Below are 288358 nucleotides of genomic sequence, written 5' to 3'. Positions count from 1 at the left end.
CCGACATCTCACCATACCCGACTGAAAGCATCAAACCCAACTATTTATCCGAAAATCAATTTAGTGGGGGAGTGTAGCACCCTACACACCCTCCGTGAAAATACACCCCTGCCTATCTTTTGAGGTGCGGAGACTTTGCAGTCATAAAGATTCTACTTATAAAATACCTTTATGAATAACAAACATTGGTAAACCTACACAAAATTGTAAGTCTACCTTTGTGAATCAGGCCCTCGGTATCTATTTGGTAGGTGTTCGCTCACACAACTCTGTCTTCACTCTCTAGTTCCAGCTGGTTGAAAAAGTGAATCGGGCGAGGGCTATGTTCTCTCTTACAACCCGTTCCTGTTTTTTGTTCCCATAGATTGTGATGCTGCATCAGCACTGTAAGTTTAGGGGAAACAATAGTGGCCCTGCAAGCTTGAGAAATAAAAACAGGGCACAGACATAGGAATGAGAGACGTTGTGAAGTGATCCCACAGAAAATGTGTGCATATGTCTGTGTTTGCCTTTGTCAACACTTTAGATCCAGGCCTGTTGGCTTTGTGAATAATTGTTATCAACTTGTCAAAGGTCTCCATATTTTACCATCTTCAACTTAGCATGCGGGAGGTGGGGCTTAAGGTTAGAATGTAGAATTTAAAAGGGAATGAAGAACTCGTCTGAGATTTGATAGGATTAGAGAATTGTGTGTAGTGCATCTTAATGAAAATCAGGTTCAGGGCAGTGTCCCTGGAGAAGGTATAGAAGCTGCCATACCATTATGTAGTAGGATTCTACCTGATAGGAAGGATTTGATTCTTATTTTTCCCCAGAGGAGGTTAAATGTGACAGGGAAATCTGATTACAATAGAAGGTTAGTCGATCAGTGCTATAATCAAGGAAACCAATATAAAAAATCCTTTTGCTGCCAAGTTGGCAGTAACAAATACTCACCTTCAGTAGTTTAGTTGTTATCTTTGTACTATCTATAGGGATGAACTTAAATGAGGAGGAGTTTGACCTGGTTTGTTGAAATTAATGGACTCCTTCCTTCTGGATAATTGATTCCCAATATGTTTGTTTCTGTTACATCAAGGAGGAAGTGTTGCATGGGCTCTCATTATCCTAAATGAGACTACTGGATTTCTAGGCAGCAGGGTCGTTCACGGTGTGGGGGACTGAGTCGGACCCACTTGGAAGGACCTCTGTCACCCTAAACCCGGTTTTGCTCCGGCTAACTAGCAGTGCCTCATTTCTCCCAAGGGGAAGAGATGATTGGGCAGCCGAGCGCTTGACATCTTTGGAACTTCTCAGGGAAGTCGTGGTCACTCAGATACAAACCAACTCTCTCATTTACAGTATGATCTCATATACAAATGACAAAGGCAGTATAAGTTTTATATTATGTTTTAATAAAACGACTGCATTTTAGATATTAAGGCGTGAGCCGCAATAACCAGAACCATACAACACAGTAGGATTGAAATAGTCACGAGGAGAGTGAAACATAAGAACAACGCTATCATAGTGTTTAACAATTTCTACTCTCCCTCAGCTAGTTCTATTTCGAGCACAGCATGTTAAACTTCTAACTTGCCTTTCTGAATCCCTCGTGAGACATCAGCCCTCATACCTGAGCAAAGGCCTGTGATCTGGTTCAGCATCTGCAACAAGGCAGTCAGCGTCTAGTTGTGGTTCCCTGGTCGGAATCTCCCTCTTTATTTAGTTATTGGGACAAGGAAGTGTTTTTATAACTAACATGTCAGCGTGATCACAAAATGTCCCTACGCAGGAATGCCAAAGACTAAACTCCTACCACGTCTATCGGCAATGTACCAGACTGTATCCTTGACTGAAGCACAGAGTGAACAGGAATGTGTTATGGAGAACTCCAGTGCCGAAGTAGGCTAAACAGTGTGATATAAAAAATAAAACAAGACCGTAGAACTGGCTATTATAAAAATAACAGTACGAAGCCGAATAAAAGCATTTAGAGCAAAGAGCACAGAGGCTCTAAGCTGCGAGCAAAGGAATAAAATACATCGTAGTAGTAAAATAGTGAGCAGAACCTTGTTTCAGTGAATGCAACAGCATCAAGGTGACTTTCTTTGGTAAGAGCAGATATAGTTGCATTACAGACCACAAATTTATAGTTCAAGATGGCAGGTTTGTTGTGGTGTGTTGGAGATGGGTATCTGAGTTGAGGTGGGGTTAGTTGTATGATGCTGCTTAAGCAATTGATCTTTGTGTTTAAGATGACTGTCTCAGAAGATTGTAGTAATAGGATGGACTGTGGAATATGTAATAAACAAGTACAGGGAGGTGCTTATCCATGCACTGGAGTTGCTTTAGGTTCTCTCCTAATATTTGATTTTGTCATTTTACAAAGGAGATATATTCTATTGAGACTGAAATCATCTTCCTAGCTTCATTATAATCTGTTGTAAAAGGTTCTATGTGAAGTAACCTCCACTCCTTAATGAAGGCCCCTTATGAGATATTCTTGGGATCAAAACAATGACTTTCTGGTCTTTCCTGTTGGTTGGTAGAAGCCCTGAGACAGCTATTTGATTTACCACTGGTTATAGCTGATCAATCTTTCATAACAGGGAATATGGCATAGTTATGGATTTACAACATTTGCCACATAATCCATCATATGCTGTAATGGAGTAGAGCTAGTTGTAATGGCATGAGGAGTGTATCGCAGTGAGTTCCACATCCGCTGTCGGCTTTTTTGTGTATTTAATCGGCTGAGTGGGAACATGCTTGCAGTAGGACCTTCTGAGGAATCTGAGCTGCCTGGTGGGGGTGAGGCATGGAGGTGGACATTGCAAGCAAAACCTAATCAAGTGAGTCACTCAACCAGAGAAGGACAAGATGGCAGCTGTTAATGGAACATCCTGGTAGGCCTCTACTTCTTCACAGTGCATTGGGAGCTTTCGGTGCTGCTCTAGACAGAAACTAGAACAGAGCTGCCTTGGGGTACAGAAACATGACTCATCAGCACCCAGGCCCTGGAAGATATAGGAGCTCTGCAGAGCTGAGTGGAGACCGGTCTGCATGTCACCTGCTTCCCAGCAAGAGGGCATGGCTTGCTGCAGAGTGGTATTGGGAGCTGTAAGCTTTGAAGGGCAAGTGCTGCACTCTTGGCTCCTAGTGTGGAAGCAGTGGCCAGCTTGTGACTAGGGAGATGTGGACTTCACAAGCACACAAATAAGGTGTCCATGGATTCCAGATGCCACACTCAAATTGGTTCTGCAGCTGTCCTGGATTCTGACCAGTGACTTGTCTCTCAGGGGGACTACCACCATTACACAATGAGTAGGTCCACTGTAAAGATGGCACTTAAGCCCATTAATTATTGGTAGAGAACCTGAGTTCCCCCCAACATTTCTGCTGTTCTCTTTTTGCATTGAGCATATTATTGACTACCACTCCTAAGTGTTACCTGACTGTACACCATGGGCAGATCATAGAAATGCCATGAAGTTGCCCCAGTTTCGCCCTTGATGGGGGTAAACAGTTGAGTAAGTCTGTGCAACAGAGAAATCCCAATACCGCAATGCTGGATAAAAATTGGATGCCCTCTTAGCTGCTATTTGCTGCAGTAGGGATGTGTTGGAAAACAAGATTGACACCCTGGGGGTAGATCTTGGTCTACTGCAGAAAAACCATAGAAAGGTGGTGGGTAGACTCCACAAGATGGAATCAGCTGTACAGGAGCTCTTTCCCACAAATGCTTAGATGCAGCAGCACCTCACCACGATGACTGCAGATACGTATTCTGGAAAACAGAATGGAAGACAAGGAGGGCAGGGTTATAAAAATAATATTAGAGAAATTGGGCTGCTTGAGAAGGTTGTTACACCTGAGGGACTCTCCAAGCTTTATGCACTGGAAAGCGAGCAAGGAGTCCCTGCACAACTCCCCAACTCTGCCCCCCGAGACCCGTAGTGGTGAGGTTGCTGCATTCTACGACAGTAGCGGCAGCTGCTTCACAGGGTGGCTTCAATCCAACAGAGAGAGACTGACGGTTCTGAGCCACAGGACACTGGCTCCAGTCAATAGAGTATGACTGGAAAAAACTACAGTGACGTTCTTCCCAGGGTGACATGAAGTGGTTTGCAATTGCAATGGACTGGTGTGCTGGTTGGCTAACCACAGGGTTAATTCTAACCCTCCTGGTTAATCCTTCCCCAGTTCCCATTGGCCAGTCAGGGGGTTAAGCAGCGCCACTATTTCATTCTCCTCCTTCAAACCATTCAGTTGTTTTCCAGTTAGTCATGACCGCAGGTTGTGCAGTTACAGAATGTTAGAAATGGGGTCTTTGGTTGACAGTCAGGTTATCCCCTGTTCAAGCAAGGACCCTCACTCTAGTCAGAGTAAAAGAGACTCACCCTCAGCTCACCCCGCATACCCCTTGGTAGCTTGGCAGAGCAGTAGGCTTCACTTCAGAGTGCTAGGTGTAAAGTACTCGTGCCAACACACACAGTAACCTAATGAAAACACTACAAAATTACACAACACAGGTTTAGAAAAATAGGAAATATTTATCTAAACAAAACAAGATCAAAACGACAAAAATCCACAATACACAAGTCAAGTTATCAATTAAAAAGCAAAAAGAGTCTTTAAGTAGTTTCAAACACACACTAACACTGTCAGCGTGAAAAAGTACCTTGGGTGCGTCAAAAATAACAACGCACGGGCGAGTGCGCATCACGAGCGGGACCTTGTGTCATTTCTCCTTTCGCCGGGTCGGGGCACGTCATTTCTTCTCTCTGCAGGAGAGCGATTCGTCGATCCGGTCAGCACTCTCGGGTCCAGGCCAGCCTTGCGTTGTTTTTCCACGCCAAGCAGTATTTGAGTCGGAAATCCAGCCTCACGATGATCTGAAAACCTCGCAGCGCGGGTGGTGATCTCCCAGCCTTCGTCAGCGGTGCTACACGTCGTTGCTCCTGCCCCGGGTGTCGATTCTTCGGTCACGTTTCCTTCGAGAGTCGATTCTCAGCTGCTGAGCCGGCGGCGTGTCGTTTCTTCAGCCGCAGATCAGAGTCGCGTCTATGTTTTTCCCACATGGCGCTCTGTGCGTGGATTTCCTTGTTTTTAGGCTGCCAGCTTCTCCTTTCAGGGTCCCAGGAAATTGATGGGCACCACAGGGCAGAGTAGGAGTCTCTAAAGAGACTCCAGGTGCTGGCAGAGAGCAGTCTTTGCTGTCCCTGAGACTTCAAACAACAGGAGGCAAGCTCTAGATCAAGCCCTTGGAGATTTCTTCTCAAGATGGAAGGCACACAAAGTCCAGTCTTTGCCCTCTTACTCTGGCAGAAGCAGCAACTCCAGGATAGCTCCACAAAGCACAGTAACAGACAGGGCAGCTCTTCTTCCACAGCTCTTCAGCTTTTCTCCAGGCAGAGGTTCCTCTTGTTTACAGAATTTTTTCTAAAGTCTGTTGGTTGAGATGCTCTTCTTATACCCAGTTTCTCCTTTGAAGTAGGCCTACTTCAAAGTAAAGTCTCTTTTGAATGTAAAATCCTGCCTTGCCCAGGCCAGGCCCCAGACACTCACCAGGGGGTCGGAGATTGCATTGTGTGAGGGCAGGCACAGCCCTTTCGGGTGTGAGTGACCACTCCTTCCCTCCCTCCTAGCACAGATGGTTCATCAGGACATGCAGGCTACACCCCAGCTCCCTTTGTGTCACTGTCTCGGGTGAAGTGCACGCAGCCCAACTGTCAAACTGACCCAGACAGGGAATCCACAAACAGGCAGAGTCACAGAAATGGTATAAGCAAGAAAATGCTCACTTTCTAAAAGTGGCATTTTCAAACACACAATCTTAAAATCAACTTCACTTAAAGATGCATTTTTAAATTGTGAGCTCAGAGACCCTAAACTCCACATGTCCATCCACTCCCAAATGGAATCTACACTTTAATCAGATTTAAAGGTAGCCCCCATGTTAACCTATGAGAGGGACAGGCCTTGCAACAGTGAAAAACGAATTTAGCAATATTTCACTGTCAGGACATATAAAACACATTACTATATGTCCCACCTTAACCATACACTGCACCCTGCAGATGGGGCTACCTAGGGCCTACCTTAGGGGTGTCTGACATGTAAGAAAGGGGACGGTTTAGGCCTGGCAAGTGGGTACACTTGCCAAGTCGAATTTACAGTTAAAACTGCACACACAGACACTGCAGTGGCAGTTCTGAGACATGATTACAGAGCTACTTATGTGGGTAGCACAACCAGTGCTGCAGGCCCACTAGCAGCATTTGATTTACAGGCCCTGGCACCTCCAGTGCACTTTACGAGGGACTTACTAATAAATCAAATATGCCAATCATGGATAAGCCAATTACATACACATTTTGTAAAGGAGCACTTGCACTTTAGCACTGGTTAGCAGTGGTAAAGTGCCCAGAGTAACAAAAACAGCAAAATCAGAGTCCAGCACACATCAACAACCTGGGGAACAGAGGCAAAAAGATAAGGGAGACCACGCCAAGGATGAAAATTCTAACACAGAATGTATTTTAACAGTTTGAACAATATGTTGCAATATTCTTGCCCTGAGTTGGGGCCAGTGTGGGTTTATATACTTGTTCGTGTTTGTATGCTTGTTGTCATAGGCTTGTATTGGGATGGAGCACATGATCATGATATTGTAGGGATAATGGCTGGGTGGTGCTGCGGGTTACTCAGGAGGGAAGTAAAGATGTTTCAGTATGGCAGCACAGCATAGGCCAGCCCATGTTAGGATTCTGATTTGGAACGTGCTTCACCTCAATTCCCTGATCAAATACTACAATGTGCAACCTTCCCTTAAGAGAGAGGGGATACACATAGCATTCCATCAGGAGACACATATTACACAGGCAGAATAATGGGACCTTCATAGAGGATGGCAGGGTCTTGTCTGTTACATTTCCTACTGAACCTTTGTATGTGGAGTCGTGATCTATAACAAGCCAGGCACCAGTTTCTTGCTACTGGCAGAAATAGTGGTCAAGGACACAAGATAAATCATAGTTGCAGGCAGACTAGACAGCAGATATATAGCATTGATAAGTGTGTATCCTCCCAACACAGATCAGCAACTTTTCCTGGAAGATTTGGCACCACATTTGACTAAAATAATACACTACCACTCGGCAATGGTGGAGAGACTTTAACTCCATTGTAGACATGGTATTAGATAGATCTCACTGCCACTTCCAGCATCACATACGCATAGGGTTGCCAATGCGTTCATATCTTGGTCACAACACTGAGTTGACAGACATTTGGAGGATTCATAATCTTTTGCATTGAAAATACTCCCATTATTTCAGTTTGCATGGATCTCCACATCAGTCTAGATAAGTTCCTTTGCACTGGGCTGATCCATTCTAGGGATACACATGCAGAATGTATGGCAAAAAGGCACTCCAACCATAGTCCGCTGTTACTTGCATTTAGCTGGTACATGCCTAGAACATCTATTCCTACTTGGAAGCTGTGTACGGACGCTTGGAGGATCAGGCCTTTCGGCGCATAAGAGGAGACACAATTAGAAACTACTTTGCTTACAATGCAGCCACAGATTCCTCAGTGCTAATGGAATAGGAGGCATTTAAAACGATAGTACATGGACATTGTATTGCTAGCAGAGCGGGGTATGGACCCACTTACATGCAGAAGTCACTAGGCAGGAACAACTGTTAGCCGATCTGGATAGAAAAGGCATGAGAGACCCATCCAGATGCTCACGACTTGGGAAAAAGACAGAAAAGTTATTGCAGTTAGTGGATCACTTGAAGAGGTATGATTACATACCTTACATCTTAAAAGTACATGCTAAACAGGATACGGCAGGACGTTTAAAGGTGCTGCTAATTAATTGGGATAAGCGGCTGGCCTTGTATTGCACATTTATAATGAACCTATTTGGTCTATACCCACTCTGAGATTAACAAAATGTTTAAAACCTAGCATGAGGTTCTGTATGCCGGTGGAGAGTCCTCAGATGGCCAAACTGTGCATCAATATATGACTGGAGCCTTGACTTCCAGATTCCATGCCAGGATGCCCTCGCTCCATGATCTGAGATACAGGTACCAAAGATATGCGGAGCTGGCTAGAGGGAAAGTCCCTGGATCCAAGGGACTCCCAGTGGTGATTTATGAAACATTTACTGATTTACTTGCTCCAAGGCTTGCAAACGTCTATAATAAAGTGACAGCACAGGTTCATTTCCTCCCACAATGAGGGAGGCTATTTGGCTTCCCTTCCAAAAAGGAAAGAGACCTGTCAAGGGATCCTCATAACAAATGTTATTGATGCTTAATGTAGGATTCTGAGCAAGATACTGACAAACAGACATCTCCCAAAGGTAGAGGGACTAGTACATTCTGACCAAAATGGGTTTACCCCCAAACAAAACACTATGGCCAACATCAGAAAATTGATAGGGGTACTGAATTCTCCAGAACAGGCCCACCCCAAAGCATTAGTTCTGTTAATTTGCATTGAGAAGACATTCAATTCCTTGCCGTGGAACTTCTTATACGCTGATATGGCCAGTGTGGGACAGGAATCAGGATTTTATCCTTGAATAAATTGCTGATGTATGAGTTTATATCGAATCCCGCACAATTCGGCAGGGTACCAGACAGGTTTGCCCCCTTCACCTGTTTTATTTGCAGTTGCAGGGGAGACATTGGTGTAAACAATTCTGGATGGGCACTGTTTTTAGGACCCCCAGATTAATGGCCTCCCGCACAACATTTCACTGTTTTCAAATGATATGTTGTTGTATTCACATGGAGAGAGCTCAGAAGTCCAGGCATTGGGGGACTTTGGAGTGTTATGCGTGTTAAAGGTGTACTGGAGTACATATACAGCTATTCCGTGCAAGAAGTGCAGGTGAGGGATGACCTCTGGAGATCAGGCCTGATGTACACTGTCAAGCTACCACTATGAAATAACTGGGAATGTGTATATTCCATATGGAAGAGAACCTGCTGGAAAGGAACATTACTGCAACCATATCATCACTGTGACAGGTTATTAGGTTTTGGCATACAATCCATGTCTCAGTGACGGGGATGGTAGCCTTAGGGCCTGATTTAGAGTTTGGTGGAGGGGGTTACCATGTCACAAACATGACAGATATCCTGTCCGCCATATTACAATCCCATTATAGCCGATCGAGCTCGTAGTACTGGATATCTGTTGCATTTGTGACGGACTAACCCGTCCAACAAACTATAAATCAGGCGTGTAGTCTTGATGGTTCTTCTTCCAGATTGTTATATTTCTCCCCCCTGCCTATACAGATACCTGTGTGGTTGTACCAGGACATGGACTGAATGCTGATAGAATTTCTCTGGCATTATAGTAGACATGCACTGGTCTTCTCCAAACTGCTACTGCTAATCGACCATAGCTGATTAGCTGTCCTAGATTTTGAGCTCTACTATCTTGTCACCCAATTAATGTGGGAGGCCAGGTGGAGGGATGCCCTTTGGACTTGTGTAGGTCAAAGGGAAAATTATGCTTTGTTTAAGTTCCCAGTAACTTATAAGCTCCTTTATCCCTTCAAGAAGGATCAATTCAAGGGGAGCATCCACTAGTGATAAAGCCCTCCGATATCTCTGGATGATGTTGTTCCAGAGGATGCAGTCACATCTTCCATATGCTAAATAAATCCTCATAACATCCTTGTTGGTGTTACCACATAGTGGACATTGGGGAACACTGGGGACCTAGAAGACCAACGGTCTGGTCACAGTGTGACAGATATAAAGGATAGGGCCTATGGGGAGTTTAGCATTATCCAATAGGAATGTGATATTCTGGATAGCAATTTTTCACTACACAGTGCACTACTAGCAACACTCTGAATATGGTGGAGGTAGTATACACAGAAGCACCTGGGAAACAGCTGCCTGATGGACTTATACATATCAGATGAAAGGACAAGGTCTGTGACTCTTTTCCATTGCTTGCATCTAAATAGTTAGAAGTGCAATCCGACAGGACAGCAAGACAAATGATCTGAAGACCTGGGGATGGATTTGAGTGAGGCCAGGAGGGACTTAGGGGGTCATTCTGACCCTGGCGGCCGGTGACCGCCAGGGTCACCGACCACGGGAGCACCGCCAACAGGCTGGCGGTGCTCCCAAGGGCATTCTGACCGCTGCGGTTCAGCCGCGGTCAGAAAGGGTAAACCGGCGGTCTCCCGCCGGTTTACCGCTGCCCCATTGAATCCTCCATGGCGGCGGAGCGCGCTCCGCCGCCATGGGGATTCAGACACCCCCTACCGCCATCCTGTTCATGGCGGGAAACCCGCCATGAACAGGATGGCGGTAGGGGGTGCCGCGGGGCCCCTGGGGGCCCCTGCAGTGCCCATGCCAATGGCATGGGCACTGCAGGGGCCCCCGTAAGAGGGCCCCACAAAGTATTTCAGTGTCTGCTTTGCAGACACTGAAATACGCGACGGGTGCAACTGCACCCGTCGCACCCCTGCAACTACGCCGGCTCAATTCAATTCTCGTTGCAGGGGCATTTCCGCTGGGCCGGCGGGCGCTCTTTTGGAGAGCGCCCACCGGCCCAGCGGAAATGTTTGAATGGCCGCCGCGGTGCGGTCATTTGTCGGCGGTACCTTGGCGGACGGCCTCCGCCGTCCGCCAAGGTCTGAATGACCCCCTTAGTGTTGCAGAATACCCCTAATGTTTCTCACAACTCTAGATTTCAACTTATGCTATATTATTTGCATATGGTCTCTATCACCCCCAAACACATTAATTGTATGGATCCCATGGCTCAAGCTGCTGCATCCCCGATGTGGAGTAGAAGGGGCTCACTTCTTTCACATGGTTTGGGATTGCCAAGAGCTGTAGCATTACTGGGAGAGAATACTACAATGTATTTATCTGGCCATTGATAGAGACTCCACTAGTCTGACAGTGCGCTTTGTAGGCCTACTACAGAGATCTAAGGAGGTGAAGGTAACCACCAGACTTGTTGATCTGGTTTAATCCATAGCTTGACGGCACATATAGTTGACTAGAACATTTCCAAGAGGCCCACTATCATGTAATGGGTAACAGCACTAAATATGTAGGTGGAATGTTAAGGCCATGGAATTCACATACAAGTAAAAAGGGGTGTATGCCCACCAGGCTTCTTAAAAGCCTGGGAAGTGATTCTAGCAGCATGTCTCACACTAGAAGATGGTTTTATGGTACATTTAGGGCCTTCAGGATATCAAATAATTATGTTGAAGTTATAAAGGGTTACTTGTTGAAGATTGGTATCATAATGCCCAGGATTGTGGTTACCTAATATGCTGCCCAATGATTACCTCCCATCAACAGCAGAGTCAATTCTATCCCCTTACCAGCATTCCAAAAGTTATGTCCATATGCCCTGCAAGAGTGGGAGTCTACAGTGAGATTCAAGAATCTACTGCAGGATTTGAGGATCTTTTCCCGCCAGTCGGCCGCCTATGCGGCCAGGAATCCGCCGGCCACATTTGTACATCCCCAAAACTGTCAGGGAGACCAGATCCTCGGGCCTGTGCACGTTCCCAACATGTCCACCACTGGACAGCTCCAAAGCTCCAATAGAAATATCACAGAGCCTGAGAGAGTCCAAGTGGGGGAAAAGGGGAATAGGTAGGGAACAGCTGGGAAGGAGACCTGTAGGAAGCAAAAGGTTAAACAACACAACATCAAGAAATAATCACATTGACTTTCAATAGACGGTTCTAAGAGTTCTCATACTGTAACCATGGATAACCTAAGAAGTGGCTATAACTAGACCTCAAGAAATCTAGGTACCTGGAAAAAAATCAAGAATGGGTTAATACAATGTTTCATCTGAGCTTTTCATGAAATATCACATACTGTCTAGAAATACAAGAACCTTCCAGAATAATGTTTCAGGACAAACATTGCATTTTTACATGAGGACAAAAGGTTATCTGAAACATTCCCTGGAAAACAATAGGAATTGTACTAGGGACTTAATATGCACAAAGAATGTCACATTTTGAATTAAGCATCTTCACAGGAAATCCAAGAGCTCGGGATAAATGTGTGCACCTCAACAAACAAGACACCAAAGTTTGAATTGCCATGAAATGATCGTGCACACTGTTGCAGATCCAAACGTCAAGTTTTACATACTGGAAATGAATCGCGCACACTGCCAATTCGAACAAGATTATGCAAATGTCATGAAATGATCGCGCACACTGCTGATTTAAACAAGAATATACAAATGCCATGAAATGATCACGCAAGCTGTTGCCAATCTGAACATCAAGTTTTACATGCCAGAAATGAATCACGCACACTGCTGATTCAAAGAAGAAAATGCAAATGCCATGAAATGATCGCGCAAGCTGTTGCCGATCTGAACATCAAGTTTTACATGCGAGAAATTAATCGGGCACACTGCCGATTCAAATAAGAATATGCAAATGCCATGAAATGATCACGCAAGCTGTTGCAGATTTGAAGATCAGGTTTTACATGCAGGAGCACCCGTCGCGCAATCCACTGCCCGTAATTCGGGCAGTCGATTGCGCGATGGGGCAGTGCCTGGGGGCCCCTGCACTGCCCTTACCAAGTGCATGGGCAGTGCAGGGGCCCCAAGGGGCACCCGAGTCCCCTTACCACCATGGAAAGGCTGGCGGTAAGGGGAGTCGAAATCCCCGCTGCCCTGGCGGATTAAGACCACCGGGACCACCATGCGGTATTCCGCCAGTCCCGGCGGTATGACCGTGGTGCTTTCGGCATGGTCAAAACACACAATGTAGTACCGCCAGCCTGTTGGCGGTACTACCATCACATTTCCCCTGGCGGTCACCGACCACCAGGGTTGAAATGAGGGCCTTAATTTACTTATATTACCCTTGTATGTGGTACAATATGTACCTAAGGCCTGAGAATAAGTTACATGATACAAGTGGTCTGCAGCACACATTGTACCACCCACAAAAGTTGGCAGGGCTGGCCTTCCCACATGGAACACTAGTTTACATTATAACAACTAGCCACTGTTGCAGGCCTCTAATGGACTGAGTGTTGACCCACACGTGCTATCCCCAAGGTCCTGGACCCTTGGCTGGTGTCAAAGTGTATTCCTCCTAGTTTCTGAAGCCTGAGACTTTATGCCAACTTTTTGCGCTGAGAACTGATGGGGAACTGGGACCAACCTACCAAGCCAACCCAAAGAAGGTGCATTGCCACTGTGCTAAAGAATGAAGTCGTTCCTGCTGCAGGTATCCTGCTTTGTGGAACCTACTTCTGCTACAGTGTGCAGCTTTGGCCCGCTCAAAGAATCCAAGCCTTAAAAAAGAGATTAAGGCCCTCATTATGACATTGGTGGTAAATCCCACTTACTTCCATGCCGACTGCCGCCAACATAGCACTGCTGCGGCAGATAACCACCAACCATATTATGACACACACATACCAATCCTTCAGTATACAGCCACACACACAAGTTCGCCAGCTCAAAGGTCAGTGATTAACTGGCAGTATCCAAACCCACACCGTTACGCCACCAGAACTACGCCCATCACATTATGACCCACGAATCACCGCGGCAGACATTCAATGGCGGTAAACCATTGGCGGGACATACCGCCACACTCAAAATACACACACTCAAACAAAACTGTACCATATTGGACAATTCAAACTACACACGCCTGACACACATACATACACCACATCCACACCACTACTATAAAACGCACACCCACAATACCCACATCCCTTTACGACTAGAAATAATTGCCACCATAGAGAGATACAGCAGGAGCACCCACACAACCAGAGCCACATAACACCATCACCTATACACCATCCACGCACCTTACATCACACACCCCAACACATCACCCCACACACCCTCAACCACACCACTCACACTTCACCCATGGCACCACAACAACACCCCAGGTTCTCAGAGGAGGAGCTAAGGGTCATGGTGGAGGAAATCATCCGGGTAGAGCCACAGATATTAGGAGCACGGGTGCAGCAGACATCCATTGCTAGGAAGATGGAACTATGGCAGAGAATCGTGGACAGGGTCAATGGCGTGGGACAGCACCCCAGAACAAGGGATGACATCAGGAAGAGGTGGAATAACCTACGGGGGAAGGTGCGTTCTATGGCAGCAAGATACCAACTAGCTGTACAGAAGACTGGCGGTGTACCCCAGGATCCTCTCCCACAACTAACAACATGGGAGGAGAAAGTCTTGGCAATCATGCATCCTGAAGGCCTGCCAGGAGTAGGAAGAGGACTGGACTCTGGTAAGTCAAATCTCTATTACTATCACCCCCTACCTGCATGCCATCACAAACCCCCACCTTTACCCTCACTCCCATCACTTCACCACCTCCCACATACCCCACCATCACAACCCACTCATCCTAATACCAAGCCCTGCATGAAACACCAATGCATGGACACCCCTCACAGACCTGCATGGACACCTATCACCACTGCATGCACACTGGAGAGAATCACCTAGACCACCACACAAAGGCAAATCTGCCAGGGCAACAACAACCATAGAGGGCAACACACCCATGCACCATATGTCACACAGAAACAGGGGGAGGACAGGCCCAGGGAACCGGCTCTCCAGGAGGCACTCATCGTGATCCTGGAACATACCAACATTCCCAGGATACGCTGGGCCAGATACTGGACAAGTTGCAGGAGAACATGCGGCTGCAGGAGGGACAGTACTTGGGGATCAGGGAGGACTTGAAGGACATCAACACCACCCTGGTCTCCATTTCAGGGGTGCTGGTGGACATGGCCAACATTATGAGGGAGGCAGTGGCACACCACCGGGCCCCTGACACTAGCCAAACCCATGAATAGCCCTCCACCTCTGCTGCCGCTAGTGGACAGGAGGCCCCAACACAGGACCAACAGGCCACCAGCACCCCTCCCCCTGCAGAAGGAGAACCACCCCGCAAACTTTCCCTGCGATGCAGGCAGAAGCCAGAAACTATTGCCAAGACCCCCGCCAGGGAATAAGACTCTCCTGATTGTCACCCTTGTGTCCCACTCTGTCACCCTGTCCACCTTGAACTGCCATTGCTCCCCTTCCTATGCCCCCTTGGACAATGCACCTGTGATACAAATAGACTGGACTCTATCCTAGACTTTCCTCCATCATCAACCCAGCCCATTCCACTACTCCCTCTACTTCTTAGCACTTAACTAAACACCCTTTGAAAAAATATAAGTATGGAGTACATCAAATTATTTAAGTATGTATTTGTTTTTCCAGGTTTAAACATTGCAATTCAACTGTACAGTAATGTATACATAGGAAAGACCTGTAGTTGGCTGCAGTCAACACACCAGGAGTGATAGTGGGGCACAAATATCTGCAAATAGAGATGCCAAAGGGAACAGTGAGTGGCCATAGAAGTGGGAAGAACAGCCTTCCAGTGACAATGTCAAACACAAAACTGTCAATAAAATGTGAATTTACATTGTCCTACCTGTGTGTCATTGGAAGTATTGACAACTTATTGCACTTCTGTTGTCCTCATCCTCATCCTCTGCCTCCTCATCTTCACTGTCCACCAGGTCCACTGCTGCACACGGCCATCTCCAGCCTCCTCCTCCTGCATAAAAGGCATCTAGCGACGAAAGGCAAGGTTGTGTAACATACAGCATGCCACGATGATCTGGCAGACCTTCTTGGGTGAGTAGCACAGGGATCCACCAGTTAGATGGAGGCAACGAAACCTGGCCTTCAGGAGGCCAAAGGTCCTCTCTATAATTCTTCTTGTTCGCCCATGTACCTCTTTGTAACGTTCCTTTGCCCTTGTCCAGGGATTCCTCACAGGGGTCAGAAGCCAGGAGAGGTTGGGGTAACCAGAGTCACCTGCAAATATCGAGGGACAACTGTCACACACTTACCCTTAGGTCCCATACCATACCCATAGACCAACATATACTGGGTAGGAACCAGGGCTCACCTATTAGCCACACCCTGTGCCTCTGGAGTTGAGCCATACCATTTGGGATGCTGCTATTCCTCAGGATAAAGGCATCATGCACAGACCCAGGATATTTTGTATTGACGTGAGAAATGTACTAGTCCGCCAGGCACACCATCTGCACATTCATGGAGTAAAAACTCTTTCGATTTCTGAACACCTGGGGGAAAACAATCTAGCTGCACATGTGTTTAATCAGGGCAGACAACACTCTGGTCAGCACTATTGAGAACATTGGCTGAGACATTCCTGCTGCCAAGCCCACTGTCACTTGGAAGGAGCCAGTTGCCAGGAAATGGAGCACTAATAGCACTTGCACAAGAGGGGGGATCCTGGTGGGGTGACAGAGCGCAGATATTAGGTTGGGCTCCAATTGGGCACACAGCTCTGTGATTGTGGTCCTGTCTAGTCTATAGGTGAAGATAATATGCCTGTCCTCCATTGTTGCCAAGTCCACCAGGGGTCTGTACACAGGGGGATGTCTCCATCTCCTATTCATCCGCAGTGGTTGCAATCTATGGAGCAAAATGGTGAGCAGCTGGTCATTATTTCTTAATTCCTACCACTACAGTTCAATGCATGTTGTGATTGTAACAGTATTTTGTTGGAGATGTCCAAATGGTGCATTTGTGTACTGTGACACAGTTAGGATCCATGGCCAGCCCCCCCCACTGAAATGGCGTCCACCTGTCCTGTATGGAGGGACAGGTGGAGATTAGGTAATTCTGCTGACGTTGTGAGCCATTGCGAGAGGCATTCGAAAACCGCCGTGCAACCCCTCATTGGTTAACATTGGGCCCTATGGGGTACAGTGGCCAATGGTGATGTACTCGGGCAGTGACGGTATGCACCGCCGCGGACCTCACCACCATATTCTATCTGTTCACTCACTTGCTACCTGACCTTCAACAGGAGAGGACCTACACTGCATGTGCTGCTGTGACCTGTGTCTGGAACTGATCATGGCTTGTGTGACTGGGGAAAGGGCCCCTGCCTTCACCTCGGCGCAGTTGGAGAGACAGGTGGATGAGGTCCTACCCCATTACCGAATGCTATATGGGCCTCCAGACCAATAGGTGAGTATACCGTGAGTACGATGCATGGTGCGTGAATGCATGGAGTGCTGTGTGTGAGGGCCTCATGTAGGGGGTGTTTGGTGGATGGGCCCTTGGCAGCATGCAGCATGTATTGTGGGCCATGTCTGTGCTAATGGGGATGGGAAGGGGCATGGTGGGCCATGAGTGTAACAGGCAGGACGGTCGGACTAATACCTTTCCCTGCGTCCATTTCCCTGCAGGTCAGCGCCCATCAAAAGAAGGGTATATGGCGTGCCATCGCCAAGGACGTGCTGACCCTGGCAGAGCACCCACTGTCAGAAATGGTGGGAGGACCTGAGACGCTGGGCACGGAAGACTGCGGAGGCCCAGCTGGGGATGGCTTCCCAACGAGGAAGGGGTGCCCATCGAACCCTGACCCCCCTGATGGCCCGCATATTGGCTGTGGCCTATCCGGATCTGGATGGGTGCTTGGGGAATCACAGCAGCCACAGGGGGGTGAGGACAGTGCCCCAATATACAACATGCACCTGGTGGGGTGGTATCCGGGTGGGGGGGTGGGCCCTGTGGGTGCCCCAAGGCCGGGCCTGGTATTGCAGGGTTGGTCCCATGTTGGGCAGTGTTCTGATGTGAAAGACCTCCAACCAAGCTAGTAGGCATCCACTACTAGGCAGGGGTCTGTGGGTCTCAGGTATGCTGCAATTGGCATTAAGGTGTCCCTATCCATGACCTGGTGACTAGCATTGTGACTGGTAGTGCATTGCCTAGTGCGTAGGACTGTTCCCCGTGTGTGAGTGTGTTGTGTACGCCAACTGTGGTGTTGTTGGCGCCATTGACCAAATGTATCCTTTGTGTGTCCCCCCCATTTTGTTTTGTCACCCTGTCCTTATGTGCATTAGCATCATCTGGTGGAGGATCAGAGGCACCGGTGACGGAGGGAGCTGCATCCCACAGGACCCATAATGCCGAATCCACCAACGGTGAGGGGTTCCAGTGGGACGGAGGGCGAGGGGAGCACCACGGCAGAGACAGGAGGGGACAGTTCAGACACGGATTCCTCCTCCGATGGAAGCTCTCTGGTGGTGGCTGTGCCCACCCCAGCTACAGGTACAGCTGCCACACCTCCTACCAGAAGCCCCTCAGTGAGTTTCCCTTGCCCACTCACCCAGGAGGGTTGGCATCTCCTTCACCCCAGGCACTTCAGGCCCTGCCCCAGTCAGCCCTGCTGCCCTGAGTGAGGAGGTTATTGACCTCCTGCGATCCATCTCTGTTGGGCAGTCAACCATTGTGAATGCAATCCAGGGGCAGGCAGCCCAAATACAACAGACAAATGCATTCCTGGAGGGCATTCACACTGGCATGGCGGCCCAACAGAGATCAATCCAGGCTCTAGCCTCCTCTCTGATGGCAGCCATTGTCCCTGTTTCTAGCCTCCTCCCTCCAACTTCTTCTACCCAATCCCATTCCCCTCAACCCCAACCTATCCCAAGCACACAGTCAGACGAGCATGCACCCAGGACAACACACAAGAGTGGACATGGCAAACACAAGCACCACACTTCATCCCACAGGCACTCACACAAACACCATCCAGAATCACACATACAAACATCCACTACCTGCACTGTGTCCCCCTCCTCCTCCTCCTCATCCACCTTCCTATCAGTTTTGTCTCCACTTACATCTGCATGCACTGCATCCTTATCCACTACCCCATCACCAGCACACCTACAGCACACGCCCCTCACTGGCAATCACCACCCCCACATCCATGCACACGTCCCCTGTGTCTTCTGTGCTCCCTCCTCCCAAAGTACACAAATGCAAGCACTCAGACACCCAACAGCCATCCACCTCACAACAGCATCCAGTCTATGTACCTCCACCCAAACACAGCAGACAGACAACTCCTACCACCACTCCTTCTTCCTCCACTCCAAAACCATCTCCCTCTTCCCACCCCAATGTCCATAAGAAGTTTCCCCTCTCCACCATTGACCTCTTCCCTACCCCTCCCCCATCCCTCACGTCAGGCCATGGCGGTCAAAACCCAGGCAAGCACCGCAGCCACCCAGTCCACGGGCACAGTAGTGTCCACAGCTACTCCAGGTGGGAGAGGATCCCGGGCACCAGGCAGCCACACTGAAAGGGTGCCTGCACTAAGTGCTGCAAGGAAAGGCAAGGAGGAACCCCTAGCAGCTGCAAGGAAGGGCAAGGAGGCACCCCAGCTGCTGAAAGGAAGGGCAAGGAGGCACCCCCAGCTGCTAAAAGGAAGGGCATGGAGCAATCCCCGGCTGCTGAAAGGAAGGGCAAGGAGCAGCCCCCAGCTGCTGCCAAAAGGAGCAAGGAGCCATCCCCAGCTGCTTGCAGGTAGGGCAAAGGGCCTGCACCAGCAGGCAGAAAGGACAAGAGGCCTGGTGCTGGGACTCAGTCAAAGCCCCCACCACCAACCATGGTGGTTCAGCCATCCGAGGCTGCAGGGGAAGGGCTAGAGCCTGCCCTCTCCACTGCCAGCACCGCCACCAGCAGCAGCAGCCCCAGTGGGCAGCCGTTTGAGGCTGCAGGTGATGGGATGGAGCCTCCCCCCACCACTGCCAGCACTGCCACCGTCACCAGAACCGTCACAGCAGCAGTAGCCCCAGTGGGCAGCCGTCCGAGGCTGCATGGGATGGTCTGGAGCCTCCCCCCACCACTGCCAGCTCCACCAGCAGCACCACCACTACCAGGACCAAGCAGTGGGCAAGTCACCCACTTGAGAGACTGTGGCCTTGGACTCCCCAGGACCAAGCAGTGGGCAAATCACCCACTGCAAAGACTGTGACCTTGTACTCCCCAGGACCAAGCAGTAGACAAGCCACCCACTTGAGAGGCTGTGGCCTTGTACTCCCCAGGACCAAGCAGTGGTCAAATCACCCCCTTGAAAGACTGTGGCCTTGCACTCCCCAGGACCAAGCAGTGGGCAAGTCACCCACTTGAGAGACTGTGGCATTGCACTCCCCAGGACAGATCACAAGGCATGTTGCCCCCTCCAGGACCAGTGGCGTTGTACCCTCTTCCAGCTGAGGTGCCCTCCCATTCCCCGTCCCCCTGAGGTGCCTGTCTATTTTCCACCTGATGCCCCTGCAGTGTTCTCTCTGTGTTGTTGCAGGAATAAGGTGGGCCTTGGACTATGTGATGTGGCCCTGTGGCCCACAGACATTGAGGACTGGGCAGTGTCCCTACATTTGTAAATATGTATATACTTATTGATTTTGATGCAAGTATGTATACTATTTTGTCTTATTACACTCACTTTAATCAATTCCTTTTGACCTTGCATTATTCCTGAGGGGTACGGGGTGTATTTGTAAGATTGCTGCATCTTGTTATGTGTATGGTGTTGGGGTGGGGGTGTTGCATGTGTGTGTCACTCTCTTTTTCCTCCCCCCTCCCATGTGTGCTAGGCGGCAGTACTCACCGTGGTCATCTTCGCCAGCGTTGGTGTTCGCAATGGAGCAGGTAGAAGAGCATGGGGAAGACATGCAACTCTTGCTCCTTGAGTCTCCAGAGGTGAGTTGTTTCCCTTCTGTGCAGTGTTTCCGCAGGCTTTTGATGTCATTGGTACTGCCCCAGAAAATGTGGCTGATTGGTGTCTCATAATACAGTGGGCGGAACACTGTCTTCCGTCTGCCTGTAGGTGGTTACCGCCATGGTGCCTGTTGGTTTCACCCTGGCGGTCGGTGTGTTAAAGTGGATGTCTGTCTGAGCGATTTCCGCTGTGTTCATAATTTCATATTTATTACCGCCGGCCTGTTGGTGGTATTACCGCCACTTTATCACCAACCGCCAGGGTCGTAATGAGGACCTAAGTCCGAAGGTACAAATGTTCACTGGGCGAAGGTGAGAAAAGTATCAAGCCAGGGAGGGACCTTCTCTGGGTGCCAAATTCAATTTTGTCCCACTGATAGAGCGTTCCGTACTAGTAATTTACCTGTATTTTGGACGCTCTTTAGGCCGATGAATCTTTTGGCTAAGTGGGACCCTCTCCTCCCTTAATCAGTCAATTTAATCAAATCAATAATCAATAACGAACATAAGCAATGCCCTGATCAACATAACACTTAACAATTAATCCAGAATACATTTCGGCGAACCCTGACCTTTCAGTCAGGAATAATCACACCAGTTTATTCAAAGTTAGTGAATTTATTTCCCTATATTAACAAAGCTAGCACAATGTAGATGTGTCTCAACACCAAATGATATATGTAAATGAACAATAATAGCTGTCCATAACGGCGAAACAGATGCAATCTATGCAGCATTTGAATAACAATGCCTTCTATAATGGCAACGCAAACCACTAAAACTACAATCTGTAATGGGCTAATTGCATACATTTAGTCAGCATAACAAGGTCTCAAATTGCATCGTGCGTCAAATGAATCCTCATCTAACCTCAAATTAGCATCAGCATGTGGGACTTCATGCAAAACAATTTAGCAACATTAATTTAGAAAAAACTCCTAACTAAGGCGCTTATCAAAAATCAGCAGTTGGTTACCTAAAAAGAAAACACAATGCAATTGTACAATTTCCTTTCATATTTACCAATTACAATCAGCATTCAAGGAAGTCTTCGTCTCACAGGTACCGTTTCTCGATCAGCATGGGACGGGGCAAAGGGGCAGGGGTGGACGGGGCAGTTGCTTCACGGCGGCAAGATAAAACTAATACTTCATGCAACGGGGCAAATCAAAGTTAAAGTCTCTAGGGTAAGAATCATTTAAGTCTCTTTCTCTCGATTAGAGAAAGCATCAAAGTCTCTCAAAATGGCGTCGCAGCAAAGTGGGCCATAATAGCTGCAAAATGGCGCAATGGGTGCAATGTCGGGTAATGGCTGCTTTCCTCTCGTGCACCTGGTTTAAATAGACAACAGTTCAAATCCAGTAGGGTCTTCCATTGGAGGGTTCATAGGTTAGCTTCAAATTGTCCAATCAAAAACAACAGTTCTCAAGCTTTTACTTAAGCATACATTATCCTTGGAGACGGGTACGCAAGTTGCAACATTTTATACCAATTAACTCACTTTCAGAGCTTCCATTGTCCACACCTGCAGATTGACCTTGGAGCAAAGAGAAAAATGCCAGGCTGGCACGAAACCTTAAGATAAGCATGTGAACGATCTCACTGGAAAAGTACAGCTTCAAGCAGAAATACACGTTTAATAGCACATTGGAAAAATACGAGCATCTAAACCGTGGGACCAGGCAACTAGGCCGAAGCCTCCACTAAAGTAATGCTAAGCTAAAACATTTCAAACAAGCAAATCATAGCACACGTTTACGATTATGTCGGATTAGTGCAATTCTAATACATCACGTTATATAAAGCACGCTTATAAATGTTGGCAAACTACTCTGAGGGCACATTTTGTCCCCGTACAATCTTTATTAGTTCGGTTAAAGTCACACATGATTATTTCACACTACGTTTATGCGTCAAATAAATGTAAAACCTTCATTTCAGCTTCATCAATCCCTCCTCTGATGACTACTTGTCATCACACCAAATCATGCCCACAAATTTTATTCCATTAAATTCTGTCAGTTCTCTTTTCCTTTTAATTCCCCTAGTTTTCAATTTGTATTCTTCTGCCATTCTTTTCATCATTTTCTCTTCCTTCCTTCTTTTAATTCTTTCCATAATCATTATTATTCCCCTTTTTATTCCCCAAATTCCAAATATGCAAATCAGTACTATTAAAATTCCCTGTATTATTTTTAGTAATATTCCATTCCAAATTCCCCCAATCCAATTTCCCACTGAAGCAAGTCCTTTTCCAACCTTCTCCCACACTCCTGGTTCTTTCAGTTCCTTCAAATCTGCACTCTCTTTTGTTAGATTAGCAAGCATAGTTTTAATTTTCACACTGTTGTCGGGAATATACGTGCAACAGTGGCGCGCACCAAGCATTTTGCAAACGCCGCCATCCTTTGCTAAAAGAATGTCTAAGGCAAGCCTGTTTTGAAGAGTCATAGCTCTTTCCGCTGCAAGTTCAGCATCTATCAGGATTATAGCACCTGAAAACTTTGTCAACATGTTATCCACTATAGTAGACAACTTTCTTATTTTGATGGAATTCAGCACAACTCCCAACGAAGGAATCATGGCTCCAAATATATCTCCTACCACAGCAGCTGCGGTCTCTCTTTTTTGGATACGATGGGATCCAGATGTCTTTGAAATCATCGATAGGTCATCCAGTTGATAAACCTTTGGGAACACTATACCCAAATAACATCTTCCCCACCATCCCTTTGGAAGACGATAATAGGCATTATACCCACAAATGTAATATACACCTGGTATGACAGGGTCAAGTCCGTTCATCATGAATGTCCATTTGGCCTTAAAGATAAACGTATGTTTACACTCACTCGCTCCTACAAAAATGTTATCATAATAAGATTCACCTCGATATATACAAAATTTCCCTACATGCCAAGCATCTAAAGCTATTCTCCCTTGTGTCTTTATTGCTGCAAAATCATAATTATCTACTGAAGTCCTCTTATGTAGTTCTTTTTCTAATTTCGCATTCATTTGTGCCCTTCTATCATCTGTGCGATCTAAAAAGCTTATTTCTACTGCAGAGAGCGAGCAGGTAAGGTTTTCCCTATGAGCGTGAGCCGTTTCAAAAGGTTGCATTGGCTCGAAAAATTCCCTCATTATTTTAGCATCCCAATCTTTAGCAATCTGGCTTAGCTGCGCTATTATAGGAACATATGCAAAGGTAACATCATAATTCGAGTAAAAATACTGTATGTTAGTTTGACCATAAAACCTAGACATTACTACTACATGTAATCCCGTATGTAAGAGGCATGTGGTGATAAGTCACCCCTTCCTTCACTGATGTCGGTATCTGTGTACACACATAACAATCCTTCGCATCCATAGTCTCAACATATTCTGTTAGCAAGCGATAGAAAACATTATACGAAAGTTCTTTCTTATCATGCAAGTGTCTCTCATCTAATTCTAGTCTTTTCAATGCGGTTAGTTCAGTGACAGTAACAGGAGCAAGAGTAGAAGCATCAATTTTCTCATTCTCACCCTTACCATGCATTCCCAGCACTATTGCCATTATTATTAGTACACATGCAATTACCAAGCCTACACACACATATTTACAATATTTCTTTCTACTATTTTGTGTAGCCATGATCTGTATAGAATCAGAGAGCTAGAAGCACCTATAAAGAAACTATTTAGCGATTCAGTTACAAAGCTGAACGAGCTCAATGTTCATACAGTCTTCTTCAAGAGGCCAGTCACTTATCGGTTAGCAGCATTTGTCTCAATTCGGCAATAACTCAGTCTCTATTCGGCAATAACTCGTTTTTTTTTTTTTTTTCTTTTTTTTTTTCAAAGTTCAATTAGCAATGTTGTCTCAAATCGGGTTTAAGAGTCAATCTGGTTTTCAAAGTCTTATCAAGTTAGCAAATGTCTCATCCGGTTTAGCAATGTCTCAGCTGGTTGTATCACGTTAGATTGTAGCAAGCAATGTCATTTATTACCCTTTCAATCGACAGAGTCCATAAAACTTTTCTTTTCTATTGGTATCTCTTCTTCTTCGTTCTCGAGGCTAAGAGATACAAATTCATCAGTCCAATCGTCATTGACTGCATATGCCCATTCTGGGCCGGAATATCTCCTGTTTGGTATCCTTTTCCTTTTCAATTTTGCCTCTCTTTTCGATTCTGCCTCACTGGTACTTTCCTCTTTGGCCAAGTCTTTTCCTTCACTTGAGGATGGTACCACGACAGTCACTTCCTTTCTTTTCTCTTTCACTTTTGGCCTTTCTCCGTCGTTCAAACTTTCTTTAGTCCTTTGTTTTATTGGTGATATACTTAGTCTCCTCTTTGCACCGTGTCCATTTGATGGACCTGCGACCTTTTCTGTGGAAGCTTGAACTGTTTCGTTCTGTTCTGCCTTGTCCCCTCCTTCTGGGGAATCAATCACGTTCTCTTTTTCTTTTTCTCTATCGTCTGCTTCTGGGAAAGCCCTCCTCTGATCAGGCTCTCCTGCCTTTTCACCTCTTTCGAGCCCTTCGTCACCGTTACTTTCTCCAGACTCTTTATCACTTTCAGCTGCTTCAGGCTCTTTATCACCTTCAGCTGCTTCAGGCTCTTTGCTACCCTCAGCTGCTTCGTCGCTGTCTGAACTTTCTCCTTGGTCTTCCCCAAGTGAGTTGGTCTCTTCGTCCTCAGAGAATATCTCTCTCTCTTCCGTTCCTGCCTGTTCGCTTTCAGTTTGGTTTTGCTCTGTCTCAGCGCTCAGCACTGTTTTATCAGGCACTGGCAGTTTCAGCGCTTCAACTTCCTCATCTGTGGGACACAACACTTTCTTTGTGTGACTGGCGTGAATCCAGTTGGGAACTCCCGCACACTTCACAGCGGTAGTGGTCGTCAGGATCACTTGGAAAGGGCCTTTCCAACGGGGTTCCAGACACGACTTTCTCACGTGCTTCTTTACCACGACCCAGTCACCTGCTTTCAGTGTGTGTCCTGGACCTTGGATCGGTGGCAAGGTGGTCGCTTCCACCTGGTGAGAGAAAGAGCGAACCACGTCAGCCAGACCCTTGCAGTAGTCTAACACCATATCATCTGTAATATTCAAAAGCGCGTTTGCGGGAACTGCAGGAAGTCTCATGGCCCTGCCCATGAGAATTTCGTGCGGAGACAATCCAGTCTTCTATCAGGGGTGTTTCTCATTGACATTAGCACCAAGGGCAATGCATCAGGCCATTTCAAATTTGTCGATGCACATATTTTCGCCATTCTTGATTTCAGTGTACCATTCATTTGCTCCACCAGTCCTGAGGCTTCAGGGCGATAGCTACAATGCAGTTTTTGCTCAATGTTCAGCGCTGCGCAAAGTAACTTTATCACCTCGTTATTGAAGTGACTTCCCCTATCTGATTCTAAAGAGATCGGGAATCCGAAACGTGGTATTAACTCCCTCAACAATAGTTTTGCAACTGTAAGGCTGTCATTTCTACGTGTGGGGTATGCTTCAATCCAGTGACTAAAAATGCACACAATCACCAACACATACTTCAGACCTCCATCCACAGGCATCTCAATGAAGTCCATCTGCATTCTACTAAATGGGCCACTGGCCCTGCCAATGTGGCTCGCGTTCACAACTGTTCCCTTTCCTGGGTTCATCTGCTGACAAGTGACACATCGATGGCAAACTGCTTCTGCAGCTTGACGAAATCTGGGGTTAAACCAATCAGTTTTGAACAATCTTATCATGGCATCTCTCCCTAGGTGAGCCTGCCCATGATAGAACCGCGCAAGCTGTGATAAGAGACTATTTGGCAAAAAAAATTTCCCTCATTTGAAACCCATAACTCATCTGGTCTCTTTATACATTGTGATTTAATCCAGGAATCTCTTTCATCCTCCCTGACGTTATTCTGTAATGCTTTTAGTTCATCTATTGTATCTACGACCTTCAAGGCAAATGCTTCAGCTGGTTCGAGTTCTGGTTCACTTATTGAATTCCATTCATCCCTGAGTAATATACAGTTCAAGGCACAAAATCTTGCGACTTGATCTGCATATGCATTTCCCAGAGAAACATAGTCCTGTCCTTTTGTATGAGCACTACACTTTACCACTGCAACTTCGGCTGGCATTTGAATGGTGTGTAACAATTCCCTTATTCTCTCCCCGTTTTTCACTGGGGATCCTGAAGAAGTCAGGAAACCTCTCTGTGACCATAGTTGTCCAAAGTCGTGCACAATTCCAAACCTGTACTGACTATCAGTGTAAATGGTGACTTTCATCAATGCAGACAGTTGACATGCTCTTGTAAGGGCTACAAGTTCTGCTACTTGTGCAGAATAGACTCCTTGAAGCCAGGACGCTTCCAAGACACCTGTTACAGTACATACAGCATATCCTGCTTTCAAAATTCCCATCCCATCTCTTAGACATGAACCATCAATGAAAACAATTTGGTCATTTTCATCAAGCTTAGTATCCTTAATGTCAGGTCGAGGATTTGTGCAAAATTCAGTCACCTGAAGGCAGTCATGCTCGACGTCTTCAGCGTCCTCAATTTCAGCATTTTCACCGGGAAGCAAGGTTGCTGGATTCAGCGTAGTGCACCTTTTCAGCTGCACATTCGGTGAGCCCAGAATTATCGTTTCATACCTTGTGAGTCTTGCTCCAGTCATGTGTTGCGTTCGGGAGCGGGTCAAAAGTATCTCAACTGAGTGAGGGACCATGACTGTTACTGCGTGTCCCATCACTATTCCTTCACTCTGAGTGAGGCTGATACCAACTGCTGCTACGGCGCGCAAACACCCTGGAAGTGCTGCTGCGACCGGATCCAAGGTAGCTGAAAAATACGCTACTGGTCTGTTTATGCCACCATATACTTGAGTCAAGACAGACAAAGAACATGCATCACGTTCATGACAAAACAATGTGAAAGGCTTTGTGTAATCAGGCATACCTAAAGCTGGAGCCCTGCACATGCATTCCTTTAATTCAATAAAAGCATCCATCTCATCTCCTTTCAGCTCAATTTGATCCAAGGCATCCTTCTGGGTCAGTTTCAGTAAAGGCTTTGCTAGAGTTGAAAAGTTGGGAATCCACTTACGACAGTAGCCCACCATTCCCAAAAACTTCCTCACCTCCCTCCTTGTCTTTGGTGGACTCATTTGAAGTACACTTGTTATTCTATCCTTCATTATTCTCCGTGACCCTTTCTCTATCTGGTGACCCAAGTATTTCACTTTCTTCTGACAGAACTGCAATTTGGAAGGAGACACCTTGTGTCCATTCCTTCCCAAATGGTTCAACAGAGCAATGGTATCGGCTGTGCAGCCACTTTCTGTCTTTGATGCAATCAGTAAGTCATCGATGTACTGTACTAGGGTTGACTCGAATGGCAATTCTAATGCTTCCAAGTCTTTCTTTAGAATCTGATTAAATATTGACGGTGATTCAGAAAACCCTTGAGGAATTCGACACCAACTGTACACTCTGTCTAAGAATTTGAAACAAAAGAGAAATTGGCTGTCCTCATGAAGAGGCACCGAAAAGAATGCTTGTGACAAGTCGATGACTGAGAACCACTCGGCATCGCAAGGGACTTGAAACATTATCACAGCTGGATTTGGTACGACAGGGCAGCATTTGACTATGATGTCATTTATTTTCCTCAAGTCCTGCACTAGTCGGACCTTTCCACTCGGCTTTATTAGTCCCATGATTGGTGAATTACATGGACTGCTTAACACTTCTTTCAGTACTCCCTGTTTTACAAATTCGTCTATGAGTTGGGCAACTTTCATAAGGGTGTCTTGTGCCATGTGGTATTGTGGGGTCTGGGGAAAGGTTGCATTGGGCTTTACAGTCACTTTCACTGGTTCCACTCCTTTCATCAATCCCACCTCTTTCCCTGTCATATCCCACACTTCCTTTCCAACTGTTTCCCGTAATTCAGCTGGAATATCTTCTTCAGTTATCATCGGGAAGAGACAAATCAGAGGAAACTCTTCATCGACAGTTTCCATCTCATCCCCCTCTGCACTGTCCTCTTCTTCCCCATCACTGCTCGTCTGTATTTTAATTCCCTCGTTAGAACACATAATCGAACAACCCAATTTGCACAATAGGTCTCTCCCTAACAGTGCTATCGGGCTTGAGTCACATACCACAAATTTGTGTAACCCTTGATAGTTACCAAAGCTGACTGATACCGGATCTGTAATTGGGTTTGTCAGGTGCCTGTTTGCTACTCCCACCACTTGAACTGTCCTTCCTGAGAGTGGCAAATTTGGTACTTCAATGCTCTTAACAGTTGAACGTGTGGCTCCCGTGTCAACCAAGAATGATACACGATGACCCATTACTCTTCCCTCCACGTACGGACCCTTTTGATCAACTTCCAAGGATGCTGCAAGCACACAATCTCCTTCCTCTCCTGAACTTTCACTCTCCCATACATTGTTTATTCCACTCTCACTGTGTAATGGGAACTGTTGTACGGTGCCATTTGTATTCATTACCTGACCCGAGACCTGTGGAGGAACCATCACTTGCTGCTGACTCATTGGTGCCAAAGGTATTTGCATTTGCTGATTAGGTACCATGGGTAACTGCTGTTGCATTGGCTGCATTTGCGTCATCTGCATACGGGGCATCTGCATCTGCTGCGGCTGCATGGGCTGTAATCCCTGTAGCTGATTTATGGTCTGAAAATTCGGGTTTGGACTTCTCATTTTCGGTCCCCTCATTGTCTGAAATGCATTGACATCATTGTTTTGCTGACCAACACCTGCACCTTCCTGCACCACCATCGGGCACTCACGTTTCCAACGACTGACAATTCCGCACACGTGACACGGCATCACCTTTTTCAATGCCTGCACACCATTCGGAGTCACAACAGTGTTCAAATCCGGACCATTATTCATAAAACCTCCTCGGCCTCTGCCTCTCGCCTGTGGCTGAAACATCATATTTCCCTGCAACTGCGGCTGCGGTTGCGGTACCTGTTGTTGGAACCCTTTCAACCCTTGCAAACCTTGCAGACCTGTCTGAGCTGCTTTAAGCTGCATCATCATCACTTTCTCTTTCAACCTTTTCTGTTTCACTTCAATTTCGTCGCTACAGTATTTCGCATAATTCAACACTTCATCAATAGGTTTCGACTGCCAACAAATCAAATGCGACTTTATCATCTGACTTATCTCTGGTCTCAGCCCTTCCACAAATCTAAACACAAAATGAAGCATGTCCTTCGCCTCTATTGTTTCCGTGCCACTGTAGTTCTTGAACGCCTTCAATAACCTCTCATAGTAACTATGAATCGATTCTTTAGCCTCTTGGGCAGTTCGATCGATCTTTTGCCAATCCACATTTTTCGCGGCAACCTTCGTCTTCAAGTGCTCAATCACCTTATAGTACAAGCTCATCACCATAGGTGATGGTGCACCCGTATCCCTGTCTCTCTCTGGTTCACTTGTCGGCCAACCTACAGCTCTTTTGCAATCCTCCCACAAATCTGCCGGAACCACAATCTCAAAGAGAGTGTTCAGGTCTTCCCAGAGACATTTTGCAAGCTTCACAAACCTGTCAGTCTGTTGATACCATTCAATCGGTTTCTCTCTCAGTTTAGGAAAATCATCCGTAAAAGACTGAATGTCGCTTCTGTGCCATGGTACATGTATTAATTTTCCCCCTGCTGTCTCCCTCATTGGTAACATGGTTACTGCATCACTACTCTGTGGTCTTTTCTCGTTTAGCTCTTGGACACTGTCTTTCCTCTTTTCCTTTCTCTTTACCCATCTGCTTTCCCATTTGTCTAAGCACCTCCACACTTGTGCACTCTGCAACAATTCCCTAAGGTGCGCCTTCATGCCTGCTGACTTCATGTGTTCAAAATCTGTGGTCCCGAAATCCAACCTGTAGCTCCTGCTCAAGTGTTTCGTTTTGTCTATATCAACCCCGTTTTTGTCAGCTATTTCTTGCAAGCTTCTGTGTACCTTGTTTACTTCTCTCGTAATCCTGGGACATAGATACCTCAGTTCTTCTTCCGAGTATGACTCTAACCTATTCACACCCATAGTCCCTTCCACCAATTCTTGTGCTTCCATGTTCAACCTGACCCTATTCAGATAATCTTCTCCCTTCCCACTGGCTGAGCTTTGTGTGGAATTCAGACTGTTGAACCACTGTGTCAGCTGTTGCGCATTCAACCCCATCAGTGTAGCATTCACATCGACTGCCATTGATGGTTGCGGCAACTTTTCAGTGTTCGATGTTAGAGGTATTATCAGTGGGGGGCTCGACCTCACCACTGTCGACTGAGCACATATGGGACTAAACTCCATCAAGGACCCAGATCCGGTTAGCTGAGCCACTATCGGAGTTATCCCTGGAGTGTTTTCTATGCACCTCCTTTCTGTCCCACTCTGCAGCATTGATCCCTGACCGCTCATTCCTAAGTTAGGCTGACTGTACAAAGGTACCGGCGGACCTACAGTAATGGGTAGTGATATCGCATCTGGGTTCTGTCCATTTCCCATGTTCTGAGACATGTTCATTCCCACACTATGGGTCATCATTGCCGGCATGCCCATCTGACTCCCCGTCATCTGAGCATGTGCGTTTCCCCCTGCATCTGCTTTTGAGGCATCAAAAACTGGGTTGATTCAGCTTGTGCCATTGTTGGGTTGTGACCATTCTGTCCTCCCATTGCGGCTGGATCTAGAATCATTCCCGTACCGTTGTCACTGCTGTAGTACCTTGGGATCTGCGGCTGATAATTTTCTGCTGGTTTCAACATGGGCACATCTGGATATATTCTCCTAACCTGCGGTACCTGCGGGGTGAACAGTAAACTCGGGTCCTTAGACCCCGATGATGCTCCTGAACTCTGAGTTTCACTGTTCTGTACCGGTGCCGGAGGGGCAGAACTGGTACTTGGACCTTGTCCACTCTCTGCATAAGGTGATGGACGGTCGTTCAGCAATTGCATGATTAACTCCTCATCCTCTAACTCCTCTTCTCTTCTCAACTTTTCCTCGTCCTCTCTATCCTTGGAACACCTCCTGTTTGTCTTACAGGTAGCTTTCTTACCTGTCTCCTCTTCTTCCTTAGTAATTGCGGGAAACAATTTTATCCCCTGCAATACATCTGACCTCCACACCTTCTGTGCATTATCCCACCTAGCGTCCGCTAGTGTCTTTTCTACCTTCCTTATCCTAGTCTCGAACTTATTTTGCTGCTGCTGTCTAGCCATTAGTTCCCAAATCGCTAGAGCCTCAAACTGTGCTGGCCTTGGAGGTACCTTCATGTCGTACATCGCGAATCTCAAATTCTCTAGGATCCTTATATTGAATGTTCCATGAATCGGGAACGCTACGCTCCCATGTTTCTCTGTCAGCTTGTGCCATTGCTTTAGCCATAGGCACGGAGCTACCCCCTTTTCCTCCATTACAATGTAAGCTGGTGTACCTTCGGGCGGCGTCTCCTCTCCTACGCTCGCTTTAATGTAAGACCCCCCCCTTCATCGCACTCTTTAATGCTTTAAAAAATTTCATTTTTCTCGTTCTTTGTTTCACAAAATATGTAATCAATAGGTGACTTTAATTCCCGGAATACTCTTCGCTTGCCTTTCCCCTTCCAATCGAGCCCCACGGACTGCGTCCAATCCGTGCGCGACCCTTCTCTGCAACCAACCTATCCCAGCGCGGCTCCTAGTGACGTCACACTCACACACACTGCGGCTGACAAAGCCTCGCGGCTAGTCCTCCTTCACTCAGCTCCTCTCATAACAACTTCTAGCATGTATCGCGAGCAACCAAAAAATTGAATAAAACAGATCTGTCGGTTTACTACAGGAAGGGTAACACAATCGCTTCAGGACCTTAGGGATTTTTCACTAGCCTCGGCAGTTATTCCATCTTTCTCGGTCCCCACTTTCGCAAGCAAATCTGACCCGCAGACTCTGCTCTCAACTTGTCAGTGATCTATTCTAGTGCAATTAGAATTTTGTCAAAGCCCGAAGTCGAAGTTTCTTTCACTCCCTTAGCACACGTACCGACTCGTTGACCACGCCCGATCAACCTACTAAACCGACCAGACCACAACATAAAACAAGTGTCTCATACACTTTTTAACATACTCCGGAGTCTCTTGACCTCGCAGGGCCCGTCTCAACAACAACAACCACGTGGACCTTTTTATGCACGAAGCGCCACATGCACATGAAGTTCGACGACTTCCCTACTCTCACACTCGGAGTCGCACCTCCGCTATTTCTATGAAGTTCGACGACTTCTCTACTTCTACACTCGGAGTCGCACCTCCGCTATTCTCTAAAATCCTCGCAACCTTTTCACACAATCTGCGGCAATAAGCTGTGCAAGCGCAAAACCCTAACTTCACTCATACCGTCACTAGTACCACCAACGCCGACTCCACACCTCCATTCTCTTCATTCGCAAGCTCCGAGATCCCGGGAAAGTCGCGGTGGACTTAGCCCATCATCATTCTGTCAATCTGTTTTACCCAAGAAAAATCTACTTCAACTTCTCGAGTGGGGTCTCAAAGGGCGTAACCGTTAATTCAACACCATGTACTTTAAGAGTACGGGTACCCCATCACCAGCACACCTACAGCACACGCCCCTCACTGGCAATCACCACCCCCACATCCATGCACACGTCCCCTGTGTCTTCTGTGCTCCCTCCTCCCAAAGTACACAAATGCAAGCACTCAGACACCCAACAGCCATCCACCTCACAACAGCATCCAGTCTATGTACCTCCACCAAAACACAGCAGACAGACAACTCCTACCACCACTCCCTCTTCCTCCACTCCAAAACCATCTCCCTCTTCCCACCCCAATGTCCATAAGAAGTTTCCCCTCTCCACCATTGACCTCTTCCCTACCCCTCCCCCATCCCTCAAGTCAGGCCATGGCGGTCAAAACCCAGGCAAGCACCGCAGCCACCCAGTCCACAGGCACAGTAGTGTCCACAGCTACTCCAGGTGGGAGAGGATCCCGGGCACCAGGCAGCCACACTGAAAGGGTGCCTGCACTAAGTGCTGCAAGGAAAGGCAAGGAGGAACCCCTAGCAGCTGCAAGGAAGGGCAAGGAGGCACCCCAGCTGCTGAAAGGAAGGGCAAGGAGGCACCCCCAGCTGCTAAAAGGAAGGGCATGGAGCAATCCCCGGCTGCTGAAAGGAAGGGCAAGGAGCAGCCCCCAGCTGCTGCCAAAAGGAGCAAGGAGCCATCCCCAGCTGCTGGCAGGTAGGGCAAGGGGCCTGCACCAGCAGGCAGAAAGGACAAGAGGCCTGGTGCTGGGACTCAGTCAAAGCCCCCACCACCAACCATGGTGGTTCAGCCATCCGAGGCTGCAGGGGAAGGGCTAGAGCCAGCCCTCTCCACTGCCAGCACCGCCACCAGCAGCAGCAGCCCCAGTGGGCAGCCGTTTGAGGCTGCAGGTGATGGGATGGAGCCTCCCCCCACCACTGCCAGCACTGCCACCGTCACCAGAACCGTCACAGCAGCAGTAGCCCCAGTGGGCAGCCGTCCGAGGCTGCATGGGATGGTCTGGAGCCTCCCCCCACCACTGCCAGCTCCACCAGCAGCACCACCACTACCAGGACCAAGCAGTGGGCAAGTCACCCACTTGAGAGACTGTGGCCTTGGACTCCCCAGGACCAAGCAGTGGGCAAATCACCCACTGCAAAGACTGTGACCTTGTACTCCCCAGGACCAAGCAGTAGACAAGCCACCCACTTGAGAGGCTGTGGCCTTGTACTCCCCAGGACCAAGCAGTGGTCAAATCACCCCCTTGAAAGACTGTGGCCTTGCACTCCCCAGGACCAAGCAGTGGGCAAGTCACCCACTTGAGAGACTGTGGCATTGCACTCCCCAGGACAGATCACAAGGCATGTTGCCCCCTCCAGGACCAGTGGCGTTGTACCCTCTTCCAGCTGAGGTGCCCTCCCATTCCCCGTCCCCCTGAGGTGCCTGTCTATTTTCCACCTGATGCCCCTGCAGTGTTCTCTCTGTGTTGTTGCAGGAATAAGGTGGGCCTTGGACTATGTGATGTGGCCCTGTGGCCCACAGACATTGAGGACTGGGCAGTGTCCCTACATTTGTAAATATGTATATACTTATTGATTTTGATGCAAGTATGTATACTATTTTGTCTTATTACACTCACTTTAATCAATTCCTTTTGACCTTGCATTATTCCTGAGGGGTACGGGGTGTATTTGTAAGATTGCTGCATCTTGTTATGTGTATGGTGTTGGGGTGGGGGTGTTACATGTGTGTGTCACTCTCTTTTTCCTCCCCCCTCCCATGTGTGCTAGGCGGCAGTACTCACCGTGGTCATCTTCGCCAGCGTTGGTGTTCGCAATGGAGCAGGTAGAAGAGCATGGGGAAGACATGCAACTCTTGCTCCTTGAGTCTCCAGAGGTGAGTTGTTTCCCTTCTGTGCAGTGTTTCCGCAGGCTTTTGATGTCATTGGTACTGCCCCAGAAAATGTGGCTGATTGGTGTCTCATAATACAGTGGGCGGAACACTGTCTTCCGTCTGCCTGTAGGTGGTTACCGCCATGGTGCCTGTTGGTTTCACCCTGGCGGTCGGTGTGTTAAAGTGGATGTCTGTCTGAGCGATTTCCGCTGTGTTCATAATTTCATATTTATTACCGCCGGCCTGTTGGTGGTATTACCGCCACTTTATCACCAACCGCCAGGGTCGTAATGAGGACCTAAGTCCGAAGGTACAAATGTTCACTGGGCGAAGGTGAGAAAAGTATCAAGCCAGGGAGGGACCTTCTCTGGGTGCCAAATTCAATTTTGTCCCACTTAGAGCATTCCCACCAAAGGGCAACTACTTCACGGAGACCTTGTCCAGTAGCTATCTTACGGCAAGCAGGCCTCTTTGGCCACAGCCTGCTACCTTGCCCCGCTGAACATTTTTTACTTTCATTCCAGAGACTACATGTCTAATTTAGAGTTTGGTAGACAGGTTACTCCATCACAAACATGACGCATATCCTGTCTGCTGTGTCAAAAGTGGATTAGGATATAATGCATGGATAGTTAGGCGAATGGGGTATCCATCACATTTGGACGAAGTAATCTGTCCATCAAAATCAAAATCAGGGCCTACGTTCCAAAGGTAAAGATTTTCACTGGGACAAACACAGCCTCTGTATCTGACTCATGCTTCATGGCTGTTGGCCTTCAGATTATTGGATTTTGCTCATTAAAATGTACTCTATTTTACTAAATTGGTTTGAGATTTTTCTTGTGTTGTGTTTTCAATTTATTTTGGTTTGAGTACTGCACAAATACTTCACACATTTCCTCTAAGTTAAACCCGTCTGCTTTTGTACCAAGCTTCCAGAGGGTTAAGCACAGGTTATTTAAATGACTTTAGTGGTTCTCCGTGACAAGGATTGTGAATATTATTTGAGATGCATTCCCACCCCTTCAGCTAATACTCCAATTTTTTATAATTGTGTTGTCCTCTGCTTTAAAATCCTTTCACATTGAGTGAAATTAACACAGATTTCTCTGGGAAACTGTCTATTGCTTGTGCTACAGCTTTCAGGGCTGAGAAAAGATTCTTAACCAGTGTATTTAATACGTTGTTAATGACATACACTTCTCAAATTAATAACCCTCTTTCTGACATAGATAATCCACAACTGTGGTGTGCCACTCAGTACTGAGAAAACGTTTATAGTAAGATGTCATCCTATGTGCAAAATATGTGCATTGGTTTAACCTTACATTTGGTTGACAGTATACTGAGGTGCAAATTTACTCTTAGCACAACATCAACAGAAGCATCAACACACTTGGGGAACAAAATTCATATTCAGGTGTGAAAAAAGCACATATAGATGCAAAATCATTCATATAATCATTTTTTTAGGTGCACAATTACCCTTGGAGTACCATCAACACATTTAGGTGCAAAAATACATTTAGGAAAAAAAAGTAAAATTGTCATTTACGTGAACAAGCACATTCAGATGCACCTCTGCTGTAAATCAGCAGGAGTGTGGTGTCATATTTAGATGCAATATCACTAACCACAGAGCAAAAAAACAGTAGTAAGAGTCAGATGTATAAAAGGTGTGCAACATCATGGCTTTACTCTTGGTCGACAAGGCACTGAGGTTCAAAATCTTCCTTGATGCCACATCAGTATGAATGTTGAAAACGTTTAGGAAAGCAATTTATATTTTGGTTTACAATGATTCTAGGTGTAAACCACATTTAGGTGCAAAATCAACCTTGCTGCAAAATCAGCAGGGGTGGTGAAATACGTTTGGGAACTGTAAAGGCCTCCAAGGCAGTTCCTGCACCAACACTATGCCACCTGTGACGATTGCCAACACGAAACTCAAGTGAACCCGACTTTCTAGGCTACAGCGGCCACCAGCGATGACCAGCAGTACAGGATGTGTTCTTTGCACTACAGCAGTGACAGCCCAAGGTGACCGCCAAAGCTCCAGCAATGACAGTCCATGAAGCCTGACCGGATCTTGGCGCTACAGCAATAACCATCCACATATCCCAGCCTGCTCTTGGCGCAATAGCAACGACCACCTGCAATACTCACCCTGCTCATTGCAGCCTCCTCCACTGAGTTTTTGAGAAGGTGACGTTTTTTTTAGTGGGACTAATCTGGCTGCTGTATCTGGCTTGTGTTCCACTGTGGTCAGCCTGAACTTTTGACTTTCCCACTGTCTAGTGAGTGGCACTTTGTGCTTTTATGTGCTTTACTTACCTAAAACATTGTAATTATATGTCTCTGGTTCTACTTATCAGACTTTTTTCATTCTAGTTATCATTTTATTTATTAAAATCTACTCTATTTTGCTAAATTGCCGTGGGATTTTTCTTGTATTGCATTTTCAATGTATTACTGGCTGTGTGCTGCATAAATACTTTATATATTGCCTCTAATTTTAGCCTCACTGCTTTTGTGCTATGCTACCAGAGGATTAAGCACAAGCTAATTTAGTGACTTTTGTGGTTCACCCTGACAGGGATAGTGGTTCTTGCTAAGAGGGGTTCTCATCCCCCTCAGGCAATAACCCAATGCCCAACAATGCTCAATGTAGGTGCAAACAAATGTTCGTGAATTATTTAGGACCCTAGAGTTGTTTTTTATGTTTAACAAACTTCTAGTAGTCTATTCACTTAAAGAAACTGAAATCCAGTCAATCTAGTCTATGCTGTTTGAACTTCTAACCAAAGATTAAGAAACGGCCTGTCCTTTGTCAGCAATAATAAGCTGATATACACCTGGTGAAGCCTTCTCGTTGCTCAGGAAGCGTCAAAAGCACGTCCAGAGTACTTAATGTTGACCAATGAGTTGGAACTGGCCAAACAGGTGTGCACTGTGATAAACATTTTACTGATAAAGATGAACAAACTGAACATGTTCCTGTCCAATACCTACAAAGTGGATGAACTTTGAAAAGCCTTCCTTCTGCGTCAGCAGCTGAGAGGGATTCTTGCTGTCAGCCGAACTTGTTTTTCGTGCGTCACACTTGGAAGGAACAATTTCCCGATTAGTTTCAACGGGACATTTTCTAATCCCACACCTAATTTACTGCAATTTCACTCGTGGGGTATGTCACAGCTTGCCAGCCCTGCCACACTACAGAGACTGATAAAAAAGAAGGGCCAGAGGCCGTAAAGCAATCTCTGCCAGTCACGCATGATTAGTGGTACATCCGAGATGGGTAGGCTGGCCTTCTGATAACCAGCACAAAATGGAACTCCCCGTCGGCCTGCGAAGAGAGATAGTGCGCTTATGTACTCAGGATGGCTCGTAACAGAAAGCCAGAACTGAGTTCTCCCACTATATCAAGTTCTTTTTATCGACCTACAATAACACCGTGCTAGATTATCTACTGTATTGTCGAGGTAAGTGTATATAAGGAAGTGTACATTTTTAAATCCTCATCTATTTACCTTGACGATACATATACTACCAAGGCAAATTAAGAATAGTAAAATTACGCCTCCTTTTATATATTTACCTCTATTTATACACACAACTTTAAATGGAAAAGTACTAATTCTTTAGAGCACCTAAAATGCCTGGTACTTTGCCATTAAATGTATTTCAGGTGCACTGAGAAGTGCAGGTACTCTCAGTTTCATATGAAAGAAGTGCAGATACGCAGTACCGAACAGTACAGCTGTAGATACTCACCTTGAGGATACGCTGCCAGTTGATACTCTGGAACACAATATTGTTCCAGGTCTTGAAAAAAGTATTCGATATTTTGGCGCACACAGAAAAACTGCAAGAGATTCCCTGTGAAGGGAGGATGCTTAGCGGTACTGTGTATGGTGTATACAGAGTAGGATGATGTGTCTACTTCAAGGCAAGGTTACAACGCAAAGTGCAAGACAACGAGAGGGCTTGTTTGACTCAAACTTTTGAGTAGGGATGTGAGTCTCTTTTTTGTTCATTCAAGTGACAATTACGTGTGAGTAAATGCATCCCCTATGGCCTTACGTGAAAGATCATGATTCAAAGAAACGAGCTCCACAGGAGGAATTTCTCAGGGAGGTAATACGGAGGATGTAAATGTGTAGAGCTAAAGAAAGCATTCGTGAAACACCTCCTACCCAAGTGCACATGCATCTGCCACTTAAATCAGCTAGGTGTAAACAACATGGTGGGCGAAGGTTTTTTCAACACATGGAAAATGTGCATTGCTACATTTATTCTACGACTGTATATTTTCTGCACTGTGACCAATCCTTAGTTTTATCTTTAGCAGGGAAACCACCCATCTGGATTTCGACAAGAGCGTCCATATTCTCCTCGCGGATTCAAGTCGCATGAACTTTTGCTCTTTTGTCTGGATTTTTTAAACTTCCTGAGGGTTAGAGACAGTGCTTAATTTGTAAAAAAAAAAAAAAAACGTGCTGGTGCCCAAAGCTCTCCTTTGAAACACGGGGCTGTTGCAATTGAATGTGTGAGCATGGAATACTGAGGCAGCGTAATCCTGAAGCCATCTCGGGCCTCTTTAATCCATTTATAGCCACTCCCTGCACCTTCAGCTCTCTTCTGAAGCTTTCTGCTTTCTTCCTTCTTTCGTTTTTCTCTTCCTCCATCTTTTGCTCGCAGTAAATGCCTGATACAGAAAGCTAAGTGGGCCCTCAAAAACAAGTGCCAGTGTCCCCCACAGGAAACCACAGGCTCAAATTAAGCACTGGTTAGAGACCAGCACATCGCTGCAGGACAGACCCTTGATAAGGAAAAAAGGCAAATAAGCATTTGAAATGCAATTGGTCTCGCATTTGCAAGTGTGAGAGTTGTTGTCATTGTAAATGACAATGGCCCTCATTGCAACCTTGGCAGTCTGTGTTAAAGTGGTGGTAATACCTCCAACAGGCCAGCGGTAAAAAAAATGGGATCACGACCATGGTGGAAATCGCCAACACAGACAGCCACTCCGACCGCCACAGCCAGGCGGAAGACAATGTACCGCCCACACTATTACAAGGCACTAAGCCGCCAGCTTTTCCGGGGTGGTACCAATGCCATCAAAAGCATGGCAGAAACAGTACACATAAGGGAAACCACTTATCTCTCGACACCCAAGGAAGAACTAGGACGCCATGGTGCCCGAATTGCAGATCCTACCCATGTTGCTGTATCTATTAATACACCACGAAGTGGAAAGAAGGTGGCAGTGATGACGACGGTGAGTACTGCACCTAGCACACAGGGGAGGAGGGAAAAGAGAGTGACACACACACATGCGACACGCAACACGACACGCAACACGCAACACCCCCACCACCCACCCACAACAACATACACACACACATATCCAATAACATCACAGATACACCCCGTCATCCCCCTGGAAGAACGCAAGGACCAAACGAAATGAGTTTAACTAGTGTAATATTCGAACAATCAGATAGATCAAGAGAACAGCAAATACTCAGTATCCACAAATATTTATAGCAAGTACACAAGTCCATACACTGTTCCATGAAATGTCCGTGGACCAGTGGCCTTAAAAAGCATAGGCGAACCCCACACATGACACCTGCCTCAAAATGGAGAGAACACTGCAGGGGCATCAGGTCAAACAAAAAAAAAGGCACCTCAGGGGGAAGGGGAGGGGGCACCTCAGCCGGATGATGATACGACCCCACTGCTCCTCGAGGGGGCTCCATGCCCACTGCCTGGTCCTGGGGAGTGCAAAGCCACAGTCTCTCAAGTCTCTCCAGTGGGTTCACTGCCCACTGCCCAGTTCTGGGGAGTGCAAAGCCACAGTCTCTCAAATGGATGCCTTTCTCCACTGGTTCTGGAGGGGGCTTTGTGCCCCGAGTGCTTCATCCTGCCAAGGACTGGGTGAGTGGATGCCTTTCTCCACTGGTTCTGGAGGGGTCTTTGTGCCCAGAGTGTTTCATCCTGCCAAGGACTGGGTGAGTGGATGCCTTTCACCACTGGTTCTGGAGGGGGCTTTGTGCCCAGTGATGCTGCACCTGGGGTTTGGCAGTTGACTTCGTCTCACCTGGGTGTCTTAGCCACGCGATGTACCTGGAACAGGTAGCATGATACTCCATGGAGGCAGAGCCACACGCCATCCTGCAGTGACTTAGGCTGCCAATTGCTGGTTCGTGTCAGTGCTGGAGGTGGTGTGTCCAGGGTCCAGAACGTCACCTGCAGACTCCGATGGCTGCACACTGGAGATGGGGCTGACATTCGACAGAGTGGCATCGGCTGTGCACGTGGCGGTGCTGATGGTGGTGCAGGCGGCGGTATCTGCGGCGGAGATGCTGCCAGTGCTGGCCGTGGTGCTAGTGACTGTTGTGGTGGATGGAGACACCATACCGTCTCCGGCAGCCTCGGATGGGCGATCCTTGGGGAGGATGCTGCAGACTGATGTTGTGGCAGCGACGGGACAGGTGGCGGGACAGGTGGCGGTAGGGGCGGCGGTGGTGACTGTGGTGAATGTGGCTGCCATCCCTGATGATATGGTGGTCACCAGCCCCTCACCAGGAGACATCGTGCCCAGAGGTGATGTGCCCTTTGGCTGGTGGGCCTTTCCCATCTTGACATTCGCTGCAGGGACCTTGGCACTGTCCACTCGGTGTTTGGGCGAGGCCTTGCTGGGTGGGTGGTGTGACTTTTCCCTGCTGGAAGCCGGCCCCTTTTTTACCTTTGCAGGTGGTGGAATAGGGTGGTCCTTCTTTTCTGTCAGTGACACACTGGCAGCTCTGACGGGTGCCCCCTTACCCCGTACTGGTGTAGCAGGGACCACAGCAGATGCAGATTTGGTGCCTGAGGTGCTGGGCTGGGATCTAGACATCCTGGCCCTAGGGGAAGCATGGGGGTAGGTGTAGGGAAGAGGTTAATGTTAGCTAGGTAAAGTTTTTTGACACACTGGGACGGGAAGATGGAGGGGGTGTGGGAGTGGAGGAAAAGGTAGTGGTTGTAGGAGGTATACGTCTGCTGAGTTTGGGTGAAGGTGCATGGGTTGGAGGCTGTTGTGAGGTGGATGGCTGTTGAGTGGCTGTGTGCCTGCGTTTGTGTACTTTGGGAGGAGGGCTTACAGACACACTGCGAGAGGACACAGGGGATGTGTGAATGGTAGTGGGGGTGGTGATTGCACGTGAACGGTGTATAGTGATGGGCGTGCTGGTGATGGAGGCAGTGGCTGATGATGTAGTGCATGCAGGTGTAAGTGGAGACAAGACTGGGAGGGAGGTGGAGGACGTGGAGGAGGGAGACACAGTGGAGGAAGTGGATGTTGGTATGTGTGCATGGGTATGGTGCTTGTGTGAGTGCATGTGGGATGTGTGGTGCTTATGTTTGCCTGAGCCACTTTTGTGTGTTGATGTGTGTGCATACTGGTCTGATGGTGTGCTTGGGATAGGCTGAGGTAGAGGGGATTGGGTTTCAGTAGTGGAAGTTGGAGGGGGGAGGCTGGACACAGGGACAATGGCTGCCATCAGTGCTGAGGCCAGAACCTGAAATGCTCTCTGTTGGGCCGCCACGCCAGAATGAATGTCCTCCAGGTATGCATTTGTTCGCTGCAAATGCCTCTCGACACCCTGGATGGCATTCAGAATGGTTGACTGCCCAACAGTGAGGGATCTCAGGAGGTCAATTGCCTCCTCACTGAGGGCAGCAGGGCTGACTGGGGCAGGGCCTGTATGTGCCTAGGGTGAAGGAGATGCCCACCCTCCTGGGTGAGCGGTCACTGGAAACACGCTGAGGGGCTGCTGGGAGGGCAGTGCTGGTAGGGGGTGGCGGCTGTACCTGTTGTTGGGGTCGGCACAGAGTTGTCCACCACTGCCAGAAAGCTTCCATCAGAGGAGGAGTCGCTGTCGCTGGTCTCCCCTCCTTTCCCCGTCGTGGAACTCCCCTCACCCTCCGTCCCACTGGTGCCTTCACCCTCCGGGGATTCACACTCCAGGGCCATGGGGGATGCAGCTTCCTCTGTCGCCTGTGCCTCTGCTCCTCAGCCAGATGATGCTAATACACACAAGGACAGGGTGACAAAACAAGAAGGGGGGGAAAGACAGAAAACACACATGGTCAATGCCAGCAACACCACTACCATTGGCAGACACAACATACAGGGAGCAGCCCTATGCACTAGGCCATGCACTAGCAGTTAGTAGGAAATTCACCAGGCCATGGGCTACAATGGCTAACACCATTTTCTGCACACCTGGAACCCACAGGAGCATGCCCAGTTGTAGATGACCACTAAAAATATTGGGGTTGGAGTGCCTTAGAGCCTGCCCAACAAGGGACCTACCCTACCAAGTTCGCCCTGGACTAGGGGAACCCAAAGTCCACATCCCCCACCCAGACACTTCGTAAAGCGCGCACAGGCAGTTTAATGACACTGTACTCACCCCCTTGTGGCTGCTGTGCTGGCCTCAAGCGACCATCCAACTCCGGATATGCCACCGCCAGGATCCGGAACATCAGGGGGGTCATGGTGCGACGGGCACCCCTTCCACGTTGGGAGGCCAGCCCTAGCTGGGCCTCCTCCGTCTTCTTGCTCCAGCAGCACATGTCCTCCCATCTCTTGCAGCAATGGGTGCTCCATCTATGATAGACCCTCAGGGTCCGCACTTCCTTGGCGATGGCACGCCAAATACCCTTCTTCTGGTGGGCACTGACCTAGCGGGAAGGTACAGGAGGAAAATAAATTACTCACCCCTCCGGACCGTCATACTCATTGCCCACCAATTCCCACCCATGCCCTGATGCACATACACTCACCATCCTCACATGCAGGCCTCAGCCCCCCCCCCATGTATCTTCCATCCACACCACTCCAAACAGGCACTGTCCACACATCATGCTCACAGTGTACTCACATGTTTGTCTGAAGGACCGTAGAGTAGCATGTATTGGGGGAGGACCCCATCCACCAGTTTGTCCAACTCATCCGCGGTGAAGGCAGGGGCCATTTCCCCAGACACTCGAGCCATTGTCTCTTCCAGACTGAGGTCCCAGCAACACTTGCAGTGTAGTTCCTCTCCTGTTTAAGGTCAGGTATCAAGTGAGTGAACATATAGAAAATGGCAGTCACATCCGCGGCGGTGCGTACCATCACTGCCGGCGTACATTGTCATTGGCTCCTGGAACCCATAGGGCCCAATGATAACCAATGCTGAATTGCGCAGCAGTCTTCGACCGCCTACCGCGAAGCTACACAATGCCACCGCAGTTACCTCATTTCCCCTTGTCCCCGTCACAGGTCAGGCAGCTGCCATTTCAGGGGGGCACATGGCATGGCACCTAACTGCGTCACAGCACAATTTGGCAGATATACAGCCAAACTACGCCACACACAGATTTACTCACATTACTGCAAACACACTTGTGCAACCTATGTGGTACATGACCCTCTGTTCACCATTCTCCTCCATAGGGCACATCCGCTGGGGCAGATGATGAGTTGGCATCATCCTCCGGTTTACAGACCCCTGGTGGACCTGTCGACACTGGAAGACAGACACATCATTATCACCTACAGACTTGATCGTGCCACAATCCAAGACCTGTGTGCCCAATTGGAGCCAGACCTGATGTCAGCTATCCGTCATCCCACAGGAATCCCCCTCTAGTGCAAGTCCTGTTAGTGCTCCATTTCCTGGCAAGTGGCTTCTTTCAAAATACAGTGGCCATGGCATCTGGGATGTCTCAGCCAATGTTTTCTAACGTGTTGACCAGAGTGTTGTCTGCCCTGCTGAAACACATGTGCAGCTACATCGTGTTTCCTCAGGTGGGCCCACAGTGAAAGCTGACTTTTATGCCCTGGGACATATCCCCAAAACCATTGGAGCCATTGATGGTACACATGTGGCATTTGTTCCCCCCCCCCCACAGAAATGAACCATTGTACAGAAATCGAAAAAGCTACCATCGATGAATGTGCAGATGGTGTGTTTGGCGGACCAGTACATCTCTCATGTGAATGCCAAGTATCCTGGCTCTGTGCATGACGCCCACATTTTGAGGAATAGCAGTATCCCTTATGTGATGGACCAACTCCAGAGGCACCGTGTGTGGCTAATAGGTGAGCCCAAGGTCCCAACACAGTATGAGTAGGTGTCTGGGTATGGGGTAGTCCCCAAGGGTTAGTATGTGTCTAACAGTTATCCCTCGACATTTGCAGGTGACTCTGGTTACTCCAACCCCTCATGGCTACTGACCCCAGTGAGGAATGCCAGGAGAAGGGCAGAGAAACGCTACAATGAGGCACATTGGCAAACTAGGCGTATTATGGAGAGGACGTTCGTCCTCCTGAAGGCCAGATTCCAGTGCCTCCATCTAACAGGTGGCTCCCTATACTACTCACTGAAGAAGGTGTGCCAGATAATCGTGGCATGCTGCATGTTGAACAACCTGACATTGCGACGCCAGGTGCCTTTTCTGCAGGAGGATGGGCCTGATGATGGTCTTGTGGCAGCAGTGGAGCCTTTGGACAGTGAGGAGGCAGAGGAAGAAGATATTGATAACCGAACTAACATCATCATGCAGTACTTCCAGTGACACACAGGTAAGAGACTGTAACTGCTTCTCACATTTCTGAATACTGTAGGACATTGTATTAGTCAGCCTCTTCACCTCTGTCTATGGACACTGACAGTTCATCTTGGCTTTAAATTTTGCAGATCTGGGTACCTCATTCTGCCTTCTACTGTATGTGCTGCTGCTCAATGTGAGAAGGTAGCCTCTTTCTAGCCTTGTTACCCCCACTTTTGGCCTGTTTGTGAGTGTATGTCAGGGTGTTTGTCACTGTTTTCACTGTCTCACTGGGATCCTGATAGCCAGGCCTCAGTGCTCATAGTGAAAACACTATGTTTTCAGTATGTTTGTTATGTGTCACTGGGATCCTGCTGGTCAGGACCCCAGTGCTCATAAGTTTGTGGCCTATATGTATGTGTCACTGGGACCCTGTCACACAGGGCCCCAGTGCTCATAGGTGTGCATGTATATGTTCCCTGTGTGGTGCCTAACTGTCTCCCTGAGGCTCTGCTAACCAGAACCTCAGTGGTTATGCTCTCTCATTACTTTCAAATTGTCACTAACAGGCTAGTGACCATTTTTACCAATTTACATTGGCTTACTGGAACACCCTTATAATTCCCTAGTATATGGTACTGAGGTACCCAGGGTATTGGGGTTCCAGGAGATCCCTATGGGCTGCAGCATTTCTTTTGCCACCCATAGGGAGCTCTGACAATTCTTACACAGGCCTGCCACTGCAGCCTGAGTGAAATAACGTCCACGTTATTTCACAGCCATTTTACACTGCACTTAAGTAACTTATAAGTCACCTATATGTCTAACCTTTACCTGGTAAAGGTTAGGTGCAAAGTTACTTAGTGTGAGGGCACCCTGGCACTAGCCAAGGAGCCCCCACATTGTTCAGAGCCAATTCCCTAAACTTTGTGAGTGCGGGGACACCATTACACGCGTGCACTACATATAGGTCACTACCTATATGTAGCTTCACCATGGTAACTCCGAATATGGCCATGTAACATGTCTATGATCATGGAATTGCCCCCTCTATGCCATCCTGGCATTGTTGGTACAATTCCATGACCCCAGTGGTCTGTAGCACAGACCCTGGTACTGCCAAACTGCCCTTCCTGGGGTTTCACTGCAGCTGCTGCTGCTGCCAACCCCTCAGACAGGCATCTGCCCTCCTGGGGTCCAGCCAGGCCTGGCCCAGGATGGCAGAACAAAGAACTTCCTCTGAGAGAGGGTGTGACACCCTCTCCCTTTGGAAAATGGTGTGAAGGCAAGGGAGGAGTAGCCTCCCCCAGCCTCTGGAAATGCTTTGTTGGGCACAGAGGTGCCCAATTCTGCATAAGCCAGTCTACACCGGTTCAGGGACCCCTTAGCCCCTGCTCTGGCGCGAAACTGGACAAAGGAAAGGGGAGTGACCACTCCCCTGACCTGCACCTCCCCTGGGAGGTGTCCAGAGCTCCTCCAGTGTGCTCCAGACCTCTGCCATCTTGGAAACAGAGGTGCTGCTGGCACACTGGACTGCTCTGAGTGGCCAGTGCCACCAGGTGACGTCAGAGACTCCTTGTGATAGGCTCCTTCAGGTGTTAGTAGCCTTTCCGCTCTCCTAGGTAGCCAAACCCTCTTTTCTGGCTATTTAGGGTCTCTGTCTCTGGGGAAATTTTAGATAACGAATGCATGAGCTCAGCCGAGTTCCTCTGCATCTCCCTCTTCACCTTCTGATAAGGAATCGACCGCTGACCGCACTGGAAGCCTGCAAACCTGCAACATAGTAGCAAAGACGACTACTGCAACTCTGTAACGCTGATCCTGCCGCCTTCTCGACTGTTTTCCTGCTTGTGCATGCTGTGGGGGTAGTCTGCCTCCTCTCTGCACCAGAAGCTCCGAAGAAATCTCCCGTGAGTCGACGGAATCTTCCCCCTGCAACCGCAGGCACCAAAAAGCTGCATTACCGGTCCCTTGGGTCTCCTCTCAGCACGACGAGCGAGGTCCCTCGAATCCAGCGACACCGTCCAAGTGACCCCCACAGTCCAGTGACTCTTCAGCCCAAGTTTGGTGGAGGTAAGTCCTTGCCTCACCTCGCTGGGCTGCATTGCTGGGAACCGCGACTTTGCAAGCTACTCCGGCCCCTGTGCACTTCCGGCGGAAATCCTTCGTGCACAGCCAAGCCTGGGTCCACGGCACTCTAACCTGCATTGCACGACTTTCTAAGTTGGTCTCCGGCGACGTGGGACTCCTTTGTGCAACTTCGGCGAGCACCGTTTCATGCATCCTTGTAGTGCCTGTTTCTGGCACTTCTCCGGGTGCTACCTGCTTCAGTGAGGGCTCTTTGTCTTGCTCGACGTCCCCTCTCTCTGCAGGTCCAATTTGCGACCTTCTGGTCCCTCCTGGGCCCCAGCAGCGTCCAAAAACGCCAAACGCACGATTTGCGTGTAGCAAGGCTTGTTGGCGTCCATCCGGCGGGAAAACACTTCTGCACGACTCTCCAAGGCGTGGGGGATCCACCCTCCAAAGGGGAAGTCTCTAGCCCTTCTCGTTCCTGCAGTATTCACAGTTCTTCAGCCTAGTAAGAGCTTCTTTGCACCAACCGCTGGCATTTCTTGGGCATCTGCCCATCTCCGAGCTGCTTGTGACTTTTGGACTTGGTCCCCTTGTTCCACAGGTACCCTCAGTCAGGAATCCATCGTTGTTGCATTGCTGATTTGTGTTTTCCTTGCATTTTCCCTCTAACACGACTATTTTGTCCTTAGGGGAACTTTAGTGCACTTTGCACTCACTTTTCAGGGTCTTGGGGAGGGTTATGTTGCTAACTCTCACTATTTTCTAATAGTCCCAGCGACCCTCTACAAGGTCACATAGGTTTGGGGTCCATTCGTGGTTCGCATTCCACTTTTGGAGTATATGGTTTGTGTTGCCCCTATCCCTATGTTTCCCCATTGCATCCTATTGTAACTATACATTGTTTGCACTGTTTTCTAAGACTATACTGCATATTTTTGCTATTGTGTATATATATCTTGTGTATATTTCCTATCCTCTCACTGAGGGTACACTCTAAGATACTTTGGCATATTGTCATAAAAATAAAGTACCTTTATTTTTAGTATAACTGTGTATTGTGTTTTCTTATGATATTGTGCATATGACACTAAGTGGTACTGTAGTAGCTTCACACGTCTCCTAGTTCAGCCTGAGCTGCTCTGCTAAGCTACCATTATCTATCAGCCTAAGCTGCTAGACACCCTATACACTAATAAGGGATAACTGGGCCTGGTGCAAGGTGCAAGTACCCCTTGGTACTCACTACAAGCCAGTCCAGCCTCCTACACTCAACAACTGTCATACATTGGTATGAGCAAATGAACATTTACATTGATATTTGTTGGTGATGCTGTAATAATACATTTGTGAAAGATCAGACTGACTCCAGATTGGTTTGTGATTCAAGGGTGTTTATTTAGGGGCTAGTGTGTATAGGGGTATGAGGAAGGGGCTGGGGTGATGGTGGAGGAAGGTCCATAGTAGAGTCCAGTCTGTTGGTATCACAGGTGCATTGTCCAACGGGGCATAGGAAGGGGAGTATTGGCAGTTCAAGGTGGACAGGGTGACATAGTGGGACAGAAGGGTGACAATCAGGAGGGTCCTATTTCCTGGCGGGGTCTTGGCAATGTTCTCTGTTTTCTGCCTGGATCGCAGGGACCGATTGTGGGAGTGGTTCTCCTTCGGAATGGGGTGGGGTGCTGGTGGGCTGTTGTTCCTGTGGCGGGGCCTTCTGTCCACTAGCGCCGGCGGAGGTGGAGGGCTGTTCTCGATTTGGCTAGTGTCAGGGGCCCTTTGTTGTGTCTCTGTCTCCCTCATGGTCTTGCCTATGTCAGCCAGCACCCCTACTATGGTGACCAGGATGGTGTAGATGTTGGTGAGGTCCTCCCTGATCCCCATGTATTGTCCCTCCTGCAGCCACTGGGTCTCCTGAAACTTGGCAGTACCGTGCCCATGGTCTCCTGGGAATGGTGGTATGCTTCCATGATGTTTGATAGTGCCTCGTGGAGGGTCGGTTCCCGGGGCCTTTCCTCCCCCTGTCGCACAGCAGTCCACCCAGTTTCCCTGTTGTTCTGTGCCCCCGTCCCCTGAAACGTGTGCCTACTGCCACTGACCCCAGGTCCCTGATCGTCCTGTGTTAGTGGGGTTTCCTGGGGTCCCTGTAGTGGTGGACACACTGCTGATTGACGTGTCCTGGGGACAGTAGCATGGGCCCGCTGGGTGGGTGCTGTTGTGGTGTTTCCTGAGGGGGGAGGTTCTGTGGTGGCTTGGGACTGTGGCAGGGGAACCGACTGTCCAGAGGTCCCTGATGGGCCAGGCTGGTCATCTTGATCCAGGCATGCAGAGATGCTGTCGTCACTGTGGGCCTCTTCTGTGGGGGGACTGGATATGGCTGGCATTTCCTGTCCGGTGACGTTGGGTAGGGGTCCTGTTGGGGTGTAAATGCATTGTTATTTTATCTGTGTGTGCCATCTTGTGCAATGGGTGTGTTTTCCTCTATTACTGTGCTTGCACTATCACCTTGGCCCTTGTGTGAGTGCTGATTGTGTGCCCTGGGTGAGTCTTTCTATTGGACATGCTTTGGTGATGGGTGTCCATGCATGTCTGTGATGGGTGTCCATGCAATGTTGTTGCATGCAGGGCTTGGTTGTGGAAGTGGTGGGGCGGGATGGTGGGGTGTGTGGGAGATGGTGGAGTCATGGGGGTGAGGGTGAGGGTGGGAGTACGTGATGGCATGCAAGTAGGGTGGGGGGGATATAATAGTAAAGATATGACTTACCAGAGTCCAGTCCTCCTGCTACTCCTGCGAGGCCCTCAGGATGCATTATTGCCAAGACTTGCTCCTCCCATGTTGTTAGTTGTGGGGGAGGAGGTGGGGGTCCACCGCCAGTCCTCTGTACGGCTACCTGGTGCCTTCCCCCGTAGGTCGTTCCACCTCTTCCTGATGTCATCCCTTGTTCTTGGATGCTGTCCCACTGCGTTGACTCTGTCGACATTTCTCCGCCATAGCTCCATCTTCCTTGCAATGGATGTTTGCTGCACCTGTGATCCGAATAGCTGTGGCTCTACCCGGATGATTTCCTCCACCATGACCCTGAGCTCCTCCTCACAAAACCTGGGGTGTCTTTGAGGTGCATGATGTGGTGTGAGTAATGTGTGAGGTGATGGTTGATGTGATGTGTGGGGTGATGTGTGGGGTGATGTGTTGGGGTGTGTGGTGTGATGTGCGTGGATGGAAATATTGAAAAGGCACGGTAAAGATACTGTGCTTGAAGACCTAAAGTGATCCAATATTAGAGGGAGGAGAGTGTGTGAGAGAGCGAGAAAGAGGTGTGATAGAGAGTACAAGAGAGAGAGGGGGATGAGTGGGAGGACCACCAGGGGGGAGGTGAGGGGTGGACCAGTGCATAGCACAAGGAGGTACAGGAAGGTAGCATGTGTGAGCAGGCAGTATAGAGAGGAGACAGGAAGTGTGAGGGAGGGATGAGAGGGGGCAGTGGAAGTATGAGAAGAGAGGGGGTAGTGGAAATGTAAGAGAGAGATGAGATGAGCAGTGATTGTGTGGGGGGAGAGGTGACAGGGTTGGTGGAAGTGCTATGTAGAGATGGGTTCTATTGGAATTGTTTGTTGTGGAATTGTGTAGTGTGGGATTGTGTGGTGTGGAGTTGTGTAGTGGAAATATGTGGCACCGTGTGCTGTGGAATTATGTGGATAGTAGTCTTGCATCGTGTGTTGTTTATGCGGCATTGTCATGTCCTACAAATACTACATACAAATGTAATATACGTCAGTGTGATACCAAAGCTCTCTGAACTCATAAAACTTTGTTTTGGCAGGATACAACGTTGCCACAACTCTTAAAAACATGTGTTGACTTTGCCACAGCATGAATATCTCCTCACATCACAAATATGAAGTTTACTCCTTTAATGACACAGAAAACATGAGGACAAAAAAAGTAATTTGTAGTCTTTAATATCAGTATTACCGCTGGTTAAAAAATAGGTTGATTACAAAATCGACCTTTTATCACCTCACTCACCAGAGTAAACACTTGGGCATTGCACAACTCACCTCCTCTAAATATACTGAGTATGTTTTAACATGACTTAGAAAGAAGTATCACATTTCTAAAGGCTTTTTCTATTTTTATTTGTTCTTATTAGCGCCTGTTTTCATCAGTTAGTCAAAGTAGCGTTTCTTTGCATTTCATCTTGCCTCTGAAGGTACATGGCACTTTCCTAACTGTTTTGATTCAACTTTCTGGCAGTGTTTGCATCAAATTCGTCCCAATTTAAGACACCAAAATAATCATTTATTCTGGCTGTGGCAAGCGGCTCCTCCAAAGAATGGAAGAGAATTAGCCTCCGGATAAAACTGACCAGGATTTCTATGAAGCGTGTCTGGTAGAAGGAGGGAGCTGGGACCCCTCCACTTCCAGTGGCAATTGCTGTCCTTTGACATCAAGGTGTAGGGTAGGCTGGGGTGGGGCCACATGAGCTGGAGTATGGTTCCCCTGAACAGATAAAAGTAATCTGGTATTATCAACGCTGTATACAAAAGTATTATTTTTATTGACCTTATTAAGGTCAAGGCCTGAGTCGACCGGGCCAAATTCTGAGAGAGGAAGATACTGAGCCTTTCTGCAAGCTGGTTGACCAGCTGAGCTCTCCGCAGCTCTGAGAGTGTGAGACTTGGATGAGTTCCTTCCTGACTGGAGGAGAACCAAGGCTTTCGATTGACTGAGATGACCTGATCCGCTGCTTGCTAGGACTGGCTGCAGTGGAATTTGTGAAGGTTTCTGCAGGGTTTCTGTTAATAGCTCCTTGTGCAATAATAGCTACTCCCTCACTTGTGAACTATTTCATTGGTTTGCTTTCAACTTCTGAAGCTTCAGGGCAAGAGAGGAGAAAATAGGATAGCGCCTACCAAAGAAGACAGGGTAACAGGGAGTCTACTTTCTGGTTCCAGTACCAATGATACAGCCTATGTAGACTAGGCGCATGAACCCTTTGATTTAGCCTCATGTCACATGTGTGATGATGCCCTTAGGCTTCTATGGGAATCGTTGTGTTTTTTGCATGGTACCTAATGACTTCACGTTACCAAGAATGTAGTGCTGCAGTGCAAGGCTTCTATTTTACAGTCCAAAGCATTCTGGTAGCTGAGGTGTGGATGGCAATCATTGAAAACCAACAGTGCTAAGGAAATAAATTGCATACATTTATATAGGCTGCTTGGGACAAATTTGCATTGCACTTGTGTGAATATATGCAATCTCGATCTTAGCATATGGTCTTCTGTCCTTGGTTGATGGCATGAAATCAAATGCTACCTTTGCAAATCCTTCGCCTAATGGCCAGCGACATTGGTAGAAAGCTGCATGGTGAGAGCGCTGGTGGCCAGCATCTGTGCTAAGAGGGCGGGGCAAAGGACTACCCATTTCCTTTTAATCATTTGTGCATTAGGTATGGAAGCAGGAGGGCTGAACATCTACTGTGGCTTGACCTGTGTGATGTATGTGGGGCTGGAGTCTCTTGGCAAGAGAAGGGAGTAATGACTGGTACCAGGAACGTATTCGCCCCTCTCCCAGTGTCCCAGTACATAGCATCCATCACATGGAGGGTGGCGGGAGCATGGGATGGCTTGTTGACTAGGAGTATTGCATCCACTGTTGTAGCAGCCGCAGTGCCACCAGGTCCCTGACCCCCTAGAACGCCTCCTGAAGCCCACTGTTCTATAGCACTTTTAGAGTTAAAGAAAAGTGGGCCTGTCTTTATTTAGCACTTTGACATTATTAAGAGATGACAATCGGAGGTTAATAATAAAAAAAAACTAAATCAATAAGCAAATCGGGAGCAAGAGAGGTGGTTTTGGCACAGAAATGCTAGCGAGGCTAGGGCAGCAGCAGTCGTAAATTGGAAATTTTTTGAGGACTGTTCTTTCTAAAATGTTGGGAGGGTGTGGGTCAGAGCCACCAGCATCAGTGAGATCTACAGCAAGTCATGGTGCTACACATGGATGGCATGACACATATGAGAGCCGTGATATGGCCACCTCATGCCATGACCTGGCACACCAGTCCAGGACTTGAATAGGGACTGCATTCTGACTGTTGCAGTCTTGGTTTGCTTCCCTTGCACTCATCAGAGGATCATGCCCTTAGCATTGACTAATAAGCAAAAAGCTTAGAAGTGAAGATGTATCCTTGATGACGGAGCATGGCTCTTAGTGCATGCAACTTTGGTGACTGGGTTAGGGATCTGCGGTTTCGCCCCGAGCCCACCCAATGGCCTCACTTCTTCACCCACCTTGCTGCAACAAGGGCCTGCACGGGAAGCGACTGTTAATATTAGCACAAAAAAATAACAAGAAAACAAAACACTAATGAGGGAGCAGCAGACAGCGGGAGGGGGAAGGTGAAAGAAATAGTACCTCAATCATGTCGGGAGAAGCATTTTGGCACTTATTAAGTTAAATCAATCAGTGCTTTGTCCCTGCTTCACAGACAGACTGTAAATGATGTCAGGCCTGAAGCGGACAAATTACGAGGCTTTAAAGAAGAGTGCCACTCAAGCCAACAAATGGTGAGATTGGTGGGCTCCAAGCCCTTTTCAGTCCGATCTCTTATTGTCTCTCTTCCCTGCAATGAGTAAAAGGCCAACAAGGCTCGGACTAGGGTTTCCAGCACTACATAACCAAATAAGACAGTCAGTTTTATTATACTTAGTCAGAAATTCATCCTGACATATCTCTACTGTATATTATAACATTCAAAACTTATGTGTCAAAAAGTTTGTGATACTATGTAGCCAAAAATATTTTGCGCCAAAGTATTCCCTTTCCATGACACTCTTATCAATGGAGAACTCAGCACCCATTGAGTGATATTCCAAGCCCTCAAATGTCCTGCCCTTCTGCCCAGACCCACATTGCCCTGAAGACAGATGGCCAGTGCTCAGGACGCCAGTGGCAGTGTGGTACACAAGCCTCCAAACCCACCCATCAGCCAAATAATGGAAAAATATAGCCAACGGTTCTTGCAATGATTCATTCACATTTTTCATTGATTAACATGCATATTTATGTAAAATTAAATGCGCTACTATATGCCAGAACTGTGCACGTTATTTTATTTTCCTGTATCGAAGAACAGAATCATCATATCTGTTGCTGCTTTCGGCTTCCATTGCTCATCTGGTATCATATAAATTTTTCAGGCAACCAATTTTTAGAGAGTTCTCTGGGCCATCACATAGGCAGTGTACCATTCCCTGCTACCAATCCTTAAATGTTAGGGCAGATAAAAATATATACATAGGTTTATTTATATATGCAGTAGATCTTGCAGGTACATGTCTCAATTTTAGGAATCACCTTTACTCACTAAGTTTCAAGTAAATGGAAGTAGTCATGCAGTTCACTGTGAAGACTGACAAGATACTAAGGGACATATTTAAAACTGTCAGCTCCTCGCAGCGTCAGTTCCGAACTGTAGGGATGCTCCGTATTGACAAAACTACAGTACACCCCTCTGTTTCCCCTATTGCTGGGCCTAAGTTTAGCTGCCAGCACCAACGCAGGCATCCTTGCACCATAGTGCAAGGTTGTCTGCGTTGAAGGGAATGATTGCTTATGTGCAGGAAGGTGTCCCTTTCCGTACATAAACAATCTACAATGGTGATTTGGCACTTCTGTGTGCTGCAGAATGCAGCACTCATACAAGTAGCAAATCGTCATTATTGAATGATTTTTATGTGCAGGAAGGCACAGCTTCTGTGTATTATAACATTCTATGCAGAAAGCAGCACACATAGAAAAAACAAAAACAAGGAGAAATAAAAGTATTTTTCCTTGTTGCGCCATGCTAACGCCACCCATGGGGTAGCGTTAGTTTTTGGCTCTGCCTCAGATTTACTATTCCTTGTAAATCTGGAGTAGAGTCAAATGCAAGGGGTGTTGCGGTGGAATGCCCACAGCAACACCCATTGCACGCCCCTCTGCCACAGAAAACTGCATTGGAGGGGTCCATATTTACAAAGCAGCGTTAAGCAACAAAAAGTGGCTTAGCATCGCCTTTTAAATATGGAGCAGTGCACAGCAAAAAGTGACACTCCGGTAGCTCTAAGGGCTTGTAAATATGCGCCTAATACTGACAGGTAACACCTCTGGAGCTGACAGCGGTTAGCAGCATGGTTGAGGGTTCCACACCCCCAATGCTGTTCACTCCAAAGAGGGAATCCGAAACATACACCATTCCCACGCCTCTAGTGGGACTGGCAGATCATATTAACCTACTACCCCATCAAGCATGGATGGAAAATCTCTCTCTTCCCACACCACACTGTGCTCACTTGTGTCAAGACAGTCCGCGACTGCAAATCTCCACCCTGCTCCTATTGAAGACTGTGCATGGGAAAAACCCACAAAAAAGACCAATCCTCTGATGCAGGAGCACTAACAGTCCAGGTCATTAGAAATAATGGGCTACATAATAAATGCGTATCATAACCAGGGCCACTGGAATTATGCTGCAGAAGAGGGCCAAAGTATGCAGCATGGTTGAGCAAATTAAGCAGCAAGAAAAAGCAAATTATACAGTAAAATTCATCACGTTTTGTAACAGTACTACTTCGTTTTTTCATCATTTTTAAACTTGGTAACACTGTCTGGGCATTGATTGCAGGTCATTAGCAGCAGTTTAACACCCGAATATAGCAATAAGCAACAGAAAGGTTACCAATCTAGCTTTCTAAAGGGCCTTCCACTGAGCGGCAACACGTGTCTCTGCATTTTTAATAACTTTTGAACCGTTTGAGATACAAATACTATTTTTGTTTTGTAAAAATCTGCAGATACTGCAGCAGATGATGGATTATGTGGCAACTGCAGCAAATCTATGAATCTTCAAAACTCACTGCAGCCGATCAATCGCATAATTCCAGTGGCCCTGATCATAACATAAAGTAATTGACATGGACCCAATTGAATGGACCTCTTTTACCAGAGGTCCGGTTGACCATGCCTTATTACACAGTGCAGACTAAAATTTGAAAATCATGGACTAGTTGAGCTTAATTAAAATATTTTATTTAGAAGCACTGGGGCTTTGGGAGTTCCCACATGAGCTCAGCTCCCCACATATCCTCACTTCAACTTCACCTTTAGTGTGTGGAAATGCTTGTGCATTGCAGGCTGTACAGCCTCATCACTGCTTAAGGCATTTGTGCATGATTAAATGTTATGCTCATTAAATCATTAAGTTGATTGGTTCATAATGAAAAAAAATAATGAAGTAATTCTAATTTTCATCAATGATCAAGTGGCCATTGGCAGCATTTGTCAGGGTAGGTTTAATCCCAATGTCATGGGTAGCACTGCACAGATGAAAATGTGGTGGTGTGGAACCGGGCCAACATCTTGCACTCAATGACAAATTATAGTTTCAGAAAGATGGCATTTGGACTGATGTCTTAATAATGTTTTACATCTTTAGACACAAAGCTGACCTCAGCCCAGTCTGCAAATGTGACTGTTGCTTCTGACACCAGTATAAATGACTAGCTTCCTGTTTTCTTTACTTGTATCCCTATAGTAATTAGGGGCCAGATGTACAAAGCCCTTTTACATTTCTTAATGGTCCGAATTGGTATTTCCGGCTGTTAAGACTTGCAAAACGTCCTTTTCTGATGTACAAAGGACTTTAGGAAATCACAAATTGCGATTTCTACCCTGTAGAAATCATAATTTGCGATCCCCAGAATAGGAAATTGCAAATAGGGATTACCTATTTGTGTATTCCTATTCTGATGTACAAAGCTTTTCCTAAATGCGATTTGGGTATTAGGAAATGCAGTTTCCATCGACTTGAAGTCAATGGTAAGTATGTGCAAAATGCTTTTTAAAATTGTAATAGAGCACACACATGTCCCTTGGGCATATGTTTGCTCTCCATATGCACCTCTATTGTTGGGGTGCACCGTTGGGGGGCCTTTTGCCCATTGCCATCCTTGGTTTTGCATTTCCCAAATAGTGATTTCCTAATAGGAAATTGCTATTTAGGAAATGCAAATCTGACCCATTGAGACAAATGGAATGGGATTCCTTATTTGCGATTCCTACTTCGTCTGAATCGCTATTAGGAAATCTAAATCTGTACATAGCATTTTGCATTTCCTAAATAGCGATTTCTATGAAGTTGCTATTTATGAAATGCAAAATTGCATTTTAGTACATCTGGCTCACAGAGTTTTAAGTTTAGCAATGAAATCTATTTAAAACTGTCTCTAGATCGGATTTTAAAAATTGTTTTTCAGATCTCACCCTTAATGAAAGAGACACATTTACAAATGTTCCAAATTATTTTACAGATGAGATTGCATGTCTGGCATCCTTGGCAAGGTTTCCCTTTTTGCCCTCTGACCTCCTGTTTTACTGACCTTGGTTTTGCTGGGTTTAGGACTCTACGGGCCAGATGTAGGAAACTCCCAAATTGCGATTTGCAATTTGCGAGTCCCTGCCACTCCCAAATTGCAAGTCACAATTTGGGATGCATAAAGGTGTCTCAGACCCCATAGCGACTCAGGGCACTCACGGGGATGGAGGCCTGCTGGGAACAGCAGACCTCCATGTCCGTGACTGCTTTTAAATAAAGCAGTTTTTTTTTTCAAAGTGCAACCCGTTTTCCTTAAAGGAAAACGAGCTGCACTTTGAAAAATAAACCAAAACCTTTTCGGTATTTTTCAGGGCAGGTAGTGGTCCATGGGACCACTGCCTGCTCTGAAAAATTATTTTTGGGTCCAGTCACAAATGGGAAGGGGTCCCATGGGGACCCCTTCCCGTTTGCGAGTGGGTTATCATCCACTTCAAGTGGATGGTAACTGCGAGTCCATTTGCGACCACTTCCGTGGTCGCAAATGGAATTGCATACCACTGCGACTCGCAAATAGGAAGGGAACACCCCTTCCTATTTGCGACTCGGAAATGCATTTTGCGAGTCGGTTCCGACTCGCAAAATGCATTTCTACATAGCGACGACGCATTTGCTACATCTGGCCCTAGGTGTTTTACTACTGCTGACCAATGCTAAAGTGCAGGTGCTCTTTCCCTAAAACATGACAACATTGGCTTAATCCACAATTGGCATATTTAATTTACTTATAAGTCCTTAGTGAAGTGCGTTACCTGTGCTCAGGGCCTGTAAATAAATGCCACTGGTGGGCCTGCAGCACTGAGTGTGCCACCTACCTCATTAGCCCAATACGCATGCAGCAGGCCTGTCATTGCAGAGTCTATGTGTGCAGTTTTAAACTGCCATGCCAACGTGGCCCTCTTGCCAGGCCCAAACCTTCCTTTTTAATACAAATAAGTCACCCATAAAATAGGCCCTGGTCAGCCCCAAGGACAGGGTGCAGTGTATTTAAAAAAAATAGACACATACTTTTATGGTTTAAATGTCAAGGCAGTGAAAAACTTTCAAATTCATTTTGCACTACTGCACGGCCTTTTTCTCCCATAGGTTAACAATGGGATTGCCTTATTGCATTTTATAAGTGTAATTTACAATTGGTAAAAGGTAGATATTACTAGTTTTATGTCTGTGGACGCACAATTTAAAATCCCAACTTATGGTAAAGTCGGATTTTAAGTTGCAAGTCTGAAAATGCCACTTTTACAATGTTTACCCATTCTGTGCCTCTGCCTGTCTCTGAATACATGGGTGGGGTGGCTGACAGCTGGGCTGTGTGCATTCCCTTTACACAGGTTTGCCTGATAGGCCATCCACATCCTGATGGGCCACTTGCATCTTGATGTGTCATCCTGGGCAGGATGGGAGGGAGGAGCTGACACACCTGAATGGGCTGTGCCTGTCCCCACACAAAGAGCTGCATACCCCCCCGTAGTGAGCTTGGACCAGGGCAGGAAGGGCAGGAACTCTGTGTACTCTATAGGCCTCCCTTTGAAGTCTCCCCCACTTCAAAGGCACAACTGGGTATGAGTACTTAACCTCAGACACCACCAAATCACTACACTTCTGGACCTGAGGACATTTTGTCAAGAACAATTACTGCTGTGCTGCTGAAAGGACTTCCACTCTGCTGGACCCTGCTGGACTCTGCTGGACTTCTGCTCTGCTGTGCCTGCCGTGCTGCCTGCTGCCCTCGTTGCCTGGGAGTGAGAAGGACTGGACCTGTACCTCTGCATCCTCAGAACTAAAGTGACTCTAAGGGCTTGCTAGCTTAACTCCTGTTCTGATTCTGAAGTCTCAGAGACATCAAAGACTTCACTTCACCCTGCAACAGCACCTGGACTTTGCTTGGTGCAATCTTGCCCTGCCAAATGGGGCCCATTCAGCCCTGGGCCCTTGGATGTGGATGTAAAGTGCTGCAACTGTAAAATCCACACATTGCCATTGTTGTGTCAGTCATAACCAACGCATCACCTTCAAGGATGATGCAACACTGCTTCAGGTGACATCATATCACCAGCTGCGCAGCTCAATGATGAATCACCTATAACTAATGGGTTGGGCAGCAACACATCCCAGATTGCGAAGCTTGGAACCGACACATCACCTATGTCGCCAGATTTAGTGATGATGCATCGACCCAGCTGCTCTTTGCATAGCTCCTTCCGTTCTCTCTCAATGCCGACGACTGGTTTCAGCGGGACAAGGTTTATCCCTGTATCTGACCCACGCTGTATCACGGTCGGCTTGAATTTTCAGATTTCACTCGGTCTAGCGCAACCAGATAGCCCTGGTTGGGGCTTTATGCTTTTAGGCACTATATTTGCAGATTTTCTTTAAAGATTCATATCTCTACTTCTACTTATTGGATTTTTGTCATGTTGGTGCTTTCACAGTTTTAGTGTTCTAAGTGTTGCACAAAAACTGTACACATTGTTGCTTAAGTTAAGCCTTACTGCTCTGTGCCAGGCTACCAGAGAGTGTGCACAGGTTAATTTATGGTGTGTACCTGACTTAAGTTGACTAGGATTGTGGTTCCTGCTTGGACAGGATGCATACCTCTGCAAATCAGAAACCTAATTTCTAACAATATCACTTTACTACTACCACTTTGATCTCCTTCATTGAAAGGTCCACACTCATCCTCCAATAGTGGGACAATAAAAAGGAGGGGGTCCGAAAAGTGAAACCTCACTTTATGATATAGAAAAGATGGCTGAAATAAATTACATCAGATTTCACACAAAAATTGAAATGTTTACTTTTTGTGATTTGATTTAAATCCATTCAGCCATTTTTGAGAGATTGACATTTAAAAGGTTGCTCAGATGAACATAAAAGGGTTTCATGCTGTTAAAACGTTTATGTCCAGATATGCTCTGACTGGCTCATTCTAAGTGGATTGGCAGATCCTCATTGGCTGGCTACAACATGGAGAATATGTTGTGGCAGTCAATACATCCTTCTGCGTCCTGAAATAATAAATCAATGGCCACATAAGGAGTCAGGGTGGGCACACCCAGACCCCCAGCCCATGTTGAGGGGGGTCCCAGAGGAACTTTCATGAATCAAAATTTTAAAAATATATATATTTCAAATCGCAGATACCATGGTACCAGCACCTGGTACCAGAGTACCAGTGCACAGTACCACAGTATCAAGTGCAGCAATTCCTGTGGTATGGCCTGTAATGTTAATCTGGTACAGCAGTAACACAGTACTGATAAGACAATAAAAAAACATGGTGAACTGTCATTATGCAGATTGTAAGCTGTGCACAGTGGAAGAAGGTCACATGCAGTGGGTTGTGCACAGGGCCCCCACCTGGATATGGCTGAACACTGTGCATTGAGGAGGCCTGGGCACCTGTAGGCAGGTTGTCACAGAAAGGGAGTTGGGTGCAGGTCAAAGCCCATGCCCTGAACCCAACCCCCACTACAAAAGGGCGTGTACTGCAAGGGGTTGGGTCCCTGTGGAGGGGAGGGGAAGACAGGGGACTCAGGCTTCCTAAATTAGGTTGGGCAGAGGTCCTAGCCAGAGATTGCCCGAGTGGGTTGGGCATATGCATAGCTTGCAATATGATTAAAAAAACATAGAAATTTACTGAACAAAAGCAAAAGATAAAGTGACACTATACTTACGTATGCAAATAAGATCTTAGTTTAGGATAAAAAAAGAGAAATTCACTGAAAATCCATGAAAAGTAATGGTTAAAGTGAATTTATAATTAGGTGTTGAAATACATTAGACAAACTGATTATAGGAACTTCACTAACAACTTTATGTTTTTTAAAATGATGTAAGGGTTTATTGGAGTAATGTAAATAGCGGTGCCATGAATGATGTCATTTGAGATGTCCTCAGTGATATCATCAATAATTTAATTTGAGTGATAAAATATGTGAGATCATGGTTGGGGCTCTCAATATATTTAGCTCAGTTAACTATAGCTGGTGAATTTCAGTGTTTTATAGCTTTTTGTGTTATTTCAACACCTAATTATAAAGCCACTTCAACCTTTAAATTTCACAGTGAATACGTAAATATATATATATATATATATATATATATATATATATATATATACACATATATATATATATATAGATATATATGTGTATACATATATACACTCACACACACACACACACAAACACACACACACACACACACATATATATATATATATATATGTATATATATATATGTATGTATGTATATATATATATATGTATATATATATATATATATATATATATATATGTATGTATATATATATATATATATATATATATATCTCACAGAGAGGTGAAAGCCACTATGTAGTTATAGTTTGGGTTACCCAGAGTTCGGAATCCCTGGGAAATCTCCGTGACACTTTGCAGACCTATTGCACCCATTACATTGGTAGAGGACTGAATGCTTTGTGGAGTTATGTCTGGGAGGTGCACAGAAAAAAGGGAAGTCCTAAAACAAACTTGCATTCCGATGCATTTTACATAGACTGTGGTATTGTAGGCAGCGCAAAAATGACTGAAAAGCTTCACATGAAATTTGACCTGATTAGACATAATGGTGCACAGATGATTCTTTTGGGTACTAGAGGTAAGTATTTTAAGCACTTTGTTACTTATAAGGCATTTTAACTTTGTGATATCTGCAGTATTTTCATGAAATTTGTGGTATTTCATGGCAGTACTGCGGTACACAGCTAGAACAAGTCATTAGGTGATTGGCTAATGACTGCCTTTACAAAAGTTAAAGGCAGCTATGTTGTTTTTAGGAACAGTTTGCCTAAGTTCTGCGTTAGGCCTCCAGACTTCGATAAGTATTATGTGGTCATTACAACATTGGCGGTAAAAGCCGCTTACCGCCGTGCAGAAAACCGCCAACACACCGCCGCTGCCGTGGAAATCCGCCACAGCTATTATGACCCACAGTTCGGAATCTGCCAAAATTCAGACACCCACACAAGTCCGCCACACCAAAGGTCAGTGATAAACTGGCGAAAACAAAACCTCCACCGTCACGCCAACAGAAAGACGCCCACACTATCACGACACATGAATCCACGCGGCGGTATTTCAACCGCGGTATTCCATTGGCGGTACACACCGCCGCGCTCAAAATACATACACACTTACAAAACACATCCACATTGGACAATTCGAAATACACACACCTGATACACATACACACACCACTCCCACACACCCATTACAATATAAAACACACACCCACATCACCCACAAACCCCTACGACCAGAATCACCGAGAGAAGGCCTGAGAGAGACACCACAAACAACTACCAAGCATCCACAGGCACACAATACCATCACCCACAGAACTTCCACGCACCTCACACAACACGCCACTAAATATCACCCTACTTATCACTACACACACTACCCCACACATCACCCACACCACCCCATGGCACGGCAAAGACACCCCAGGTTCTCTGAGAAGGAGCTCAGGGTCATGGTGGAGGAAATCGTCCGGGTAGAGCCACAGCTATTCGGATCACAGGTGTAGCACACCTCCTTAGCTAGGAAGATGGAGCCATGGCGAAGAATAGTGGACAGGGTCAACGCAGTGGGACAGCACCCAAGAAATAGGGATGACATCAGGAAGAGGTGGGACGACCTACGGGGGAAGGTGAGTTCCGTGGTCTCATGACACCACCTTGCGGTTCAGGGGACTGGCAGCGGACCCCCACCTCCTCCCCCACAACTAAAAACATGGGAGGAGCAAGTCTTGGCAATTCTGCATCCTGAGGGCCTCGCTGGAGGAGATGGAGGAATGGACTCTGGTAAGTCAAATCTTAACTATTACATCCCCCACCCTACCTGCATGCTATCACATACCCCCACCCCCTCCCTCGCCCTCACCCCGTCACTCCTACTCCTCACAAATGTCCCAATATCACAAACCACACATCCCAACACCAATCCCTGCATGCAACAACAAAGCATGGACACCCATCACCAATGCATGGCCACGGCACATACCCATACACCCCCCTAAACCACCATCACACAAGGTCCCACACAGCAATGCAGGCACTGGGGTACACGGTCACCCACCCATTGCACACCATAGCACACACAGATGTAATAAACATCCTTTTATACCCCTGCAGGACCCCCACCCAACGTCACCAGACAGGAGGGTTCACACATGTCCACACCACCCACAGAAGAGGCCCACAGTGATGACAGCAGCTCTGTCCAACTGGATCTAGATGACTAGCCCGCCCATCAGGGACCTCAGGACAGTCGGTTCCCCTCACACAGTCACAGGCCACCACAGAGCTTCCCCCCTCTGGAAACACCAGCACAGCACCCACCCAGCGGGCCCATACCTCTGTCCCCAGGACACGTCAATCAGCAGTGTGTCCACCACTACAGGGAACCCAGGCTAACCCACCACCCCAACAACAACAGGGACCTGGGGGCAGTGGTAGTGGGCACACCGTTCAGGGGACAGAGGCCCAGGGAAACAGGGGAACTGGGAGGGCTGCTGTGCGACAGGGGGCGGACAGGCCAAGGGAACCCACTCTCCACAAGGCCCTCTCCAACATCATGGGAACCCACCACCACTCCCAAGAGACGATGGCAACGGTACTGGCCAAGTTTCAGGAGACCCAGCGGCTGCAGGAGGAACAGTATTTGGGCTTCAGGGAGGAACTCAGATCCATCAATTCCACCCGGGGCATCATCGTAGGGGTGCTGAAGGAAGTACTCAAAACCAGGAGGGACACTGTGGCACAACAAGGGGCCCCTTACACTAGCCTGGACGATGAACTGCCCACCACCTCCGCTGGCGCTAGTGGACAGAATGACCCGCCACATGACCACCACACCAGCACCCCACCCCTGCAGAGGGAGAACCACCCCGCAAACGGTCCCTGAGATCCAGGACAAAGACAGAGAACGATGCCAAGACCCCCGCCAAGAAATGAACCACTCTGAATGTCATCCTTCTGTCCCACTTTGTCACCCTGTCCATCCTCAAACTGCCCCAGCTCCACTTCCTATGCTCATTTGGGCAATGCACCTGTGAGACTAATAGACTGTACTCTGCCATGGACATTCCTCCACCATCACCCCTCACCATTTTACAATCCCCTCCAATATTGACCACCTAAATAAACACCCTTGAACCACAAAACAATCTGGAGTCAGTCTGTGATTTTGAAATAGTGTATTAGCAATTACAGTGCCAAAATGCTCTTTCAAATGTACTGTCACACAGCTCTAGTCCATGAGGAAACACAGCAGATGTCACACAGTGGGACCCACATCTGTGAAATCGTAAGGGAAAGTGACAACTCAGTGACCATACACTGGGTGAAAACAACAGACAGTAGAGAGGTAGTAGTGTTAAAGTACATGTAGTAGGCAGGTTTTTCTTCTTACCTGTGTCTCACTGGAAGTATTGCAGGATCACAGAGGTCCTGTTGTCGATGTCCTCATCTTCTGCTTCCTCGTCTTCACTGTCCACAGGCTCCACAGCTGCAACATCACCGCCATCTGGACCATCCTCCTGCAGAAAATGCACCTGTCGTTGCAAAGCTAAGTTGTGAAGCATACAGCAGGCCACGATGATCTGGCACACCTTCTTTGGTGAGTAGAATAGGGATCCACCTGTCATATGGAGGCACCTGAACCTGGCCTTCAGGAGGCCGAAGGTCCACTCTATTATCTGCAGAGTTCGCCCATGGGCCTCTTGTAGCGTTCCTCTGCCCTTGTCCTGGGATTCCTCACTGGGGTCAGTAGCCATGACAGGTTGGGGTAACCAGAGTCACCTGCAAATGGCAAGGGACAACTGTTAGACACACACTAACCTGTAGGGATATCCCCAGACCCAGACAACCATTCCCACTGACTTGCTTCCAGGTGCTCACCTAATAGCCACACACGGTGCCTCTGGAGTTGACCCATCACATAAGGGATGCTGCTATTCCGCAGGATGTAAGCGTCATGCACTGAGCCAGGGAATTTGGCATTCACATGATAGATGTACTGGTCTGCTAAACACACCATCTGCACATTCATGGAATGATAACTCGGTTTCTGTACACCTGTTCACTCCTGCGGGTGGGTACCAAAGCCACATGTGTCCCATCAATGGCACCTATGATGTTGGGGATATGTCCCAGGGCATAGAAGTCACCTTTCACTGTAGGCAAGTCCTCCACCTGAGGGAACACGATGTAGCTCCGCATGTGTTTCAGCAGGGCAGACAACACTCTGGACAACACGTTGGAAAACATAGGCTGGGACATCCCTGATGCTATGGCCACTGTTGTGTGAAATTACCCACTTGCAAGGAAATGGAGTACTGACAGCACTTGAGGGGGGATTCCTGTGGGATGGCGGATAGCTGACATCAGGTCTGGCTCCAGGATTGTGGCACGATCAAGCCCGTAGGTGATGATCACATGTCTTTCCTCCATTGTGGACAGGTCCACCAGTGGTCTGTACACCGGAGGATGCCGCCATCTCCTCACATGTCGCAGTGGACGGTGCCTATGAAGGACAACAGCGAGCACAGAGTCAACCAACTCAGAGGTACGTACCCACAGCTTACACAGAACACAAATCATAATCCGAAATTTGGCCTGTATGAGTGTTGAGGCAAGGCCTAGGTATGTGTGATGCAGTTAAAAATTAAGGCATGTGGGCCCCTGAAATGGCGGCTGCCTGACCTGTAAAGTGGGACAATGGGATGTGATGTAACTGCGCTGGCATTGTACACCGTCGTGGTAGGCGGTCAAAGACCGCAGCGCAATTCTGCATTGGTTAACATTGTGACCGGACGAAACCGCCACGGACGTGACCGCCATTTTCTATCTGTTCAATCACTCGATACCTGATCTTCGACAAAAGAGGACCTACACTGCAAGTGCTGCTGTGACCTCGGTCTGGAAGAGACAATGGCTCGTGCGTCTGGGGAAAGGGCCCCTGGCTTCACATCGGAGGAGTTGGAGAGACTCTTGGGTGGTGTCCTCCCCCAGTACACGCTACTCTACGGTCCTCCAGACAAACAGGTATGTACACTGGGAGCATTCTGTATGGGTTATGCCTGTGTGGAGTGGGGTGGATGAAAGATGGGGGGGGATTGAGGCGTGCATGGAATGACGGTGAGTGCATGTGCCACATGGCAAGGGTGGGGATGGGGGCCAATGACTGTGACGGTGCAGTTGGTAATAACTTTTCTTTTCCCCTTGTACAATTCGTGTAGGTCAGCGCCCACCAGAAAAAGGATATTTGGCGTGCCATCGCCAAGGAGGTATGGACCCTGGGGGTCTACCACAGACGGAGCACCCACTGCTGTAAGAGATGGGAGGACATTCGCCGCTGGAGCAAGAAGACGGAGGAGGCCCAGCTGGGGATGGCCTCCCAACGTGGGAGGGGTGCCTGTCGCACCATGACCCCCTGATGTTCAGGATCCTGGCGGTGGCGTACCCGGAGTTGGATGGGTGCTTCAGGGCATCACAGCAGCCACAAGGGGGTGAGTACACTCTCATTCTGCTGATTTTGCACGCAGTGGATGTGTCTGGGTGGGGGAGGTGGGCTGTGGGTTTCCCTAGGCCAGGGTGAGTGTGCTAGTTAGGTCCCCTTGTTCTGGCAGACCCTGTGGCACCCCACCCCACCTGTGTACAGTGCCAAATTCACCTAATCAGGCTCCTGTGTCTTCCATGTGTGCAGATGTCAACCATAGCCTTGTAGGCCATGTCCCAGGGATTGAACAGTGGAGCCCAAGTGCGCGGCGTAGTGCAGGGGGCCTCTGTGTCTCTCGTGTCCGCCAACGGTAGCGGTAATGCATGCACTCAACATGTCTTTCTTCTGTCGTCCCCCCCTTTTTGTGGTCTCCCTGTTCTTGTGTGCATTAGCCTCATTAGGGGGAGGAGCAGTGGCACCTGAGCAGGAGGGAGCTGTATCCCACATGGCCCTGGAGGGCGAGACTACGGACTCGGTGTTCCACAGTGGGACGGAGGGCGAGGGGAGCTGACACCAGTGACACAGACTCGTCCTCTGATTGGAGCTCCTTAGTGGTGGCGGCAACATCTATGCCCCCCACATCTACAGGTACAGCCGCCACCCCCCCTACCAGCACCGCACTCCTAGCAGCCCCTCAGCCTTTGCCCCGTGCCCGCTCACCCAGGAGGGTGGGCATCACCTTCGCCCCAGGCACCTCAGGCCCTGCCCCAGTCACCCCTGCTGCCCACAGTGAGGAGGCCATTGACCTCCTCAGGTTCCTCACTGTTGGGCAGTCTACCATTTTAAACGCCATCCAGGGTGTAGAAAGGCAGTTGCAACAAAAAAATGCATTCCTGGAGGGCATTCATTCTGGTCAGGCGGCCCTTCAGCGAGCTTTTCAGACTCTGGCCTCAGCACTGATGGCAGCCATTGTCCCTGTGTCTAGCCTCCCCCCACCAACTTCCTCCACCCAGACCAATCCCCTCTACCTCAGGCGATCCTAAGCACACCTTCAGACCAGCATGCACACACCTCAACACACAAGGGAAGCTCAGGCAAACATAAGCACCACACATCCCACAGGCACTCACGCAAGCATCACACACATGCAGACACACCAACATCCACTGCCTCTACTGTGTCCCCCTCCTCCTCGTCTCCCTCCTCCCTCCCAGTCTCATCTCCACTCACACCTGCATGCACTACATCTACAGCCACTACTTCCATTACCAGCAAACACACCACCACACCCCGCTCACGTGCAGTCACCACCCCCACTTCCATTCACACGTCCCCTGTGTCCTCTCCCAGTGTGTCTGTGACGCCCCCTCCCAAGATACACAAACGCAGGCACACACCCACCCAACAGCCATCCACCTCACGACAGCCTCCAGCGCATGCACCTTTACCCCAAGTCACCAAACAAACACCCCCTACAACCACAACCTCTTCCTCCACTCCCAAACCCCCTCCAGCTACCCGTCCCAGTGTTCCCAAGAAACTTTTCCTGTCCAACCTTGACCTCTTTCCCTCACCTCCCCCACCCCGTCCGTCTCCTATGGCCCGACTCTCCAGGTCCCAACCTAGAACCTCAGCCACAACATCTCCGGGACCAGTGGTGCCTGTAGTCATCGGAAACTGGAGTGCACCGTCTACTAGGGCAGCCAGTGTGGCACAGAGCCACAGCACTGACAGTCCCCCACCTGTCAAGCATCAAACGTTGGCCAGTGCCCGGTGGGAGAGGGGGAAGACTCCAGCCACCAAAGCCGCTCCCAGGGGTACAGGTGGGAGTGTGGAGTCAGCTGCGACACCTTCCAAGGTGGGGAAGGCCCACAAGAAAGTCAGCAAGTCTGGGAAGAGCAGCACGGCAGAGAAGACCGCCATCATCCCCGCTGCCCAGGAGGCCACCGCCACCCACCCAGCTGCCCAGGAGGCCAGCACCAGCCCTGCTGCCCAGGACGCCACCACCATCATCCCCGCTGCCCATAAGGCCACCGCCAGCACCAGCCCTGCTGCCCAGGAGGCCACCGCCAGTACCAGCCCTGCTGCCCAGGACAGGACCGCCAGCACCAGCCCTGCTGCCCAGTACAGGACCGCCAGCACCAGCCCTGCTGCCCAGGACAGGACCGCCAGCACCATCCCCGCTGGGCCAGACAGCAGCACCAGTCCCGATGGGCCATGAAGGACCGCCAGCACCAGCCCCGCTGGGCCAGACATGACCGCCAGCAGCTGAGTCACTGCAAAGGACCCCTCTGCCACAAGCACCGCTGAACAGGGCACCGCTGCTACAAGCACCGCTGAACAGGGCACCGCCGCCACAAGCACCGTTGAACAGGGCAGCACCGCAACAAGCACCGCTGCCAATGACACTGCTGCAACAAGCACCGCTGCCCCATGAGCGCCAAGGGCATTGATGCCACTGAGTCCGTCACGGCCAGGAAGAAGCACTCTGGGCACAATGCCCCCTCCAGAACCAGTGGAATATCACATTCACTACCTCTGTCCTTGGCAGGATGAAGCACTCTGGGCACAAAGCCCCCTCCAGAACCAGTGGAGACAAACATCCACTACCTCTGTCCTTGGCAGGATGAAGCACTCTGGGCACAATGCCCCCTCCAGAACCAGTGGAGTATCACATCTACTACTTCTGTCCTTGGCAGGATGAAGCACTCTGGGCACAATGCCCCCTCCAGAACCAGTGGAGACTGTTATCCACTTGAGAGACTGTGGCTTTGCACTCCCCAGGATGGAACACTGGGCAAACCACCCACTTGTGAGACTTGAGAGACTGTGGCTTTGCACTCCCCAGGATGGAACAGTGGGCAACCCACCCACTGTATAGACTTGAGAGACTGTGGCTTTGCACTCCTCAGGATGGAACAGTGGGCAAACCACCCACTGTAGAGACTTGAGAGACTGTGGTTTGCATTCCCCAGGATGGAACAGCGGGCAACCCACCCACTTGTGAGACTTGAGAGACTGTGGCTTTGCACTCCCCAGGATGGAACAGTGGGCAAACCACCCACTTGTGAGACTTGAGAGACTGTGGCTTTGCACTCCCCAGGATGGAACAGTGGGCAACCCACCCACTGTAGAGACTTGAGAGACTGTGGCTTTGCACTCCCCAGGATGGAACAGTGGGCATATGGCCCCCTCGTGGATTTGGCGTCGTGCACTCATCCGGCTGAGGTGCCCCCCCTTTCCCTTCCCCCTGAGGTGCCTGTTTTATTGCTATCTGGTGCCCCTGCAGTGTTCTCTCCATCATTTCGGGGATTGAGTGTGGGCCTCGCCCATACCGTGTGGGCCCAGTGTTCCACGGACTTCAATGGAGCACTACCTGGACTACTATTCTTGCTGTATATTTTGTTTATAGTGTATATATATATTTATACGTACTGGATTTTAATATATTACAATGGTTACACTCATTTCCTTTTGTCCTTGCATTCTTTCCAGGGGGTTGCGGGGTGTAACTGTTATGTATCATGCTGTATTAGTGTGTGTGTTGTTGTGGGTGAGGGTGGGGGTGGGGGTGTTGCGTGTGTGTGCCAATCTCTTTTCCCTCCCCCTTCCCTGTGTCGTAGGTGCAGTACTCACCGTGGTCTTCGCCGCCGGCGTTCGTGCTCCTGGTAGAGGAGCAAGAAGATAAGGGCTGGCAGGATGTGGAGTTCGGGTTCCATGGCGTCCGGATTCCTCGTGGGGTGTGTAGAGGTGAGCGTTTTCCCTTCGAAGTCCTGTTTCCGCCGTGTTTTTGTTCGCTGTGAATCCGCCCCGGAAAAGGATGAATTGGTAGGTTGTGATACTGTGAGCGGTACATTGTCCTCCGCCTGTCTGTTGGCGGTGACCGCCAAGCTGTTTGTTTGTACCGCCGTGGCAGTCGGAGTGTTAAAGTGGCTGTCTTTGTTGGCAGTTTCTGCCACGGTCGTAATTCCATTTTTTTTTCCGCCGGCCTGTTGGCGGTCTTACCGCCGCTTTAACACCGACCGCCAGGGTTGTAATGACCACCTATGTTTGGTATCTTTCCCCTCCCTATTAGCTCTTTAGTAAAGTGGTAATAGGTAGTGAAAAATATTTATAAGTTTCTACATAAAGTACCTCAGTACTACCTTGGGAGTACCACTGTACCAAAAAAAGAAAATAAATATGTTAATTTGGGGCACATTAGGGTAAAAATAATTACTCTAATGTGGTGCACGGAGGTGCTATGGGCTCTTAAACCAGCCTCTTAATACTTACCTAAATCTAAGATGCCAACCCACATATAGGAATTCCTGAAAATGCAAACCGCAGAACACAGCAAAACTATGATAAAAACAACATGGCTGCCTTTTACCTTTGTTACAAAGCAGCAATTAGCCAACCACACACTGAATTCTCCTCCCAATGTACTGTGGTATACTGCAAACGTAGCATGGTATACCACTGTACAATATATAACTATGTTTTTTAAAACATACATTTAACACTACTTACACTATTTACACATAATACTAAAAATGACCATTTACCCATCATAATGTATATTCCTGGCACATAACATTTACATCCATTCAAACACTTTCATGCTACATCTGTTTCAAATAAAACACTCCACTCCATACCTCTCCACTCTGTGCCACTCTACTTTACGCCATTCCACTCTATACTATTACAGTCTATGCCACTCCACTTTATGTCAGTTTATGTCACTCCACTATATGCCACTATATGCCACTACACTCTACACTAATCCATTGAATCCCACTCCACTCTATTCCACTGCATTCTATATCACTCCACTCTACACAACCATACTCTATGCTGTTATACTGTACGGCACTATTTTATAACAACCCAGCCTAGGCCACCTTACTGCACACGCTTCCACTGAACACTACTTCACTGTATGCTATTCTACTGTATGCAACTCCACTCCACAACACTACACTCCGCACTATTCTACTCTATGCCATTTCACTCTGTGCTAAGCCAGTGTACATCACTGCACTCCATGCTATTCCACTTTATGCCAATCCATTCTATGTCTCTCCACTGTACTCAATGGCAGTACATGCCATTCCACTCTACCATAATCCACTGTATGCCATTACACTGTACAATACTATTTTCCAAGCCACTTCAATAAATGCCACTCCACAGTATTTCACTACAATCTATGCTTTTTTCACTCTACGCTATTCCACTGTACAACACTGTACTTTACGTTTCTCCACTAAATACCACTGCACTTTTGTGGTACTAGACTGAATGCCACTAAAGTCACCGTTATACGATTCAACACTACTCCACTGTACACTAATCCACTCTACCACCTCTCCACTGTATGCTACTCTGCTGTGCGCCACTGCACTCTATGCTATTCAAATCTATGGCTCTCTACTCTACCTCACTCCAGTGCACGCTATTCCACTACATGCTGCTCCACTCTATGCCACTCCACTGTACATCAGTCCACTCTACGCTATTCAACTTGATGTCACTACAGTGTACCTCACTCCACTCTACGCAGTCCGCCAGTCCACTATACACCACTCCACCAATACACCACTCCACTCTATGCCACTCCACTGTACAGAACTCCATTCTACATTATTCCACTGTACAGCACTCAGCTCTACCACACTCCACTCTACGTCACTGCACTGTACGCCATTCCTGTATGTTCTATTCCACTGGATGCTGCTACACTGCATGACACTCCAGTCTATAGCACTCCACTGCATGACACTACACTGTATGTCAATCCACTCTACACTATTCCACTGTACCACACACCACTCTGTGCTATCCCACTCTATACCACTCCACTCTACGCCACTCCACTGTATACCACACCACTGTACAACTCTACTTTATCCCACTTCACTCTACGCCACTCCATTTTATGCCACTCCAGTTAATGCCACTCCCATGTACCTCATTCCACTCTACTCTACTCTACTCAATTCTACCACACTACACTGTATGACAGTACACATTGCAACAATATTTTCCACTGTACTGTACCACACTCCATTGAATGATACTCCACTCAACAAAAGTAAACTGTATGATTAGCTGAAAACATGATTAAAAATGTTAAACTATTGAAATTTTATGGTCAAGGTTACTTTATAGTTAGAAAAACGTTATTTCTTCTTTGTTGACAAACCCATCTTAAATTACACAAACATTAGATACTCTAAAGTCATAATTATAACTTAAATTTATGATTTATTAACCTCATTCAAATTGCTATGTCATAGTCATAACACTAATTCTTATTTATGCACCACCTTCAAATTACTATAAGCCGTGCACCTCCGTACACAGTTTTGTCACCTCACTTGCCACACTACATTAACTATAACTGGCCTCTTCTCAATGCACTAGTTATTCCCTTGCATATTACAAATTTATAGCATATGAAACCATAGAATTGATAACAATGTTTTCAGAAAACAGTGTATGGTAAAGTGACCCATCTTTTGTGTAATGGGAGCCAGTTTTGCTCCTGCCTAGCAGGAGCAGGTTTTTTTCTCTGCTCCTGTCAGGCAGGAATACTCTCATTTCCCCTGCCCATAAGAACACTGGTAGGAAAATAAAAATGTATGCTGCCACCCTGCGGGACAATCTTTCCAGCTCCTGCCAGGTAAGACTGCACATTTTTTCAAGGCCTAAAGCCAGAAGTATACTTTTAAGGGGGCATGGCCCTCAGCTATCACCTAACATTAAAGCTGTGCACTGTAGGTACATTATTTGCCAAAAATTGTTTGAAAGGAAAAACGGTACAGTATGGTAGGCATGGGTGACATATATCCAGGATGCACATCATTCAAAATGCCCATTGCAAACTACTAATATGTTGTCCAACAGCATTTGGTGCTTGTTAGACAAATATATTGAGGAAACCTCTTGTATTTAGATTGCCCTATTCCATAGTTTTACACACTCTTTCACAGGGCGAGTGGTAGTTTTCCTGACAATGCATGCATTCCCCTCTTTCCTTATATACCCTTCTCCTCTATCTTCTTAATTTAATATCCATTCACCCTCTGTTATATTGCTATTTTTCTGTTTCTTCTGTTTTTTCAGGGCAGCAGAACTACTACTCATGTTTGTTCTCATCCTCACTCCAAGTCAACTTTATAAATGTCAATGCATGTATGTATCAATCATCAGTCATAATTTCTGTATTTTCATATTTTATACTATACATGTCATTTGTGATCTTGTTCACTTCCTACCTTTGCTATCATAGAGCTGTTGTATGAGTAGATTTGTATTCCAATAATTATTGAGCAATACCCCACTCTGTTTTTTAATACTGTTTATTTACATGTTTATAAAACCTCAATAAACCTAACTGAACAAAATGCACCACTAAATTTCGACTCACAGATACTCATGGTACAATAATAACGAGGAGAGAACACTGAAAGAGGCCATGTAGGGAAGTATAGATTTACTGTTCCTCACCTCACTTCTACGTACCTTGAAGCCATATATATATAGCTTAGGGACATATATATGGGGTTAAGTATAGAAAATCTATACTTACCTACTTGTCAATATTTTGAGTTTGATATTCTGTCCCTAATATTCTGTGCCAACCTCCACACTAAAACTTAGGACAATCAATCAGCATCAGAAAAGCATCACACACAGAAGACCTAAAGGTATAAACCTTATTTCAAGTACAGTTAGGAAACTTCATTTTTCAAATTCCAACCAACTTTGTAAGTGAATTTTTAATTTAATTTGACACTAATTTAAAATAACTTTACAGAAAGTTTGGAGCGTATCCATCAGGGAGATTTTGGGAAAATAGGGGTGAATTGTGTGTTTTAAACATTTTATGGCTGCAGCAATGGTGAACAGTAAATAATTTCACAGAGGAGGTTGTGATGGTTCCACAATGAATATCACTATAAGATTGTGACAACAGATGGATAGTTTGGTTACATTTGATCAGAAGCACCAGACATAACCCCATGGACATGAAGCAGGCTTCAACATTGGCATACACACTTCACAGTTACAGGCAGGTTGTGTGAAAAGTGCTTTACAAAAGGAGACTTTCATCTAACACCGACCAACAAGACAGGTAGGCATGGTAAAAGATAGGTGATTGTGTGAGGCTTGGATGGGTCCATTTGAGGCCTGTTGCTTAGAACACCACTTCCATACCCAGTTAAAGGAGAGTAGATGGTTTGGCAGGCAGCAGCTCTGCTGGTGGTTTCATAGTTTCCATCTGGGATCCTGGTCTCTGGCAACCTCTCTCTTGATGCTGCTTGCATGATATCTGTCATTTGGATGTTACAGATTCTTCCCCTTCTGGAATGATGGCCATTATCCTCTCTTTCAGAAGCAGTAGACATCTTGCATATAATCTTCAAGATTGCACCCTCTATATACCTAACGTTGATTGGAGAAAGATCTCTTTTCTGGGTGGCAAATGCAAAAATCATAGAATCTTGCCATGTGTAGTAGAAATTGAAAATATTTATTTGCAGAGGGATTGTTCGGCATTCTACATGAGCAGGTAAAAGTCAAGCATCATAATAGGAAACAAGTAACAAACTGCCATATTGAAATATATACTGTAGAAAGTCAGTCCACCTCCTTAATTGAACTTGGACTTCTCAGCAAGTAGATTGTACTTTCTATACAGACAATACCAACAAATGTATACATGGCTGATGTGCATTACATAGGAAGGCATCATCACTTCTTACCTAAAACATGTGGTAAGAAATAAGGGGTACCATTGTTAAGCAACTTTTACATAGAAATGTTGATCAAGTCACAATGATAAGACCATAATGGGACTTCAAAGACCACAATGCAAGGATATTTTTGGATCTTACATTTACATCTTTTTTTGAAAATAGGTGTGCATTGGTGCATTGAAATCACATTGGACCAGCTGTATTGGCAAAACATATGCAATAAATTCTACCTAAATCCCATTTCGCTTCTTCAGACTTTATTTCACTTTCTCTCCCCTCATTTCCTTATCACTGTCCCTACTGACTCTCTCACCCTTTTTCCCACTACTCCTTTCTGTTTGCTGCTGCATCTGTCTATCTTCCCCTTCATGTCTCTCCTGCTCCTGGTTGTTTTTTCAATTTACTATCCTTTCTTTCTCTCCTCCTCTACTTTTCTAGAGCCTCTTCTCTTTACTTCTCAGATTTTCTTACTCCAGGTCTAACCCTCTTCTCCATAGACACACATGGCAACTAAAGATTTCTCTTGTCTGGTCATGGCCCTGAGCTTTCTTTGGCCACTGTCCTTTTCACTGTTCTCCAGTCCCATGAGCCTGCCATCCTCAGGGCCTCCTAGAACTGGAGACATACTCTACAACCATGGAACAAAGAAGTTAGTGCTACATACCCATCATATTCCTGCAGCATGCTGTCATTTCTTGTCGGACAGGACATCAGGCTGCATGAATTTGGTGGATTTCACTGATTTAGGGCAGAAGACAACCCATTGAGATCCACTGTACTACCTTCAAAGTGGGATCAGCCTTAACTGATCCCCCCCAGTACTGGAAAAGAAAATGTTTTGGCCACAAACACCAGAAACATAGCATTTTTTCCAAAATCAAAGTCAGGACACCAGAAAAATTCTCCCCTCAACTCCTGAGTTAGAATTGTTTGTTTTTTTGTATTGTGTAGCATGCTGTGTGTGCTAGTGTCACAGCCACACAAATGTGAGAGCAGGCCGTGCTATTGGAATCTGCGGGGATCCACAAATGTTCCTCTTTTTCTTCCATTAACAAGAGTACCCCACTTTTGGAGATGGAATATCACCCTTGAAAGGAATGACCCAAAATGCAACAAGGAAACATAAAGACTTTGCAAATTACCTGGTAAAGTGGGTAGCTGCATATTTAGGCCAGAACTTGGTCAGCACCTAGGAAAACCGGACAGACCCGGACATTTCTAAAAACAATGCACTAGGGGTAATCTTTGGGAATGTTGCTTGCATGGATTGCAGTACTTCTTCTTCTTCCAAAGATATTGGGATCCATGAAGGCCATGGGATCCATGCAAGTTTGGTGTTTGCCCTTCAAACACCAAACTTTGGCTTAATCATAGACTTTCCTCTTATTTCTGTGAAGGAAAATTATGGAAACTGTGAGCATCCAAATAATTGCTACCACTCAGCGTTGTCACACCTCTCTCAATAGGAACGGAACCACAAATGTACACCAAGTCTTATAAATTACTATCTTAATTACACAGGACCTCATGACAGCAATTTATTTGCTATATCCATAAATTAGATAAGAATAAAGCAGAATTTCAGGGAGTCGATAAATTTCTAAAAGCATATTCATACTACACAGATCTGAGATTACAGTATATAAAACCAAAAAATGCTAGTCCATATTGTGCAGAGATATCCAGAGAGGTCAATTATAATACAAATGCTGTCAGCCTTAGATGCCCTGATTACAGTTTCCACAATATTTGATTCAAGGAGATGGATCCTCAATGTGTTGCCTGGAGCAATGTCATACAAATTATAAAAAGAAGTTGTACCTAACTTGTGATGACCCTAATCGAGCCCATTAGGCTATCAAAGCACTATGCCATATTGGATTTCTTGATTGGTCATTGCTTCAGTAGTGCTGGTAGGTATAGGTATTGACCAACCCTTATGTATCAGGAATAGAAAAGGTCATGAAAGCTGCTGGTTTAAGAACAACATGCCTCAATGTCCTACACAGTTGTGCAATTTTACACTTAGGAAGTTCTTGTTTGACATACAATATGTTCAAGAGGCAAAAAGAAGTTCAGTTACTGCCCATTGAATTCTTGGCCTCCCAGGTGTGACTCTGAACCAGTGTTGGTACCAGCTCCTCACACACAACACTGTGGCATTCCTCAGGAGTCCATCATATCCCCTCGATAATTCAACATCTACCTAACTCCCTTACCAAACTTAATTAAATAATTCACTCTCACACCAAAATCATTTTTTAAATGGATAGCCGGGAGGACCTATACAATTTAAACCTTGCTGACTGCCTTTGGGCCATAAACACATGGATGATGAATAACCATCCAAAGCTCAATACTGCAAAGACAGAGATTAAAACCTGCGGACAATGGGAAAAATACCTGCCTACCACCATATGGTCTAAGGAACGTGTGATGTCTCCAAAAATATTATATGAAGTCAGAAACATAGGGGTAACCATAGATTCAGACCTTCTACACAATGAAAACACTAAGTTGAATCTTCCCAATGTTTGGATACCAACAGAAACTGCAAGTCATCCTCATACTCATAGTCTCCAGACTTGACTATGTCTACAGCCTATATCTTGGTACACCCGCATTCGTCATATCCAAAATACTTCCTCAAGACTTCTTCCCTGCCTTAACCCAAGAGAACAAGTGACTCCATCATTGCAATCACTCCACTGGCTACATACAGCTTGAAGAGCAATATTCAAGGCAAAATAATGTAGCCAGACCCAGGGTATGGGTTCCCTGGGGCCTGTTAAGTCTCAGGGAGGGGAGCAGCATGCCCTCCTCCCCTTCTGAAATAGTGACTCCATAGAATGGGGTCCCTGGGGCCTCTTAAATGTAATTTACAATCAGCCCTTGCTTATTGGGTTACCAAGGCCTCAGGTTGGGGTGCAGCACACCCATCCCCTATTAAATTGTGTGCACTGCCCTCCTGGACAGTGCAGCACTCCGGGCAGGTGTGTTTATTTTGATGGTGGGAGCCCATGCTTTTTTTATGTTACCATGGATTCATGTATCCACCACAAATTTGTGGTAAGAATGTAAAAAATTACTATTGGCCCCAGGAGGTCTTTGTGGCTCCCCCAACAAGGGCTAGAGGTGACGGGTATTTCTACCCTGCCTCCTATATGTTTTTTTAAAAACAATTGAGAGCAGGGGACTCAGGGCCTGATTGAGACCTTGGCGGATGTGATACTCCGTCACAAACTTGACGGATATCCCGCCTGCCGTTTTTCAAGTTCTGTAGGATATAATGGAAATTGTTAAATGGCGGACGGGATATCCGTCACGTTTGTGATGGAGCATACCATCCGCCAAGGTCGTAATCACGCCCTCGGCCTCTGTGTCCTAGGATGGCTGCTCCCACATCATTTTTTTATGTTGTGGCAACCAATCAGAGCTCCACTTGAGATATGGCAGCCCACAGATCTTCCATGGTGTGAAATATGCAAAGTTTTTGAGACTTAATATCCCAAATTTACTAAAAAGATTCTCACCAATTCACAAAAAGCATTTTTTCTGGACAAGATCTAGCCTTCTGCCAAATTTGGCATAATGTCATACAGCCCTTTCCAACGGTGGCTCTGGCTTGACAGATCACCCGAAACCGTCCAGTTAGGAGCTGAGTCGCAATAAGTAAGTAAACCAAAAAATATTTTTCCTGTATATACATATATACATATTTTCTAAACTCTTTCTCCTTGAAAAAATGTAGCACACAATTTGCTTTTCAATTTTTCAGTTTCATCCATTTATGTGAGGTAGCTGTATTTAAGCTTTCACTTTGATCATCATAAAGTTTTTTACCCATAATCCACTTATAAAGTGACAACAGGTTCTGGGGCTGATTACGACTTTGGCGGATGGGACACTCAGTCACAAATGGATATCCCATCCGCCCTATTACGAATTCCATTATATTCTATGGAACTTGTAGAAGGGAGTGCAGGATATCCCTCACGTTTGTGATGGAGTATCCCATCCGCCAAGGTCGTAATCAGGCCCTCTGTGTCATGTTACATTCGAATCTAAGTATTAACAACATACCATGCAAGATAGAAAAGAAGGACTGGCCCAGCGGGACAATCCTTTTTATAGGGAATCACTTCTTATCTTCTTGCTATTCATTTAATTGACATGATCTATGAAAAAAGTGAATAAATAACAAATACAAACACAAACAAAGGTAGCTGGAAGAACATTCAAACTAATTTAAAGTTTATCTAAATGTACTGATATCTGTTCATGCATATTCAATCCCTTTGGTTCACTTATATGTGTGCATGTGTATTCAGTTTTTAGTGTTCAAGGGTGGGAATGTGTTAATGGTTAAGGGTTTGAGCTTTGGGTTTTTGGAGAGTGCTGGGGTATAAGGTGTTAAAAGTATTTTCTAGAGATCTGGAATTTCATAGAAATGGGTTAATGGAATATATAGGGTTCAGGAATAGGTAGTGGTTTGTACTGATGGGTTTTTAAGGGTTCACAGGTGGTAATGGCTTGAGGGTTCATGGGGAGTTTTAGGGTTTAGAGAAGTGTTCAGGAATAACATATAAACGGTTTCTAGGTCTTAGGCATGGGTTTATGTGTTATAGGTTTACAGGTTTTTAGGTTTCAGGGATGGATAGTGTTTGGGAAGTTTTAGGGCTTTGAGAAGTGTTTAGGAAGAACATTTTAAAGGGTTTCCAAGTCTCGGGCATAGGCTTTTATGTTATAGATTTGCAGCATTTTTAGGTTTTAGAGATGGATAATGTTTGTGGTAATAGATACTTAGGGTTCACTGTAAAGGGGTAGTTTTAAAGATTTGTAGGATGTGTGGCTCAACCTTTCTAAGAATCCCTATTGTACCCACACTGTTTTTTTACTGCAAACTCAATTCCTCCACAATCTCCAGAGCAAATACTGCTGTGTCTCTTCTGTCTCACTGTATGAAGAGGAGCCTCCAGTCTCACCAAACACTAAGGGGAAACATGAAAATATTCTAACTTTGTTCCTTTCTAGGGGCAAATCCTAGTCTTGAAGCTAGCATTTCATGGCAAAAAACAACTGGCCCCTAGCAACCAACCAGCAAGCACAAAACCTTCAATTTCTTTAATGTAAATGTAAATAAATTAAGTGGCTAGCTAGTCCAAGTCAAACAATCTTTCTGGCTGCTAAAGGGTGCTTGTAGGGGGGGAAATAAGATACACAACATGGTTCTTCTTTTCTACCTGGGCCAAATGGTGACATGCAATAAATCCCCAGCAAATCCCATGTCAGAAACTTGTTTTCTTAAACACATAGCGATGTGCTAACTCTGGGCACAGATGAAATTACCTATTTTATACAGCTCATTGAAGTGACCAAATGCTGTCCAATGTAATTTATAAGATTTACACATACAAAATAAATAAACACATTCACCATGCATTGTATGTCTGATGTAAGGCAAAACCTTTCTTTTTAAAAAATATGACTTCTTTTATTTAGGATCAGGTCTCATTAGTATATTATCTTTCCTCTTTCTGTTGGCTGCCTCTATTGGAATTCATAAAATGAATTCAAAAACACACTCAGGGCCAGATTTAAATGTTGGTGGATGGAATGCTCTGCCACCAACGTGACGGATAACCTGTCTGCCATATTGCGATCCCCATAGGCTATCAAGGGATCGTAGTACTGCAGACAGGATATATTGTGATGGAGTATTTCCCTTGTGGAAATCTAAATCAGGGCCTCAGTCTTCACACATTTAGGGCCAGGTGTAGGTATGTTCCAATTTGCGACTTGCAAATTACGAGTCAGAGCGTAGTGCGAGTCACAAATGGGAATGTAGGATGGTGACACCATCTGCGACTAACAAGGGGGTCGCAAAGGCCCACCTCATTAATAATAATGAGATGGATAGCAATTTGCGACCCCCTTGAGACTCGTGGCACTCACAGGGATGGTGGCCTGCTGGAGACAACAGACCACCATGTCTGTGACTGCTTTTAAATAAAGCAGTTTTTTTTTTAGTAATGCAGCCCGTTTTCCTTAAAGGAAAACGAGATGCATTACAAAACTAAAAATGAAACGTTTTTGTTTCATTTTTTCAGAGCAGGCAGTGGTCCACAGGACCACTGCCTGCTCTGAAAAAATGTTTTTTATGCCATTCACAAAGCAGAACGGGTTCCATGGGGACCCCTTCCCTTTTGCGAATGGGTTAGCACCCATTTGAAATGGGTGCTAACTGCAATTTCTTTGCGACTCCCCTTCCTAATTGCGACTCGCAAACCCGTTCTGCGATTTGGTAACCAGGTTACCTAATCGCAAAAGGGGTTTTGTGCATTGCCAAGTGCAGTTTGCACGTCGCAAACAGCGAAATTCGCTGTTTGCGATGTGCAAACTGTTTGCTACATCTGGCTCTTAATTCTTTATCTCATACACACATTGTACACAGAATTATTTTTTGACAATGGCAGGCATTTTTTGAATGTTTTAGTTGGAGGTAGGTGAGTCTGGGTTTAAAATGACTAATTATTGGGATAGTCTCTTTTGGGTGAACATCTTCAGGTCAGGTCAAGCTGTTTTGTCATCAGAGTGTTCCATTTAGGTAGGGGTAGTTTAGCCCACATTTAACTTTCCCACTAAGTTCAACATTAGTCACACATTTGAATCAGAGGTACAAACTCATAGAAGCTGCTGGTAAGTTTACATTTAAACCCATGCCAATACTTCACTTACGGACTGATTTAGATCTCGGCGGAGGGGTTGCTTTGTCGCAATGGTGAGAAATATCCCATCCACTGAATCTAAATACCATGGAAAACAATGGTATTTAGATTTCGGGGGACAGGATATCCGTTAACATTGCGACAGAGTAATCCCTCCATCGAGATCTAAATTAGGCCCTAAGGGCCAGATGTAGAAAGCTTTTTGCATGGTGCAAACTGCGAAAATCGCAGTTTGCACCATGCAAAAAGCCTTTTGCGATGCTCATTCACAAATTGCGAGTCGGTACGGACTCGCAATTTGTGAATGCAACTCGCAAATAGGAAGGGGTCGCAAAACAACTCGCAGTTACCACCAGTGTCACACTGGTGGTAACTCATTCGCAAAAAGGAAGTGGTCCCCATGGGACCCCTTCCCCTTTGTGAATGTCGACAAAAATATTTTTTCAGAGCAGGCAGTGGTCCTATGGACCACTGCCTACTCTGAAAAAAACGAAACCAAATGGTTTCGGTATTTTTTTCATTTTGCAACTCGTTTTCCTTTAAGGAAAACGGGCTGCAAAACGAAAAAAAAAAACTGCTTTATTTACAAAGCAGTCACAGACATGGAGGTCTGCTGACTACAGCAGGCCACCATCCCTGTGAGTGCAGGGACTCGCTATGGGGTCGCAAAATGCGACCCACCTCATGAATATTGATGAGGTGGGTCTTTGCGACCCCATAGCAAGTCGCAGAAGGTGTCTGAGACACCATTCTGCATCCGTTTTTGCGACTTGCAAATTGCGAGTCACTCAGACTCGCAATTTGCAAGTCGCAAAAACGGATTTTGCTACATCTGGCCCTTAGTTCCATTGTCTCTTGGCCACGTGTTGCCAATAAATCACAAATACCATTGCCTTGGCTATTGATTTTTTATTTCACATAGGCATCCAAAAAACAAAACTCTACCCACAGCCAGTCATTGTCACTCTCCTGTCCATCCTCCTCTCTGTATATGACCACTAATGTATTACAGAGATAAAAGCAAATGTTCAAATTAGCTTTTACATTTTTACTGTTAGTAAAATAAATGAATTTAGAGCCTGTGTGACTCACACAGCCTAGTACACCCAAGATATTTATAAACAACTGTGCTACATCCTTTTTACAAATCAATGGCACCTAAGTGGTCAAGCTATCCCGTTCCCTTGCTTCACGGTCCTTTTTCTTCATAATTCACATCACCTAACCCTCCTCATCCTTCACCAAATACTCAATTCTCCCTTCCTTCCTCAGTAACTCACAAGCTGCATTCACCATTATTGTCAAGGCTACCAACCATTCTTTTACTGCCCCATTCAGTATTACCCCAAAACCACTGGAACCTTTTAATAAGTCACACACCCCATCATTAACACTCTTACTGTAGCCTTCAATTTTCATTTTAAGCCTCCAATTCTCAAAACCACACGAAAGGTTTACTGAACAGTACTAAAACATTGTGCCAACAACTCTACCCTAGCCATCCCCCTTCACTCACAACCCTCTCAATGTCTTGAAAGATCTGGCTTCAACCAAATTACCTCTATATAGAGTTTACTCTTCAAACCTGTTAAACACTGCCCATCACCAAGAACTCTCCTTTTTTTGTCTTACCTCTTCTTCTCATACATTGCCTCCTTTTGAGACATTGTCTCCCCATTTCTTTTTTCTTTCCACCCCTCTGTACAAACCTTCATATTGCATACCCTTCCTAGCAGAGTAGCATCAGACTTGTTATTTATGTCTCTTAAACCACTGCACCTTAATGCTCTACATTCTCTATTTGTTTCTTTCCTTTCTCTATCACCTTTGGCCGCAGACTACCAGCTCTCCATATTACCATATGCAAAGTATACACAAGATCCATCACCCTCTAACCTTCAACTTGGGATCATACCTTGTTAATGCTATAGATCTAATCTAAACTATTTCAACAGCTTCCAAATAGCCTTGTCACAACATTCCAAAGCCACCTCCCCCTACAGACTTCAATGAGGCTGGCTTTCAGAGAACTGCAGCTTCCTCTACATATTACTTATTAAAGAATTTAAATCAGTTCCTGACTGTGACTTCTCAAAGAAATATCTCTGACTACCTTGCATGTGTGCCTGTTTCACGAACTCAACAGTGCTATTCTAGCTTTAATCCCAAATGCAAACTCACAATATATGAAATTGATTTATTCTTGCACTGCTAGGCAATTTGCCTGGTGGGCTTTCATAAAGAAAAGAGAAAGACTTGAGTGAGCTGTGACTAACACATCCCACTTAGAGGTACCCCTAAGTGCAGAAGACATTTACCCAAGTACATCAAAGGTTAGGGGAAGTTCTTTTATCTAGAGCCGAGGAGCCTTTTTAGTGTAAAGAAAGGGCCTGCAGCTATTTTTTGCTACCTCAGGTACTAGGTTAGCACCGAGGATGTAAATAGTTCAAGAAACATTGGGGAAAACTCTAGTTATTTATAAAAAAAAACTGAAACCCGAAGCAAACTATAAGGATTCAAGGAAACAGTCAAGTAAGAAGAATAGTAGATTCCAGCAAAGGAAGAAAAGTAGTCGGGCTGAGAGAGAGTGTTGAAGCTAGCAACTAGCTGTCAAGAAGCAGGGCTGGAAGTACTGCTTTCCTCTTAATATGTTCTGTGCCTGAGGAAGCAGTACTTTGAAGTTGCTCATGCAAAGGGATTTTCAGAGAAGGAAAGGCTGGATCTGATTGAATACAGGATACATGCACCCAGAGATGGGCTAAGCAGCAGAGCACTGGCAGTGAACTTCTTTCCCAGTAGGCCATAAACGCTTCTTGGTATAGAGAGATGGAGTCCATCTTTCATCTTCAGGTATAACTATCCTCATGGTTCATGGCAAGCAATTGCACTGTAATGTTACTGCAGCCAGAACCTTGCTACATAGATGTCAGATTTTGATTGCCAAGACCTACTGCTTGTAGGATTCTTCTACCTCCATTTTGGAATATAGAGAAGTATCCCAAAGATGTCTGTTGTTACAAACCAACATTTGAACCATTCCTTGCACATCTGTTTGAACTTTTAAGACCAACTTACTATTACCTGCACTCTTAAGATTGTAGTGTATTCTTAAGAGGACAATTACATATGTATCTATATTTATAAACGTAATGTACAAGGAATTAGATTTAGGGGGTGATTCTGACCCCGGCGGTACTAGACCGCCGGGGCCAGGGTCGGCGGGAGCACCGCCAACAGGCTGGCGGTGCCCCGCAGGGCATTCTGACCGCGGCGGTTCAGCCGCGGTCAGAAGAGGAAAACCGGCGGTCTCCCGCCGGTTTTCCGCTGCCCTTCTGAATCCTCGAGCTGCGCCGCCATGGGGATTCAGACACCCCATACCGCCATCCTGTTCCTGGCGGTTCGCCCGCCAGGAACAGGATGGCGGTATGGGGTGTCGTGGGGCCCCTGGGGGCCCCTGCAGTGCCCATGCCAATGGCATGGGCACTGCAGGGGCCCCCGTAAGCGGGCCCCACTTTGAATTTCACTGTCTGCATTGCAGACAGTGAAATTCGCGACAGGTGCAACTGCACCTGTCGCACCTTCCCACTCCGCCGGCTCAATTCTGAGCCGGCGTCCTCGTGGGAAGGGTTTTTGCACTGGGCTGGCGGGCGGCCTTTTGGCGGTCGCCCGCCAGCCCAGTGCAAAAGCCAAAATACCCTCAGCGGTCTTGCGACCGCGGAGCGGTATTTTGGAAGGGGGAAGTCTGGCGGGCGGCCTCCGCCGCCCGCCAGACTTAGAATGACCCCCTTAGTCTGTGTATACCTTCCTAAGAGTAGGGAACAACAGCATGTTAATGGTATTCCTTATTTTACATTTCTACAGAAGGCAAGTAAAACTATACCCATCTTCCACTACAGAGTATATCACGATAATGCTTTAAGAGGTTATTCTAAATATAAGGAGAGGTGTTGGTACACATGTACTTTTTGAGATAGTTATGTCTACTTGTGTTTAGATTTCAGTAATTCCTTGCTTCTCATCATATAGAGTTGGGAATACAGAGATGCAGTTGAGTTGCCTCTATTCACAATTAAAGTAACGTTTAGGGTTCTAATGGCAATTTATTTAAGACATTCCTTATTCTTGTAGAGATCTGCCGCAACATGCAGGCCTCTTTGAGTACAGAAGTGACAAGGCAGAGCGTAGAGTACTGCATTTCTCTTTTCTGTCTTATCCTATCGTGCTTTTCTTTCTTCTGCCACTGGCCTTCATGCAACAAAGCAGTGCATATTAATTCTGCCACGAGAGAGCACACACTCCTACTGTGCGTTTTATTTTCAAAAGTATTGACTAATTTTCCTTCTAAGCTAAAAACAGCACCAATGAGAAAGGTGTACCTGGTGCATATCATGCTGGCAGCAATCTGGGTGCTCAGTCATGGTGTTCTAGAAGGCTACGTTCCTGCTTAACCACACTATAAACTTTTATTTTCTGTTTAGTGCAGTATTGTTTTGCCTGTGTCTTGCTTTGTTTGTTGTTTCCTGCGAATGTCGCCCTCCCAGTTCCATAACTTTGTACCCGACCCTCTCTGGCTTGCACTCAGGGTTTGTCTTCTTACTACTGTGAAAATGGCAAAGGATTCAAAACACCAAAGCAAGACTATCACAAAACCTACATCCAAGAGAAAACAGAACAGCAGTGCTTCATGCACTGCACTGGTTACCTTTTGCCACATGCTCTGCCTTAAGGGCACTCTACACCATACACAGAGGCACCTATAGTAAAGATCTGCATTTCATGCAAGCTAAATTCCAATACTTTTACAACAGACCACTTCACTCAAGACTAGCACCTCATCCAACCATTCTCTCCAATGAGAAAGACCATGGGTTGAACAGCATTCTCAACGCATTGACAAAGCTGTGAAACTCCCCAGCTGAAATATGAAGCATGCAAAAACACATTCAAGCGCAGATTTACTATGCTTTTGTGTCAGGTTGCATCACAATGCTTTTTTTTTCGTATTTACTAAGCCATCCAAAGCCATTTTGAATGGCTTTGTGTAGCTTAGTAAATGCAAAGTAATGAAATTCTGTGCAGAGCACTGCCTTTGTTTACCTTGCACTGAGAAGGCATTCCATGGGTGGAGTATGGGTATTCCCATGAATCCACCAATGAATTTAGGTGCATTCCCAGATTTACTAAAGCTGGTAAACATGGGAATGTGTGAAAATGTTACACCTTCCCCAAAGAGGCATAAGGAGAAAAAATATGTTTTTTTCACCTTGTTATTTTCTCTTTCTATGTGTGATGCATTCTGTAGCACACATAAAAAAGGGAAATATGCTGCTAAGGATTGCTTTGTGCAGGAAGGTATTCTGTCCTGCACAAAAACAATCCAGCCTATAACACAAGCTCCCTTGCACCATAGTACAAAGTTGCCTGTGCTTGCTCTTCGGCAGCCTCAAGTGCTCCAGAGCAGAGAGAGACAGATGAAGAACGCCACATGTTAGCAGATATGGTGCTTTTCAGCTCTCTTCCATTCATGCAATGGAGTGCAGCAATTTGTCTTAGCTGCACTGCGTTGCATGAATTCTAAGTCAATCTGCAAATCTGTTCTGGAAAGACGTAAACACCTGGCTGTTTTCCAGATAAGGGGGCAGAACTATTCTGGCATCCTATCACCGAAACTGAACAACATATAAAGTCAGTGCAGACAGCATATGGTCCAAGAAAAACACAAGACCAAGATAAGCTCAAAGAAAACTCACAGGAACAATTGTAATTATGTGGTACCACTGCTGTCTTTACCTAGTTCAGATCTTGGACTATACCTATCCGTCCTCCAGTGATCCTGATAAAACATCTAACCTGCCTGCTTGGTACCAGAGAAGGAACATCCACATCAGAGTACCCTACAACCGGAAAGACATTGGAAACACCTGCACATTCCGGTTGCCACCATCTACCTTCAAAAAACCAATCCAATCAATACTAAGAGCACATGTACTAATGCATTAAGAGATTTCCCATCCATCACTATGACAGGATACTGTGTAACACACCAATCACTTGCTACATGATAAGTGCTTGCATGCGGGGTGACTTTAATATCACCCAACCGTTCTGGTCCTGCTCCGTTCCTCACCTGACTCACAACTAGACACTCAAAAGCATTTAAAACTCTAGTACTACAGTAACGGTTTGCAACATGATTATATAGAACGTCTGTTTTGACTGCTGCATCCAGTACAGTCATGATTGATGGTTGACCAGCCACTCAAAAATTCTGTAATGGACCTTCGCAGCAATAGCAGTTTACTAATGTAAACTGCATGCTTTCTTTTCTCCTGTTTTCACCGTCACACTGTTGTCATTCTGGTCACTGACACACAAAGGCAAAACGCTTCCCACTTTAATCTCATTAGAAATAAAACAAATTTCCAACAAGCACTTCTTCTCCATGTAGTGTGCTATTGATGACGCAGAAAAAGAAGGTCCGACATATATTCATGTATACCGTGTAATCAATACATATAATGAAGTGTGATTTTAATAAAGAAATACTGTACGAGGGAAATTGTACCCTCGGGGTAGTTCGCCATCATTATAAACGAGCTTTATTAATCACGAAGTATTAAAAAAAAAATGTAGAAATCCGTCATAATCGCAAATGTATGCCATGATTTCTTGTTTGAAAACTGTTTTGCTTAGCTTAAATTTAGTACAGGCTTTGGCCTAGTTGCTTGGTTTCAAATTCTAACTGCGTGATTTTTTTTCCTTGAACTAATGAAACATATATTCTTGCTTGAAGTTGTATTTTTCCAGTAGAAACTGGCTGGTACACTTATCTCCAAGGTTTCGTGCTAGGCCGGTTACATCCCCTTTGATACAAGGTCAGTCTCTGCAGGTGCGGACAATGAAGGTACAGATAGTAAAATAATTGGCAAACCATGATACAATTTGTGTTCCAAGGCTCCAAGGACAGTGTATGCATAAATGAGCGCTAGTAAAAGACAATTTTTGATTGGACAATTTGAAGCCAACCTATGAACCCTCCAATGGAAGACCCTGCAGAATTTGGAATGTTTCTTACTTAAACCCACCGGACAAAGAGAAGTCAGCCATTTTTCTTGATGCCAGTTTGAAGCCTGATGCCAGACTCCATTTTGGACAACACCCTGATGCCCTTTTCTCTATCTGAGAGAAAGAGACTTTAAGAATTCTCACCCTAGAGACTTTAACTTTGATTTGCCCCCGTCTTGCCCATGCAGTAACTTTGCCCCATTCTCCTTGCCGCTGCAAGGAAACTTGCCCTTAACTTTGCCCCTTTGAAACTTGCCCCATGCTGATCAACCGGTACCTGAAGGACGAAGACTTTTCTTGAATGCTGATTGTATTTGGTAAATATGAAAGGATAAATGTATTATGCATTGTGTTTTTCCTTTTAGGTACCAACTGCTAATTTTGATAGAGTCCTAACTAGAAGTTTTCCAAATTTGTGTTGACTAAATTCGTTTTGCATGAAGTCCCACATGCCAATGCTAATTAGAGGTTAGTCGAGGTATTCATTCAATGTATTATGAAGAATTGAAATCTTGTTATGCTGACCGAATGTATGCAATTAGTCAAATACAGTTAGTCACATTGATGATTTGCATTGCTATAACAGAGTGTATCATCATTCAGATTTTGCGTAGATTGCGTTTCTTCCGCCGTTATGGACAGCTAGTAATGTTCATATACATATATCAATTGGTTTTGAGACATATATATATCGTGCTAGCTTTGTTAATATAGGGAAATAAATTCACTAACTTTTAATAAACTGGTGTGGTTATTCATGACTGAAAGGTCATGGTGCGCCGAAATACCAACTGTTATTGATTTCTGATGTGCTATATTGATCTATTAATTGAGTACTGATTACCGATTACAACAGTTATTGATTATTGATCTGAGTGACTCGACTATTGAGGATGAGGAGAGCCCGACTCGGTTAAAAGATTCACCGACCTCCAACGTGTCCAGGTACAAGTAATTTATAAGGGCTGGACGCGTTATCACTATCCGTCTGATAATGCACTTCAGCATCTCATCAAGAGTATACAGCGCTATATAAATTTCATTACAATTACAATTCTGGTCCTCATGCACTGAAACACTATTAACATGAACCACATGACTTATCCACATTCTTCCATTCATAAATTCACACAAACATGTATGCTACCCATTCACAAAAACGTTTCCTGTGTGTTTCAATGGGTTGAAATATTAAAATGTCAAAATAAGCAGACAATAATGGCACATTTTGTGTGGTATAATTTGCCTTGAATAAGATAATGTGAAACATTATTTGTCTTTCTTTGCAGCATAATTTAGACAACTCCACCACAGAATTGGGGTACATATGTACAAAGCATTTTTGGAGTCGAAAACAGACAAATTGCAATTCTGTAACACGTTACCTAATCGCAATTAGAGTTTGCGATTTGGCATTTGGAAGGGGCGTGTTAAAGGCATCCCTTCCAAATACCAAATCTGAATGGGATGTATGAATGTTTTGCTACTGAATTATTGTTACAAAACATTCATATTATACTGACTCCTTGAAGAAGGTGGTAAGCCATTCGCAAATGGGAAGGGGTTCCCAGGGGACCCCTTACCCTTTCACAATGGAAAATAAATGTTTTTTTAAGAGCAGGCAGTAGTCCCATGGACCACTGCCCACCCCATAAAAAAAATAAACAGCAAAGTCAATTATTTTCTTTTTAAACAAATCACATTTTCCTTTAAGGAACACGGATAGCATTAAAAAAAAAAGATTGCTTTATAAAAAAGTAGTCACTGACATGGTGCTCTGCTGACCTCAGCAGGCCACCATCCCTGTGATGGCGGCAATTGCTAATGAGTCACAATTTGCAACCCACCTCATTAATATGCATGAGGTAGGCCTATTTGCATCCCACTAGCAATTGCTAATGAAACTCACAAGTGTTTCATACATTAGAAATACTGATTTCCTAATTGTAATTCGGAGAGCATTGCAGTTAGGAAATCAGTATTCCTAATGGTAGTACATGTGGCCCTTGGTTCTGCACTGCTGCATAATCCAGAGTCTGCAGGTATAATCTTCCAAACCCCGTAGTAATGTAATTGCCTTCATAAGTGCAACTTTCACTCTTATAGTCTCTGCTAACTGAATGTCCACCATTCAGGCACAGGAATGTGGTGTGGTGGAGGAAATTCATCCAGATGAGAATACTCTGGTGGAAAATAAACTGCTAAGTTAAATTAACCGCTACTGCTTTTTTTCTAGGAGTACAGTCAGTCCCCCATTTGGGGGCAGGTGTAGCAGGGGAAGCAGGGGATACTGCACCACAAGCATAGTGGTCAAATTGGTTTGCCACTGTTTTCCTCTACAAACTGGCCAAGTACACCCTTCCTGCCCTTGACTCTTAGGGTAACAAGGGTGAACATTATGAGGGTGCTGTGAAGGCGCCGTGACAAGACTTAAAAAAGAAAAGAAGGTGTTAGACCTGTCAGCCTTAGGGTGGTCTTCCCCAAAACTTTTTGCCTTCAACCATCCTATTTTTCTGACTTTGTTTTTGTTGGCCTTAGGACTGTCTGCACTTTGCCAGTGCTAACCATGCTAAATGCATGTGCTCTTTCCCTAAAACATGGTACATTTTGCTTACACCTGGTTGGCATTTTTAATTGTCTTATAAGTCCCTACTAAACTGGTATGCCATATACCCAGTGCTGGTAAATGAAATGCTACTAATGAACTTGCAGCACTTATTGTTGCCTCTCCCACCCTCCCACTTCAGTAGCCTTTAAAAATATGCTCCAGGCCTGCCACGGCAGCCTGTTGCCACTTTTAGATTGCCAAACTGACTTCGCAAAATAATCCACTTCCTAAGCCTTAAACGGCCATTTTATTACATAACGTCCCCCCTAAAGCAGGCCCAGGATAGCCCATGGGGCGAGCCGCATTGTAATTTAAAAGTGGACATGTATTTTTAAGTTTTACGTTTCCTGGTAGTGAAAAACTTACAAATTAATTTTACACTACTGTGAGGCTTAGCACTTCTATAGGATAGCATTGGGTTCCCTTATTGTGATTGCAATTGTAATTTTATGGCAAGACCGGAGGCTCCTATTATGCGTTTCTTTTCTTACTTTAATTAAATAGCAGCAGTCAAGAAACATACTACAATTCCCAGAAGGCTAACAACAACAGCCAATGGGAAAGAAAAGGTAGTCATAACAGTGTACACCAATTACATGCATAGTAAGGTATTATGACATCACTTGACTGCGACCAGCCCTCTTTTCTTGCTGCTCGCAGTCAAGATAAGTACCCTTTTATCTTTCTCCTCATATTTGTCTGTGGTAATGCGGTGAGATTATAGTTATTACGCTTTATGGTTAATTTTCATTGTTTTCCTTATTGCGCATTCATAACGCGTTGGTTCAACGTTATTAACTTGTATTTAAAAGACGGCAGGTTGCCGCATTATCCGGAGCGCTTCCCGGCTCGCGCACTGCAATTTCGGCCGTTTCTACTTAGCGCGCGGCGCCCGCGTGCTCGCTGGCTGGGAACCCGGCTTTTCCTCAAGCGGCAGTTATTCTGCTCGCGCTTGAGGAGATACCGGGCGCTCGGCCAAGAACGGCTCCCCTGAGGCTCATATTCTATTTTTAGACGCGTGGTGTCTTCGCGTCTCAAAAAATTAAGTGGTTTTGCTTTCCCTTTATCGGCTGGACGTTTCCGGCGTTTTCATTCCTTCTGTTTACCTCGTAGTCGTGTTTTCCCTAATTTAACCCCTCTCTGCCCAGTTCCTTTGTCACTATGAATGCGGATAATTCCCCCTCACACGAAGTAGAGGATATTAGGCAAGAACTCTCTGCCTTCATCAAATCCTCTGTCCAACAGGCAGTTTCTTCCTCCATACAAAAAATTTCCAAGAACACTCATTTTCTGATATGATTTCTAGGACCATGTCGGCCCAGGCTGCGGGGGAATGCAGTCAGCGCCTTTCCCCTAGTAAAAATCCCCAAAAATCGAAAAGGCTCCCCCCAAGGAGTATACAAATGTGGACATTGGGAAACTTAATTTAAAACATAAATCTAAAACAAAGAATATTATTCCCCCTTTGATGATTTCATCCACCCCTGATACGGATGACGATGTGTCGGATCTGGACTCTGTTTCCAGTGTCTCGGATGACGCAGATGATAATACTTTTTCTCCCCCGCCTCCCAAAAAGACCAGGTTGTCCTCTCTTCAAACCTCCACGCTCCTGGACCCTGAGGGTTTCCCAATGTTTGACCCTTCCAATATACTTCACCCCAACTCCACTGAGTGGGTTCCCGCAGACCATGTGGCACAATATGTTTCTGCGAAAATCAATTGCCCCTTGGACAAACAAACCAGGGCAAAATTGAAATCTGAGTGCCCTCGCCCTTCCCTGTCCCGTAATTTATCCGCTACTCCTGCTATTGACCAATCTCTTTTATCATATTTTACAAAAATAGGCAAGGATCCACGCAAAGGGGTGGATAAAGCGTGGGCCTCTTGCCAAGACAAATTGCTGGATGTTATGGGACCACTAACCCGTATTTTTGACATTGTGGAAGCGGCCAGAATAGATGGTTCCTTCATTGATCCTGAAGAACTCTCTTTATGGGTGCAACGTACCTTTTGCCTTTTAGGGAATGCGAATTCCGCCCTTACACACGAAAGACGCAAGGGTCTTCTTTTAAAACTTGACACTAAGTTGGTCAATTTGGCGACTGTCAAATCCAACTCTCAAACGGATGGTGCTCTGTTTGGAGAGTCCTTCATCAAAGAGCTAAGCAAGTATGTGACAACCTTTACTTCTTTGGACAAGGCTCAACAATCGATGAAAAAGGTGTTTTCACAGCATGTTTTTGCAAGGGCTGGCAGAGGAAGGAACCGCTTTGCCGGCCGTGCATACCACAACCAAGGTTCCAGAGGTTATCATAACGCATCCTACCAGGAATATAGACCACAGTTTTATCCCCAAAGAAGCAGGGGTTTCCGCTCCAGAGGTTCCAGGAACTCCAGACCCTCTCCCCAACCAAGTAAGTCATGTTTTTTCTTCCATTCCGTTAGGAGGACGCCTCCGTTTTTTCCTTCCAAAGTGGTTACAAATCACGGCAGACCCGTGGATTCTCAACACTATTCAGGGTTATTCCATAGAACTTTACACAAGTCCTATTCAAACCCAGTTACCCCCTCTTCCTCGTTTCTCCTCAGATATGGTTTCTCTCATAACTTCGGAAGTGCAAGCTCTATTGCAAAAACAAGCCATTGTTCCGATTCTTCCCGATCCAACAGGTTTTACCAGCTCGATATTTCTGGTTCAAAAGAAAAACAAGAAGATGCGCCCGGTAATGAACCTAAAGTATTTCCACCATTTTGTAGTTTACCATCATTTCAAGATGGAAACTATTCTCCATCTCAGAGATACTCTTCTGCAACGGGATTGGATGGTTCGACTGGATCTTCAAGATGCGTATCTAGTGGTTCCAATCCATTCTCATTTCAGAAAGTTTCTCCAATTTCAGTGGTTAAACCAGTTTTTTCATTTTACCTCTCTACCCTTCGGTCTCTCATCAGCCCCCTGGTGCTTCACCAAACTCATGAAACCTGTAGTAGCTTTTCTCAGGGCGCAAGGCATCAGACTCATCATTTATCTCGACGATATTCTAATAATGAGTCAGTCTTCTCAGTCCCTTCTCTCTCATCTATCCTTCACGCGTTCCCTGCTATCGGAACTAGGCTTCATCATAAACAGAGAAAAATCCATTCTAATTCCATCTCATGTTATAGAATTCTTAGGATTTCAAATAGATTCAATTTCGGCCACCCTCAGACTCCCTTCAGCAAAGATCAAAACTATAAAATCGGAAATTCTACAGGTCCTTTGCAGTTCTCAAATTTCCCTAAGAACGTTAGCACGAATTGTGGGTCTACTCTCATCTTCAATTCAAGCTATTTTTCCAGGTCCTCTCCATTACAGGGCCCTTCAGAGATTGAAAATCCGTCACCTAAGGAAGGGTCTTTCTTACGCAGATATCATTCCATTAGACGCCGATTCTCGCACAGAGCTTCAATGGTGGATAGACCATTTAGATTCTTGGAACGGAAGGACTATCTTTGCATCAGCCCCCGATCTAGTATTAGAATCAGATGCAAGCCAATCAGGATGGGGGGCCCGATTTGGACCAATCTCAACTGGAGGCACATGGTCGTTAGAGGAGTCCAAAATGCATATCAATTGTTTAGAGATACTTGCCGGCTCCTTTGCAATCAGAAGCCTTGCAAAAAACAGAGTGCGATGTGCCATTCTCCTCAGGATGGACAACATTTCTGCTGTCCGCTATATCAATCGTCTCGGAGGCACGAAATCCAAACCTCTGACGGAATTAGCCAAGGGGTTTTGGGAATTCTGCCTTTTAAACCACATTTCGGTTCATGCAGAATATCTTCCGGGGTCTCTCAATTCAGTGGCGGATTGGCACTCTCGTCATCTGCGAGATTCAAGCGACTGGAAACTCCATATTTCAATTTTCCAACTCATTCAAAACAAATGGGGTCCCCTAGTAATAGATCTTTTTGCTTCACGTCTCAATTCCCAGCTTCCTCTATTTTACAGCTGGCGGCCAGATCCATTAGCTGTAGCATCAGATGCTTTCTTACAGGATTGGTCCCCTTCCCTCAATTATGCATTTCCCCCTTTCCTCGTGATCAGCAGGGTGCTGGCTCATCTCAGGCGCCAACTAGCCACCATAGTTCTCATAACCCCCTTTTGGCAATCTCAAACTTGGTTCCCAGCGCTTTTAGAATTATCAATAGACTTCCAGGTCCTGATTCCTTCCTTCCCGAACCTCTTGCTCAATCCTCTAGGGTTTTCTCATCCTCTGATTTTGGACAATCTGCTCACCCTTTCTGCATGGAAAGTCTCGGGCAATCCCAAATTATCCCAAGCATTTCAGCAGAAGCTTCCCGATATATCGCTCAGTCTTGGGCCCCAGGTACAAAAAAGGCTTATTCATCAGCCTGGTCTATTTGGAACAGCTGGTGTTTGGGAAAACAAATTGATCCCTTTTCAGCAGATTTGATTTTTATTCTCAATTTTCTAGCAACCGAAGCCAGTAAAGGCAAGGCCTTCCGTACTATCAACCTTTATAGATCAGCTATTTCGGCCAATCATTCCCTCCTGAATGGAAAACCTGTGGGAGAACATTCTTTGATCTGCCGCTTATTAAAGGGAGTAAAGTTTTCTAATCCTCCTTTACCTAAATACAGTCGATTATGGGATTTTTCTATTGTTTTGAAATTTTTATTGTCTTGGCCTGATAATGTCATGCTTTCTCTAAAAATGTTATCCGCAAAGTTAACTATGCTATTGTGTCTTGTTTCTATTAAACGTCTTGCAGATGTTAGAGCTCTAGATATATCTAACCGTCAGTTTACTCCTTCTGAGGTCATGTTCACTGTGGTTCGTCGAACCAAAACTAATTTATCCTCAGTTTTTTATCCTTATTTTCCTGACTATCCCAAATTATGTGTGGGACAATGTTTGAAAGTGTATGAATCAAAGACTGCAGATTTAAGATCCTCTTCTCATTCCCAATTATTAATTTCATTCAGGAAACCTCACTCTCCCGTTTTGGCCGCTACTCTGGCCCGGTGGGTTTGTTGGTTGATGTCTTTGGCGGGCATAGATACTTCTATGTTTGGGGCTCACTCTTCCAGAGGGGCAATGGCCTCTAAGGCGTTCTGGACAGGTTCCCGTTTAGAAGACATTCTTAAATCTGCAGACTGGTCGAATGACAACGTATTCAAAGTTTTTTATTGTAAACCTATTGAAAATGTTTCTCTGAATATAACGAATATGCTTTAAACTCGCATAATAGGAGCCTCCGGTCTTGCCATAAAATGTTGATTTTCCTAGTATTATGACGGAAAGTCTTAATTTTATTAAAGACACAGAGGCGAGTATTATCCCTCCTCTTTCATTAACCTTGTTTTCTTTCCCACCCTTTATTCTAGCACCATTGGCCATCACTCAATCTACCGCTTAAGTCTCCTCCTTCGGCCTGGATTTCTTCTCTGCAAACTTCCATGGCTCCGTTCAAAGCCGGTCTTCCCACAGGACTAATCTACCGGGATCCGCCTTGGTTACCTTGGATTTTGAACTTTTGTTCGGATGTTTTGTCGTTTATTATGGCAATTCTTATTTTGTTCTCTATAGTTCCATTGTTTATTGTTAATTGACTCTCTCGCAAGAAAAGAGGGCTGGTCGCAGTCAAGTGATGTCATAATACCTTACTATGCATGTGATTGGTGTACACTGTTATGACTACCTTTTCTTTCCCATTGGCTGTTGTTGTTAGCCTTCTGGGAATTGTAGTATGTTTCTTGACTGCTGCTATTTAATTAAAGTAAGAAAAGAAACGCATAATACTCGCCTCCGTGTCTTTAATAAAATTAAGACTTTCCGTCATAATACTAGGAAAATCAACATTTTATTTATATAGCTCTTACTACCCCTGATGAGGAGCTAAAGTGATTTTCGGCAAGTAGCACGCTACTCTGGAACCCAAAAGGGTTAGTTGTGGATTACTATAGGAAAATATGAGTAAAGTATTAGTATAGGGAGGTATTACATTTATTAAGTGCTACCTTTTGATTAGGAGTAGGTGGGAAAGGCATGTTAGTTATCTGAGGAATTGTAATTTAAAATCGTCTTTACTGATAAATTCGGATTTTAAGTCACAATTTTAAAAATTCCAGTTTTAGGAAGTTGGCAGTTTCTTGTTCTAACAGTTTGGTGCCTGTAGCCTGTTCCTGGTTCACAAGACTAGGGGCCAGATGTAGGAAACTTCAATTTTGCGACTTGCAAATTGCGAGTCTGACCGACTCACAATTTGCAACTCGCAAAATTGGATGCAGAAAGGTGTCTCAGCACCTTCTGCGACTCGCTATGGGGTCACAAAGACCCACCTCATCAATATTCATGAGGTGGGTCGCAGTTTGCGGCCCCATAGCGAGTCCCTGCACTCACAGGGATGGTGGCCTGCTGTAGTCAGCAGACCTCCATGTCTGTGATTGCTTTGTAAATAAAGCAGTTTTTTTTTTTTTTTTTTCAGCCCGTTTTCCTTAACGGAAAATGAGCTGCAAAATGAAAACTAAACCGAAACCATTTGGTTTCGTTTTTTTCATAGTAGGCAGTGGTCCATAGGACCCCTGCCTGCTCTGAAATTTTTTTTTTTTCGGCATTCACAATGGGGAATGGGTCCCTTTTGCGAATGAGTTACCACCAGTGTGACACTGGTGGTAACTGCGAGTTGGTTTGCGACCGCATTCGCGGTCACAAAGCAACTCTGAATTGCGATGCGGTTGCAAATAGGAAGGGAACACCCCTTCCTATTTGCGAGTCGCATTCCCAAATTGCGAGTTGGTACCGACTCGCAATTTGGGAATGAGCATCGCATTCGGCAGTTTGCATGCCGCAAACTGCGATTTTTGCAGTTTGCGACATGCAAACGGCTTCGTACATCTGTCCCTAGGTGTGGTTGGCAGTTTCCCCATGTGTATTCCACCCAGACAACATCACAATAGAAAGTTTGAGTGTTGGCAGGATGAGCCATCTCTTGAAGGATGGAATGGGTATCACCAACCACACTTGCACTGCAAGGGCACTGGCCCAGCTCACACACAAAAGACTTCATAATAGCCTATTGTCCCTCCAGACAGACTTGGACCGGGGAAGGGAGGCAGGAGTTTCCAGATACCTCTTTAGTGGGAAAACCCCAGGAGTTTCACCCACTTCAAAATGGGCACCTGGTGTAAAAAGGGCAACATCAGACTCTTTGGTGCACTCCTGGACCTGTGGATAATACAGAAGAAGGATGCCCTGCTGTCCTGCTATTTGAGACCTGCCCTCCTTGTTGAAAAGAAGACTGGACCTGTTCCCTTTGTCCCATGCTCAGTGACTTCAACAGTCAGCTGACTGATCTTCTGTTCTGAGCTAGAGGGACACGACAATTTTTTTATTTGAGTTTATTCGGTCTAGAGATCTAGACCATTTAGAGTAACAAAGATAACAATCATACATGATAAATAATATTTGTTAAAAAAAACATAATAGCAATATAAAAAACAGTAATAATCAGGACAGTATAACAATAAAATCAACAGGACTAAGTATTTGATCGTAGATAAAAAGTACAATAAATAAGACATGGCTAAAAATGTTAAGAGAAAAAAGATAAAAGCTAGGATATAAAATTCTGTCTAACATACCAATGTGTGCAGTTATTTTCCCGTAAGACCTGGCCCTCGTCAATCCAAAAAACAAATAGAGTTCCCATTTAGATATAATATACTTTAACAAGAAGCCTATCAGATTTCAGCTAAAAAAAGGCTCTACAGGCCTCCCTGAAACTGCCCAGGTGACCTGCTGCACTGGACCTACCTAGACCTGCACCTGGACCTGCCTGAGCCCTCCTGGTCTCTGCTTGAGTGAATTTCTGATCCCCAAGTGATGCCTCCCAGTTGTGCAACATAAGCTCCCACAACTGCAGTGCAGGAGGGAGTGAGCTCCAGGTGGCCCCTTCAGCAAAAATGGCAGGTGGTGGGCCGGGGGGACCCCTCAAATTTTGTTATGCCACAAGTGCCTCCCCAGGGTCTGGGCCTGTGGCTGGCATCAGGGAGGGTGCCTCCTGGCCTAACTAAAGTTTCCATCAAATCCAACGCAAATAAATGTGAAGCGCATAAAGCCTCACTGCAGTGCTGCAAGCTTCATCGGAATCGCTGCACAGCGTTACAAAGCTGCAAGCTCCATCAGATTTGAAACAGAGTGATGTAAAGCCATGCAAAGCCTGGTCACACAGCTGTCAGCCTCATTCAAACTAGTGCAGAGCGAAGCATAGTCCCTCTAAGCCTCACAACTTCACTGGAACTGATGCTGGATGATGAAAAGTCTTGCAAAGCGATGCAGTGCAGACTGCGCACCAAGGATATAAGGTACAAACCTGAAGGGACCAATCTTGGTCCCTGTATAAGGCACGTCCTCCATCGTGGTTGGCCTGAACTTAAGAATTTGGCTTGGTACAGCGTGACCAGATACCCTCAGTTGGAGCTTTGTGCCTTTTGTCTCTAATTTTACCTAAATCTTTAAAATTCCATATCTTCAGTTCTACTGTTTAAATTTTTGTTGTTCTTGTGTCAAATAATTTATTAAACCGACTCTGTTCTTTTTTACGTTGGTGTGGGAGTTTTCTTTTGTTTTTACTTTATTGCTGTTGCTTTGCTGCATAAATACTTTACACAGTGCAGTTAAGTTAAGCCTGACTGCTTTTGTGTCAAGCTACCCGAAGTTTAAACTCTGGTTAATTTAATTGCCTTTTGTGGTTTCACCCTGACAAGGATTGTGCCTTATTCCTTGAGAAGGGTTTACACCTCTGTCCGCCAACAAAGCAATATCTCACAGGAGGTATATCAGTAGGAGCAGTGGGTGCTGGACACAAGCAGTACGCTTAAAAGTCCCTTTCGCTATCCACATGGGCTTTTGGATTGCTAGACCTTTAGTCCAGGAGAGACTTCCCTCCAGTCTGATTGAGCCTTTTATCCCATTCTCCAGTTTTATTATGTTCTTAGAGGTGTCTTCGAGGAAAATTTGCTTCCTATTGATCTTTTGTTAGGTTGGGTATCTCAAGGCTGTTCGGCTGTGGGGTTTGCATCAATTAGTGCGATAGGCACTATTTTGCTTTGATGGCTTGCTTCCCTCGAGCTGGCGTCCTTACCACAACAGGTCAACTAGCACAGATTTGTAACTGACATTCAATTCACCATAACAAACAAGTCATGACTGAGAAAACTCTAGTTTGCCTCTTGCTCTGAATTAATATCATTGCTCATACAACAACAAAAAACATTACCGAAATATAAAGCTTTAAAATGTATTAAAATGTTTAAGGTCCCAAGATTTATGTGGTTTTATAATATGGAATAACTGCTTATTCTCAAATGTTTACTCAGTCGAACTTAAGAAAGCAGGAGGAGAGTACTGTTTCCGAGCACAAGGTCCTCGTTAAAAGAAATATCATGCCGTTTTTGATCTCGAACCAAACTAACACGCACCACAGCAGGTAAAACCACCAGCCAGTTTTGGAGTGTTCATGAATATGCATAATTCGTAAATGTTTAAAAGGCACTTCAATTAATATTCATGTGCACAAATGCATAAGAATGTTGAGAGTTGCTGTTAAGAAGTGTAAAAGCATCCTGTCGAGGGGTTGGACTGGGCTCGCAGCTTCTCCCGCTGTTCTGCCTGAGCAGATCTGACATCTGCAGAACCACTGTAGATGTGCTTGGCATTTATTTCTGTGCACTCGGGTATTAAAGCCTCGCAGGCTTCATTCCCTTGAGATTTTTGTAGAATGGACGGTTGTGGAAATGAGGCTCCTATTTACCATGTGACAGTATAATGATGTAAAAGCCATAAAAAAAAGAGAGGGGAGTTTATATAGAGTGCGTGAGTGTCTATGTTAAACACTCAGGTTCAAGAATGATCTTTGACAAAAGAGTGCTAGATGCATGGAAGTGTCTTACACCAGGAGCGGACTTAAAAATAACAACAAAACCTGAAAAGAGCGGGCTAGGGAGGAGAACATTCTAAGTGTTCAAATGTAGCAGCGCTCCAGCTTAAAGTGCTTTGATGCTGAGATCAGGGACATGACTGAAGACCGTTTTGATCATTGTCTTTCAGATGCTCCACTGGTTATCTAGACGGGGCTAGTATTTGGATGCTTATGGGAACCCTTTATGTGTCATTCTCCTGGCTTATACTCAACTCACTTTTTATACATGTGCACTCATTGCACTGGCACACTGTTTTCTTCCTCACAAACCCCACTCCATTCCTCTGTGTCCTTCCACAATAATGCGGTGCAACAGATTACTGTGTCCCTTCACCTTCCCAAACCACACTGTGTCCCATCACAGTGTCCTTCCCTTTCACCCTACAGTCACTATTTCTGTGTCTATCACCTCTTATTACCATTCTGGGACCTCTTGTCCTCATTGTATTGCAACTTTTATCGACTTGTGAAATCAGTAAAATCAATGAGATAGCATTTAACTTTTTGCTGTAGCATCCACATCAGATATCATCTTGTGTCCCTTTAAAATACTAATTGAACTAGAAATCAGAGAACCTTTTTCACTCCAGTCATCCTTGAGATACTTGTACCATGGAAATGCTGAGAGGACTCAACCTACCTATGTCTAATGGCCTCCTTAGAGTAATTCACCCTTACCTAGCTCCAGGAGTTTTCCAGACTTGCAATGTGTGAAGAGTTCTGCAGAGACTTGACAGGCCTTGAGCTCCCTTCAGCAGGAGGGGTCTGAGTCAGTGCATATATTAATTGTATTTTTTTAAACATATACTTGTAACTAAAATACAATCAACATATTTGACAAAAATATGAAATTAAACAAACAATATTTAGTAACTCCAACAAAAATTAAAAAATAAGAAACAATTCAAACACATCACTGTGACTACAATCCCACAAACAGTAGAAACAATACAGACATGAGGTCTGATGTAACACATTAATTATTCAGGAGGTTATAGACCAGTAACAATCGCGCAGCCGCCCTAAATTCGGTTTAAATATTCAATTGAAGAAAGTGGTGTGCACCTACGTCAATTGGTGGCAAGGAGATATTTTTATTTCATGGTCAGTCTCAGATCCTCTGCACGTTATGAAAATATGATTTGAAATCATTTCACATTAGTCCGAAGACTGTGCAACCATTTTGAGATTAAGATGAGGCAAAGCAACTTCGGAAGATATGGCACAATCCAACAAGACAGAAACACATAGGAGAATTAGAATACATGTTATGCAGAGAAATAAATCAACGTCTTCATGCTTCAACCTTGATTCAAAGCAAGAAGGCAAAGCGAAACCTGAGAGGAGTGAGAACACAAAGTTCTCACTGCAAGAGCTGCAAACTGCTTCTGCTGTCATGGCATTTTACCAGCAATTCCTGTTGAAGTCATGGCAGGTGGATGGATCATTGGCAACAAGGTGAATTTGTGCTACAGAGTTTCATCTGCGTGCCTTGGAATTCAAAACACTGTCACCCATCTATTGTGATTAGGTATACACACTGACGGAAGTGTACCCCACTGGGTTCCACCGAGGACTTGAGTATTTCAGAGGATGGAAGGCCAGAGAAAGAAAGGAATACAATAAATGCACAATAAAAATGTCTTTCATCATCATTAACGGCACACTTTTTTTTAGAAATATGATCTTCAAGGTCTGAAAAACCACTGTTACATCAGTAGAAAAATAAGACTCGGGCTCAGTAAAATGGCAACTGTGAAGTCACATGAAAACCTAATAAAGACATTTCTAAAAGGACACCAACTTCATCAGAAAAAGTGGCATTATAAAAATGCGATTCATTTGTCCTTACCTTTAATAATTCTTCTTTTAACAATAAGCTTGCTGTTTTGAACCTCATATGATAATTAACATAAAAATAACTTTTTCACAACTTAGAAGATAGTGTTCAGACTTAAATCGAATCTCACTGTAGGAGGCTGGACTGGCTTGTAGTGAGTACCAAGGGGTACTTACACCTTGCACCAGGCCCAGTTATCCCTTATTAGTGTATAGGGTGTCTAGCAGCATAGGCTGATAGATAATGGTAGCTTAGCAGAGCAGCTTAGGCTGAACTAGGAGATGAGTGAAGATCCTACAGTACCACTAGTGTCATATGCACAATATCATAAGAAAACACAATACACAGATATACTAAAAATAAAGGTACTTTATTTTTATGACACTATGCCAAAAGTATCTCAGTGAGTACCCTCAGTATGAGGATAGCAAATATACACAAGATATATGTACACAATATCAAAATATGCAGTAATAGTATTAGAAAACAGTGCAAACAATGTATAGTTACAATAGGATGCAATGGGGACACATAGGGATAGGGGCAACAAAAACCATATACTCCAAAAGTGGAATGCGAACCACGAATGGACCCCAAACCTATGTGACCTTGTAGAGGGTCACTGGGACTGTAAGAAAACAGTTAGGGTTAGAAAAATAGCCCACCCCAAGACCCTGAAAAGTGAGTGCAAAGTGCACTAAAGTTCCCCAAAGGACATAGAAGTCGTGATAGGGGAATTCTGCAGGAAACACACAAATCAGCAATGCAACAACAATGGATTTCCAAACGAGGGTACCTGTGGAACAAGGGGACCAAGTCCAAAAGTCACAAGCAAGTCGGAGATGGGCAGATGCCCAGGAAATGCCAGCTGTGGGTGCAAAGAAGCTGCCACTGGACAGTAGAAGCTGAAGATTCTGCAGGAACGACAAGGGCTAGGAACTTCCCCTTTGGAAGACGGATCCCCCAAGCCGTGGAGAGTCGAGCAGAAGTGTTTTCCTGAAGAAAGACCACCAACAAGCCTTGCTAGCTGCAAATTGTGCGGTTAGGGTTTTTGGATGCTGCTGTGGCCCAGGAGGGACCAGGATGTCACCAATTGCGTCTGGGGACAGAGGGGGCGTCGAGCAAGACAAGGAGCCCTCTCAGAAGCAGGCAGCACCCGCAGAAGTGCTGGAACAGGCACTACAAAGTGGAGTGAAATGGTGCTCACCCGAAGTCGCACAAAGGAGTCCCACGTCGCCGGAGGACAACTTAGGAGGTCGTGCAATGCAGGTTAGAGTGCCGTGGACCCAGGCTGGACTGTGCACAAAGGATTTCTACCAGAAGTGCACGGAGGCCGGAGTAGCTGCAAAAGTCGCGGTTCCCGGCAATGCAGTCTGGCGTGGGGAGGCAAGGACTTACCTCCACCAAACTTGGACTGAAGAGTCACTGGACTGTGGGAGTCACTTGGACAGAGTTGCTGGATTCAAGGGACCTCACTCGTCGTGCTGAGAGGGGACCCAGGGTACCGGTGATGCAGTTCTTTGGTGCCTGCGGTTGCAGGGGGACGATTCCGTCGACCCACGGGAGATTTCTTCGGAGCTTCTAGTGCAGAGAGGAGGCAGACTACCTCCACAGCATGCACCACCAGGAAAACAGTCGAGAAGGCGGCAGGATCAGAGTTACAGAGTTGCAGTAGTCGTCTTTGCTACTTTGTTGCAGTTTTGCAGGCTTCCAGCGCGGTCAGCAGTCGATTCCTTGGCAGAAGGTGAAGAGAGAGATGCAGAGGAACTCGGATGAGCTCTTGCATTCGTTTTCTAAGGAAATCCCCAAAGCAGAGACCCTAAATAGCCAGAAAAGAGGGTTTGGCTACTTAGGAGAGAAGATAGGCTAGCAACACCTGAAGGAGCCTATCAGAAGGAGTCTCTGACGTCACCTGATGGCACTGGCCACTCAGAGCAGTCCAGTGTGCCAGCAGCACCTCTGTTTCCAAGATGGCAGAGGTCTGGAGCACACTGGAGGAGCTCTGGGCACCTCCCAGGGGAGGTACAGGTCAGGGGAGTGGTCACTCCCCTTTCCTTTGTCCAGTTTCGCGCCAGAGCAAGGCTAAGGGGTCCCTGAACCGGTGTAGACTGGCTTATGCAGAAATTGGCACCATGTTTGCCCATGAAAGCATTTCCAGAGGCTGGGGGAGGCCACTCCTCCCCTGCCTTCACACCATTTTCCAAAGGGAGAGGGTGTAACACCCTCTCTCAGAGGAAGTCCTTTGTTCTGCCATCCTGGGCCAGGCCTGGCTGGACCCCAGGAAGGCAGAAGCCTGTCTGAGGGGTTGGCAGCAGCAGCAGCTGCAGTGAAACCCCGGGAAAGGCAGTTTGGCAGTACCAGGGTCTGTGCTACAGATCACTGGGATCATGGGATTGTGCCAACTATGCCAGGATGGCATAGAGGGGGCAATTCCATGATCATAGACATGTTACATGGCCATATTCGGAGTTACCATTGTGAAGCTACATATAGGTAGTGACCTATATGTAGTGCACGCGTGTAATGGTGTCCCCGCACTCACAAAGTCCGGGGAATTGGCCCTGAACAATGTGGGGGCACCTTGGCTAGTGCCAGGGTGCCCACACACTAAGTAACTTAGCACCCAACCTTTACCAGGTAAAGGTTAGACATATAGGTGACTTATAAGTTACTTAAGTGCAGTGAAAAATGGCTGTGAAATAACGTGGACGTTATTTCACTCAGGCTGCAGTGGCAGGCCTGTGTAAGAATTGTCAGAGCTCCCTATGGGTGGCAAAAGAAATGCTGCAGCCCATAGGGATCTCCTGGAACCCCAATACCCTGGGTACCTCAGTACCATATACTAGGGAATTATAAGGGTGTTCCAGTATGCCAATGTAAATTGGTAAAATAGGTCACTAGTCTGTTAGTGACAATTTGTAAAGAGAGAGCATAACCACTGAGGTTCTGGTTAGCAGAGCCTCAGTGAGACAGTTAGGCATCACACAGGGAACACATACCTATAGGTCACAAACTTATGAGCACTGGGGTCCTGACTAGTAGGGTCCCAGTGACACATAACAAACATACTGAAAACATAGGGTTTTCACTATGAGCACTGGGCCCTGGCTAGCAGGATACCAGTGAGACAGTGAAAACACCCTGACATACACTCACAAACAGGCCAAAAGTGGGGGTAACAAGGCTAGAAAGAGGCTACTTTCTCACACAACCCCACCCCAAACGAAGGACAATAAGGCTAACCTTGGCCAGTTGAGACTTTATTGTCTAAGTGGTGATAAGTAGAGAGTAGCTCTGCAATAGACTGGTTACTCCCTTTATCGTCCACTATATGGTTACTTCCCTGTGGGGATGTAAACCACCCTGTTTGAAGTTTTTTAGCTAAGCAACAATGTGAAGATGTATTTTCAGAGTTTCAATCAGTAAGTTTTAGTTTAGAGCAGTGGGAATTGTCCACTGAACCTATTTGTAGTGATGGAAATGCCAGACAGGGATGCTGTCTCAGAAAAGCCATAGCTGGGCAAAAACTTTGTCCATATGGCTGGAAGAGAGAACAGGGATGCTGTTTCTCTTGAGTTGGAGCAGGGCAGGGATGCTGTCCTATGAGCTCCACACTAGGGCAGGGATGCTGTCCTAAGTGTTGTGAGGCAGTGCAGGGTTTCTGCACTAAAGTTTCTCTGGGAGGGTTGGAGGGGTGCTCCATGTTAACCAAAATGGTGCTCTTTTTGTCACCAATGTTAGTTATCCCACAGAGAGGTACTTCTACCTCAGGGAGTACAGCTTTGCCAGCTGATGATTCCCTTGGAACAGGTGCCACCCCAGGAGAGGTTTCTCCCACCACAGGAATGATATCCTGATTGGTAGGGTGGTTAGGTGATACTGTGATACCCTTTTTACCTGTTGTTGGAGAGGGATCCTGAGTTTTCAGGCCTTCTCTCCTTTGCTTTTTCATTTCAGTAGAAATGAGAGGGAACAATTCCTCTGGGATGCCCAGCATGGCTGCATGGGCATAAAACTCTACATCAGCCCAACCTGAGGCCTCTAGGTCATTACCTAAGAGACAGTCTACAGGTAAGCTAGGTGATACCACCACCTGCTTAGGGCCAGTAACTCCACCCCAACTAAACTGAATTATAGCTAAGGGAAGAAACTTAGTGGAGTTATGGACATCAATAATTTTATACTGTTGTCCAATGATGTGTTGTTCAGGAGCACTAGGTTTTCAGTCACCAAAGTGATACTGGCACCTGTGTCCCTGTAGGCCAAGGCCTCAACACCATTTATTGAAACTGTCTGCCTGTACTTATCCATTGTAAGGGGACAAGCAGCCATTGTGGCAAGGCCAATGCCACTAGGTGTGACAGAAACTGTCTTGGGACTAACTACCCCAGTTTCTATGATGGACCCATAAGTGAACCCAACTACACCCTTTGCTTGACTGTTGCCAGCAGTCCCACCACTAGTACCACTACTGCTAGGGGCACTAGAGCTTGATGTATTAGTGGTGGTAAGCTCAGGGGGTTACCTGGACAGGACTTATCCCCTGGCCTATGGCCTCTGTTTTTACACACAAAGCACCAAGGCTTTTTAATGTGTGCAGGTTGAGAAGAAGAGGAAGAATTTGTTTTATCCCCACCCTCTGAAGAGTGTTTAAGATTTGAAGTGGGATCTTTGGTTTTACCCTTATCCCCATGCTTATCTTGAGATTGTTCACCATCTTTCTTCTTGCCATCCTTGTCACCACCTGTATGAACTTTTCTGTTCACCCTTGTTCTGACCCATTTGTCTGCCTTCTTTCCCAATTCTTGGGGAGAGGTCAGATCAGAGTCCACCAAGTACTGGTGCAACAAATCAGACACACGATTATTAAGAATATGCTCTCTCAGGATCAAGTTATGCAGGCTGTCATAATCAGTAACTTTACTGCCATGTAACCACCCCTCCAAGGCCTTCACTGAATGGTCAATGAAATCAACCCAGTCTTGTGAAGACTCCTGTTTGGTCTCTCTGAACTTTATCCTATATTGTTCAGTGGTTAAGCCATAACCATCCAGGAGTGCATTCTTAAGAACTGTAAAATTGTTGGCATCACTTTCTTTCACAGTAAGGAGCCTATCCCTACTTTTTCCACTAAATGATAGCCATAGGATAGCAGCCCACTGCCTTTGAGGGACATCCTGTACAACACAGGCCCTCTCAAGTGCAGCAAACCACTTGTTAATGTCATCCCCCTCCTTATAAGGGGGAACTATCTTGTGCAGATTCCTAGAATCATGCTCTTTTGCAGGATGACTATTGGGAATACTGCTGCTGCCACCATGGGTTTCTAAACCCAATTTCTGTCTCTCCTTCTCTACTTCTAAGGACTGTCTATCCAAATCCAGCTGTTGCTTCTTGAGCTTCAGTCTGGTTTGTTCCACTCTCAATCTATTGAGCTCCCTTTCTAACAATCTGTCATCAGGGTGGGTGGGAGGGACATGTCTAGAAACAGAGGTATGATGAGAATTGACAGAAGGAGACCTATACCTTACAGAGGGCACCCTAACAGCTTGGTTAACAGAAACATCACTTCTACTGTGGTGAGAAACAATACTCTTGCTATGATGTGAGGTAACACTATCTGTATGGTGTACCTCTACATCAATACCAACTATGCTAGACTGTCTAGTAATGGGCAGGCTAGGAAGTTTCTTTCCTGAATCTTTTCCTAGGGGAGTCCCTGGATCAGATTGGGAACCATTGGCTACTTTTTCAACAGATGGGGCCCTTCTGGCCTTATCTTGTTCTCTGAGCATGTTAAGCAATAATTCCAAAGAAGGATTCTTCCCTACACTCAAACCTCTCTCTATGCAGAGACTCCTTGCTCCTTTCCAGCTAAGGTGATCATATGCAAGTTTGGACAGATCAACATTTTGGCCTGTGCCAGACATTTTTAGAGAGAGTTTAAGTGATAGACAAAGAGAAAAAAGTTTTCAGAACTTTTAGAAAGACAGAAAAAAACTTTTTAAACTTTTAAGAACTTTTTAGGAAGTTTAGAGGTACATTTCAGCACTTTAGAAAAGAGGTGAGAAAAGAAATGCAAAAATATTTTGGTTAGGTGTACATACACTGAACTTGTTTTGTATATTTTTCTCTTATGAAAAGTACAATGATAAAAGTGGTAAGTAGTCTCAAAGCACTTATCCCACCGCTGCACAACCAATGTAGGAGGCTGGACTGGCTTGTAGTGAGTACCAAGGGGTACTTACACCTTGCACCAGGCCCAGTTATCCCTTATTAGTGTATAGGGTGTCTAGCAGCATAGGCTGATAGATAATGGTAGCTTAGCAGAGCAGCTTAGGCTGAACTAGGAGACGAGTGAAGCTCCTACAGTACCACTAGTGTCATATGCACAATATCATAAGAAAACACAATACACAGATATACTAAAAATAAAGGTACTTTATTTTTATGACAATATGCCAAAAGTATCTCAGTGAGTACCCTCAGTATGAGGATAGCAAATATACACAAGATATATGTACACAATACCAAAATACGCAGTAATAGTATTAGACAACGTAGTGCAAACAATGTATAGTTACAATAGGATGCAATGGGGACACATAGGGATAGGGGCAACAAAAACCATATACTCCAAAAGTGGAATGCGAACCACGAATGGACCCCAAACCTATGTGACCTTGTAGAGGGTCGCTGGGACTGTAAGAAAACAGTTAGGTTTAGAAAAATAGCCCACCCCAAGACCCTGAAAAGTGAGTGCAAAGTGCACTAAAGTTCCCCAAAGGACATAGAAGTCGTGATAGGGGAATTCTGCAGGAAAGACACAAATCAGCAATGCAACAACGATGGATTTCCAAACGAGGGTACCTGTGGATCAAGGGGACCAAGTCCAAAAGTCACAAGCAAGTCGGAGATGGGCAGATGCCCAGGAAATGCCAGCTGTGGGTGCAAAGAAGCTGCTACTGGACAGTAGAAGCTGAAGATTCTGCAGGAACGACAAGGACTAGGAACTTCCCCTTTGGAGGACGAATCTCCCACGCCGTGGAGAGTTGTGCAGAAGTATTTTCCTGAAGAAAGACCGCCAACAAGCCTTGCTAGCTGCAAATCATGCGGTTAGGGTTTTTGGATGCTGCTGTGGCCCAGGAGGGACCAGGATGTCGCCAATTGCGTCTGGGGACAGAGGAGGCGTCGAGCAAGACAAGGAGCCCTCTCAAAAGCAGGCAGCACCCGCAGAAGTGCTGGAACAGGCACTACAAAGTGGAGTGAAATGGTGCTCACCTGAAGTCGCAAAAAGGAGTCCCACGTCGCCGGAGGACAACTTAGGAGGTCGTGCAATGCAGGTTAGAGTGCCGTGGACCCAGGCTGGACTGTGCACAAAGGATTTCCACCGGAAGTGCACGGAGGCCGGAGTAGCTGCAAAAGTCACAGTTCCCGGCAATGCAGTCTGGCGTGGGGAGGCAAGGACTTACCTCCACCAAACTTGGACTGAAGAGTCATTGGACTGTGGGAGTCACTTGGACAGAGTTGCTGGATTCAAGGGACCTCGCTCGTCGTGCTGAGAGGAGACCCAGGGTACCGGTGATGCAGTTCTTTGGTGCCTGCGGTTGCAGGGGGACGATTCCGTCGACCCACGGGAGATTTCTTCGGAGCTTCTAGTGCAGAGAGGAGGCAGACTACCCCCACAGCATGCACCACCAGGAAAACAGTCGAGAAGGCGGCAGGATCAGCGTTACAGAGTTGCAGTAGTCATCTTTGCTACTTTGTTGCAGTTTTGCAGGCTTCCAGCGCGGTCAGCAGTCGATTCCTTGGCAGAAGGTAAAGAGAGAGATGCAGAGGAACTCGGATGAGCTCTTGCATTCATTATCTAAGGAAATCCCCAAAGCAGAGACCCTAAATAGCCAGAAAAGAGGGTTTGGCTACTTAGGAGAGAAGATAGGCTAGCAACACCTGAAGGAGCCTATCAGAAGGAGTCTCTGACGTCACCTGATGGCACTGGCCACTCAGAGCAGTCCAGTGTGCCAGCAGCACCTCTGTTTCCAAGATGGCAGAGGTCTGGAGCACACTGGAGGAGCTCTGGGCACCTCCCAGGGGAGGTACAGGTCAGGGGAGTGGTCACTCCCTTTTCCTTTGTCCAGTTTCGCGCCAGAGCAGGGCTAAGGGGTCCCTGAACCGGTGTAGACTGGCTTATGCAGAAATGGGCACCATGTGTGCCCATGAAAGCATTTCCAGAGGCTGGGGGAGGCTACTCCTCCCCTGCCTTCACACCATTTTCCAAAGGGAGAGGGTGTACCACCCTCTCTCAGAGGAAGTCCTTTGTTCTGCCATCCTGGGCCAGGCCTGGCTGGACCCCAGGAGGGCAGAAGCCTGTCTGAGGGGTTGGCAGCAGCAGCAGCTGCAGTGAAACCCCGGGAAAGGCAGTTTGGCAGTACCAGGGTCTGTGCTACAGACCACTGGGATCATGGGATTGTGCCAACTATGCCAGGATGGCATAGAGGGGGCAATTCCATGATCATAGACATGTTACATGGCCATATTCGGAGTTACCATTGTGAAGCTACATATAGGTAGTGACCTATATGTAGTGCACGCGTGTAATGGTGTCCCCGCACTCACAAAGTCCGGGGAATTGGCCCTGAACAATGTGGGGGCACCTTGGCTAGTGCCAGGGTGCCCACACACTAAGTAACTTAGCACCCAACCTTTACCAGGTAAAGGTTAGACATATAGGTGACTTATAAGTTACTTAAGTGCAGTGAAAAATGGCTGTGAAATAACGTGGACGTTATTTCACTCAGGCTGCACTGGCAGGCCTGTGTAAGAATTGTCAGAGCTCCCTATGGGTGGCAAAAGAAATGCTGCAGCCCATAGGGATCTCCTGGAACCCCAATACCCTGGGTACCTCAGTACCATATACTACGGAATTATAAGGGTGTTCCAGTATGCCAATGTAAATTGGTAAAATTGGTCACTAGCCTGTTAGTGACAATTTGTAAAGGGAGAGCATAACCACTGAGGTTCTGGTTAGCAGAGCCTCAGTGAGACAGTTAGGCATCACACAGGGAACACATACCTATAGGTCACAAACTTATGAGCACTGGGGTCCTGACTAGCAGGGTCCCAGTGACACATAACAAACATACTGAAAACATAGGGTTTTCACTATGAGCACTGGGCCCTGGCTAGCAGGATACCAGTGAGACAGTGAAAACACCCTGACATACACTCACAAACAGGCCAAAAGTGGGGGTAACAAGGCTACAAAGAGGCTACTTTCTCACACTCACTATATATAGTTTTAAAACTTTTAGGACTCCTGGGCGTCATCATTCGTTGGACCTTTTTGAGAACTTTAAACTTAAAGATTTAAAACAAATTAATCAAAAACATAAACCAACAGGATCTACTCCAACACTGAAAGCATGACAATCAACGCTCTAGAGCCTGACCTGCTTCTGGCAATGCCCACTATTCAATTGTGTAGGAAGGACACAACACAACTAGAATTCAGGGGTTGGAGAAGTTGTAGATGGGACAATGGAAACTATGGAGATTTCAAACATGTGGCCACTAATTGTAGGCCAACCTTATCTTCACTTCCTGGGCCTCAGGTCGTTTCTGGGTCATTAACTGCAGAGCGTTATTTAAAACCACCATAAACTTCTGAGCAGGCCAGCCAATGAGCTGTTAATTTCATTGGCTTCTTTCAATCTGTAGCCGTACGCATCTGTAATTTGGTCCTCGCCTTTGTTCTTTTACCCCTTTTGATTTTTACAGTTCTCTGCTAGTCCCCTACCTCTTTTAGTCCTGTATTGTGTGTGCTTTGTTCTCATTTGTATCCTAGATTTAGATCAGTGTGTCATCATCAGCGTCTTGGGGTGCTCAGCTGGATTCTGGATCAGGTCAAGCTTGTCAAATTCATACAAGCTTATCAAACTGGTAAGTATTATTACTTATTACTCCAGCATCTTCCTGCTCAACTAGCGAACTGTACTTACTTGTTTACCTTTGTCAGTTTGCAGCCTTGTCCATTGCAACTATTTCATCAATATCCACTCCGGATTCTGCAGTCAAATTGAGCTCCAGTCCAGTGTTTCGATCTCTCGATCTCTCTCCCCCTCACATCCCTTCCCTGTTTTCCCCTGGTTCCTGTTGCAGGTAGCAAGTTTTGATTTTCTATTTGTTTAGTCATTCAGGGAAGGGAGGAGCATTCAACAAACTCACACCCACACACACTAGTTTTTGAATAATTAGATACAAATATAAATAAATACAAATGCAATTGGTTCATTCAGTAAAACAAACAGGATTTAACTACAAAGTTGTAGTACAAAGTACAAAAGCAACACCATCATCATCATGCATTGTGAGAAAGTGGAATTACATTGAAATGTGTAACGAGTAAGACAAAAAGATTTTTGATCCAAGACCATCCAAGGGTACCTGCAATGTATGTTACCAGAGGTGCACAAATTGTCTAGTAATGTGAAAGTTGATTCTGATTAAGCATGTGTGTATGTAACGTTGTGAACATTTTTGCACTAAAACAAAAAAAAACACTGTACCTTTGAAATATCATATTTTCCTTTGTTTGGCTAACTAGTGCTTAACTCCTAATTGTTTTCCATGCAGCCAAAATGTGTGTTTTCAATTCTTAACCTGACACCACATGTAACCAAGATATGCACAGATGCTCTGTGTTGGCATGCTGTTGTCGAGGAACTACACAGGAAGCCATAATGCAACATATAAGGCTTGTCCTGCTTCTATCACAGTTTCTGTTAATGAGACTTCCATTGTTTTGCGTAGCTAGATTTGTCTTGCTACATCCAATTATGTCAGGTTGGAGTAATGCAGTGTAAGAGATTGAGTTACTGGTAAAGGGGGCTTCTCAAGCAGCAACCACAATCTTTGTTAGGGTAAAGCCTCAAGCAAAGTATTTGTGCAGCAATACAAACAGTAATAAAGTAAAAGATAACACAATAAAAATCACACACCGATTTAGAAACATAGAGTAATTTTTAATAAATAATTTAAGACAAAATGACAAAAATCCAATCAGTAGAACTGGAGATAAGCACTTTTACATTTGTAAGTGAAAATAGCCCCAAAAAGCACAAAGTGCAAACTGTGGTTATCTGGCTGTGCTATCCCAGGACCACAATGGAGCACAGGCCAGCGACAGGGACCCAGTTAGTCTCATGGAACAAAGTACCTTAAATCCTGGTTGTGATGCAGAGTTCCACATCAAGGATGCATCGAGCAGCAGAGGCAATGCAGGGTCCTGGTGCTGAGATGCATCATGCAGATGCGGTTCCAGGAAGCTGTGAAGTACTGTGTCATCGAGGATGCAGTAGATGGGGGGGCTATTGATGCAAAGTTCTGCGTCAAAGATACGTCGCTCACTGGCTGGTTCCAAAGAAGTTGTGGGCTTGCAATGCGTCTGATGTCATCATCAAGGATGCTGTCAACGAGAGGCTTGCAAAGCAAGGGTCTGCATCAAGAAAGCTTTGCTCAGCTGTGGTGCTGATGAGATGCAGGACTGTGATGCAAAACCCTGCCTTGGGGATTAGTCAAACAGAGGTTCCAATGCAGTGTTTTGTGAGGCAATGCGTCGTGCTGCCTAGGTTCTGCTGGGACCGTGGCAGGGCTGGCAGAGCACATTCAGGCCCACTTCCAAGTTTCCAGGATTGGGGTGGCACCACTTGGGAGGGAAGGACTCACAGTTGGCAGAGTCCAGGTCATGGGTCCAAGGTGGTTGGAGTCTGTTCTGTCCCTGAGGCTCTGATGATGAAGCCAGTCAACTAGCCCTTGGTGCAGTTCCAGTCCTTCTCACTCAGGCAGGGGGGTAGCAGGGCAGCACAGCAGGGCAGCTGAGTGGCAGTCCTTCTTGCAGCAAAGCAGTACAGCAGTCCTTTTCTGAGTTTTCGACAGGTCCAGGGATGTACTGAAGCATTGGGTTTGAGCATTAATTGTTTATACCTGGTGCCCACTTTGAAGGAGGAGAAGGTTCTCGGGTTTCCACCTCCTTAAGATGTCAGGCATCCCCTTCCTCCCTGACCTGTCCCTAGATTGTCTGGGGACACAAAAGGCAAGTGACAAACCATTTGGGATTGTGTTCAGGCAGGTCCTTTAGATATACAAGAGTGGTAGGTGATAGTTCTGTCCCTTTATTAAGTCAGGGTGACCCATCCTGCCAACACCTATCTTCCCTTTGTCTCACTGTCTGGGAGAAAAACACAAAGACCAACTACCTGCTACACCTAGTCATATGACCCAGGGACAAGCTTCAAGATCCAAATGGTTAGGACAAGAAAATGCCAACTTCCTGAAAGTGGCATTTTCAAAAGTGTGACTTAAAATTGGACTTTACCGTTAAAGAGGGCTTTTAATTGCAATTTTTTAGACACCAAACTCCAGTGTCAACCTGCTCCCAACTGGAAGTTATCACTTATTAAATGTAATAAGGAAACCCAATGTTATCCTATGGAAGAGGTAGATGTTTTTCACAAAGAGTTCATGTCAAACTTAAAAGGCATATGTCATCATTTTAACTATTTTAAATACACGGCACCCTGTATTTTGTATTTTTGGACCTGGCAAAATGTTCAGTTTGCCAGGTTGAAATGGCAGCCTAAAACTGCACACGCAGGCTGCGATTGCTGGCCTGAGGCATGCTTCATAGAGCTACTTAAGTGGGTGGCACAATCAATGTTACAGACCCAGTAGTAGTGTTGTGGGTTCTCATTAGTGTCTGGGTTAGACACCCTTATTATAGCATTAGGCATGTAGCCTGTGCCTTTTATGCATAGACATGTTTTTATTCTTTCATATTTTTTAGCACAGCCGGCCTTTAGTTTGTTGTTTTTATATCTTAATCAGCTACTCAATTCTGAGAATTCATAGTTGTTAGCGCTGCACATTTTATCAGCCCTTAGTACACATTTCACTTTGCGCCCTGCTCAACGCTGTCATGTTCGGTACATGATATTCTAACCTGTATTACCATTTCAGGAGTTCCCAATTCCTAGATACATTAGCATGTCAGGCCTGTTCTTAGAACACTGCAGGGTATATTATATAAAGACCACATAAGCCTAAAGGGGCATAGGGCAGTCATGATATTCCTGTGACACACATCATCCTGCAATGCACATCATTCCATTGACAGCTTCGCTGATCCTGGCACTGACTCTTCAGCTACCCAAGAGGATTACCATCCAGATAACAGGCAGACCCTTGCCAGTCTTTTCACGTATGTAGTCGCGGTCCCTCTTTTAGACCGGATTAGGCAGAAAGGTTACCACGGTATGCCCTCAGATTTTAGACATAGGGTGTGGGTAGGAATCTTTAGGCTTTTAGGATCATACAAAGACTGCGAGTTAGTTTATCCTCTTCATACTAATTGCAATGATGAGCACTGTTAATATGTTTCACCTCCCTAATTATCACAGCTCATGCTTTTTATAATAAGATACAATTGCTTCAATAAATGCATTGAAATCTGTTTTGCTTCTCTTGCTCTGCCTTGGCATGTGTGAGTCTCCGAGTAACTGAGCAAAAGGGGTATGATCTGTTCACCATGACTTCCCTGAGGAGTCGGAGTGTCAGCTTTAGGTCGCCACAAATCACCTTTTCCTTTCTAGGGTTGGGTGAGGCCGCAGTGGGCTAGTCAGGAGATGGTCGACAGCTTCCAAGATGGTGTGAAACCAACTGAGTCACCCATACTTGGTGGTGCTGCTGTACTAAAGCACACAGTATTATTACCAAAATAGTAATGGCACAACAATAGCATTTCATTTATAGCCCATGGGTTCCTGGGATACCACTTTACTAGGGACTAGTGACCAACAAGTAAATTAAATGTGCCAACTGGGTACAAGCCAATCTAGCATGTTTAGCGCAGAGAGCACAAATACTTCAGCACTGGTTAGCAGTGATAAGGTGCACACAGTCCTAAGACCAGCAAAAACACGATCAGCTAAAATAAGAGGGGTGAAGGAAAAAGGTTTAGGGGAAGAACACCCTAAGTCTGATAGGTCTAATAGTCACATTGATATTCAGTTAGAGGATAGTGCTACAATGATGGCACTCAGTGACATTGTATAGTTATGAAATGTGATTTGCTTAGGCTTTGCTCACCTTATGCTGGCTATGTGATTTCCATTTAATTCTATCATGAATTTCTTGATAAAAATTGTATATTCTGGAAGTGAGCCACACTCCCTGACTCTGGTAACTGAGCTCTTGTGGATTTGTCTCATACTTTGGACTTAGAATACGTTTGCCCTGATTTATCGTTCTCCTGCTAAGGTAACTCTCAGCATTGAATTACTATGAATTCTGATTGAGCCTTCAGTATTACTCCTTAATTATGACCTTGGTTTCTAAACTTGTTGTACTCTCTTCTGTTTGGTTTGACGCATACTTGTTGGCTATGCTGATGGTTGTGCTGCCATAACTGTTATCTTTTGGGACACATTACCTAATATATTTTTGTGGTTAACACAGTCTCCAATCCTGCATAGGTGGTTTATGACAGATCATCTGATAAGTTTGTGTCAGCAGTTTTCCACAATGTACATCTATTATTTCAAACATAAAAAACATTCGACAACCTCCTGATCAATACATGCTCTTTTATAGCAAATAGTTACAAATGTACATGTGTGTTTAGAACAGATACTGTTGTTGTATACAAAATTAAATATATTGCCTTTGGTTCCAAAGAATGTCCTTTCCTATGTATGTTAGAGGTTAATTTGTTGTATAGAGCAGTCCAAAAATAGAATGAAATTGATGCAACAGGATGGACAATATCACAAATTGGTATTAATGAAGTAAATTGGAGTGTATTTAAGGACTATTTGTGTTAAAACTACGTTATGTGTAAGAAAAAGTCCTTCAGATATCTGGAAACTCTATGGGCAAGAGCACAACACCTTTCTGTGCTGACATTTCTATAGTTAAAAATTTAAATTATGACATATTACAGGACACTTTGTGGTGGGTTAGAATAAAAGCATATTATTGCTATTTCTTCAATATTTTTGACATGCTTGGAAGGGGATTTGCCAACCAATAAGACTCATTTAAATCTAGTACACAACAGGATTACTTTTCTCTAGAGCCTACTTGAATTTTTAGACTTATCTTCATTACTAAGATAAAATATCATGACCCCCTCTTGTGCCCTCCGCACTGTGGGTTTTATGCACAGGGCTCATGTTGTCTTTCACTTGTGGCAACTCACAGCCTCCTGCAACCTATGCTACCCATCCCAGAGCTCTCGACCCCCTTGAACCTCCCGTACTGTTGTTCCCTCTGTTTGCACTTTTGTAAGAGAATTACATGTTTCCTGGTTAATTAGCTCCATTTGACATGACCTATTTGATGTAACCATTTGTGCTTATTAGTGCCACCTGCCCTTGTTATTGATGCCAACTGCTGTGACTTACTGACTTCAACGACTATGCTCTTTGGTTACGCCTGCCTTGGTTAATTGATTGCAACCATCACTTGCACATGCCATCAGAAAGGTCACACCTGATATTTCAACATATGCTCTTCCCCAGGATTCTTTTGGAACTTTCCAGCCTTCCTTGTGAGCCACGGGTCTTTCTGAAACAGTCTCTCACATCAGTTAGAAATAACACATCTGAACCTGAGTCAGGGCTTGGCCTTGTTCCAGTCCAGTGCAAGCATCTTCCCTGCACTCACCTTCTGAGTCACCCGGAAGCCTCCAGTGCTGTAGTCTTCCAAACGTTCCTGTTTAACAGGTGCTCTTGACTCCATTGTTGTTTCCAGTGTCTTTGCATCCAGGGCTACGATTCCACTTCATCTTGGGCTTCTTGCACCACAGCCTTGAGTCTTTCTCTGGATTCCAATTGAAGAATTAAAGACAAGGCTATGTTCTTGATCCTCAGGTTAGTGCTCGCTAATCCTTATATAAGTTTGAGATTAAGCCAAGACTGAGTTCTTTGAAAGTGAAAACACTTTCTTGTAAATCAGACATTACTTGTTTCTACATTACTAAATGTCCTAGCACTCTGGATTCTTTAAATCATGGGTGCTATGAACTTTATTGCCTCTTTCCTACATAACCACCATACTCAAATACCAATGTACTTCATATCTCTGTGTACGTAAACAGTTTATAATCTGATTACATGTATATCTAGATATGTATATTTCTTAGTACAAATATGAATAATAAATATTTATCTTAAAATATATGCATATTCTTTAGGCCTCAAAACAGAAAGTCTTCATGTCCGTATTTCTTGACCAGTTTTATAGCAAGAACATGACTTTGAGCAGGCAATCTACACATTCAAGTTTGAACTTAACATTGTTTGTTAAGACATTCCTAGGAGTGCTAAAAACTCCAACTCACTTTTCAATTGTACCTGCTCTCAAGTATTATTTGTGATGTGTTGTAAATAACTGTTTAAACACTATGGGCTTTATTTATGAAGCCCTAGTGGCACACTGTGCAACCTTCAGTACAAGTGTTGGAGTATGGAGTACTGAGTGTGGGTGTGCAGGTGTGGTGTCATGAGGAGCAAATGAAAGCTCCTTCCATATTGTGCAGCATAGAGGTCGGTGGCTATAGTTAAGAGCTTGGAGAAATGCAACAAGGTAGCGATGGGTCGGAGAAGGATCAGGCTTCCTGGTGATTGGCATGTTCCAGACATAGACAGGTAGAGATGGGCTTGCATTTGGCATACCAGCTGCGCCTCCGCCCTGCAGCTGCCATTAAGTAGGTCCTGGGAGACGGAAGAAGCGTAGAAGCAGTGGGCGGGGCTGATAGGTACATGGTTGGCGGGAGAACAGAAAAGGATGAGAAAGGGCAAGTGGAGGCATGCGGTGCAGTAAAGGGCAGAGGGAGGAACAAGGAACACCAGAAAAGGTCAGGAAAAGGGGATTGTGGCAGGAGACAGCAAGCCACAAAAGAGAAAACAGTGACAAAGACAGAAGAGAAATGGCAAAATAAAATCCACAAAAGTGAAAAACTGTGAGAAAGCAAAGGTCACAAAAGAGAAAACTGTAGCAAAAAACAAGGGCACAAAAGATAACATGGTAGCAAAAACAAAGGGTACAAAAAAAGAAAAACAGTGACAAGAACACAGGACACAAAAGAGAAACAGTGGCAAGAGCCAAGAGCATGGAAGAGGAAGGTGTGGCAAGAGCTAGTCAGAGAGACAGAGAGCGAGAGAGACAGAGCAAGAAAGCAGGAGCCATGCAGGTGCCTCAACACTTTCAGAGAGGGGTCCACAAGGGCCTTGTTTGGTCAAAGGATCGAACCTATCTACGTCCTAGGGCTGTACACCTGCTTTATGTTTGGTCTGCACTCTAGCTGCCCTTAATTAGGTCCTGGGGTGGGGAGGAGTGCAAGGGCTGGGAGGTGTGGTGGGGTGAGGAGCGGGAAATAGTAGGAAAGGGTGAACAGAGGTAAAAGGAGCAGGTAAGGAGTGGTGAGGAGGAGACGGGGTCAGAAAAGAGAGGGAAAAGCTTATAGAGGCAAGAAGCAGAATGGCACAAAAGAGAAACAGTGCCAAAAGCAAAGGACACAAAAGAGAAAAACAGTAGAAAAGCTAAGGGCAAAAAAGAAAAATGTTGCAAAAAAAAGGAGCTGAGCATTATTGCAAAAAAAGGGCAAAAAAGAGTGGCAAAGCTAAAGGGAATAAATAGAAAAACAGTGGCAAACAAAAGATACAAAAGGGAAAAAAAGTGGCAAGAACAAAGAGCATGAAAACGAAACAGACGCAAGAACCAAGGGTCCAAAGAGAGAACAATGGCAAGTGAGAGACTGAGAGAGAAAGAGCGAGCAAGCAGGAACAAGGCAGGTGCCTCAGCGTTTCAGGAGTGGGGTCCGCAAAGGCTTTGTCAGGTTGGAGGACCAGACTCAGGTAAGTCCAAGGAGCTAGGGTTTCTTAGTACTGTAACTGTATACCTGCTTAATGCTGTTGTAATAAGTGGATTTCAGCACCTTAAGTACCATTGACTATATTGACTGTGTGAACATGATATCAGGCCTAGCCTGTGTGTAGCTTCACTCCTACATATTAAAAAGATTCATAAAACATGTTAATAATTAACATTTTTTACATCAGCAAACAAATTTCCTACTCCAATCAGTATAATCTAAGCAGACCTAACACCACAAAAGGCATGATAGGTGTTCTATCAATTTGGGATAGCCAAAATTATTTTTTACTGTCCTCGCAGAGACTACCAACCAAAAGCCATTTGAATAGTCGCAGGACTGCCTGTAAAATTGTGGTAAAATGTGATCTGTAGTTAGCTATGAAAATGTTAAAGTCCTCTTTGGAAGTAAGAGAGACCTAATTTATAAATGTAAGGAACGTTACACATTGCATTAAAATTTTGTGTGAGGTTGTGTGTCTGTGGGTGTATCTGTGGATAGGTGCATGTGCTTGTTTTGTTATTGTGCAGATGTGTGTGTATATGCTGCATTGTATTAGGTAAATGGTGTTCTGTTTTGTTGGGTGTATGTGTGGATGTCTGCTTCTGTATGCATTTAGGTGCATAGGAGGAGGTAGGATCAAGGAAGGGTCTAGGGGTATGGGTAGATTTGGAAACATGGAAGGGTTTGGGGGTATGGAAAGACATAGGGGCAATGGTGGGGTTTAATGGAATGGGAAGATTTAGAAACAAGCGTGAATTTAGCGATATGTGTATTTTTACTCATTTGAGTGGATGGCTGCAAATCTGGTGATTGTAAAGGTATGTGTTTGTGTGCATGTAATTGTTTTTTGTTTGAAGTGTTGAAGGTTTGAGTGTTGTGATGTGTGTTCTCTTAGTGTTGCCTTGTAAGGGTGAGAATGGGCTGGGTGTTTAAATTGAGTCAGGTGTTTAGACAGCTGATTCTCTTGAAATAGGGGTGGGGAAGAAAGAAGGGTAGAAAGAGGAATGAGTGGAAATAAGGGGGAAAAATTTATGTTGAAAGAGGCTCTTCAGGAGCACAAACCTCCTTGCAAGGCAGTCATTGTAGAGGGAATACCAGACTGGATGGTGATCTCTTGACTAAGTTTTTGTTTAATACCCTTAATGGCATTCAGCAATGTGGTCTGCTCTGCAGAGTAGCTTTCTAAAACCTCACTTCTCTCTAGTGAGAACAGTGCTGGTAGCATGGAGATTAAGGGGAGGTACCTGGTACAAAGGAGAAACCAGTCTATCTATTACTGGGGACACAGGACTGAGGGTGGCGATTGAAGTGATGGTGGTGACAGACAAAGGAATCAATAGAAAATTCTGAGTGGATTGGTTAGACCTTGTGAGGGGCTGTTCTGTGTTGGAAGACTCTAAATTTCATGTTGTCATGGTCTCGTTGTCAGCCACTTTGACCTTAGAGACATATTTACAATGAATTGGTGTAGGGCAGAGCCGTGAGTAGTTTTGCTGCTCTGCCCTATGCCAGTCTGAAAGGGCTGGAATGCACTGTATTGATAAGATATGGTGCATTCCTGCCCTTTCAGCCTGCATTGGCACACAATTTGGTGCCTAGTGTCAATGCAGGCACTCTTTCACCATGGTGCGAGGGTGTCTGCTTTGCTGACAAGATTGTTTTGTGCAGGAAGGGACACCTACATGAACAAAAACAATCCATGGAGGATTTTTCCTCTGTCTATGTGCAGCACACGTAGAAAGAGGAAGAAACGAGGAGAAATAAAGATATTTCCCTTTGTTACATCTCACCTGGGGAGGCATACAGTTTTGAAGCATTCCCAAGTTTACAGATCCTTGAAAATCTGAGAATGCATCAAAACCCATAGGTGTTGCATGGGAAAACTCACTGCAACACCCATGGAACGCCCTCTGAAGCAGTGTAATACAACGGAGCCACTTGTACTGCGTTGCCTTACACCATATCTATGAGGCCATTAAAAGCCACACCTCAAAGCATCCTCTGTCTCGTTTGCTTGGCCTCGTAGATATGGGTCTGCACTCTGCACCGCCGAAGCTGCATAAAAAGTGACACACCAGCAGCAAAAGGGGCATGTAAGTAAGGCCCAAAGTGCTGGTGAGACATTCGGTATCCGTGCCATCTCCCTCCAAATCCCAGCAACTCGCCTGTTCATACCAGATGAACAGCCGCTGTCTCATTTGCTTGCTCCAGATGTTGCTGAAAAAACACATACCTGTACGATTGGACCAATTGAAAATACAAATTTATTATAACAAACATTATTTGACAGAAAATATAACCGGCAAAGAGAAATATAATTAACCTCCGAAAAATTCCGTTTCAGGACATTTTTTTCATATAAATGCACTGTAAATAAATGTTTTTGGATTTCATGTTCTTGAAATTGTACATGCTGCAGCAGTATATTGACACTGATAAACTCACTCTTTTTCAGTCATAAAACAGTTTTTGATAAATACTAAATTTATTAGCTAAAGAAGTTTTTTATAAATACAGAAATATTTCTGTATTACTTTGTTTCAAAATAATTTTAGGACATTACAGACCATCTCATTAAAATGAAAGGAAGCGAACATTTCTAAATTGAACTAACAAATAAAGGGACATACCTAAATTTTGCCAGAGGGGAATTCTGCCACAAAAGTGACAGATAATCTGTCCACCTTTTTACAAGTGCCATCGTATTTTATTTCAGATAGGTTATTAGGCATGATGGTGATAGAGTAAATTATTTGCCAAAATCCAAATCAGAACTAAGGACCCGATTTATATCTTGGTGGATGCGTCCGAACCGACGAAAATCGGTGATCCATCTGTCTGCTGTTGGAACTGTTCACTCGCCTAATTTATATGTTGGTGGCATGATGGAAAAACTTTGTTAAACTCCCTCCATCACTGTCACTTGCAGACTTTTCTGTCTTTGAAGTAACGGCCGAAGGTGGCTGACGGAGGCATTTCAGCCAAAACTCTGCCTGCCCAATTACGATGTTGTTAGATCTATCTATCTTGGATACGCATTAGATCCTTTAGTATTTCATATTGTGCTTGGGGTTAGTGCAAGGTATTTGCTATTACTGATGTGCAATTTATTTATGTATAAAAAAGAAAAAACACCTTTTTAGATATTAATGGTCCTTTTATAAATATTTGATTGGTTGATTCCTGAAGATATGACAGTTGTCAATTGATTTTGTGACCTTCAGTACAGCACATAGCACTTTAATTTAAAATTTGCAGTGCAGGGAGGATTATAACCATATGGATGCATTTGGGGCATGACAGCTTTTTTTATGTCCTTTTTCAAATAATTTCTGTTGCATAGTATATAGCACTTTATTCAATATGCAGTTTTACACCTTTGAAATGCATGATTAGAATAATATGTTAATTTCAGGGATTAGTGCAATATTTTTACCGTCATTTGAATGGTCAAACAGTGCATTAATCCCTGCCTGGTCCAGTTTTATTTATTAGACCATGTGGTGCTGTCAACCACAATAACATAGATTGATTGTTCGGTTTAGTAATGGTTATGGGCACAGAGAGATCATCTGGGGTGAAGCCATGTATTTAGTTGAATCATATAGAAAATATGCAATAATATATATATGTTGCAATACTTTAATCATGGAACGATGATGAACAAAAAATATGTTTTATTTACATTGGGGTCTAGTATGAATTAATTTTATTAATTGGCATTATTATTGTTACAATTATGTGGGTCCAGGATGATATAATTGTTGCTTTGCCACTCGAGATCCAGTTCGAGGTACACTGCAGTTTTAGAATCTATCATTCATTGAGATGGTCCTAAGATGGCACCTGTTTTGATATACTGATACTGTGGGCGAGAACGGTAACAGTCTACTTGCAGTGGAGGCCAGGAGAAGGAATGGAAGAAGGACTGTTTAAAACACGGGGAGTTGTGGATTAAGGTGTCCAGTAGACGGCGTTAGCCGAAACACATTGGCCTTGCCTTGTGGTTTTGCTGTCTTTTATTAAATTTCTTCTTATTTATCGTGCTGTGTTGGCGATTTGCTGCCCTGTCGAAGAGCACAGATGTTGCGGAGTGTGGTGCAGCTGCAGTCGTTGGCATTGCCTTCGACGTTGTAGATATATGAACATATATATATTCACTGAAAAAAACAAAGGTTACAGGGACATTATAGTTAGGAAATAGAATTAAAAGAACCATAGAAGTTCATTTAAAAAACAAAGGTTACAGGGATGCAACAGTTAGGTTCCGAATTTAGGGCCAGATGTACAAAACATTTTGCATGGCGCAAACAGTGAATTTTGCTGTTTGCGCCATGCAAAACGCGCATCGCGATGCTCATTCCCATTTTGCGAGTCTGTAATTTGGTTACCGACTCGCAAAATGGGAATGCAACTAGGAAGGGGTGCTCCCCTTCCTATTTGCGATTCGCATCGCGATGCAGAATTGGTTTGTGTCTCCAGCAGGCCACGATCCCTGTGAGTGCAGGGAATCGCAAGGGGGTCGCAAATTGCGACCCACCTCATCAATATTAATGAGGTGGGTCTTTGCGACCCCCTTGCGATTCGCAGTTGGTCTCAGGGACACCATCCTGCATATGGGTTTGCGACTCGCAAATTGCGAGTCGCAAACCCATTTCTACCTACATCTAGCCCTTACTCACACAAAACCTTAGATATTCACCAGTTATAGCTATAGTTATTTCAAGTAACCCCACGCCATGCACAGTTTTTTATGAATAATTTTACAACAAATGTTACAGTGCTGTTATCAATGATGTTATAAAAGATGTCATGATTATTGTAATACCTGGGGTAATTAGCAGTACATTGAGAGGGCGCAGCCCAGGTCACAGTCTCACCATCATCTTTTTTTGGGGGCGGAAGGTGGACCATAAGGCACCCCTCCCCTAGTTGTTTTCAGGCCCCCATGGCCCTTATCCCTCAGGGCCCGGCCTCACTATTACCTTTTTTGGGGGTAGGGGGCCGTGTAGAAACTTCCCCTTCCAGCAATCAAGAGCTGTGAGACAGCTCTTGCTTGCTGGAACTGGAGTGTTTTCCGTGAGCTGGGGGAAACTGTTTAGTTCCCACCAAGTCATAGTAAACAGCCATGTCCCTGGAGTGGGCACCCCGGCACATAGCAGGATCTGGCCCCAGGGGGTGGTGGTTCCCAAGACCATTATTGGCTCCTTAAGAGGGGCCACCCACCAACATTTCACTTAGCCCCGGTGAGGTGGTGGTACCTGGGGCGGTGGCCGCAATAGACCTCTTTCATTCTTTTATGTCAGCCCCAGCAGAGGTGGTGGTCCCCCGGGGCTACGGTAGGGGCCACATAGACCCCTGAATCTATTGATTGTTTAGTGTCTGGGAGAAGGTGGTCCCTTGGGTCACAGGGGGCCATGCAGCCCCTTACACTCAATATTCTATAGCCTTAGGGAGGTGGCCGCCCCTGTGAATGTTGGGGGGCCCCGTGGCCCCCGCATCAATTGATTGTGTAGCCCCTGGGAGGTGGCAGTTCCTGGTGCTGTGGGAGGCCGCATGGCCCCTCTGCATTCATTATTCAATAGCCACGTGGAAATGGGGAAGTGGGGGCCCCACGGCTGCAGCGGGGCTGCACGCCCTGCATCTATTGATTATTTAAGCACAGGGAAGTGGCAGTCCCGGGGCTGCTGGAGTCCACACAGACCCCCACATTCATTATTTTAGAGCCCCAGGGAGGTGGTGGTCCCTGTGGCTGTTGTGGAGCCTTGCGGTCCCCGCATCTATTGATTGTTTATCCCCTGGGTGGTGGCAGTCCCTGGTGCTGTAGGAGGGCACATGGCCTCTTTGCCTTCATTATTCTATAGCCCAGGGGAGGAGATGGATCCCCAGTGCATAAAAAAATGCCCTCGGAGGGTTGCCCGTGTGCCCCCTCCTTTATTTTACATGCCACTGGACCTGGTCCACCCCGGGGCTTTAGAAAAACAGGTGCAAGAGTCTGCAGTTTTTGTTTTACATTTTTGCCACAGATTCGTGGATCCACCACAAATTTGGGCAACTTTTTTTTTTTGTTTGCCCTGGAGGAGGTGGGGGCATTGGGGGGAGGGCAGCACCAGAGCTAAGGGGTTATGGTGCCCCAACCCTGGCCCCGTTTCTTTCTTTTATCTATTTTGTTGTAGGACTCGCCTGAAGCTGAGTCCTAAGATGGCTGCCAACACTTCCCTGTTCAAGTTCGGGCTGTATATATATAATTCACTAAAAAACCAAAGGCTACGGACGTTATAGTTAGGTTCAGATTTTACACACAAACCATAAAAATTTAGCAGTTTAGTTACACTTATCGCAAAAAACTATAACTTGTGCTCTAAGCTAACTATAACTCCCCTGCAATCTACAGTTTTCTCATCAATAATTTTACTGCAAATGTTGCAGTGAGATTATCAGTGATGTTATAAAAGATATCATAACTAATGTAATATGAGGAGTAATTAGCAGTGTATGGCAAGGACACAAGCCAAACCTATGCTATGCACGGTCTTCAGCCATACACTGTGCGAGCTGGCCACGGGACCTGGCCTGGTGCCAGGCTCTGCAGCTAACCCCTCGCATGCACCCAAGACCATCCAACACATGGCTTTCTTCTGTGGGCAGCAGGGGGTTGGCTGCAGGGCCTGCGGCCAACCCCCTTTGTGCACCCAACCCCATGCTGTGCATGGCCTTGGCCATGCACGCAGAAGGTTGGCCACAGCGCCTGGTTGGTGTGGTACTGGTTTTGAGGATCTGTAAGTGGGTGCATAAATGTATGTGTGATTGAGTGTGTGAATGGATGTATTTTTTTCAATGAGGCCCTGGATCTGCTGATCCATCGTGGATTCACACAGGGGCCTTCACTAAGTGCCACAGAGGATCTGTGGATCCTTCCATGCCTCCTTGCATTATTTGTTACTATTGGAGTAGGGAGGAACTTGGGCATTCTTCCATGGAGGTACTCACCAAAACTTTACCATCCTATATCAGTTTGTCCAACTCACCTGAGCATGGCAGTGAGTTGAGAAGACTGCAGAAACAATGAAGCTAAACTATTATTTTGTGCAAATGAAAACAAAGGCTGTTCAAGTAATGGGACGCTAATATTAATACCAAACTCAGGCGGTTAGAGAAACTATCCCGAACTGAAATGTCAAAATCATGGGAGGGAACCTCCCTCCAAAACTATCTAGATAATAACATGGTTCTAAGGGGGCTAAGAATATATACCATACCTACATGTGGCTCTCCAGACCCCACAACGTTGGAAGAGTGGGCAGACAATTCCTCTAGAAGCTCAAGGACAATGGTACAAGTCCTTGTGAAATACTCCTAGTTAGATAGGGAGAAAATACTGAAAGAAATTGCACTCATCAAAGAAGAGCCAGTTGCTTACAAAGATGATGAGTACTTTGAAAAAAGGAATGAATGACCGTTTGGACAAATTACAAGAAGAAATTAAACTACGCAAGCAACTCAAGCTTCACAGGGACTGTGAAGACTATGAAAGAGAAAGAATCCTAACATTTGATAGGAAGTATGATGAATCATGGTCTTCCAATTTAGATTTAAGCGGAGCCCAATATGACACCACTCTTTTTTTAAAGAATTCAGAGATAGGGGTTGACACCAATGTGCCAAAAGCTAGCAAAGGAACCAGTACGTTTGGAACATAAACATCAAAGTTGATGACATTTTTAGAGGAATATCTCCTCCTGAGAAAGGGGAGAATGGGAAACCAGCAAAGCAACCACAGCAGAGGAAGAGAGAGAGGAAAATGGGGTAGAGGCAGAGGCGTGCAAGGAAAAAGAAATCTAAGCAAACAAAGCAGAGACTTGGAAAGTACTCCAATTGCACAAGCCCTTGTGGGAAGAGGCAGAAAGGGCAAAAGGAAAACTAATGACGAATGAGAACAAGGCATATCAAACAGTGTTTAATCTCTCTTTCATTCTGTCCCCCATGTAGGTTTAATTTTGGTGATACGAGGAATGATGTCTTTAAACTTATACACAAACATAAACCCAAGAAATGGCAAGGATTAAAACCTGACAAAATCTGTCTTACTGACAGGGACTACAACTAAACACAGAACATTTGAATGTACCAAACTTACTGTTGGGGATGTGGACACCATTGTTACTTTACATGAATTGGAGCAAACAGGCAATCCTATAACTATAATATAAATACTTTTCTGGATGAAGTGGGCATTGTGTATGACAGTGGAGCCCCCAGCAATGTCTGCCCCAAATTTGTGTTCATTTTCCAGCTTTCATTTGAAGATATTGATGTATTTCATGACTGTGTTATCAAAGATTTGTTGTTTCTTAGAAACAAAAGACTACACAACATTGGAATTTGTCAGTGAAATGCAGGTAGTACAAGATCTAGCAAATTATATCAGTATTATTATACACCCTAAGGACAAGGGGGTAATGTAGTTTTAATTGATCCTGAAATGTATACCAAAGAAGCCTATATACAGCTAGAAAACATCTCATATTATGAGAAGATAGGCATGGAATACTACAAAGACACAGCCTGTGCCATTTGGGGACAACTAAAGACCTGGAAGGACAGGGAGATTCTTGAACTGGAAGAATTCCTTTAGCTTTACTCCAGTTATCCGATCATCCGGTTTTCTACTCTCTGCCCAAAATTCATAAGAATCCTTTAAATTCCCTGGGCAGTCCTATTGTCTCTTCGAAAGGTAGCCTACTAGAGAACATGTCTAACTATATAGACTATTTTTTGAGCAACTTTGTCACTACCCTACCTTCGTACCTTAAAGACACAAAAGATTTTTTTTAGGAGGGTGGAGGGCAGTGAATGGGCCAAGGACTACCTTCTCATTACCCTTTATGTCTGCTTGCTGCAAACTTGCATCAATCGCGACTAGGGTATTGAAGCTTGCAGACACTTTCTAAGAGCACATCCCATCTATCTGCTGTCTCATTTTAATATGCCCATGGGCTGGTGGGAGGAGCAGATGGCCATGGCAGAGGAGATGACTTCTTAATATGGCTAGGCACAGAGAATACCACAAGGGATTTTGTCTCGCAACTTAAAAGGAACAACTGGAATTTAGACTTTATCTTGAACATAAGCAAAGAGAGAATGGAGTTTCTTGACATTATAAGAGAAATCAAGACAGGGAGCTCACCACTTCCTTATACAGGAAAACAATGGCAGGGAACACCATTCTACATGCTCTGAGTACCCATCCAGATGCAGTGGAATGGAATATTCCCTATGGGGAACTCATCCATGTCAAACACAACTGCAGTAAACCCTCCTCATACACAAAGGAGGAGCAGTGTTTGAGTGAGAGGTTCAAGGAGAGGGCCTACCCAGACTGGGTTCTTAACAAAGCCAAGAACTATATCAGGGCACTAATGAGAGATACTATTCTGTTCAAAGAACCCCCAGAACCACCAGTGAGAACAACCCACCACTAGACTCATTACCATACACAGCACTGTCACCAAAAAAGTTTCCAACATAGTCAGGAATCACTGGAATATTTTGACCATTGATGCCACTTTAGGCCCCTTGATTAAAGAAAAAAACAATTTCGCCTTTAAAAGAAGGAAACACATGAGGGACTTCTTAGTCAAGAGTGGCATTATTACCAGGACCTCTAAAGAACAGGAACATAATGGCTTTCATCCTTGAAAAAATGTAAGGTGTGTAAGAATGGCCCCAGTAGGAGATCCCATACAGTAACATTTGAAAAGGGGTAAGAGAGATCAGACAGCTCCTTACATGTAGCACACAGAACATCATCTATGTTTTTGAGTACCCTTGTAAGAAGTGGCACATAAGTAGCACCATCCATCCTGTTAAGAAGAAAATATTGCAGCACATGTGTGCTATCGACAAAGGGGATCAGCACTATCCCATGGTGATACATGTTGCTTCAGATCATTTCCACAACAGGAATCTCCTTTCGTATTTTGCCTTCAAACATGTTCCCCCATATGCTGAGGGGTGAATGGGGAACTTAAATTAAGACAAAAGGAGTCTAGCTCGCTAATTGATCTTGATACTAAAATGTCCAATGGGAAGAAGAACTTAGCATTTCTGACATAGTTATCACATGAGAGCTAGTTTGGAGAACATGAGGAGCTGAACGGTATGAACCCTGTGACGCACTCGTTGCAAAATGACAACTAAGTAATAAGAGGATGAATTATTCAGAAGGGGTGGGAGGAAAGGAGCATGGTTATTGTAGCAAACAAGCTCACAACCCTATAAAAGTGCATAAACTGCCCAAACACACATTACAAGGGTACTAACCTAATGAGCACCTACACTGAGGGGGGCCTATGTGACCTCTGGGTCAGCGAGAGTAATTGTACAACATAAATTACAGGTTATATAGTTGTATGAATTAGATTGTAGCACCCCACACTGTTCTGATCTGTCATAAACACCTGGTTGGGGACTAATGGTAAAAAAAAATCAGGTTTGAGGTTGAGAGCCAGGGCACCACAGAGTTTATAGGTACTATTTTTGAGAGTTTATTTCTGGAGATGGGGTGTGAGATTGGAAGGGTGTGGCAAGGAGGGTGGCCGTGCTGCCTGAACATCCCCTGAACACCCAATGGCAGTAAATGCTCTACCGTTGGTGTCCTATAATGTGAGTGGGGTCTTACACAAGTAGACAATATAAATAGCATGCCACCAGGAGAAGGAGATTTACTACATAGGATTTGGACAGGCAGGTTTTACTACACAGGATACAGCACACATGTCAGGGGAGTGGGTCTCTGGTAGGCACCACAGATCTCATTTGAAGGTCTACATACCCATCACATAGATGACCAATCCTTTTATGTTGAACTGGCAAAACTAGTCATGCCTTACATTGGTTTGGCAATTATTTGGCTGAGAGACTACAATCTCATGTTGGATGGCTTCTTTAATAAGGTACCACTGAACCCGTTATACAAGCCAGGAATGAAAAAGACCCTAGAACGTGCTATGAGGGAGCTTGATATGATTAATGTAGGGCACACACAGCACTCACACACACAGAAGTATTCCGTTACTGCAACATACAGCAGAATTGAATATGGACTAATAGAATGCTCCACCGCACAGTATACTCTGGAAGTGACATTCACTGGCAGAGTGTTAGCATATTCATTCCTGTTTAGGCTTGAATAGGACAGAGATCCCTTCATGGAGTCTGGCATAACTAGCCTTAGAGGGTGCAGTTTTTAAACAAGGCATCCTACAGTATCCTACTTTGAGCAAAACAGAAGCATACCAGGAGAATGGAATGTGATCCGCTGAAAAAGGTGATGTGTTGAGAGAGCATGGCAACACCTCCTCCAGTGCACTGACCCCAAGCTTCCAGAGGATCTTGCCTTATGGTAATCATGTGGGAACTAGGTCTCTAAGATTCTCCTCAGATGAGCGTACACCATGACCAGAAGCTCAGTAGTAGCGCTTGAAAGCAGGGTTACTTCAGATGGTAAAGCAAATATATACAGGCTGTACCAACACAAATCGCCCACAATGGTCTCTAACATGCTGATGCTCATGCAGTTCTCCTGGCCCTTTTGAACTGACTGTATTGTATACATTAGGACTCCCACTAGAATTTTCTGCAAGGGTTTAACTGTTGTATGTGTTTTTCAATTTCTTTGAAAAGCAGTTCACAGCACGACCCCCAGTGTAAATCCACAATGGATCAGCCATTCCGAAGCCCAGAGAAAACAAAAACTCACTCACTCACACACCATACCCCCGCTGTGCTGAAGTCTGTGCGCAGTGTGGAGTTGGGTGCATGCAGGGGGGTTGGCCGCAAGGACAGGCCCTGCGGCCAACCCCCACTGTGCATGGCCAAAGGCCATGTGCGGGGGTGGTTGCATTAATGTATGGTATTTATATACAGTAATACTTTACATAGAAAAAAAACAGAAATTCACTGAAATAAGCAAAGGTCACAGGGACATTATTGTTAGGTTGATGTTTTACCCACACAAAATAATAGAACTTCAGTAGTTATAGCCATACCTTTACTGATCTGATGAAACTATTTGTGCCGTTAAGTACCTTAGGCCACGTGTTATAGTTTCTTAACATAAGTATAAGTATAACTGTAACGGCTGAATTTCCATGGTTTTTGTGTGACCTAAACATCAACCTACATAAATATCTCCACCACAGAAGCTCCCCCCTTGCGGGGTGCCCCCAACCTCACAGTAGGAGAAGCAGCTGCCAAGGGAGCAAATCTACAAGGTACTCCAAAGAAGATCGATTTATTTGCAAATAACCACAGATGTGTTTTGGCCAAAGCCTTGATCACGTGACCAGAGCACCATGAAAAATTACCACAAATAGTGCATAGACATAGGAGAAAGACAACACGTGTTTCTCAAGGTACATGAAAACTGTCGGCCATTTAAGACAGAGGCAACAAAAAAAATAATGAATACAACAGTTAGTACAAAATGCTAAAGCATAATACATTGAAAGCCTACAAGAAATGTGATTGCAATGCAGGGGTATGATAACAATATGAAAAACACAGGGTGGGAAGTTACCCAAATGCAATTATTCAAATGTCATTTTTGTCATTGTATAACATAGGTAAAAGGTAAAATACCCAATATAGCACAGATCATTACACCTGTGGGGAAGCAAGTGGGTGATGCACTCTATATAAACAATGTAAAAATTACACAGGAGCATCGTAAACAAAATTGGAGAAGACAGTAAAGAGAAAATCTCCAAAGTAGGATGAAGAACCCATAGTATGAATCAAGAGGAAATAGCAATAGTGCCCAAGTAGGCTTGTACAAACTCAAGTATCAACGCAGGGTGGGTTCACAAGAGCGACCAGGTGCCTTGCACATATATTAAACTAATGATGCCTGAGCTCCAATGTGTTAAGATGTAAAGTAAGTACCCATTAAAAGTGTAGCAATGGCAAAAGGTCCCGCCAAAAGATACAAAACAAACATGTAAACATACCTAAAATCCATATCTCATACTTGGGGGAGTAACAGTGAGGCTCACCTCCCATTCTCTTTGTACAGCAAAGCAAAAAAAAAAACACCTATCAAGAGTGCAAACGATCCATATAAAACCATCACTAAATCTGAAAGTCAAAATGACAAAAATAGAAGAAACTCATTGTCTTATCTGTTGAGTTTTATCTAGGGTCCCCATAGGCAAGAGAAAAGAGTAGGGAGATCCTGCCCGAATGGGCACTGATGTACTTCAACCAAAGATTCCTTTCCTTTTCTACTGAATATGAAAAAAGGAGAAACGTAATAACGTAATAAAAAAAACAGATAAAAACACTATAGTCATCAAACATAATAACTAAAACTAGACATACTGGGCAGGCAGTGTGTAAGTGAATAAACAACAGACATGCAGACACGCAGACATGCAATGTAATAGGGGACCGAAAGAAAAGGAACTATGTCTCAAGTGCTAAGCTTCCGCTATTTCTGTTCATTGACTCCAGCAAGTCTCATGCCTGCTGAGCCGCTGCAAAGAATGTCACTTACTTTCATTGAGTATTTTTAATTTTGTGGGGAAATACATTATGCATTTCATGTTCAGTTCTCTACATCTCTTTCTTGCAGTTTCAAATGAGTGCCTTAGCCAAGACTTGATGTTCATGTGTTCTGCTCTGTGGGCCTAAAACATTTAAAAGTATAAAGTGGGGTGATATTTCAAACTAAATGAAATAGAATAATACTCACTCATAATAAATCATATTTTTTAAAACATATAACAATGGACGAATGGGTAGTTGGATCCATTAAGAATTATCTTCACACAGAACTTAAAAATACAATTTGTCATTTTCATTCTAAAACAAATGTACCACTTGCAAAGTTCTATGAAGATATGTATACTATCACAGACATTCAATAGAACATTTGATATGTCCATCATCAATAAAGTAAGAAGTTATCTCACTAAAGCTATACAGTGCTAACAAGTAGTCAAAGTATAAAAATAAATGAAGAATACATATATATTGATTTCTGTCTCATGCATTTAAACTAGGCTACCTGAACTATGGCTATACCTTCAAAATACATGATGATATATTTGACAATATGAGACATTATTCCTCCATATTTGGCTGATGCACAACAGGAGAGAATCCAAATGTCAATCCAGTGGCTAACTTGGTAACACCCAATGCTAAGTTAATGTTTCATTTACAACAACGATTAAGGGTGAACTCAGATAATATATGATAAATTACAGCTTTTATTTATGACAATGTGTTGTTTACCATGGCAACAAAAATAAAAACTAATTGTTGAGTATGCTAGAAAAATCTGTTTTTAAGTCTTTCACAGATTCACATCTAAAGGGAAACTTTAATGATGTGAATGTATTTTTGTGTCACTGCCTTGAAACAATATCCAATACATTTCATAAGGTAGATGACCACAACCATTAACATATTTCCACACACTGGCCGTATGTATTACTTTATTCACAAAATAGTGTATATGGCAACATAATCCTGCAATCAGTAAGAAAGGTTGTTCTCATTCAGAATATTTACAATATCAGAAGTTATGTCCACAGTATTAACCATAGTTCCACATAAAACACTGAAGTTCAAAAATGTGAGCTGCATGAGCCATTGAGTTGTGTCACACATAACCTAGGGATGAGGCAGGACTCACACCCATTCACTAGCTAATGAGTAGCATAAAAAGGCATTCTTAGCAGGCTTTAAGGCAATTTGTTTTTTTTTAAAACAGGAATGCCGGCATTTATTATTGGTAGTTGTGCTGATATTACACCTACCTAAAACACCATTGTATTTTAACAGAGCATATACACAGGTTTTAAGCTCACCAGTCTCCACTCCAAGTGGAATTCCTGTAATCCCTTCAGTGAGGTGTATGGACAACACCTTCTCCTCCTTGGGAACTTGATTGAGGTGCCTAGGATAACCAATACCAGTTGCCAGGACATCTCTGTGTGCCCTGGAAGCAAGGGAATGTACCCTACCCCAAAAGTTGTTCCAGCACTTGCAGATGTCCTCCTGTGAGCACTTGATAGTGGACACAGCATTGGCCATATCCATTTTTCTGGCCCACATTTGTCTTGCCTGTTTCATCGTTGTTATTTGGAATAGGGCTCCTATCAACCATGTCTCAGCCTTCATTATTTCATCCATCATAACAGTTAATTGTCTTAAAATCTACATCCTCTTCTCCCTGACATATTTAAAAAAATAAAGTAATACAGTTGATGTTGTACCTGCTGCTGCTGCCCCTCCTGCTATGAATTTTGAAAAAGAAAAGAGTATTATTGGTGGAGGGCTGGCTTTTATATTGTTAGTTGGCTGTGATTTGAGTAAGGTGGTTCAATTCAGCTCTGTGTGTGAGCAAAAGGACAGGTCCGTCATTTTGACAAATGCATCCACCGCATGTACACTTATGTGACCTTAAATACTCTATTGCACCACTTTGCAACCCCTTGCGCCACATTATGCCTGCGCCAGGCATAATGTATGCAGGGGGGGGGCCTTCCCCTGTTAGGGAGGCTGAAAAAATGATGCAAAGAAATCTAAAACATTTAAGGCATTTTTAACGCCTGCTCAGAGCAGGCATCATAAGGGGGCACACCATTGGTTACAATGGGCCCCTATGTACTGTTCAGGGTTAGCGCCAGAATTTTGGCGCTAACCCTGAACAGTACATCAATAGTGTCAAAAATTCTGATGCTACTGCCCCCTAACCTGTATCAAGGTGTGCCATATTTTAAATACTACACACACAAGGTGGCGGTAGTGGGGTGCTAAAGGGTGCAAGGAAAGTGGGGCTGCACTGGGTGCAGCACCACTTTTCTTAAATCTGACTCTCTGTCTGGCTCACTGTGATGGTGTACAGCTCTAAATATGGTGGACGGGCGTCAGCTATACCAGTGTAGATGGAGTTGTAAATGTTGACGGAGTAATCTTATTTGGATGACAAAAACAATTCCTTCATGACAGTCGAAAGATCTTAAGCATAAACTAGAATTCCGGTGGATGGAATACCATCAGTCTGGCGTAACGATTAAATGCTCCATCATTTTTGTGTATGTTGATGCATCTGACAGCGGACCACTGTAACAAAGTAATCAGATGGAGCACTGTTGCATGAAAAGTTATCAAGTCCTGGAGCAGCCATTTCCGACATCCATTTTTGTGGATTGTGGTGGGTGCATCTTTGCATGTATTATTTAATGCCAACCTCAGTGCTTCAGACAGCGTTCAATAAAACCTGATCAGGTATTTCATTCAACTCACTCTTACATTTTGTATGCCTGTGTTTATCAGCATGGCTACTGATATGAATTCCAGAAGGCCGATTCATCCTTTCATCCTTCTGAGTGAATGAGTACTGCTAAGCAATCTGTTTTGTTAATGAATGTGTGCTATTCAGAATGTAATATTACTCATTAATGTTCCTCCTGGTCTTTTTAAGCAGCAACACTGAAAATATGTATGATAATATAGAACTGACAAACATTCTCTCAAACGTAAAGAAGTATAAGCTTTCCATTTCTGGTTCTGCTAAAATTATCTTTGAAAGAACACATTTCACAGATTGTAGGAGTACACTTCAGTGCAGATGTTAACATTGCTGACAACAATTATTCATTTTGGCCATTGTTAATGATGCTTGCCACTTAGATAAAACAAAAAAAAAAGTAACATGGACTCAGCATTAAACCCTGGAGAGCACTTTCAATGCAAAATGCAGAATGGTAAGCTGTTGAGCACAGCTGCCTGTTGCAAATATTAAAATGTGATTCGCTTGATGCAGCTGGCTTCCACAATGTGAAAATATGTTTAATATATCTTGCAGTATGATCATGCAATTGTAGACAGTGGCCAAGAAAGAATGTGAATTTAGCTATGATCCCTGCTGCATCAGTGACAGAGGAGGATAGAGTCGCTGACGATTATCTCCCCCATGTGTCTTGGAAAACAAAAAAATAACTACTTCAGAAAAGAGAAGAAAAACGACTTCTTAGAGAGAGGACAAAAGCTGAAATCTTTGATATATTGAGAAATTGAGTACATGGAGTGGATCATTGTCACACTTTGTGGAGAATGGAAGTATAAGGTAGAGTGAGCGAGGGTGATGTTTATTGAGAAAGAACCTGCCTGTGAGGGTAAGAAATTAAGTCCAGGGTCTAAGAGAAACCAGAGCTGGAGGAAGATGGACTATGTTTATTGTAAGTTTAAAGGAAGAAGTCCACTGCATTAGGTTTAAAACATTCATAGACCTTTAATCCAGCTAAAGCTCTGAAACTTCAAAAACAGTGTAGTTTGCATTGAAACATAAGGCATCATCAAAGAACATCACAAAAATTTGTAAAAACATTTTACTCAAATTTGTGTCTTTTCTAAAGATGGTTGACAAACACTTCATGTCTCACCATTGATTTTGGAACTCACTCCTGTCCCATTTTATTTTTGTCCTGCAATAAATACAAAATAGTCAATTCACACTAATGCTGTGCCCAATCCCTTCTTATATGTTGGTATCCAGCAATCGATACACATTGAAAGTATGTATCTGGAGCACATACCACAGCAAACCTCTTTCCCCATGTAATATAATTGCATTTGGGTGATAAAAGGGCTCTCCTCTTATACAAACCATAAACTATGACAAAGGTTTTACATACAAAATGGACATCTATCATTGGAAAGAAATTGGATGACTGCCTACTGTTAAAAATGTTTTTGTCACCATTAACAAAGGGAAAGAGAACCCTTGGGGGCCCCATCTTGTTTATAAAAGGGTTACCACTAGATTGGTGTAGTAGGTAGAATATTAATGTTTTGCAACCAGATTTTGGTAGCAAAACACTAATACATCCCATTCCGAATTAGTATTTGGAAGCGATGGCTGAAACATGTCTATTCCAAATACTGATTCAGCATTCGGATACACACCTACATTGCGATTTGGTAATGTGCTACCGTATCACAATTTGTGTTTGTTCCATAATAAAAAATACTTTTTGTGGTCACAAACCACACAATTTTGAAAATCTGACCTTTTGTCAGTGAAAAAAAGCTCTGTGCATCTGGCCCCTAACCCAAAACGTCTTGATCTTTCTTCCAGCATATTCAATCAAATACTTTTCTCATTCACAATCAGTACTCTCACCTGCACTGACCAATTATGCAGAATTCCTCCACTGTTTTACTGACAAAATGTTTTCCTTCAGAAAGAAATTCAGATCTGATCCCTCACTGTGGAATTTCCCTCACCAAAAAACTATGAATACTTGTGGCTCCTTATTTCCCATCAACAAAGATGATCTATTCCCATAATTAAGCTGCTGAAAACTGACAACTTATTATTTGGACTATTGATGTGACTATCATGAAAGAAAATGTTAATTTTTTCACACCTATAAGCTATAACTCTGTAAATCATTACTCACCCATGGTGTTTTCCTGGACTCCATAAAGAATGGACAAACTCCCATTCAGATCAACACAATTTCTACTCACATCTAATGTCAATTTTTCAAATGAACTCCAACTTCTGCTGCTTGGGAAAAGGCTTCATGCACTGCTAATCAACTAAATACTATCATTGCCAGGAAACATCTAGTTGTAGACGGCAATCTTGTTTCCTTTCTGGTTTCAGCATATACTAAATACTCGACAAAAGTGACACCTAATTCCTCATACTTTCAGACTTTGCTGGTAGCTTTCAACACAGTTGGTAATGCCCAGTTGATACAATTTCTAGAACATTGCATGAATTCTCTTTCACCATGTCCTGAGTTAGCTGTCTAGCATTCTCACCAAGAGACACCAGAACTTAGAGGTTGGGAAAAGCATCTCAGGAAAAACAGAAATGTCTCTGGAGTTGCCCTATGTCTCAATCCTTTTGCCAACCTTGTTTATCCCGTACGTAGAGCAACTGAACCTGCTCTTAGAGGATATAAGTGTCTTCGTATACTAAAATATAGATGGCACACATATGTACCCGAAACATTGACAGTTCACAACATCTCTGCTCTTCACACTGACCTTAACAGACTCCTACAGAAATGTGAGAGAATTTACTCATGCTCAATTTGCAAAAGTTTAGATCCTCACCTTCACATTTCTAATAGGAATAAATGTAGCCCATCGTTCCTTGGCCTATTGATATTCAAAAGCATGTCTACCTCCCTCCTTCACACTGTCACTTTGACTTCCCTATGGATTCCCTCTAATCAATTATCAATTTGGTATCCAAGTCTACAAAGTTATTACTGTGCCTATTTAAATAAATGACCTAACCTCTTCAGACCAGTTGGAAAGAGCACTTCAGCCTCTAATTTCTTTCTGATTGTCTTTTGGAAATGTTAATCAAAGCCATTATCTTTTGTAAATGTTATTCAAAGCCATACTTTATTAAATTGACATACTAAGTATTCCCACAAGTGTGTTTGGTCATAGTCCCATCATACTTGGCAACCTTCATTTTGTTCAATACAATCAAGGAATAATTTCAAATTGTTCTGTCTCACACACAAAACCATTCATCTAAACAAACCACCAAACTTAAGGGATCTACACTCCAAGTGGACAAATAGACTTCAGAAGCTGAAACCCCATGCAAAATAAACAAGATTGAGAACAACCTCTCTTTAGTGTAGCAACTGCCATCTAAAGCTCTCTGCCTCTTAATATTCAAACAAAGCGAACATTTCTAGTGTTCAGAAAATAGCAAAAGGCAAATATTTTCTACCTCACTTAGGATAATACTCCTCACATCCTAAAATGTACTAATGTAGCAAAGTGCCATTCTAATATGCAATTTGCTTTATCTTTATAGGTTCCATGCAATGCAAGATCCATACTATCACATGATCCTCCCGCAATCATGAAGACCATCTACTCCTGAGCCCCCTCTGACCCTTACCCCATCAAGCATCTGACTGGGCTAAACAAGATGAGGGTAGCTGAGATCCTTTGTGAGTTAAGGCATGTGTATCCTTGAATGCGGAGACTAAATCCGGATGACTGAGCAGATTAAACCTCACTGGTTCAACGGTCAGGAAGGCGGTGACAGCAATCATTGTGGAATGCTTAGAGCACAAGACAAGTAAGGCATCCTGATCATCCACTGCACCTTGCCTTCTCTCCGGCCATCTGGACTTCTGTCCTGCCACTGGATACAGATGGGAACAGAGAAGCAGAGTGAGTCTGACATCGTGCAACTTTCCCTCACCTTAGTTCAAATCACGGGCAAGTCTCAACGACTTATCAAGTCCTATGGTGAGGGTCGAGCGACAAAGCAGTAGGAGTGGATATACTGGGAGCCAGAGCCATGGACCAGCACACAGGTGGCTCAGGCTTAATGGTCATTCTTCACTGACTGAAGCAGCAGTGGAGCTTGGCATTTTTTTTAACAACTGTGAAGCCCTATTCAGGATTGTACTGCTCACCTCTGTAGAATGAAGATGGGGCTAGAAAAGGTGCCCCAAGCATTGCCTTCTTCACCTTACCCTGGCCAGCATACAGTGACTGGTATGGATTCCACATAAGTGGTCAAACAAAAATAAAACCTAGGGTGACACCAATTATCATTGGCACATAGAATGTGTACACGTTACTGGACAAAATCAGGATAGACAGACAGGAGAGAAGATCTGTGCCGGAGAGATCACAAACTATAACATTGACATTGCAGCCCTTTAGCAAAACTCGCCTTGCTAATGAAGGACAGATGTCCGAATCAGGCAGTGGCAATACATTTTCCAGAGTGTAGAAGCTACACATTCATCTGGAGTGGTTGTATTGGCGATGAGTGGCGCGATTCTGGAGTTGGCTTCATCGTATTGTTCAGAAACTTGTCAGCCTCCACAAGGGTGTCAATGAGCGGCTCATGACAATGCAGCTCCTGTTTCAAAATGGAAGACAAGCTACTTTGATTAGCACATATGCTCCAACAATGACCAACCCTGACGATGTGAAGGAGAAATTGTACAAAGGATTAGATGTCTTGCTATCATCAGTGCACTGCCCAGACAAACTAATTCTGCTTGCTGATTTTAAACCAAGAGTCAGATGTGATGCCGTAGCCTGGAGGTAGAAGGGGAGTCGGCAAGGGAGAAATTGAGAAGGAATGTGTAACAGCAATGGCCTGCTACTCCTGAAAACCTGTGCAGCACATGATCTTCTGATCACCAACGCAATCTTCTATCTCCCAACTTGCAACATGACTTTGTAGATGTATCACCGCTCCAAGCACTGGCATCTGATCGACTATGTCATCTTCAGGAGAAGGGACAAACGGGATGTATGAGTGACAAAGGCTATGTGTGGTGCTGACTGTTGGATGGATCAGAGGCCCATAGTATAAAAAATTAAGCTCTATTTCATGCCAAAGAGAGAACCACAAGGCTGTTAGTCTAGCAAAAGGGTCAATGTGCCAAAGCTGAAGAACAGCTGCATCACTGAAAATCTAGTGAAAGACCTATAGAATGAGCTTGTTGATTTTCATCTTGAGGGAGACGTTGAGAAAGACTGGGAACGATTCCACAACACTGTCGACACAGTTGCATCAAAGGTATCAGGGTCCTTCACATGCAGGCATCAAGACTGGTTTGACGAAAGTGATGTGGAAATCAGAGCCTTACTTGCTGAAAAGCTAGAATTAGAACGACCCATCCTCAGCGGCAAAGAAGGCCTCCTTCATCAACTCTGACATAACAAGAACAATCACAGTCACTTTCCTGGAAGCCTAGAAACACACTGCCATCAACACCCTAATGAAAAAGCCCGCTGCAGACCCAGCCAGACTCACAAACCACCAACTGATCCTAGGAAAAGCCATCAATACTTGCCCTTCCAACCACTTCAACCACTAGCAGCTCCACAATAACACACAATCAGGTTTAAGGCCAAACCACAGTACAGAAACAGCCCTGATCACTGTCGCAAATAATATCCGGATGATCATTGACAGAGAAGGAACTGCAGCCCTGATCCTTCTCGACCTCTCTGCTGCCTTTAACACAATCTCCTATCCCATCCTTATCAGACAACTTTACAAGGCTGGCATCCAAAGACTAGCCCTCAATGGATCTGCATCTTTCTTAACAGAAAAACACAGTTAAAATTCCACCATACTCCTCAGAAGCCTGGAAACTCATTTAGTGAGTTCTGCAGTGTTCCTTGCTCAGTTTGACCTTTTTCAACATCTACAAAACACCACTGGCAGATGTCATCCATGCACAAAACATTGACATATTCACCTATGCCAACCACACACAACTGATAATGTCCTTCTCAGACAGAATAACTTCAATTTTTGCATGACAAAGGTGGCCACCTGATGAAGTCCAATTGCCTCAAACTCAACACGGACGAGACCAAAGTTGTGACCTTCAGAAAAAATGCTATGACATGGGACTCCCCCTGGAGCCAACGGACTTGGAGCCCAACCCCAGCACACAAGCAAGAAACCTTAAGTTAATCTTCGACAGCAAGCTGGACATGTCCTCTCTGGCCAACTCCATCACCACAGCCTGCTCCCACACCCTGAGGGAGCTGAAAACGATGTTCAAGTGGCTACCTAGCAACACCAGGAAAAGCATCTCCCAAGCTCTCGTCACCAGCAGATTGGACTTTGGAAACACCATCTACCGGGAAAAAAACCAACCAACCCACAAAAAGACTTCGGACTTTCCAGAACACCACTGCCAGATTGGTCCTCAACCTCCCACGCTGGTCTTCCATCCCCCCACATCTAAAGGAGCGACACTGGCTTCCTAGCATAAGTGTGCACCTTATCCACACATACAAAGAACTACATAACATAGGTCCTGTCTATCTGAACAGCCGCATGCAGTTCGACTAACCCACCTGGACCTCCACTTGATTGGACTTACTTGCACATGTAACACACAGATATGCAAAAGGAGAAGATGAGATTGTGCTTTCTTATAGATTATTCCTAAAGTGTGGCACATTCTCCCACACCACATTAAAGCCTCTTCATCACCTCTTGAATTCTGCAAGAAGCTGAAGACTTGGCTCTTTGAGTGAGACTCCTCAAGGCGAGCACCATGCATCCGCTATATGGGTGATTAGACACTCTAAAAATCCTCATGACATAACATACTTTTATTGTACATACTAATATTCAGAATATAATGAGGACAATTGAGGTATTCACTTTGGTGGAGAAGCACTGTCTGCAACTATTAACTGACTAATTAAATACAGTTTTGCGAAATCTCCCATGTGCCATTATACTGCTCAATGTTAGCATTGCAGTACATCGTACATATTTATATACAATCCCTGAAGGCCACAGAGAAAGTTTCAGTTATATGCATTCAGCCCAGATTTACAAATACATCAAGCAATGCAGTGCAGCAAGTAAAGTTGTTGCACTGCGATGCATGAGCAGGAGAGAGCAGAACAGCGTTCTGCACAGACAAAGACGTGATGTTTTTCCTGCTCTCTCCTAGCGCTGGCACAACTTAGGCTGCCATACCCCAATGCAGACACCCGTTCTATGTTCTGGTCAGGATAGTTTTAGTTTTTGTGGAGGAAAGAGTTCCTTCTTGCACATAAACTATGTTGAAAGGCAATTTTCTCTTCCCCATTGTATGTGTTATGCAGAATGCAGCACACCTGCAAAGAGGAAAAACAAGGAAAAAAACAAAAAATCTTCTTGTAATGGCAGCCTATGGAACACACAGGATTTTAGAGCATGTCTACAAGTATTTGTATGGCTTTGCATCATTATCCAAGGGTGGATTCATGGGACTGTCTCCTTGATGAAAAGTAGTGCAAGGCAGTGCATTGCATTGCAGTGCATTATTTAGGGTTACAATCACAAAAATTGTGATTTGCGTTGAAGTGTAAATACCAACGCAAGGCTTTGTATGGGGTCTGAGTTAAAAAAGTAACACCAACCCAAAACAAACTGGGCCTGACTATTTTGGGATACATGACCAGGACTTAACTAACTATACGAGACAGAGTGAAAAAAATAGAAAATTGAGATGGGGCTAGCAGCAGCAGTTCTGAGGGGTGAATGAGTTGAAAGTTACTCAGCCCAAGCAGCTCTTAAAGCAGCCCAGAAGATGCAGCACGCCATTTTCACATAGTCATATGCGTGATATGGTATTGCAGATGTTATACTTAGTGCCCTGAATGTACGCTCTAGATATTAAGGCTTGTTTCCAATTTGAAGGCTCCCTTTGTAAAGGTCTCTATAAGCACCGAATATTTTGTGGTTTTGGCTGTATGCACCTAGTGTTTTGAGGATTTGTGTGTTTTAACTTTTCTAAGATATGTTTACTGTTTTATTTCTTTTTCTTGGTAATTTAACTTATACATTTTATGTATTCTGTTTTTATCCGACTTTTATGACATGAAATGTACTGAATAAAGTATTTTGATGATGATGGTACTGCAGGGAAATACTGTTCCTAGACAGACTATTTAGTACCGTGAAATATTTTAATGAGTTTTTGGCCAGAACTACGTGCAAAAGCTATTACGTGTTAGCCAATTTATAATTAAATTGTACTGTAGCCAGTTAGTTTGTAGTTATTTTGATTTGCGCAAAATAATTTTGGGTGGGTTGCTTTTAGCTCCTGTCACTACGTAATGACATAATTCATGCACAAGTTCCTCAAAGAATAGACTTCAACTATTGTATCTTATATACTAACGTTTTAATCCAAATTTGCCCCTAAAACCACCAAAACATCCGTTGTTCTCTTTTTTCTTGTTGGAAGTACTGTTCAGTCAAGCAGAACAATGAAATTGGGCAACTTGCCTTTTAAGGACAGATCAAAATCCAAGTGCATGAAAGGCATGAATCGCATGGTTATTTGTCCACAAAGGCTAGCTCCATCGGTGGTTGCACATCTTTGCTAACTATTTTGGAATTAAACACATTTCTGAATTATGCATTAGAGTGACACTTTGGGGGTCATTCTGACCCTGGCGGCCGGTGACCGCCAGGGTCACCGACCACGGGAGCACCGCCAACAGGCTGGCGGTGCTCCCTCGAGCATTCTGACCGCGGCGGTTCAGCCGCGGTCAGAAACAGAAAGTCGGCGGTCTCCCGCCGACTTTCCGCTGCTCGGGTGAATCCTCCATGGCTGCGGAGCGCGCTCCGCAGCCATGGGGATTCTGACACCCCCTACCGCCATCCTGTTCCTGGCGGGTCTCCCGCCAGGAACAGGATGGCGGTAGGGGGTGCCGCAGGGCCCCTGGGGGCCCCTGCAGTGCCCATGCCCATGGCATGGGCACTGCAGGGGCCCCCATAAGAGGGCCCCACTGTGTATTTCAGTGTCTGCAAAGCAGACACTGAAATACGCGACGGGTGTAACTGCACCCGTCGCACCTTCCCACTACGCCGGCTCCATTCGGAGCCGGCGTCCTCGTGGGAAGGTAGATTTGCCCTGGGCTGGCGGGCGGCCTTTTGGCGGCCGCCCGCCAGCCCAGGGCAAATCTCAAAATACCCTCAGCGGTCTTGTGACCGCGGAGCGGTATTTTGACGGGGGAACATTGGCGGGTGGCCTCCGCCGCCCGCCAATGTTAGAATGACCCCCTTTATGTTTGAATCCGAAGAAAAAGTTTTCAGGTGGTTCTGTACAAGAAAAAGGAACCAGGGCGAGGCTGAAGTTCATGAGAACAATTGTAATTCATTACTACCATCAAAACATCAACACATAGGAGGACACTGCTGCAAAGAATACCAACCCCGCCACCAGCTCCGTGGCATTCATGAGGTAGGCTCTTCATGGCCGCATTGCCTAGCTGTTCCTGAGGCTGGTCCGCTGCAGGTCTTTATGGTCTTTTGTGAAATGAGAACATGACGTTGAACATTTTGAGGTGGTGCCTTGCTATTGATGTGCATGACATAACAACTGAATCACCCTTTTGAGTAAGTAGTGTGCATGCATGTGTTCTACAAGCAACAACTGATTTGTTGAAGTGGCTGCAGGCAGTGGGCACATGCAATCTCTTTGCTTTTGTGTTTTTAAGAAGGGACCCATTTATCCAGCGCAAAAGACTGAAATGCATAAAAGGAAGAACGAAGGAGGATCGAGGCAGTGAAAGGTAGAGTCCATTGATGGAATAGAACCTTCAGGAGTGAGAAGTGTCAGGAAGTGTAGAGTAGGGTAAGAAAGAAGCATTAGGAGGATTGCAGCCGAAGTTCGCAAGACATGCTACTGAGAGCTCCAGGCCTAAGTCCCAGTTCAGCATGAAATCTAAGCAGTCCTAATACCACAGTAGTTAAAATCAAGTACTGCAACATTCTGATACCGTGAGAGGAATCACTGGTAAGAATCAATGCTATCCAGAGCCACGAAAAACACAGGAGCCCGCCCATGATTGGGTCTAAGACAGTGGCATAACAAAAGCCCCTTCCAGCCCCAATGTAGCGTGGGCTCCCCTGAGCTCTGCTGGGGGCTCCCTCCGAAACTGTGCACAGAGGACGGGTCCCTGGCTGAGCGCTCCCTACTGGGTCCAAGGCGTGGGGGGCCCCCTCCATGTTTTTTGTAGGGAGGCCCCCCTCAGGTTTTGTTACACCATTTGTCTAAGATGATGCTCATGGAACCAGAACGAAGACAAGGAATCCACACAAATGAGGGGGTAGAACTCTTGTTGTTAAACGGCGCAGGCCATCTTTGTGTACCGAGTACAGGAAACCCCCAGGCACATGGAGCAGATTTCCCTTATATTAAAACAAACATTGCCAGCAGTAAGCTCAAATCCATGAAGTCTTTCACATTTTGTAAACCAGTTATAAAGAATGTCTTTTCATGTTCAAAACGGACCCATTTTGCAAACATTGACCACTTTTGTCTATCTAATTCACCAATGAGGGTCACTTTTATTTTTGTGCCGGGCCTATTTGTTGTCCCAGTTCGACCCTGATGCAAGGCCTGCCAGTTGTGTGACAAAGAGCGAGCTGTGGCCCTGTCCAGTGGGAACAGCTAACTTGGCTAATGAGTGAAAACTGTGGGGATTCCTTGTGAATGTGCAGACCCAGTAGGAAAGCTACTGGATGAGGGGAGCATGACCAGAAGCGCACCATAATGTACTTACCAGCAATCTTCATTACTCTGAGTCTAAGTCTTCCCCGATACATTCCTTACGTGAGATAACATCTCTTACTTGCAGACATTGTCCCCAGGTTACCTCGAAATACTTCCCTCTATATGGCCAGCATTACCCAGGTGCCACTGCAAAGGGGAAGTATTACCTCTACACATCCTGTCAGTACAAACCCCAAAAAAGGGAAGAACCATATAATCAATCACACCGGGCTGGGCAGGGTGGGCACCCTAGGAATGTATTGGGGAAGACTTATACTCTTTAGAGTAAAAAGATTACCTGTAATTAACCAGTGCATTACCTCCTCGTCCATCTTCCCAGATCAAGTCCTTACATATGAGAAAATACCCAAATAACACAGATTGATTATATACGTGAAGAAAAACAAAGACATTTTCCTTATGCAGATGTAGTGAAATTTAATACAACATAATGCGACAAACTGAACAAACCAGTAAAGATAAAAGTCAACCAGAAACTGCTGATAACACATGGTCACCAAATGAAGTAGAGAAACCCTCCCCTAACTGAATACAGTAAAGTGAAAGAAAAGTATGCAGGAAGGACCATGTGGCTGCATATCAAATGTCTCTCAATGACATCCAACCCCTTAAATGAATCCCAAGAGGCAGCCGTACCCCTGGTAGACCTACCCATCACCTTTGGGGGGGGCACCACAATCGGTCAGATACAAGGCCAACAAAATAGCAGACTTTATCCACTGGGTAAGAGTAGATGTAGAGGGACGTGAACCTCTATGACCCATCCCAAAAGTAACAAAGAGATAATCTGAATTTTGAAAGGAAGATGTACGCTGTAAATAGATTGTCAAAGCTCTGTGCACATAAAACAGGTGTAATCAGGCTTCATCATCTGAGGAAGGATCTGGGCAAAACACTGGAAGCACAATGTCCTGAGAACAGTGAAAAGAGGATGGAACTTTGATAAGAAAGCCAAACTTGGTCACAGCATTACCTTATCTGGAAGAAAACACATTAAAGGGGACACGGACAGCAATGCCCCAGTCTCACCAATTCTCCTCCCTGATCGAATTGCCACCAAAAAGACCACCTTCTTAGTCAGATACTTAAGATCCACCTCATCCATGGGCTCAAAAGGTGCCTTGGTCAAATAATGAAGGACCAATGGCAAATCCCAGGAAGACAACAGGAACGTAACAACAGGGCGTTGGAGAAAAGCTTTGTAACAACCAAGAAACCAAAGGAGCAAGTGTCAACACATCATTCCTCCTGCAAGCTTGGATGGCTGTCCACTGAGCCCTAATGGTGGGAACTGTTAATCCCTAAACAAATCAGTCCCTCACAAATTCCAAAACCTGACCGGGTCACAATTAGGGGGCTGTAACTGCTTAGAAATACACCATTTCTCAAAATTTAGCCAATGCTGTAAGATTTTCTAGTGGAAGGACGAATGGACTTCTGAATTCTAAAGTACAGTCCTGAGTCTATAACCTTAACCTTTCAGCAACTTTCAGATTCAAGCAGCTGAGAGGATGACTCAACAGGAAGGGATGAAGGGGTAGGGTCCTAGGAGGAGCGACTGCCATCTCCAGTAAAAAGGGGAAACCAAGGTCTCCTCACTCATCTGGGGACCACCAGATTAACCCAGGCATGATCCTCCCAAATCTTCTGGAGTATTCGGGGAATCAGCGGGAATTGAGGGTAGCAATAAAGAAGCCCCTGGGGCCACTTCATGGAAAGAGCATCCAACAACCAAGCCCCACTAGCAGGAACTAGAGAGCAAAACTGGGGTAGAAGCGAGTTCTCCCGTATGGCAAACAGATCCAACCAAGGGCACCCGAAACTCTGAACTATCTCCTGAAAGATTAGAGGGGAAAGACATAGGCAGATTTAGGATGGGAAAAACCTGCTCTACCGATCGGCAGGCCCATTCTCCCTGGAATCCCTTCTAAGGGTTCCTCAGGACCAACCACCATTCCAAGCCCACTCTCCTCTGAGGAGAGACTGGGACTAGGGCTTTTAAATCCTGGGAAAGGGTATCCCAATGGCTCAACAAATGGTGAACTAGGGAATAAAGATGTAAATGGCTCCAAGGAACCAGCATCAGAGCTGAAACTATCGCCCCCTGACTTCGTAACCACATGCTGGTCGATGCCTGACTTCTCCCCAGAAGATCTGAAAGATGCATTGTCAGTCTGGAGGGGCTATCTGGGAAAGGAAACACCACCCACATGTCCATAGAGAATAGTGCTCTCATAAACTGGAGTGATCTTGCAGATTGAAGATTGGACTTGGCCAGGTTTATCAGGAACCCTTGACTTCTCAGAATGTGACATACCTCCAATATGTCGTCTTTTGTCTTGGAAGAAGAATAAAAACTCATTGGCCAATTGTTCAAATAGGGGTATACTAATATGTACCCTGCCAAATGTCCTGAGCGATGAGCATCTTGCCCAATGTTAAGTGCTGTACCAATTGAAGAAGGTTTGGTTAATTGAAGAACTAAATGAAACAAAAGATGCTTGATATTTGAATCTTACACAAACAGCATACAATGCCTTGATGAAGTTCCTCTGATGGGAATAAATGCGTTGGCTGGGTCTATTCATGATGGGACTAAAGAACATGTTTTATGAATAAAGAGAGCAAATTCAAAAGAAGCGTTGGAGACTTTTTTGACTGCATAATTCGTTTAATATTATCAGAGTAATTAGAACCATATAACTGTGAATTGTGACCTAAATTGGTAAATTTACAGAATGTGCCCGCCTGCAGTGATTTTTTGTTTTTATGGAAAGATCACAGTGATTGAAACGTAAATCAGTCAAGGGCATATCTCAGCCCCCAGAGCACCAATCTAAGGGAGAGATGTACTGCTGGAAAAAGGAGACAATTTCCCCTTTTCTGCACTACCTCTCCCTAGTGAATCCCTGCTTGTGCATCACTGCAGTACTGCAATCCCTATGCAGAGATACATCCATGCAGAGATCCAGTCACTAGGGATTAGGGGGAGAGCCCATCTCTAGGCATGGGCAAGTTCTAACCCTGTTTAAAAAAAAAAGAACAATGTTTATCAACAATCTGCTTCCTGGTGGGAAGAAACCCCCCTTGAAAGAAGGAAAAAAATGTTAACAAAACAAGGGGTTGGAGTGGCCTATGTTGGCATTAGGCCATTCCCCTCCCCAAAACTGCCTCAACAGTCTTTCTACCCCTTTTCCATGAGCAGATGGGGATTTTACCCCAATTGGCCCACTTAGGGGGTGAAAGGCCCACTAAATGCCTGGAATAGTCTTTAAAAAAATAGTGAGCGTGGGGTGGCCCACTCAGGCTTTGAGCCTTTCCCTGCACCCTAAAATGGTTCTAACACTTTTACTTCTTACCCTGCAGGTCAGATTTGGGATTTATTCTCAATAACCCCCAGAGTGGCAGAAAGCCAAATGGATGAGAAAGATATGTTTAAAAAAATGGGATGGGGCTGACCAATCCTAACTTCATGGCCACACTTGCACCCCTAATGCCCCAACAGTCTTTCTACCACCTTGAGGCCTAGATCATCATCATCCCCATGGCAAGCATATGCAAATTGCGATTACTTTGGTTATAGTTTTGGCATTTGGGCTGGAAGAGAGGGGGCAAGTCCCAATTTCCGCTTACTTGCCATGGTTAACAGCCACTCTGTGGAGAAGGGAAATACAGAAGTGGGTGGAGGTTGGGCACACGTCCATTACACAAGAAAAATTGAAATGTGGTGGGTCATCAGTAATTACTTGGTACACAGTCCCAGCAGCCCTGGCTGACAAAAACCACGATAAACCCCTTTAGAATGAGGAATAACAAGTAGGTTGTAAATGAACAATATCAAACAGTATGTTGCATGGATGACTGTACAATCTAACAATCGATAAAACATTCAGTGAAGTTGAATGCATCTGGGAGCTTATCCCTCTGTTTTAATTCAGGGAGAGTCTGTGAAACGTTTACAAGCAGAGATTACAACTGAATTAGAAGTTAGTTCACCTGTCATAATATATAAACGTTTAGGTTATAGTAAGAACTACGTTGACTTGGAATATGTGATATATGTACAATGTGATGATGATCATACTGCAGTGCCATATCTTCTAGTGTTAAACCCAATAACAACATTTTTTAAACAAGTCAGGTGGACTCAATGCTAGGAGGCCTTGGTGTTTGGCAACCACAGGAGAGGGCTTCTAAGAAAACTCTGTGTCTCCTGCACCCATATTGTTCTTAACAAATTAATCATCGACAGCAATGTAAGACTGTACAGAAACACCTCTGTTGTGCATCAAAGTTTTGCATTCACCATTGTGTTATGGTGCTATCTGCAATAGCAAGTACTTTGTGCATTCAGTCCTTTGCCTTAATGTTACTATGTTCCTCGCAGCCCGGACATGGAACAGACTTCCTCTAAAAATCAGATAGCCGGCATCACTGAAGCAGTTCAGGAAGGAGCTCAAGACCTGGCTATTCCATTGAGCAGCACACCCCCAACAGCGCCTTGAGACCCGACGGGTGATAAGCCGCTATAAAAGTACTGATTGGCTGATATTGAATAAACAGAAAAAGTATGACTTTACTGGTTCCATGAAAGCATACAATTTATAGCATTGTTCTCATGTTGCATTCATTGAGATGCTGATTCTTTAAAAATCACATGAACGACTAATTTCTTCTCATGTTTCTCAAATTTGGAGAACGTGAAAAAGGCAGGGACCTTCGGGTGTCTATCCAAATTAATAACGTTCTTGCGGCCCCGCAAACCACAAGTGTGATACCCTTAGAGGAGCATTACAATCCCAGTGCGCAAACTACTGACCCCTTGTCCAAAATAGAAAAGAGTGAGGTAATTACTGTCATGACGGGAGATACGCTTTGTGATGTGTACTGACCGCAGGTACGTCTCTTGCTTCCTCTTTGAGTTCTCCACGGGGCCGACGATTGCCGTTAACATTTTGTGCACAATATGTGAGTTTTCCACATGGCTTGTGTTTACTGTAGCAATACTAGGACATTATTTGCCATGCATGCATCACTCCATGTATTCAAGACGTTCGTTATTTTTTAATGACAGACGTAGCGTGGCAGCGTTTCTGCTCGGCAAGAAGCGTATTTCAAGATTGCTGTGAATGCCTTTGCACCTTTTGAATCAAATGGGCAAGGTCACAATTACTTTTTGTAATCGTCAATAAAAGAACATAGATTACAGAAAGCTCAATGCCTATTTTTCTCGCAGAGAGCTAGGGCGGATATCATTCTGCCGTTAAACCAAACCTTTTAGCACTAAATGTTATTGCACCCCGCTTTCAGACAAAAAAGTTATGTTGGAGAAAATGGTGAATAAATTAAAAGTGTTGGGAGTAGCAAAAGAGATGCTGAAGAGTTTAGGAATGTGTGACGCAGGTAAAGGAGAAAATATTGCAAGCTAAAGAAATTGATCAGGGAGGAGGTGGTGGCTCCCCTGTGGATCTTGACCTCACGCTTATTCAGGAGCGAGTTTTGACATGGACATTGAGAGCAGAGGGAACATCATGGTAGGACTGAACTTTTCGATTTGCCCTAGTCCAGCGCGATCACAGAACTCCGGTTGGAGCTATTACCTTCTAAGCACTGCATTTTGATTTTACCTTTACAAATTCATAACTTGACATATGCATGTTGGATTTGTTTTCGTTCTGGTCTTGTTTCACTCAGAAACATATTTTGGCTATATTTGTAAACTGGTGTGCACTAATACTTTGCACATTGCCTCTCCAGTTTAGCCTGACTGATCCGTGCTGAGCTACTAGAGGGTGAGCACAGGTAAACTTTTAGTATGTATCTTACTTGCCCTGACTAGGATTGTAGTCCCTACTTGGACAGAGTGCAAACAAAACACATAATAACTATCATTTTAAAATCTAAACACATTGTAAAGTATTTGTACATATGATTTATAAATGTATGAAAATACATTTATAAGGATAGAGACCATAAATTACATTAAACCATCGCTAAGATAAAATTCAAAAATTATAACAAACATGCCAAAAAATAAATATGTAAAGATATTTATTTAACAATTAAATATTATAAATATGTAAAATGCTTATACATATATTTATATATGCAAACATATCTATATGAATAAATAAATATATATATATATATATATATATATATATATATATATATATACACTTTTCCCATGGAAAGAACACACACTCTCGCAAAACGTTCAAAGTAAGGTGCACTTTATTTCAGTTTCCCGTCTCCAAGAAGCGCCAGCAGCATACTGGATGGCATTTCCAACGCGTTTCAGTGTACAACGCCTTGATCATGGGTGGGTTACTTTACTCAAAACCATTCTTTAACACCAATATTGTGAAAACAAACAAAGGACTAAACACATCCCCCACTTTTCAAGGATAATGTAGCGGCCATATTAGCCATAAGTTTCTCGTAATGCTCGGTACATCTGCTTTTGAAATCGTGTATGGGTACATTATACACATGAATGCACAAATTTAAACATTGATTATATTGATGAAATAATATTGTCTGGTAAACACCTTATCCAAGACCAACATAAACTTTCCCCTCTTATTGATAATATTTTGGCCCAGTGGCCTCAAGCACTGAAACTGAAATAGGGCATAAATAGCAATCAGACATCATGATTAAGTGTCCTCTATGCATAACCGATTCAAAAGACAACTTATTCAATACATAAACTGAGTGTGATGTCATACATCAAAGCTGTGTGTATCTACATACTCCAATCTTGCAATCTAGCCCAAATGGGCCGGCTTCACCAGTTCAATAAAATTAAGCACAAGTGGGCTAACAACAGCCAATAGGTCTAACATAGCAAAAATGATGAGAGGTCCATGATACGCAAGGTGCATGCTGTAACATAAAGAGAACACTCACTGTATTTTCCACAGTTTTTCTCCACCTAAGACAGTAGAGCACAAGTATTCAGCTAGAAAAAATGTATATAATAAATGCTACAATACTGTCCATAGTCATATCAAAGGGTCCATGATGGGCTGATTCAAGTCACTCTAACTTTTCAAGCTCTCTGCTCCTCTTCCAAAAAACTTTCCTGCACGTGCCAATTAGATAAAAGAGACAGAGAAAGAGAGAAAAGAGAGAAAAGAAAGAAAAGTAGTTAACATATTAAGCCATATGGAAGCAGGGGACGAACATGTAGCCACAAACACACCTCTGTGTTTTGTGTGAAACTTCAGAAGTGATAGAACCACAACTATACATATAAAATACATCATTACAGAATTTACAGAATTTAAAAAAAAACAAAGTGGTTACAGCAACCAAAACAGGTGGAGGAACCTGGAGGCTAAATGTTACTAACAATCCTAAATAAGGGCTAGATAAAACAAATACTCCAGATGGACTGCAAGCTCTTCATCTGTATTCAGTCCACGCAACATCTTTGTATTTAAAGCAAGGATATACTGGGATTCTAGTCTCTTTAGTAACAATTCCCTGTTACCCACACGTTTGGTGGGAGGCACTCTATCAATGATGAGATATTTTACTTTAGAGACATCCTTACTGTGTTTCAGGTTGAAATGTCTTGCTACTGGGTAATGGGGATCAACATGGGTTATAGCTCTCATGTGTTCAAGAATGCGTTTTCTTGTGGCATGAAGTATATATATATATATATATATATTGTCTATGTATCTCAATTGAAAGGGACACTCCAGGACATATACAGTTGTAACAGGTTAAGTCTTAATAGTGATCATGGTCCTAGTAAGTGGTGAGCTGTACTCTGGCACTTTAGTATTATTCTTGGATGCTTTACAATTAGTGCAGAGGAAGAAACCAGTTATGGATCCCATCTTGTTTCCCTGCAAATATCACTCACACTCAATTTGTCGTTAAGTGTGGTACCTTTCCTAAATGTGATGCTAGGAAACTCATCATATACCCTGAAAATGTGTTGTCACTCAGTAAGATTCACCAGTGCTTGTGTAATATCCTTTTAACATCCTGCACCTTATCATCCAAGGTGGCGAAAAATCTGCATTTCACCACTTCCTCTTTTTTGCTTTTAGAAACTAGAACATCTCCCCTTCTCTGCTGTTGAGCCTTTTCCTGGGCTGCCCTCACAATGGCAGGTTTGTATTGTCTCCGTGTAAATCTTTTGGACATAATCTCACATTCAGCGTGAAATGATTCCTCTGTGCTACAGTTCCTTCTTGTCCTTAAAAACTCACCATAGGGAGTACTTTCAATCAACTTTCACATGTAGCAGTTACTATTGTGTGTATGTTTTACAATATCCCTGTTTCATTCAATATGTGGGTAGTACCATTTTCCCAGTAAAGAAAAGGGTCTTAGAGCATCTGCATGCCATTAAGAATTTGGATCATAGCTATCCTCTAGCCTGACATTGAAACCAGATACCCAAACAGAGTTGTGATACCATCTCATTATCTGGTATTGATGAGAGGTAGGGATAGAGTGAAGTCTTTGAGGAGAGTGGAGTCACTATGGGGGTCATTCTGACCCCCGCCGGCGGCGGTAGCCGCCCGTCTGGCGGGAACCGCCAGAAGACCGTACCGCGGTCAAAAGACCGCGGCGGTCATTCTGACTTTCCCGCTGGGCTGGCGGGCGACCGCCAAAAGGCTGCCCGCCCGCCCAGCGGGAAAGCACCAGCAACGATGAAGCCGGCTCCGAATGGAGCCGGCGGAGTTGCTGGTGTGCGACGGGTGGAGTGGCACCCGTCGCGATTTGGCATGGGCACTGCAGGGGCCCCCTAACAGGGCCCCACGACACCCGTTACCGCCATCCTGTTCCTGGCGGTGAAAACCGCCAGGAACAGGATGGCGGTAAGGGGGTCGGAATCCCCATGGCGGCGCTGCAAGCAGCGCCGCCATGGTGGATTCCCTGGGCCAGGGGTAAACTGGTGGGAAACCGCCGGTTGCCCTTTTCTGACCGCGGCTTTACCGCCGCGGTCAGAATGGCCCCGGAAGCACCGCCAGCCTGTTGGCGGTGCTTCCGTCATTTTAGCCCTGGCGGTCGCCGACCGCCAGGGTTAGAATGACCCCCTATATATCCTCATGCTCAGCAGCAATTTGCCTGGGTGCTTAAACTTAGATGAGGAGCTTTTGGTGCATATTGTGTCATGAGATCATTGTTGAACTGTTAATTGACATTCACCAGCACTAGTCCACCTTTGCAGTATTATTATAGATATAATTATATTTTTTGTCTCCACAGGAATCTGAATCTGAAGCATATGAGACATTGTACAACTGTGCACATGATATTAATTATTCTTTGCTGCTTCTCTTTACCATTTATCTTTTGATTGTATAGCCACTGGGCATTGGAAAGCATGAGCTATCACAGTGTCATTGCATGCCTATTTTAGCAATTTAAGGCTGAAGGCAGAATATTCAAGTAATAATGAACTGGCAACTCAGCAAAAGGGCATTGTTCTGATGCGCCAATTACGAGGATTCATAGTCCTGACAACTGGAATTTCCCAACTATGATGTAGCCACTTGGTGCAATTCTATGTTTCAATGTTGAATCCTGAGGAAACTGGTCCTGTGCACCATTGCTTGTTTGGTTTGAACATTTTCAAAACTGACTGTCAGGATGTCACAATGTTCCGATACATGGAAAGAATGTAGCCATCATCTAAGCATTCCTCACTGAGGCAACATGATAATTTGTTGCATGGCATTTACATGGTCTTCAAGCCAACTGTGGGATAGGATTGCTATGTATAAACTTGAAATGTTAACTATCCCCATGGTCATTAAATCGATTATTATGACTGACATTTGACATGTTTGCACACTTGTGTTTTTATTTAAAATCCTAAAAAGAAAACAGACTAGAAAAAATATATCTTTGTAACAAATCTTGCATTTGATGAACATTGATAGTATGTCTTCTATGCTTATAGCACTGTTACCATTTAAACAGATTGGTGCACAGAGTTGGTTATCTTGGAGCCGTGACGAAGACCTGTGTGATTGAAATGTATTGCCAAATAACGTTTTTTTGACTACATATTCCTGGAGTGCAAGCTTCTGTGTTCAAGGAGGCTTCAACACAGTTTTGTTGATATATATATATATATATATATATATATATATATATATATATATATATATATCTTCAGATTTCCTCTTTATAACAAGGAAAGCCAGGACACCTCCAAGTAACTGTCAGGGGAGTCTTTTTTTTTCTCCACAATAAAAAAAATTGTTAAAACTGACGGTTATTTGGATGTGTTCTGCCTCTCCTTGTTACTAAGAGGAAATCTGAAGATATATGGGGGGTCCGGGGGCCGCCTGGGACCGCTTGAATATTGCTTCCACATTCCGGACTTTAATTTTGGCTATATATATATATATATATATATTTTTTTTTTTTCAAAAACCAAAGGTTACAGGGACGTTATAGTCAGGCTCAGATTTTAACCGTACCAAACAATAGAAATTCACTAGTGGGTCTGTGAGTGTGTGTGTGACGCTCTTAGTGGGTGTGTCAGTGGGTGCATAACTGTCTGAGTGAGGATCTGACTGGGTCTGTGAGTAAGTGCATGAGGGTCTGGGTGGGTCTTTGAGTGGGAGCATGAGTGCCTGATTGGGTCTGTAAATGGATGTGCGGGTGCCTGAGTGGGACTGTGAATAGGTTCATAAGTGTCTGTGTGAGTGTGTGATTGGATGAATTCATTGAACGAAGAGAGAGCAAAAGAAAGTGAGAGGGAGAGAGATAGAGTTTTTTAGTCTTTGATGTCTGATATATTTGTTTCCAATTTAAAATAAAAAATGTAATTGCTTTTTAAATATGATAAAAAAATGTTATTTAAAAAAAATGATATTAGTCCAGCTGGACTCGAACCCCTAAAGCTAAGTGTGAAGGTGTGCGACCTTCACAGTGAGCTAAGGTGTTTATTTTATTTATTTTTAGCCCTTTATGTGTATCTTGGACTGCACGGAAGCCCTTAAAGGATCCCCACTGGTCCCTCCTAATTTTTTTATTTATTTATTTTTAAAATTTGTAACTAAAATGCCCTCTACGGGCTATCAGCAACTGTGAGGTAGACCTTAAGGGCTCCCCCACTGCCCCGCCTTGTTGAATTTTTATTTATTTATTATAATTTTTTACATTTTAAGAAAATGCCCTCTTTATGGGCTACCTGACACTGCAGGCGAAGCCTTTGACTGCAGCTCCGTACTTACGGAAGCATTTCATTTCTGTCTCCTGCATGTGTGCCGGAGACGGAGATGAAAGCTCTGTTGTTTGACAGCGGGACCTGCATTAAAGGTCCCGCTATCAAACAGCAGAGTGTTGCCCGAGGGTGGGCATGCCCAGGACATAGCAGGAGCCGGCCCTGGGGGGTGGTGGTCCCCAGGGAAGCTATGACTCCATGAGGCGGGCCCCCCCAATGTGAAGATAGCCCGGGGTGGTGGTCCCCCGGGTATGGGGGTCCTTTACTGAGCCCCTTTCAATTGTTTTCTGTTTACCCTGGTGGATAGTGGTCCCAGGGGTGCGGGGGCAATGGCCCCTAGCATGTATCTATATAGAAGCCCGGGGGGGGGCGTGGTCCTCAGGGCTTGGGGGTCCCATAGGAACCCCTCTCTTCTTTTTAAAGATTTGCCCGGGGGTGGTGGTCCCTGGGGTATCGGGAGACCACGCGCCTCTGACAAATACAGTGCATTTTGCCCCGGGGGGTGGTGGTCCCCAGGGTGTGGGAGAGCCAGACGTCCCCCTGCACATTACAAAACAGCCCTGGGGAGGTGGCAGTCCCCAGGGCATCAGGAGGGGGCCAAAAGGCCCCCTGACATTTATAAAAAAAAAAAGCCTCCAGGACTTGGGCCACGCAGGGACGTTAGGCTAACGAAGCAGGGGAGACTGTGCTTCATTTTTTTTTATTTTACAAGATGAATCCACTGCATCTCAGCTCCCAAAATAATAAAAAAATGCTTTTTAGGCCTGCGAGAGTCCCTTTGGGATACCACCACCAGAGCTCAGGGGTCAGGGTGTTCGTAGCCTGGCCCCTTTTCTTTACTGTGTACTTTTTTTTGGGACTCAGCTGTTCAAAATCCAAACATAAAAAACAATGGGGAAAACGTGTTTTGTGACCCCCCCTTTTTTAAGCCCCCCTGGATGGTTCATCCTGAAACTTTCCAGGCAGCAGCTGACGGGACTGGCAAATTTTTTGGGAATGTTTAGAGAAAATTCTTCAAGCATCGTCAAAGATATAGGCAAGTAAACAAATGCTTTTTATATAGAAACTAGGTTCTAACTATAACTACCTAGTGGCGACTGCCACAAGGTTACATATATTATATATATACATATATATATATATATATATATATATTACTCATTACTCTAGTTAAAATCTAGTTTCTATATAAAAAGCATTTTTTGTACTTGCCTATATCTTTGACGCAATATATATATATATAGATCTATATATATATATATATATATATAGATATATATATATACTTACTGAAAAAAATAAAGGTTACAGGGATACAGGGATGTTATAGTTAGGCTCACTTTTTTTACGTACAAAACCACAGAAATTCACCTGTGATAGTTAAAGATATCTCAAGTAACTATAACTCGTGCCCTAAGGGAGCTATAACTCGCACCCCTGTCAGACAGTTTTTTCAACAAATGTGTTACTATGAGTATTATATTGATATTAGCAATGATGTTATCAAAGATGTCATGAGTGCCATAATTTGGGGGTAATTAGCAGTGCATGGCGAGGACGTGAGTTACAGTTACCTTAGGGCACAAGTTCTAGATACTTGAAATAACTCTAACTAAAACAGGTGAATTTCTATGGTTTTGTATATTTTAAATGTGAGCCTAACTAGAACATCCCTGTAACCTTTGGTATTTTTTCAGTGAATTTCTATTTTTTTTTTTTTAATGTATAGTAATTTTCATTACTATACAGTAATCCAAAGTGCACAGCACAGGTTGCCCTCAAGGCCTGACCTGCAGCCAGTCCCTGTGGCCAATCTCCCTCACCACCCAACCCTACTCTGCACACAGCCCTTTTGCCATGCGTGGCAGGAGTTGGCTGTAGCCTATCTCTCTGGGTGTGAGAATAAGTGTGAGAGGGTGTATTTGGCCACAAGAGTGGCTGTTGGAGTCTCTGTCTGTGTGTGTTATTGTGTGCGTCAGTGTCTGCAGAGGTCTGTGAGTGGGTGCATGAGGTTGTCAGTGGGTCTGTGATTGGGTGTGTGAGAGTCTGAGTGGGCCTGTGAGTGGCTGCGTGAGTGTCTGAGTGGGTCTGTGAGTGGGCCCACAAGAGTCTGAGCGGTTCTGTGAGTGGGTGCATAAGTGTCTGAGTGGGTCTGTGAGTCGGTGCATAATGGTCTGAGTGGGTGTGTGAGTGGGAGAAAGAAATTGAAAGAGAGAGAGAAATTGAGAGGGAGACAGAAAGAGAGTTTTTAGGTTTGGATGGATGATATACTCAGAATGAGTCTGCACAAATTGAAAAGAAACATGTATTTGTCAATTGAAAGAATAAGATCACCTTTCAGCATGAGCCTTACACATATGCAGTTGAACAGAAATTAAAGGAGGGAAATGACTATGGATACACTTGAAGTTGAACCCTTAACTCTCAGTGTGAAGGTCTGCGACCTTCAACATTAGGCTATTTATTTATTTTTTAATCAATTTTTTTTGCCTTTACAGGCTATCTGGGACCACGGGGTAGCCTCAAGGCCTCCACCACAGTCACACCAGATTTTTTTCTCTTCATTTCTAGCCTTCTACCGGCTATCTGGGACTGCAGGGAAAGCCTCAAAGCCTCCCCCACTGTCTCAGCCAGCTCTCCCCACCTGCAAGAGCCGGCATTGCTCTAGCAAGCAAGGAGCTGCTTTCAATAGCAACTCCCTGCTTGCTGGAACAACGTTTTCATCTGTCTTTCCTGCACGCCGATATGCGTGCAGGGAAGACAGATGAAAAATACGCTTTCTGGCAACAGGACCTGTTTGACAGGTTCCGCTGTCACAAAGCGGAGTTATGTTTGGTTTTGCTTGGTGGGAGCAGTCAGCCTCCACCATCAAAAGCAAAAATATGTCCTGGGGGCGGGCATCTCGGGACATAGCAGGAGCCAACCATGGAGGGTGGTGGTCTCCAGGGTCATCAGTGGCCCCTTGAGAGGAGCGCGCAGCCCCCCTCCAAAGAACATAGCCCCGGGGAGGTGGTTGTCCCCTGAGTTGTAGTGGGGGCTGCTTCCCAACCCTTCATTACTTATAATGAATGCCCCAGGGGTGGGTGGTGGTCCCCTGGGCAGTGGGGGTGCGCAGCCCCCAGCATTACTTATACTGAATGCCCCTGCGGGTTGTAGTCCCTGGACCAGCAGGGGGGCCAACCCTACATTACTTACAGTGAATGCCCCCGGAGGGTGGTCTCTGGGGCAGCAGGGGGGCTGTGCGCCCCAAACATATTTTATGTATAGCCCCAGGAAAGTGGTTCTCCCTGGGTCTGTGGGGGGTCAGATGCCCCTGGGACCTGGCCCACCCGGGGTCTTTAAAAAAAACAAACGCTGGATTCCGTGCTTTTTTTGCCACAAATTCAGGAATTTCATGAATTTGTTGCAATCTTTTTTTTAAATGGTTGTTAGTCCTGAGGTCCCTCTGGGACCACAGCGCCAGAGCTAAGGGGTCAAGGTGTCTCTACCCTGTCCCCTTTTCTTTAGCATTTTTTCTGGGACTAGGCTGAAGCTGAGTCCCAAGATGGCTGTCAACACTTCCTGTTTGAAGTGTTGGCAGCCAGAGCTGTGCATTTCCCTGCACGGGGTTGTCTATTTTCATCAATCATTGCGAAGGAGCCGCGGCCCTAGATATACAAATGTATTTCCCCTTTAATATCTCGAAAACTACCGAACGGGTTCTCACCAAACAAGCAAAAGCGTAATCTGTGTGCCGACAGCTAGCTTTCTGCCATATTTGGTGTAGTTCTGTCCAGTGGTTTGGGCTGTAGTGGTATCTAAAGGTACATGGGGAATTAACATGGGAAACACAACTTTTTCCCCAACTTTTTGGACCCGCCTTTTTCTCTGCCCCCTCTTGACGGATCACTCCAAATCTTTCTATGTGCAACCAGAATCACTAGGCAACATTTTCTGGAAATGTTGTCAAACGGTGCTAAAGATATAGGCAAATAAAAAATGCTTTTTCTATGGCAACATGTCCTAACTATAACTACCTAGTGGTGACCGCCTTTCACTAAAAAAACAAAAGTTACAGGGATGTTACAGTTAGGTTCAGATTTTACACATATAAAACCATAGAAATTAAGCAGTTATAGCTGTAGTTATCTCATGAAACTATAACTTGCGCCCTAAGGTAACTATTACTCGCCCCGAGGCATGTGCTGTTTTCTCTTTAATAATTTTATTCCAAATGTTGCAGTGATATTATCAATGATGTCACAGAAGATGTGTGGGGTAATTAGCATGCAACAGCTGTTGCAAAATTGCTTTATTAAAGTGCAAAACACAGTGCACAGACAGAAACTCAATGTGTTTCGGCGTCCAACATGCCTTTTGTACCAGCTCTTTAATAAACCAACTTTGCATTAGCACGCTGGATATTGGATTTTATGCCCTGGAGTGCATGTCTCCCATGAAGTTGGGAGTGTGTGTTTGGATTGAAGCGGAGTTATGTTTGCCACAACGTGCATCAGTGCCACTTGGGCTTCCAGGCGGAAGAGGAACTGTGGCACTCAATACTTTCACAGCGATAGATGGATAGATAGACAGATAGATAGATAGATAGATAGATAGATAGATAGATAGATAGATAGATAGATAGATAGATAGATAGATAGATAGAGAGATAGAGAGATAGAACATTAACACAAAAACACTAATTAGAGTATTAGGGCCTCATTACAAGCTTGGCGGTCTCAGGACAGCCATGTTGGCAGTCGAACCGCCAACAGGCTGGCGGAGAAGACCCCCAAATTATGATGTGGTGTTGTTCCCAACAGAATAGTCAAAGCACCGCCGGCACCGTCACTGCGGTCAGACCCCAATGGAAGAAGGAAGGCACCTGTAGGCCGATGGCTATCCTGTTACCGCCAGACAGAGTATGAGGCAGCACACCACCAGCATTTCCACCGCAGCGCACCACCATGGAGACCCAGACAGAAACGAGAAAGGAGACACTCACCGCCAGGAAGCCATACATGTCCAGAGCTGTCATGGAACCAGAACTACACATCATTCCGCTGCTCTAGCTTGCTCAAAGACATTGGAATATTTTCAGATGAGGATGACAACAACCGTAAGTACACACACTTACCTGTAACTGTATATTGTCAATGTATGTACACACACACACACAATATACCATCGGGAAGGGGGTGCGAGGGTGACAACCACACGGTACTACACACTGACACATACACTCACATACAGCCACACACACACTCGCACATAGACAGTACACGCACTGCGGCCACCACATCCACACATGTAAAAAACACACACTTACTCAGAGAAACACAGCACATACCCAGTTACACACAATAACACACAACCCCACAACAACACCAGAACCATACCATTGTCAGTACATTGGCAAGCACTCACTATAGACACTATGCAGGGGCATATCATACATACAACACAACCTACAACCAATAGGCAATGAACACACACAGCCACACAACCATACAACTTACTAATCAACAAACACATCACACACAGCATATCGTAACTATCATACCATACCCTAAACACGCACATGCACACCGTCAAAACACTCCAAGCCACACAACACAGCAACAAGCAAATGTCAACACAAACACCACTTAATAGCATGACAACAAAATGTGTCAACACATGCCCATGGGACACATGCCCATCACACAACACACACACTATCACTGTGGGACAAAAGCACAGCACACAGCCTCACATACTGCCCAAACAAAACAGGTAGCACAAGCACCACACACACATAAACACTGACACACAACCAATGTCAGCCAGGCACAACTCCATACTAGGGAAAGAAATGATGAGAAAGATGTAACCACAAAACCAACAACAGGTTGCTTTCAAATATATTATAAAATCAGAAATTGGAAAAATCAAAGGCCATAGGCCAGTCCTGTATTAAAAGTCTTGAATGCACACAGTGCACACGTGTGCCCTGAACTTGACTCTTGACTGCCATGTAACCTCCACAGGTAGTGGCATCAAGGGGACAGGCAGGCTTCTCAGGGATTATTGGGGGTGGAGGCGGAAGGGGGGTTTGGGCTTAGGTTTGGGAGGAAGGCCTGTGGGATGAGGCTTGGGAGGGGGGTTAGTTTTAGGCTTAGAGGAGGGTTGGCTTTTTGTGGGAGGGGTAGGCTTCTTGGCAGGAGGAAGGGCATGGATACTTACGGGGGGACAGAGGAGGCCTTGGCGTTGGAAGGGACGGACTTGGGGAGAGAAGCAAAACATTTAGGGGTCTCACAGGGGGGAGAGGAGTAGGGAAAAGGGAAAACACCAAAAGGAAAGATTTCTTACACACACAGGATGGTCAGAGCAAAAGGCTTTGCGTGTGGAGGGAAAGGAAATGGTTTTGAGCGGTGTTGATGTGGATGTCCTGAGTGCATGTTTGTGTGAGGTGGGGGGGTGAGGGTGTTTATGTGTCTTGGGATCAGGGGATAGAGGTGCTAAGAGATGCTGTGGTGGGTGGATGACTGTCTATTTGGGTGGTGACTGCAGGTATAGTAGATCTGCTGCATGTTGAGTGTCAGTGGTTGTGGGTTCTGCGGGTGTGATGACAGGGTGGATGTCTAAGGGTCTGCTATAGTGCTGTCTGTGTGTAGGATAGGCGTAGTGAATGGATCTGTGAATGCTGGTGTGCAATGTGCATGTGTGTCAGGTGTGCTGTCTGTGATGCTGGGTGTCGTAGGGGTGCAGAGTGGGTTGTGACTTTTGCTGTGTGTGCATCTGCATGTTGCTTGTGTGGATGCCGGTGGTGTGACTTGTGGGGTTTGGGATTGGGAAGAGGAAGGTGGAGGGAGGACGGTAGACAAAGGGTGACTGGCCGTTGTCAGTGCGGAGGCCAGAGCCTGAAAGAATCTCTGTAGGTCAGCCACTGCACTGTGTATGCCCTCCAGGAACACATTACTCTGTTGGATTTGAGTTGCCAGTCCCTGGATAGCATTCACGATGGTTGACTGACCCACAGAGATCAACCTAAGGAGGTCAATAGCCTCCTCAAAAAAGGAAGCAGGGCGAACAGGTGCTGGGGCAGCAGTGTTTGCAGCAAAGGAGACGCCCACCCTCTTGTGTGAGCAGGCACGGCCAACTGGGTGGGGAGCTGCAGGGAGGGTGGTGGTGGAAAGAGGGGTGGGTGACAGAGATGGTGCTGGGGTGGTCCCAGATGGGTCTGCCACCACCAGGGAGTGTCCACTGGAGGAGGATTCCGAAGATGATGAACTGGATCCTGCCTCCGCCGTGGCCCTCCCCTCGCCCTCCAGGCCACTGGGTCCCACGGAGTCGGTGGTATCATGAATTGAAGTCCTGTGGCCAGCAGCTTCCCCACTCGGCTGTGCCCCATCTCCTTTTCCTGCCGATGCTGATGCTGGAAACAGAAAGAGTGGTAGGGTCATCATATACTTTAGAAACACTAACATCACACTGTACACATCAATCACATTACAACCACTTGTACTACTTCCCCAGGTAGAATCAGGTTAGTGCCAACATCATGTCACAACGAGATACTACCTACATTCCTACATTACAACATTGCAACACACCAGCTAAGCCACCTATCACACACCTACTATACCATCATATCAGTAGAGCAATCACAATAACCATTCCATGACAACCTGACTTGCCAACATGATTCTGAGTCCCTATCCACAGCAATATAGTCAACCAGCAACCAAGCAATGCAAAATAGTGCTGACATTCAGTTCAACATATCACATACACAAAATCCACACATACCTATATTTGTAGCTGATGTCATATACCAGAAAAGGAAACACATCATGTGCCAAAACCAAGACAGCATGTTGCATACAAGCCAAAACCATTTCATGACACAGAGTCCACAGCCTTCATTGTTGACACTTTTAAACATGTAACAACTATACCTGCCTTTTCAATATTTGGAGTATGGTCTAAACAGATGTAAGCAACACATGGCCCAATTGTCATGTAAGAAAGGATGATATATACTTTGTCGAGCTACTCATCTACGTCATTCTCCACCTGTAAATAAAGTCATGTACACTTATAGGTGCGAATTTAGCCTACAAGATTTACCCACTGACAAGGCCAGGTACCATACCAACACCTAAAATACAATGTACACCTGTCATGTGCATGAAGGCCCATATAGTACAACTAATCATGATAATTGGCAACATCAATAGCCCATTATTTAAGTGGGAACATCACTATCCACACTTCAAAAACGTGCAGTCTTACATCTGCATATGACCATTACAATGCTACAAAACACTTCTGAGCTTAACATGATAGAGGTATACACATTGAGGCAACCCAAATGACTGACTACACATACCATTCCAACAACATGAGAAGGTGAAATACCACATCTGCAATGCAATTCAGTCAGTACAAACTATATGATTTCATACTAAAAGCCATCAAAACAAGTCCACAATGGCAAAAGTAAGTATGTTGAAGTTGCATCACAATGTTGATATATGTCTAAACCTAACAATGTACACATGATGATGGCAAAATACCAGTTTAGATTGTACCAATTACCAAGATGTAGTGGCCTATTTAGCATTCCCACAACACATTGGACGAGTAAATTGCTGTGTAGGAACTTACCATCCAAAGAACATGTACAAGGTACTAATGTTCTAATCTCTCATATCAATGATATGGGTTGCAGCAGGAGTCTAGTTATACCACCATGGTTTAGTACATGCAGGATGCCCATACTGAGGAAACTTCACATGCACCAATGTTTAGTCCTCACTTACCAATGGGGACACCTCCTAACAGATCCGAATAAGTACAGCAAGTGTAGCATGTGAAATGTCAGATTGAGATCACAGCCTCACAATTCGTTGACACTCACTGGAAACCTCAGGAATATTGGGCATCTACTCAACTTGTCAGACTCAATGTTGCGCATAGAGATGGATCAAGGGGCATTTGAAAGAACAGAGGGTAAAGACCAGGACATCTTACCATCAGGATTTTGGGAGTATGGATCTATAGGTGGCAAGGAACAACCAGCAGGGTACTAAAAGCAGTATGGTGGTACACATATGACACAGTCACATGTGCATCCTCAATTGCTACTGTACAGAAGGGATGACATAGGTGAGTAATATGTCCCTATACACAATACAATGTGCACACCTATGTACCAATGTTCAGGACTCCACATATAGGTTTTCCTAGGATACATCTTACCTTTTTCACTTACCACGTAGTCACAGCTTAGAGTCTTTCACATGATTCACTAACCTTGCAGAGGGATGTTAATGATTTTAGTCAGTACTCACCCCCTTGTGTCTGCTGTGCTGCCCTCAAATGCCCATCCAACTCAGGGTAGGCCACCGCCAATGTGCGGGCCATTAGGGGGGTCAGGGTCCTAAGGGCACCACTTCGTCCTTGGGAGGACATCCCCAGCTGTATCTCTGCGGTCTTATGGCCCAGTGTCTCAGATCCTCCCACCGCTCTCGACAGTGGGTGCTCTGCCGACTGTGGACCCCCAGGGTCTGCACTTTCTTGGCAATGGCACACCAGATCCCCTTTTTCTGATGGGCATTGATCTGCATAGATGACACAAACAAGATGAGAAAGTCACTTACACATGCACCATCCCAAAACAAGTAGGCTAAAAAATCAAGTTAGTGCAAGCTGCCAAACATACCATTCCTCACACTTCAAACTCTTTGCAAGTCACCCTCTGGACTCAGGCCATGTGTGAAGTGGAGTGAGGCATACAACATGCATACCCAGTACCAGGTTTTGGCTAGAAACACAGGACCAGACCACAAGTATGTCCTTAAAATGGTACATCTCTACAACTATTAGTCGCACATGCATACATTTAAATGCGGAAAAGCACATGTTGGATCTGGGTTCATACATAACACACTACCTATTATGTATCAGGGGTAACAACCTTTCTTTCACATGTGCACATAACCATCTACCCACACATGATAGCTGAATCCTTCATTCATGCACATTTCACCTACTTTATCATAACTCAACCTTTCACCCATTAGTATTGCATTGGACTCACCTGCTCCTCCTATGCACCATAGAGCTGTTCATACCGGGGCAGGACCTCCTCCACAAGCTTGTCCAGTTCTTACAGAGTGAAGGCAGGGGCTCTATCACCTGCAGGATGTGGCATGGTTGCTCCCAAAGGCAGTACACAGCAGCTCAGGTCGTGGAGGTCTTGCTGACAGCAGTGTCAGCAATCAAGTAAGGGATTGTGTAGTAGATGGCGGTCATGTCTGCCACGTACAGGACCATCACCACTAGCAGACATCACCATTTGTCCAAGTCTGCCAAAGGCAGCAATGTGTTCCAATGGGAGTGTCCACCACAGTTGTAACCGCTTAAAGCCATGACGACATCCACTAGCGGAGTCAGGTCACTTCCTGATGTCTAGTACAGTAGGTCAGGCAGCTGCCATTTTAGGGCTCAAACATGTATGATCTAGTAATAAAAGTTACTGAAACCTCATATCTATGAAAATGTGTGAAGTGCAGGCTTACTGTTTATAAGTATTAATGTGCATGACATTAGTAGAGGAAGTGAAATGAGGTAATTTGGGTTATGTACATTAAACAGTGTTGTTACCATACAAATGACAATCTGAAGATGGTATAGATGAAAATAATATGTGTTACATGTCTACAGGGTCGATGTAACTTTCACTGTCAGTGACATGCATCTCCATGTAGAGTACATGCGAGGGTTAAGGTGTTTAGAATCCGGTATACTTTCATAATTACTATGTGCTGAATAGAACTTATTCACTGTTTCTTGTGACATGATTCGTCATTCACATGCATTCTGGTGTGTTTTGTCCCACATAGTTACCCTGGCCTGAGGAGAGTAAGACAACCTCCAGTGTACCGTCCACTAGCAGACCTGCAGACCATGGAGATGCAACATGTAATCCAAATATGTTGCCTGGATTGGCATACAATCATGGATCTCTATCGTCAGTTAGAGCCAGATCTGATGCCTGCAATTCACAATCACAATTGCATACCTCCCATCATTCAAGTCCTGTCAGTGCTGCACTTCCTAGCCACTGGGTCCTTTCAGAATACAGTGGCCCTAACTGCAGGGATGCCTCAGCCCATGTTCAGTCTGGTTTAGAAGGCTGTACTGTCTGCATTGTTGAAACACTTGGACAGCTACATCAGATTGGCCCATGTGAAGGCAGATGTCTATGCTATGGGACACATTCCACATGCTGTTGGAGCCATAGATGGCACCCATGTAGCCTTGGTTCCCCAAAGTGCAAATGAACAGGTTTATAGGAACAGGAAAAACTTCCACTGCATAAATGTCCAAGTGGTCTGTTTGACTGATCTCTACATTTCACAAGTTAGTGAAAGGTATTGTGGATCAGTCCATGATTCCTTCATCATGCGGAACAGCAATATCCCACTGTTGATGACATGACTATACACAGAGAGGGCCTGGCTGGCTGGTAAGTCACGTATGTCATGTGTGTCTATACCTTTTTTCCTGCTACCATATATGTGGATGTCCAAGATTAAAGTCTGTATTGGTGTAACTATACCTTACAAGGGACTCTGGCTACCCAAACTGTCCTTGGTTATTGACACCAGTGAGGTACCCAACCATACCAGGGGAAGTCCGCTTCAACAAGGCTCACGGAAGGACAAGGCGTGTCGTGGAGCGGACTTCTAGGCTCCTGAAGGCAATATTTCGCTGCATAGATAAATCTGGAGGAGTCCCTCCTCTATTCACCCTATAAGGTATGTCAAACAATTTTGCCTGCTGCATGCTCCACAACCTTGCCCTGAGACATCAGATAATATTCATACCAGATGAGGGGGAGCCAGCAGATCCTCTGGGTGGAAATGCAGGTATGCCAAGTGAGGATGAGCATGATGAGGATGAAGCTGTAGACATCAGGGCAGATGTCATCAATCAGTACTTCAACTGACTCAAGATATGTGATGTGATGATACAAATGAGATTCCATGGGGTAGTGTTTAGGTAATGCATGCCTTGTATTTGTCTTTTTACTACCATCAATGTGGTCTTAAGTGGCTCCAAATCTCATGACTCAGATATGAATGCAGAATGTTTCTTTGAGTTGTGTACAGAACTGTTATGTACGTAGTCTATTGTTCAGAAAATGCACATTCAAAGTCACTTTTGTAGTTATGAATCGAAAATGGGATGCTTGTATTCCACTCTAGCATACACCTTATCTATATCAATCACAGACTTGAAAATTGGCTGTTTGGCTCATCCTCATTTGGTATTGTCAGACAGTGTCACATGCAGATGGGATTTGCAGACTGACATGAGCAGTGGACATGGATTAGACCAGGTACTGTTTTGCATCATATTTGTGGTGTGTACATTTTATGCCCAGACTGTCAGGACAGTGGTTTAGAAGTGTCCCTTTCCACAAAATAGACCTGTTTGGTATTGGAGGTGACTCAAATGGTGGCATGTGTGTGTCCATTTGTGTCTAACAGATGTCATAATGTGGTATCCCGACACTCTACCATCATTATGGTTTGTGTTGTATGTGACCTTACTTGTGTATAGCTGTCATTGTGTTACCTCATTGTAGACACATGTGCATGTGTCTAAAGACTGACATAGGCGAATGGCAAGCCTACATCTACATGACCATGGTAAGTGGAAGGTTCCATTACTGGGGAGATTAGTACTGACCTCTCCTGTTTCAAGGGTATGGTCATTTGGGAGGATGAGGTATAGGTATGTGATAAGGCTTTAGCTGATGATACATTGAACCAATCTATCTGCCTCCTGGGATGGTGATACACTAACATGTCCCTAATCTCTCTATTCTGTGGGTTGGTAGTGAATGAAACCTAAGCTGAAACATTGAAGTCCACAGCATGACTTCACAATGTGTTAATTGCCATGCTACAAATAAATAGGCAGAGATGTACAATACAGGTGACTTGTGTCATGTGTATGTTACAATCCCATTGCAATATGTATCCTGGTTATCCAGTACATGTGTTATGACCATAACAGAGGTATAACACTGGAGAAGAACATTTTGGTACAATAGTTGTCATACATGACAGTTGTATATTGTTGATACTTCACATTTACACTGGGTCTGTGATTAAGTGGTATTTATTGGGGAGTGAACAACTAAATGAGTGAACTGAAACAGAAGAGGGTTCAGTCATGGTGGATGAAATCATCAGGGTATCAGCTTCACCATTTAGAAAGACAAGTCCAGTGCCCTTGCACAATACGAAAATGGAGGTAGGTATCAGAACAGTCAACAGGGTGCATCAGTCACACACAAGGGGAACCAATCAGGAGAGGTATTCTTCCTGGCAGTGGCATTTGGAAACACAAGTCCAGTGTCCTTGCACCATAGGAAAATGGAGTTAGGTATCAGAACAGTCAACAGGGTGTATCAGTCACACACAAGGGGAACCAAACAGAAGAGGTTCACTTCATGGCAGTGGGTTTAGTCTTTGGTTCTGGGTGGACGTCCACATTTGTGGAGGGGGGTTCTGCTACAGAGGGTAGGGTGTCTGAGGCATTCTCTTCTCTTGGGAGGACCTCAATTCTATTAGCAGCCACAGATGTTGAAGGGCCTGATGTCTCGTGGCTAGTGGAAGAGGCCTGATGTTGGGTGCCAAAGCTGCTCAGAGTAGTGTTAATGTGCCTCAGCACCCAAGCAATGGAAGCCAAGAAGGCATTTTGGGCCTGCCCCTGCTGCATGGCTTCCTGGTGGTTGTCCCTGTCCAGATGTCTGATCTCCCCCATCATGGTCAACACCTGGGAATTTTGGAAGGCTCCCAAGACTTGGGAGATGGTCTCCTGGTCAGTTTTGTCCGTTGGAGCACCCATCCTCTGGCCCACACCAACCCTCCTGCACACCCTACCCCCACGTACCAGTGCCCCTGTCGCAGTGTACCCACTCCCACTGGTGGCAGGATCATTATTGTCAGGGGTGACCTTAGGAGACTCAGGTACCTGTACTGGGGGGCACACAATGGAAAAGTCTGTACTTGGGACATAAGTTTGGGGGCAAATGGTTGCTTGTGATGCAGCCTGGGAGGAATCGTTGCGGGGGAGAGTAAGGCTGAGAGTTGTTGACTGACTAGGTGCTCCTGATGGGCCAGCTCTGTCCTCAGTGTCCAGACATCCAGGGCTGTTTTCCTCACTGGGGCCTTCATCCAGAGGGGTAGTGTCTGTCTCTGGTATCCTCTCCATGTTGGTGATGGCAAGGTTACCTGTAAAAGTAGAGGAACACACAGTTGGTTTAAGTGATGCAACAAGTGATGTATAAGTTAGACAACTAAACATGGTATGTGAGATGCACACACTGCCTTTACATGATCCCCTGACATGACAATGACAACTGCTACTTAATCTGGGTTGGTGCAATGTGGGACAAAGAGATTTGCAACTGCATACAGTATGCACCATGCTCTTGGAGTATGCTGGTGTTTAAATGGCTGCAAGTAACCTCATATCTTGTCTGAGTGAAGACATGACAATGTACATTTCTCTTGTAGTAAGGTGTATGGCATCATTGAGCCAACTAGAAGCTGAACAATGCACAATGGTGTCAGAGCTGGCACACAAAATTGGTGTTACAATTTGCCCTGGCCCTCTGTCTGTATGTACTGCATGTGTGTCTAGTTTGCCATTTCGGTGTCCCCCTACGTTTTAGTATTTTTCCACAAGTACGGTGTTGAAACATTATGCTGATTTTACTGAAATGCTATTGCAAACATTGTTTATTAGACATCCTATTGTAAGCTTACAGTGGAAATCTACTGCTTGTTCTACGCTGCTTATTCTGTACTTCCTTGTGATAATAATTGAAAGTTTTAACATTCAAACTTAGTTCTTGTAGGAAGTAATGTTAGCTAAATGTCATGTTCTGTGCTGTTTTTTTAACAATGTTATTAATCTGCAGAAACTGTCAACCAGAGAGGAGCGACAACATGAGCCTCTCTTGAAGAAAAATGAAGAAAGATACAACTAAAGAAAATACTTAATTCAGTTGGTTTTCCACTGTCACACCTCACAGTCTTGTCCAAAAGAAGCTTAGCTAGTGATTTGGGGATTTAAATTAGGCAACATTTTAAGTGATGTAAGTTCAGTTCTGTTTAGTTCTTTCTAGTTTCAGTTCTTGTCTGAACAAGTTTAGTTCATATCTAGCTACTTATGATTCTAACAGCTCAGCTACATTAGACCCTAACATTACTGAACTGTTGCCTCTTTCCATGTTCCTAATGCTGATCGCTGACGATCCGCTGTTCCTGTGCTCTGCTGATGAAGACTCTGCTAACTGCTGTTTCCTTTAGGAGCGGTATAACTAATGTGCATTTGTTTACCTTTGCAGGGTTTTTCCCTTAGAAATTCAACCGCATATTTGTTAGTGCCATAGTTAGATGTTTTCCAAATACATTTTTGCCTTATTTTAATTTTTGCATGTGATTAGGCCCAGCTCCACACATGCTTTTCAAATTAGAATTTAGTAGTCATGATGTCAAACCTAATATTTTAATATAATGTTTATTGATTAATTATGATTGATTCAACTGTACAACTTATGAAGTCTGTTGTTATTTCTCAAATAATTCGGTTGTTATGTTGTATAATTCTTTTGGAGTTTTTAATGGTTAATGGTGATTGCTCTTATTAGACTAAGCGCTTTATTAGGAGTTCGGCAGACGGGAAGAGTCGTCTGCCGAACTTCCAACGGGGAGGTTGCCACCACACTGGCTACGTCCTCAGCAGACACATTAAGACTTTCCAGCTAGTCTGGGCACGGGCCAAGTGCTTGGGCAGAGCAGGGGCTCCCTTGTGGCTCCCCCTGCACCTGCTCTCTGCCAGCCTTTTCATGGTGGTCATACCGCCATGAAAAGGCTGGCAGAGAACCAGGCCATAATCAGCAGGGCGGTGCTGCATGCAGCGCCACCCTGGCTGATTCCGACCTGCACCCACAGTCAACCCGGTCTGACCGCCAGGGTCTTTATGTGGCAGTTTGACCGCCACAGCAGCAGCAGTCCTGACCGCCACCGCGAGGCCGGCGGTCTCAAGACTGACAGCCACGTAATGAGGCCCTAAGATTCTATTTCTATATTGCAATCATTTGATTTTGCGCACCATTTACGTGACTTTAGAATTGTTAATAGAAGGAGAAAAAAAATGGTGAGGTGATTCATGACCACATAGGTCATAATGAGTGTAAATTACAGAGTCCTTATTGCATATTGTTGTTGTTTATGGCTGTTAGTCCTCATTGTTTGATTTGATGATCTTATTACTCCTTTCTGAGTCAAAAGATATGAGTTGACCTCTAAGGGTAGTAGATGTCACTGCCCTCTTATGTGTCACCCTAGCCTTATTTGGGAGCAGAGGGTGCTTTTGTCTCAATAGGAGAGGGACCATCTGCTTTAATTTGGTTTCATGGTTTCGTCTCAAAAGGAGAGAGATCATCCTGAGAGAGAAATTCTGTTTTGCCAGTGCTTGTTTAGATGATGTTGATATGTTCCCAGTGTTTCCAGTGTTGTTTGAGTCTTGAGTGGGATTGTGCTTGCATTGCTTTAGCAAATCACAGGTGTATTATGAGGAGCTTGCATACTCCAAAGTAGTTGAGTAGGGAGTTTGCACACTCCAAAAGTTGGGGCTGGGGGAGGCATCGTACTTCAACTGAATGTGGCAGTTTGTTCTAAAAAATTGCCCACATGGCTGTTGTAATGGATCCTGCAATGTCTAAGACTCCTGAGTATTGTACACGTGTATGAGACACATGTTTGTTGTTGTTTACTTGTCTGCTGTGTTGGTATAGTTGTGTTTTAAGTGAGTGCTAGTTTGACTAGGTGATTCCTGAGTGCACAAGGAGGGTCTGGTATTAGCCAAGTGTGAAATTTACAGTCAAATTTTACTTGTGAATGAGAGAAAGCCAAAATCATTTGAGTAGATGTTTGAGCGAAAGGTCACAGTCAAAATTTGCATAAGGCTTGCAAAGTGTTTGAGACCTACCTGTTGTAAGCAGGCAAGTTGATTTTTGTTATTTGTTTAGTGCTTGCAATATTTTGCAGTTAGTTTCTGTGTGAATCAAGTTTGAAGAATGAGCCATGAGGCATTGTCAGCCACTGTGTGAGCGAGTGTGACTTCACTGTGTCCGCTCTAGGATTGGTGGGTTAGTAAAAGGAGCCATGCACTGATTGGTGGGCAACCGTGAACAGCTATTGGTTAAGAGTAGCAAGCGAAAAGGATTTTGGGATTGAAATACTTCCTGTTTTAGATTTAATTTGTAATTTATGCTCTATTAAAGGTAAAAATGAACATTTTAAAGTATTACAAAGTGTGATAAGAGGAGATGCTTTCATTCAAGCTAAAATAGGAGAAATTGCGCCGCTAGAAGGTACACCTGCATACGTAGTAATTGAAGAGAAAGGTCCAGAAGTATGTATTTGGTTAAAACAGTGGTGCAAAATAACAGAGAAGAAAGGGTGCTTAGCTTTTCCTGCTCATGGATGTTTTAATATAAGAATTTTGGAAAATCTGAGAAGAGCACTTTATGAATTAAAGCCCCCTCCAAGACCACCACAATTTGAAGCCTTAGCTATTTAGAAGCTAGTAGCCACACAACAAGAAAAATTAAAATTTGAAGGACGAATGAGGAAAGTTGAGAAAACATTGTTAGAAGCCAAATGGGATTATGAGCAGAAGTTTTGTGGAACAGAAACCTTACAAGGTATTGGAATGTTTCCTGCAATTTGTCAATAGAAAGGGGACAGTGTCAGACCAAAGACAAAGAAAAAGAATTCTGAAGTAAATGATTCAAGGTCTGATGAAGCTAAAAAATCACTGACTTATGATAGTTGTTTCAGATGATGATGAATTTATAACCCAATTATTGAGGAATCGTCCTCCTCCATATACAGCAGAATAGGCAAATAAAAGTGCTAGTGCTAGTCTAAGAGCACCTTCAGTTGTGGTAACACAGAGTCAAGTACAGGTTGCAACTAATGTTCCCAGTATTACAGTAACACAGACTCCTGTGATTCAAACTGTAGCTCAGCCTGTGATATATTCTATAGATCCTGTTGAGAGTTTTTCACCGAGTATTACAGTTCTGGTGGCACCATAGATTATTTAGAAACCAGTGACGGTTCAGGTGGACCCTTCACCTAATTTAGTAACTCCTGTGCATGTTTGTAATCAAACTCAGACAATGTCAAGGTATACTCCTGTGACAATATCACAATCAAGTTCCTCAGTATATATGAGTCAGAGTTCTGGACTAATTTACTCGAGTAATCAGAATACTTCACCAAGTCAAGAAGCATTCACAGTTCCTGTCACTATTGGTCCAGTTGTTCCATTATATGCTCAGGGAAAAAATGAGAGCAATACACAGATTTCTAATTCAGTTAACACTACAATGTTTTCACCTTTCAATTCAAATGCAGACATGGAGACACTCAATGCTACTACGGAGTTATGCTCCTATAAATCATACATTTGATAAAACAGGTCTGATTATTGATGTAATTTGTCCTGTGATTTCACAAACTTTGGGGTTTCTAAATCCAAATAAAAAATTGGTTATAATGTCACCTGAAAGACTGATGGATTCACCATGTAATACTCCACAATGTGTGCCTAATGTGAATAATAATGTTTCTTTACAAGGCTTGACAAATCAGCAATCAACAGAATGGTTGAAGAAAGTAAATAGAGCAGCGCAATGAAAACAGATGCTGAGGGGAAAGAACACTGATTCTGGCAACATTTTAATTAGACTTAAATGAAATGATTGAGGGAACACTTGAATTAAATAGAATTGACTCATATAATGAAGATGAGTTATGTTTCATGCGTAAAGATGTCACAAACAGAGCAGGATTGGCACATCAGGAATTATCAGAGCTTGTAGAGAAATATGAAGTGGATATTGAGAAATACAAACCATTAAAGAGGAGTTACAGATTAGAATTTGAAGAGGGAGATGTCCAGAACCATATGTAACTGTGGTGATAATGAGATTTTCCACCAGGAGTTGGACCTATTGGAGCAACGATTTTGGAATAGAGGGTACCCTAACAGTGTGCTTTCTAGAGCCAGGAGGCTCCTCATGTCTGAAGAGCGCAGGACACTACTAATCCATAAAAAACGCACCATGGCCAAAGATGTGAAGTTGTCAATGATCACCAGGTACAGTTCGGCCAGCACACTGTTATACTGTATTCTTAAACAACACTAGCACCTGTTACTAATGGATGCCACCTTTGGCAAGGTACTCAACAGTACACATAGTAGGGGTATTACCCTGAGGGAGAAACTGTGTCCCAGTTATATTGCTCCAACCACACAGGAAAAACCGGATGTATACAGTAGTTGCCTAGAAAACCCAAGGGTTTCTATAAATGTGGGGGATGTATCGCTTGCCAGTTCGCACTGAATAAAACTATAACGTTTTCTTACAATACCAAGGAGGTCCATCGGGTAAAACAATTAATTAATTGTAATACTAGGTTCACAGTCTATTGTATCATCTGCCTATGTGGAAAAATATACTTGGGTAGTACTATCCGTCCACTCAAGGAACGGATTCAAGAACATGTAAGAGCCATTCCTAACAACAATCCTAACTATCTCATAACTGTTCACTACAACATGATGCATCAGAGTTCAGAAGTCCTTCACATTGCATTCCATGGCATTACACATGTTCCAGGCCACCCAGGTGCTGGGGATTGAGATAAGGAATTTAGGAAACAGGAAGCTAGTTACAGGCAGTTGAACATGGGTTAAATGTGGACAGGGAACTATATGTATTCTTGGACTAATGGATTGTATCCTTTGTTTGAATATACAAGATCAGCATATATGTATTGATGGTTTTGTAATCTGATACTTTGCATATATGAATATGTAATGAAGTGGATCATGTTCATGCTGATATGTTTACATGACAAAAAGGGTCTATCCAACATGTTCCATCACATTTCTTTCCTAAATTATGTAGGTATTTTGAACCAATGTAACCCTCCCCCACCCCTTTTCTTGATGTACATCATCCAAAATATACCTGTATATATACATTTCTAAGATTGATATGTACACACTACATAACACCGTTGGGATTTCACTGGTGTGTATCTTTTTGCGGTTGACTAACATCACAGTATGTATGTACTGCTTACTGTACACTTCTTATTGCACTTTCGCGATTCTAGTACACTACCGATTCTGTCTTTTATACTAAGACGGGGGCAGTCTATGATTTTGTCCTGTCGGTACTTGTGTGCAAGTCCCCCATTTTAAGATGGTTGCCACTATGGACATGTTTCGCTTGTCTTACTTCTACTACGATGCAAGGTTCTATTTAAACATGTGCCGGGAACCGGGTTACAGATTGTTCCTGAAAATATGCGGTAGAACTCTAGACGCCGTGAGACACAATGTGTTATATGTGCATACTTTGTGTAGAATTATATTATAGTAGTCTAGTAACATTGTGTACTACTAGTTACGCGCACTTTGTGAAGGACAGCATACTAACAGTCCGGAATTATGTGTTTTCTTTACATATTGACATTGACAGTATTCAATAAACTTTGTGTACTACCAGTTACGTGCACTTTGCGAAGGAATTTCATGTTTCTCTGGAGATACAACACGGGGAGGGCGGGCGTACAGGGACTTACATAAACGACTTGTGTGCGTTTTGCACAATACGAGTTTGCTGTGCATTAGTTGTGGCTACTACTTTGGACCTATTGCAGTGTATTTGACAGGGTCTCTCTACTATTGGCTCAGATCACCTGATAAGGGCATTATATTTCTAGTTCAGATACATTGGTGTTTTTACGTGTTACTATGGGCGCTTATTACAAATATACCAGTTTTAGATACATATGTTTTATTTGCGCCTTGCGGTGGGCTCTTGTTATGAGAGGAATACGCTCCAGGACTTGTGTGTGTACTTACATATTGACATTGATAGTAGTCGATTAACTTTGTGTACTTCCAGTTATGGGAACTTTGCGAAGGAGTTTCATGTTTCTCTGCATATTGGTATGGACATAAATCACGAAGAGGGCGGGCACATACGGATTCACATAAACGGCTTGTTTATATTTTGCACAATACAAGTTCGCTGTGCATTAGTTGTGGCTACAACCTTAGACTTCTTGCGGCGTATTTGACAGGGTCTCTTTACTATTGGCTCAGACTAATGCTAAGCGCACAGATACATTGGTGTTTTCACGTGTTACTGTGGGCCCTTATTAAGAGTGTACCTCCAGTCTTAGATACATGTGCTTTCTTTGCCTGCTACTGTGGGTGTGTGTTACGAGATGAATACGCCCCATGACTCCTGTGTGTACTTAATGATGTGGGTTCTATGCACATTACTATTGGCTGCCACTAGTTATTGGTGGTCAATGAAACACATATATTTTATTTTTCTTCAGTAACAGATCACTGGGCTTATCATGGCCCTTGCAAAATAACTCTGGAGATGTTAATTTTCGTTGATGAAAAATACAGAATAATTTGTTGGACTCACCTTTGGAATACTATTACTTTTTTCTGCTTTATATCACGGGGACCTGGTGCATTTAGGTATACTTACCACATTGGTGGATTTCACAATTCCTTCTTTCAAGTTGACACTATGGGTGCTTTTTATTTTGTTATTTATTTATTTATTACTTATTTCTATGCAAGTCATATTCCATAACAGGATACTTATACATTCACATAGTGCACCCATCGCACTATCTGTTTACAATACGTTCTATGTCACACTGGGTGCAGGCATTCCACCATTCTGTTTGGTACTCACATGACATATGGCCGGTGCATACCATTTACACTAGGTTCATGCACATATGTTCATTTTTATATCTTGCAGCCTTGATAAAGTCACTTTGTGATTAAACACATTTTGGCTGTCGAGTGTTAACAACTGAAATAAAGAATTGTGTTGGAATATGAATTGGACTGATAGATTGCAATAAAAAAAGATTTTGAAACACAAGACGGATTGGTCTGAGACTAACATGACCTCATGATTCTCTACTGCTCAATTAAACTGAGTGCTGTGGTCGTGTGGTTTAATATTAGAGAATTAATCCGAAGTATTCAAACATGGGGAGTATTAGATGAATGGGAAGGTAGATGGGTAAAGAAAAGGGAACAGAAGAAAAGAGGTCAGCGATTTTGAAATCTAATGATACTCAGCAGACTGATAGTCCAGTAAAATGATTACCAATGAGAGAAATTCCTCGAGAGAATTTTGTTAATGTCCCTTGAAGCAAGAGTGATACTTTATCATTCACAAATGATTACCTGAGATTGATATAGAGGCCAGTGGAATGGTATCAACAGATTTGTGAAACTTGCAAAATGTTTCTGGGAAGATTTAAATACTCTTTTAGAAATAGTGGCCCCAGCTGTTTTATGGATTGAATGCAAAAGGAGTGTTGACTGGCCAAAAAGAGATCCTCTACAAGATCCGGTTACAGGTACACCGTCTGCTGAAGTAATGAAAAGTTATTACAAGGTGATTGAATTTTTTAATACAAGATTTTCAAAGAACTGATAGAACAGCTCAGGAAGCAAAGGAGTCAATACATGCATATTATGAAAGGTTATTGCAGGCATTTAAGCATTATAGTGGTACAGAGACACGTAAGCCCACTTGATTAATTTCGTATTCGTGCTTGTGCAGGGGTTGAGACCTGAAATTAGTAACATGATTAAGAGTCATTTGATTTGTTGGCAAGCAAAACGGATTGATGAAGTATTGCAGTTTGCTAAATATTACTATGATGAAATTGACATGAAGCAGAAAAGACTGAAAGAAAAGGCAATGGTGAGGCCGATTAGAGCAGAACAATCAGGAATTCATGGAACTCCACAACAACAGAGAAACATGCAAGTGATTTCGGGTCAGGGACAGGCAAGAGGAAGAGGACCTGATGGTGGTGGAAATGGAAATCGTGTTGATTTGAATACTAATGTTAATTCAGGTGATGTGGTATACAGGCAATAAAGAAAATGTTACCTTGTCATGCGTGCTAGAGTTTTGGACACTGGAAGCGGGAATGTCCTTTGATGGTGCAGGAAGTTGTCATGCAGATGAATGAACATAATCTTTTTCCAAATTTGAGCGGACTGAGAAATCGGAATCCTAAAGTAAATGTTCAGAATATTAAAAATCAGATGCAGATTCTGCAAATGTAAATTCCCCAACAGCAAGTGCCACATTTTCAAATACCACATTAGCAAATGCAACATCAGATGCAAATGATGCAACAGAAGCAGCAAATGCAAATCCCTCGAGCTCCAATGGCACGGCAGCAGGTAGTGTTTCATCAGCAGAACATGGGTCAAAGATTGAATCAAAACAGTCAGCAATTGATCACACAATACCCATAACACAGTGAGTATAAATTGGGTGATGAAATTGTGAAGAAGAGTTTTTGGATGAAGAAGAATGTGTGCTAGCAGCTTCATTAGAGGTGGGTCAGAATGCTCCCTATGTAAATGGAACAGTTATGGGTCATGAAGTCTCATTTTTAGTTGGCACCTGAGCTACATTCTCTACTGGCAGAACTGAGGCAGTTCCTAATGTGCCACTTTCTGGGAGAACAGTACAGTACAGGTTGCAGGAGTAGTTAATCAACAACTGACAACTCCAATTACAGAATCGATTCTTGTTAAAATGTATACTTTTTGAAGGCATGCACAAATTTGTAGTTTGTTACTCAAGTCCAGTACTCCTGCTGTGAAGAGACTTGTGCAAATCAAAATGTTTGATTACTTGCACAAATTATGGAAATGCCATTCAAACAAATAGTGATGATGAGGAATAATGGGCATCAGTTTGCTGTAATCTAATTAGCAAAGAGGTTCCATTGATTACTCTTTTTCCTGCTTTTACAGTACAGGACCTGCCAAGTGACCTACAAGATACAGCTATTTTAAAAGTGTGGGATCTTTCTGTAAAAGATATTGGTCTAATTAAAGGAGTGAAACCAGTCAAAGTCACAGTTAAACCTAATGCAGTTTTCCTGAAAACTCCCCACCATCACATGGCACCAGATGCAATTGAAGGAGTTACTCCTGTAGTTGCAGATTTTGTTGAGCAAGGGGTTTTGAAAGAAGTGTTTAGCGGCCCATGTAACTGACCTATTATGGGTTTGTAAAAACCTACGTTGAAACATAGTAGTCAAATGTTGTCCAGTGGAACCCAAACCAGCAGTGATTTTGTTCCAAATTCCATGTGACACAGAATGGTTCACAGTAATGGAATTGTCACAAGCATTCTTCTCAGTGCATCTATATGGCGATAGCTTTAAATTCTGCAATCATGTGTATTCCTGGTGTAGAATTCCACAAGGATTTTTAGAATCCTTTAATCAAGTGTTGAAAAAGAATTTAGAATCATTGGAAATGCCTTTCCAGTCTACATTGCGTCAGTACATTGATGACAATGGTTGCTTCAAAGACATGAGAGGTATGTAGGCATGATACTATTGCTTTATTGAACGATTTGGGTGAAAATGGACATAAAGTATCTCCAGCAAAATTACAGTATTTTCAAAAAGATGTGAAGTACTTGGGACATCAAATAGAGAAGGGTGCGAGGAAAGTGTCCAGAGAAAGGGTTACAGCTATATTGCAAATTAACCCTCCCGTTTCTCAAAGAGATGTCAGAATGTTTTTGGGAATGGTGAGTTACTGTCACCAATGGATTCCCAATTTTTCTATTATTCCTAAGCCTTTCCAAAGTTTGACCCATTAAGATATTACTGATCCAGTGCCTTTCAATGATGTTTGCATGAAAGCTTTTACTGACTTGAGAGAGTTTGTGCAGAGCACCAGCTCTAGCATTGCCTGACTACACGAAACCATTCTAACTGTTGTGTCATGAACATGATTGCGGTGCTCTTTCTGTCCTAACACAGGTACATGGTTGTGTAAATCATACGGTAACATATTTTTCAGCTACATTGGATCCAGTTGCTGTCGCTTTACCAGGCTGCCTAAAACAGGTGGCTGCGGTTGGTACTAGTCTTGCTCAGAGTGAAAGCAGTAACTGTTCTGGTCCCTCACTCAGTTGAGGTCTTGCTTACCAGGACCAAGACTCAATATCTAACAAATGCTCGATTGACTAGCTATGAGTTACTGATTTTGGAATCCCCGAATCTAACCCTGAAAAGGTATGGAGTACTTAATCCTGCTACCTTGTTACCTATAAACACTACTGAATCTGAAAATGTAAGTGAAGTGGAACATGCCTGACTGGATGTTACTGAACTGTGCACAGAACCCAGACATGATATTCAGGATACACTGTTAGAGAAAAATGACCAAATCATTTTTGTTGATGGATCTTGTCTAAAAGACAATGCAGGAACACTGAAATCTGGTTTTGCTGTACTGTATGCACCATCTCTGGTGCACTCAAAGCTTCATGTTTCAAGAAGTATTTTCTGTACAAGTGGCTGAATTAGTTGCTGTTACTAGAGCATGCTGTATTTCAACACAGCTTACAATTATGATTTTTACAGACAGCCATTATGGATTTGGTGCGGGTCACGACTTTGGACAGTTGTCATCCCAGAGAGGTTTTATGACCACTTTTGTTTCCCCTACAAGAAATAGGGGTAGGATTCATGAATTGCTAGAAGTTTTACAATTACCTGAGAAAGTCACAGTTGTGAAATGCACTGTGCATTGAAAGGCAAATGATTTTATCTCTATGGGTAATGCATATGGTGATCAAATTGCCAGATATTGTGCACTTAATTGTTCCACTTTCAGTAAAGAGTGAAAAAATTTACAAGTACTGATGAGACAAATCAAAACTTTCTGTTGACAGTGGTTGTTACTTGGGAAAAGATTAAAATATTACAAGATGAGGTTTCAGAAGATGAAAAAAGAAACTGAATAACATTGGGTTGTAATCAAAGAGAATTTGATGAAATTTGGGTTTCAAATTAAGGGTGGGTAGTCTTGCCAAACTGTCAACTGACACAAATGGCTAGATACTATCATGGTCAAACTCACATTGGCAGAGATGCAATGATTCAAACATTTAAGCAATCTTGGTTCAATTTAAAATTTAGACAGGTTGCACAAGCAATTTGTCACAGATGCATTACATGCCAGCAAATGAACATGGGGAAAATAACTGTTGTCAATTTGAGCCACATTGGAAGATCAGGTGGCCCATTTAACAGAATGCAGATGAATTTCATTGAGATGCCTGTGGCTGGTGGTTTGAGGTACATGTTGGTGATTGTATATTTGGTCACTGGATTGAAGCCTACTCTACACATAGAAATTATAGCCTCACAGTAGCAAAGCTGTTACTTAGGGAATTGATACCAAGATTTGAGTTTCCGGCCTCTTTAGAATCAGACAGAGGAAGCCACTTCAATAATGAGGTGATAAAAAGGCTATGTTCAGCCTTAAACATTGAATAGAAGCTGCGCTGTAGTTACCGTCTTGAAGCTTCTGGGTTAGTGGAACAAATGAATGGCACTTTGAAAGCTTGACTGGCAAACATTTGTGCATCTACTTCACTGAAATGGCCTGGTGCTTTACCTGATGAGCATGCAAAGTACACCTGATAGAAAGACTGGACTCTCGCCACATGAAATATTAATGGGCAGAGCCATGAGATTGGCAGCTGTTCCTGCAAATGTGCTTGTAAACATAACAGATGACCTGGTGCTGGATTAATACGAGGGTCTAGCTGATGTGGTTTTCTCTTTGTCTCACCAAGTGGAAGCTACAGCCATGCCACCATCCCAAGGCCAGTCTTCGGGCTAGTGATTGGGTGGTGATAAAGAAGCATGTGCAGAAGATTTGCTTGAAGTCTAGGTGGGAAGGACCATTTCGGGTCATACTAGTGACAACGACTGCTGTGAAGTGTGCTGGAATTCCAAACTGGATGCATGCAAGCCACACACGCAAAGTTCCATATCCTTTGCATGGTGAAAATCCAGTGTTCTTGAGAGCACTAGCAGAAACTCTACAGTATGTGACAAAGACAGAACAAGAGACTGCAGAAGTAAAGACAGCGCAAACTAGTGAAGATTCAGATCCAAGTACTCCTCTGAAAGCTGAAATTGAGGACAATCCTGATACTCCTCCACCAGCAGAAACAGTGATAGATGTAGCAGGAGAGTGAAGTTTGAACTGGAGGACTCTCCCAGAAGCAGAAAATTGTGAAAAAGAGATAAAGCAAATCTAGTTTTCTGAAGTAGCCAAGAGACGAGTTGAGTTGAATCAGAGGCATTCAGATTTGACTCCTCCTGAAGTGGCTAATGATGCAGGTGGATCAAATCAAAGTCAAAGGATAGCTGGCCAAATTCCTGCTAAACAAAGAAGAATTGCATGTCCAATCGCACCATTACTGTTTAGATAAACTGTATAAGCAGATAAGTGGCCTTTGTAGCATGGAATTGAAAAAGCTCCTGATGTGTTGTCAAGTACAAATGAGGAAGCAGAGACAATAGAAGGAACAAATTTGAGTGAAGAAGAAATAAGTTCAAGCAGAAAATCAAAAAGAAAGAGAGTTGCAAGTCCAAGATACTCAGGTCCTGAATGGGCGTACCTTGCAGCTGATGAGTGGGAACACAAGTTTGTGTGTTTTTGTTTTGATCGTGAAAATCCAGTTCAACATTTGATCTACTAAAAGAGATATGCAAAACTGATTTTGATAAAGCTGCTAAACAGATTTTTGTTGAATTCTGGAGAGCCTGAAAGCTGCTGTAGATAATTGCAAAGAAAACTGAAGATAATTTTTTATTTTTTAATGTGGCTGCATAGTTAAGCCTATGTTTTTGGGTGCAAGTATGTGTGTGTTGGATTGGCAGTTGTATGTGTATTGATATGTTTGTTAATAATCATAAGCATGAGTTTTTCTGATAAGGCTGAAACTACTTACACACCTTCTCCAATAAAAGACATTGCTACACTTTCTGAGTTAGACAAGTTTTATAAAGATGAGAGAGCTACTTACACTTAGATAGTTGACAAGGAGAACTTTTTTCTAATGTTTACTATTGTTTGCTGTATGAATATGTTGAGACTATGGATGTGAAAGAATGTTATGTGTGTACACAAACTCCTTCCTCAATGCAAGAAGGGATTAAAAATCACAGATTGCCACTAATTTGTTGGGATTAGTTGTAGTCTTTTATTAACAAGGCTTTACAATCAAGAATACATACAGTATTTTTACTCAAATTTTGACCTTTTGTTCCAGCTAACCAACACTTGAGTAGTATTGCTAACGCTAGACACATAGACATTGTAGGAGGTTCCTTGAACCTACATTGACATTTGGTACTGCTTAAGCTCACAGGAATAATTTGGCATGTATACTTTCAGCAATTGAGAAACGTTTCCTCAATCAGGCTGATGATGGAAGAAAGACAATGAAGGACAAAATAAAGAAAGATTTAATAAAGCACAATTATAAGAATGATCATGCATATAGTGTAACTAGCATTCAAGGAAAGCTTGATTTAGATTATCAACATGTAGGAAAGCTTTGTATACACAGGCCTCAATCCAGAACTGATACTAAGCTTGTGGGAATGAGTGAATGCAGACATGTATGTCTATTAAGGAATATAAGGGACTTTAGCTAAATGGACAAGATCCTTGTGTATATTATATTTGTGGAAGAAATGCCTATTATCGTCTCCCTAGGGGATGGTCTGGGACTTGTTATCTGGGAGTAATTTTCCCTAAAATTGACTAGATTGACAACATAGATGATACTCATGAGAACTTAAGACCAAGATGAAAAAGAGCATGTTATTCATCAATAACTGGATATATATTTGGAACAATTATTCCTTGTGTAGGAGTTGTTCTGAATGACATAAAAATAAGGAACTGTCAACCATAGTGGACAAAATATTAACAGATTTTTCTGGAGCAATACTTCTTATGGATACAGAAATGGTTGTGATATGTTCATTGGTTCTTCAGAACCGCCTTGTCTTAGACATCCTTTTTCCAAAAGAGGGCGGAGTCTCTCAGATGCTTAAGGTGCAACATTGTTGCACTTTTATCCCAGACAACAGTAAAGAATTCAGGAGCTATATTAAACATTTGACAAATTTGAATGCTGACTTAAAAGCCCTGAAACAACCAAGTGGGTGGGGGAAAAATAGGTAAAAGAATCACTAAAATGGGAAACTTATTGGGGAATCATGGTCAGGGTGCTGTGGGAATAATACTGAACCATTATTAACGGTGGTTGTGTGTTTCATTTCTATAATCAGATTTTACAAACTGTATGGATTCATACAATTACAAAGGATGAAAAATGAACAGAGGAGGAAAGAAATAGATATGGAACAGCTAAGAAGGAGATACTTTCGTGATTTGAGAAATTTTGAGGAATGGAGAAAACCTAACTGTGGATACTAAACAAACTAAGTTTTGAATTGTTTTATTAATGAAATGTTCTTTTGTGACAGCACACATTGCCGTCAGAGGAGGAATGGTTGGAGAGCAAACATTATAAATGAGATCTGAGTAACCAAAATGTAACAATTAAAGTGTACTAAAAGTCTAAATTTAGAGATTGTCCACCACTCGATTTTTATGTGAAATAATAAATGACTGTGAAAATGTATTTTGATGATTCATAACCATTCGTACTGACAAAAAATGATTCATATTAATGAGCAAAATTAATAATTTGACATTATTATTAAAATGTTTTAATCTTCATGAATTAGCGTTAGTTAAAAGGCCTAAGTTTTAGTATTTTTCCACAAGTACAGTTTTGAAACGTTATGCTGATTTTACTGAAATGCTTCTGCAAACATTGTTTATTAGACATCTCATTGTAAGCTTACAGTGAAAATCTACTGCTTGTTCTACTCTGCTCATTCTGTACTTTCTTGTGATAATAACTGAACGTTTTAACAAAGGGCCTTAGTTTCTGACAAGAATCAATGTTAGCTAAATGACGTATTCTGTGCTTTTTTATTTACAATGTTAATATTCTGTGAAAACTGCCAACAGGAGAGGAGCGTCAACATGAACCTATCTTGAAGAAGAATACAGAAAGGTACAACTAAAGAAAATACCTAATTACATTGGTTGCTCACTGTCACACCTCACAGTCTTGTCCAATAGAAGCTTAGCTACTTTAATTAGGAAAGGTTTTAGGTGTTGAAAGTTCAGTTCCTTTTATTTCTTTCTAGTCTCAGTTCTTGTCAGATGAAGTTCAGTTCATGTCCAGCTACTTATGATTCTAACAGTTCAGATACCTTAGGCCCAACATTACTGAACTGTTGCCCCTTTTCATGTTCCTGATGCTGATCGCTGAAGCTGATCCTGTGCTCTGCTGATGAAGACTCTGCTAACTACTGTTTCTTTCAGGAGAGGTATAACCAATGTGCATTTGTTTTCCCTTGCAGTCTTTTCCCTTAGAAATCTGACTGTTTTTTTGTTAGTGCCATAGTTATATGTTTTCCAAATTCATTTTTGCCTTATTTAAATTTTTGCATGTGCATGTAAGCCCAGCTCCACACATGCTTTTCACATTAGAATTTAGCAGTCAGGGTGTCAAATGGAATAATTGAATTAAAAGTTTATTAATTGATTATGATTGATTCAACTGTACAACTTAAGACGTCTGTTGTTATTTCTCGAATAATTCTGTTGTTATTTTATATAATTCTTTTGGAGTGTTCAATGGTGATTGCTCTTATAAGACTAAGACGCTTTGGACAGCCTGTGTTATTTCTATATTGCTATCATTTGATTTTGTGCATAATTTACATGACTTTAGCATTGTTAATATAAGGACAAGACATGTTTAAACTTTACTAAATTTGTGTGGTGAATCATGACCATATAGGTCCTTGTGAGTGTAAATTACTGACTCCTTATTGCTTATTGTTGTTGTTTATGGCTATTAGTCCTCATTGTTTAATCTGAGGATCTTATTACTCCTATCTGAGTCAAAAGATTTGAGTCGACCTCTGAAAGTAGAAGATGTCACTGCCCTATTACGTGTCACCTTAGCCTAATTTAGGAGGTCACACGCCAATAGGTTTCTGACATGGGTGACTGCCTCAAATGGTTCGCAAAAGATCAGGGAACAAAAGATGTTATGAAGAGTCGACCAACCTTTCAACCTGTAAAAATATGGCCTGTCTTTGCTCCTTTTAGTTAGAAGTAAGTATTTGTCTTCAGTTCATTCACTTAGCCTGGAAAGAGGAGTCAGGCTGACAAAATCCTGTGTTGACCAAGACTCTAATAAGCACTTGAGTATTGCATACAGAGTAAGATATTAAGGGATCTGAATCTAGATAAACATTGAGACTAAACTGACATTAAACAGCAAGATTGATGAGCTTTGTAGGACACCACAGTAAACCCTAAATCACAGAGAAACGACAGTGACAAACTCTCTGTGAGCAAGAGGATTCATAAGACAACAGAATCAGATGTGTTTGACATCAGTGTGCTGGCCAAAGGGGTACATTGCTAATAGGTCCACCCAAAATGTCTATGTAAGATTTAAAATTGAGGAAATAAAAAACCTTGGACATTTCTGTTGATATTACTTTAAAGAGTCCTTCTGAAGTGACTGTTGTTGAGTAAGTAAGTGAGTTGACTGAGGACTTGTGGCCAACTTGTTGATATCCAGTGAGACGAGGCTCTTAAACACCTGGGCCCAGATTTAATAACATTTGACATGGCACAATGCAGCAAGAACTTGCCACTGCGCTGCATCAAATATAGAGAGCAGGAATGCGCCATATTTATTGATATATGGCACATTTCTGTTCTCTCACTCTCTGCACAGGCACCCTTTCTCCATGATGCAAGGGTGTCACAGGCAGGACTGCTTTTGTGCACAAAGGGACACCTTCCCACACAAAAATAATCCTCAGAGGCATTTTCCTCTTTCTACATGTGCTGGCACCTGTAGAAAGAGGAAATACCAAGGAGAAATAAAGGTATTTTACCATGTTACGCCTCCTTTGGGAAAGGTGCCATTTTGATGCATTCCCAGGTTTACTACTCTTAGTAAATTTGGAAATGCACCAAAAACCATTGGTGGATGCATGAGAACACCCATTCTCAACCCATGGAATGTCTTCCCGATGCAGAGGAATGCAAGGCTGTGACTTACACTGCCATGTGTTATTCTACATTTACAAAGCCATGAGGAGCAATGCTAGATGGCTTTGTGTGGTTTAGTAAATCTCACTGGAGCCCTTGCGTTGCCTTGCGTGATGCAATGACAACACAAGGGCTTCATAAATCTGGGCCCTGGTGGTGTTGTATGAGCTCTTAATAGCTTTAGAGATGTTTCTCGCTAGTTAACTACTTCACTAATATAAGGATTGCAGTGAGACATAAATTGCATTTATAAAATCAAGTAGAATACACTGCAAGCAGTGTTCCTTATATCATATGCTTTATTATATTAAGGAACAACCTACTTATGTGGGCAACCAACACAGAATAATAGCCATGCTATGTGTAGTACCATCGCTCGCTGAGCACTAAGGGGAAAAAAGGAATCCTACCAAATGAACTAGGCACATAGAAAATGCACATACATACACACAGAGGGTTTGCCTCTTGCAGGAACCTCAGACTTACCAAATTTTGGTGGGGGAACAGGAATTTAAGAATCTCCCTACTCAGAGATATTAGAGAATGAAGAGCACTTGGGTGTAATTTAGAGCAAATCAGGGTAATATCAATGCTGCTTTATAGTTATGCTTCTAACCCACTATACTCAGGTGTCCCTCATTCTATTTAGACATGTGTAAGTGCTAACTTGGCCACAGTAGAGCCTCAGCTGGCTCGACCAGCATAAACCTCATTCCAGTAGCCCATCCACCATACATACAGGCCCCAGGTCACTCTCTGCACATCAAGCTATTGTTTCTTTTGCTATCTAAAAATAAAGTGCAGCTTTAGGAGGTTTTTTTTAACGAAAAAACAACCTGGGCATGGCTCTTGACACTGACACCTATCAGTGGCCCTGCTGGTTGCTGTCCTTATGAGCAGAGTTCTCCTGGGGTTGTAGACGGAATTATGATCCAACGGGCGGAATGGACCACAACACTTTGTTGTCTATATTGGAGTTCCTGAACTCCAGCTTGCTTTTACTTTTTTCATCCTTATTTTAGGCCAGTGCAGTGTGTCATGGCCTAGCCGCACCCCTTTGCATGGTAGGCTTTTTAAACTACACCGCAGCGTGTCCATGCAACAGGAAGAGGCTCCAAACAGGGGCCTTGGATACACCTCACTTCCAGCTTTGGGGCTGGCAGGGAGTTACATACTTGCTACTGTGGTTTCAAAGACCTCTGATATTTCACAGACTGGGGGGGCAACAGCTCTGGGTGTTTAGTACCCTACTTCCACTCTCCTACCCACCAGTCCATCGGTGGTATCCTGAGACTGCCCTCTCAGCCCATGGTCTGGACCTTAAGGCCTTCCAGGGGTGAACCCTTAAGGGTGACATGCTCTGTGTTTTTCATATAGGGGTCTGTCTGGTAAAGGTCTCCTGCCCTCTGTCTCTGTGACCGCATAGGCAGCGCCTCCAGGTCAGAAGTGGCCTCACCAGGGTCAGTCTGGGGGCGCTCTATTCTCTGAGCTGGTAGCTACTCATCCATAACTAATAATACATACATTGTGGACTGTCTTTACAACTCCTTGCTCTTAAATTTGAAAATTAAAAAGCCCCGCAGCTGTTCTCTGCCACACCGAAACCACCATGAAAAGGCTGGCGGAGAACCAGGTTGCAATTAGCGGGGTGGTGCTGCGTGCATGCCACCCTGGTTGATTGCAACCTGCACCTGCTGTCAGCCGGCGGTATCCCGGCGGTCGGACCACCAGGGTGGTAATGTGGCGAGATTTGTAATGAGGCCCTGGGTCTGACCAGTCCAGCCTTGAAAGCAGTTCCTGTGTCACGTATGGTTTATGAATGCCCCATAAGTTCCTCACATTAGGAGCATCTTTGTATTGCTGGCATAAAACAATTGTGAAACAGTCCTCTCAATCCCAAACTGGCTGGAAAAAACAAGTTCATACACAGGTCCTTGCATCAAAGAACACAGCGCAAATGGACACAGAGATACAATCAGCTGTACCCAGACAGAGTGAGGCTCCAATGTAGTTATTTATTTAATTATTTACAAACAATTGCAAAATGATTCAATGGCACCTTGCGGTCACTTCGGATCGCTAATTGGAAGACACGCGTATTCGCCAACGTGAACTCTGTCAGTCACAGGTCTAAAAATAGCCATTTGATCTTGTGCTGGAGTGGTGTGGATTTGTTTAAATTATTTATGGTGGGCTCTGTACTGTTACAGCTTTTCCTGACAAGCCTCATTAGACAGGGGTCTGAGACTTGAGGAAGGTCAGCAGACCCAGGCTTTTTCATTTGTCTCTGATTAAAGAGGTAGCAGAATATTGCTTTTCTTTCTCTATTATTTCTCTTTTTTAATAGTGTTAACTTAATATTTTTCTATACTAACATTTTTTAGCAGTTTTAGTATAGGATGTTACTATGGATGTTAAACTTACTGACCTCTGGTGCGTGGGTGGCTCAATCGGCCTAACCTGGATTTGAATTCACTGCTTGTGAATCGCCTTAAGTGACAGCCGAAAGCGTTAACTCACAGGGCACCGAACAGTTAAATATTATAAACTGTGATAAACAAAGAGTATAAATTGTAACACAGTGTGCAAGTTATTAATCAAATTGTTATTGGTTAGTGCCAGCTTCTGGACGGTGTGTACTGTGATTCTCTTACAAAATCTGTGTATTCTTCTTTGGATGATTTGTGGTAAAGCTGAATATCTAACAGGTATATCATCAGATGCAAATAAGGAAAATATAACATGGACTAACTCATAGAAGACGGGAAATACCAGGAGTATTGGAAGTGGCATCATGCACCTTTGACAGTCAATGCCATAATGTTGTCATTCCCCTCCTCCATTAGTCCCTCAATAGACTCTTGTTTGCTGATGAGGGATTAGGTGGAGAATATGAAGTGGAACCTACGGAAATTAAAATGAGGTCCCTCGTGCCCCATTTGTTTTGTCTTTTGTCTTTGTAGGACTACTTTAAAGGTCAGGGAATTGGGCTAGCAAGGGCTGTGCTAAAGATACCACAGGCTGTGAGTAAGGCATTTTTCTAACAATCACGAATTTGCTGAATTTGTCACCGAATCAATCATCTTCTGTGTAATTTGACGTTGTCACCAAAAACATGTTACTAACCACAACTCGTGGTTCTGCGCAATGGCAGATCATTTGCAAAGGATAATGTGTCATCTTTCAGTTGATGATTGCAGTAATCAGGTGTTACACTGGCACTAATTGGGTTCACCTTCGCCCAGACAGTATAAATAGTTGATACAATGACAAAATAAATAAATAATGCTGCTACAGATATTCTTTCCTAACTTGCCTTGTTTTACCACATAATTAATTAGCCATGCTGCAGAATTTGGTTCTTCACTGCCACATAATTCCAGTGGGAGCCTGGATTAGCAGTTGCTGCCCCTAGCAGCCTGGGGTCCATGATCACATTATTGTCACAGTGGACAGGTATCAAAAACAAATAAAATGGGAAAGTACTTTTGGCACATTCATCCGAATTCAAAGTATACTAGAGACATCTTTTTAGATGAACTCTATTTTAACATTAACCAGCACGAACCATTACTATAATTAACATTTAAATCTCCCCTAACCACTCACAAACAAGAGTCACAACCGATCGATGGATTTGCAAGAACCGTTCAAAATGGAACCAAGATCAAGAAACGGTTCCATACAAATGATATAAATGGTATAATAAGATATTCTAGTCTGGTTTTAGCATCGAGGCGGATTTGGGCAGCTGTTGCGCACAGATATTTTGATTCATCCATTCATATTGCATAGCCTGCGTGCATAGTAGTAACTGTTGTATTCAATTGTGGCATCTCATGGAACTCCTATTGAAAATGCTGTGGTCCTTACTGTGATTTTTGAGGTATTATAAATTGCAAAGTGTCCTTGAGCGACCTGAAGTGTAGAAATTAACAATGCTGATAATACAGGATTAGTGCAGGATTAGTCCAGTTTTTTCTAATGAAGTTTATCCTGCAAGTACCTTTAGGCATAGTTAAGACGGATACATTCAATCAGAAAATAAAGTCGCATTCTAAGTTGTTCAGAATAGCTGCTAATTTAAAATGTAGCATAGAAACGTAAACAGAAGAGAGAAATATTAAAGACTGTCTCTTTAGTGCATAGTATCTGACCATGCACATCAATTTACCAAAATTCAAAGGATGAAGGAAGGGGCCATATCGTACATTTTGATCCTAATAAATGGCACCACATGCCTCATTCCTCATCCTGTCCTCCAACAGCCTCTTATTTGCGGCTGAGGAGTGAGTCAAAACTGGGATCTAAGGGCACTGTTTACTTTCTATTTCTGCTGCTGCCTTCAAATCCCTGAGATCAGGCATAACAGAAGACAGTGCTGGTGACAACAGAGGGTGAGGGTGAAGAGAGGTTCCGCCTTTGGCCACCCCAATTTACATCCATGTGTAAGACTTTCTGTCCCAATGTTGGTCTTGATATAAGGAGATCTCTGTTTTCACGTCTTAAAGATGAAACAGAGCCAAAGCCCCCGAAACAAAGGAAAATGACTTTCTCTTTTGGTGTGAATGAATTATTGGAGATTTTCAGTGTTTTGGATTTGGTGGTAAGTTTGTAATTCTTTTTAGAAGGATAAACACAGGTATAATAATGGAAGTAGATAAAATATTAAACAATGGAAGAAACCCATGCTGGATATCAATAGCATACCAAATCGATGCATGACCTAACATAAAAAAACTCTAACCTATGAAATATTAGACCAATTTAGAACACTAGCAATATTAAAATTAAAGGTTTTACATGAATTGATTTAGGCAAATTACCAAAGGTAAACAATAATGTGCTGAGTACCCGAAATTGGTGTCCAGAGTTCCAAATTAAAAAAAAAAGAAAAAGAGAACCCATGGCATGACACTGATGACAACAGTTACTAACAATGTGAGGCAAAGAAGTAATCCCACCAGCTGCACATGACTGATGTAAGCGTTGCAGCAGTAATGTGGAAGGAGTAAAAAAGGCAGTCTTGTATGTGCACACACAAAGCACAGACGTCTGTTCCTATTTTTCGCGACATTACTATCACTATGGTAAAAGAATTTCAGTGGAGGACTTACTCCCTATTTAGAGATTCCTCCATAAAGTGGAGAATTTTCAGTTCCACCAAACTGTAAATGAGACTCCTAATTTATAACTGTAACCTTACTAAAGGGTAAACCTGGAAACAGCTTTTGAAGTACTACCCAAGCAAATAAATTGTCACCTAGGTACACACAAAACGTGTAAGATCATGTTGATTTTGCTTTTTAGTAATAATCTGAGCTTGCTGGCTTGGGTTCTGGGTGTTCGGCCAGCCACCAGTTAGAGTCCCATGGTGAGGTGTTCTTGCTTAAGAACACTACTTCTACCTTGCCAGTGATGAGTTTGAGAGAACTGGCTTTCATCCAGTTAGTTACTTCAGTCGTGCAGCGAATGAACTTGTTTTATGTGTAGGGGGTCTTGTCTATAAGGGAGAGTATGAGTTGTGTGTTGTCTGTGTAAGAGGATGTTGATGTGGTTTGTATGGGTGAAGATGGTCAGAGGCATTGAGGAGGGTGAGGCTGAGTGATGAACCTTAAGGCATTCTGCAGATGGGTTTGTGGCCTTCTCAGGAGTATAGTGCCAGGCTGACATATTGGGTTCTCTATGTTAAGAATTAGAAGATACCACAGAGAGCAAGTCAGTCCTTGTAGCCAATCTCATGCAGGGTCCTCGTGAAGATGGATTGTGAGTTTGTGTCAAATGCTGCTGAGAGGTCCAGGAGAATGAGGGCTGCCATGTCTCCTCTGTCAAGGATCATGCTGATATTGCCAGTGGCGGTGATGAGTGCTGTTTCTCTACTGTTGTTGAGCCTGATGCCTAACTGCATGGCATCAAGGAGAAAGTGGATTCTTGGATGGTCAGTGAGGCATTGGTTGACTAGTTTCTCTAACACCTTTGCCAGGTTTGGCAGCAGGAAGATGGGTCTGTAGTTGGAAAGAGTGGCTGGGTCAGAGCATGTAGAAGGGGCATGATTGTGGGATGTTTTTAGCTTTCCGGTAATGTGGCTAAGTATGTGTGTTAGTGATTTGCTTTTAGGAGGCTTTTGTTGAAGGTGTGGTGGGGGAAATGGCCAGATGAAGCCCCAAAGTGGATGGTCTTTACAATAGCAGTGATTTCAATGGTGGTGACAGAAGGCCGCCACAAGGTAAGGGTTTGATCAGTCATGATGAAGTTGAGTTGCAACAGTAAGGGGGTGCAGTTGAGGGTGAAGTTGATGTATATTGAGGTGATTTTGTTACTGAAGAATTCCGAGAACTTGTTGCAAAGGTCTTGTGAGGTGCTAATGTTGCTGGAAGTGACAGGAGCCACAATTTAAATCTTTGCTGCCATTGAAGATTTCTTTGCTGCTGTTAGTGCTGTGTTGATGTGATATGCAAGAGCTATGTGCTTGCAGTTACGAATCTGTTGTGGTAGTGTCTTAGGGCTGATTTGAAGCTCTCTTTATCTGCAGTGTCTTGACTTGTTCCCCATTTGTGCTCCAGTTGCTTCCAGTGGAGTTTCTCTGTGTACCATCTGACTCTGGTAGGGCTGTTACAGCTGGGTTGCACTTGGGGGGAAGCCAGGGTGTCTACACGTGCAGTGATCTAGCTGTTGAGATTTCCAATGGCTTTCAGCAAGTTACTGGTGTGCTTGAGCTGCTACTTGGAGAGGGTTGAAGCTCACTCCTCTTCTGAGATGCTTTCCCAGTTTAGGCAGGTGGTTCCGGTGGTGAGAGGTCTGTGATTGTGGAGGATGGATATGCAGAAACTTACAAGGGTTGGTCTAGCCAGGTCATGTTGCTGGACTGTGATGTTGTTGATTGAGGGGAAAATAGGGTCCAATAGGTGTCGACAATGTGGGTGGGTTTGGTAACGTACTCAGTGAGGTCAAGATTTCCAAGATTTTCTAGAAGGCCCGCAAAGGTTGGGTTAGTACAGTCTTCTGGGTGAAAGTTAAGGTCTCAGAGGAGGAATGAAGGCACTGGTGTTTATGATGAGTGTGACAAAGTCTCTGGTGTCACTGGTGAAATGAGTGCCTGGTCTGGCGGTCTGTATACAATGGTTCTGCCCACTGAGAAATTGGCAGTGATGCTTATCTTGAACATGATTGAAACCTGATTTAAAACTATAGTTTGAGTCCTTTTTAAACAATCACAAAAATTTCAGAAATAACATGACCACCCTAAATCTCCAATCAATAACGCAGGAGCCCACTCACATTACAGGCCATGTGATGGATGCCATTTTTGCCTTGGCTAATCTAATTACATTGTACACAGTCCCCCCCCCAAATAGATTGGTAGCCATAAACTCTTATTGATGACCAGCAGGCACAAATGGAATTTCGTCATCCCAGATCCAGTTGCTGCAGAATTAATAAATCTACAGTCCAAGAAAGTGTAACATTCACAGGTTCTGCTTCCCTCATTTCAACTATTTTCTATCTTACGTGACAGACTGCCAATATCAGAAAAAAAGCCTGCACACAGTACAAAGCAGAAAATATCCTTGGTTTTCAGGTGATCTAAAAGGCCTTAGCCTAGGAGTTTGGAGAGCTAAAAGGAAATTGAGAAGTGACTACTGCACCTCGAAAACAGAGGCATACCACTCTATAAAGCTTTCAAATAAATCCAAAATTAAAGCTGAGAAAATTATTTCTTCTCTACAAAGATTTTTAATTCTACCAACGTAACACTTTTGTATTGTTTCTGACGGTCAGCACCCTGTAGCCATAAAATACAAAATACCGCTACAACACATCCTTTGTGACAATATTGTTTTTTTTTTATTTATATGATCTGGAATGTCACCATTAATAATTTAATTACTTTGCCATCTTCACCATTAAAATGTATTTTGCAAAAAATTAGCTGTCTAGAGTCCGCCACGCAAATTACAAAAGAGGATCTTTTGCAGACCATAACTAACAGGTGGTTTTCAGGCTTCCCAAATGATTCTGTTCCAGCATGGCATCTAAATTCACTTTTAGCAGCAAGTAGCATCCTCCAGTTCATCTTTACCGGAGTCCAAATAAGCCCTCCCTGGAAGTCAACAACATGAACAAACTTAGAGCCATATCATTGGTCATTTACATAGGCAAAGTTCTGGAACAAGTGGTCCTAAGTCCGCATCAGGACTTTTTTTAACCTAACTATGATTGGTATAGACCTGAAGTGGTTAGTTCTTTAATTTGAGGGAGATCACAAGTGGTCACTCTTCTCCCATACTCTTCAAAGGTATATGGCATTGACTGCGGGGTCAGACAAAGGTCATCCTCTTGCCCTTCCTTTTCCCACTAAACAGGGGTATGTTTTTAAATAAATGCTGATGATACTCAGCTTATCTTTAATCTAGCTAGTGCCGAGGAGTTTCCAAACCAAAGACAAGTCTTTAACAGAGGTTGTCACCATCCTCAGGTGGTGGATGACCAAAAACTTTCGTAAGATGAACCCATCCAAAATTGAGACATTGATAACCTCCACTTCATTAGTTGCGGCATGTGAAACAACCCATTAGCCAAGTATTATGGGCAGCCCACAGATCCTTGCTAGGTGGTACAGACTTTAGGAGTTCTCTTGGACAGCACCCTGTACCTGGAAACCATGTCTATGCACTTCTTCACCCACCTTCAAATTCTAAAAAAGATTTTCCCCTTTGCTCTGTTTGTATATATCAGTAAATAATGATATCATTCAATCATGCCTTGATTATTATAATTCAGTGTATCTTTGAGAGAAAATCTTACATTGACTGCAACTTGGTCAGAGTGCTGCGGCACAACTACTAACAGAACTTGCAGAAGCTTAAATTTGTCACCGGTACTGCAATCCCTACACAGGCCAGCCAATATGATATTCAGTAGCTTTTAAGACCTTACAAATTGTCAAAAAACCCAATACCTCAGACCCACCCTACTTCCTGTCAACATGTTTTCCTTCTATTGACGTCGTCGTGCTCACTCGGATCAGAACATCAATTCTTTCTTGCATTCACTACGACCACAACTGTTTGTTATGGGGACCATGATTTTTTTACAACTGTGGTCAAGCGGCCGTATTCTCTGCCTTGAGGTTTGCAGGCACAAATAAGTATGCTCTGTTTTGACACCAGCTGAAAATCTGGCTTTTTAACAATTAAGTATATTCTAGCCCTTTTCCCCACTCACTGTTTTAAGGTTGTGTTTTCCTAAAGCACCCATTAGCATTTGCTCATACATCTTCTACAAATAAATGAGAGTATAACATAACATGATCTCAAATCCCTGCTGGTAGCAGTTGGGACAGGTGCTTCAGTGGCCAAGGGTGCAGGGGCTCACCTCAAATTATTACAGCCCGGTTTTCACCTTGGTATTTCAGAATGCGTTAGTCACCTGTATTGGCTTGTGCTTTCTCTCCTTTCTCAGGGCAGCTCCAACACAAAGCAGCCACAGCTGGCTTCCTGTTAGGTTAGACTCTTCCAGCATGGACACCTTTAGCACCATCAGCAGCTCCCCATTCAAGGCAAATCCTCAGCACAGTAACACAAAAGGATGATGGACGGAGTGCTGAACAATGCAAACTCTCACCCCCAGTCACAGATCTGGGTTTAATCCATCGTTCTTTTGCTCACCATGCCACCCCAGTTTGGACCCAGCCATATGCAAATCAGTCTTGACCCTGTTCCTCATGGGAACAGTCCAGTCCAAACTGCCAAGCCAGGTCCTCACTGGACCGGAAACAAGCATCCTGGCACCGGTTTCAGGGTTTCACCCTTCATCAGCCAGGCTAGCTTGAATCCAGTGGCACAGTGAGTAAGGGACCCACGTCTGGGCATACCCTTCCCACTTAGGGAAACTACAGTAACACAAAAGGATGATGGACGGAGTGCTGAATAATGCAAACACTCACCCCCAGTCACAGATCTGGGTTTAATCTATCATTCTTTTGCTCACCATGCCACCCCAGTTTAGACCTAGACATATGCAAATCAGTCTGGACCCTGTTCCTCATGGGAACAGTCCAGTCCGGACTGCCAAGCCAGGTCCTCAGTGGACCGGAAACAAGCTTCCTGGCACCGGTTTCAGGGTTTCACCCTTCATCAGCCAGTCTAGCTTGAACCCTTCATCAGCCAGTATAGCTTGAATCCAGTGGCACAGTGAGCAAGGGACCCACGTCTGGGCATACCCTTCCCACTTAGGACAACTATAGTAACACAAAAAGATGATGGACGGAGTGCTGAACAATGCAAACACTCACCCCCAGTCACAGATCTGGGTTTAATCTATTGTTCTTTTGCTCACCATGCCACCCCAGTTTGGACCTAGCCATATGCAAATCAGTCTTGACCCTGTTCCTCATGGGAACAGTCCAGTCCGGACTGCCAAGCCAGGTCCTCACTGGACCGGAAACAAGCATCCTGGCACCGGTTTCAGGGTTTCACCCTTCATCAGCCAGTCTAGCTTGAATCCAGTGGCACAGTGAGCAAGGGACCCACGTCTGGGCATACCCTTCCCACTTAGGGCAACTACAGTAACACAAAAGGATGATGGATGGACACATACAACAGAGCGTTCAATATAGCTCCAGCCATACCCCTCACCTGACTGGGAAACTGTCTATCAAGGATACTATCTCTTGGTCTCGAATGATTCTCCAAACCCTTGCAGGATGTCACCTAAACTGGTCAATGGGAAATCCTAGAACTCTAACTTGTGTTTCAGTCCTCTTCTTATATCAGTTTTGGAGACAGAGTTTGTGTATTCTCCTGTCAAAGTTCTGGGACTGGTTCAAGGTGGTTCTGACATTTTGTTTATCCAGACATGCCAGTAACACTCTTTACCTTCAAGTCAGAGAAGAAAAAGGAGTGGATCTGGGAAACTCCTGGTTAGATCTGATATCCTTGGTGTGGTCTCCCCTAAATGTTTTGCCTCTACTTTCCAGGTTGTTGCTGTGTGCTGTCTCTGTTTTTGCTGTTTTTGTTAATCTAAGCACTTTACCACTGCTGACCAGTGCTAAAGTGCAAGTGCTCCCTATGTGAAATTGTATGTGCAATTGACTTTTCCATAATTGGCATATTTGATTTACTTGTAAGTCCCTAGTAAAGTGCACTAGAGGTGCCCAGGGCCTGTAAATCAAATGCTACTAGTGGGCCTGTAGCACTGGTTGTGCCACCCACATGTGTAGCCCTGTAAACATGGCTCAGACCTGCCACTGAAGTGTCTGTGTGTGCAGTTTTAAGCTGCCAATTTGACTTTGCATGTGTACGCACTTGCCAGGCCCAAACCTTCCATTTTTATACATTTAAGACACCCCTAAGGTACGCCCTGGGTAGCTCCATGGGCAAGGTTCAGTGTGTGTTAAAGATGGAACATGTATTGATGTGTTTTATATGCCCTGAAATACTGCCAAATTCGGTTTTCATTGTTTCAAGGCCTATCTCTCTCATAGGTTAACATGGGGGCTGCCTTTAAATATCCTTAAAGTGCAATTTCCCTTTGAAGGGAGATAGAAATATGGAGTTTGGGGTCTCTGAACTCACAATTTAAAAATGCATCTTTTAATGAAGGTGGTTTTTAGATTGTTAATTTGAAAATGCCACTTTTAGAAAGTGGGCATTTTCTTGCTTAAACCATTCTGTGACTCTGCCCGTTTGAGGATTTCTTGTCTGGGTCAGACTGACTGTTGCGCTGTTTGTGAATCTCCACTAGATAGTGACACAAAGGGTGCTGGGGTGTAACCTGCATATTCTAATGGGCCATCTGGGTTAGGCTGGATGGAGGAGTGGTCACTTACACATAAAAGGGCTGTGCCTGCCCTCACACAATGCAGTCTCCAATCCCCTGGTGTGTGTCTGGGGCCACACCTGGGCAAGGCAGGATCCTATAAACAACAGAGACTTTTCTTTGAAGTTCAGCAACTTCAAAGGCAGGAAGGGGTATAAGTATTGGACCAAAAACCCCAGACTTCAGATTACTTCAAGAATTCGAGAGGAACCTCTGCCAGGAGGAGAGCTGAAGAGCTGAGGAGATGTGCTGCCCCTGCCTGTGAATGTGCTTTGTTCGGCTATCCTGCAGTTTCTGCTTCTGCCTGTGAAAGGGGACATAGACTGGACTTTGTTGTGCATTCCTGCTTGAGAGGTATCTCCAAGGGCTTGGACTGAGCTTGCCTCCTGTTTTTGGAGACTCAGGGACACCAAAGGCTTCACCAACAAGTCTCTGAGTCTGCATGTTGTGGATTCTAGCTTGCCAGAGGGTGCCATTCCTGTTCCTGAGCCCCTGTAAGTGAATTTCTGGCGGAATCCTGTGAAGCGATACCGGCCTACTCGGTGCTACTTTGCTAAGAACGCCCCTGCATGAAGCCCGCAACGCTGTCGACACGTGGGGCCATGGACCTCACCGAGGTGCGATGACCCCACCGTCAATGTAGGCCCAACGTCGCTGCAGTCACTGACATCCTCACAAACTCATGAATTGGAGTGTCGGAAACCCAATATTTGTGACACCGACTCCGTCGCAGCGCCTGTGACCCTGTGACGTAATCGCGACCCCGCGAGGTCGCCCTGCAGCATTGTGACTTCAATGGACTTCGCCTTTGCCAGAGGTGCCAAAGGACCAACTCCTTGCAACAGACGCCACCTCCCATCCACCGCTTCACAGCAAGGACCTGATGCCTCTTCGTGATGTCTCCGCTCCTTCGCCCCACAGCACCGGGACAGACGGTGCATCAGATCCAGCAACGACTCGCTTGCCGACTCCGTGCACCAGACTGTGTGCCACATGTTTTTCTAAGATACTGTACCTGCGGGTCTGTGTGACTCTGTAAACAGTGCCAGTGGCATCGCATTGTGGGAAAAGACTCCGTCAAGATGCCGCTTTAACATCAGATTGCGGCATTTGTGCCTTTAGGCACTATTTTTGTGTTTTTAATTACTCAAGTCATATTTTTAATTGTGTATGTTTGTTTTTTATCATATTTAGGGGGTTATTACAACTTTGGAGGAGGTGTTAATCCGTCCCAAATGTGACAGATATACCACCAGCCGTATTATGAGTTCCATAGGATATAATGGACTCGTAATATGGCTGGTGGTATATCTGTCACTTTACCGTCACTTTTGGGATGGATTAACACCTCCTCCAAAGTTGTAATAACCCCCTTAGTCTTGTTTTAATTAGATAAATATTAACTGTATTTCTAACCCTGCCTGGTGTCTATTTTGTAGTGCTTCACTGTATTACTGTATATGTTGGTACAAATACTTTACACATTGCCTCTGGGTTAAGCCTTTCTGCTCGTGCCAAGCTACCAAGAGGGTGAGCAGGAGTTAACCTGGTGTGTTTCTCCTTTACCCTGACTAGAGTGAGGGTCCTCGCTTGGACAGGGGGCAACCTGACTGCCAACCAAAGACCCCATTTCTAAAACTTCTACTCAGAGGGACCCAAAATCTATTTAAATTAAATTAAATGTGCCAGTTAGGTGTAAACCAATCATACCAAATTTAGAAGGGAGAGCACATGCACTTTAGCACTGAACAGCAGTGATAAAGTGCTCAGAGTCCTACAGCCCACATAAAGAGGTAGAAAAAGTAGGAGGAGGAAGTCAAAAAGTTTGGGGATGACCCTGTAAAAAGGGCCAGGTCTCAAAACCTTGAACAGAAGTACAGCTAGCCACCCACATCCACCTGACTTTCCTGGCAGTATAACTTAATCAGGTTGGGTTTTACATACAGGCGAGCTTTGCACACCCACAAATGCATCTGCCTCCTGTGACAGAAAGATTGTGAATGGCAGCCAGGCGAACAACCCAATGCAACATGGAGTGAACGTCTTTTCCCTCTGCTCAATGACAGATAACACTTGTTCCCCTCCTTCTCCCACTAAAACAATATGAGAGCCTACCTCCTGCACATTCTATGTGTTAATGATATAATTGTCTGGGATGGGAAAGCTGTGTTGCAAACAGTGTTAAATCAAAGATAGGATGCTGCAAAGGTCTCGCAAGTTTTTTTCTTGGTTGCCCAGGGAAAGTGCAACGCCTCCCAGGAGCCACACCATCGCCCTGCACTTAGTATTTATGTGCAAGGTCCCAAGTGTCCCATTAAGATGGTCCCAGGTATGAGTTAACCCCTTCACTGCCAGGCCTTTTCCCCCTCCTGTGCCAAGCCTTTTTATGGCTATTTGGGGCAGTTCACGCTTGGGCCCTCATAACTTTTTGTTCACATAAGCTACCCACGCCAAATTTGCGTCCTTTTTTTCCAACATCCTAGGGATTCTAGATGTATCCAGACTTTGTGTGTTCCCCTGAAGGAGACCAAGAAATTAGCCAAAATACAGTGAAAAGTTAGTTTTTTTCAAAAAAATGGGAAAAAAGGGCTGCAGAAGGCAGCTCGTTGTTTTTTCCCTGAAAAAGGCACCAACAAAGGGTTTCTGGTGGCAAGATCACCATCTTCCCAGCTTTCAGGAACAGGCAGACTTGAATTGGAAAACCCAATTTGTCATTACAATTTTGACATTTTACTGGGACATACCCCATTTTTACTATTTTTTGTGCTTTCAGCCTCCTTCCAGTTAGTGACCAAAATGGGTTAAAAACCAATGCTGGATCCCAGAAAGCTAAACATTTCTGAAAAGTAGACAAACTTCTGAATTCAGAAAGGGGTCATTTGTGTAGACCCTACAAGTGTTTCCTACAGAAAATAACAGCTGAAATAAAAAGTATTGAAATTGAGGTGAAAAAAACAGCCATCTTTCTCCACGTTTTACTCTGTAACTTTTTCCTGCGATGTCAGATTTTTTAAAGCAATATACCGTTACGTCAGCTGGACTCTTCTGGTTGAGGGGATATATAGGGCTTGCAGGTTCATCAAGAACTCTAGGTACCCAGAGCCAATAAATGAGCTGCACCTTGCAATGGGTTTTTATTCTATGCCGGGTATACAGCAATTCATTTGCTGAAATATAAAAAGTGAAAAATAGGTATCAAGAAAACCTTTGTATTTCCAAAATGGCCACAAGATAAGGTGTTGAGAAGCAGTTGTTATTTGCGCATCTCTGAATGCCGGGGTGCCCATACTAGCATGTGAATTACAGGGCATTTCTCAAATAGACGTCTTTTTTACACACTGCCTTACATTTGGAAGGACAAAATGTAGAGAAAGACAAGGGGCAATAACACTAGTTTTGCTATTCTGTGTTCCCCCAAGTCTCCTGATAAAAATGGTACCTCACTTGTGTGGGTAGGTCTAGCGCCCACGAAAGGAAATGGCTCAAAACACAAAGTGGACACATCACATTTTTTCACAGAAAACAGAGGTGTTTTTTGCAAAGTGCCTACCTGTGGATGTTGGCCTCTAGCTCAGTCGGGGGAAACCTAGCAAACCAGGGCATTTTTGAAAACTAGGGGAATCCAAGATGGGGTGACTTGTGGGGATCTGACCAGGTTCTGTTACCCAGAATCTTTTGCAAACCTCAACATTTGACCCAAAAAACACTTTTTCCTCTCATTTTGGTGACAGAAAGTTCTGGAATCTGAGAGGAGCCACAAATTTCCTTCCACCCAGTATTCCCCCAAGTCTCATGATAAAAATGGTACCTCACTTGTGTGGGTAGGCCTAGCGCCCACGAAAAGAAATGGCCCAAAACACAACGTGGACACATCAATTTTTTTTTTTTTTAAACGAGGTGTTTTATTGCAAAGTGACTACCTGTGGATTTTGGCCTCTAGCTCAGCAGGCCCCCGGTGGGGCAGAAATGGCCTAAAATAAATTTGACCCCCCAACCCCCACCAGGAGCGACCCTTGCCTATGGGGTCGCTCCCCTTGCATGACATTGGCGCAAAAAAGAAATCCCCGGTGCCTTGTGGTTTCTGCCCCTTTGGGGGCAGATTGACCTAAAATCGGCCGATCTGCACCCAAGGGAGGCAGAAATGGTCTAAATACAATTTGACCCCCAGGGGAGCGACCCTTGCCTAATGGGTCGCTCCCCATCTCTAAAAAACAAACGAACACAAAAAAAACACACAAAAAAAATTTGCCCTGGCGCCTAGAGGTTACTGTCCCCCCTAGGGGCAGATCGACCTAATAACAATAGGCCGATCTGCCCCCAGGGGGGTGTTCTGCTTTCCTACTTATCTCATATCAGAGCTTACAGAACCTCTCTGGAATGCACTTCTGAGTTCAAAGAAGACCTTTATTGTTGTTAATTCTTCCCCACCCACAAGTTCTTGAGAGACAAATTATTAGATTTCAAGCACAAAGTAGTCGCAGAAAGAAAACAAAATATATCACAGTACTTCTCAGTTGCAATGTACACAGCATATATATATCTTTATATGATTATAGTAGCAAAGCATAAAAGTCAAAATTCATCACCGTATGAGCAAGTAGGACCTATCTTCAGCTTAATCTTTCTGGGGTCTGCAAGTTGATGACTCCGGTCAACTGCGAGAAAGAGATTATCTACCCACACGAGAGACTGGTAACTGACGCCTAGTTCCAGCCTGAAGTCAAGCAGATTTGAATCTAACTCACTGTAGCCCCGAGTCATCCTTACAAAAGCGTGTCCTCTCCTCTCAGACTTGGTAAAACTACGCAAGCCTTTGGAGACTGGCCAGATCTCCTAGACTTCTCCTATTCCCAAGGCTGAGCAGAAAGGAAAACACCAAATGTACTCTCTCTTATCAGGTCTAGTCTGGTGTGAAGAAAACAGCGTGGTTCATCTTGTGGAAAAACACAGCTTGGAAGAATACAGACATCTGCGATGTTTCAACTGCAATGTCTAACTCCATGTTAAAGCCAATAGGCAACTAACCTAAATATCAAATGTAATGTCTAATATCATGTCAAAGCCAATAGGCAGCTAACCTAAATATCAAATGTAATGTCTAATATCATGTCAAAGCCAATAGGCAGCTGAGCTGAATATGAAATGTAATGTCTAATATCATGTCAAAGCCAATAGGCGGCTAAACTGAATACAGCATTTCAAAGCCAATAGGCAGAATACAGAATGTAATGGCTAATGCAATGTCAAAGCCAATAGGCGGCTAAGCTGAACAAAACATATAGGTGGTCATTACAACCATGGCGGACGGTGTTAAAGCTACGGTAATACCGCAAACAGGCCGGCGGACAAAAAAAGGGAATCACGACCCTGGCGGAAACCGCCAACTAAGACAGCCACTTTAACACATCGCCCGCCACGGCAGTACAGACAAACAGCACGGCGGTCACCGCCAACAGACAGGCGGAAGACAATGTACCGCCCACACTATCACAACACACCAATCCGCCACCTTTTCCGGGGCGGATTCACCGTGGATAAAAACACGGCGGAAACAGCTTGTGCTATGGGAAAACGGTCACCTCAACACATCCCACGAGGAACGAGGACACCATGGAGCCGGAACTACAAATCTTACCTGCCCTTGCATTCCTGCTCATCTACGACCAACAGCGACGTAGGCGCAGAACATACCGGTGAGTACAGCACCTACGACACGGGGGAGGGAGGAGGCAAAAGTTACGGGGACACCCACCAAACACCCCCGCCCCCACCCTCGCATATTACAACATACACACCAATGCATTCACAAAAATCACAGTAACAACCCACAATCCCCCCGGAAGAATGCAAAGACAAAGCGAATAGCGGTCAAACTTTGTATTGTGCCAATATACTACTCATGAAAAAATATACGGATATATATATATATCACGAAATCTGTCAAAAATAAATGTACAATACAAGAAGTAGTGCAGAGATGTACACAACAATGTCCGTGCACCAACAGTCCAAAAATGCATGGGCGACACCCACAATAGACACCTGACCAAAATCCGAGAGAACACTGCCGGGGCATCAGATAGAAACAATACAGGCACCTCAGGGGGAAGGGAAGGGGGAGCACCTCAGCCAGATGAATGCGAAGCCAGATCCACGACGGGGCTCCATGCCCATTGATGTATCCTGGGGAGTGCAAAGCCACAGTCTCTCAAGTCTCTACAGTGGGTGGTTTGCCCACTGTTCATTCCTGGGGAGTGCAAAGCCACAGTCTCTCAAGTCTCTACAGTGGGTGGCTTGCCCACTGCCTTATCCTGGGGAGTGCAAAGCCACAGTCTCTCAAGTCTCTCCAGTGGGTGGTTTGCCCACTGTGCCATCCTGGGGAGTGCAAAGCCACAGTCTCTCAAGTCACTTCAGTGGGTGGGGTGCCCACTGTGTCATCCTGGGGAGTGCAAAGCCACAGTCTCTCAAGTCACTTCAGTGGGTGGGTTGCCCACTGTGCCATCCTGGGGAGTGCAAAGCCACAGTCTCTCAAGTCTCTACAGTGGGTGGCTTGCCCACTGTTACATCCTGGGGAGTGCAAAGACACATCTTCGCAAGTAGATGCAGTTCTCTACTGGTACTGGGTGGGACTGGTGCCCAGGCTGGATGAGTCTCCCCGTGAAAGTACATGTCCTGTCACAGTCCCAGCTGCACATGGCAGAACGATGCCTGATGTGCCGGACTATTCATACCCACACGTTCTTTGCCCTGTTCAGCGGTCTTCACCATGGCGGTCTTTGCCCTGTTGAGCGGTCTTCATCATGGCGGTCTTTGCCCTGTTCAGCGGTCTTCACCATGGCAGTCTTGGCCTTGTTCAGCGGTGCTTAGCCATGGCGGTCTTTGCCCTGTTCAGCGGTCTTCACCATGGCAGTCTTGGCCTTGTTCAGAGGTGCTTAGCCATGGCGGTCTTTGCCCTGTTCAGCGGTCACCATGGCGGTCTTTGCCCTGTTCAGCGGTCTTCACCATGGCAGTCTTGGCCTTGTTCAGCGGTGCTTAGCCATGGCGGTCTTTGCCCTGTTCTGCGGTCTTCACCATGGCGGTCTTTGCCCTGTTCAGTGGTGCTTTGCCATGGCGGTTCTGGGACGGATATTGGTGTGTGGCATTACGATCTCCACACTTGACATTGGTGTGTGGCATGACGAACTCCACACTGGACATTGGTGTGTGGCATGACGAACTCCACACTGGATGTTGGTGTGTGGCTTGACGTACCATCATTGCCCAGCGGGGCTGTGGGATTCTGGACCCTCATGGGCTGTGACTCCGGCGGTGGCCTCCTGACCAGTAACGATACTTGAGCCCTCCTGGGCTGTGACTCCGGCGGTGGCGGTGGTCTCCTGACCAGTAACGATACTTGGACCCTCCTGGGCTGTGACTCCGGCGGTGGTCTCCTGACCAGTGACGATACTTGAGCCCTCCTGGGCTGTGACTCCGACGGTGGTCTCCTGACCAGTGACGATACTTGAGCCCTCCTGGGCTGTGACTCCGGCGGTGGCGGTGGTCTCCTGACCAGTAACGATACTTGGGCCCTCCTGGGCTGTGACTTCGGCGGTGGCGGTGGTCTCCTGACCAGTAACGATACTTGGGCCCTCCTGGGCTATGACTCTGGCGGTGGTCTCCTGACCAGTGACGATACTTGAGCCCTCCTGGGCTGTGACTCCGGCGGTGGTCTCCTGACCAGTGACGATACTTGAGCCCTCCTGGGCTGTGACTCCGGCGGTGGCGGTGGTCTCCAGACCAGTAACGATACTTGAGCCCTCCTGGGCTGTGACTCCGGCGGTGGCGGTGGTCTCCTGACCAGTTACGATACTTGAGCCCTCCTGGGCTATGACTCTGGCGGTGGCGGTGGTCTCCTGACCAGTAACGATACTTGGGACCTCCTGGGCTATGACTCTGGTGGTGGTCTCCTGACCAGTAACGATACTTGGGCCCTCCTGGGCTATGACTCTGGCGGTGGTCTCCTGACCAGTAACGAGGGTGCTGGTGGTTGTGTCTGGCCCGCCGGAAATGATGGCGCACTTCCCCGCTGTGACACTCACAACAGGTTGGGGAGACTTCCTCTGGACCTTCCCCACCTTCTTTTGAGTTACAGATGACTCACCAATCGCCTTGGATCCCATTTCACTGTTTGTCCCACCAGGAGTCTTGACACGGTCCCGTCGTCCACTCTCCAATTTCGGAGCCTTTACAGGGGGTGGGCTGACAGTGCCTTGGCTCTGGGTCCTACTGCCTGCCCTGGTGGACGGGGCACTCCAAAAACCTGGTACACGCACCACTGGTACTGGAGGCTTTTTGGCTGAGGCGCTACTACGGGACTGATGAATTGGAGGGGGGGCCAAAAGGTCAATTTGACATAGCGACAGTTTCTGACGTACACTGGGATGGGTAGCTGGAGGGGCTCTGGGAGTGGAGGAAGAGGAGGTGGTTGTAGGAGGTGTCACTTTAGCTGTTTTGCGTGCAGGTGCAGGTACTGGAGGCTGTCGTGAGGTGGATAGATGTTGGGTGAGTGATTGCCGGCGTTTGTGTACCTTGGGAGGGGGCGTCACATACACACTGGGAGAGGACACAGGGGACGTGTAAATGGCAGTGGAGGTGGTGAGTGCAGGTGAGCGGCTTGTGGTGCTGGGTGTCCTGGTGCGAGTCCTAGTGCCTGTAGATGTGGTGCATGCAGGTGTGTGTGTAGACGACACTGGGAGGGAGGAGGGAGAAGAGGAGGAGGGGGACACAGTGGAGACAGTGGATGTTGCTGTGTCTGTATGGGTCTGATGCTTGTGTGAGTGCCTGTGGTGTGTGTGGTGCCTAGGTTTGCTTGAGCTACTTGTGTGTGTTGACTTGAGTGCATGCTGGTCTGTAGGTGTGCTTGGGATGGGCTGGGGTACAGGGGATTGGGTCTGGGTGGAGGAAGTTGGAGGGGGGAGGCTGGACACAGGGACAATGGCTGCCATCAGTGCTGAGGCCAGAGATGGCAGGGTTCGCTGAAGGACAGCCTGACTAGAATGAATGCCTTCCAGGAATGCATTACCGTGTTTCAACTCTCGTTCTACACCCTGGATGGCATTCACAATGGTAGACTGCCCAACAGTGAGTGACCTGAGGAGGTCAATGGCCTCCTCACTGAGGGCAGCAGGGGTGACTGGGGCAGGGCCTGAGGTGCCTGGGGCGAAGGTGATGCCCACCCTCCTGGGTGAGCGGGCACGGGGCGAACGCTGAGGGGCTGCTGGGAGGGCGGTGCTGGTAGGGGAGGTGGCGGCTGTACCTGTAGAAGTGGGGCGCACAGATGGTGCCGCCACCACAGGGAAGCTCCCATCGGCAGACGAGTCCGTGTCGCTGTTTGGTGATACTGTGGCTGACGTGAAGCTCCCCTCGCCCTCCGTCACACTGGTGAATTCAGAGTCTGTGGTGTGGCCCTCCATGGCCATGTGGGATGCAGCTCCCTCGTGCTCCGGTGCCACGGTACCTCCGCCTGTTGATGCTGATGTACAGAAGGACAGGGAGAGCAGAAAAAGGGTGGAGACAGAAGAAAGAGTGTTTTAGTGCATGGCATACCGCTACCGTTGGCGGACAAGACAAACGCAGCAGCCCCCTGCATTACGCCGTGCTCCTGCCCTCTGCACATGCAATTTCTGGGATGTGGCCTACATGACAATGGTAGAAATCTGCCCACATGGATGGCAAAGGGGCAACTATACATCAATTTGCCATTTTTTTGAGCTGGGGTAGAGTGCCACATGGCCTACATAATGGAGGGGCCTTGCCTACCTAACTAGTCCTGGCCTAGGGACACCCACAGCCCACCACCCCCACCCAGACAGTTCCACTGCACGCAAAGTCCACAGGATGAGGTTGTACTCACCCCCTTGTGTCTGCTGTGATGTCCTTAAGTGCCCATCCAACTCCGGGTAGGCCACCGCCAGGATCCGGAACATCAGGGGGGTCATGGTGCGACGGGCACCCCTCCCACGTTGGGAGGCCATCCCCAGCTGAGCCTCTGCCGTCTTCTTGCTGCAGCGGCGAATGTCCTCCCATCTCTTCTGGCAGTGGGTGCCCCGTCTCTGGTGGGCCCCCAGGGTCCGGACTTCCTTGGCGATGGCACGCCAAATGTCCCTCTTCTGGTGGGCGCTGACCTACATGACATGCACAAGGAAAGAGGAACAGTCATCACCTACAGCACCGTCGTTGTAATTGGCCCCCTCCCACCTCTATCCCTGTGGCCCATTCATCCCCATGCATGACTGTTCTATGTACTCTGCCCCCTTCCCTCATCCACCCAGCCCTCTCCACCCAGGCCTAGCCCATACAACGTGCTCCCTGTGTACTAACCTGTTAGTCTGGAGGACCGTAGAGTAGCGTATACTGGGGGAGGACCCCATCCACAAGTTTCTCCAACTCCTGTGCAGTGAAGGCAGGGGCCCTTTCCCCAGACGCAGCAGCCATCGTCGCTTCCAGACCGAGGTCACAGCAGCACTAGCAGTGTAGGTCCTCTCCTGTCGAAGGTCAGGTATCTATTGATTGAAGAGATAGAAAATGGTGGTGACGTCCGCGGCAGTGACGTCCGCGGCGGTGCGCATCATCACCGCCAGCGCACCTGTTCATTGGCTCCTGGGACCCATAGGGTCCAATGTTAACCAATGCAGCATTGCGCCGCGCTCTACGACCGCCTACCGCGACGGTGTCCAACGCCAGCGCAGTTACCCCACAATTCCAATGTCCCAGTTTAGAGGTCAGGCAGCCGCCATTTCAGGGGCCCACATGGCTTCAATTACTACTGCGTCACACATACCGAGGCCTACACTCAAAACCTTTCCCGGATGGGTTAATTGTCTGGTGTAGTCTTGTGTGTGACTGTGGGTACATACCTGGAGGAATGCTGACAGTTTCTTCGCTGTTGTCCTTCTTAGGCACCATCAGTTGGGACATATTGGAAGATGGCGGAATCCGCCGGTGTACCGACCGCTGGTGGACCTGTTGACAATGGAAGAGCGACATGTCATCGTGACCTACCGGTTTGACTGTGCCACAATCCAGGAACTATGTACCCAGTTGGAGCCAGACCTGATGTCACCAATCCGCCATCCGACCGGAATCCCCCCTGACGTGCAGGTGCTGTCAGTGCTCCATTTCCTTGCAAGTGGGTTTTTTCAGACAACAGTGGCCATGGCATCAGGGATGTCCCAGCCTATGTTTTCCAACTTGTTGTCCAGAGTGTTGTCTGCCCTGCTGAAACACGTAAGGAGATACATCATTTTCCCTGAGATGGCGGATTTGCCTACAGTGAAAGGTGACTTCTATGCCCTTGGACATATCCCCCACGTCATAGGTGCCATTGATGGGACCCATGTAGCTCTGGTCCCCCCCGCAGGAATGAACAGGTGTACAGGAACAGGAAGAGTTATCATTCCATGAATGTCCAGATGGTCTGTTTGGCAGACCAGTACATCTCGCAGGTAAATGCATTGTTCGCTGGCTCAGTGCATGACGCCTACATCCTGCGGAATAGCAGCATCCCTGATATGATGGGTGAACTCCAGAGGCACCGTGTATGGCTATTGGGGGACTCTGGTTACCCCAACCTGTCCTGGCTACTGACCCCAGTGAGGAATCCCAGGACCAGGGCAGAGGAACGGTACAATGAGGCCCATGGGCGGACTAGGAGGGTGATCGAGCGGACGTTCGGCCTCCTGAAGGCCAGGTTCAGGTGCCTCCATATGACATGTGGGTCCCTATTCTACTCACCGAAGAAGGTGTGCGACATCATCATCGCCTGCTCCATGCTCCATAACTTAGCATTGCGATGACAGGTGCCTTTTCTGCAGGAGGATGATCCAGATGACGGTGTTGTTGCAGCGGTTGAGCCTGTGGACAGTGATGAGGATGAAGCTGATGAAGATAAAAACGACAACAGGAAGTCAGTCATACAGCAATATTTTCAATGAGACACAGGTGAGTACAATTTCATGTTTCACATTATATTACATTTCACACGTCTACCTCTTTCCTGTACCTACATTTCACTCCCTATTTGGTAACTGAGTTGTCCCCTTACATTTCAGTTTCAGTAATGTGGTAACCTACGTGTCAACAGCTTGCACCCTTGAAAGGCTTGTGATGTGTGACATTGGTATGTTGACCTTCCAATGGGTAACCTTTTTTAACACTGTAATTGACAATACAAAGTTCACAATCATTGACTGACTCCAATATTATTGAGGTTTCAACAGTGTTTATTAAAGTGCATAAAAATGTAGGGGGGTTGTGAAATGGGGAGAGGTCATGGTGGAAGAATGTCCATGGCAGAGTCCAGTCTATTAGTCTCACAGGTACATTGCACATCTGGCCATTGGAAGTGGAACTGGGGCAGTTCCAAGCTGGACAGGGTAACAAAGTGGGACAGGGGGGGGACAATCATTGTGGTCTTATTTCCTGGTGGGGGTCTTGCCATCTTGCTCTGTCCTGTTCCTGGATCTCAGGGCCCGCTTTCGTGGTGGTTGTCCGTCTGCAGGGGGTGGGGTGCTGGTGTGGTGGTCCTGTGGCGGGGCGTCCTGTCCACTAGCGCCGGCGGAGGTGGTGGGCATTTCATCGTCCTGGCTAGTGTCAGGGGCCCCTTGGAGTGCCACGGTGTCCCTCAAGGTCTTTTGAATGTCCGTCAGCACCCCTACGATGGTGCTCAGGGTGGAGCCGATGGTCCTGAGCTCCTCCCTGAACCCCAAATACTGCTCCTCCTGTAGACGCAGGGTCTCCTGCAACTTGTCCAGTACCGTTGCCATCGTCTCCTGGGAGTGGTGGTATGCTCCCATGATGGAGGATAGGGCCTCGTTGAGAGTAGGTTCCCTTGGCCTGTCCTCCCTCTGTTGCACAGCAGCCCTCCCAGTTCCCCGGTGTTCCTGTGCCTCCGTCCCCTGGACCGTGTGCCCACTACCACTGCCCCCAGGTCCCTGTTGTTGTTGGGGTGGTGGGTTAGCCTGGGTGCCCTGTAGTGGTGGACACACCGCTGATTGACCTGTCCTGGGTAGGGAGGTATGGGCCCGCTGGGTGGGTGCTGTGCTGGTGTTACCAAAGGGTGTAAGCTCGGTGTTGGGCTGTGGCTGGGCAAGGGGAACCGACTGTCCTGAGGCCCACGATGGTCCGGGCTGGTCATCAAGATCCAGTAGGGCAGAGCTGCTGTCGTCACTGTGGGCCTCTTCTGGGGGTGGAGTGGTGTTGTCTGGACCCTCTGGTGTGGTGACGTTCCTTCGGGTTCCTGCAGGGGTATAAGTACATGATTATTGCATGTGTGTGTTTCATGGTGTGCAATGGTTGGGTGTGCGTGAACCCCAGTGCAGGCATTCCTGTGTGGGGGCTTGTGTGCTGATGTTTGTGGGGTGTTGTGGGTATGTGCAGTGGGCATGCTTTAGTGATGGGTGTCCATGCTTAGTTGTGTCATGCAGGTCTTGGGGTTGGGATGGGTGGTTTGTGTTATGGGTAGATTAGTGAGGAGTTAGGGTGATGGGGGAGGGTGTGAGGGTGTGGGTGTGTGATAGCATGTAGGTAGGGTGGGGGATATGATAGTGAAGATTTGACTTAACAGTGTCCGTTCCTCCAACAACTCCTGCGAGGCCCTCAGGATGCAGGATGGTCAAGACTTGCTCCTCCCATGTTGTTAGTTGTGGGGGAGGAGGTGGGGTCCGCCGCCAGTCCGCTGTACCGCGATGTGGTGCCTGGATACCGTGGAACGCACCTTCCCCCGTAGGTCGTTCCACCTCTTCCTGATGTCCTCCCTATTTCTTGGGTGCTGTCCCACAGCGTTGACCCTGTCGACTATTCTTTGCCATAGCGCCATCTTCCTGGCTATGGATGTGTACTGTACCTGTGAGCCAAATAGCTGTGGCTTTACCCTGATGATTTCCTCGACCATGACCCTGAGCTCCTCCTCGGAGAAGCGGGGGTGTCTTTGGCGTGACATGGGGTGTTGTGTGTGATGTGTGGGGTGATGTATGTGTTGACGAGTGTGGTGAGTGTAGTGGTATGTGGTGTTTTGTGCGTGGATGTTGTGTGGGTGATGGTGTAGTGTGCCTCTGTGTGATGGTGTTATCTATTCTGTGCTGTCTCTCTCTGGCCTTCGTCTCTAATTTGTGGTTGTAGGGGTTTGTAGGTAATGTGGGTGTGTGTTTTATATTGTGTTGGGTGTGTGGGAGTGGTGTGTGTATGTGTATCAGGTGTGTGTATTTTAATTGTCCAATGTGGCGGTGTTTTGGAGGTGTGTGTGTATTTTGAGCACGGCGGTGTGTACCGCCAATGGAATCCCGCGGTTGAAAGACCGCCGTGTGGATTTGTGTGTCGTAATAGCATGGGCGTGTTTCTGTTGGCGTGGAGGTGGAGGATTTGTTTCCGCATATTTATCGCTGACCTTTGGTGTGGCGGACTTATGTGGGTGTCTGAATTTCGGCGGAATCCGTGATGTGTATCATAATAGCTGTGGCGGTCTCCCGCCGCTGCCGCGGTGTATTAGCGGTCTTCTGCACGGCGGTAAGCGGCTTTTACCGCCAATGTTGTAATGACCCCCATAATGTGCTACTGGTGAACACTGAGCAACTAATATGCGCAGTGGTGAAACACAAAGTCATTGGTCAAACACAATTAATAGCTTCACATTCCACCCTATGATCAATTAATTTTTGTTTCACATATCTCTTGTTTCAAACAAAAACAAAAAAAACATCAACACAAAAATCATTATCAGCAAATCAGATTTGAATGATCAAAGCAATCACTGTAAAGCAATGGAAGTGGATTAACATATATATCTCATAACCTTTCACATCAGAGACATCTACACAGAAAAGACTGAAACTTTTATACTCTGAATGAGATTATAGTGTCTCTAAAATAGCAATTTGATGTAGCATGAGTTCTACTCATGTAAAGGTGCACGGTCCACCTGAAAGGTTTGCTGGAAGGTAAGTGAAAGTCAGAGTTCCACACGAAAAAACACAGACAGTTAACTGTTAAGGTTGCTTAGTTCCAGTGGAAGAATGTAATCAAACAAGTTGAGCTTGAACTGAAGGCGCCATTTGCGCAAAATGGATCCATGGTGCTTGCACTTTACTCAGTCAGGTTCAGGTTGGGGGTTCGGTCCCTTCCCCGACCCCACACGCACACACCCGAAGGGAGACCACACAGCACACTCAGGGTCAGTGGCGAAACGTGGTTGGATCTGCAAAAGAAAAAAGTATGACTTTTCTTGCAAATAACATTTGTCATTTGAAATGTACCCTTCCTCTTCCTTTCCCTGTTTTAAAATCAGCAGGACGTTTTTAGGGCCCTTTGTTATAATTTCTGCAGGTTCTGGAGGGTCATCTGGGGCTTCAACCCACACCTCAGCACTGAGGTTGTTATCTGCTGCACCACAGCTTCCTTTTTTCTTGTACTGTCAGAAGGGCTGGGGCAGACTCATTCTTTACTAAACCTCCATTCACTGCACTTTTGACAAGTTGGGCCATTCTGTCTCCAATTTGTATGAATGAATCTGATTCTTTTCTAGTTATCAGCATAATTTTGATTTCTCCTTGGTAATTTGCAGCAATCATTCCCCCTAAAACCTGATCAATTTGCCATATCTGTCCTGGTAACTTTCCTCTCTCCAACTGCTCTGTGACTGTTTGTGGGACAGATTGCTTTTGTGCGTGCTGCACAGTTTTTTTCAAATCTAGGGGAATATGCATCCCTCTCATCTCTGCCCGCCTGTAAGTGGCTTTTTCTCCCAGCTGTTCACATTTCTGGTGCACCCACTTAACCATCCCCACTAGGTCAGAATTCTGGGTGAACACTTCTCTCTCTGAATTTTTCTCTTTAACATCTGCAAGGGAATTGAACCAGTTAGGTACAAGCCATGTGGAAAACCAAACGGATAAACCATTGGCAATGAACCAAGAATCAGCGTAAAAATGACACATCTCACGCAGCTCTTGATTTAAAATCTGACACACATTGTACAACGCTGTTCCTTCTCCTGTGCCAGAAAACAACATTTCAGTCAATGAATCATTAGTCAAACAAACATGCTTTTTATCTTCAGGGGACACAAATTCAAATGGTGCACTCAATTTCACTGGTGACTCTTTTACCTGTGGTACTCTAGCCCTGTCTTGCAGGTACAAGATCCAGTGTATGATCCTAGCTAGGGGCACTCTTTTCTTCCCCTGTTCCTGATTTACATGTAAATCAGTGTTTCCCTCTTGCACTGCGCAGAAACCTAAAGTCTGCATTATTTCATTTGCCAAATCACAAGCGCGCAGCTGCATATAACTTTTCCTAGTGACCATATACCAAAGTGTTAGGATTTCACTCAGATGAGGGCTATTCTGTTTCCAAAAATCAAACAAGCAAATGAAACTCGGTGTCTCTTGCTTAGTGCAAACAGTAAGAAACTCTAAAATCTTTCGTTTTACTTGTGCATTTTGCGATGGTACCTCGTAAATCACATTCTGAGCTCTGTTCTCCATGTTATCAGTTAAGGAATGCACTTCGACTGCCAAAAAACCTGGCTCACACGGAGGCACAGACTGGCTCACAACTGTCTTAACCCCCTCATTACTGGAATGGGAAAAGACATATTCTTCTAAAACAGCATTTTTATACATTTCAGCATTATCTTGCATTAATGTATTCTGGCCAATTTGCTCACGTAAATTCTTATTTTCATGTTCTAACTGCCTACATCTCTCCTGCATTTTTCTGTAAGCAGATAAAAGTATCCAAACCCTTCTGTCAAAAACAAAAGGAACATCATAGCTCTCAAAAGGCACATTTTCTAAATATGCTTTATCACAGAAAGAAAACATGTTGCTCACAGCACCATCAGGCAGTTTAACTACACATGCATTTTCAAACATGGTCTGCCGTCCTTCTGCAATTCTCTAAACAACAAAAAACAATTACACTTTTAAATTGTGCACGTAGAAATATATAATTCAACTTTCAAGACTGCTGACTACGTCAAAATGTTCTGCTTTCCTACTTATCTCATATCAGAGCTTACAGAACAAAGTAGTCGCAGCAAGAAAACAAAATATATCACAGTACTTCTCAATTGCAATGTACACAGCATATATATATCTTTATATGATTATAGTAGCAAAGCATAAAAGTCAAAATTCATCACCGTATGAGCAAGTTGGACCTATCTTCAGCTTCATCTTTCTGGGGTCTGCAAGTTGATGACTCCGGTCAACTGCGAGAAAGAGATTATCTACCCACATGGGAGACTGCCAACTGACACCTAGTTCCAGCCTGAAGTCAAGCAGATTCGAATCTAACTCACTGTAGCCCTGAGTCATCCTTACAAAAGCGTGCCCCCTCCTCTCAGACTTGGGAAAACTACGCAAGCCTTTGGAGACTGGCCAGATCTCCTAGACTTCTCCTATTCCCAAGGCTGAGCAGAAAGGAAAACACCAAATGTACTCTCTCTTATCAGGTCTAGTCTGGTATGGAAGAAAACAGCTTGGTTCATCTTGTGGAAAAACACAGCTTGGAAGAATACAGACATCTGCGATGTTTCAACTGCAATGTCTAACTCCATGTCAAAGCCAATAGGCAGCTAACCTAAATATCAAATGTAATGTCTAATATTATGTCAAAGCCAATAGGCAGCTGAGCTGAATACAAAATGTAATGTCAAATATCATGTCGAAGCCAATAGGCGGCTAAACTGAATACAGCATGTCAAAGCCAATAGGCAGAATACAGAATGTAATGGCTAATGCAATGTCAAAGCCAATAGGCGGCTAAGCTGACCAAAACATATAGGCGGTCATTCTGACCGCGGCGGGCGGCGGTAGCCGCCCACCATGCGGTCACCGCCATTTGGCCGCTCCGCGGTCAAAAGACCGCGGAGGCCATTCTGGCTTTCCCGCTGGGCCGGCGGGCGCCCGCCAAAGGAGCACCCGCCGGCCCAGCGGGAAAGGCCCTGCAACATAGAAGCCGGCTCCGAATGGAGCCGGCGGTGTTGCAGGGGTACGACGGGTGCAGTTGCACCCGTTTTTTCACTGTCTGCTATGCAGACAGTGAAAATCATGCTAGGGCCCTGTTAGGGGGCCCCACGACACCCGTTCCCGCCATCCTGTTCCTGGCGGTAAAAACCGCCAGAAACAGGGTGGCGGGAAGGGGGTCGGAATCTCCATGGCGGCGCTGCTTGCAGCGCTGCCATGGAGATTCAGCCCAGACAGGGGAAATCCGGCGGGAAACCACCGGATCCCCTTTTCTGACCGCGGCGTCAGAATGGGCAGGGAAGCACCGCCAGCCTTTTGGCAGTGCTTCCGTGGTCATCCACCCTGAATGTGCTACTGGTGAACATTGAGCAACTAATATGCGCAGTGGTGAAACACAAAGTCATTGGTCAAACACAATTAATAGCATCACAGGAGGGCAGAAATGGCCTAAAATAAATTTACCCTGGTGCCTAGTGGTTTCTGCCCCCCTTGGGGGCAGATCGGCCTAATTAAAATAGGCTGATCTGCCCTCCAAGGGGGCAGAAATGGCCTAAAATAAATTTGCCCCCCAGGTGAACGACCCTTGCCTAAGGAGTCGCTCCCCTTGCGTGATATTCACGAAAAAAAAAAAAAAACTGGGGTCTAGTGGTTTCTGTCCCCCTTGGGGGCAGATTGGCCTCATAAAAATAGGCCAATCTGCCCCCAAGGGGGGCAGAAATATAATTTGCCCCCTATGGGAGCGACCCTTGCCTAAGGGGTCGCTCCCCACCTCTAAAATCAAAACCCAAAAAAAATTATCCCTGGTGCCTAGAGGTTTCAGCCCCCCCTGGGGGGCAGAAAAGGCCTTAAAAAAAATGCCCCCCCCCCTGGGAGCGACCCTTGCCCAAGGGGTCGCTCCCTCATGCCAGTTTCCTTTTAAAAATTTAATCCCTGGTGTCTAGTTGGCGTTTCAAAAGCAGGATTGCTTTACAATCCGGCTTTTGAAACGCAGAGAGAGACTTCAAAGGGAAGGAAATAACTTTCCTTCCCTTTGAAGCCTCTCTGCCTCCTCCATGTGATCGGAAGAGAAATGCGAAGGAGGAGGCATTGTGACAATCAGCGCGCGATCGCGCGTTGACGTCACAGTGGCGGGTGGAGGGGGGTGGGGGTTCTTGCCTTGGGATGGGGTGGGGGGGAACCCCGCAGAGCACTGTGCCTCAGGACGTAACCATTACGTCCTGGGAACAGAATGGGTTAAAAAACAAGGGCAAAACAAACCTCTTTTGCAACCTGGTAATACTTGATTGGGGATGATGAAAAATGCATGGGTTGATCAGCAAGGTACCAACTCTACCATGAAACGTGATGGAGAAGGAGACAGGCATTGCAACACATTCATCTCAAAGCAAAGCTGGCTTATAAATGATCCAGACCGGACATGACTTCATAGGAAAAGGTTTTGCACCATCTTGGATCAGACGTTTTAATACTGGGAAGACAACTATTTTAGAAAGGCAAGGATGACTTAACCCCTACTGTGCCCAGGACGAGATCACCTCGTCCTGCTATGGGCCCCCGGGGGGAGCGCTAGCGCTCGCCCCGATGGCCAGGCACACCCCTCCCCTAGGCAGGGATGGAAGGGGATTTATTTATTTTTTGTTTTTTGTGTTTTTTATTTGTGGGGAGCAACCCCTTAGGCAAGGGTCACTCCCCGGGGGGCAACATATTTTCTAGGCCTTGGGGGGCACTTGGGGGGCACTTGGGGGGCAGAAACCACTAGACACCAGGGATTTTTTTCTTTTTTTATATGTACACATAAGGGGAGCAGCCCCTTGGGCAAGGGCCGCTCCCCAGGGAAGCAAATAATTTTACGGCTGTTTCTGCCCCCCGGGGGGCAGATCAGCCTAATATAATTAGGCCGATCTGAAACCCCCTAGACACCAGGGACTTTTTTGTTTTGTTTTATTTTTTTATATGTGGGGAGCGACCCCTTAGGCAAGGGTCGTACTCTTGGGGCAAAATTATCTTTGGCCCATTTCTGCCCCCCTGGGGGGCAGATCGGCCTATTTTTATTAGGCCAATCTGCCCCCAGGGGGAGCAGAAACCACTAGACACCAGGGATTTTTATTTGTTTGTGAAAACTTTCCGCAAGTGGAGCCACTTCTTAGGCAAGGGTCGTTCTCCTGAGGGGCAAATGTATTTTATGCCATTTCTGCCCCCATTGGGGGCAGAGCTGCCTATTTTTATTAGGCCGACCTGCCTCCAAGGGGGGCAGAATCCACTAGGCACCAGTAATTTTTTTTTTTGGTACCAATTGCCCGCAAGGGGAGTGACCCCTTAGGCAAGGGTCACTCCCCTTGGGGGGCAATTTTATTTTAGGTCATTTCTGCTCCCCTTGGGGGCAGGTAGGCCTATGTCTATTAGGCTGATCTGCCCCCGTGAGGGGCAGAAACCACTTTGGCACCAGGGATTAGTGTATGTGTTAGGTTTGGGGGGGCAGCCCTTTGGGTAAGTGTCGCTCCCCATGGGGGCACATTACTGTTAGCCATATCTGTCCCCTTGGGAGCAGATAGGCTTATTTTTGGAAGGCACATCTGCCCCCAAGGGGGGCAAAAAGCCCACCGGAGACCAGGGAAGATTTTTTTCAAAATAAGAGGGTGGGTGTATGGCCATACCCCCACCGCAAATAAATGGGGCCCAAGTTGTTCTGACCGCCAGTGGGCAGATGGGGCAATTACCCCCGATCCACACCCCGGGGGGCAGGAAGTCTACTAAATGCCAGGGAATTAAAAAAAAAGATTGTGGGGTGGTGGATCCCAACCAGTATGGGCATGGTTATGCCCCTACCCCATCTGAAGGGGGTAACAGTCTTTCAGCTCTCCCCCGCACACTAAAACATCTTATCCCACGGCAAGCAAGTGGACATTTGATTATTTGGGGATTTGGTTTTACATTTGGGCCATGAGAGCTTGGCTAACTCTCAAAATCGTCTTGGAATGGTGAGGGCTGCACTTTTTGGACTTTGGGATGCTGCCATGTAGAAAAATCCACAAGACCTAGACACATCTGAAAACTAAACATCTGGGTGAGTCCAGGGTGGTGTGCTTCAAATGCACCCGCACCATTTTCTTACCCACAATGCCCTGAAAACCTCCAACTTTGCTGGAAATCACACATGTTCCCACATTTTTTGTAATGGATCCTACCGGAATCTGCAGGAATCCACAAAATTCCTACCACCCAGCATTGTCTCATCTATACCGATAGAAATTCTGACCCACTTGTCAGCCTAAAAATGTTTTTTTCCAAACTGGCCTTTTGGACCCACTTTGGTTCCCCCTCAATTTTGACATGTTTTTGCCTCTTCCCTGTCACAGGCACTTGGCCCATCTACACAAGTGAGGTATCATTTTTACTGGGAGGCTGAGGGGAACGTTGGGTGGTAGGAAATTTGCCCCGGTGCAGTGATCCCACGCAGAAATGTGGGAAAAATTTAATTTTTTTGCTAAATTTGAGGTTTGCTGCGGATTCTGGGTAAGAAAACACTGGGGTATCCACGCAAGTCACACCTCTCTGGACTCCCTCGGGTGTCTAGTTTTCAGAAATGTCTGGGTTTGGTAGGTTTCCCTGTATGGCTGCTGAGCCCAGGACCAAAAACGCAGGTGCCCCCGCAAAAACAGGTAGTTTTGTATTTGATCATTTTGATGTGTCCAGATAGTGTTTTGGGGCATTTCCTTTTGTGGGCACTGGGCCTACCCACACAATTGAGGTACCATTATTATCGGAAGAGTTGGGGGAACACTGGGTGGAAGGAAATTTGTGGATCCTCTCAGATTCCAGAACTTTCTGTCACCAAATTGTGACAAAAAAGTGTTTTTTTGGCCAAATCTTTATGTTTGCAAAGGATTCTGGGTAACAGAACCTGGTGAGAGCCCCACAAGTCACCCCATCTTGGATTCCCCTAGGTGTCTAGTTTTAAAAAATGTGCAGGTTTGGTAGGTTTCCCTAGGTGACGGCTGAGCTGGAGGCCAAAATCTACAGCTAGGCACTTTGCAAAAAACACCTCTGTTTTCTGTAGAAAAATGCGATGTGTCCAAGTTGTGTTTTGGAGCATTTCCTGTGGTGGGCACTATGCCTACCCACACAAGTGAGGTACCATTTTTATCGGGAGACTGAGGAGAACGCTGGGTGGAAGGAAATTTGTGGCTCCTCTCAGATTCCAGAACTCTCTGTCACCGAAATGTGAGGAAAAGGTGTTTTTTTAGCCAAATTTTGAGGTTTACAAAGGATTCTAGGTAACAGATCCCAGAACCTGGTGAGAGCCCCACAAGTCACCCCTTCTTGGATTCCCCTAGGTCTCTGGTTTTAAAAAATGCACAGGTTTGGTAGGTTTCCCTAGGTGCCGGCTGAGCTAGAGGCCAAAATCCACAGGTAGGCACTTTGCATAAAAACACCTCTGTTTTCTGTAGAAAAATGTGATGTGTCCACATTGTGTTTTGGAGCATTTCCTTTAACTGGCTGTGCACAAGGAGAAGCCGACACACTCAGAGCAGCGCAGGAGAAAACGTCATTAGATGGCTTTTATGTCATGCTGATGGCACCAAGCTAATACTCAGGTCAATTGTGGAAGGTTCCTCTTCCTGGCTTGCTTCAAGCCACTTGATTGCCATCGCTAATTGGATGGACATCAACTTTCTTCACCTCTACTACGGCAAAACAGAGGTTATTGTTTTCCGCAACTGCCTTTATACCTGGAACAAAGACTGATGGCTCACTAAGCTGTGCATCTGTCCTCCACCTGCCCACTCTGCTTGCAATCTGAGTCATTTTTGATTCTTCACACTTCGCCCTCTTTTATTCTGCATCTCACATCCATCTATTTCTTTCTTATAAGTGCATTTAGAAAAAAACATACTCCTCTACCCCTTCTTTGCTGTGAAACAGTGCAATAGACTACTAGGTGCTCCTTGCTTGATTCTTGTATGTTTCACTCCCTGGTTCTCCCCAAGTATCTTTTGAGAGTCTAGAACTCATTTAGAATTCAGGGGCTCAGCTGATTCTCAGCATAAAGTTATGTGCCTTCATTTCGCTTTACCTAGCCTATCTACATTGGCTATCCCAGTGGAAGCACTTCTATTTATATCACTTTGTTCCTGTCACAGGGCCATCCACAACAAAAGCACCTTTATCTTTAATCAACTTTTTTCCTGATATGTTCGTACCACGCCTCTCCAGATTACCTTGGATAACCTTCACTGTGCTCTTAGGGTACATCTCTCTCAAGCAGTTGCTACTTATCAACTATCATGGCTAATACGTAGAATTCTCTCCCATCTAACATTGGAGGCACTGAAAACTTGATGCACTTCCACAAGTTGCTCAAGACTTAATCATTCGCCTCCTCATGAGCGTTCCTCCACTCTTAAGCATGTTTCCAAGATTAGCACCAGCATGTCCTTTCCCTGTGAAACAGAGCCCTCTATAAGATGCAAGTCATGCATTGGAACCAATGCCTGTAAACCGAGAAAAAAGGAACTAGTCAGTGGAAGATGTGCTAGTGTGGACATGTAGAGAGGTAGAGCTGTTGACAGGTGAAATTTAGGCAAGATATGAGAAATTTGTAGCAAACTCAGGGCCTGATTTAGATGTTGGTGGAGGGGTTACTCCATCACAACGGTGGCGGATATCCTGTCCGCCAAAATCAAACCACCCTTGTTGCCTATGGTATTTTGATTTCGGTTGATGGCATATCTCTCACCGTTGCAACAGCTCCTCCGCCGAGATCTAAAATGGGCCCTCTTTCTCTTGCTCCCTTGACCTCCATCTGCCTTAGACTTCTTCAGGTTTCACTGGAGCCAACGCTCCCAGGGCAGGAGATTTTAATCTCTTGTGTGCCAGTAAAATTCACGAGTTGGTGATTTTAGCATTCTGGTACCTTCACACTCTTTCAAACTATGACAGTTATTCATCAGATGGCAACATATTTCACTCTATAGGCAGACTAAACCCCATGTTTGAAAATAGCATTTGTTCTCAAGAAAACATATGAACACTTGTCTAGTCATTGTTTTGTCTTTGTCTAAGGAGCAAGAGTGTGTGCTCTGCAAATAAACCCACTACAAGTTGACCAAAAGGCAAAAACTTCTCGCCAGCCAGGCGAACCTCTGGAAACCCCGCAACTTGATAATCCAGCCAATTCTCCAGAAACATCCCCCTTATGACTGAGCAGTTTAGGGCATGTGCTGCAAGATTGCCTCACTTGTTCTTGAGTCCACCTGATGTTCACTGTGACAGTGAGAACATGAGTAGTATTGTAATGTAGCTCCCTTTAACATGATAAATATTGCTCAGTTGCCGAGGGTGGTCCTCAAATCTAAACGTCTCATCTTGTTGGCTTGAGCTACAACACTATATACACCTTTTCTGAGCCCCCCTTGCATAATTCCCCAATGCTCATTTGTGTCTACAAAGAGTTGCAATCCATTTGTAAGCAGACATAATTCATAATTGTGTGCTTAGGTAACCTACTTTCATATTATGGTAAAAAGGTTTGGAAAACTAACTCTTGACTAAACTCATTAATTTCAGTGCAGAGGTCCAGGGCAAAGCAGTGAAAATATAAAAAATCTAGAAAAGTGTGACACTGCAGTTTCTACATACATCAACGCATTGCTTTCTCCTACTCAATTTTGTAGCATATCACAATCAAGGTGTTTTAAAATTCCTGTGTACTGACCTAATTATATTAGTTTTACAAGCAAATATGAAGGGGCAGGTTAACAAAGCTCTGGGAGACACTGTGGTTTATTGTTAATGGTTCAAAAGAAAGACATAGATGATGCCATTTTCTAGAGCTGAGTTGATCTTGTACATGGGATAAATACCTGGACTGATGGACAGGAAGGAAGAAGAAGATATCCTGGAGGGTTGCTACAATGAGAGACACATTTGCAGCAGCAAAATATTATTACTCCTAAGTATTCTGCTCCATCATGAAGTTAAACATGATCAATCTCATCAAATTTCATTGCAAGCAAAACTTTACTAATCACCTCCAAATTTCCCTGCAGAGTAGCCGATTGGATGGCTATGCATTTTCATACTGTGTGGAGCAGTATTACCTCTTTTGAGGACTTTGTATGTCATGTGAAATGGAAGTCAGATAGTAGAGATGGACAGATGGGTCGACCAGTGTAGGGAATGCTGGTGAGAGGTGGTGCTAGAAGGTGTCTCCAACATACAGCTGTAGAATTATGGCATCCATCCTGTGAGTTGTGTGTGTTCACACTTTCCTTTGGTCAAAAAGGGTCCATCAGCAGGGTCAGAGGAATACAAAGTGAATTCAAACTGAGCCTAAAATGATTTACCAAAAGGCCCTCACGTGATCATTTTATCATTAGATTTATACAGTGAATATCAATAAAGTTGTGATGCTAAATTCATAAACAACACAAAATCAATTGTATGCTCTCAGCATTTAAATTGTCAAAAGAAAGAATAGATGAACAGTTTGAAACAAAATAATCTAATACCTTGGTCACTTAGACTAAGTAACCAGGGCTCTATATGTTAAGATACACTGGCCCTCATTAGGACATTGGCAGTAAGTCATGCTTACCACCAGGCTGACTGCCGCCAACATAACGCGACCGCGGCGGTATACTGCTACCCATATCATGACCCAAACATAGCAATCCGTCACTATACAGACACAAACACAAGTCCGCCATCCCAAAGGTCAGTGATAAAATGACGGTAGCAAAACCCACACCGTTACGCCAACTGATCTACGCCGACAACATTATGACCCACGAATCACTGCGGCAGACATTTAACTGCGGTAAACCATTGGCGGTACATACCGCCGCGCTCAAAATACACACACACATACAAAAAAACACCATATTTGACAATTTGAATCACACACACCTGACACCCATACACACACCACACCCACACACCCACAACACGATAAAACACACACACACACATTAACCACAACCCTTTACAACTACTTACCATTGCCAACAGAGAGAGAGACACACCAAGAGCACCCACAGAACCAGAGCCACAAGACACCATCACCCACACACCATCCACGCACCTCACAGCACACACCCCAACACATCACCCCACACACACTCACACGACATCCATGGCACCACAAAGACACCCCATGTTCTCAGAGGAGGAGCTAAGAGTCGTAGTGGGGGAAATCATCCGGGTAGAGCCACAGCTATTCGGATCACAGGTGCAGCAGACATCCATTGCAAGGAAGATGGAGCTATGGTGGAGAATCGTGGACAGGGTCAATGCTGTTGGACAGCACCCCAGAACAAAGGACGACATCAGGAAGAGGTGGAACGACCTACGGGGGAAGGTACGTTCCGTGGTTGCAAGACACCAGATAGCTGTACAGAGGACTGGCGGTGGACCCCCACATCCTCCCCCACGACTAACAACATGGGAGGAGCAAGTTTTGGCAATACTGCATCCTGAGGGCTGGAGTAGCAGGAGGACTGGACTCTGACAAGTCAATTCTCTATTACCATCACCCCCCCTACCTGCATGCCATCACATACCCCCACCCCTACTCTCACCCCCATCACCCCACCGCCTCACATACACCCCACCATCACAACCCACCCATCCCAATACCCAGCACTGCATGCACCACCTATGCATGGACATCGCTCACAACCCTGCATGGACACCCTTCACCACAGCATGCACACTAGAGAGAGTCACCTAGCCCACAAAATAACTAATTACACAAGGCAAAGCTGACAGGGCAGTCACAACCATACAGGGCAACACACCCATGCACAAGATGGTTCTAAAAGGAGTGCTAAGTACAGCTTCCTATAAAACAGAGTACTTGCAAATAATCAGTCAGGGTAATGCTGGAGGGTTTGGGGAGGTGTGCGGGGTGGGGCGCAAGAGACTCTTGCGTGCAACACGTGTGCCCGACAGGTTGGTCCACACTATGTGCTGAACAGGCATCCTGCAGTGGTCCAAAAGTGTACAATACGTGTAGCCACTAAGGGTGTGCAAAGGAAAACACAACTCGTTTACCCTGAACAGAGGCCTGAAGCTCATCATATGGGTGCCCTGGAAAGAGGACAGAAAGAGTAACACTCAGATTTACTGCAATGAAAATTACCCATGGGAAAATGACTGAATAGCCTTTGAAAACCAGGGAATTGAAAGGACAGAGGTAAGTGAAATGGAACATGTAAGAAATTAAATTCCCACTTCATAGATCCAAGTCTGTAATTATGGGAAATCTGTTCTGAAGTTTGATTATTTTAAGACGATTTATTTCATGAAATTAATCTATGTTTTTGATGTGGCTAGAAGAAATTGTGCAACACCAATGGGCTTTGATGCATTCCCAGATTTACAAGGATGTGCAAACTTAGGTATGCATCAAAATCATACGCCTGCCCAGGGGAGGAGGCGTAACGAGGAGAAATATATTTATTTCTTTAGTTTTTTTTTCCTCTTTCCATGTGTGCTGTATTGTGCAGCACACATACAAAGATGAAAAAGCATCTGAGGGTTGTTTATGTGCAGGAAAGGGCCCCTTCCTGCGCAAAAATAATTCTGTCTACAACGCAGGCACCCTTGCAATATTGTGCAAGGGTGCCTGCATTGGCACTAGGCAGCCAAAAGGGCACCAGAACTGGGGAAAGGGGCTGAAATGTACAGTATTATGTAAATATGGTGCATTTCTGCCCTTTCCCTGTGGCACAGGGCAGCGCAGCAAGGTCACTTGAGGTCAGTGGAGGGGGATTGGGTGGCCAACCCAGCCACATATCCAGTTTTGGAGGGTCTTAGGACCGACGATAAGGACCTATCCAGGTGCCTGGTCACCTCTGATTTCATGAAATACACCTCAGACGTGACATGTCGGAAAGGATGAAATACGCATCTGCTGAGAACAAATCAATAATGATATACAGTTACAACATGTCAATCAGGATTAAAAATTACAACCAAAATCACACACGCCTCATGTCCTTCTGTTAAAAAGCACAAAATATAAGAATAATATGTCCATGGATCCTCGACCATTGATGTTTTCTGCTACATTTCGTTGTCTAGAACGCCAACTGTGTAAATACGTATCAGATGAGGCAAAACACATTATAACTTACACATACAAAGAACTGTGAGGAATGCCAACAAATCATGCTTTTGATAAAATGAAATAAAGCTTTTGAACAACTTTTTTTAATTGACTCCAGAGTGCTGATAATTTTCCCCTGGTACTATACAAGCTCTGTGAGAACCTACTGATATCCTTCACTCTCCTGACCTGTAACCAGAACTTTAGATGAAGTTGGAATTTGGGTCAATGGTTGAGCGCAGTGCTTAATTTGTGCTTCTTGTTTCATGTGCTAAGAACCATCACTTATTTTTGAGGGCCGACGCTCATTATTCAGCCTCAAGCATTTGCTGCGAGCAAAAGACACACATGGGAAAGACGGAGGAATGGGGAAATGAAAAAGCGTCACAAAGGGAGAAACAGAAACCTGCAAGAGTGAGTTGAAGGAGCATGGAGTGGCTGTAAATGGATCAAAGGGTCGGAGATGGCTTCAGGATTACGCCGCCTCAGTAGTCCGTGTTCCCACATTTAATTGCAGCAGCCGCGTGTTTAGGAGGAGGGCTTTGGGCACTGGCACGTTTTTATTTACGAATTAAGCACTGTTTGAGAGGGCTGAAACCCTACTCAAGCAACAACCACAATCCTTGTCAGGGGGAAGTCACAACCAAACCCCAAAAACCATCTGGTAGCTTTGCACAGAGCGGCCAGACTTAACTTAGAGGCAATGTGTAAAGTATCTATGCAGCACTTCAAACGGTGATAAAGTGAAAACACAACACATCAAATTAGAAAGAGTATGTTTAAATAAATAAATCAAGCCCAAAATTACAAAAACCAAATCACCGTAAGTGGAGATATGCAAATTTAAAACTTTAAGTGAAAATAGTACCAAAAAGTACAATGCGCCAAATGTGGTTATCTAGTCGTGTCAGACTAGGACAAAGTCACAAGATCAGGCCATCTGCAATGAAGAGTGGGTCAGCTACAGGGACCCAGTCAGGCTTACTGAACAAGTGTACCTTAAGTCCTGGTTGCAAAGCAATGCAAAGTTGCTGCACTGAGTTGTGCTGGCCGGCATAGAGAAATCGTCAATGAGGAGTTTGTGATGCGAGGTCCTGCGCCACGATGTGTTGTACAGAGAAGTCAGCAACCGTCGACAGGAGCTTGCAATGCGAGGTCCTGCGTTAGCAATGAGGTGGCCACTGGGACTTGCGAAGACTTGTATAGCAATGCGTCAGCGCTGAGGTTGGGATGCATCGTGCTTGGGCCGGTGCTGGTGAAGCCGTTGGGGCTTGCAAGGACTTGCATCAAGATGTGCCATGCTCCATCGAACTGGGCAGGTTGTCAGCCTGGGTCTGGCTGACGGAGCTGCCACGCTGATGTGCAGTCTGCATCGGAGCTGAGAGGACCTGTAGGGCGGACAGCCGGTTGTCCGCATAGAGATGGATTGCGTTGGATTAGTCTTGCGGAGCTGCCATAGCCATGTACAGTCCTCTGTCAAAGAAGCATGGCGCAAAGAAGCATGTTGGTTCCCTGTGGTGATCTAAAGGCTTAGGGCCTGATTTAGAGTTTGGCGGAGGGGTGCCAGTGATGGGCCTTCCAGGCACACCTAAGTTCTCTATTGTGAGTGGCTGTCTCAGAGGAATACACAAGGACCAACTACTAATTATACTTAGTCACATGACCCAGAGACAGGATGGAGACACTAAGGGCCTCATTATGACCCTGGCGGGCGGCGGAGGCCGCCCGCCAGGATGCCGCCCTCCAAAATACCGCGCCGCGGTCAAAAGACCGCGGCGGGTATTACAAGTTTTCCCCTGGGCTGGCGGGCGGTTGCTGAAAAACCGCCCGCCAGCCCAGGGGAAAACGACCTTCCCACGAGGATGCCGGCTCGTAATCGAGCCGGCGGAGTGGGAAGGTGCGACGGGTGCAGTGGCACCCGTCGCGTATTTCAGTGTCTGCAAGGCAGACACTGAAATACTTTGCAGGGCCCTCTTACGGGGGCCCCTGCCGTGCCCATGCCATTGGCATGGGCACGGCAGGGGCCCCCAGGGGCCCCGCGACCCCCCCTACCGCCATCCTGTTCATGGCGGCTTTCCCGCCATGAACAGGATGGCGGTAGGGGGGTCAGAATCCTCATGGCTGCGGAGCGCGCTCCGCAGCCATGGAGGATTCACACGAGCAGCGGAAAGTCAGCGGGAGACCGCTGACTTTCCGCTTCTGACCGCGGCTGAACCGCCGCGGTCAGAATGCTCGTTGGAGCACCGCCAGCCTGTTGGCGGTGCTCCCGTGGTCGGTGGCCCTGGCGGCCACCGGCCGCCAGGGTCAGAATGACCCTCTAAATGGCTAAGGCAGGATAATGACAACTTTCTTAAAGTGGAATTTCCACTATTGTAATTTGAAATCCAACTTCACCATAAAAGAGGATTTTTCATTACAATTCTAAAGACACCAAACATTAACTGTTTACCCGTTTCCATTTGGAGAGGTAAGACTTGCAATAGTGAAAAACTAATTTAAGAGTTTCACTATCAAGACATGTAAACCTTAAAAGTACACGTCTTACTTGTTAAATACATTTCACCCTGCCGTGATGGCTGTTTAGAGGCTGTGGATAACATATATGTATTTCAAAAGAAAGTTTAGGCTTGAGAAAAGGTTGATTTTGCCAGTTCTGAATGACGGTTTAAAACTGCCTACACAGGCTGCAATTGCAGGCCCAAGACAGGTGAGCAGAGCTATTTAAGTGGGTGGCACAACATGTGCTGCAGGCCCACTAGTAGCATTTAATTTACAGGCCCTAGGTACATGCAGTACCACTTTACTAGGGACTTATAAGTACATTAAATATGCCAATTGGGGATTAGCCGATGTTACCATGTTTTTAAAGAGTGAGCACTTGCACCTTAGCACTGGTTAGCAATAGTAGAGTGCAGAGTCCTAAGGCCAACAAACATATCAGAAAATATGGCAGAATAAGGCAAAATGTATGGGGGAAGACCGCCCTATGGCTGAAAGGTCTAACAGGTGGGATGAAAAAGCTGGGGGGTTCCAAACGGGATGTGCCCAAAGAACCATAAATAGCCACCCGCTACATGAGGCATGGAAAATGCACTTAGGGCTGCAGCCTAAACCATTTGGCAGATTTTGAAGGAAGACAGGTTGACTTTGAATATGATGCAGCGTATCTTGAAGATGGTGTGGGCTTCAAGAGGGAGCCAGTGTTGTAGGAGTGACACATTCAAAAATCTTTAGGCCTCACATGAGTCACACTGTGATGTGTAGGATGCATCTTAGGGAAGATAGTGTTGTGTTATGGAGACAGCAAAGTACGGCATTCCCTCTAACTAGGCGCAAGAGGTCTAAGGGCCTGGTATAGAGGTTGGCAAACAGGTTATCCTGTCACAAATGTGAGAGAGTTCCCTGTACGCCTGACCAATGCGCCTCCTGTCCTATTTAGGGTCAGGAGGATGACCATCTTGTCATCGATAGAGCCTTATTAGCTCAATTGACAGAAAGTGTCCTCTGACAGAGTAGCGGCAGCTGGAAGAAGAGCATTACGCTGCCTGCCCTATTTAGAGTGGACATGTGATGTTCTTTTTTTCTGTCTGCCACTGCCAGGTAGAATGGCACTGATAGACAGAAAAAACAAATAATGACCCCCACAGCCAGAGAAAACACTCGATGCATGTGAGGGACATTAGTTAGTCCCAAAAACTATCCCATAAAGAAGGAACATGTAAGTTCAAAGTAGGACAAAAGAAAATATAAACAGGATATTTGAGGGGCAGGCTAGACTAGATTTAACTCAAACAGAAAAATGGTTGGTGGGATGAAAGAGGGGGGGTTAAGTGGGGGTTTCCCAAGGCTTGAAGTGGGCCGGGTCCTGTCGGTGCTCTGCGCCAGCATTTCTAAAAAGCAGGTGCTGAGACGGGTCTTTATCCATCTCTCCATTTCTGCCTCACCCTGAGGGTGAAAATAAATTTTAACTCTGCAGCAGTACCACCCTGTGCTGCCTCTGATGTAACTTCAAAGAGACTCTTTATAGTTCTTTCACAGTCTCGCCATTTCAGAATTGTACCGTTTCCAAAATTCTATAGAACGAATCCATTGTTGTTGCCTAATTATCTTATACATATAACAAGCATTGACAAAGCCAATATTCCTGGCTTGTTGTAGGTGTAATGTTACTTTTTGTATTATGTATCTGACAGAAAGAAACAGAAAAATACCACTAGGGCAGGAAGCAGATTTTTTACTTACCTTAAGCCTTTAATTACATCCGCCACGCCCCCTTAGAGACCTCCAGTTCTTCATTCTACTTAAAACCAGTTTTTTCCCCAACATTAAGAGAAGCACTGAACGCAAACATTAAAACAATGTTTGTAGGATTTTTTTCTTGGTAATGGTGTCGAGTTAACGGGTTTCTTCGGTTCTTTACTTTCAAATACATCCGATGTAAATAGTATTGTGTGGGGTTCCTTCGATCATACCTGCTGCTCAACAAGCACCATTCCGAGCAGGTAACACAACTATCTGACATTCGACCTGAGCACTTCTGGAGCTTGTGATAACCACCATTTGAAAATTATCACATTTTCAAATTATAATTTCATTTGTCACTTCTAACTGCAAATTAACTGCATTTTTTCATTCATAATGGTGTATGATAATCGTTGTCTGGCAGATAAAATTATAGTTTACCTCGACGGAATTTTAATGAAATCATAAAGCACGAAAACTTTATTCCATGGAAAATTAAGTGTAGGGTTTTACATTCATAATTACTACTCTGGGCAAACAGTGATGCCGCTACTGGTATACAAATAGAATTGTGATAATCTCTTACCCTCCTTACCTGACCTATTTTAACAAAAGCTATGATTATTTCCTATAAACGAGTCATTTTGTAGTTTTCATTACATTTGTCATGATAGAGCAAAGCAAACTATCTAACAATTATCTTCTCTAAACAAGTAATTTTATAGTTTTCATTACATTTGCCAGGATGGAGCAAAGCAATATATCTAACAATTATTTAGGAACAAACTCCATACCTGCAGGTGCATTTATTGTATTGGTGCTGGACCGCTCTCACTCAGCTTGAATGTTTTCTGTTTCGAGCATTCGACGGATGACGTCCACACCTGTGAAATCTCTGTCTCTTGAGTTGGATCCTTGCCCACACCTCTCCCTCTGCTTTCAAGTCTTGGAACAATCAACAGTGTCGTTCGAATAACAAGCATTTGCAATGCAAAGGGTCTCGCATTTACTCGAGTTAGAGCTATTAGCGCTGTAAACTCCTAACTGGACTTTTCTTGCCACATAAATTAAAAATGAAAAGTTAAACAGTTGACATAAGTGAGCCGATTCAAAGCACCATGAGCATAAGCACAAAGGAGAGACACAAAAAGAAATAGAAGTTCACTCACAGTATCGGCAATCATGCAAATATCCATGTAACAGGGGCAGCCTGCAAGGAGGTATCAAAACCCCCCAAGGAGGAACAAACATAAAACATTTACCAATGATGATAAAGGATTTTTGAAAGGCAAGCCTACGAACAAGTGAAAGTGATGGCCCTGCTGTGGGAGTGGTTAAAAGCCCACAAAACTTATAAAAGTAAAAGCACTTGTGTTAGACCTGACAGCCTTAGGGTGGTCACCCCTAACTTTTGCCTGCCTCCCTCCACTTTTGAGATATTGTTTTTGTTGGTTTTTAGACTCTGCACACTTTACCACTGCCAACCAGTGCTAAAGTGCATATGCTCTCCCTTTAAACATGGTAACATTGGATCACACCCAATTGGGCTCTTTAATTTACTTATAGGTCCCTAGTAGAGTGCACTATATGTGCCCAGCGCCTGTAGATTAAAAGCTACTAGTGGGCCTGCAGCACTGATTGTGCCACCCACTTAAGTAGCCCCTTAGCCTTATCTCAGGCTTGCCATTGCAAGGCCTGTGTGTGCAGTTTCACTGCCAATTCGACTTGGCATTTAAAAGTACTTGACAAGCCTAAACTCCCCTTTTTTTTACATATAAGTCACCCCTAAGGTGTGCCCTAGGTAACCCTTAGAACAGGGTGCTGTGTAGGTAAAAGGCAGGACACGTACCTGTGTAGTTTACATGTCCTGGTAGTGTAAAACCCCTAAATTCATTATTACACTACTTTGAGGCCTGCTCCCTTCATAGGCTAACACTGGGGCTGCCCCCATACATTGTTTGAGTTGTAGCTGCTGATCTGAAACGAGTTGGAAGGTCATATTTAGTATAGCCATAATGGTAATACAAAATCCTGCTGACTGGTGAAGTTGGATTTAATATTACTATTTTAGAAATGCCACTTTTAGAAAGTGAGCATTTCTCTGTACTTAAATCTTTCTGTGCCTTACAATCCACGTCTGGCTGGGTTTAGTTGACAGCTCCTTGTGCATTCACTCAGACACACCCCAAACACAGGATACTAAGTCTCACTTGCACACATCTGCATTTTGAATGGGTCCTCCTGGGCTGGGAGGGTGGAGGGCCTGCTCTCACACAAAGGACTGCGACACCCCCTACTGGGACCCCGGCATACAGGATTGAACTGAAAGGGGACCTGGTGCTCTTCTAAGCCACTCTTTGAAGTCTCCCCCACTTCAAAGGCACATTTGGGTATAAAAACAGTGCCTCTGCCCTACCACCCCAGACACTTCCTGGAGAAGATACCTGAACCAGAACCTGCACCATGACAAGAAGAACTGCCTGGCTGCCTAAAGGACTCTCCTGACTGCTCTCTGAAAAGGACTGCTGCCTTGCTGTTGCCCTGCGTTCTTGCTGCTCTCATGCTTTGCTGCAGAAGTGCTTCCAAGGGCTTGGATAGAGCTTGCCTCCTGTTCCCTGAAGTCTCAGGACCAAAAAGACTTCTCTCCTGCAACTGAAATCCCCATGCAGCGAAAATTCGACCCACCGCCTGCCAAGAACAATGCCCAGCCTGCTCGGGATGAAAATTTCATCGCACACGAGTCCGGAATAATGCAGACGGACTTCGCGACAGAAGATCGACGCATCGCCAGCAACGCGACTGGAACTTCAACGCATGGCCCTACTGAATTGACGCAAGCCAACTCAGAACGACAACGCCCGACTTTCTGAGAGGAATGGCTGCAGCGCCTGCCGTGCAGAAGAAAATTCCACGCATTGCCTCCCGGAATTGACACAGCCCCTGTGTCTTCACTCCGCAAGCCCGGGATTCCACACATCATCTGCGGGGCGTCTGAAAACCCGGCAACCCAAAGAGTATCCAAGTCCGCAAGCCGGAAATCGACACAACGTCTTCCCCGTGTGAAAAATAACGACGCAAGTCCGTGTGCAAAGGGGCGTAACCAACGCACACTCACCATTTTCCACGCATCTCCTCCTCTGTGGACCCTTGCGAGGATTTATTCAACGCAAACCAGGTACTTTGCCCTGCAAGAGACACTTGTTGTTTCTAGGAGAACTTAAGACACTTTTTATTGCTTTTAGAGTAATACTTTAACTTTAAAGACACTTGATATCACTTTTAGTGATATCCCTACATTTGCTTATTTCATCTTTAATCGTTTTCACCTGCATTTATCCAGATAAATATTATATATTTTTCTAAATACTGTGTGGTGTATTTTTGTGGTGTTATATTGTGGTATTGTATGATTTATTGCACAAATACTTTACACATTGCCTTCTAAGTTAAGCCTGACTGCTCAGTGCCAAGCTACCAGAGGGTGGGCACAGGTTAATTTGGATTGTGTGTTAGTTACCCTGACTAGAGTGAGGGTCCTTGCTTGGACGAGGGTAACCTGACTGCCAACCAAAGACCCCATTTTTAACAGCTTGCATGCTCGACTTACAAAGTACTACTTCAGTGATTAAAAATCAGGATTCTTTCACTATACAAACTCGATCAAATATTACACCACAGTTCTAGACATATTCCAAACCCCTGTGCACCCCCTGCCAACAAGCTGCCCCTCATGACCCGAAAATTATCGCTGACACGCTCCTCAAACCGATCTGCGTTCAGGGATGGGTAGGTGGGGAAAAAAGGCCCTAGTGACTATCTCAGCCACTGTGTTAACCATACAAAATGGTGACAGGAGGCACAAAATGGGCGGTTTTATACCCCCAGCTACAATGCAGCCAAAAAGTAGCCCATAAAGCCCAGAGCAGTCGTGGACTGGTCCACTTTCCCAATCCTCCTGGGGGAAGACCTCCCAGAGGTCGGCTGCCCCCAAAAACCCCTTGGGGAAGAGGGGAGCAGTACCAATCACAGACACCAGGCTTGTGTGTGAAAAAGGCCGCTTTATTGGAAACAGGTGCACTTACAAACAGTAACCCTGGCCTTTGCCTTACTAAGCTATCGGCCTCACCATACAAAAATTCAACTATATAACTCACCCCCGCTCCTATCCTACGCCCCCTTCATCTTTGACCTTGTAATACTGTATTTCCCTAGGCTGTTTAGATTGCTTGCTACCCTTAAAACTGCCTCCCAGTTTAGCATAACACTAAACCTATAACTAATATAAATTCTTAACCAACATTTGCCTTTCTAGCTCATCCAGGCATGCTGTTGTCTACCCATTCCCTATTGACCTGGACTGCCACTTTCAACAACTATAAATCTCTGTAGACCATGACAACTTGTCATGCCCCTGCCACCCAGAAAAAGCCTACCCCCACTCCCTTCTAGGAAACATTCAGTAGCTGTTTCAACCTGTCCCTCATCTGAAAAAGGTAAAGCTCCATGCCCATAAAGGACAAGTGAACATCATCAACTCTGAAAAACTCATAGTCTTCAAAATGCAAATCCAAGTGTTCTAGTACTGTTATTCCTCAAAACCTGCATCTCCTGGACCTCTCAATTGCCCCCGGTCTCTTTTCTCCCCACCATATCCTACGCAGAACAAAAGCTGTCAAGGTGATGTGGCAGCCTGCCTCTGAATTTCCTGCAGATCCTTTTCCATCACTTTGATGACTTCTAAGCCCTTTTCTTCCACTAAATCATCTCCCCTAGGTGGATCAACAAGACATCAGGACACTGACCTCTCACAATAAGTCTGTTCAAGCATGTCAATAACTCCTTCCAACGCATCCCCTCCAAGCACACCCTGTCTAATTCAGGATCCAGGATCAAGTTCCTCCCCTGGCTGCTTCCTTGCACTTGTCTTTGTGGCCATTTGACAAAGGAATGTCCCACCCAGTAATTTGACAGACTGTTGGATTCCAGTCTTGGCACCGTACCTGTAAGACACAAATACCAAATCAGATACTCCCCCATGCACACATAATGCTGGTAGCATTCTGACCTCCATCTGCCGATGCACATGACAGCATCCCTACTCCAACCCCTCCTGCCCACCTCTGTGGCCATCCCTATTCTAAATGAGTGGTTATCAAATGATGACTCCTCCACTCCCAGGCTTCTTAACCCTTTGCATAAAATTGCCAACAGTTGAAAAGCCATGGCTGGCTTTGCCTCATGGTGCTGGAAAACCAGTCCCGATGGGTTTCCACACTGGGCATGTAGTGGCCAACCCCAGAGCACCAGGCAATTTGCTGCCAATGGGTACTCTGGCAACCATGCTAACTTCCTTTTCGCCCTCTGCTCTGTTTTGGACCCCCACAGCCATATCTATATTCCATCTTAGCTCATTAGTGTCTCCTCCCATCCTAAGCTCCTTTTACTGCTACCACCCAACAGTTCAGATAGCCTGAAAGCCCCAAAAAACATCCAGGACATCAGTGTGCTAAAAAGAATAGTCTCTTCCCTGCCTCTGCAGATTGTGGGAAGTGAAGGGATAATCTGTTCCAACAGGTCTACTGTGATTGGTCTCCTTGTCTGTCCTGCCTGATTCTCTAGCACATCCCTCTAACATTCTCCTGCTTAGCACTCCTGCTGAAGATGCATATCCCCACAGCAGTTTTCCCGTAAATGCAATCCCTGCTAGTTTCCCTGAAATTATAACTCTTGATTGTCCCCTCTCCATCAGTGCCAGAATAAATTGCACTCCACCCTTTCCCATTTTTGTGACACCTCTGTGCCCCATGTTGCAGAAATTTCTGCCATGTCTGCACATAGGCTTCACACGTGGAAAACGCTATTGAGTTCACCACCAGCTGAAGCATCCTATGTCTTCTACTGTCCATAGTTACAGCAGCATCTGTGTCTTGACAGGTTCTGTGTCTGTGGCCAGCCCATGCAACCTCTTCCACTGTGAATGAGACAAAGTACCTGCAATGTCATTGTCCACTCCTGGAGCAGATCTTGCCTTGAATGCAATGTCATGGTGCAAGCCACCCAGAACAAAGATACACAACGACTGCAGCAATTGGTGATCCCTGTCGGACTGCCTGTTGACCACCTGGTCTACTGCCAAGTTGTCCACCCTGAAAATCACTTTCTTATGTGCCAGCTGATGGCCCCATCCATACACTGCCACCATTAAGGGGAATAACTCCAAAACTACAATGTTCATCCCCCTCCTTCCATTCTTGAGACCACTCCTCTGTGCACCACTTAACTTAACGGTAAATGCCAACACCTTTTCCTCTGGCTGCATCTGAATACACCTGTATGTCCCATTCCAGTTCCTGCCAAGCCTGCAAGGGAACTCTATTGAAAGACTCTGAAAAGAGATGTCACATTTGCAGATCCTCTTTTACTCCTGCCACTAAGCACACATGATGGTGAGGTTTCCTTTCTCCTGACAAAGACAGACCCAGGCATCTACAGAATGTCCTCCAAGCCCGTTCCACTCTGCATGCAAAGTTCAGATGCCCCAACAGCACTTATATCTCTTTGACAGTGACTTTGTGTTTTCCTAGGATGTTCTGCAACAAACCAACCATGACAGTTTTCTTGTCTTTTGGCACGTAAACCATCATGGCCTCTGTATCAATCTCAATACCCAAAAATGTCAGTGCTGTGCTAGGCACGCCATCTTTTCTGGTGCCAATGGGACACCTAGCTCCTCCATAATTACCTGGAATCTGTCCAACAAACTTTGGCATTGCCCAGAACCCGCTGTGCCCACCAAAAAGAAATCATCAAGATAGTGTGTTATGTAGCTGTGACCTGTCTGTCTAGTGAATACCCATTGTAGAAATGTGCTACAACATTCAAAGTTTGCGCAAGAGGTGGAGTAACCCATTGGGAATGCTTTATCCACATACCAATAGCCATCAAATTGCATGCTCAGAAGCTCAAAGTCATCAGGATGTTCCGGCAGCAAACAAAAAGCAGACTTTTATATCGCTTTTTGCATTAGCGCCCCCTGTCCGACTTCCTCTACCGGGGCCAGAGCCACATCCACCGAAGCATAAGATACAGACACCTGTTCCTCAGGGATAAAGTCATTGATAGAAGTTCCATGACTCCACGAGAGATGCTGAATGAGGCAAAACTGACCTGCCTTCTTTTTCAACACCACCCCAGTGGGGGAAACTATCAGGTTCTACCTTGGCCAATCCGTAAAAGGTCCTGTCATGTGACCTTCTTGCACCTCTTTCTCCAATTTGCTCCGTACGACTTGTTTGTGAGCACTCACTGATTTTAGAATTTCTGCCCAACGTTGCTGCCTCGGTCCCATGTAGCCCAAGTGAAATCCCAAAGTAAACCCTTCCAACAGGAGTTCCGCCTCCTCCTTGGGATGATATTGGGCCAATGAGAATCATAATCTCTCTAGCTTAACTGGAGTAAGAGCCCTTCCCCCAGAACCATGTGTTCCTCTACCAGCCCAGACGTTTGTCTGTCAATTGTTCTGCTGACTCCCCCACCACCTTGCTGGGACTGCCTCTGGAGCCCTCTACCCCCTCTTGCGTTGCTGTAACAGTTCGCCAACCCATATCTGCCTCAGCACTCAGAGCATTTGTGTCTAAACTTACAATACTCCCATAAGCTGTCAAAAGTCAGAATCAATTTTCCCCACTGTACTTTTGGGTCTTACGCCATACACACCCGAAATTCTTCATTGTATTGGTCCCAGGTTGATCTGGCATAATTTATCTGCGCTTTCCTGATTATGTCCATGTACCTGAAAAGTGTGACAGACCTCTCGGGTTACTTTTTGCAATACACACTGGCAAATATAAGAAGTGCCACTGCGTCCAATTCTCGATTGTGACCAGCACTCATGGTCTCTTGGCCATCTTGTACTCTTTTTCCTGCGACCCATCTTTGGACCCTAATTCCCTGTGCAGCAACTTCATCATCTCTACATACTCTCCTTTCAAGATTTTGTCCTTGGTCACTAGCATAGGGTGTGCCCCCAACGGCTTGGCCATCCCCTCATATGGAAGCTTCTTCAACTTCAGCCCCTTACTGTCCTGTGGCTCTGCTTTGGCTTCTGCCACTGTCTCTTTGGGCACACTCCCCCCCCTGAGTCCCTGTGGACACCCCTGTCCCCTGACCTGCCCCCTTGTTATCCTCTTTGTCACTCTTTGCAACAACTCCTCCCGAGGCCTTTAGCTTTCCCTTGTTCTCCCCACACTCCTATCTACTGTAGCCTACAAGTCCATTTCTTCACCTGCATCAAGAACAAATACTCCCTTTCTTCAGCAGGCTTCCCTACAACTTACAGACTCTTTGGCCTCCACCGCCACTGAAACCATCCTATTCCTGCAACGCAATGTGGACTCACCTGGTGCCATGGTTGGTGGCCATTACGGAGCCCTCTGCCTTGCCAGCAGCTCGTGCTGCAGTGTGTTCCAGTGTGTGCCAGGCCTCCCTGCAGCGCACCACACCTGCAACGACTGAGGAACATTCTGGTAAGTTGATCCCCCCATCCTCTCCCTTCCCCACCTTGCCATCACTGTCTCTCCTCCCCATTCCTCTACCTCCTCTTCCTCCTCACTAACCTCCCCTTCCTCCATACTCTTGTCCCCGTAACCTATCAGCGTCTACTGTTCCCCTTCCTTCCTGTACCAATGGGAGGCCCCTGACTGGGCCCCAAAAGTGGTCGATACCTCGTCATAAGCCTCAATGTCCTCCTCTGGTTGTTGCCAAGGGGCCGTACCGCACACTCACTGCCACTCCTCCGTACAAGAATGTTGCCTCTCCAGTGCCATGACGCTGGCAGTTGTACTGTCCCGTATGTCTGGCAACACTGAGGAGGCTTCCTTGATGAGCCCCACCAGTGCAACGCTGTCCAATCTGAAGCAATCCAGCTAGCTGCCTGGAGGCCCAGCTGTCAAGCCATACTGTGCTTTCCCAAGCCAGACACATCCCACGCCAACTCAGCGTGTGAACATGAAAAGAGGTCTGGTGTGTTGGGGAAACCCCCTATTCAGTGAGGGCTCACTCCCCTCCTCCCTGCATAAGCAGCGTCAAGATCTATGACTGGATGAGTTACCTTTATGTTCAACCCACCCCCCTGCCTGCCCTATGCTACGACTGGCTCAGCCCTCCTGGCCCCACTACCCATTCCCCAAATGCAGACCTGGCACCCTGAGCTTGTCTTACATATACTCTCCTCTGTGATTTCACTAGCCACACTGGCCTCTCTGCCCCACCCTATGAGGGGCTCTTCTCCTTCTCTCAGCCCCTCATCCCCTCACCCCCATCATCGCTGAATTACAGTTGTACTGCCCAAATTAAGAAACTGGCCCATGTGGCTCCACCACCTTCCCCACTGACCATCCTTTACCTTCTGCTGCCTTGCTGCTCTGAAGGTGCCACCGCCCCTTGCTCCCCATCCCTTCCAGCGTTATATCCCTCTATACCCCTGGGTCCTCCACGCCTGGGGGACCCCCAAAAGGTCCTTGCATTCCAGCTCCTGGTCTTCTCCCATCCCCTCTTCCCCTGCAGATGCATCACCCTCTTCCCACTCCCAGCAGTGCTCTTCATCCTGCCAGTGCCCTCCCTCCTCCCTCTCATCCTCTCCTCGCTGCCTCACTGCTGCAGCCACCCTGGCCCCTCTCACATCCTCTCTTAGCCACTAACCGAGTGTTAGGTGTGGCCCTGCCTCTGAATATCACTCTGAGGCCAGGCCCCACCCCCGCCTCCGTGTGTCGCTGTGTGGCTGTTGTGGCAGGGCTATCAGATAGCCCGTTAGATCCCCGGCATCCGCTCTGCACCTTAGCTGCTATTATTTCTTCCACAGGGAGCCACTGTAATGACCCCGAGGCCTGCCTGCCCCCTTGGGCCCGCTCTCTTAGATCGGGAGTGGCCACGCCCCTTCGCCCTGGGCCGCCTTCACATGTTGTCTAGGGGGCAAGCAGGTGATGAGAGCTAACGCTACCCCACCAGCCACCCTGCTTGCTGGTCGAGCGGCGGCCATGGCCACCTTCAGCAGGAGATTCAGTCGGCCTGCCCCCGCAGCAGGCACTACGCCTGCTCGACTGTCTCTGCTGCAGACATTATAAGTACTACGTTAGATAAAACGCCATTACCAGGCGAGGACAAGGCAATGCAAAGCACGCTAGCCCCAACTGTTAATGAAACTAATGCAGGAAAATTACCATTGCTGCATGAAAAAAGGCCCTAATGACTATCCCAGCCACTGTGTCACCCATACAAAATGGTGACAGGAAGCAAAAAATGGGCAGTTTTACAACCCGAGCTACAATGTAGCCCAAAAGTAGCCCACAAAGTCCAGAGCAGTCGTGGACTGCTCCACTTCTCCAATACTCTGGGGGAGAGACCTCACGGTGGTTGGCTGCCCCCTCAAGATCCCCTTTAGATAATGCTGACTGAAGATAATCTAGTGAAATTCCTGAAACGCTCTAGAAACATAATTTGTCTACACCTCAAAATGTCAGACTTTAATAGCTCTCCTACTGAATGCTACGAAGAGAAATGTGCTAATAAATTATATAGAGAGGGAAAACAGAGATTTAGAAAAAACTGTAGCACTTACGTCTAATGTATTCAATAGATCATATATTTAATATGAAGGATGTTACTGGAAATGACATTTTAATTTGTGATCATTTGCAAGGCACTGCCAACCATGCCAAGCACACAGGTGACAGTTTTATACAAATGATTTCTGATGTATTCATAATAAAGAAACCTTTTTAAAAATGTGTTTCTGTTTTAGTTTTTGTGTGCTATCACAAGTGCAGCTGGCAGTGCTGAATGTATTCATTGTGCAAAGCCTAATGCATAGAGTCCTGTGACAGAGTGTTCACCAAAAACATGGTTTCCATTAGGTTCTTGAAGTGGGTCTGGTGTTCTTTGAAAGTGGTGAGACGTACTCCTTGTCCTGAATTGAAGCAAACAAAGTAAATAAGCCTACCAACTTCTAAGGAGGTGTGGGGGTGGTGAGGATTCAGCCTCCTTCAAAGAAAACTTAGAAAAAATATTGGAAAATATGGCGCATTTTAAAGCTCGATTTTCACAGACATTTCCTAAAAAGCCATAGGCTCTTGAGGCCGTTTATTAACCTTTCAGGGCCTGATTCACAAAAGTAAACATACAGTTTTGTGTAAGTTTATACTTTTTTGGTATTCACAAACTATGAGTTAATAGTAAGTTTATGGCCGGGAAGACTATGCAGTCAGGGTGAAAAACCTTGTATGTAAAAAGACGGGTAATTTCTTACGGACAACATCCAGTAGTACTGACAATTTCTTTCCTACCAACATTTTTCATGTGTTGTGTTTTCACTTATTTACTGTTTGAGTACTGCATAAATACTTTACACATTGCCTCTAAGTTAGGCCTGACTGCTTTGTGCCAAGCTAACAAAGGGTTAAGCACAGGTTTATTTAGTGATGTAGCAGTTCACTCCGACACAGGTTGTAATTATTATTTCAAGTGGGTTCCCGCCTCATTCAACTAATACTCCAATTTCTAACAGCAGCCAACTAGGATAGTATTTAGGGAATTATAGGGAGTAAATTACCGCAGACATGTAAAGCAGGATGCTGACTTGTGACTCTATCATTCCTCTGAATGCCCACCTGGCAAGAAATTTGTGGTAGACATATGATTTGTGGAACTCTATGCAATGTTTTTTGCATGCCTTTGGTACTCACACCCTTCCTCGCCATGCACTGCTAATTACCTCACATATTATATCACTTGTGACAGTGCCTGTGACATCATTGATAATATCACTGTAATATCATTGATAAAACAATGCATGGCGGGGGGCCCCAGTTATAGTTCTCATTGAGCATGAGTTATAGTTATTAGAAATAACTATAAATGGTGACTTTTAGTGGGGTTTTTCAGTTTCAATTTTACAGTGTCACTGATTTTTTCACCTAACTGTAATGTCACTAATGTCTGAACACTATTATTTGTGTAAGAGTTGCTAACAAATAACCAAAATGCTCAAATACATGTGGGAAATGTGTGGAGTGACTTTCTTTGAGAGGTCAGAAGGGGGAAATGTGGTGTTATATTATAACATCATATTCTCATTTGTATAGTGACAACCACCATTGCCATGGCATCAAATCACATTCTTTATATGGTGTTTCGAGAGAGTGGTATTACAAGTCATAATGATTGGGAAAACTGTTACATTCCAAAATCCATATGCCAGTGCACATGCCTTTTCTCAAAACTGTTAGCTTTTCAGATACATTCTGAAGTGTCATCATTGAAATGTAAATGAAAGAGAACACTTTTGACCCAACTCTCAAACCCCTTTGTACATGTGAGTACCATTCACAGAAGTGTGTTTTACAAGTGTAAATGCATGTTTGATATTCACTGATATTGAATTTTCGCTTGTAAAGGGATTTTATAAATACCTAACACTGCCACTTTATTGCGTGATATTGCAATATTGTAAAATAATACAGAAGTAGAAAAGACTAGGTTCCTGGGTGAAGGGGACCAGGAAGTTAGGGAACAGTCACACACTCATGTGCTTGTGGATATTTACAATCTTGTTTCCAAACAATTCATCCCATGGATTCAGTAGGAGATTTACATTTTTAAGGATGAAAGAGGGCTCAGATCAAACTCAGAACTGGCAAGCATGTAGGGGAACTAGTTTCTCTACGATTACAAACATTTCTCCCTGAGTAGAAAAAAAGAAAAAAGTGTAATTGCATGCAAAGGAATTTCTGAGCACGCAAGAGCACTCCATGTAAAATCAAATAGCAAAAAAGCCTTTGCATGAGCACAAGTGAAAATTCTGAAAAGTTCCAAGAGTACACCTGGAAGCAAGCAACTGTTGCAGGTTTCCTATAGTACTGTTTGAAACCTTTGCGAAGTCATAAACGTCGGAAATCTAGGCCCATGTGTGGTAGAAAACGTGCTGGTTCAGATGTCTAAATTTTCGATTTAGCTCAGGGCGTTGGTCATTAGAGGCTGCTGCCTTAGACTGTCCCCCCATAGGCCACAAGAGGGAGGCGGATTGCAACAGATGAGCTATAATTAGCCTAATTGCTATTTTAGGAAGAAAGATTTGTACTTAATATGTAAAAACTTGCAAAGGCATGCAGTTCAGGAAATGTGTACACTGCGAAAATAAATGTCCCGGTTACTTGCCCGTAATATTCATTAATCCAAGTCCAGAACTTTGATTGTCACAGTCCTTACCTTGTGAGCAGTCCTTCTCCTCCAGAGAACTTATTATCTAGTCCAACTAAAAAGTTCTCCCAACGTGATCACCAGGACCCAAAACGCAGAAAAGGATTAACTTAGAATGACCACTTCTTGATGTATTATGCCTAAAGAAAGCAAATAATGTTGGGAAAAGAAACAATTAACTCTAGAAGGGGTAGGGAGGGAGGAGCTCGGGACTGCAACAGGAAGACCTGGACTTGGAGTAAAGAAGAGTACCCGTAAGTACTCCGGATATTCTCTGCTCCGCTCTTGGTGGAACTCTCTAATGATTACGCATGGACTGGGACAAGAAGACGGATGAGGCGGTAATAGATTTTCTCAGCGTCACTTGTTGTGCAGGTGCTAAATCCCTTGGTCAGAGCTCAATGTAATTCCCCACACCTCCTGCAAAGAAAGAACCACTGCAGAACTACCTAAATGCTGGACAGACTGTGGCCTTCATTAAGAGTCTGGCAGTCTACTGACTGCCAGACTCGTGGTGGCGGTCCCACCGTCGACGGGCTGGCAGTGAAGACTGCCATATAACGACAGTGGAGGAGCCATCACAGTCGGACTGCCGACACCGCCAGGTTGCCACCAGCTGGCAGTCTGGCAGTCTCAGAGGTTGTAATCCACCTCAGGATTATGAGTCCCCATACCGCCAGCCTTTTCATGGCTGTTCCACCGCCATGGAAAGGCTGTCAGAATGGGTGTGTGGATGTCCTGCTGCAAGATATCTCACCTACGGGTCATCCTTGACGACAAACTTATCATATGAGGATTTCCTGCCTGCCTGCAGCAGCCTGCTCTGATGCAGGATTTTCATTGGGAGGGGGTTGAGGCAGCAGAGAGACGAGCAGTGAATCTGTCTGGGGTGATTTTAGTTAGGGTGACCAGACGTCCCAGTTTTGTCTGGACAGTTCCATTTTTTTAAGGACTGTCCCGGTGTCCCAACACCTTTGGTCAAACCAAAGATATGTCCCGGTTTTTGAGAGAGGGTTGGATAAACGTGCATGCTAATTACAGAGTTCTGCAGGCTCACGTTTCATCCAACCCTCTTATCGCACCAGTGACACAACTTAACATTTACAGAGTGACTCGCAGCACAGCAGGATTTTATGAGGGTGGTAATGAGGCCTGGGCCTGGCTCATCAACAGTCAGACCCTGGAGCTTTTGACCACAATGGGTAGGTGGCATGTCTGTTGGGGGAGGTGCATCTTTAATATTTTTTATTTAAAAATTAAATACGTCCGGAGCTGTTAAAATTAATTCTTTTGTCAGTATCTGAGATGGTCTGTGGGCTTGTTTTTGTTCTTTAAAACAAGATGTTTGTTGTGATATTTAAATATACATATAATGTGGGTGTGTTGACTCATCTGTATATCGCTGAATGGTGTGTGTAGGAAGTTGGCTCTGTATATACTATCTCAAAGTGAGAGATAGTATGCACCGAGTCCAAGGGTTCCCCTTAGAGGTTAGATAATACTAATGCTCTATTTTGTGGTAGTGTGGTTGAGTAGTAGTCTTATCAGAGGTAGTGTTAAGCATTTGTTTGTACACACACAGGCAATAAATGAGGGACACACACTCAAAGACTTACCTCCAGGCCAATAGTTTTTATATAGAAAAAAATATTTTCTTGATTTATTTACAACCACAAGATTCAAGATTTGAGGCAAGTACATAAAATGCAAGGTACTTCACACAGGTAAGTATAGAACTTTGATTTAAAACAGTGGTACACACAGTTTAGGTTAAAATGGCAATAACCTATTTTAAAAGTGGACACTGCAAAAATCAACAGGTCCTGGGGGAGGTTTGTTTGGATAGGTTTCTCAGGTAAGTAAAGCACTGACACAGTCAGTCTCCTGGGCTTAGGCAGCCCACTGTTGGTGGTCCAAGGCAACCCCAAATTCACCGCACCAGCAACACAGAGGTGCAGAGGTCAAAGGAGGGCCCAAAACACATAGGCGCCTATGAAGAACAGGGCTGCTCCGGTTCTGCGTCCTCGGGGAGCAGACCAAGGGGTTTAGGGGGGACACAAACAGGCACACAAAACACACCCTCAGCAGCACAGGGGTGGCCGGGTGCAGTGTGCAAAGTAGGCGTTGGGTTTACTATTGAAAGCAATGGACAGATCCGGGGGTCACTTAGGCGATGCAGGCAGGGCACAGGGGAGCTTCTCGGGCCAGTCACCGACTGGGCTAGGAAGAAGGCCGCCTGCTGGTCACTCCTGCACTGGTAGGTGGTTCCTCTCAGTCCTGGGGGCTGCGGGTGCAGTGGTTGGACCCGGTGTCCCGGTGTCGGGATCCTTGTTACCAGGCAGTTCAGGGGGAGCCTCTGGATCCTCTCAGCAGGCGTCGCTGTGGGGGTGCAGGGGCTTCGACTCAGGTTACCCACTGGGAGTCCTCTCTGTGGTGTTAGTTCTCTGGAGCTCGAGACAGGGACGTCAGGTGCAGAGTGTGCAGTCTCATGCCTCCGGCGGGAAGAGAGAGTTCTTTGAAAGCTGCTTTAAAGTTGCAAAGTTGTTGCAGTTTTTTAACAGTGCCGCTGTTCTCGGGAGTTTTGTGGTCCTTCGGGTTCAGGGCAGTCCTCTGAGTCCTCAGAGGTCACTGGTCACTGTCAGATGCGTCGCTGTGCAGGTTCTTTGAGTCTGGAGACAGGCTGGTAGGGCTGAGGCCAAGTCAGTTGTCGTCTCCGTCGTCTCTGCGGGGCTTTCAGGTCAGCAGTCCTTCTTCTTCTTGTAGGTTGCAGGAATCTGATTTCCTGGGTTCAGGGTCACCCCTAAATACTAAAGTTAGGGGTGTGTTTAGGTCAGGGGGGCAGTAGCCAATAGCTACTGTCCTTGAGGGTGGCTACACCCTCCTTGTGCCTCCTCCCTGAGGGAAGGGGGGCACATCCCTATTCCTATTGGGGGAATCCTCCAAAACCAAGATGGAGGATTTCTAAAGGCAGTGGTCACCTCTACTCAGGGCATCTTATGGGCTGTCCTGACTGGTAGGTGACTCCTCCTTGTTTTTCTCATTATCTCCTCAGGACTTGCCGCCAAAAGTGGGGGCTGTGTCCAGGGGGCGGGCATCTCCACTAGCTGGAGTGCCCTGGGTCATTGTAACACGAAGCCTGAGCCTTTGAGGCTCACTGCTAGGTGTTACAGTTCCTACAGGGGGGAGGTGTTAAGCACCTCCACCCAGTGCAGGCTTTATTTCTGGCTTCAGACAGCACAAAGGCTCTCACCCAAGGGGGTCAGAAACTCGTCTCAGTGGCAGGCTGGCACAGACCAGTCAGTCCTGCACTTATTGGGTAAAATACAGGGGACATCTACTAAGATGCCCTCTGTGGCATCAGTGTGGGTTTATTTTTCTGAGAAGTTTGATACCAAACTTCCCAGTATTCAGTGTAGCCATTATGGAACTGTGGAGTTCATTTTTGACAAACTACCAGACCATATACTTAATATGGTTACACTGTACTTACAACGTCTAAGAATGGACTTAGCCACTGTAGGGGCATATTGCTCATGCAGCTATGCCCTCACCTGTGGTATAGTGCACCCTGCCTTAGGGCTGTAAGGCCTGCTAGAGGGGTGAATTACCTATGCCACAAGTAGTATTTTGTGTGCATGGCATCCTGAGGGGATGCCATGTCGACTTTGCCTTTTTCTCCCCACCAACCCACATAATCTGCAATGGCAGTGTGCATGTGTTAGGTGAGGTCTCACAACACATGATGAAGCCCTTAGGGACCTTCTCTGGCCACAGGGCCCGTGGTACCACTGGTGCCTTTTACAAGGGACTTATCTCTGTGCCAGGGGTGTGCCAATTGTGGAAACAATGGTACATTTTTAGTGAAAGAACACTGGTGCTGGGGCCTGGTTAGCAGGGTTCCAGCACACTTCTTAGTCAAGTCAGCATCAATATCAGACAAAAAGTGGAGGGTAACTGCAACAGGGAGCAATTTTGCTACAGTGTGTCAATATTCAGTCGTATTTCTCCGTTTGTGCCCGTCCCGGTGTTTGGTTCTGAAACTCTGCTCACCCTGTTGAGTGGACTGCCAGAAAGCAGTAAGGCTTAAACGGGAGGAGATGGGGCCCTAGTGGATAGTCACGCCCGCTCAAAGGTGATGTATGGAGTGGGGACCAGGCAGTGCTAGGCAAGGGCCAACTGCAGCTGACTGCTTTAAAAAAAAAACACTTTGAAAAGCCTGCAAATTTCGCAATCTTAAAAACAAATTGTAGGTGTGAGGGTGCTGCCCTTCCATCTTCACACACTTTGTTTCCAGTAGTCAGATATGATCCAAATGGAAGAGACTTATTTTACTTGGAGCTCTGAAAATTCTTGCAGCAGACCAGTCTCAGGACGCCGTCCTTCGCAATGTTCTTTACTGGAGATGTGTTCACTGCGGTCAGTTTCCTTTGCCATTTCCATTATTAATAAAATAATCAACGCGCAATTTTTCAATCCTTGGCAGGATACTAGTTTGTCATTATTAGCCTGTCCCCGGCGAGCGTACTCAGACTAATTATCTCGGCTTGTACTGACAAAAATCACCTCATTTATCTGTGTTTGGCTTCCGAAGTGTTTCTGCATGGAGCTTTCCACGTTAAACTTCATCGACTCGTGGCCTGTTATCCAACAGATTCTTTATATAATTTTGATGAGCCTGTGCAGCCTTCGGCTTGGTATTTGCTTCTCCATTCCACCTTAATTTTTAAACACCCTACAAAGGAATGCTCCAGGTTTGGAAGGAGCCCTGTGATGCTGTGGTTATATGTCGGCGTTGCTTAGTGCTCTATGGCGCCGCTCGCCTCTTCTCTGATTCCAGTTTACAATCAGGGCCACTTGAATTATGCAGTACTTAATTACAGACACTTCTCACCTGGCGGGTAGCACTCTAATGTGAACAGAATTTGAGTGATATGACCAAACCATTGAGCCAGTAGCTAGAGTAGTGACTGTGGCCCATGCCTTAACTCAAGCCTGATGCAAAGTCTTATGTTGGGGTTTACTATCTAATGCAAATCCGGATTTGCATTGGAGACGCTCTTAAAGTACCAGAAAGTTGAGCCTTGCGCTGCTTGGCAATACTTTTCGTCAATAAGCCATTCTGTGGGTGGTACATTCGTGCTCCCATGGAGACGCCCACAGGTTTTGCTGCAAAACCCTATCAACAAACATTCGGAGATGGGGATTTGCACCAAAATCTTACACCACCCCAAGGCAGGTGTAACGAGGAGAAATGTTTTTATTTCTCCTCCTTTTTCCTACTTTAAACGCATGCTTCATTGTACAGCACGCATACAAAGCAGGGAGGGTGTTAAGGATACTTTTTGTACTGGGAGTGTGTGTTCAGGACTGCTTTGAGGGAGGGTAGGTGTAGGTTCGGAATTCCTATAAGTAGGGTACGTCTTTAGTCCAAAATCAACTGCAGAAGGGATTGGGGCCTTTCTTTGAAATCATATTCTGCCATATAAGACTTAATATATTGTAGGAGGAAGAGCTAATAATGTGCACTTTTGGCCAGTGACTTGCTTACGTTTCATTTAATTCAGAATCTTGTCCACCAAGAGGCCTAGGGATTTGGCACTTGCAACAATAGCGAAATGGCATTTTAACATGATATTTTTGTACAACCAGGCACACAACTTGTCGTTAGTTTCACACTATAGTACCTTAGTGGGCGGGCTTTATTTCAATATGAAATAGCCCTGTAGAAACATGATACATTTGAATTTATGTTTTCTGATATCATGTTAAGAGATGCTTAGGGTTCAACATACTGAACCTTGAAAATAAATGGAACATGGTTGGGATTCTTCTGAAGTCTGAGAGATTACATCTCAAAAGCATGAGGGAATGTACACGCAGAGTTTTACAGACTGGCATGGGAAATTCATTTATTCATTTTGGGAGTTTACAAAGGTTTCCCAGGTTGTATCTGGAAACCTGAAATTGGAGTACTCCCAGCAATATATTGAGTGTGCAATTGTAACTACACTAAGGCATTTCTTCTTACAGTATGGTACATTGGGCTGAATTGCACATCGGGACATGCCATTGCTGCAGGCCGGTGGGATTATTTTAGGGTCAAGCACAAGCGTTCTGGCCCCTGTTGTAATCTCTCTATGGGCTTTTAACCAGCCCATGTCATGAATGTCACTTTCACTTGTTTGTGGGCTTGCCTTGTAAAATTCGCTTATTTCATTAGTGAAAGGTTTGCCTATGTTATGCCTTTCTCTGGTGTTTTGCCCTCCTCGAGCTCACCGCTAAACTACTGAAAACCTACGAGGCTCCATGTTTTTCATATAGTTTCTGGACTACTTTTTCTTTTTAATTCAAAGTCAGAGCAATCTCACTGGGCAGATATCGAGTGCTTTGCATGACTACCAGTTTACTTCTATTGTTTATTCATGCACTCCTTGCTGAATTCAAGGTTTTACACAGCGTGATTTTTTTTTTATTACTATGCAAAGAGGAAACCAGACTGGTGTTCTTGATCTGATTACTCTCCTTCACGCACATGGCATGGCGCTTTAAATTGGCTCCCTTACGTGAAATTGTATTACTTTTTATTTTCAGTTTATGTGGCAAGAAAAGTCCAGTTAGGAGTTTACAATGCTAAAAGCTCTAACTCAAGCAAATGTGAGACCCATTGCATTGTAAAAGCTGTTAGATTGTTGTCTCTCTACAGGGATTCACACACCTCAAGCGAAGATACACAAGTTTCACTTAGATGAGTGTTGTCTCCAATAGCTTCAATACAGATAGATATCTCGCATAGTATAAATCTTGTATGCCACAACTCTCAACATTACATACTACATATCGCTCTTGCTGAAAGTCCATTATCGGCCTTTACATGTCAAAAACAAAATTAAAACATTCATTGTATGAATCCACCTTGATTCTGCAAACTCTGGCCCAGCAAATCATGGCACAGCTGGTATTACCAATACCCAAGAGGGGCACTGCTCACTCAAACCGTTCAGCCATACACTACACACCTGATGCTGAACTCTCTGATAGTGCCCACTGATAGAGCAGGCACCACAATAGACACTAATAATGCCGATGACGAGCAAAGACAGCATGACAGAGCAGAACTGACACCTGACCCTGCCCAACACTACAACTGCTACAATCCCTGATACTCTAGGCCAATGGCACTGGCCACTGTGAATCTGCCCACTATAACACTGCACACCCTGCATAACATAAGTTATTGGCCACATTTAAGTTCTTCAGTGTCGCAGAACTATATTTATGAGATGCCGGTGAGAATAAATCCATCCTAATCATCCACTTTATATGGAGCTTATATGGAGCACATGTCCCAAAAACACAGATTCACACATTCATCACCACAGTTCAACGGTCAAATTAAATGCTGCAAATGACCAGCTTAGCTGGCTCACGGAAAACACTACTTACTGCCTCATATTTCATTCTAGAACCTCTTCTACAGAACCTGGGTAACACTCTCAAGAACTAGTTATTATAGCTTTGTAGCCTGCTGCCGAGGGCTATACCGGTTTTAAAGGCTCTGAACCCATGTTAGAGGCCCAAGCACAACCGGTATCACCTGAAGGAGAAGGGCTATACTGATTAGAACATTCCATCCACTGAGGGTAGAATTTCCTAAATTGAAAAGGGAGAAACATAAAGATAAACATTGGAATGTTGGAGATCCAGGTTTATACTAGGCATTTTGTACCCAGAGCTACTTTTTTGTCTTCAATGGAGCTCTCAACATTCCAATGTTCTAATGTGATTTAAATCACAGCAGGTATTTAATCCCCTTTGCTGCAGTCATTTGTTTCTAGCTACTGCACATGAAAAACACCACACCAGGAGCCATATATGGATTTCTGCTGAGTGCAATATTATTATTATTATTATTATTATTATTATTATCATCATTATTATAAAATCTTGCAAAGCGTGTAGTTACCCATATAGGGTTTCCCAGTGCTGTTGGGGACAGGTAGGACAGAACAATCAAAAGGCAGATTAAAACAGCCAGTTGTTCAGGTTCTTGGGGAATATGGTCAGGGAGGTGCAACTTTTCAGGGAGGGTGTTCCATAGCTGGGGGCCCAAATAGGAAAAATTGCAATCACCCATCAGAGCACGTCTGACTCTGGAGACTGTGTAGCGATTGCTTGCTCAAGTGAACACATGGGAGGGCTTGTAAGGAGCCATCAATTGTTGCAGGAGCTGTGGATCAGTGCAGGATCTTGCTTTATGCATAAAGTATAGTGACGTGAACTAGATCTGTTAGTCTACTTCGAGCCAGATAAGTTTGCTGTGGAGACTTGACACAGAAGCATGTTTCACCAGGGAGGAACAGAAGCCCTGCATCAAAGTTCTGGACCACTTGAAGACGTCTTATAAAGGCACTCCAAAAAAAGGGAGCTTCCAAATGATCTTTTTTAGCCATTTCAAAATGACATAAGTCAAAGCCACTTTGTCCAGCTGTGGTTTCATGGACAGACTGGAATCCAGCCAGAAGCCTAGGTTACTTACCTTCTGGGCTGGTTGCAGAAGAGCACCTAAGGTCTCAGGCCAGTGATGAGGTCCCCAAAGCAGGGAATTCTTGCCCAGCACCATAACCTTGGTCTTAACGCCATTTAGTCTTAGAGGGTTGGTGTTAATCCAGGTGACGATAAGATCTAGTCAGGAGTTCAGATTCCTATAGTTGTGATCCTGAGGAGATGACAAGGAGAAGATGATTTGAGTGCCATCTGCATAGGTGAACAAAGTGAGACTGCAGCTTTCTACCAGGTCTGCTAATGGACGGACACATGTTAAAATATGTTGTACTGAGGACAGATCCCTGAAGAACTCCTGAAGTCACAGTATGTGGGCTGGATGACACACTCGTCTATAAAAACATAGAAGGTACAATTTTCTAGAAAAGAAGTAAGCCACTGTAGTCCCCTCCTTTGAGAACTAGATGAGACAGTCTATCTAGAATGATGGAATGAGACACAGTATTGAATACAGTGCTGAGATTGAGTAAGATCAGTGCAGCCACACCTCTCTTATCCAGAAGCCATCTCAGATGTTCTGTGACTCGTAGAAGGGTGTATTTGGTGGTGCGCCCTCCTCTAAAGCCTAACTGTGCAGGATGTAAGGTGTTTTGGGACTCTACAAATGCGGTTAACAGCATGTTGACATGTTTCTCTGAAACTGTGGAGAGGTTAGGCAGCATCGAGATTGGTCTGAAATTAGACCAGTTTGAGTGATCCAAGTAAGGCTTTTTTAGTAAACACAGTACCATGGCATGCTTCAAGGTTTGGCAAATATAGCCTTCATGTAATGAAGAATGCAAGAGTTTGACCAGGAGTTGTAAATTGTCTGAACTCAAGGTACTCAGTGTAGCCGGAGGTAGTAGATCTCGTGGCAGGCCAGACTTTATTGACCGTAGTAAGGTCAGAAATAGAGTTGTGTCCAAAGGGACCAGTGACTTCATTATTTGGGGGATAAGGCTTAAATCGAAAGGATTAGCTTCATTGGCTGGGGTTTTATCCATAAGCGGGTAGTCAAGATTTTGCACATACTGCTGGGATTTGCCTATTCTCACTGTTCTTAGGGAGTATTGAATGTCCCCCACCTTATTGACAAAAAACAAGCTAGCTCCTTGCATTGTGATTGTGATTGTGACAGCAAAGGGGGTTGACTAATGTTACTTAAGTCAGACTCAGAGAGTTCTTGAACCACTTTACAACAAACTAGTTTGAGCCGCAGAATCTTTATGCAAGTAAAATGTGGCGTCCTCCAGGACCTTGCCAGTCCTTTATTTAGTTTTTTCTCTTCCCGTAGAGCCTCACTGAACTATGGGGCAGGGGAATGAAGTCTGGATGAGAATTTGAGTTTTACTGGCAGGATTGCATCAAAAGAGTCTCAAATCCAGTCATCAACCATTGGTTGGTCTAAGTCGATCTTCTGCCCAGATTCGGTAATGTGTTCAATAATCTAGTATTCTAATTTAGACTAGTTTCTGGACATGACTTGGGGCCCTGCCGCCACCCAAGAATGTGAAGAGTGTTTATGTATGGAAAAAGGCACTGTAAAGTAGTATGAACAAAGTAATGGTAGGGGAGGGTCCGTAGTCAGATCTTTGATGTTCAAGAAAATGCACTATTGTTGAGGAAGGGAAGGGGTATAATGATTAACACATGGCTTTATCTTCTTGTGAATCATTTAAGGAATTTAACTCTTGTAGAGAGCATGCTCGCCTACCAACTTCAAGGCAACAATAAGTAAAAAAAATGAATAATGCCCATCCAGGGCTTCTTAAATCTAAGATTGCTTTTGAAGAGTGGAGGGTATGGGAAGAGTAGAAAAGTCAGTCAATTCTTTGAGGACCGTGGAAGAATGATCAACAAAAACTGAGTGAAGAGTGTACATTGCTTAAAACAACACGCAAACTTCTACAGTGAACCAGTGTAGGGTTCTCAAAATAGGTGGGGAGTGCTTGAAACAGGCAGCATTAGTAACCAGATGGGCAGCCTGATTCTGAATCACTTGCAGTCCAATTCAAACATAGGATGTTGGTGTAGTCGATAAGCGGGCCTCCCTGTACTGCCATACACAATCTTTTTCCATCATGGCTAAGGTATCGAAGGAGTTTTCAAAGATGTCACAGTTGATTTGTTTAACTTGAGGTGGATGTTTGAGACGACAAGATCAGATTGTTCTTAAATTACTCCCCAAGATAGCAAACTGCAGAAAAAGGAAGAGGACAGTGAAACAAAATTGCCTGCATTAAGGATTTGTGTACTCTCAACATTTAGCTTGAGCCAATAGTCACTCATTGTTCTGCTTACCTTCAAACTAAGAGGGAACGAGGCTAAAGAATGCAGCACTTTTAGTCTGAGTAATTAATTTATTAAAGCACTTCCCAGGTCTCAAACGAGGGTATACAAAACATTAACCCGAGCATTTAACTTGAATGCAGCAAAACACAGGCAGATCCTAAAATAATAACAGAAGTTGAAGAATAATAAGCAGAAACAGTGCAATATATCAACAATTAATATGTGTGCAGTGAATATATATAATATTTATGCATGCACACAGCAAAGCTAGATAATTAAGAATTAACAAAAATGCATCACCATCCTTGCCTGCATCATCAAGCCGAGGTTTTCCCAACATGGGGTTTTCCCTGAACTGTGCATCCATGTTCAAGAGAGCTCCTTCTAACTGAGCACCAAGCTTCCCCTCCATATATGCCTTAAACAATCCCAAGAGGAAGGTTCTGGTACCCTTCCCCCTCCCTTCGAGTAAGTTGTGAAATACAAGCACTGGCTGTACTTGGTCTGTGTTGAAAACACATAAAAGAACTGGCCAGATCCCAAAGTTCATTTCCAAGACAGAGCTGTACTCTTCTCTGCTATAAACATTCTTATCCTGGTACATTCTTATTACCGTTGCATCCTCCCCTCAGGGGAGAAGAGCGAAAACATGTTCAATGTAGAAAATAAGCTATGCGTGAAAAAATACTTGTCCTAACGATGCGACAGCATTTGAAGCTAAGCTAAGCACAAAATGGAGTCAGCGGTCAAGATGGAATCCTTTGTAAAATACAGATAGCATTACACTCATACGCAACCAGATCTGTTGTAAGCAGTGCTGAAAAGGTGCTACCGATATCTCAATTACGATTCTTGAAAAAACAGTGGTTTTTATCAATGATAAATGTATGTTTAATGAAAACCAAGCACAATCTCATTAAAAACACAACAGTAGAAAGATAAGAAGGGAAGCCAACTTCCCACACTAGTACAAAGAACAGGATCAGACCCTGTAATTAATCTTCAGACTAATATATTTGTGCAAGGTTTATATGTACTTAAGAAATGTCCGAAGTGGAGTGGGACATACAACTTACAGATGAATTACATATTTTGGAAACCTTTTTGTTTTGTATGTTATAACTTATAAATATAAGTTATAACACACAAAACAAAAAGGTTTCCAAAATTCAGCAAAACGACCTAAGTTAATCAATGTTCATGCATATGACCCAATTAGATTCAAACACAGTATTAGGTTAGTTAAAGCACAGTCAATGTCGTTTCGACCTTCTAACCAATATGGGGTCTCATCAGGACTAAACAAATAAAAGGGACACCTAAACGAAAACACAAACATTTACTAATGAAAAGGACGGATAGAGATCCAGTTTGAAAGTAGGTGACAACACACCACCCTGATATAAAAAATGAAAACCAATCACAGAGTGAACAACACCAATGGTGCAATTATAAAGAACCTAATTACAAGTGTACAGGGGGACCTCTGGACTGTATATGAACACAAAATGAAGAGAATAATTAGTGGCCAATCACTGGTACATAGTGAAAACACCTGTGTTAGGATTCAGTCCAAAAAGACGTGGTTAGGTAACGTGGGTATAGTCCTAGCTGCCACGTAATTAACTTCTGTCCACTCTTCTTCTATGTATAGAAGGGGGAAAGCAGTCATTCAGAGAATACAATGCCATGAACTCTGCATAATGGGAATAGGGACTGTGGCTCACATATGCGAAAACATTATAGGAGTCTGTGGAGTACGAGGGGTGTGAAGGAACATGCTCATAGCGGCCATAAAATTGGAGATGGTCCGATCCTTCCAAAAAGGTACATGATGGCAGGATAATAGTGGTGGGCTGTGATACTTGTCTTATTCAAGGAGCACGATGACGGGATAAGCACAGAAGGCTTTGATACCTGCCCTCGCCGCATCATCAATGGAGACAGTCTAGATGTGCGGCATCTCACAGGTTGGAATAAGGACGGGCATTCCAAGCAAAGCTTGGAATGCTAATGTCAGCCGTAGTACCCACATGGGGGCATGTTGAGCCTAACGGTTGGCGGGATAAGGCTAGTACAAGCCCCCTAAAGTAGGAAGGAGTACATACAATGGCCCTGAGCCATATAATCTATGGTGTACAAGTGGATGTGACCCACATAGATATTAAAGAACCTCTGCAATGAGGGAGAAGGACACAACCCATAGTGTGTATGCATAATCCAATTATAACATAAGAATGACACTAGGGATATCTGCTCACAGAAAGAGGTGCCCACTATAGGTGTGATCCGGTCACATTGTTCTTAGTCGCTGGATTATGCTGGATGAGGGAAAATGTATTAAGAGGCATGCATGTGGACTGAAAACAGGAAAAACTGAATATTGCATCCTTATATCAAAATCACTATAAATAATGATTTAAGCAATGAGATCCTTATGTGAACACAGGCCAACGGCAGTCTAATACAAACATAGGATGTTGGTGTAGTCAATAAGCGGGCCTACCAATGCTGCTATACACAATCTTTTTCCATCATAAGTAAAGGTATGGAAGGAGTTTTAAAAAATGTCACCGTTGATTTGACCAACTTGAGGTGGATATTTGAGGAGACAAGGTCAGCTTGTTCTTAAATCACATTCCAATATAGCAAACTGCAGAAAATGTAAGACGACGGTGAAACAAGATTGGCTACATTAAGGATTTGTGTAGCCCCAAAATTTAGCTTGAGCCAACAGTCACTTATACACTACCAGATCTGTTGTAGGCAGTGCTGAAAATGTGCTGTTAATGTCTTGATTACATTGATATAGAGAGTAAACTGGGTATCTTCAGAAGCCCAGGGGCTGGAGGAGATGGTCCAGAGGCAAAAAAATGAGAGGAGAGAGCAAATCCTTGTAGTATGTCAAATTGGATAAATTGAGGCACGGAGGCAAAAAGAGGACAGAATACCTAATTGAGGCCAGTCAATGAGAAAGGAATATATCAAGTCTCTAAGAGCTAATATGGTAAGACTCCCTCAGGTGACCAATTAGAATGCAACTAACTGATCTAAGAGGTCAGTGCACTGACATTAAACAAGTTCACCACCACTCTAAGGACCTCTGGGACTCCAATAAGACTGACTTAGTAATGTCACTTGCATATAAATCTGCCTGAAAAGTGTTGTAAACCTTGCTTTTTAAGTTGTTTCATCCCTCATCCATCCAGCAATTTACCGTTGAGATGCAGCCAGGAAGTACATCAAAAGTTTGAAAGCTGATTTACATATGTATGTCTAAAACCCACAGTTAAAGGCACAAACTAAAATGTAGCTATAGTTCCAAAATAAAATTAAAGATGCTCTGAATTTCAAAGGTAATGATTAGTTACAGAAACCATAATTCACACCCCAGACACAAAACCATAAGTCACACACTTAATGCACTGAATATGGCTTCACACATGATGGCACAAATAATACTACAAATGACCACAATGGTGTCACTGGCAACTTTAAAAATAGCCTTGCATGGACACTATGGAGGACATCGTTACTAATAGTGTCTCATTTCGTTTTTTTTATGTGCTACAATCTAGTGATATTAGGTTGTGAATTTCTATTATTGACTGGTATAAATATTGTGAGATGATAACTAGTGCAATTAATCTGGTGTTAGACCTGTCAGCCTTAGGGTGATCTACTCCTCCCCAAAACGTTTTGCCTATTCACCTCCAGTTTTCTCTGAATTGTTTTGTGTTCGACCTACGACTCTGCGCACTTTACACTGATAACTAGTGACCATAAACATGGCTTGATTAGCATATAAATCATTGGCATATTTCATTTTTAAGCCCCCTGTAAAGTAGCAGACCATATATCCAGGGCCTGTAAATTAAATGCAACCAGTGGGCCTGCAGCACCTATTGTGCCGCCCACTCAAGTAGCCCCCACAACATGTCCCTGTCCTACCATTGCAGTCTGAGTGCATTTTTAAATTACGATGTTGACTTGGAATTAAAACCCCCTTTCCAAGCCTTAGACACTCCTTTTATTACATATAGGACAACCCTAAAGTAGGCCTAGGTAGCCCATAGGACATGGTGCTGTGTAGTTGAAAGGTTGGACATGTACTTTTAGGTTTTACATGTTCTGGTAGTAAAAAAGTCCTAAGTTTATTTTCTGCTACTGTGAGGCCTACCCCTCCCAAAGGATAACAATGTGGTTCCCTAATACATTCTTCTCTGCAGCAGCAAATCCTTTTCAGCAGTCCTTCGCCAAGGGGGTATCCAACCTCGTGGAACTCTCTGCTGCTACAGCCCTCTGCCTCATCCCACTTGAGATTTTCAACTTCCATTTTTGCAGCTAAGTCCAGACGTAGAAACCTATACCCTGGCTTCGACTCAAGGCCATGGGAAACAACGCTCCCTTCTCGGACACCTCCTTCAGCCTTGCCCCACTGAACATTACCTTCTCAGCCACTTTGTCTCAGAATTTCTTTCCATTTTGACTGGGCCTATCCACTTCTTGTATCCAAACCGTGCTCCATCGTAGTCAGCAATATATTTTTACTTTGACCCAGTCTCATGTGACTAGATGTCTGCAGTTTGCGCTTTGTTCTTTTAAGTGCCATTTTTGACTAAAAACTTAAAAAAAATTATAACTCCTGTTCTACTGATTGGATATTTTTTGTTTTGATGTCAAATCATTTATTAAAATGTAATCTATTTTTCTAAATTGGATGTTTCTTGTTTTGTGTTTTCACTTTATTACTGTTTGTGTGCTGCATAAATACTTCACACATTGCCTATAAGTTAAGCCTGACTGCTTTTTGTGTCTACCCAGGGTTAAGCATAGGTTAATTTAGTGACTTTTTTTGGTTCACCCTTCAAGGGATTGTGGCTGCTGATTGACCACAGCTTACACCCGAGTCAACCAACAACCCAGTTTTTGACACCTGGGGTCAGACTGTCTCAATACCAAGCATGAAGCTGCTTTGCTAGCAGAGACTAGGAAGCTGCATCTTAAGGAGGAGGTAGCATCCACATCCACCTCGTAAGCATCTGGGAGCACAGAGTACATGCTAGCCTGCTCACAGAAGTTGTAGAACATGTGAAGGTGTCAAAGCAAGCCTCAGCAAGGCATACTAGTGCAAGGGGTTCGCCCTTCTCTGTACAAAGTCCTCAGACCATATAGGAAGAAGTTGGCACAGAAACAGAAATAAAAGACAAAGTTTATTAAAACTCATGAGGTGGTACTACAGTTCAAACAGCAACCTTCGGTAATGTTTGAAGTAGCACACTGAACTAAGAGAGCATGGTCCTTTTATACCCACGCAGGGGCTAAAAGAAGGTGGTACAATTATAGAAGCAAGACTTATATACATATAAGGTCATATGGAAATGCACGGTCAACAGGTAGGAGGGGCTAACAGTTTTCAAGGACTAGTTGACACATTACTGTCTGTTACTGATTACTAACAGCTGCAGATCTTACTGGGCATGTGCGAAAGTGGGAGATGCTAAATATAACTTGTCACTAGACAGATTTTCAAGAGTAGTTAACAGGAAGGTAGGACAGAGCACATGGCGAGCACATGGCAGCATGTGGCAGAGATATTGGCTGCCATGAATACAAAATGGATTCCGCGAAATGTTCACAATAGTTGCTAAATACAAGATGTTTTCTGCTAATGCTTAATCTAATCGCTACTAAATTACAACAGACGACCCTTTCAGCATTAGCTCAAGACATTCGTCTTTCTGGGATAATCTAAATATTCATCTTGTATATTTATGCTCATCATTTCAGCTATTTCCTTATCTAACATGTGTTGTGCTTTCATTTCTGTAATATTTCTTTTGGTAGGCCTACAAGCAGTAATACACATGGAGCAGAACATTGGACCACACTGAATACAGATACAGCATGTGAGAAATATTGCAATCATTACACACAGGATAGTCAGTAGTTTCCAGCCCCAAGCGGAAACAAGAGCCCAAAACCATCCAGAAAAAGTCCAAGTACCAGTCTCTGTGTGGATTTCTGCAGCAATTTTATGCAATTTAGATATTGCATCATCTATTGAAGGTGAGTGATCTGGAATGAAAACGCAGCAACTACTACCGATGATGCGACATGCACCACCTCGATCAGCTAATATCACATCTAGTACCATACGATTTTGGAGCGCTACAGTCCTCACAATTTGGAGCTCCTCTGTAATATTCCCAAGTGCCAGAGCTGCATGATTGGTAACAGCTTCCACAACCCTAGTCAATCGTCTCACTTTCCTACTGTTTAGCGCAGCACCCACAAAGGAGAACAACCCTAAATTAAAATCAACATATTGTTGCAGGCTAGTGTCCGTTTGGTCTACCTCATTTGTACTTATTGTCCTTTTATATCTATTTTTAATGATGTCATTGACCAGTTTAAAATCTCGGTGATATGATGCAGGTGCCAAAAACACAGGGGGTAATAGAAAAGATACATAACACACACCTGACCACCCAACAGGTAGTTGGTAATATCCATAGTTACCACAAACAAAATATGTATTATGTGAAGCTGTAAAACTACTATTATTTACCCCAAGGTACAATCGCTTATCCCCACTGGAATTTGCCCAATGCTACGTATACATAAATCTGCTTTAGTTTTTATAACAGAAATCACAAATTGTTCTTTCTTGTCAGAGTCTCTTATATTTGTGAAGACATATGGTATTGAAACATTGTCCGGTTGATACTCTTCCCATTTCAATTTAGTTCCTTTGGCTTGGGGATACCCATCTTTGTCTTGGTAGCATACTTTATTAAGGCGAAAAAGAAGTCCTCTGTACGTTTTCCAGATGCAAACAAAAGCGTATACCAAGCTTGACAAGAACCATTGTGTGAAAAAGGAAGAGGAATGAAAGGTGTTCCTCCTTTCTTTTGATGCGCAGGTATCATTCCACATACCCAACAGTTAGTAGTATTTGTAGCATTATGAGTATGATGCAACGTCTGAATGAAAGTATTATTGAAGTACGATTGACGGTGCTTCTGCTCCTGATAGGGAAGCGTAAAGTAATAGTGATCCTCTGGTACTGGAGTAGTGGCAACAAAAAACTCACGAGCAAGAGCCTTCTTTTTAACAAACCAGGTGATTATTGCTATAACCACCAAAACAACAACAAACCCCATAGTACTAATGATCACTCTGTTATTTATTTTAGCAACATAGATAATCGACCCTTCCAGAAATAATTAAAAACAATCGTTGGAGCTCTTATCCCTGGGCAGCCGCTGAGTTCTTCACCACGGCCAAGACGGGTGTCACTACTCTAATGCATGGCTGATTCCCCCCCTTGCCACATTGGCTCTCCGTTTCACTAACCCAGGGCGGTAGCTCAACCAGTTTTCTCCAGCACTACGGGGTCTTTCCTCAGTCTCAAATTATATTGTGACACTCCAGAAATCGTATGGTCCGGGAAGAACTCCGCAGATTCGTCAGGTGATATAGCACGGCCTTTCTCCGTAGTCAAAATCTCTCAATGATCGGTCAGCACAGCAGGTTCCACCAAGGTAGGTAGCACTCTCTTGCAGTGAGTACTATGGACCCAATTATTTTGGTTCGTCACTCGAACTGCTGTCCTTGTCACAAGGAGCACCTGCTCTGGGCCTCGCCACCTTGGTTCCAAGCTGCTTGATCTTTCAAAGGACTTAATCATCACCTGGTCACCAGGTCAGAGTTCATGGCCTTCACCTGTAGATCTGTCAGGAAGTGCTTCTCGAACCTGTTGATGAATAGAACCAAGTTGTCGGTTAACTGTGCCAAATAATCATTCATCGGGACACAAGGTACATCATATACAGAATTTGGCTTAGGAACTCCCCAAATATTAATTGGCCTTCCAAATACTATTTCATAGGGGGTAAGGCCTGTTCGAGAGTGTGGCACTGATCTAATAGACAATAATGCCAACGGTAATGCATCCGGGCAAGTTAAGGATGTGGAATCCTGTATCTTCGCTAACTTCAGCTTCAAAGTAGCATTATACCTTTCCACCAACCCTGCTGATTGTGGGTGGAAAACCGCATGGAACTTCTGTTTGATCCCTAATCCTTTCAGGACATACTTAATAACTTCCCCAACAAAATGAGGTCCGTTATCATTCCATAAAAGTCTGCAAACACTAAACCTAGGGAAAAATTATTTCAAAAGCACCTTCGCTGTGGTAATGGCAGTATTATCCTTTGTGGGGTACGCCTCTATCCATTTACTAAAGGCCCATACCACCACCAAGACATACTTTAAATTGTTGCAGGGTTAAAGCTGAATATAATCCCTTTGTAGAACTTCGAAAGGTGCAGTTGGTGTAGCAAATCCTCCCGCAGGAGTTTGTGTCCCTTTTCCAGGATTGTATTGTAAACAGATCAAACAAGACTGTACTATTCTCTTAGCTGTACTGGAAATTTCTGGATGCTCCCAAACTTGCGTAAGCAACTTCGTTATTGTTGAAGCTCCAACATGTGCCAGTCCATGTGCCATCTGAACTATAGGTTGTACAAAAGCTATAGGCAATTTCCATTTATCCATCTGCTTATTCCGCCAACAGCCCTCATCATCCAATCATCCTTCTTCAGACCATTGCTCACGTTCATTCACAGAAGCAGATTTCTGTATATCTAATACGTCTTGTCTAGCATTATGCCAACGTTCAGCTTGTGACTTCACTACATACATAGAAGTAGTACTTTGCTGCATCGCAGTCTCACGTGCTACGCGGTCCGCAAGGGCATTACCCTGCCCTATCTTATCGGTCACTTTCTTGTGTGCACTACATTTCACAATAGCTATTTTCTTTGGATGTGTCAATGCAGTCAAGAGGTTATGTACTAATTCTCTGTGCATTATCTGCATCCCGTGGGATGTGAGAAAGCCTCTCTCCTTCCAAAGCAAACCAAAAATCATGAGCCACTCCAAAAGCATAGCGGCTGTCTGTATAAATGTTCACACATAAGTCAGTACTAAGCTCACATGCTTGTGTCAAAGCTATTAGTTCAGCTGCTTGAGCTGACTTCTGTGGTATACGAGCTGTCTCCACTACTGTGTGTATTGTGGTGATTGCATATGCAGCTGAGGTCGTACCGTCTGGCAACTTCAAACAAGACCCATCAACCCACAATTCCCCGTCTACACCTGGAAGGGGCGTATCTTGCAAATCAATACGACCCTTTGTCTGTTCTTCGGTAAGGAATATACAATCATGTGTTTCTTGTGACTGAGGCTGAGTCACTGGATATGGCAACAAAGTGGCTGGATTTAGTGCTGCACATCTCTTCAGTGTAATGTGAGGAGCCAACAATGTCAATTCATATCCTGTCAGGCGAGCACTAGTTAAATGTTGCGTCTTTGCTTGATTTAAAAGAGCATCAGCCGCATGGGGTACTAACACCAACAGCTTATGGGACAAAACTATCCCTTCACTCTGACGTATTGACACAGCTGTTGCCACAACTGAACGAAAACACCCAGGCAACGCTCGAGCGACAGGATCAAGTACTGCTGAAAAATATGCACAGGGACGCTGCTTATCGCCATGTGTCTGTACTAAAACTGACAATGCGCATCCATCTTTCTCATGTACGTAAAGTGCAAAAGGCTTCAAGTAATCTGGAGTACCTAACACTGGTGCTGAACAAAGGGCTTGTCGTAGCTGCCAGAAAGCAGTCTCACATTCATCTGTCCAAGGGAGGGGCATTGGAGTATCTTTAGTCAAAAGTGCTAGCAAAGGTTTGACAATGTGTGAAAACCCTAATATCCATTGCCTACAAAAAGAAGTAAGACCAAGAAATGCACGAACATCTTTCTGAGTAGAGGGTACTGGTGTGTCTAAAATTGCTTGAATGCGATCTGATGTAAGTGCACGGCCCTCCTTAGACAAAAGGTGACCTAAATAGGTTACCTTTGGTCTACAATATTGCAATTTCTTTCGTGACACTTTATGATGGTGTGAAGCAAGAAAAGAAAGTAAGGACAAAGTGCACTTTTCACATTGCTCAGGGGTATCAGCTGCCAACAAAATATCATCGACATATTGTATGAGAGCCACACCTTCAGGCAAAACAAAAGAATCAAGTTGTCGTTTTAACGCTTGACTATAAATACTAGGACTCTCAGTATAGCCTTGAGGAACTCTGCAAAATCTATATGATCGTTTATTCAAAGTAAAACCAAACAAATATCGACTGTCAGGATGAGTAGGGATCGAAAAGAAAGCATTCTTCAAGTCTATCACAGAGAACGTAGTTGCTGTCGGGGGAACCAAAGTAAGAAGTGTTGTGATGTCAGACACCACAGGATATTGTGGTACCACAATCTTATTGACTTCTCGTAAATCAATAATGAATCAGTAAATCCTAGTATCAGTATCCTTTTTCAGAATAGGAAGAATCGGGCTGTTACAAACATTATACGGAACCTTCCTCAACAACTCCAACTGCAATAAGTTCATGCACAATTCGTGTGAGTGCTTCTTCTCCCTCCTATGAAATTTTGTATTGAGGCAAATGTGGCAATACAGCTCCCTCCTTGACACTAATATGTACCGGTGGAATAATCATTTGTCCCACATCAGTATCTGAAGTAGCCCACAAAGTACTAGGGAGTGAAACTAATGCAATATCCTCTTTAACAAGACAAACTCTTTCCATCACAGGATGATTATCATTCAAAATAACACGCACCCCTTCAGGAGTGCATCGTATTGTAGCCCTGAAATACTTGAGCATATCAAGACCCACAATATTGTCTGGTGTATTTGGAGAAATCAAAAATGGACAAGGAACAGTAAATTTATCAACATGGAATGCAAGTGGTTGTGACAATGGGCTAGGGGAAGGTGTTCCATCGAAACCTATAGATGTAATGGTTAAGCCAAACAGGGGAGCCCTTGGAATCAATTGTTTAGACAAGGCGCTACGAGTAGCTCCTGTATCAACCAGAAACTGATCAGTAGAACCTAAAACATGTGCTGTAACATAGGGACCCCTCTGATCTACTGGAACTTCAACTGATTCCTTACCCCATCCTAGGCAATCCTATGCATAAGCAGAATCTTCTAAATCAGGCTGCACATAGTTAGACATCTGGTATTGGTTCCGTCTATCAAAAGTGTTAAACCCATCCTGCCCTCGTACATTAGCATCAACCCTAGCATGATCATTCGTGCTTCTTCTAGGCCCTGAATATCCTGAGCGATTTCCCATTTGTCCCCGACCACGTGAACACTGCTGAACACGTAGTGCTGGACAATAGGCAGCCCAATGCCCAGAGTTCTTACAATACGCACACTGATCAACAGACAAATTCGAACGAGTGTAAGAAGAACCATAAGATCCAGGTCCACCTCTATCACTACCTCTAAAAGGCAGACCATAAGCTTGAGCCAACATAACCTTCGTCTTTAATTCTTCAATCTTTTGATCCTCGCTACCTTTTGCTTCTAATTCCTGAGGTTCATAATACTGAGCCATAGTCAAAAGAGAAACCAGAGTAGAGGTAGTCCATGAACTTTCACTAGCTTTTAGATGACTAGCTATACCTTGTAACAGATTTGCGACATATTTATTGACAAACAAATGTCTACCCGTATCATCTGACAATAACTGTCCGCTAAAATCATGAAATGCTTCTTTAAAGCGTGTAAAGAAATCAGAGACCGATTCATCTGCCTTTTGCTTACAAGACACTAAAACAGTCCAATCTATCTTTTTAGGGGGAATAATCATTTTTAACTTAACTAATATGGCTGCGGGAAGATCTAGAATCAACTGATATGGCTTTTTTCGCAGGTTCCCTATCCCCGTCCATCTGTTCTAATTCTTTCCATGATGCCCCAAAAACTACACGATCATCAACTTTACAAACAGTTCTCCACATATCTGGCGGTAATATCAATCCAAAAAATAAATCAATGTCAGCCAGAGTCATAGTACAAGAACTAATTGCTCCCTCAACTTCCTCATAAAAGGCGGCTAGATTTTTCCGCGGGTCAGGTAATGCTGTTTTAAGTGCCATTACATCTGCCCTATTCCAAGGAGTATACACCCAATTATAAATAAAATAACCCTTAGCATCAACAGAAGTTTTATCATCACTTGTACCAATCCTTTAGGAGGAACATACAAAGGCGCGGCCTCCTGCATTGTTTTCGCGTGAACTATCATAGTCTTATCTGTTCCGTTTGGAAGCTTACACCCCGCCAGTCTGAGATGTCCTTGCAACTATGTCCACGGCCCTTTTCGCCTCTTGCAAACGGACTGCCACAACACATTATTTCACCAAACGCCTGATTGCATCAGCCACCTGGAAGAAAACAAAAAGACCATCACGCATTTGCTTATGATCAGCTGCTACATCATCGGGCTCTAACTCATCAGAATATTTCCGAAATAGTTCAATAACTTCTGTGCCAAATGCCTCAGTAAAACATAGCTGCTCCTTTTCTGTCCACCCTTTCATGTTGTCTAAAAGTTCAGAAGCAGAGACAACGTTGCAAATTGTTTTACGAGCAATAGATCTAAGCTCAGACGCACGGTCAGCAGGCAACATAGAGTGACTGTCTCATATCTTCTGTTGCTCCGTACCGGAGACCTCAGCTAACTCATGAGGGGCAGAAGGAACGACATACGGAGGTGGAGGGCGATCTAGTAACAAAAAATCATTGTGTGGTTTATTAAGGATAGGATAGGATAGAGAGGTTGTATTGGCCAGTTACCTGTAATTTACGTTCTTTCTCTTCTAGCTCCTTTAAGTCATTTATTTCTTTCTTTCTCATTTCCAATGCTTTCACATATACATTCTTCCGCTGCTCTTTCTCAAGCAAGGCTTGCTCACGCTTCACTCGTCCACACACTTCTTTCTCCCACATTCGTACACAGTCAAACATATCTTGCCTAGACCTTCACTTACACATACATTGTTCCACATACTCAATCTTTCGCAAATCAAATGACCCATGCATAGGCCAACCTAACTCAGGATCCGCACAAGTGTATTTATTCCATAAGGTGCTGTACATTATAAAAGGAAGACCATGTTTAACATACATATCTCTATTGGGCGTCCCCTCTGGGGGTGCCGGTTGTGATTCTTCCAGTCTCAAATTGGTACCATTACAAAAACAACACATCCTACGAAGTGCGCTAAAAACAGGCATGCCAAAAATAGTGCAGAATATGCAGTATTATATTCAAAGTAGCACTTAAGGTGCCGTTCAAATCAAAATTAAATTGGATAAAATTCTCCTCATTACCTGCCTATATAAATTGCAATTTATATATCAATTCAAAGGACACAAATTGGCTAGTCACCCAAAACACGAGAGCCACAGTAAGTGGTGCTAAACTTCATTACCAAACAAAGGCATCAAAACCCACAGCAAGTGCTGTAAAACGGCTCTTACCAATCACATGGTATCCAGGATCCTACTGCCAAGTTCTAAAATCGACCAAATGGTCACTGCATGACGAATGAACAAAAAGGATCTCAGTCGAGGACTGGCACCACCTCGATGGTAAAATCAGAAAGAAGGGAAAAACGCCGTGTTTGCCAAGACTCGGGTCTCCTCAGGCATTGATCATCCGCAGCGAGATCCCAATCCTTTGTCGCAACCAATCCGTCGCGCGTCCGAGTTGCTGATGAGTCCCTGTTCAGGCGCCAATTTGTTGAAGCAAGCCTCAGCAAGGCCTACTAGTGCAAGGGGTTCGCCCTTCTCTGCACAAAGTCCTCAGACCATATAGGAAGAAGTTGGAACAGAAACTGAAATAAAATACAAAGGGCCTGATTCTAACTTTGGAGGACGGTGTTAAACCGTCCCAAAAGTGGCGGATATACCACCTACCGTATTACGAGTTCCATAGGATATAATGGACTCGTAATACGGTAGGTGGTATATCCGCCACTTTTGGGACGGTTTAACACCGTCCTCCAAAGTTAGAATCAGGCCCAAAGTTTATTAAACCTCATGAGGTGGTACTACAGTTCAAACAGCACCCTTCGGAAATGTTTGAAGTAGCACACTGAACTAAGAGAGCATGGTCCTTTTATACCCACGCAGGGGCTAAAAGAAGGTGGTACAATTATAGAAGCAAGACTTATATACATATAAGGTCATATGGAAATGCACAGTCAACAGGTAGGAGGGGCTTACAGTTTTCAAGGACTAGTTGACACATTACTGTCTGTTACTGATTACTAAGCTGCAGATCTTACTGAGCATGTGCGAAAGTGGGAGATGCTAAATATAACTTGTCACTAGACAGATTTTCAAGGGTAGTTAACAAAAAGGTAGGACAGAGCACATGGCGAGCACAAGGCAGCATGTGGCAGAGATAATGGCTGCCATGAATACAAAATGGATTCCACTAAATGTTCACAATAGTTGCTAAATACAAGATGTCGTCTGCTAATGCTTAATCTAATCGCTACTAAATTACAATAGAGGAGTATTTTCACGATATAGTCATAGTTTTCAATTTGTTTCAGGACACAAATTGTTTAGTAATAGCTCTCGATGTTCACCATCACTGAGAAAGATGAAAGAGAAAAAGTACACTATTTTTCATTTCTTGTAATGTTTTTCCTGCTCTGTGTAAACCCTCTACATTATGTCAGTATGACACGCAATGAGTAATTAACAGTACGGACCTTGAAGAAAAATACAATTGCACAATTATCAATAAAACCCATTTGTCATTCCACCAAAGTGAGAACTAAACCAAAACCAAAGCCTCATTATGAGCCTGGAGGTCGGATAAGCCAACTGCCAGGATCTCAGTGAGGAGACCACTGCGGAGCTGGCAGTCTCCTCACCGACCCATTACAAGGTTTCCACTGGGATGATTGGCGGAAACCAAGGTTTCTGCTGGTCAGCCCAGTGCAAACTGTGCAGTGGCATTGGTCTTGACTCCACATGGAGCCAAGGCCAATGCAGTCACACAGGGCCCCCCCCCAGCACCATCGGAATGCACACTGAGTGCGCATTCTGATGGTGTTGGGCAGGGGGGGCCTGTGCACAGTGCTGCACTCCCTGTGGCCTCCTGGCACTGGCATTCTGCCTGCCATTCCATGGCACGGTCCCTACCATAGAAAGGCTGGCAGAAAGCTGAGCTGTAATCAGCCAGTCAAGCTGAGTTCAACGCCTCCCTGGCTGAGTACAAGTCCGACCACCTTCAACTCTTCGGGAACGATATTCCTGGCAAGGATGGCAGTCCCCTGGCTGGTCCAACCGCCAGGGTTGTAATGTGGCGGTCTGACCGCCACAGTTGCAGCATTCCAACCGTCACCGCGAGGCTGTTGGTCCTTGGACTGCCAGTCTCGTAATGAGGCCCTTAGTCTATTATTGCCTTTGTTTCTCGTATGGCACCTGAATATTGCGCATTAGGTATAGTTTAGCCCCAATATTGTTTTAAAAGTATTGCAACTGCAAAAATATTGAAGGTAGGTATATTGGTTTTCTGTGCTAGTTAACCCAATAACTGATGGACCGTATGTCTTCCCTCCCCCCCTCACACACACAGAGGTACTGAGCCCTTTTTTGGTTATTTAGGATAGTTTGAGCTGAGGGCTCAATAACCTTTTTCCACATAAGTTATCCATGCCAAATTTGAGTCCTTTTTATCCAACATCCTGGTAATTCTAAAGGTACCCAGAGTTTGTGAATATAGCTAAATTGTGAGGGTTTTTGGGGGAAAATAGGAAATAAGTGCTCTGGATAAAAGTGTCTGTTTTCTTTTTCCTAAAACATGCATCACTGAACGGATTGCTATGCTGAGGTCAACATCTTCCCAGCTTTCAGGAACATGCAGAGCTGAATAAAATAGCTTAATTTGTTACCACAGTTTTGGCATTTTTCAAAGAGATATCCAATTTTTCCTATTACTTGTGCTTTCAACCTAATTCCAGTTTGTGGTGGAAACTAGTCTAAAACCTGTGGGTTAACCAGAAAAGACATAGGGCCTGATTTTAACCTTGGCGGACGGCGGAGGCCGTCCGCCAAGGTTCCGCCGCCAAATGATCGCACCGCGGTCACAAGACCGCGGCGGCCATTCTAACATTTCCTCTGGGCCGGCGGGCGCTCTCCAAAAGAGCGCCCGCCGGCCCAGAGGAAATGCCCCTGCAACGAGGACGCCGGCTCAGAATTGAGCCGGCGTAGTTGCAGGGGTGCGACGGGTGCAGTTTGCACCCGTCGCGTATTTCAGTGTCTGCATGGCAGACACTGAAATACTTTGCGGGGCCCTCTTATGGGGGCCCCTGCAGTGCCCATGCCATGGGCATGGGCACTGCAGGGGCCCCCAGGGGCCCCGTGGCACCCCCTACCGCCATCCTGTTCCTGGCGGGAGACCCGCCAGGAACAGGATGGCGGTAGGGGGTGTCAGAATCCCCATGGCTGTGGAGCGCGCTCCGCAGCCATGGAGGATTCCCCCGAGCAGCGGAAAGTCGGCGGGAGACCGCCGACTTTCCGCTTCTAACCGCGGCTGAACCGCCGCGGTCAGAATGCTCGTGGGAGCACCGCCAGCCTGTTGGCGGTGCTCCCGTGGTCGGTGGCCCTGGCGGCCACCGGCCGCCAGGGTCAGAATGACCCCCATAGATTTCTGAAAAGTAGATTTAATTCCAAACTCAGCAAGGAGTCATATATGTAGACTCCTCAAGGTTTTCCCAAAGAAACCAACTGTTGAATTAAAGAAATATTGAAAATGAGTAGGAAAAAAAAAGCCATTTATGATGTTTCATCTGTAACTTTTTGTCAAAATGGCTGATTTACAAAAGCAAAATACAATTAAGTATGCTAGACCTTTTTGGTTGTGGAAATGTATAAGGTTTATAGGTTCTCCAAGGATCCAAGGTACCCGGAGCCAACAACTGAGCTACCCTGTACAATGGTATTTCATAGAGTACTAAATATAACAAACATAGATCAATTCATATGATGAAATATGTAGAGTGAAAAATATTTTACCAAGGAAACCTAGGTATTCCTGAAATGGGCACTAGATGTGGAGCTTAGGAGTAGTAGTTATTTGTGGGTGCTCGTACTAGCATACGATATAGAGTGTATCTTTCTAAACAGCTACTTTCTTACACACTGGTTTACATTTGGAAGGCACAAATGCAGTGAAGTCTAATGGGTAATAACAAATGTTCCACTATTCCATGCTCCCGCATGTCTTCCAATAAAAATGGTATCTCACTTGTGTGGGCAGGCCTGGTGCCTGTGGGAGGAAAGTGCCCAAAACTCAACATGGATACATCACAGTTTTCAACTCAAAACTGACCCTCTTTTTGCAAAGTGGGTAGCTGTTGATTTTGAGCCCTAACTCTGCCAGACCCCCATTAAACCTAGCAAACTTGCACATTTTTTAAAACTAAATATCTGGGGAACTGCAGGGTGGGGGGTGATTTGCATGAGTCTCACCAGGTTAGTTTTACCCAGAATCACTTGCAACCCTCAAGATATGACTCAAAAACACATTTTCCCCACATTTCTGTGATGGAAAATTCTGTGCGGGGAGCCACAAACTTCCTTTCACCCAGCATTCTCCCAAGTCTCCCAATAAAATGGTACCTTACATGTGTGGGTAGGTCAAGTGCCCACAACAGTAAACTGCCCAAAATGCAACAAGGATACACTACATTTTCCCATTCAAAACGGACCCTTTTTTGAAAAGTAAATAGGCGTGGATTTTGGGCCCTAGCTCAGTTGACACCCAGGGAAACTTAACAAACGTGCACATTTTAAAAAAATAGACACCTTTCAGAATCCAGGGTGGAGTGACTTGCATGGCTCCCACCAGTTTTCTCTTTTTACCCAATATCGCTCAAAAACCTCAAACTTTGACTAAAAGAACACAGTTTACAGTCCTTACTTTTCTGTGATGGAAAGTTCTAAAATCTGCAAGGAGCCACAAATTTCCTTTCACGCAGCATTCCCTTAAGTCTCCCAACTTGGGTAGGCCTAGTGCCCACAACAGGAAATGGCCTAAAATACAATTATATTGGCACAAGTGTGGAAACGCTGGGTGGTAGACATTATGGGGATTCCTTTAGGTCCCAGAAGTTTCCATTACAGAAATGTAAGGAAAATGTGTGATTTCAGGCAAAGATTGATGTTTGCAGGGTATATTGGGACCCACACAAGGCACACCACCCTGAAATCATCTGGGTGTCTAGTTATCGAAAATGTCTGCAGTTGGTAGGTTTTCATGAATGGTGGCTGAGCACAGCCACAAATCCCGCCGCTACCCCTATTGTTGATCTCTCCTTGCAAGGACTTTTGTGGTCCCTCTGCCCACCCTCCTAAGAGGGGTAACTTTCTTATCGGAGAAGAGTGAAAACTCAGGGTGGTAGGAAATTTGTGGCTCCCCACAGACTGCATACGTTTTCTACACAGAAATGTGAGGAAAATGTGTGTTTTTAGTCAACGTTTGAGGTTTTAAGAGCATTGAGGAAAAAATAATGTTATGGAACTCATATGAAGCACACCAACCTGGACTCCCCTGGGTGTCTAGTTTTCAGAACCGTCTGGATCTAGTAGGGTTTTCTAGGTGACTGTCTACCCAAACGCAAAATTCACCATTGAAAATGTGACATATTGGGAGTTAGCCACATTCGCTGTGGGGGCAGAAAGGCTGCCAGCACATTCTTTTATGGAGTGGGGGCATGGTCATGCCCATTATGTGCAGCCTCCAGACCTACATCATTGTATATATGTCCCTGGTGACAAGTGGTGTTTCTGATCCACCCTCACCATCCTGACAGATTATGGGTAATCATCCCCATCTGCTCCCCCATGGGATAGGGGCAGAATGACTGTCATGACAATTTTATTTGGGATAGGGGCATAGCCATGCCCATTGGGAGCAACTCTCACTCTTATATTCTGTTTATTTTATTGTATTTAATATCCCTAGGGTCTAGTGGGCTTGCTGACCCCCTCAGTGGCAGATTGAGAGTAATCATCCCCATCCAACCCCAAGAGAGGAAAAAGACTGCCAGTATAGTTTTTGGTGGCGTGAGGGCATGTCCATGCACATGATGTGCAACCCCACCGCTACATTTTTTGTATATATCCCTGGTGTCTAGTGGGCTTTTTGGCCCCCAAAGCAACTGAAAGACTGCCAGAAGATTTTGTTGGTTTTGGGGACTTGGCCATGCAGTCCCTAAACCTATATTTTTTCAAATTAAGCCTCAGTGTAAAGTGGGCTTTAAGCTCCCTGGGGTGGGTGGTCAGCGGTCATTACCCCAACTGTCCTCGGAGGGGTCCTAAGACTGATATATCATGGGTTGGTGGACTCACAAGCCCTTGCCTGAGGGCTGCTCCCCCAAATTCATGTTGTCTAGTGAGTGGATCTGTGCTTGGCAATCACTCATCCAAGGCTATCACCACACAGGGATACATTTGACAGTGATATCATTGTCAATTGGAGATTTTTCAATAATACCCCTCCCACCCCTATCAATGCATGGAGGGCTGAGATATGGCCTGTGAACACTGATGCAGTGAAAGTAAAACAAGCCCATTGCTTCATTTTACTTAAAATTTAGTGTAATCACAATACTCTGATCCTTATTACAGTAAAAGAAAAAAAGACTCAAAAAGCTCTTTCTGAGGAACCCAAGTTTACAATTGAATAAAGGAATCCACCTGGTGCTATGCACCAGGGGGGCCTTTATATGCCTCCTCAGTGTCAGCCAATGGCTGCAGACGCACCGGGGAGGTAATATGGGTGTCGGCCATTGGTCAATACCTGCACATAAGAGTTTAACAATATAATTGCCAAAATATGTTTACTAGAATATTGTGGTATTTAGTTTAGTTAGCATTAATGTCATAACATTATTTTTTATAAAGAGATGTTTTTTTAGATTTTTTGTGTGTATATTTCTGTTTGTTGTTATCTACTTCATTTTTTTAAATGGGATGAGGGTTCTTTGGTATTTTGGGTGGGTAGTGTTGTATTCATAAATAAATAAAAAGTAATTCTCAATAAAAATGTATTTTTAAATTAACCTAATTGTCACATGTGATTTTTTTAAATGTTGTTTCTCATATTTTGATATATACATTTTTTTTTTTTTTTTTTACCGGTTACAGGGTTTGGTGGAAAAAAAATGGGTATATTGGGGCAGATTTACTAGAAGTGGCACAGCGCAGCTGCTGCGCCAAAATTGGTAGCACCACGCTGCATCACTTCTAAAACGCAGGGATATGCCCTATCTAAAAAAATATGGTGCATCCCTGTGTTTTCTTTTGCACTGGCGCTAAATTAGCTGCTGAGCCCCACCACAGCCCACCTTGGGCCACAGTGCAAGGATGGCTGCATTTTGGGGAGATTGTTTTTGTGAAGTTAGGGACACCTTCCTGCACAAAAACAATCTTTAATGGTGATTTGCTCCTTCTATGTGTGCTGCAGCACACAGCACACTTAGAAGAAGAACAAAAACCAGGAGAAATGAAAGTATTTCTCCTTGTTGAGCCATGCTAATGCCACCCCTGAGGTGGTGTTGGATTTTGGCGCTGCCTCACAGCTATGAAATCTCGTAAATCTGGGTCATCATCAAAATGCAATGGGTGTTGCTGTGGAACGCCCACAGCAACACTGATTGAACACCCCTCACACTCAAAATGCTGTGTGTTAAGGGGCCGAATTGCAAGGTGGCATTAAGCCTAAAAAAATGGCTTAATGCCACCTTGTAAATACGGCACAGTGTACAGCTCCACCGGAGCATCAAATAAAGTGACACTCCGGTGGTGCTAGGGGCTTATAAATATGTCCCATAGTGTTTTACAGCTAGGTTATAGCAATTACTGTTTTTGCTGATTCTAATGTAAAGGAGGGCACTTTTATGGGGGTACTATTTGTATGCATGTTTAACGTTAAAATCTTAAGTTTTTTATATCTTTTATGTGTTGTATCACTTCAGAAGTTTTTGGAGGGTTTTGGTTTTTGGGCAATTTGAATTATTTTACAATATATTTAGGGGTTATACTTTTAAAGTAAAGTTTCAGTTTACTTTAACCTCAAAATAAACATAATTTCTGTTTAAATGGATTTATAGAGAATAGTTTATGATATTCAGTATTTGTGGGAGGGAATGTAGTTCGAAAAGTTATTCTAAGCCTCTGTATTTATCCACATTACAAACCTTTTGAGAAGTTGTAAGTAGAACAAATAGACAAAATTATATATATATACTTTTCAGTAAGTGTGAGTTTGAGGGAATGGTTGTAGAAATGTATATTTGCTTCTTTATAAACAAACACATTTATATACTTTCCCAAAGTTTGTAAGCCAGCCCTTGGAATATTAAATCTTACCTCTCAAAATTATGTTTTTGCTCAAATATTTGAAGGTTTGGAGTTAGAATAGTTTACTAGCCCATACCTCAATTATACACTTTCCTAATGTTTGCTAAACTGGAGTTAGAATAGTAAATCCTATCAAACCCCCATTAAATTAAGAACGTTTTTACTGTCTGTGTGACTGGAGTCAGAATATTATATCAGACCTCATTTATAGGCTTTTCACGCTGTTTTCGTGTTGGAGTTAGAACAGTAAATGTTACCCCTCTAAATTTTGCATCATACCAAATATCTGTAGAACTGGAGTTAGAACAGTAAATTTAAGTTCCAAATAATGTCTTTGCTACATTGTTTGTGGAACTGGCAGTACACAAACAATTTCTAAATACTGTATTTATGCATTTTTCTTTTAAAGAGTATAGCTTGCAGCATCATTAGACATTCAACAATTTGATTAGTGAAGGAATCAATATTCATTTTGTTTAATGCTTGTATAAATATCTAAGTATAAAGCCAATGACACATAAAAGATTGTTTCATTTGTACCTTATTTTCAAAACTTACAAACAAAAATATATGCAGTATTGAATATAATGTTATTTTGTTTCACAAATAAACTGCTATATTGTATAATAGTTGCTTTTTCTGTGTTATCATAGCATTGCATGTTTTTAATTATATAGTTTGTACACATGTTAGTACTTCGTTATGTTATTTGCATTCTTGAGGAATGTCCCTTTTAGCGTTGTTTAATCCATACAGGAAGCGTGTTGGATTTTTTTAATTTCCAATTACTTTTTTTTGTTTCCACTGCTCAGCCTATAGGACTTTTTAAATTCAGTTTTTCGGCTTTTGGAGGGTATTGATGAATGTGATAAGGGACCTTATTTTATGTTTTGCTATGGAAAATTATTTTTTTTCTTTTTGGGATATATCTTTAGGAATACCTTCTGTGGAGGAGGAGTGTCCTTTTTTTGTATCTTCTACAGCTTCAGACCTGTAAGTATTTTCATGTATTTGTTGTCTTAGGGAAATACAAGTTGTGTCTTTGTTAAATATTGTGTTATTAGTAATGTTTTTAATTTTGTATGTTAAAGATGGGGTATTTAAATGGCAACATAACATATGTTTTGTGTATTGTATTAGATGCCTTACAGGACATTCTGTTTTTGTGATGTATTTTATTAATATGATTGTTAAAAAAGTTTTCATCGGTGTGATTAATTATTTGTGTAATTTTACATTACGTATAATAGGCTGATATTTATATAATGTTATACATATAATGGTTAAGTCGTGTGCTTTACGGTTCCATTTTTTTCTTTTTTTTGCTGGGACATGTCGCTTTTATTTATTTATTTACAAAGCCATATCTCCAAATGATAGTAGACAGCGCTTTGCACCAAAACAATATGCCTCCTTGATGCAGGTGCTAACAAGGAGAAATGTTTTTATTTCACCTACTGTTTCACACATTGCATTTGTGCTACATTGTGCAGCACACATACAATTTGGACAAATATTTAAAGCTGTGTTAGACACCACGCGCATACATTTGCACTACGGTTCCATCATAGTGTTTGCCATAGCATATTAAAAGTCATTATTATTTTGACAGGTGAATATTGCTTTTTTGATGTATTACTGGGATGAATTCCTAGTAGATTGATGCTTCTTTGATTGGTTGAAGGTTGAAGATATTATGGTTCAGATATTGTTTATGTATAGTCTTGCTCTGGCTGGGGGTGGGGGTGGCATTACTTTAAATTCCCGTTCATTATCAAACAGATAATTAAGTTAATGTGTGTATATCCTTTGCAGTACTGAACATAGTTTTTCTGTGCCATTTTATTGTTAAAGTAAGTACTCTTTGGTGTGTGTTATATTAATGAGGATGCCTATTTCATCAAAGGTTGTGTCTGCTTGTGTGCCCTGTTTTGTTCCTCGTTTTATGTTGCGGGTTCTCTTGAAGTTTTTGCTGGTGCTATTTGACCTGCATATTGTGATGGAATTTGCAAGAGCATTGTCTTTTAATATAGTATTTAATATAGTACCTGTAGAAACTGCAGCAGTGGATGCCACTATGTTTACTTTCTGTACTATGCCTCCTAGTTCTATTTTAACCATTGAAAGGACATTATTGTGGCCCCCTATGTTTTCTATTGCAATGTTAGCAGTTGTAGCCTATCCGTAGCAAACACTGTAATAGTATTTAGTGCGCTTCAATACGTTCATTAAATTACAGTGGCTTTTTACAATAGGTATCTCTCATATAAGTCTACAGTGAGTTCCCTTTTGTAATGCTGTATAGATTGGTTTAGCTGATAGGATCTGGAAGTGGTATAAAATTAAACAAAAAACATTTATTTGAACAGTACCAGAATTTTTTTAACACTTAGATAAACAAGATGTTTGACCTAATGGTTGTTTCATTCTTAGATCCTAAAAATTTAAATTTCCTTCAAAAATGTTTATATATCATCTATTATAGGCTATGTAAAGAGAAAGATATTCAGGTGATGCACCTGTGGTGGGAATGACTGTGATTGTAGTTTTTTGCTGTGTGCTATATGTACACCCCTTAAATATTAATTAGGTTGAGTAACTCATTTTTAAATGTTCTGCTATGCCTCGTTAAGTATACATTACTTTTTATTAACTAAGAATTTACTTCACTAGGAAAATACCTCATCCTGGGTTAAAGGTATTTGCTGACTGCAGTAAAAAACCTCCTAGCCCAGGTTTTTTACTTGAATGCAGAATCTGTGTTTCACATACTGAATTAACATTTTTGCCTTTCTTTCTTGACCTTTCCCCAGTAAAGTATGGCTGCTCTGAACACTTTTAAGGGAAAACAGCAAGAATACAATAACTGTCATAAAAGTCGTAATTCCAATCCTTGAGAAAAGTGCAGTTTATGCCCTGATTGGTATCTAACTCTTTACTCAGCATGAGAATTAGATTAGAAACTAGGCCACTATTTTCTAAGTATGGCATTCATGAGCCAAAGGAACTATTTGTATGTGCATCTGGTCCCAAGACTGAGTAGGCTGTGTCCCTCAGTTGGACCCAGGTGAGTGGACACCAGGTCACCAAAGACATCACCAGGAGAACCCTGTGTCTTGCCAAACAATGTCTCTATCTTCTAGGATAAACAAACGTTTCTGAAAAGATCTGAGACCTGCCAAATCATCTCTCACTGAATAACAGTCGCTGCAGGGCTCAATGTGAACTAAAAGACTAGAGCCTATTATTAGGGCGCTACAAGGATATTTCTGGTTCTAACTTGGCCCCAGAGGTGTTAAGACTTTCTGGTTGGCTTTGCTTATGGCACTTTAAGATGTACTATTTGCTTACCTATTAATACATTTTTTTATAAAGTCCTGTCTAAATATTGAAGTTATAGAGTGTAATGTATTGTGTATTCCAGGTTCTGATGTCTAAACCTGTCCCTCTTCTGGAGCAAGCCTTGAATGCTTGTCCGTGCTACCTTGAGAGAGACAAATACCAAAGGGAGTCTCTAGGCTATCCTAACTGAAGTGCAGCATTGTGATCTTTGGATAAAATGCTTAACAAAATTCTTAGCAACATTACCCACACATTGTAATGTCCATGAACCCCTAACTCAGAGGTGCTGGAAAAGTTTTTCATACTTGAGGTGCTGCCATCAGTGTTACTTTATTGAACACATAGGGATTCTGAGAAATCCAAGCATCACACAAAGAACAAGTGTTACAAATGAGCCACACTCATTCGGCAGGAGAGTTTTAGGGGTGCAGTATGTAGCTGGTGTTGCATTTTGGAGTACAATGTTATAAGTGTATTTAAACATGTGGTAGCTCACTGTCATTTACAGATAACATATTTTACATTGAAATGACCTCTAAATTTGCACAGACATACAGTTTACTGATAAAACTACACAGAGCACCAATGATAATGTGTGGAAAATGGGTTTCAGCGAATATTTGTCATTTTCATATCACCAAGTGTCTCAAATGTTTTGATCCTAATAAAAACTTTGTTTCCTTCACACTTCAGCATCATAGAAAACTTCTTCAGTTTTGCTTTCCTGTTTATTTATTTTGAAATATGTATTCAGTAAGATTGTCACACAATTCTCTTCACAGAATCCTCACACTTTGCAGCGAGAGAAAGAAAAGTAAACACCAGTCTCCATGTTGAAAGAATAAGCAGCATTTGTGCAGAATACTAGACCGCCACTTGACCTCTGTCTTTCAATGCACAGCAAGCGTGAGAAGATAAAAACTACATTTGAAGTCATCTGTAATGCCCATTGATCATCGGAACTGCAGCCTGGTTATTTTGAGGGTGATGCAGCACCCTTCACACCCCTACTTCCAGCGCATATGTCCTAACTGCTCCAGGACGCTGGGAGAAGGCTTCACAAGTGTGAAATGAAGCGGTTTATCACTGAAGCAAATGAATCACAACGCGCACAGCAGGAGATGTACCTGCCACAATGAAGCACAAATGTTTTTAGTGGTGCACTCTTTACTAACAATAGGGACCCTAACGAAACTTCCCTGCACAGGATGCTGGTAGCAACTATTTGTGTGCAAAACCAGTAACGCAGTGTGCCAGGACATATGAAATCATTTACTATAAAATTGGAAACGTAGATCAAAACATAATAAATATATTGACAGCTGGGCAGCTGTCATTGTGCTCTACTCAATCAAAAACAATGGTTCAGATACTGAAAATGACATTTTAAAAAAAGGAAAAGCAATAAAGAGTGAAACGTGACATAATCGTGTCTTTTCTCTGTCGCACATATTGCCTTTTTGGCTTGGAGTGAAAACAAAATGGTTTTCTTGGAATTGTTACACATGCATTTTTTTATTTCTTAAAATGCTTTGTAGATAATTGAACAGCTTTGGAAATGGTGCCGCTCTCCATAATTTTAGCCTCTGAGTATAAGAGAGTTGTCTGCATTTTCCACGTAGTAAATTGCTGTCTTTGTGCCGCGCAATGACGACTGTAAATTGATTGGTGTGGGTTGCGTGGGCTAGAGTCATTTTTATACGGGAAGGAAACCTCGAGACAGTGTTTGCTGGAGACAAAATGCCGTGCTATACTGCACCCAAATGGGCAGTAAAAGACAATAGAGATGGGGAACCATTTTTCACAATTCTAGTTATTTTGGCCTTTTTGCTATATAGAAACGATGTCCGCAAGTTTGAGTATTATACAGTAAACGTAACACATGGGCAGCAGAATGTATTTCAATTTCCCACGCACAGGGAAATATGCATTGCTGATGCACTTGTGTGTGTTTCTCTATGTCATTGTGTGTGTGTTTCTGTGTGTGAAATGTGTGAATGCTTACAAGCTGCTGCCACCGGTCCTGCAACAGTTCCTTGGGTTAAGAAAGCTTCCAGTGTTGCTGCACGTTATATCTTTTCATTGCATGAGGAGGCACACACTGGTGTCATTTGTCATATACCTGTTTTTTGTATTAGGGATTTTTATGGCCTCGGAAGCAGAAATTGGAAACCAGTGGTGGGGAAGAAATGGGGTGGGTAGCACAAGGTGCAGAGGGATAGCAGTTCAGGGTTCAAGGCACTTGGCAATGCAGAATGCAAAGATTAGGGGTGCACGGACGGAGGTAGGCTATGCAAGTGAAGATCTTGGCAAAAGGGGGTGCA

Source organism: Pleurodeles waltl, chromosome 4_1, assembly GCF_031143425.1.
Source record: "Pleurodeles waltl isolate 20211129_DDA chromosome 4_1, aPleWal1.hap1.20221129, whole genome shotgun sequence".
Lineage (NCBI taxonomy): Eukaryota > Metazoa > Chordata > Amphibia > Caudata > Salamandridae > Pleurodeles > Pleurodeles waltl.
The sequence above is the reverse complement of the archived record's forward strand: the minus strand, read 5'-3'. Positions refer to the sequence as shown.